We start from the raw sequence: 288,358 nt of genomic DNA on the forward strand, positions 1-288,358 counted from the left end.
ACAGCTATGGAGGCACATTTGTCCACAATGGCGAGTGGTGCTGATTTGCTGAATAAAGTAGAGCAGTGGTTATTAAACTCCACTGTGAGTCAGAATCGTCTTCGAATTCAGTAGGTCCAGAGCAGGGTTCTAAACTGCATTTATAACATGTCAACAGGCAGTGCTGGTAATACTTTTGCTGCTGGACTGGGAACCAAATGTTGAGAACCATTAGAGTAGAGGACTCATTGTGCATTATATTCCTGTCTGCCTTGGAAGTCCCACCATTCATAATTGGTCAAGTAGCTTAAACCAGTTTAGGAATGGATGAGGTAAAGTACAGGCCCTAAGGATGCGATCAATTTCTTTGGCTTGACATTGTGAAAGAAACAGGATTTTGCCTTGTGTGGAAAATTAAATTTTCAAAAGTTAGTATTTAGAATAAATGTGCTTTTGAAGTGAAAACCAAGACTGTTTTCTTACTAAAGAGATTTAACACTGTATTTATAGAGGTGGAATTAATAAACAAAGCCATAGAGGTCTTAAACGTTAGATTAATGTCCATAAGCCTAACGGGTTCATTTTATAGCTCGAGTATATCCAAATTCTTATAACATTTAAACAAATAAACTTTCCATGTTAAGCATATTGTAACAAATGTGATTTCTAAAATAAATGTCTTTTACCAATTGTGTGGGTAATAGAAGATTAAAACAAACTCTTGAGAGTTCAAATGGTAATCTCAATAAACTGTTGCATATCTCAAAGAGTTTCATTCCATTACTTAAGAAACATTGAAAGAATTGTGAACATGATTACAAGGTGGGGATATAAATTTTAACTCAAATAAAACCTTTGGCCAATCTAATTAATAGTCTTCATTTCTTGAGCCCCTGAGACAATTGGAATATAAATATTACCCAAGCATCTCATCTCCATTTTAGTAGTATAAATTTCCAAGTCCTTTCCTCAATAAGACTATCCATTTTCAAAATTAAATACCATTGTGACTTTTGGTTTCTATTTTCTTATAATTTCACCCAAAGATAAATAACTTGTAGACTTATGTTTATTTATTTATAATCAAGTATAAAGTAAATATAAGTGACCAGATTGAATTCAATTTCTTAGCCCGTTTTACATTGTTGGTTCTTTTTATCAAGTTTTATTCAGTAAAGAGGACTTTTCTTAATCTCAAAATTTCCACAACCTGAGGATCACTCATTTGTGAAAACCAGTAGATTATATAGCTTCATGAAAATTTCAGTGCACTGGGGGAAGAATGTGTTCCACAGCTCTGGGTATAAAAAACAGTCATATTTTTTAAGGGTTCTGAAGTGAAAAGTGACTCTATACACTTATCGTAGAGGATTCTGATAAATTCAATCTTATTCATGCTGTGTATAGCCCTTACACTTAACTACAGTGCCACAAACACATGGAGAGCTTTCATGTTGCCTGAGTGAAAACAGATTAAGAAACTCTAAACATCCACCTTATCTTCCCAACTGGATACTCATTAGACCAATCCAAGCCTCCAGTCAAAGTCAGCCTTCTGTAGCTCTGTGTTCAAGTGCTGGCCTGAGCTTCTTTCCGTGGCTCTAGGGAACAAGCCTCCTGTTTAGATTCTTAGCATCTCTATTTCTCTACAGCAGACATCCTGAGCCTCTCTGGGTACCCTCTGGAAATGGGTTACAGCTGATATCACCCCCCAACACAATAATTTCTTCTACTACTATCATAGGGAAGCAATCTCTATACTGTGGTGACTTTAGTCTACACAATTAATAGATAGCAAATGTACATTTTAAATGGTTTGGTTCTGAATCTCAGCATGTTCATTTTCCAAAAGGAGAACTTATTAGAGCCTTGCTTGTTTGCTTTCTGATTCGGTGAGGTTAATAAGAAACGGGGGTGATGAGGAAGGGAAATATGAAACTTTTTCCATTCTTCTTCCGTGTGTGTGTGTGTGTGTGTGTGTGTGTGTGTGTGTGTGTGTGTGTGTACTACAGCCTAATGGAAGGGAGGGAAGAGGAAAGAAAGAAAGAAAAGAAAAGAAAGTAAAGAAGAAAGGAAAAAAGAGGTATAAAGACTAAGTTATTCTACTGAAGGTCTTCTATCTCCCTCTCCTAAAATAAAAGCAGCTTCCCATATCAAATAACTTTTTGATAGAAGAGTTTCCTTTTTGAAGGGACCTGAGGGAGATATTCACTAATTGAGCAGTTTTTCCACAATAACTCATAGCTAGAGGCCTTTATTCTTCACTTAAATTCAAAGTTTCTGTCCTTTTCAACAAATACAAATAAGTCGTAAGAAGTGGGACTCCCCAGGAACCTGTATTGGAAGACAAGTGTTTCCTGCATCTCAATACTGTGCTACACAGTTCACTGTAACCACACAATTATTTACAATCTTATTTTTGAAATGGCTGAAAAGATGAAAGAAAATATGCTCACCCTGCTATTTGGTATTTTTTAAATGATTATTATGTGTTTTTTTTTCCTTAAGGTACAAAATTCTAGGGTATTTTCCTGATCAGTGAAAATACAGGCATTATCCCTAACAGATAATACATTTATCTTATCTTCTATCCAGAAATATCAGTATGATTAATAGAAATTTCACAAACTTTTGTCTAAAACCGAGGTGATCTTTTTGGGTATAAACCTGATATCCAGACACTTGGCATTCAATTCTCTTTAAAATTCTTACCTTTTAAGAATTTCTGCTTTTTCTGAAGTTATACCCAATTACACTGAGAGCTTAGCAAAGTGTTTGGCATGTTTTGTAAAGGAACATAACATTTTATGAATGAAAAATTAAATAAATAACCCTGTGTTCAGCTAAACTGAGCCATCTTCTGTATCCCAAACCTATACTCTCACTTCATGGTTTCTAGATAGAACAGCAGTTATTGGCTGTTTGAAATAATTTGCTTTATGTTTGTCTTCTCTGATTGATTGTAACTTCACAAAGGCATACCTGCATCTGTCTTCTTTACTATAGTGTCATCAGAGCCCCAAAGATAGCTGATGTTCAGTAACCATTGAATAAATGCACATTGGCTGATTCATTAACTGAATGAATGAATAAATGAATGAAATGAGCAAATAAAATAATGAAAAGGAGAATACCAGGGAATAGGACTGAACAGGTAATTAGAGCACAGGTTATTGTAAGTCTAATATGTCTTGCTTTACCCTTCACTCAGTGTTTCTAGACAATTGGAAAATGAGCAAAAAGAGATGAGCATGTCTTGTTACTCTCAGAGGTAAAATGAAGAAGTGGATAAGGGAAAAAGCAAAGGTCAAAATCACAGAGGTGATACTGACTTTGTATTTTCCTGACATATTTTAATATAATTTCTCTCACCCTACTCTCTTTTGCCAATACAGATCCTTTTCATTCTTCCATGCTCTCCTCAATCTTGTTTTCCTAGAGTGGTTCATCCAGTCACCTGTGGTCTTCACCCGGTTGAGACTTTTCCAGCATTTATCATGTGATCTAGTTTCCTGTCAGAAAACATGTACTTCTTTGAAAAAAGTCTTGAATATATCCTTTTATCTTCTCATGTATTCATGCTTCATCTCTCCAACTCAGTCATAAGCTCTTTAGAATTAATTTTGATTTGACAGCTTTCTAAGACTTCGCTCAATCAACAGCCCACCTCTTCTTCAGGTGGGTCTGAACAGGGAACAAAACATAACAGAAAGTTAATGTAAAGGCCATTATATAATGATGATACTGATATGGAGTCCAATTTGTCAGGAGTCTGGTCAAGATAAGATTTATAGAATGGAGGAGCAGAGAAGAACTCCTTGTTGAGAGTCATCCTCCCAAAAGAATGGAACTGTTGCAGTTGAGATGAACATGTCCACTCTCCAGATTTACAATGCAGATATATTTTTCACATTTCCTTAAGGAGTAATGATCAAAGGATGGAGAGAATCCAGGAATGCATCTAGAGAAACTCCTTATGGAAACAAGAAGTACATAAAAGTGTTTTATATAACACTTAGCTATACAGATGGTCCCCGACTCAGGATGGTTTGACTTACATTTTTTTTAACTTTATTATGGTGCAAAAGCAATAGGAATTCTGTAGAAACTGTACTTTGAATTTTAAATGTTGATTTTTCCCAGGCTAGCGATGTGACCACATGCTCAGCCACATGATCATAAGGGTAAACAACTGATACACTTAAAGCCATTATTTACCCATACAACCATTCTGTTTTCCACTTTCAGTACAGGGTTCAATAAACTACAGGAGATATTCAACATTTTACTATAAAATAGACTTTGTGTTAGATGATTTTGTCCAACTCTAGGCTAATGTAAGTGTACTGAGCACTGTTAAGTTAGGCAAGGGTAAGCTATGATGTTTGGTGTATGAAATGCATTTTTGACTATTTTCAGTTTACCATGGGTATATCAGGATGTAACCCACCATAAGCTGAGGAAGATCTGTACTTTGTTTAGTTGATCTCATCATCTTCTTAAATGGCACTTATTTAAATATGAATCACATACTTCTTACAATTTAGTCCCTCCCTTTTGTTTCAGTCTTGCATATCTTTTATTCAAATTCTCCACTTTAATATCTAGTGGGCATCTTAAATCAAAGAACTCTTAATTTCTGTTTTCACTGCCCCAAGCTTCTCCTCCACGGTCTTTCTCATATCTTTAAAGTGTAGCTCCATCATCTAACCTCTTGAGCAAACCTCAAATCCTGAGGGATACACATAAACCCTCCTGTTCTTTCAGCCTTCGTATTTCATCAATCACTGAGTTCTTATGGTTCTTCTTTTAACTTATATTAAAATTATGTTTTTTTTAAATTTGCATTTCCACTAGCCATTGTTCTCTGAGAGTAAGTTTCTATATTATCACCATATTTATTTTATTCATATCACAATCTGATCACAGTCTGAATTACCCTATGCATTTATTGCTTTTTTTTCTTTTGATCTCCCTGACTAGAATTTCAGTTTCATACTGGCAGTGTCTTCTTCGATTTCTACATTGCTCTATCCCTTGTACATTGATCAGTGCCTGACACCTAGTAAGCACTCTGTATATACTTGGCACATGACTGTAAATAGTTATTTCATATTGAATAAATATATATATTATATATTATTTCATAGAAAAATGAAATATAAAGTTATATAACAGATATTTGCATTTAAACGTGAGTTAGTAACTATTTTAGGAATGATTTTATACACATTTTTGTCTGATATGATCCATTACTTTTATTATCATTGAAAAGGGTGTAAATACATCTTCTTTTAAAGAAATTCAAAATAAAACTAAAAATTAATTTTTTTTAAAGCTTGGGAGATTTTTACTCAAATTGTGGTTAATTTCCTACCATATACGTGGCTATGAGGAACATTGATGTATACTAATTCAATCCAGAACAAAAAAGTAGATAGGAGAGTAAGTGATTTTCTAGATCTGCACTTACACTAATTACTGTCTTTTTTATTTATATCTCTTCTTAGATTCTGTTAATTCCCCTTCTACTGAGCCACTAAGCAAATATTCTTACACACTGAGAAGGATATTCTTCTATGTGCCTAATACCAGAAAATACTTCTAACTTTTTCCCTTCCATTTTGAGGCAACTCTCCCTTACCCTCCAAATAAAACCTTTCTAAATGCTAGGTTTTTTATCCTAAAGGTTCAGGCTCTATATTTTGACCTTTTGAAGTCTCCATCAATTCTATTAAGTGTATAGTTTTTTTCTCCCAATACACACTAGCACTTGTTATTCTATCTCAAACTGTATAAAATATGTTTACTTATTTTCTCTATTGTAAACATTATGTCATCATGAGAAGACAATATGGAGAGTTAAACAAGTGCAGGGAATCTGTAATCACATATACAGTTGACCCTTGAACTATCAATACACGAGTTTGAACTGTGCAGGTGCACTTATACACGGATGATTTTCAATCGTAAATGCTACAGTACTACACTGTCCATGTTTGGTTGAAACTGTGGATGCAGAGGAACCATAGATACAGAAGGCCAACTATAAATTTTATGGGGATTAACCCCTGTGTTCATCTGGTCATGACTATACACATCACTGGGTACAGTATATTCAACTCTACAAGAAGAATTCTATGAATATTTCTTAGAATGCATTTTGAATTTCACCTACCCATAATTGATGAGATGAAATAATCAAATATTTATCATAAGTTTAGCCAACAGAGGTGGCTCTTTTTATGTGTCAATCTTACTGAGCTAGGGGGTGCCGAAATATTTGACCAAACAGTAAGCTGCATATTTCTGTGACAGTATTTTTAGATGTGATTTCCATTTGAATTAGTAGACTGAATAAAACATTGTCCTCCCTAATGAGCATGGACCTCATCTAATCAATTGAAGTCCTGAATAGAACAAAAAGGCTGAGTAAGAGGGAGCTTCTCCTGCCTGACTGCAAGGGCTGGGAAGTAGGTCCTCTCTGGCTTTTGGACTTGGACTAAATCATCAGCTCTTCTTGGGTCTCAAACCTGTGGGCTTTCAGGTCAGAGCTTAACACCATTGGTTCTCCTGGTTCTAAAGACTGTGAACTCAGACTGGAACTATACTACGAGCTCTTCTGAACCTCCATTTTGCCAACTGCAGATCTAGGAACTTTTCGGCCTCCATAATAACATCAGCTAATTCCTTATAATAAATTTCTTATAGATAGACAAATGAATAGGGAGATAGATAGATAGATACATACATACATCCTCTTGGTTCTGTTTTCTGTTTCTTGGGAGAAACTTGACTAAAACACCAAATGTTTCAAATAATTTAATTTATTAACTAGGAATTGAGAAAATACAATCAATTCTTTGTTATACAGAATGTGGGAGCATGAAGACTCAATTTGATGTCTAGCTTCCACTATTTTTTTTTTTTTGAGGCAAGGAATATAACTTTATTCGGAAAGCCAGCAGACCGAGAAGATGGCAGACTAGTATCTCTGAAAAACCATCTTATCTGGGTCTGGATGCCAGTTTCTTTTATAGAATCAGAGAAGGAGAGGCGGTGAGGAAGTAAAGTAAAAAGGCAGAATAGAGAGGAAGAGGCGATGAGGAAGTAAAGTAAAAGGGCCATCAGTCTTGCAAAACATCTCATGGAATGACCAACCTCCGTGAGGGAATGTGTTAATTTCTTTTTTCTTGCTTTTAACTCCGTGTTATCTGAGAGTAAGATTTCTCTGAGGCTAAATCTTTCATTTCTGAAATGTACATTGAAATTCCTTGCCTATTTCACAATATTGTTAGGTTAAGAAGTTAAGATATTTGAGATTTTATGATATACTTAAAAATCAGCCTTAATATTAAATAGTTAAAACATGCAAAGGCAATAAAAGTTTTTAATTTTAGAACAATCATAAACTTATTTGTATTCCTTTTTTTGATGATTATTTAACTCTGAGGTAATTGATTGTGATAAATCATTGTTATGGAATTTTCTATCAGACCTGTGAGTAGGTAGCTTCTAACCCTATCCCTATTTCACTTAAACCTAAATGTCAATGAATATAAGTAGAATTAAAAGCAATAATCTCTTAAATAAAAACCCAGTTGATCTTATCTCTACAAGAGAGTGAAGGCATCCTTTTTTCTTAAGAACAAAGTCTTGAGGGAAAGACTAAAATCTAGCTTTTATTCCTTTCTTTTAGGCCCATACCTTTTTTATGGACTAATGATCTCAAAGGGAAACAAGACAAGGGAACAGAAAACAACAGTTTTTTTCCTAAAGGACTAGAACAGAGGTCTGCGGGCCGAATCTAGATTTTACCTGTTTTTTTACGGCCTCTGAGCTAAGATTTTTTTTTTTTAAAACAGGTGAATGTTTAAAATCAGTTTGATCACAAGGAATACTAACTTTAAAGAACAAATAAGCAAAATATTTTTCAAAAATTGTTCAATTCTTCTCATTATTGGACTTTTTTTTACAACAAAAAGTGTACAATTATAAATACTTTGAATTCCATCAATTACAAAAATAGTGGAAATTTGTTTTCTCTCTTGTTATATAAGTACCTACATAGTATCTTAGATTTTACATCCTTGCTCACAAAGCCTGTAATATTTACTGTAACTATGTACAAAAAAATTTGCCTCCTCTTAGACTAGGGCAATTAGTCAAATTCATTTATTTCACTTACTGTTTTCTTCTGACATAAAGCTATATCAAGTTGGAAGGCCACTGCTTCTCTGAATTTCCAAATACAGGAAGAGAGTGGGTGACTTCTTCCAAAGAAAAGAGGCACTGGAACCTCTATTTGACCAAACAAAACTCAAGGGATAACAAAGTCTCCAAAGGAAGTAGCTTCCAAATGAGAAAAATCTGACTAGACCAGGAATCCAAAGAGATTTAATCTAAGGAGAATGTACCATTTAAGATCTTTCTCTTCACCCTGGTTTTGTCAGCCTTTACTACCATCTCCGATAGTATCTCTTGGGAGCCAATTTATCCCTGACTCATATCAACGACTGTCAGAACTATAACAAGAACATGAAGGAGTCAGAGAGGAGCTTCTCCTAGTTAGTTACTAGCACAGATTCATAAATTATAAATATCATAAAGTTCATGTACTTTCATCTAGCAACCACATTTTTGAGAATTTATAACAAGGAAATAATTTCAGAGGATAAAATTTTATGTGCAGATAAATATTGGAATACATATATAATTGCCAAAAAAACCCAGAATAATTCAAATGTCTCACAGTAATAAAATGTTTGAATTAAGGTAATTCTGATAGAATTTTATTTAGCTATTCAATTTACAGTTATGAGGACTACCCCCCAAAATTAAATAATCTTTATGATTTGATGTTATTAAGTGGAAAACAAAACTGAAGATAAAGTGATATTGAAGTCATATATTCCATATATAGGTTACAGTAGAAAAGGTACTATGGAAGGGACTTCCCTGGTGGTGCAGTGGTTAAGAATCCGCCTGCCAATGCAGGGGACATGGGTTCCAGCCCTGGTCCGGGAAGATCCCACATGCCGCGGAGCAGCTAAGCCTGTGCACCACAACTGCTGAGCCTGTGCTCTAGAGCCCGTGAGCCACAACTACTGAGCCCATGTGCCACAACTACTGAGCCCGCGAGCCACAACTACTGAAGCTGACGTGCCTAGAGCCCATGCTCTGCAACAAGAGAAGCCACCACAGTAAGTCCGCGTACCACAACAGAGAGTAGCCCCTGCTCGCCACAACTAGAGAAAGCCCATGAGCAGCAATGAAGACCTAACACAGCCAAAAATTTAAAAAAAGATAAATTTTTTTTTAAAGATACTATGGAAGTAAAGTAACTTTATTTTAGAGAGGTAGATTTTGTTAAAGTAGGGTTAGTTCTTTAAATTTCAAAATTTCATTAATGGTACATTAAAGTAACCTTAAAATAACAAAATATTATTAAACCTTAAAAATAACAAAAGCTGATTAAAACCTACATCTTTCACGAAATTTGTAAATTTCCTTATATTTCTGAGACAGGCAAAGAGGAGAGTTACTGCAAAACTGAGACAGCTAAGCAGCCAGAGGCACCATGAGAAAAAAAAAAAAGGAAAGAAAAGAAAAGAAAACTGCAGGGATAGCTTGCTGTATCTGATTTATTTAAGAACAACTCAAAGGATTTGATGGCTTACAGTGGTTTTAGTAATGGTCTGGTGAAAGTGAAGGCATGACTGTAAAACAGAAATCCTAAGAACACACCAAGATGAACTCTAAGGAATGACAGATCCTGATGCTGAGGAGCAAGTCCTTTTGAAGAGTTCAGTGGCCCAAAATGTAGTAGGAACGGAAAAACACCACCACCACAACCACCACCCAAGGCATAGCAGCTGTTTACCTTAATGTACTCTGAGTGTCAAACGGTGAGTTTCAGATAATATGTTGTACTTCTGGGGATGTGTGAGTCCACTGAGTAATGTTCTTAACTTGAGAATATGCCAGTGGGCATTACAGAGATTTATCCAGATCTGTGTTCTTAGGCTTGATACACTTAAGCACACTAACAGTAGATAGTATTTGCTTACAGATATATTTTTACCTTTTATAAATGTATTGGTTTCAGAAAGCCCCAGGCCTACGAAATAGAAGGATTTCCTGGTGAAACTGCATTAAATGGTAGGACAACTCTGTAAAATGTTAAGCTATGGCCTTAGCAAGTTTTCCTGCTAAAAAAAAAAATAAAAGCCCTTATGAGTAATAGCATACATAAACTAATTTCATCAATTTCATCATTTAAAAATCCTGACACTTTTGTTCTTTCTCATGTGTGCCATATATACGTATATGCACGTGTATGTATAAACATATACAGAAACATACATATATATGTTTATATATAAGAGAGAAATGTTAGATTGATTCCAGTGAGTCTGGAATCCATTGATCAATATCCTTAGTGTTTCAGAATCATAAATTGAACAAAAAACTATGTGTTACAAGAGAGTGTGAATGGGTTGTTAGATACCATCTCCCTCTTAAAACTTGGTGGATTAAATGGCCTCAAATTCTAGAGGGCGTGAGCTCTTTCTTTTCCCCATGCCCCTACCTGAAATTCAGATATTATCTAAAAACAAAGCAAATGAGTATCTGAATTGTGACTCAAGCATTTTTTTCCTTTCCTCCTTCAGTTCCTCTGCATCTCTCAATTATTAGACTCCTAGCATCAGGCTTTGTATTCTTCTGCACAGTGTGCATTCACAGTAGGAAAACCTCTAAAAATGTTGAGTTTGGGGCTTCCCTGGTGGCGCAGTGGTTGAGAGTCTGCCTGTCGATGCAGGGGACACGGGTTCGTACCCCGTTCTGGGAAGATCCCACATGCCGCGGAGCGGCTGGGCCCGTGAGCCATGGCCGCTGAGCCTGCGCATCCGGAGCCTGTGCTCCACAACGGGAGAGGCCACAACAGTGAGAGGCCCGCGTACCGCAAAAAAAAAAAATGTTGAGTTTCTACCAAGAGATGATCTACTAATTTCCCCTTAATGCTAGCTATCTATAAACAACAATTGATATGATATTCTTTTGCCTATATTGCAGTATCCTCCCCTATAAGATCCAGGGACAGATGGAGAAAGGGATTTTTGTGAGTGAGTCTGTTCAGTTGTAGCTTGTGTTTAAACACCCATGAAATAATATGATGAAGTCAAGAAGGGAAGGAATAATTGCTTTCAAATATGAACAGTCTCTTTTACTGTACTTTGAATTAATTGTGGCATTAGGATAAATGATGAATTGATTGAAAAGATTAAAGTGAGTTAGTATGATTCTTGAAGGTGAATATATCCCACTTGAATTGCAGCCTTAATGGTTAGATATGTGTAATTTACATAAAATGTTATTTATGTATCTATATGTATTATATATATTATTTATCACATAAAAATATTTGGTGTTTATATTCCTTTCTCTCCAATAGTTAAAATATAATTTCTGCTATGTATAATGATCAGAAACTTGATTTAGCTGATTGATAAGCTATTTAAAACAATACACTATTATCCTCTGTACTTTTATGGAAAAATAAGTAATATTGGAAATAGAATATGATCTTCTGAATCATATCATTTTATTTTTTTCACTGGTGATTCTGAGTATACTGTATTGCTGGATAGTTCTCTACAATATGTTTATTTTTTCTACAGTTGATGGGCAAGGGACTATTTTCAGTTTTTGGCAATTAGAAAAAAATGTTTATATGAACATTTTAATTTTTGTTTTCTTGGGTACACTTGTGTGAGTTTCTTGAGGTGGTATGCCTAGGAGTGTATTTTTCTGGGTATCTTCAGCTTCCTTAAATAATGTCGAAGGGTTGCATGTCTGCTTGTAGAATGTTAGAATTTCCACTGTTCTCTATCCTTACTAACACTTGACATAATCAGGTTTTTAATGCTAGCCAACAGTAATTAATCAATTAATCAATGTTAATTTCCTTTTCTCTGATTCCTCACAAGATTAGGCACCGTTTGATTTTTCTCTTTTGTGGAATATCTTTCAATGATTTTTTACCCTTTTCTTTAACTGTGGTTTCTGTTTATGCATAGTGATTTGTGAGAAGTCTCTATATGGTCTGTTTAAAAGCCCTTTGTTTTTTCATGTGTTATTTCCTCAAACTATGTCTTGCTTTTTCACATCCAGTATATACTTTGAAAGATAAACTCTATGAATTTTAATATACGTAAATATAATAATCATTTCTTTAAAACTTTACCTGAACTGATAACATGAAAATATTTTCTTGTATTTCAGAAGCTTTATTGTTTAAAATTTTTGTATAGGTCTCTGTTCCTTCTGGAATTGATTCTCATGTGTGGCATGAGGTAGCAATCCTATTTCATTTTCTTTTCCTTTCTTTTTTTTTTTGGTGTGGGTACCAATTGTATCAATTTTGTGGAAAATACGTTCTTTGTCCAAGTGCTCTACCATGCTGCATGTCAAAAATCATTGTCTATATGTGTGTGGATATGCTTCTTGTTTCTGTATGCTATACCATTGGGATATTTCTGTTTTTTCTTTTCTTTTTTTCTGGTTTCAGTGCAGTTGCTCCTAATTAAAATTTTAAAGGGTAGAAAAACATGAAGGATAAAAAAAGAGTCACCAATAACCACTACTAATATCTGATATATATCTTTTTTTAACTCCCATGTATATATTCATAATTTTTTCTTCTATAACAATTTTTTTCTTCTATAATTTTTTTCTTCTATAAAAAAATATAGTTTACATAATTTAAACTGCTTTTAAATTTACAGTAATTATCTTAATTTTCTCCTGTCATTAAATAGTTTTCTAAGTCATAATTTGTAACATTGGATACATTCTCACATAGAGGGTACCATCATTTATTTAACTAATTCCTAATTAATGACATTTTCGCTTGCTCTGTAATTTTGATTGTTGAGCCTTACTAAAACCTTTTGAGGCAGGCAGTGGGTATATTTCTATTATTATTATTTTACTGATGAGAAAATTGAGGTTCATTCAGTAAGGTGTCTTACCAAATGTCACACATTTAGGATGAGGCTGAGCTAAATTTCAGACTCTAAAACCATTCCATTTACCATCTTCTGCCTCTCATAATGAACACTAATTATCTCTGTGTTGCAGATGTAGATTCATGAAGTGTCAACTAATAGAAATTAAATCCTGGTCAAAATCCCACTCGAGAACAGTATTTCCTGTGTTTATCAACTCCTTGTTGTCATCAGCCACCCAAACTAAGTAGGAGCCAATCCATAGGTCAGCGTCAGCTTCATTTTTATTCTTGACGAGACATGTCTAGTCATTTTTTGTGTCTGACATTAGAATCCCTGCATAGAAATAATTTGCATAACTTTAATTTTGCCCCCCATTTAATCCATCACACACTGAGTCACTTGATATTTCCACTGATCAACCTGTGAAATTTGTCAACTTTATCTCTGATTTACAGCGGATTCTGCTAATAATAAATGTCATTGCTGAATGTATTCTAACTTTTCTAGAGCTGCATGATCAAAGCAAGTGTTATTTTCTTTTTTAATCAGTGCTTTTTTGTTAGATGAGCACAGAAAACACTGGGTATGAAAGTATCCAACAGCATATGCTACAAAAACCAGTAGTTTGATGAATGCTGAGAGAGATGGTACCATATTATTCTCTTATTACAACTGCATGTTGGTCTTACCCAGGCCTCATATACATCCTTTTGTGACTGACTTTCCTGGGGAAGATAACATCAACTTTGAACTTCTTCCTGTGGTCATTCAGGAAATATTTTATAAGTAGATGTCATGTCAATCAAATGGACACCTTTTGTTGCTTACAAAGGGGTTTATACAGCATGCAATAATAATGTATAACATTTAATATGTAATATATTTAGTATATGAGTATATAAATTAATAGTTATGCTCTACAAATGAAAGAGAAATGGAAAAAGCCTCAAACAAGCAACAGTTGATTAAATATCATTAGCAGACATTAGGGCCAATTACCTCTTGAAAACCAGCAATTAAAAAAGAAAGAATTTTATATTTATCTTGTGTGTCCTATATGAAACTGTTTTTCAGTTGATGAAGGAAGGAATTCCAGCTGGTAAATGTGGAAAGAATGATAAAATTAGAAAATCCCTATCATGAAATATGGATTGTTTATTTCAGCTAGCAGTCATCAATGAATGACACCAACAATAGAGGGATAGCTGTCACTCCCTGAACCCACTGAACATTTGTAGTGTCACTAAATCAGTGCTACCAGATATTGTGGGCTTCCTGAAGGAAAACAGCAAGAAGCACAGAGAAACAACTACAGTAGCCTTGTCAAAGTCAGAGTCTAGATCTAATCAAGCTTCTTGATTTAACTATCACAGGAAATACTGAGGATAGAAGAACAAGTTTGAATAAAAGTGCAAAGAGGCAAAAAGACAAATTCAGAAGGCATAACATTCCACAGGAAATTTTAAGTCAATGGCATAAAGAGCAAGAGGAGGTTCTAGATTTAAAAGGATTTAAGAGACATGTAGCTACAAGTTATAGTAGATGGATTTTGTTTGGATAGTGAATCAGGCAAACTTACTGTAAATGTACTTTTCTGAAGCAATTGGGAAAATGTTTTTATGTACTGGGTATTATTTGATAGCAAAGAATTTGCATTAATTCTCTGGGGACTATATTAGGATGGTTATATAAAAAATGTCCATATTTTCAGAAATGTGTAATGACTGAATGTAGGAGTAAAATGACAAGATCAAGATAGAATCCTTCCATCTTTTTTTGTTGTCCATCTTAAAAATGTAGGAGGATCACACACAGTTTCTAAACCTCTGCATCTGGTGGTGGCTTATCAAACTTCCACCAACATTCCATTGGCCAGGACTTTGTCATGTGGTCCTCAAGCACTCTACAAAGGAAGATGGAAAGTGTAGTTTTCTTGAATGCCAAAGAAAATTAATAAAATGTTAAATATATATCATTATCTCTACCACTTCCTTTTTTCCTTATAGGTAAACTTATCTTTTTCCACAGAACAGGGCATTACTGTAAGTATTAACACATTAGCTAATTTACACTGTGTTTACTATAGATCTAGCCCTCTAAGTTCCTTCATATGGATTAACTCATTAATTCATACCCACACCTATTTTAAGATAAGAACAATTAGCTTAAAAATGTGCTGCAGTTAGGGATTAAACTAGGATGTGAAATCAGTCTGATTTCTTCCTAATACCTATGCTAGGATAATATATTAGCGTGTTGCAATATGCTTCTTGTTAAAAGAATTATACTTTTTAAACCTAACCTTTACAATTAAAATCTATTAATCTAATCAAGATTCTCAACCGAAGCCCTGAATTTTGGTTTCTACACTAATGTATAAAGGAACATATTATCCCTTATAACATAACTCTTACTGAGGGGTAATCTTGAAGTAAAGGTCTCAGACATCAGAGTAAGACAAACTTTGGTTTGAAGCCTTGCTTCATCACTTATTACAAGTGACTCAATTTCTTGAGCCTTTAAAAAAAAAATCTATAAAGGGGATAATAAGAGCCATCTTATAAGGCAGCTGTGACAATTAAGTGTAACGTAAGCCAAGTAAATGTTTCCAAGGTAAATGAGAAACAGATTCATTATAATAAGTTCAATTTATATTTAATTTGAAATACACAATATTAAGTATGCATTGTGTTATTCATTCCTCATAAGAAACTCTAAGAAATAACTACAGAAACTATTATGATTTGCATAAGTTAGATAAGAAAACCAGGTCTCTCGGGGCATAAATTATTTCTTTATGATGACACAGCTATAAAGGCTGGGCATGGGGGTCACTCTGTTTTAACTTCTATTGCAGTGTATCTCCTTTTCCACAATATATCCTTGTCCAGTTCTTTCTTGCACATTTTCTTATGAAAAGTAATATCTCCAGCTCTTCTCATGTACCTGAAATAGTACCTAGAGAACCTAAGTGCACTGAAAACTGCTAGGGAGTCTTTTATTAGCTAAGTAGGTACTCAAAAGAACCTGGTCAATATCCACTAAAGCTACAGTATAAAAGGAGAAACTAAAAACGTAATAACTGTAGATCCTCAATCAGAGTCTCTTGGACTTAATAGATGTCAAACCACAAAGAAGTTTTAACAACCTGAAATCAATCAGCATTCTAAGAACTTTAGGCCAGTGTTTGAATCAGGATATGTAATGCATCTGAGAATACTTATAAACTACTATTGGGACAGATTTAATTATTTTAATGAAACAAACTCTTTTAACAGAGTTTTCATATATACATATATATGCATGTTATAGTGTGTGTATATATTTATATATAGTTTTTTTTCTTTCTGAAAACTTCCAATCTAATCGCATGTGATTCTAAAACTTGATAACATTTATTGAGCGCTTCCTATGTGAAAAGCATTTTCAAAGTTGATAATTTAATTGTCAGAACAATTTTATGGGGGTTGTTTTCATTTTACGTATAAACTTATATTTAGAATAGTCAGGTGACTTCAAGTCATACAGCTCATTGGTAGTGAATGCAGAACTTAAACCAGATCTGAAGCCAAAGACCTAGGTCTCTACCACCAAAATATAAGATCTTGTTTTGAAAAACTATTTCTGAAAAAAAATAGTTTAAAGAATAAATATATTTTTTAAATGGTTAAAAATTCTACATTTATGACCAGGTGCAAAAATTGCACAGTGTGTACCATGGCAGCTTAGATGATCTGAGTGTCTTTTGAGTTTGAGACTGTATTGGATGTATGTTTCCATATTGATCAATTCCAATAGTAAAAAGAGTTGCAAGATTTTTTTTTTCAGTATAATGTGCTATAGTTTGAAACTTCTCCAGGGTAAAATACTGTGATTTTAACATTACACTTAGAACTATGATAAACATTTAAAGTTATTAGGAAATATTTCCACTTTTTTAAGCTACTATCTAAATTTTTATTCTTCTAATTTATCTTTCTGAGAATTTTATTTTATTGTAAAAGAATTGTAAAATTGTATTTTATTCTTTGGCCATGCTGCGCGCCTTGCAGGATCTTAGTTCCCCAACCAGGGATTGTATCCGCGCCCTCAGCAGTGAAAGTGTGGAGTCCTGACGACGGGACTGCCAGGGAATTCCCAGTTTATCTTTCTGAGAATTTTAAAACCTGACTTGGTTGTACCTGCATGAACTGATGGTATTATAATGCTTGTTGCTGATGTGAATTTGGAAATTTCATTCTTTATCTGGATGATGCACCTTTAAGCTGTCTACTTTGACTAGCCTCTATTGTTTTATAACTCACATTTGGTTTAGTTTGGTTTTCAGTGTCTCACAGAGAAGTTCACTACTTCTTATAAATATCAACACAGTTGTTCAGCCTGATATTTCATAGGTCATTACTGAATCTGACTTTCCAAAATAGAATAAGACCAACAGTCTCAGGACTTGTTTCCTTTGTTTTCTTTGGTAAATAATTTATTTGGTCCCCTCAGTCCATCCACTCCAAATGCCCTTGCTTCACCCTCATAATCGTCTGTGAATACCCTATAATTCTGTTGTACCTTCTAGTCCATTACCTCTCAGGCTTAAAAATTAAATGTGAAACTCTGAAGTGTTATGCATAGATATTCTTTTCGTATTACTGAGTTATGTAATTATTTCATGAGGTTTTACATGTCTTTAAAACTTGAGTGGGAGGAAGTACCATGTCTAAATACCTACTGGTATTAGTAATTCCAGTTCCCTGAATGTTAATTAACACAATTTAGACATTTGGTAGAAGACTCTCATGATGGCATGAGAAAGTAAGAGAAATTAATCCATTTTATCTTTGTGCAAAAATTCTACTTAATTAAAATAACATTATCTTAAATGATTATAAAGTATTAAGGATGCCAATAATTTTGACATAATAGAAAATCTAAACAAGCTACTTATAAGTGATCAGTAGGCTAATATCCTAAAATTTATAGAGTCATATTCTAAATAATAAAATGTAATACTTTGTTGAATATCTACTCTATCTACTACAGATACTCAAATGGAGAGACTTAGTATACATACTCCTAATAGCTCTGATCTTCATAGCATTTTGCAAGGAGGATATTGTTGATTTTTAATGGTGTTATGCCTGTTTTTCTGAGAAAGTATTTCCATTCAAGATGACCCTCACTTCACTTTGATATTCCTGGTGATATGAGGCACAGTGCCTAATACAAAATAAGACAGTAGATTAGTAGTTCTCAAACTTTGTTTTGCCTTAAAAAAAATCACATGCTCTATTGATTAAGAAGGTAATTCCCAGAAACTCAGTGGTTTTTGTGAGATGCCCATATTCCCATTTTTAAACACATGATACAGGTAACTGAAATTCAAGCTCCATGGACCATACTTTGAGAAATGTTATAATTTACTGCAAAGCCTTGGTTATAATATTATTTAATAAATTGGCAATGAAGTTTGATAAATAATTCCTATGTTTTGAAGAAGATACAAAATTCTAAAAAGAAAAAACGCTTAAAAGGTAAAATACAATGATTATTTAAAAGAAGCAAGAGAAAGTCCTGGCAGAAAATGGGAAGGATGCCATTCAGCAGCAGTATAGTGGTTGGCGTTAAACCATCATATTTATTCCACTACAGTAATTGTCAGCATTTTCTTTTATAGTATTTTTTCCCTGATAGAAGAAAGCCCTGGGTCTTAGTCATAGCCACAGAGCCAGCGGGTGCCATCCTTGGGAGCAAGCTGCCTGGCAGCATCAGTGTCAGTCAAGAATGATGTCCCCGCAGTTCCTGCAAAAGGTCAAAAAGAGAAAAGTGACGGTGACTCAGGTTGAGAATGGGAGGATGTGTTGTGTCATGCTCCAAAGAGCCTTATCCCTGAGGTGACAGGTAATGAGAGAGCATCATTCATGGTGTCTTACCAAGCCCTCAATGTGGATTAGCTTTAACCATAAGGAAGACCTGAGCAGAGAAAAGACATTGAACCATTTCCTGCTGAAGAGTATTTTAAGAAGCAGTTTTCTTAAATACAGAATATATCTTAATTTTCGTCTTGGCCTCTCAGAGAAAACAATTCTGATGTTGTTGTATCTATTCCGTTCATGTTGTTGTATCTATTCCGTTCTTTCTTCTCATGTTGTGTTGGCAAGGTATGATTCTTCTCGACCTGAGGTGGCCTCTTCAAACATAGGTGATAGAATTCTGGCAAGGCAAGACTAGACTATTTTTAAATAGTCTAAGAACTGCAAAGCAACCCCAGTTTCTGCTAAAATATCAAAATGGCTCCAAGAAATGTTGGAAAATCTGTGATGCTTGCTTTGAGCATCCCTCTCTTTGACGACCTTGCTAGAAGCCTTCTTTGTCTGGCTGCCCGCTGACTCCACTGGAGCCAGAGACCCCCTGCTAAGGCCCAAACATACTATGTTCCCTGCTCGGTTCAGGTAATTTGAATAGCCACTCATTAAACATCAGCTGTAAGCCAGGCATCAGCTATAAGAATTAAATAAGACAGACACTGTGGCCTCAGGAAACATATTTTAGAGGGAGATACAAGCATCTGAACATACAATAAACTGCACTTTAAATCCTCTGATAGCAGAAAATACACGGTGTTCTGATTACTAAAGGAAGAATCTCTGCCATTAATGCTTTTTAGAGTAAAAATTATAGGAAAACTAAGTCCAAGTTGGCTTAAGTAAAGAGGAACTTACTGAATCACATAAGAGAAAGTCCAAAAGTGGGGCTGGTTTTAGGCATGGCTTTGTAAGAAAGTCCGATAATATAGTAAGAATATAATTCTCTCTGTAATGTGACTTGACTTCACTTGTGTTGCCTCTGATTTTAAAATGGACATCGCTCATGGCAACAAAAAGGCTTCCAGTAGCTACAGAGCTATCTCCTTTCAGCTACAAATAGTTTAATAAGGTGAAAACATTTTTATACCAGCATTACAAGAAGGAGTTTTGAGATTCATGCTGTTTAGAATGATTTAATCAGTTACCCACATTTGAATCAATCACTGAGAATGTGTTGTATTGATTGACTTTGGGTGCATCATATGTGCCTGTCCTCAAACTGGGGATAGGTTCACAGAAAGATCTTGTAGACTGAAAACGTGCTGTTACACTCCTGAACAGAAAGTATGGATGTTGGCATTAAATTCTGAAATGATCACAGCACAGGCGTCTAACTCAGCCTATGAAGTTTCAGAACAGGGGAAGACAGCTATGTTTTATTTTCAGGCAGGAAGGAATTGACTACTCTATAAGAACAAACCACCCCCCAAATCTCAGTGGCTTAAAAAACACTATATTTCTTGCTTACACAACACCTATTATGGTGTTCTGATGAATTCTCCAGAGCAGTGGTATATCCTGAGGTTGCTCAGATTCTAGTCTGCATTGATTTTATTGAAGCTCCATTGCAATATATGCTTTCACAAGAGGGCTGGAAAGTGTGGAACTGTCAGTTAAAAGCCCCATTTAATCACCACTAAATAAATATGTCATTTCTGTCCACAACATATTGAACAGAGTTTAAAACATGCTACACAGAGATGTGTAATCCTCCCATATCAGACATTTCCAGAATCTGCTTATAATCCATTGACCAGAGCTAGTTGCATGGCCTCATGTAACTACAAGGGGATGCAGAGTGGTAAAGTCTTCTCCTATGCCCAGAAGGAAAGGAAAACTAGACATGAGTGATCATTTGAAGCCACTGCAACAGTCTAGAGTCATCCAGGTGAGGGGACAGCAGGAACAGAGACATGGAGATTGAAACGGTGTAATGAGTTCTGGGAACAGCACAAATTCTGGCATTTTTGAAATGAAAAAAACACAGAGAATGTGGAAGAAGAGGCTAGAAGGTTGTACTTTTATTGTGTTTTATTGTGCTTAGCTTTATTGCGCTTTGCAGATACTGTGTTTCTTATAAATTGAAGGCTTGTGGCAACTCTGCGTTGAGGAAGTCTATTGGCGAAAGTTTTTCAACAGGGTTTGCTCACTTAGTGTCTCTGTGTTACATTTTGGTAATTCTCACAATATTTCAAACTTTTTGATTAGTATTGTAGTTATGGTTGTCTGTGGTCAGTGGTCTTTGATGTCACTATTGTACTTGTTTTGGGGTGCCACAAACCACGCCCTTATAAGATGGCACACTTAATAAATATTGTGTGTATTCCGACTGCTCCACCGACTGGCTGTCCCCCCATCTCTCTCCCTCTCCTTGGGCATCCTTATTCCCTGAGACACAACAAAAAATATTGTGATTAGGCCAATTAATAACCCTACAGTGGCCTCTAAGTATTCAAATGAAAGGAAGAGTCACACATCTCTCACTTTAATTCGAAAGCTAGAAATGATTACGCTTAGTGAGGAAGGCATGGTGAAAACCAAGATAGGCTGAAAGCTAGGCCCCTTGCACAAGCAATTAGCAAAGTCTTGAATGTGAAGGAAAAGTGCTTGAAGAAAATTAAAAGTGCTATTCCACTGAACACACAAATGATTAGAGAGCAAAACAGCCTTATTGCTTATATGGAAAAAGTTTTATTGGCCCTCTGATTCTGGGGTCCATATTAGGATCCAGCATAGTCTTTATCATTTCGTTAGATTTATCATTTCATTTGCTGGATAACTATAGTTTCCATTCTGTCAGTCAGGCACATGAATCAGGATTACAATTCATTTTAAAATGTTAAAAAGGTGAAAATTCAGAGATAAATGCTAAGAATGAAAGGTCACATTTGATTATGTTTTGAACTTGCTGCAAATTTTGTTGAGGAATTAAAATTTACTCACAGAGAATAAACTTCTTAAAGGACCACTCATCCACTAAAGAAGATTCAGAATATTTAGCTTTCTAGAAGAATGAAGGAAGTTAACAGGGAAAAGAAATGTAGGGAGAAGTAGAGGAGGTTTTGTAAAAATTTTGCTAAAAGTGAAAAGTCTTCTGGAAACCTTTTTTGGCTGATGTCTAAGTTGGGACAATGGGTATCAAATGTGTACAAATCATTTACTTCTTTGGGTTTGTGTTTTCACATTTACACATGAAAGGTATAGGAATGGACCATTTCTAACAGGGATTTATGAAGGCATATATTTTCCTTTCCAAGTTTAATATTTATTGAGCACTAACAATATTTTGGTTTGGTTTGGCTCTGAGTTTACCTGGTTAACATCTCCAGCTATGGTTTGATTTGAAAGAAATTTTCACCAAACCTCTGAATGACCCCCTCCTTGCTGACTGAGTGTGGTCAGTATTTGGATGTCTTTAGAAGGGATGTTTGTATAACTTGACTATGTTCTAGGGCTTCACTAGGCTTGGTTTCTGCATGGAGTCATTACAAAATTTCACATTCTGATAAACAAACAAACAAAAAATCACAAGGTACTTCTTATCATTATTTGTCTCTTTAAGAGCGTTAAAGTGTATATTAGCAAACCAGAGTAAGAATTCTTAAAAATCTTGTTTTTCAAACCCAGGTCTGCCATAATCCATGGTTGCTCCAGAGATTCCCCCACAAAACCCCTCTAGTGTGGTCTGACTTTTCTCTTTCTTTATTCCCCCATGCATGCTACAGCTGCACCATCTCTCTGATAGAATGGCTACCGGTAGCCTCACTCCTGCCTACTGATGGTGCCTGGCTACTCCAGGATGGCTCTACCATTCTTACCCTGTTCCTCATGGACAGCAATGCAGAGGACCTCCTGAGATGAAGCACTTTAATTTATTTCTCTCTTGAGATGTTCTTGGTGAGAATTTCTGATGACAAGAAAAGAGACACAATCTCCATCTCACTCGTGGGTTCCTCTAGTGAGTGGTAGATCCTCTTCCTGCTTTTCGTTTTGTATTACTGGGACAGAAGCCATTTCCTTTGAACAGTTCTGGGAGCATAGTCAAGCTTAGACTGGCTGGTTCTATTAGATAATCCCTCATAAACTTGCAAAAGAAAGAAAGGAAACTTGTCAGTGAAAAAGTTTAATTCCTGCTCACTTAGCAAGCAATGACTAAGGCAAGTGAGGAAAGATGGTATATTATGCCATTCATAGTTTAATTATTTGTCACTTCCACAGTTGAAATCGTCATAAGATTATCTTGCATTCCCCCAATTCTGGGGAGTACAGGTTTCATTATCAAATTTGTCCCACCTCTGCTGTTTCTTTAACGGGCCAGAAAATGAGCAATTGAGAAGTCAAAGTTATCTTGTTAGTTCCCCTTTGTTCACACTGGAAGCAGACTATAAATCTAAGATCTGGGTAAAACTCCATCCTCAGAATTGGAGAACCCATTTATGCTTCCTGCTGGGACCTCACTTTGGGAGATCTACCTTCAAAAACAATTGAGATATTGTTGTTTATATGTCTCCCTATCCAAATCTGTCCCAGTGATTAAGATGTAAGATTAAGTGTGGTCCTGGTCTCCTTGTTTTTCTTCTTTGTTCTCGTACATTCACAAACAAGTGCAATTCATCTGTCCCTCCAGTGTTACCTTTCCTTTCTTTTTAAATTAAAGCAAGATTGTATAGCAAACCTTGCTATGGAGAGCTTCTGCATGGACCTAACCTGATTCCCATTCATCAAACTGTTTTTTCTCTCACCTTACAAAAATTATTATCTTATTATTTTTTTCCAATTTGAACTAGACAGAAAGAACAGTTTTTCTTTTCCTGCTTATCTATAAACTTAACACATAAATGTTAAATGAATTCTGCTGAGCCAAATGTATCTCCTATGAAGTGAGTCCACATGGAAATGGAAACCATTATGTCATTATGTCTTTGAGTCCATGGATGACTTTTGTAGGCTTCCACTTACATAGTGGGCCATATAAGCTTCAAAGAATTTCTAATGCTGAATTATGCTAATAGAAAATTTTAACTACAGTTGAAAAGCATTTTCCTTGACTTTTGGCACTGTTACTTTCTGTACATCTCTCTAGAAACTATGGTCGATGGAGCTCTCCAAACCATTTTTGTGAAGGTGTAATACATGCCAAAATACTGCTCCCTTCAGTCCTTAGGGAGGGCAGGTAAACTCTGAGGTCGCTTTTAGCTAAAAGCAACCTTGTTGCTTCAGGCTGAAGCAACCTTATGAAGCAGATTGATAATTGTCTTCTCATACCTTTATATCCTGTGCCTGGGAAACACTTAGTGCACATGGCTCATAGCCTTATTCCTTTCAGTGAAGCTTTCTCTGACCATCCCATATAAATTAACTCCTCATGCCCGTATGTCCTAATGTCCATACTCTGCTTTATTATTTGGCATTACATTTGTGACACACGAGACTTGGTTATATCATTTTTTTCCCCCTACTAGAATATACATTCAGAAGACATGGGCTCTGTTATGTTCATTAGGCTATTGCTGAGTTTAGAACAGTACCTAATCAGGAAATGTAGAGTATAAATACAAAATGGATATCGAATCAATTAACTTGTATTTCTTTTCTTTTGTCAAATATCTATTCAGCTGTTTACCTTTTTGTTGTTATTGTTACACTTTCTCTAATAAATGTGTCTGGGGTTTTTATACTAATGATTATTAATAGTTTGTCTAAAATATGTTAAATTCCCCAGAGTGCTGATCATCTATTCTTATTATTTGTGATATATGATGACACCGATATTTTAGATTTTTATTTATGGGTTTGTAAATAGTCTACTTATAGCTTCTTTCTGTGATTCTGTTTTTAGAAAAGCCCTTTGTTTTCCAGGATGATATAACTATTTATGTTTATTTATACTTTATTTTTATAGGTTATACTTCATATTCATACTTTACTTTTTATAGGTTATACTTCACATTTAAATTTTGAATAATGATGAATTTTTGTTTTACTATGTAGAGTAAGAAACATAGCAAGTTTTCTCAGTAGTGTTTATTGAATAAACTATTCTTTTTCCACACTTTGAAATACCACCTTTACTACATTCTAGATTCTTATATATTTTGGGGTCTGCCATAAACATTCTTCTTATGTTCTTTTGGATGATCTTTCTGTTCCTGCAGCTGTACCAAAGTCTTTGCAGTATCCTAAATGTATAATGTTTTCTTAATTTAGGGTTAAAACTCATCCCTGTTTCCCAAATTTATTTTAAATATGATAATATTTAAATAAATGTATTTATTTAAAAGTGATAATTCTTCCAGATATAATTTAAAATAATTAAATTCTCCCTAAACCACCCACAAGAAATCTGGGAATTTTAATCTGTACATTTGGTAGTGACTTTGGTGAAAACCAACATATTTTCAGCATTACATTTCCCTATTTAGAGATACGGCATGCATTTCTATTTTTAGGGTATTAAATAATATTTTGTCCTTTAAATTCAAAGTTTAGCATTAGATTCTTCTTAACCACAACAAGATTATTATTGCAGAACACAGGAAGTAATAATCAAAAACCTAGCGAAAAGAACGTGAAAACTAAGTGGAACTTAAATCCTTTTCCTCATCTCTTAATAAGCCATGGAAAGTCCTGCCCACTCCTCTGAGGTGAACACGTGGAACATTTTATAGTGTAGCATTCTAAACTTTTCTGTATGTTTAAGCAAATATGGGTACATAAAGCATATATCAAAGCATTTTGGAACTTGTTTTAAACTTGAAATAGTTTTTTATAGATAATGGACATGATTATAAATCATTACCTGTTGTTCTATATCATATGGTTAATACTCAGTTGTGTATATCAGTGGTTCTCAACTCTGGCTGCGTATCAGAATCCTTTGGGAATGTTTGCAGTAATACCAAAGCCTAGACCTTATCCTGACTACCTTTAAATTTCTGATGATACTGGTGGGTGGTGAACCCCAAACACTGGTCTTTTAAAAAACATTTTTAGTGATTCTAATGTGTACCTAGGGTTGGTAACTGCTACCATGCATGAACCATGATTTCTTAACCAGTTCTCGTTTAATGAATATTTGGGCATCCCCCTGGATTAACTCTATGTAAGGTTACAGTTGATCCTTCAACAGCTTGGGAGTTAGGGGACCCAGCCCTTCATGCAGGCAAAAATCTGGTATGATTTATAGTCTGCCCTTTATTACAGGGTTCCGCCCTATCTGCAGTTCAACCAGCAGTGGATCGTTTAGTACCATGGTATTCACTATTGAAAAAAAATCCACTTGTAAGTGAACTCATGCAGTTCAAACCATGTTGTTCAAGGGTCAACTGTATTTCTTGCTTATGTTATGTTTCTAGTACAGGGACGTGGGCTAGAGGCTGTGATTGTCATTAGTACTGGTCACAGATGTCTGGTGCTGTTTGTCCAGGCAGATGGCAAAATTGCACTTCTCCACCCCCTGGAACTCAGTCATCGCCATATAAATTGCTTTGACCAAAGCAAAGTGAACAGAAAATTTAGGAGCCAGTCAGCACTTTGCTCTCTTTTCCTTCTTCCATAGTTACAAGCAATGCAGCAGGTGGTAACTGCTCCCTCACTTCCAGGTGCCAATGTAAAGATGATTACAACATGAAGCAGTAGCCCATGAATATTTTTGCATGAGTGAGAAGTAACTCTTTATTGGGTTAAGCCATGGAGAGTCTGGAGCTGTTTTATTATCACAGCAAATTCTGACCTGGCCAAACTAAAAAGCACATTCTCTTCATTGGAGTTACTCAGAAACCCAGGTTGAAAAATGCTTCATCTCAACCGCAACAGTCACACAAGAGTGGAAAGGGGATGGAGTGAATTGGCACTGTTTTTTTAAAGTTTAACCCGGAAATAACACATGCCACTTAATCTCATATTTCACTGGGCCAAAGAACAACCTAACCCTCAAAAAGTTTTGAATTCCTTATGTGTTTGGAACATAGAAAGCCAGATATCTTTTGTGAGCAACAGTAATGACAACCATAGGTCAATGCCCTTCCTGTGTGCAAGAGGATAACAAACAAAGGATGCATGTATTTACATCTACATGTTTAGATTGTGACATTAAAAGAATTAGGATCTTTTTTCAGGGATGTCAAGTATCCCAGCAGCTGGTGGTAAATTGGTTGAAAAAAAATATTAGACATAAGGTGTTATTCTTTTTTTAGGAAGTAACAAATAATAATCAATAATGATTTGCCTCAAAATTAAATACATTGTATAGGCTTGAATTACCATAAAGTAGGAATGTAATATAAAAGAAGTAAAAATGTATGGATTATAGGGCCTGAAAACTTTAGGCCCAAATTTCACCTCCTTGTAGTTACTAATTAATAACATCAAGCCATGAACTTCTTACCAGGATGCAGGGTAGCTCTTTCAATTATGTGAGATAACGTATCTAATACACCAAGTACACAGTCTACTCCATAGTAAAAGCCCAAGAAATATTGTCCTTTCCCCCAACCCCCATCTTTCTCCCACCCCTCCTGACCCCAATACCCCTTAAATAAATAAATAGGAATGTGATTATCATCTCAGAGCTACTTCAAAATTCAAAAAGTATTCAGTGCTTTGTTGTATATTTCCAAAAAGGAAGAAAAAGGAAGAATAACGTGAGCAAAAGTAAATTCCCTTGGCACGAGAAGGTCAGGCCACCTGACAATAAATACCCCTACGAGACATAGGACTTCCTCCACCTTTTAAATTAGATTGGTTTATTTACAGACATAAAGAATCAACAGAAAATGCAGACCAATATGTGCAAGAGAGGAAGGTAAGGTCGAGTGATAGTTCCACGGGAGCCACTGTGACCTGTCCTCAGTCCTGACAAAGTGGCGAGACATCTGAGAAGTCTTGATTCTGATTGTGCCGTGAAGGCAACCAGCAACATACTTGGTATGAAGGCAGATGACACCTTCTGTTTATCACGTATTTCTTTCAATACTTTTTCCCAGTACAGGCAAGGACACAGAATTAGAACACCTTCTTTTCCCCTCTATATACATCGTGTTATTTTGCCTTTGTTTGTGACAAGGTCTTTTTCTTGTCACTTCAAGAATAATTTCAAAAACTAGCTAAAAACCAGCTGAAACTGATTAACACTGTGTCCGAATCAAATCTTGCATGCTTTCTGTTTGACTCTACATTTGTGAGGCACATTTTCCTCATAAATGCAACAAATGCTTACAATTAGTTCTGAAAATCTGATTGAAGAAAAAAATGAAGTTACACACACAATCAAGGAAATAACCTCACTAGAGTTTCATCTAAACATTGAATCAGGAAATAAAAAACAACAGCAATGAGTTTTATTACACAAAACATGAATAGGCATCTTTACTATAGTAGGACAAGTAGTAAGTACTTTAAGGTTATTAGATGTTGGGCAGTGATAGTTAATGACCAGACAATTTACTTAGGCTGCTTTGGAATTCTGTCCTTTGTATCACTAATATTTTCTCCTAATCATTGTCTTGCTCGAAGGTAAAGATGGCTTATTTATTAAATTCCTTATAGCATAGGACTTAAGAGGAGAATCAGTGTGTGAAATTGCAAGACAGAATTAGTGTTCTATATCTCCACCTGCTGGAAATGAGGGCCAGGCCAAATAACATGAATTGATAAAGATAAATTGATAAAGATACTAGATCAAGGAATTTCAGAGCAGGAGGGGACTTATAAGATTAGGTAACAGGGCTTTATTTTTTTTTTTAAGGTAACAAAATTGAGATGAGAAAGTAAACCACAATTCTAGATGTAATGTAAAAAATTAGCTTTTTGAGTTTAGAAGAGGAAACGTGTTAAGACAGAAAAGGTAAGAAAGTGAAAAACTGCTCAAAGTGAAAAACAGTGCTAAGCGACTGGCTATAAGGTCAGTTGGTGAAATTTGAAATATTGGGTTGGCCAAAAAGTTTGTTCAGATCTTACGGAAAAACCCAAACGAACTTTTTGGCCAACCCAATAGAAGCATAGTATCCCAAAAGAGAGATGTAATAAAAGTCCTATTCTCTTTTGCAACAGGATATCTGTATTCAGGAAGTTCTGGGTCACACTTTTGTGAGGAACATTAACAATCTGGACTGTGTCTCAGAGAACGATAACCAGGAAGATGCGATTGGCTCAACTTCACATTATGTGTGGGAAAGCTAAAGGAACTTAGACTAAAGAAGGGTAAATTTTTTTAAAAAAATGTTGCATTCAAAAAGTGTTAGGGCTGCCTTTTAAAACAAAGACTATATATATATATATATATATATATATATATATGTATATATATATTTTTTTTTTTTTTTTTGCGGTACATGGGCCTCTCACTGTTGTGGCCTCTCTTGTTGCGGAGCACAGGCTCCAGACGCGCAGGCCCAGCGGCCATGGCTCACGGGCCTAGCCACTCTGTGGCATGTGGGGTCTTCCCGGACTGGGGCACGAACCCGTGTCCCCTGCATCGGCAGGCGGACTCTCAACCACTGCACCATCAGGGAAGCCCCAAAGACTATATTTTTAATGTAAATTCATATTACTGAAAATCATGGAAACTATAGGAAATGAGTCTTACTATAAGGGAAATGCTTTAAATAGGATGATAGATAATATGCATTGAGAGCTTATACTGTTTGTGGCATCATTCTATAAATTTTAGATATATTGATTTAGATCCCATTTCAGCTTTATGAATTAGGTACTAATATTTGTGCCATTACACAAATGAGGAAACTGAAATTAAAAGGTGTTAAAATATTTGCTTAATGTCACACTATATGATAGAGCCAGGATTTAAACCAAGGCCATGTGACTGAAGAGATGGTGATTTTTAACTACTTTTTTATTCCAGCACTTGATGTAGTCAGGGTGATGAATCCAAGACGGTTAACTACTGAGCTTAAGCCCTATTCAGAGTGAATATCTGATAGACTTTCAGGGTAAAATATAAACTTTTAAGTAAAAATTTTTTCTCTAAAACTATAAGGTATGCCTTAAAGCCCATGTGACAAGGTGCAATCCCAAAGGTAGAGGACGTCTTTCCTTTCAGTTGTGCAAAAATTCTAATTTTTTCATGTTGAACCAAGGATTTCAGAGGATATATGAGCACTTACTCAGGCCCATAAACTTATGTGAGTGACTTTCATCTTTAGTTAATTTAATTTTCCAAACAACTCCATGAAGTAAGTGTTTTTATCATTCTCCTTTTATAAACAGAGAAACTGAAGCACTTAAAGAGCTAGATAATTTGTCCAAGTTCACACAGCTAGTAAGTAGTGAGGCCAGGGTACAAATACCTGCTTCAGAGTCCTTAAGCTTAACCACCAAGCTGGATTGTATCTCACTATTTTCAGCTTTTCTGGAGTAGCCAGCACAACGGTGATAAAAACGCCTGGGAGAAGAGGTATATATGTGCTAGCCAAAGTTGACAAGACCTAGTGGATGAGAGCTCAAAATTACAGCTACCATGGGGAGGGAGGGAGGTAACTTTTATTGGGTTCTGAGACAGTGGACACATATATTCTGACATTATGGAAGGTAGTAATAATTCTTCATGTCAACTATATATAGACTGCCTTAATATGTTGACCACAGATACCACATTTACTAGTTCTCCTAGAGTGACTGGAAACCATTGGAGCTAGAGGTGAAAAAATCACAAATCCTTTCAAGAAAATCTGTAGGTACTCACAGAACACATGGACAAGTGCACAAATAATTCTCCAAAGGAATTGGAACCCTAAATAGCAATATGCTTGGAATTCTTGAACCCTTGGGCATGATCTTTCCTGTGTCGCCCCTCTCTTCTTCTCCCTACTTAAAAACTGTATTGACACCTTGTTAAGGTTGTAGAGTGTGAGAGCTGGGATGGTTCATATAGCTTCAAGAGCCATGTCCCTTAGTGATGTGGGCATCCAGTGAGTGAAGTGGCATGTTCAAGGAATACAGGAATACAAGAAAAAGGACAAGAACCCCAGAGGCTTGAATCCCAAGCTGACAGATTTTATTTTTCCTTATCATTAGTATGTTCCATTCTGTTTGCCTCTGTTGCCTTCTCTGACTTATCTACATGGCACCGTTTAAAATACTAAGCCATCCATGACTGAAGAGCAAGAGGTGCTTAGGAGTAAATCCAAGGGACTGCTCAATGGCATTGTTCAGTATGCTACTAAGAAATGAGAAAAAGCTCAGCAAAATAATCTCATATTACTGAGTCTGTATGAGTTAAAGATTGTTAGACTGTGAAAGTCTTTAGAATGGAGGAAGGAGGCTGTAGTTTCTTATGTGACTCTGATATTTTAGATGGTATGCAGAACCAGACTATACCCGGTCAGTGGAATCAAGGAAGAAGAAAAAACACAATGAAAAAGAAAAGGTAGGAAAGGAAGAGTATCTAAGGCAAAAGTGAGTGTGGAACATCTAGATTTCACCCTCCTCACTTCTTACTCTGAAAACTACTTCGTCTTCCTTCTTTCCTCTCTTCAAAAACAATACTGATTTAACCAATAATATGTGCTAGGCAGAGGTAAATATGTGAAGAGTGCAGACCTAAATGATTCAGTTACCTTACTATAGGAAGCAGCTACAGAAAATGACAAAATATAATTTAGTAGTAGAGGTATGCATATTATATACAAAGTGTTGCCCTCTCCCTATATTGAAATGGATAGTAAATAACATGATTATTTCAACAAACATGGCATAGCATTAGCCTGAGTACAGACACAGTTCTGGCTCAGGTTGCAGTAGATAAAAGAAGTATTCTTTTCCACACAAAAGTCTCACAAAGAGGAACCTCTCAATTTTGTCACTTGTAATTGTCTGGCTGCATCTTCATGAAAAGCATTTTTTTCTTTTTTCAATAGTTTAATAGATTAAATTGTGTTCTACCACTATACCTTTTTAGTACAAACTGACCGCCCTACAACTTGTCACCATAAAAGTCCCTATGTATTGCATCAGAACTCTTCATAGTCAGCTTGATATCTGTATTATATATCTAGGAACTAGTACTTATCCTGGGGAATGGTATCATCAAATATAATTGTTAACCATATTTATTGGTGATACATGAACATTCTTCTTGGTAAGACCTGTGGGAGTTGATTCATCCCGAATTTAGCCAGAAATTGGAAGAGAGTATTAGGATTTCATAAGCAAAGTTCTGGATCTATTTTGCAACTTGACTGAATTATCTTCTTCAGTAAGAGAGTCAGAAGAACATGCAAGAAGTATTAAGAGCTTCAGAAGGATTTGGGGTTTCAATGAGGTCAGTTAAATGATAGCAATCAAGGCAAATTTGTGGTGTGGGGAAGGAATTTACAAAACTAGGAATCTGAGTGTTGGGGATGTTATCACAGCCCAGATATAGGCATAGAAAATACAAGGTTTATTTTGCTTCTATAGGTTGTAACTTTAAAAATAAAAGAAATTGTCTAAGGGTTATGCTGCAGTAGTATTTCTTAGAGGAAACTGTTCCTTAAAGCCAGGAAAGGGAGTAGGCTTGTGTTGGCAAGGTGTTAAATATAGCAGTAGAGTCTGTTATGCTAATAGTGTAAGTGATATGACTGTTTTTCTTTAATCTTTTCATGGTTACACGTATGTAGTGCATTGTATTTTATTTGTCCTTTTTTTTGTTAAGGAAATTTGCATTTCTAAAAGCAAAAAAACGCAACCCCATTTCAAGTTGTGCATTAATTCTGTCACAGCTTGAACATTTTAGTCATTTGTAAATCTCTCCATACTGTAGTGTTTTCTCCTTTTTTAACAATACATTGTCCTAATTATGAGGTTATTTTGTACTTGTCTTAATACTTTGAGGGTAATAAAAATGGCTTATGGAAAAAATTGTTACATGCAAGTAAAAACTTTGACCAAAAATTATTACATAAACTTGGAGTAGAAGGAGAGTCAACCTCATCCTGAATTTGTGAGTAGTTCAAAGAGCTTCTCACATGCTTTCTTTCTACAGCCAGTATTGACCCCAGAGACAGTTGCCTGCTGATATCTGCAGGTGGTGGTCAGTGCAGGAGTTATATCTTATTTATCTGTCTATCTAAGAAGGCAGGACAGCACTTAGTACATAGTAAATGCTCAAAAAAATTATATGGAATAAATACTAAGCAGGTGTGCCAAATATAATAATTAACCATATGTTGATCCTGAGCTATTGGGAAAAGAAACAAACAAGTCAGTCTGAGATGGGTCTTTGAATAATCATTACCACCAAGATGATATGGAAACCAAAAAAAAAAAAAATTAGCAACTAAAGGGGACAAATCATATACATGGCACAATCAAGTCAGGAAGGTGATGATGGTAACTACATCATTACATAATGTGCTAAGTATGTTATATAAGTTATGGCATCTAATACAAAATCTTATTACAAAGGAAGGTAATATTTTATTTACGTGTTAGGAAATTGGAAACTTTTGAAACTAGAATACTCACCCATGGTCACTAAGCTAAAAAGTGGCTGACCCAGAAATCTAACCCAGATTTGTCTTACTTCACAAGTCTGGTCAGAGTTTACTCGTCTAGAAGGGGAGATCTGCATTTCTAATCAAACTTGAGGGCCATTTGGCAAATGTAGACTCTGGATCTCACTGAGAAACATTGCGTTTCCTGCTGCTGAATGCTGTGTTTTCAAAGTGCTCTGTTCCAGAAGAAGTCAGTTCCTCCTTAGCTACCTAGGCAGCGAGCTGTATGTATTATGACTCAAAAGCAAAGAATCTCTCTTTCACATAGATAAGCTTCCATCTGAGCAATGCAGGAGAAAAATAGGACAAAGTTAAATATGGCTGAGGGCATCAATAGGACAGACTGCTCAGATACAGAACTAGAATAAGACTTGTTAAATCACTATCTCTGAGTTCTAAATGTATAGATAGACATTTTAATGGTATATATTTCCTTCTCAAATTTGGCTTTTGAGGGGACAGAGGTTGGAGGAAATGAACTAGTGGTAAGTGGCTAGTTGTTTTTTTTTTTTTTTTTAATTCATGGAAGACAATAATGACAGTGTAGTAGTATGATGGAGGTTGTGGTTGGCAGATGTCTAAGGTAGCCTCCAATGATCCCTTCCTGTGGTAGTAACACCCCTTGTGGAATCCCTCCATTTGAGGGTGGACTAAACCCAGTGACTTGTTTGTAACCAATAGAGTACAACATAGGTGATGAGATGTCACATGATTAGGTTAGAAAAGATTATAATGTCTTTCTTGATGGTAGACTCCCTTCATTGCAGTTTTCACTTGTACACCTTGATAAAGCAAGACATCATTAGGGAGAGGTCCACATGGCAAGAAACTGAAGGAGGTCTCCAGCCAACTGCCATCAGAAACTGAGACTCTCTGTCCAGCAGCCGTTGAGGAACTCAATCACGCCAGCTGCTACCTGAGTGTGCTTGGAAGCCTGTGCTTCTCCAATGGAGCTTTCAGATGGGACCACAGATGCTTTGTGGCACATTGATTACAGCCTTGTAATACACTATAAAACAAAAGATCCAGATAAGCAGTGCCCACATTTCTGACTCACAGAAACTTGGAGATAATAAATATGGGTTGTTTTAAGCCAGTAGATTTAGGGTACTTTGCTATGCAGCAATTGATAGCTAATACAGAGGAATTTACTGATAATGGATGGCTAAGTCAGCAATCCTAGAGTTAATTGTCTTTCTCTGGATTGATTATGTATCAAGCCCAATTTCAACCATCCTCAAAACCTGGTGTGGACTCAACAGCGATTGCAAACCACTTTGAACTATCTTCTTTGTGTATCTTGGAAATGAAATATTTCTTTTCCGTCATCTCCATTTTGCAGCCTAACCTGAACAAAGCACACAGAGCCTTTAAAAAGGAGGAAGATTGAAAACGGAAATGAGATGTGAAAGCATGAATTCAAAGAGAGAATATCCCATGTTGTAGCCTGTAACCGTGGAAACAGTAACTCCAGTACTTGGGGTTCCTTCCAATCATTTTACCATAAATTATAATTGGAATGCATTATAAAAGAAAAATTGGAGTCAACTTACATCACTAATTTGGGAACACATTCTTTGTGTAGAATTAATTGAAAAATTACTTTTAAACAACAGACAGTTGTCTTATTGTGTTAGTTCATAATTGAGGAAGTGCATAACAAAAGACATTTCCTCTGTCAAAGAAAAATTGAGGTGAGTTAAATATTTGATTATATGGATATTGTCCTCTTTTATTTTTTTGTACTAAATCCATTTTTAACCTATTATAGGAAATTATATAAATAGTAAATGAGAGCCTATATTTTATGGGGTTATATAATTCAGTTTCACAGCCCAACAGTATCTCTTTGCAGTTTCCCTTACCAATCTAACTTACCACAACAGGCAAAACTTTTTAAAAAGCTTAAATGGATAGCCTTTTTCCTTCAGAATTTCATAGATCTTTAAATATCTCAATTTTCATTGTGACAACTTAAAGGAATACGTTTTTTTTTATGCAGATTCTCCAGAGTGGCTCTCTCAACAACCCTCTGAAGTAGTATTTTATTGATCTCAATTTACATATGAATTGGCATACAGAGGCATATAGAGAATAAACAACTTTCCAAGGTCAAATAGCAAAGGATAAATTCATACACAGGCAACTTGTTCTCAAAGCCCATTGACCTAAGCTTTATGGCATACTGGCCAGTATCACACATTGAACACTGATTTTTTTTACCTGTGCTGCTTCCTCTCTCTTGATCGCCTCTCCTTCCCTCCCTTTCCCTCCCCTCTCCCCCCCCACCCCTTAATCTATGTATCTATTTCCACCCCCCCCTTCTCTGCAGTTTGCAAACTTTGTAAACATCTCTTATTTTACCTATTTTTCCTGGTTATTTCAGACTGTCAGCTTTTACCAATAATGAATAAACATGATCTTACAAAAGTTTCTACCACCAACAATATTCATGCTATTTATTTGTGCTCTTTATTTTGATATCCACCATTAACTAGAATCTTAAGATATTTTAACTATGAGCAGACCCTGGGCTGAGTTAATAAGGAAGATAGCAGTTTGGTGTTTCTAAAAACTGAGTAAAGAATATTATAAATTACAAACTCTGCCCCCACCCATTACGTCTACTTGTGTCCCACTTCCAGCTCAAACAGCTAGTGCTCCTGTAACCTCTCAAATATCCTCCTCTTTCAGATATTTGAGCTGGAAAGCTGAGAATAAAGTCTATCAGGGATAACCTCTAAATCTTGATGTAGGTTTCAGCCTAATGAACATGCTTGGCCAAAGCAGTTGTACAGGTCAGTTATTAAGACCAGGAATATGAAGCTACACTGTCTGGGTCTAAATCACAGCATCTCCCATTCTAGCTGGGCAACCGTGGGCAAACTACTTAACCTCTCTGAACCTCATTTACATTTATAAAATTAAAATAATAGTCTCTCCCTCATAGTTTCATTATGAAGGTTAAAAGGGATTGATAACAAGTGCTACATAAGTATTTATAACATAAAAATATGAACTTGTACATGATGAAAAAGTAGAAGAGATCAGTGAGAGAAATGGACATGAGTAGAATACGCAGCCCTTGTAAGATGGGCAAGTAGATTTAGATCCTGATTCTCCAGTTTCTGAAGCCAAAAGATCTAGTACTGGACTCTTAGGAGCTTCCTTTGCCCCACTACAATAAATTCTCCTTTTTTACAATTTAAGCTATCATGGATGAGTTTGTCTTACAACTAGATAGGATTTATTGGAGTAGAATATTACTAATATAGAGTGAGAGGATTCAAATTGTTAATGTTGATAAAATGCTTAGCACAGTATAAAGCACATAGAAAAACTGTAATAAAAGACAAAGTGTTGTTGCTCCCAATTCACTTTACTAATAGATGCATCTAACGTAGAGAAACAAAATCTATGATTTTGTCATGTCCTGCTCAAAAACTGCAGTGTCTCAATATGGCCTAATGAAAAACATATAATCTTAGTTAGGTTTTCAACAATCCATTTCCTGTTACTTTCCCAGTAGTTAATCTTTTTTATCTCCTTAAAAAGGGCTCAATTGTGCGTCACCTGTCCTGCTCTGCCACACATTCTGCTTCTTCACCTAGTCTTGATTTTTGTGGCTTCTGAACAAGAAAGACATTTTCTTTGTTATTGCTGTGCTGTACCTTTGTGCTCTTTATCTTTGACATAATTTATGCACCTTTCCTTTACTAGAACTTAAAGTTTATTGTTCTTAGCCACACATCTAAAATGCCTTGCCCAGTCAAGTCCAAATAGTAGGTGGTTGTCATATTGTAAATCCTCAAAACCTGACTCAGCACTGTATCTAACATCATATTGTGAATAGGACCAAGGCATAATCAAGAGATTTCACAAAGGACCAGTCATTTCATTGAACTGTTACTCCTGGTAAATGCTTGGAGGAGGTTCATTTATTTTTTAATGTCCTCCTACCATGGGTCTTAGGTTATCAGAAGGTTTGGGAAATCAGCATGTATACTAAGCTCTAGTTCTCTCCCTTAGCTGTACTCATGAGCGTAATGAAGTTGGCATTACGAGTGCTTGTAATCAAGAAGTTGGCTCTCGAGGGCGTTTCAGAATCTTGAGCATCTGCTTTATTTAACTGCTCACAGAATGTCATGTTAGCATTAGCACCTTTATCCATTTATAAGCAAGATTGTTTTTCATTAAAATCACAATTATACTTGATCCAGCTTCCTTTTTTATTCACGTTATATGGTGATTTATTATTTGAAAGTATTTAATGAAAATATTTATGGAAGTGTATCAGGAGGTAAAATCAGAATTGCCCAAACTAAAAACTATGAATGAAAAAAAAAAAAAAAAAAAACTATGAATGAATAAAGGTGATTCTTTTTTAAAAAGCTATGCAAAAACAACCTTTCCCAGAGGGAACTTATTTTCTAGTGAAAAGCAACCTCGTGGATTGGTGAAATGCAGAGGTCTGTTTCTTGATTTGGCTGAATTCTTTATTTTTCTGTGGCAAGTAAAATATCTTATTTTGAAAGTTGAAAATGTGTCCAAGTCATGTCAATCTACTGGGAAAAAATATAAAAATACAGATGCTAAGGATCATGAAGCTAACTGAGTAATCTGACTAACTCTGTCTGGACAAACAACTTTTTTAAACCATTTAGTCACAGTGATCTAAGATGGGGATGACAGATCCATTTATAAATAGCTCTTTCCTTGTTCTGTAGCTCCTCTGTGATTTCTGCAGCTCTTGATTCGATTCATTCAGTAATTATTAAATGCAAATATAAAGGACAATTATTCTTGCCCACATTACTAAATTGCCCACTTTGACATTACAAAAGAGTAATTTTGATAGTTTTCATCCAATAATACTGTCCTTAAAAGACTAAACCACTGTAGATGTTTTTAGGACATTGGCTAAATATGTCTTTATCTTTCTTGTATCCCCAAGCTTAAAAAGCATCATAGAAGAATTTTTTGGAAACTATTTATTCAACATTTTCTTAAACCATCATTATATTTTCTAAGGTATATATTTCACATTTCTTATCAGATCCCAGAACACATCAATCCCAGTGATTTCCCTTTTATTTCTCTTTATCTTCCCAGATCTAGCTTGTATCTTTGGGGATTTTCCTCTTTTAAAATTTAAGTCAGTGCTTTTTTCCTTGTTATAAAATAATATTGGATATCTTTTTGCAAACTCATAATTAACGTAAAATTTCCAAGGAAGAATTTCCCTTCTAGAAGTCTTGGATTTCCTAGCTCATCTGCTTTTATCACCCATTTGCAGTTTGTATCTGTTAGGAAATGACCAGAAACATACAACATACACTCAAAATAGTTGTTAGAATATTTACATTGTAAATAATATACATATAGTTTTCTAAGACAAACTATATGCCTCACCCACAACACACACACACACACACACACACACACACACACACACACACACACACACACACACACACACAGCCTTACCAACAAATTCCTTAGAATTCTATGATACCAATTTTACTCTAGAGTAAAGGGTGTATATTTGCTGTAGAAATGACATTCAGCAATATCCATTTGCCTGATGTGTATTAAGAAAGCAAGGATAAGACAGTTCTGCTCCTTTCACGTATATCTGGTACAGCTTTGTCAGACATGTGAAAGATTAAGCACTAAGACTGAACTGAAATTTCTAAGGCTAGAAATAATAACAAACTTGTATGGTATAGAGACCAGAACCATTTGTTTTCAGCTTTACAACACTACCCATATGGTATACACACTGTTCTATTTTCATGTTTACATTTTTCTATTTCTTCCATACAAATGGTGTGTATGGACCTACTTTGAAATGTACTTACTTAACATGTGGCTGAAAAATATGATTGAGACAAAATACTATTTTTTAGATGAAATAAATCCAAATAGCTCACAAGACAGCGTAAAACCACCGCATTTCAGTGGGTGGTTTTCCCAAACATATACCTTACATTTATATATGACAGAAGAGTATTATCAATGTTATTGTATATCATCTAAATGGTTCCGCCCTTTGATAAATATGTAACTTAGAAAGATACTCTTGTTTTTTACATTTATAATTCTTGCAAATCATTTTGTAATAGAGTTTGGTAGAGTTTGGTAAACTGATGTCTGATGAAGGAGGTTTCTATAGGTGCATGGATTTGGCTCGTCAATGTTTTACATTCTGTTTTATCAATTATATCTTTTCCCCTAAGGGCAATATGATTCCATTTTAAAAGTAAGGCACCTTTAGGGAAAGTAGCAGTGGAATAGGAAAAAAGAAATCTTTCTTTAGTCTCAAAGGAATCTGAGTTCAAATTTTAACACCACCAATGCCAATTGCCAATGTGAATCAAGTCACTTGTTCTCTCTTATCTTTAGTTTCATTAAGTGCATAATAGGGCAGTGGCATGGGGGGTGGTGGTGGATTATCTCCATATTGGAGGGCTCTAGCAGAATCCAGTGATTATCTACAGAGTTCCTAGCATAATCTCCTGTTCATAAGCAGTGTTCCCCAAACGCTAATGCCATATTTGCGTTTCTAAAGAATTTTTGAAAAACCTTTTTTTCTTTATGATTTTATGCTAAGAGATATAGAGGGGATGTTTTAGTTTATTCTGCTTTGCAAAACAAAACAAAACAACAAAAACAGTAAAAAATATACTCCTTTTAAACTTGAAAATTGAAATTAGAACAGAGTACCAGCCTTGGATTAAAAAGAGATCATGGAAGTTTTGTCAGGGCTTTCAACTACCCTCTCAGAACTTGTAAACAAATTCCATAAGATCAATGTGTTTTAAGAAATGAAATTCAACATAATATGACAGGCTTTCTTGAGAACTCTTGGATTTAATTAACCAGTGAAACAAATTTACAGCCAACCTGTTTATTGACTGTGTCCCAAAGCTTTGCCAAAGCACAGTACGGACAATATAAACCTCCCATAGCAATATCTTGCTTCACATAATATTTTTTCAGTTCCTTGGGGAATATTCATGAAAGATTTTCTCTGAATTGTATTTATTTGTACTGAAGCATGTCGCTATTAAAATGACTGCATCATCGGTTGAGTTATGAACAGTGCCATCACATAATTATGCGGGCTCTCAGGAATAGCAGGTAAACCTGAAAAGCATCAATATATACTGTCTTAAAATAACTGTACACACAAATACACAACAACCCGTTTTACACATGGAAACTACCCACTGCAGGCTTACTACTTTGAATTTAGGAATAGTGGTAATAAATATTGTTGGTGTTAATGCTGAGAATTTCAGTCTGACAGTTAAACTAAGCACTTTGGTTTTAATGGAATGTCCTGAAAAACAGCCCATACTTTTTTGGCTGATATAGCTCCAGTTACTAATTGCTTTAATTCTGCCATCAAAGAAATCCATCAACATCCCCTAGTCCTATATACTTATTTAAGCTATCACTTTGGGATTCACACTGGCACAGAGATATAATAATTGAACTTAGAGAGATAAGAAAGAAGATAAAATAAATCATATGCCAACTGAGTGTAGGGATTGAACATGGAATGTCTACATGTTATTACAGCTTATCTTCTGAAGAACGCTTATATTAGATAGGTATCATCATCTGATCATTCTGTAAATATAAACAAAACACATTCACAGACGTTTAGTAAATGGCCCAAGATCATATAGTTTATAAGAGATAGACACCTGATTTAAATGTGTTTCTTTTCAAACAAATGTATATAACAAAACAGAAACAGTCTCACAGATACAGAGAACAAACTAGTGGTTACTAGTGGGGAGAGGGAGGAGGGAAAGGGCAAGATAGGGATAGGGGATTAGGAGATACAAACTACTATGTGTAAAATAAATAAGCAACAAGGATATATTGTACAGCACAGGGAAGTATAGCCATTATTTTCTAATAACTTTAAATGCAGTGTAATCTATAAAAATATTGAATCACTATGTTGTATACCTGAAACTAATATAAATCAGCTGTACTTCAACAAAAAACAAATAAATAAATATGTGTTTTTCATGTGACTCCAAATATTAGCTCTACCTGGCCTTGATCTTAAGGGAAATAGAAATAGGTAGAAGATGTGGCTGGTAACAGACAGATACCCATACAGAAAGAAACTAACAATGTAAATTAATACTGTTCTATCTGGCTCTTTAGCACTGAATGATTTGTTTCAAAGCTTCCTCAAATAAGTAGACTGAGGGTGTGTAGACTAGCTGACTGAGATGGAGACAGGTCCAAGATTACCTGTGGCCTCTCCTAGAGAGGAAATGTGAGGTGGTAAAGTGGGCCAGGGCTCTGAGTCAGATGGAAGTGAATTCACGTCAGTGATGCAGTATGTGTCCTTGGGCAAGTGACTTGACTTCATCTGCCTCTATCTGCCTCTATTAAAGCGGAGGGACAATGTCAGCGAGAATTACTGATAAGTGTCTCTCAGCATGTTTGAGAAAGAAATGAGAAATATTTGCAACATCTTACACAATCCATTACACAGAGTATGTATTTAAACTATATTAACTAATTATATTAGCTCTTTCCCTGCTCCTTTTGATATTTTTTAAAGTTGTTTCTTTCTTTTGGATCCTGTGAGATAGCTACAGTTTTATCTTTAAATCTGTTTTTTTTCTCTTGGCAAGCGAAACAGCAATCACACCTTCATCTGACTAATATGCACATGTGTCATCCAAATAGTTATTTGTTCCCAATGACAGTGCTTACTAGAGAGGTGTGATTGTCAAAATACTAGCCATTTGGAATAATACATCCACATATTACGTAAACACCTCTTGTTCCCAAGTGTTTGATACATATGTTTAATGTATGAAAGTGAGAGACTGATATGCTTATATAATTGTAGCAACTCAGATATGTAAGGGAGAAAAATGCCACCAGAACTACATGACTTGCAGCTGTTGTGTTTCCATTCTGTGAATAAGATATGGACAAAAACAATAAAGAAAGAAAGAAAGTAGGTTAGCATGAGTGGCTAGAATTCCCGAAATTCTATCGGTAAAATAAAAAGTACAGTTCTATGGTTAAATTAAAAACGCAGAGAAGGTAGACATGTTTCAAATGAAGTATGGGCATCACTAATTTCTTATTCTTGTCAGTGTTCTTCAAGCACTATTGCTGAGAATGGTTAGGAAAGAATTGAGGATCAGATAAATTGGCATGTATGGGGGATAAATCATGGAAAACGGAGTGAATAAAAACAAGGAAAAGAATGGGAGCAGGAAAGTTGAATAGACTAGATAGACACACACTGAATGAGATCCCAGTGACAACAGAATGTACTTCCTACGCTCAGAGCTCCTTTTTTCCTTCTGGAGACGTCCATCAGCAGATCCCTTCATGCATTTGATCAGCACTTTTGAAAATTGACACCAATCTGTTTAGGTATTAAAGAAAAAGGAATGTATCAACAAGTGTCAGAAATGAGGAATTATGTGACATTAAAATGATTCCCTTATAACATTATTACCAAAGGGTCTTGATTATACTAATGTTCATCACTAAAATCCAAAGTAGATAAATAAGATGTGGATTTCTAAATTTATTGAAAACAAAATTCCTTCACCACAGTGCTTATGATGGAAACTAACAAATATACTCTAAGACGTGCATTAGACACTTAACTTACAAACATTATGTGTAATTGCTGTATGCTAGAGCCCTTGGTTCTCGAAAGATGTTCTGTCCCCTGCTATCCACCCCCACGTGAGGGCAACTAGAAATGCAAATTGCCATTTTTTGGATTGTCACAGTGACTGTTGGATGGGGATGGCTAAGGGTATATATAGTTCTCCAAGCCACAGATACTAAATGTTCTGCAGTTCCATCCATTAATGAACTGACACCCCTGCCTTCAACCCCTAATGCCAATAAGGGCTCTATTTACAAACAACTTGCTAAACACATATTTGAGGATGCTTTTTAGTGGAAAGTCCCACTTAAAATACATTGATATTTGTTTGGGTCATTTGTTAGTTCTTGTGTATAACACTTAAGCAATGACTGTTTATATCACATAAACAATATACATATTTGATGCTCAGCGATGCAGGTTAAAAATTATTACAAAAGGCAGAAAAGTATATTCAGTGTATATTAAGAGGGTGGTACCACAGAAACACTGGGCTTCCTAAATTGCTTTCTGATCATGTTAATCCACTTCTCTGAATCCATCACTGAATCCTTAATATTTATATAAAAAGTGAAAATTACTTAAACTGATATATTCAAGGTTCTTCAATCTGCCTTTGCAGATCTGTTGCTTATTAGCCTCTTCCCAGAATTCCTGTACTCTAACCAATTCATTGCTTGTCTTAAATACTTTTTAGTTTCTTGTCCTGTACATTTGCCTGCATTGTACTTTCTGCCTGGAAAACCCTTTCCCAGTCTTCTATACATGTCTCAGTCCAACCTATTTTATCATTCTAAGCTTTGCTAAAAAGCCAAAATCTTCATGAAAATGTTCCTCATCCTATTTTCTGAAAATGGAAAATAATTTCTTACTTTTTGAAAATTACTATTGTTTTCTGTGCTTATGATATTTGTTATTCTCTATGTTGTATTAGAATTACTTTTGCATATCTCTTTATTTCTCTATCTAAATTAAAAATACTTATAGAAATGGATTTGTATCTTGCTCATCTTTGCAGCCTCATAGCACCTTAAAGCCTCCACACACATAGTTGACACTTAATGAATAATTGCTGAATTAATTACGAGGCCTTAAAAAGCAGGTCTAGGGGACAGAAGTAAAAGAAGTGACTTAGGAGGAAGGAAAGGAGTGTTAGTACTGGATAGTAAACACACTTCTATGCATGGTTCAATGGCTTCTGAATTCACTGATGTTGAATTTAAAGGAATTTAAAGGAGTTGAATTTAAACTCTTGTCATCGATCCTTAGATCACCCAGTTATCATCCTAGGACATACTGTCCTGTCCAGAACTGACCAATTTGCTCTCATTTTGAAAGGTATTCATCTTTTGTCAAGGCCTTTCAATCTCTGATCCTTGATCTTGTGTCATACTCAAACAACTATCAAGCCTGAATCAGTCTTCTCATAAATTGTTTCATGAAGTTTTCCTCTTATTCTGTAATTAAAGTTATTAGTAACTCCTTTCTTCATAGGTTATTTCCAGTCCTTTATATAGTAACTATTCTCCTATTTGAAAATGCCAAATGGTCTCTTTTTCATTTCTTCAAATAAATTAACAGTCCTTTCATAATTTTTATTATACTAATCCACTTTTAAATCTTTCAGTCATCTGTGCTTCTCCCATATGCAAATGTACAGTCTATTACCTGGGACATAAGCTTCTTAACCAGGTATGGTGTTGTGTGACTCAGACTTCAATTGGATTCTGAAAGCTACTGGTTAATAGCCAATAAATTGAATGATTATCCCAGTCACAGAGTATATCAAAATAAATATGTTCCAGTAAAACTTTGAAGTCATCATAGGAAGTAAAGCATTTTTCAACATTCGATATATTTCTTTTTGACTTTCATATTATTTTTCAGGTATACTAATCTTGTTTTGTTAAGCTGGATACATAGCTGACACACACTTCTCCCCTTAATAACTGTTAGTTCTGTATGGCTGAACCTAAATATCAAAAATGATGGGAGAAAGATGGGGTGACAGTATTGGAAAGAACTGTCTAAAAGGTTTTGAATTGTGCTTCAAAAATAAGGCAGCAAATTCACTCTTTCTCTTGTTAGTAAACCATGCCATCCAATAGAATCAGTACCTTCTGTTCATTAATCTCAAGGTTTGCTGTCCAGCATGGACCTCTTTGCATTTTGTAGGTAATGCCAAAAAGAAACAAAAATAAATTCTCTCTTTAGCATCCAGTATGGTTTATTGCTGTTTGCTTTTTGACATTTAACAATGATCTCACTCCTACCAGTGATAGGTCATTGAAACAAAACACATAATACACCCAATCAAAATCTTATTATCCTCCTTTAACGCAGGCTCTTTACATACTGTCTCTCTGATATTTGCAACCTCTTGTATGGAAAGAGTCATTTTGTGGATTCATAATACAATAAATCTTTGTAAATAACTTGATTTCTATCTATCTTTCTAGAATTGGTGATATATTTATACTCTTTTGTATTATTGTCAACACAAAGTAGGAAACATATATAGGGGGATGAATTGTGACCCCAAAAACATAAATCCAAGCCCTAAATCTGGTACCTGTGATCTTTTTTTGGAAATAAGATCTTTGCAGATGTAATTAAGTTAAGGGTCTTGAGGTGAAGTTATCCTGGATTTAGGGTGGGCTTTGAATCCAATGACTGTTGTACTTATAAGAGTAGAGAGCTGGAGATTTGAGACACAGAAAAATAAAGGGAAGGTCATGTGAAGACAGTGACAGAGATTAGAAGTATGCAGCTACAAACCAAGGAATTCCAAGAGTTTCCAGGAGCTACCAGAATTTGCATCAAGAAAAGATGTACTTTGAACCCTAGCTTGGATGTCTTAGCTCAGAACTTTAGATAAGTTACTGAAATTATTCGTCTCTTTATTCATAAAAATGAAATTTAAAAAATCATTCTCATGGAGTTATTGTGGGGATAAAAGAAAATTACTTACATAACTGTCTAGAATTTTGTGGTTTGATTTAAAATATAATAAATATTTCTTCTTATCAAAAATATTTTTCTCAGAACTTTTCAATATTTCATTGAAACACAGTGTACAAAATGCACATGCAAATTAATACTCTTTTCCTTTAAACTCTTTTTAATTTGAAAATAATAATTGCCAAGTCAATCACTTATCTCAAAGTTATGCTTCAGTTGAAGTCTTTTCTAGATAGTAAAGCATTCATGCAGATAAAAATGTTTCTTACTTCTTAGCCACTGTTTCTCACATCTGATTTTGAATATGCTTGGGAGATGATATAATTATAAGGATTAATTAGTAGTCAGCAGAATAAAGTCATATTTCTCCACATTAGCAATATGTCAGTACAAAAACACTGAAGCTTTCAGAGAAATGAGATCACAAATGTTTAGTGCTTGTTAGGTCAGACAACCCAATGAAAAATGTACCATTTTTGTGTGTATGCTGATTTACAAAAATGTAATAGAGATAGTCAGATGAAGGGGTTGAAGATTCATTAAGTTTGCAAAAAACTCTTTAATTGCTAGTTAGATAGGAGTACATCAAATTCAAATTAGAAACAATTAGCTCTCTTTCTCCTAAGCAATTAATAATGAGAGAAGATACTTGAAGGGATAATGATATTTCGAAGCTCTCTTTTGGGTAGATTTGAGTATCAGGTATTTCTTTCCATAAAAGTAATTTAACAGCAACAACAGCAATAGGACGATTGTTTCTTCTGGAAAGACATCAGTTAGTCTATCTTGACAGCCCTAGTGATGGGAATATGTAACTCCAGTGTGCCCCAACACTCCATTTACCTGTACTTTATTTCTTTGCCTCCACCTAAGCTGAGATCCTTGAGAGCACAGGCTGTGAGCAGTTCCACACTGAGTTATATTGGAGGGTGAAACAAAAGAAAAATCAGTAATACTTGTCCTCTCTTTTAATACTTGATATTTTGTTCATCACAGATTTTTTGCACTGGCTTTCATTTTTTTTAAATGCTGCCTTAAAAACTATTATTTATCTCGAGTACTGTGTTTTTGGTACCTCCTGAAATGCCACACTTTAGGAGAGGAATTAAGGCAAAATTCAGTGACGTTTAGAATCCTCTATATTGTATTGGGGTCCCCTGTTATTTGCTATATGCATTTTGATGATATGAAAATTTATTTAATATGTTGATCTGTAAATTTGCTTTAAATAGGATTAGGGATTCTTAATTGATGCAAATCTAAAATTATGTTCCGCCTAGGATGAATATTGTATACAATAGTATAGCATCATATATCTATTGAAAAATTACTCTGTGCAAGAAGCAACACATAGTCATTCTAATCTAACTTGGCTATAGTAAATTTGTAAAAAAATGATTTGTCCATGCTATTAAAAAAGCAAGCTTACAGAGGAAATGTGATTTGAGGTTTGCATTTATGGTTCACTACAGATTGTACATTATATTAAAAATACATTGAATACTAAAACTGGTAAATCCTGTCAGCCACTAGTAGTGGCTTTCAGACCAACATACCTAGTGTCTTCTCTCCTAGTTCAGTTCTGGCCTCCTTATTGACTTGTATAGGTCAGAAAAATTAATATTAAAAAAATGGAATCACATATCATAACTACCTGACATTAAATTCGTTCATTTAGTCAAGAATTTTAAGAATAGGCTCTGAGAATAGTACTCACAAAAACATATGATATGATCATAAACAAATGTTCTGGAAATAGAGTGGTGATGAGTGGGAGGGGAATGTTTATAGTATTGTATACAAAGTAACAAATTGTTTTTTCTAGTTCAGAGCAGTGTCTCTAAAATGATTCTTGCCTTGGAATATCATCTCTAATTTCAGAAGTCAAGGAGGTCTGTAGTCTTTCCATCAGAGAGAAACCCAATTTTGCAGTAGTATTAGTAGTAGTAGTAATAATAATAATAATAATGTACTATTCAATAACTGCAGGTGATTTTGCCAAGTGCATTTCAGCAGTGAGTGAGCATTCCTCGAATGCAGCTCTGCATGAATCTGTCCATTTATTAAAAGGGAAAAATGGCTATAAATAGAGTAGTATGATGTGTTTCTCCTTTAAATTCTGAACTTTGTGTAGTGTGAAGAGAGTGAGAATTTTGTACAATTTTAATACACTAGTTATGGAACTAGAAAGTACAGACCAGACTAAGGTATGAATTAACATGATAGGAAGCAGAAAAGTATATCTATAAAAAAAGAATAGAGTCCGGACACAAAGAATCAAATTTTGGCTGAGATTTTCACAAGTGATATAATGACAGGGATTGAAAATTAATTTAAGAACCATATCATGGACATTGACTGTGTAGCTTTTCTATTGCTGCATTATAAGCCATAACAAAACATAAGGATGTAAAACAACAAAAAAATGTTCTTATCTCTCACTAGTCTGTGAGATAATTTGACTCAGCTTTGCAGTTTTTCTGATCCATGTGATATTGGCTGAGCCAAAGTCAAATGGCTGTGGAATGTCAGGCCATTAGGACAATCCCAGATTGGCCTGGAACAGTCAAGATTGTTCACTACCATGGTTGGCTGCTGGCTGAGAGCTCACAGGGGACCTGCAATAAGAGCAAGTTAGTTCTCCATATGTGACTTGGCCTTCTCACACTGCAGCTTCAAGATTCAAGAGGAAGAAAGGAGAAGCAGTCAGTCATCTTAAAGCCTGGGTTTCTAGAATGTCACTTCTGCCATATTCCATCGGTCAAAGTCAGTCAAAAAAGCTAGCCCTGATTTAAGGGGAAGGTAAATAAGTTCTACCTCTTGATGTGAGGTGTTGCATAAGCCTAGAGATCAGAGTAATTGTTGGACGCTGCCATTGGACAGTGTCAGCTACCACATTACTTAATATATGTTTATCTTTAAGTTGACAGTTTAATAGCCTGGGTCTGTTTCATTGCATAGCATAGGCCCATATTTTCTAAAATTGCCCCGTTATTTTTGTTTTTATTTGAAAACCTGAAATTAAAATAACTCCTTTATTGATTTTTAAAGATAGCTGTTTGAACCATACAAAATCAGTTAATAAATCCTGTAATGTTAGAATGGGCAAACCAAGTGTCTATATAATAGTATGGCATGTACTATCCATGGCAGTGTAGAAAATACAGTCTTTTTTGTGGTGTTGGAAGCTACAGGACTGGAGTTATGAAAAGCTGCAAGTAGAGAGTTGGCTTTAACTCAGGGTAAACATTGTTAAGTTGCTTGATTTCTTGGAACCTTTGTTTCCTCTTTTATTAAAGAGAAATCCTAACATACTAGTGAACATTTCTTATCTAACAATGTAGCCACTATTTTATAACTATCCTCATCTAATAGCACCCAAATTTTGTTAGGGTAACTACTCATTCCCCAAACAGCCCAGTGTGGGCTTTTTGTGATTTAACTAATTTTTGCATTTCACCCTTCTGGCCAAAATGATGGAGTCAGGAGTAAACTTGTAACTCAAACCAATCCAAAGGGAATAAATTTAAGAACAGTTGGAAGACTGAGACAAAGAAAACATTTCTTTCTCTGGACATAAACAAAGATCATGTAGCACTAGGAGTTGTTACCAGTGCTATTCCATACTGAAGGAGAACTGTCTTACCATGAAGATGATGATATGGAGTTCAAAGAAGAGGAAATGAAAAATTCCATCCTTAGTGATGCTGTTGTGCTACTGGACCTACCTTTTGAAACTGAAGCTACCTCTACTTTAGGACATTTCACATTTGAGAGTCAATAGGAACCTTATTGTTCTGAATCTCCCTGTATTGGAATTTCTGATACTAGCAAAATTAAAAGTCTTAAAAATGTATGTGTTTTTCATAAGGTTGTATTGAGGATGAAATTTAATAATTTTTATAAAACATTAAGCACAGTGGCATATAAACAAAGAATCTTTTAGGGTTTTTTTTCTTTTACTCAGTATGTTGAAAAATGGCAATATTTCTAGTCCATCAAACTATTTTAATGTTTTCTCAAGAATGAGATTAAATTTTTTTTATTTAGCTATTGAACAAAAGAAAAAATCCTGAGAGTTTGACTCCATTTGACTTTAATTTAAATACATAAGGTAGAGCTGTCTGCAGTTACAAGCTTACCTACCAGATGAATATGGTATAAATAAAAAACACAGTAAAAATGTAATTACAGAAGCTGGTTAATTTGTTTGAAAGGAGTTTATGTTGGATAAGAAAGAGCTGATTTCTGCTACTTTTTATGATTACGGTATTCTATTTATATTCTCAGCACTGAATTAATTTCCTTGTCTAACGCTCACCTTGCTGAGGATCCTTATAAAATACTTTAATGACTTGAGTACATAAATCATCTGTGAACACAAATACTCTGCAGGGAGCTTTTTTAAGATTTTAGAGTGGTAGATAAGTCACTCAAAGCCTTCATGCCCCATTTTTTTTAATATATCAAAGTGAAAAAATAACAGTTGCCCTTTTCATAGACTTAACAGTGGTGAAACCTTAAAAAAACATCAAAAGTAAAATAAAGCATTGCATAGAGAGCTATGTCATGTATTATAAACAAAGTCTGCCAAACATAGGTTTAGCATTAGTGTTCACTTTTGTGATTTTTAACCATAAGCTAGCCTCATTCCTGAATTGTTAATGAACTTTATGCCTATAGGCAAATATCCCTATTATGAATGAGAATTTCCTGAAGCCTATACTATAATATAGTTGGGCTGAAATTTGAGAATTCACAGCTACTTGTTAAAAACCAGACTAAAAACTAATTCATTAACATCTTTCATTAACTGTAGATATTCACATACATTGTTCTCAATTCTAATTTTTAAATATTTTATATATTTTTATTCTGATATAGAAGAAAAATTTCTTAAAATGCCCAGCCTTTCTTAGTTTTCTCTGCTTTGATCACCAGAATCAGAACCAATACAGGTGAACATCAATTTTAAAATAAATAAGTAAAAGTGTTGTAGTTCTGTAATGTGTGTGAGTCATAATTAAATACTTAAATTTATTAGAGGTTCTCACACATGTAACAAGTTCATTCATTCAGGTGGCAGATACTTGTCAATCACAGGGAGAGTTACTAGGTATTGAATAAACACTCCTTAATTTACTAGTTGGTAAAACTTCATTTTCATATATTGAATTTGCTTAAAGTGAATCCCATCTATATTCTCATTCAGCAGGAGCATCACAAACTTCCACTTGCATAGACACACCAAACTTTTTAATCTAAATTAGAATCATTGAAGGGAACATAAAGACTCATCTATTATGTAATTGGTAATATAGTTGTAATTTTCAGTTTCTTTAAAACCATATATCTCTTGCAGCCTGCACATCTAACTCATTGTTTGTTGGAGAACTGAGGAAAGCACATTTGTATAGGTTGCTTTATTCTCACCATTCATCATAGAGATAAAATTAGGAAACATCAAAATCCCATCAAGACAGAAGGGAATCACAGGTCAAGATCATGAAAAGGAAATTGATTCAAGAACCATGATTCTGATCTGAGATCTATAACAATAATCTAGCGTTTGTGGAATTTAATTTCTCTAAGCCTGTGTTTTACTTTTGTTAAATGAAAGATAACAGTAACTTTTAGGCTCTCAAGGTAAGTACATAAAGAATTATTAAGCCAAAGATGAACTAACCAACAGAATAACTATTCAGGTATAAATCAGAAGGTATCATACCAAAAAGCTATTTGCAAGTTCTGTATTCACACTTTAACTCTCTAGGAGAGCTTCTGGGTCTTAACTACGTAAAACATTCTGCCTCTTTGATAATCTAGCTAGGTTTCTTGCTTCTTTTCACTCTACAATAGCACAACCGATTCTTAGGACTTTCCACTGACCACACCACCACCATCATGTTATTCTGGTCCCAGTATTTAAATCAGTCCTTGTCTACTGCCTGATTCATTTCTTCATCATACACTTTGATCAATCCATATCATGAGCTCTGGCCATCTAAGAACAGAATTATTTTGTTATAACTATTACAGTTTAATTTTGATGGCTAATGAGAAGACCAAGAGAAAGAGAAATATTTTTCACTAGATATGTAATATTTCATCTTTGATTTCTCTTCTCCATATAAATATCTGAAAATCATTATTTTGTCATAAATGGCTCCATAGAGATAAATCCAGTGCCTTCAAAATTTCCTTTCCATGATATGGGATATTTGAAATGGCTTTTACTGGTACCTGTGGCCTGTTAAGATAGCTCATTCCTTAAAAGGCTAAAGAAGAAAATATGTAATTATTAAGGATTCTTTTCTCATGTTCAGATGAGGTGGAAGGAACTGAAAAGGAATAAAAGCTTACTTACATAAAATGAATTTTTTACTTGAAAAATAATAAATATCAATGAACTGTATCATAATTATTAAAATAACCAAATCTAATTCTAAAGTTTTCTGAACATAATGGAAATCATCTTAACCTTTTTCCCTACTGATAACCTTGCTTTAAAAAATTTACATCAACTTTGAAACAATCCCAGAGTATGTGGAATAATTAACAGAACTGTAATCACTGTTGTAAACCTCCTAAGAACATTCACTGTAATAAAATTGGCATATTAAGTATACAGAAAAAAAAATCTGGTGCAACTAAACATGATTAATGATAAACCAACTAATTTCACATGCAAAGAATATTAAACAGCTGTGGACTTTGACTAGTATCAAACTTCCCATTAATCTGATCCTTTGATAAAAGGAGACATACCAGCATATACCTTATTTTGCTCAAATATTCGAATCTTATAATCTCGCTGTTTTACAGTGGATTTTTGTTGGCTACTTAGAGTGGAAATAGACTCTCAAAATTTGATGAGGCCATAGTACAGAAGGTAGCTTCCAAGATTCTTAAGTGTATTTTCCAATGCTCAATCCTGATAGAAAAATTTGGAAATCCCTCATTTGTCCCAATGTTATTATGTAGATAATCTCTTCTAAGTGACTTCAACATTGTGGTCAGTGTGTCTCCACGGCCTTGCAATTTTTAAGTAATTTGGTGACTACTGGTTATGCCCTTAGCTCTTTCATAAGCTCATTTTTAGAAAAATTCTAAAATTGAGAGAAATAAATTTCATAATGTCTCACCCATGTGTTTTCTATTAACCATGGAACTTTTATCCAAATAAAGGACAGGAAATGGGCATAGTCATTATGTTAGAGGAAGGACAGTGCCTCTTTATTATGCATCTTAAGTCCTATGATTCAAAAATGGTCTTTTTTACTGTGTAATGAACTACTTTTGATTCCAGTGATGTTTTCTCTGAGGAAGCTTCTGCTTTTGCAGTGACAATAACTAGGACCATGATATGAGTAGGCAGAATGCACATTATTTATTTGGCCTGAGGAAGGTACCACCCAAGATATGCCTGAAACATAACCATCAACTGTACATTGCTTTGTATTTCAAGGATCAACTTTTTGAATCTCTTGCTCATATGTTCTTTTTCACTGTACTTTTTTCTTTGCCTTTCCTTTTATGTTTCTTAATTTTCATAGCCTTAGTGTTAATCTCTTTTAAAGTCCATAAACGTATATTGGGACTACACATGGGAATTGAACAGACATCTTTAAATTACATCCTTAATATTACTGGTAGCTGCCTTTGGATTTTCAACATGCAACCTGGTCAGCAGGAGTAAACTTGGGACTCTAGCTGAGGGACTCAACCCAAGTAATAGCAGCAATGACAGCAAACCTTAACTGAGAAGTTAATATGCACCAGACACCTTGGTAAACACTATAACAAGAGCTGCCTGACAGTTATTAACTCTACAGGAAATGAAGGCTTAATGGGCTTAGCTATCCTGTCTAACTCATAGCTGGTAAGTGGTAGGTCCAGATCTTTCTGAGGGCAACTACTACCCTAAATTACTGACCAGCATGACTGAGCCAGTGTGCCCCATGCTTGAAGCAACCACTCCAGCCTTTACAAGTGAGTCTTCATTGTAATTGAGGCTTGCATATGGGATTCCAGTAGAATGACTCATAAATAGGATAACCTCCTTGAAATTAATTCTGAGTATATCTTGAAATCGAATATCTCCTCTGTGTTCTCTCTTTTTTTTTTTATAAACCCTGGTGCCTACTTACTTCAATAAATGGGATCTTTCTTTAATACAAACTAACAGTTTTTACTGGGATTCTAAATAAATAACAGTTTTTACTGGGATTCTAAATAGTGTTGACTATTTAGCCTGTTTTATATACCTGTGTACTGTGATATCCTTTATACTTGCATAGAAGCTTATTTTATTTTTACCTTTTGCTACTATTTATTAAATATAAGTGATAACATTGTTGATGATGATTATGTTGTATAGGTCTGATTCTCTTCTAGATTTTTAAAATTAACCTAATTATTTTTTTTAACATCAGATCATACTGGGGAAATGTCATCTATCTTTTTATGAGAAACTGAGTTATAAAACTATAGTGCCCAGAGTAGTTTTGGCAGAAAATTCATAATGTATAGTTGTGCTGAGGACTGAGTCACAGGAAATTGTCACCACTTACCACAAATTAAACATTGTCTTACCCATGTATGCTTTTTTTGTATCTCAATATATTTTTAATCTGGCCAATTTCTAAATGTAAATACAGACTCCTTGTTTTCTTTTTAAATTATTTTAAATTAAAGAGGAAAAATATCAATTTAATTAGACTATAATGAATGTTTACAGTTATTTCCTTGTTTGGTTTACAGCATCAAACAAATGTATCAGAATGCAGATAATAGGAAATCCCATCAAAATTGATACTATCTCATTTATATAAATCGGTATACTGACAAAATTAAGTTAAAGTGGTTTTTTATCTTTATATCTCCTTGAGTCTTAACTCACTTATAGTTTCTACTTTTTATCACTTTTAAAAAAAATTTTTATATCTTTCCTAGTCTTACTCTTTTTAGCTGCTGAAGGGCAATTTTTGAACTGCTACTTTTCTGTTTCTTCTTTCAGCTTGGCTCTTGTTTCCTTCTCTCTGCACCATCACATCACTACCTGTCACCCTCATCTCACTAAAACATGGCATTCCTTTTTGTGAAACTTTGGTCAGATCTCTTGTGATCCTTAGCTCGAGTAGAGAAATTTCTCCAAATACACAATGATTAAAATAAAAAAAAAGAGTTCTCAGATAACAAAAGAGACATATGACAGCCAATGAGCTTAAAAAAATTAATGTAGTAGAATTAAAGATGAGAATAGGAAATGGATAGGAAGCCAGAAAAGAGCTGAAAAGGTATTTGGTGAAAATTCATATTACTGCCTATAAGAATTAGGGAAAAAATCAAAATGGAAAATATGTACCATACCTGCTCAACATTCTTTAAGCCTCTCAATGAATTCAAAAGTGAGAATCTTTAAAGCATTTGCTCCTGAAATTTTCAAAAATATGAAGAACTATCACTGTATTTCTTGGGAACTCCCCAACAGTGAAGCATATTTACTGCTGTAATAACAAAATGACGGTTTGTGCCAGCCTAGGCTTTCTGGCCCATTCTTCAAGTATACACAATCAAAAGCTGAAATCCAGTAAGATTTAAGAAGGTAGCTTTTCAAATAGTTTCAGGAGCTGCTAGAAAGCAGACTACTTGAAATTGGCTTTAAAAATAAATAAATAAATAAACAGGCAAACAAACAAACTCCAAACACCACATGAAGGTTGTAGAAGGGTATAGATGTTCAAGAGCAGAGGAAATTAAATTACAGCCAAGCTAAAACCCATGCAAGATCTATCATCTGATGGCTACTCATTTTATCTGTACTCTCAAATGTATGAAACAGAATAGGTTAAAAATAAAATGACTCGGAAAACAGAATTCTCCTGTTTTGGTTCCTTAACAGTGTACTTCGGGCATTCAAGTTAATACAAGAAAAAGAGGAAAAGAAAACAGGCTATAACCTAATTAGTAATAATATATGTTGCTCATTTATCCTGTTTTACAATATAGCATGTATAAATTAAACCACTTTAGGTTTTCTTTTTTCCCCTCCTAAAAAATTTGTACATGAAAGAAAAGCAAATCTAGGGTCTGATTCTTTTTCTGTTTCTTTAAAAATACAATTTATTTCCATATACTTTGTATGAGATAAAAGATTAAAAATTGAGATTTATATCATATATGCCTCATTTTCAAGTAACTTATCTATTCTTTTTTCCTTTGTAGGAACAAAACTATTGGATTTAGTTATTTTCAATGTGGCAACAGAAAGATGACTGAAAACTAGAATATCATAAGGTGAAGTTTATCTCTCCTCCCCCTAAATCTGGACTGACCTATGACTGCTTTGACCAATAGAGTGTGGCAGAAATAATGCCACACCAGTTTGGGGCTTAGCATTTGAAAGAATTGTAGCTTCTGCTTTGGTCCTATGGAGCCATCAGCCAACATAAAAGTATGACTGTCCTACTGGAGAGACCACATGGAGAGGCCTGAGATTACATGGTGAAGATGAAGGGGCCAGCTGAATCCTGCCTTCTAGCTGTCACCTCCAAGATGCCACACATGTAAGTAAAACCATCTTGGACACTCCAGACCTGCCCTAAGTCACCCTAGTTAATCTCAGGTGAGCAAATAAATTGCCCAACAAAGTGTTACCTGCATTCCCTGACATACTCAACTTGGAGATACAAGAAATCATATTGGTCAGGCCACTGAATTATTTTTATTTTTATTTTTGGTTGCGTTGGGTCTTCATTGCTGCGTGCAGGCTTTCTCTAATTGCAGCGAGCAGGGGCTACTCTTCGTTGTGGTGCGCGGGCTTCTCATTGTGGTGGCTTCTCTTGTTGCAGAGCACAGGTTCTAGGCATGCGAGCTTCAGTCGTTGTGGCACATGGGCTCAGTAGTTGTGGCTTGTGTGCTCTAGAGTGCAGGCTCAGTAGTTGTGGCGCACAGGCTTAGTTGCTCCACAGCAGGTGGGATCTTCCTGGACCAGGGCTTGAACCCATGTACCCTACATTGGCAGGCAGATTCTTAACCACCACACCACCAGGGAAGTCCCAGGCCACTGAATTTTTAATTAGTCTTTTGTGCAGCCGTATATCACCAGAACACTGGGCATACAGACTGACTTTAAGCAAAGGAGAAAGCCATATCTGTAAAATTATTTCAGAGTTCAGAAAGAAAAACCTACTTCATTGCCCCATCTCAAAATTGGAATGAAAACAATATGGTTATCTCTTCACCTGTTTAATCCAGCTGGAAGTTCTTTTAACTCTGAAGTAAGATGGATTGGCTCCTGTCAGAGATAAGGATAATTTGTCAAGTTTTGCAATTAATGTATGCAAAAATTTAAAACACCTCAATATATTATTGTTTCTAAGCTGTAAATTCGATTTAGAAAAAAAATGAGTAATAGTACACCTTATAGATTTTGCAATAGTGTATATCAAAATGTATGTCCATATCTAATGAATTATATTAACAAATATTTGTTGACCTCCCACTACACACAAGCCCTACTCTAGGCAATGGAGATCATATTTTTCTAAATATAACCAATATCACTATGGTAGCTAAATGCCTCATATGTGTCCAAAACAGTAACAGTGACCAACTATCAACCATATGTCATTATATTTCAGTGACTTTAGTAATATCATTTAACTCCCTTCTCATTTTAAACATTTTTTACAATTATCATGTATTATTTATATATATACAAGAAAACAAATACATCTGTGTACTTTTAGAAAGTCAACTGAGGAAAAAGCACGTAAGTAAAAATAGAAATGTACGTGATGATTTTGTTTTAAACCAGAATAAATTGTAGTGGGAATTGCTCAAATGATCCCAAGAGTAGAAAATGGTTTGGAAAGAAAAGGTTAAAAAGGGAATATTACCCAAACTTTTTTTCATCCTAGACCAACCCCAGAAATGCAGGAAAACATTTTTACCTACAGCCAATGTATTCTAATCAGCTTGGGAAGGGTGGTTTGCTTGAAAAGAGTGTCAAAATTTCATTTAATAGACTTGCATGAAGTAATGTCTCAGTGCAAACATTCACATTAGTGATATTAATGTCCATACTTTTATGTGGAGGAACAATATGGGTGTAATCTGGTCACTCATGCACATCAGGAGACTCCCCTTTTATAATAATAACTTCTTCTCACTGCAATTTGATCAGGCTCAGTGACCTGGAGGTAATAAATAAGTAAACAAACCAAACAACAGATAAATAAATCCCCTGTCAATAATGTTCTTTCAAACCATCCAATCCCCTGCGACTGATATTTTTAATTAAGGAAATTAAATTGTACTGTGCTGAATCACTAATGATGTAGAGAATCAAATAGTATTTAAATGATTTGTTTTGCAATATTTGTGTACTAATTATATTATTCAATACTGTATGAGCAGGCAAGATAAAGGAAATAGAAATAAGATTTATTTTATCATGTGGTGGATTTTGCTTTGTGAAATCATGAGCATTTGTTCACTTATTTGAATCAAAACAGGAAAATGAGAATCATCATGACACATAAAAATTATACTTGTTTAAGTCACAGTTGTAGATTTAGGGTGCCATTTTGCAATGAGCCCACCAAACTCATATCTTTGGGTCATTATGGTGAATACTTTTCATTCTCTCAGTGAACACACTGTGATTAAATTAGGATGATGAGTTCTACCTGACTTAACACGTTAACAAATGAATAAACAAACAGAATAGAGTAGACAAACAGAAGAATAGTAAAACCACACACAATACAACATCTATTGGCTCCTGTAACTAAAATGTGTAAAGATTTGGGTAAGGTTTAATGCATAAACCCAACATTGTCTTAAAGGAATCCTTTTCTATCCATGTTTTCACTGACTCTTACACTATGACCGCAACTCCATATGATGACCTGTTATATAGGGTAAATATTTAGGAAGTTAGACTCTAGAACCAATGCCCTATATTTTAATCACTGTGTAGCCTTGGTTTCTTTATCTCTGCCTTAGTGTCCTCATCTGGTCCCTAGTATCCTTATCAGAAAGAGAAGACAACAAAAATACCTACCCCGTATTATTGTGAAAATTAAATTAACTAATAATAAACGTAAAGCTCCCAGTTCAGGGTCTGATGTAATGGATTGGCCAAAAGGTTCGTTCAGTTTTTTCCTTAAGATGCTCTAGTAGCACTTAGTTGTCTTTAACTTCATTCCAAACAATTTTGTTAGATTTCTCAATTTCGAATTGGAGAATACGATACAGCATTCTATGTTGCAATTGGTGCAAAAAATTGACAAAAAGAAACCTTTTATATGAAGATAGTAAGAACGTGAACAAGACTGCAATAGATAGTGTATGTGAAAAGTAATAGAAAATAAAGTTGAAGGAATATTTGGCTTTGCAGTCAAGAGAGGGAAATTGGACTTGATCCCAAGTGGGAAGCCACAATAAGTCCTTGAGTCTTTTTCTGACTTGATGAAACCAATGTTTAACAAGAATTAGCCTGACTGAAATACACGGAGACTGCTGAAGGTAAGGGAACTAGTTAGCAGATTGTATAGTAATTGAAGATTGAGGTGATATAGAGCAGTAGACTAAAGTAGCAGCAGTGGAGCAAGCAGGAAACAAGGACAAGCCTTAGTGAAAAATTTAATTTAGAATATGAAGGAAAATATCTAGACCAATATTTTAGCTTAGTAATGAAAAATCATGGTAGTATTAATGCAAAAGTGGGGAAGGAGAAAAGTTAACATTGATATGTTTGTTATGTCTTGAAAGTAGGAATTTTAAAGTAGAGAAATTCCAACACCAGTTGAATATATAAGGGTGAAGTTCATATGAGAGGTCAAGTCTGGAGCATCTCAAAAGAGTCATCTATTTCTTCACACATTTCAAAGCTAAATTGAAGATTCCAAGGAAAGCTCATTTAAAATGTATCCTCTTGTTAGGTCACCTTTTATTGAATCCTTTGAATTATCTGGTAAAAAAGAAACAAAATGTCTTCTCACAGAATGATTCCAATGATTAGATTCAGACTTATAACTTACACATAACTCTTGCCATTATTTTGATTAAATTTGGTTTATTATAATAATCAGTGGTAAACAAGAGTTTGCACTCTATCTCCAAAATTTGTCTTTTTAAAGTTTTCTTAATCATCAAAGAAGCCAAGGGCATGGTCTAAACTGTGGAATCAGCAAGTTTGCTTTGACTAAAGTAGGAGAGAAATTAAGTCATAATCCATTTAATATCTTCTCTTGTCAGTAGGAAGCAAGAACTTCTTACTGTATGCTGAATGCAAAACAGATGTTGTTCAGTAGGTTTGACTGTGGACTCTTTCAATTTTTTACTTTTAAGACAACATTTAAAGGTGCCAGATTGCTCTAATCACAAGTGTCAACCATTCATTAGCTTAATGGAAAAGGGTAACAGATTATGTATATAATAGTCACCAAGGGAGAAGATACATATTTACAACCACAACACTTACGTAGATAGATTGTAGACATAATAATCTTCCACAGGAGGGAGAGAGACAAACAATTACTCTAATGGAAAGCAAAGAACGTGATTAACATTAAATGCCACCCAAAGACAGATATTTGTGGTGGGAATGACATGCAGGATAGGTGTGTAACTTGGCCTTGAGTTTTGGGCAGTAGAGCTAGGGAAGATAATAAATGTATTGAGATGCTGCAGTCTGAAGGAACGATTGTAGACTTGCCTTTTACTTTTTGAAGTAATTACACTTTTTTTTTTTCCTGGTGTGAATTTATAAAATGGCTTCCAAAGATAACACACCTTAATTCCCTGTAAATATGGTGAGATATCACTCTCATGATGATGTTAGGTTATATGTCATAGTTGACCTTAGGATAGGGAGATGATCTTGCTGGGCCTTATCTAATTATATGAGCCCTTAAAAACAAAGAAATGTATTTGTCTGATGGCAGAAGTCAGAGAGATTTAGAACAAGGGAAGGGCTGGATGTATTGTGGGATTTAGGATAAAATGGATGATGTGAGAAGAAATGTGGCAGTCTTAAGGAGCTGAGAGAGGCCCCTGGGGCTGAAAGCCAGCAAATTAAAGAGAACCTTGGTCCTATCACTGCAGAGAAGTGAAGTCTGTGGAGAAAAGGAATGAGCTTGGAAGAGGACCCCAATTTCCAATATGAATACAATTGGCTGACACTTGAATTTCAGCTTTCTGAGACACTGAGCATAGAACCCAGCCAAGACCCCTGGACTTCTGACTTATAGAACTGTGACATAGAAAAAGTAACATCAGAGAACAAATCCATGATTTTCTTAGAGCTGGAAAACCAACAATTTTGCTATATAGTAAACATCTACAGTATGGATTTAAAAAATAATTTCAGATATGCAATATGGATAGCCATGAATAGGCAAAACATAGATATGCCGTTATCCAAAACTGATTTAAAGTGGAGATGGTTGGGAAAAGTGTAATAATACATCCATATTCATTTTGAATAATGGGTGTTAAATTGAGAAACTGAGAATTTCAAGAAAATGTCTTTGTTTTATACTGTTGGGCTTATTAATCTATAATGAAATGCAATATGTGGCCAAACATAAATTTTGAGTTTTCCTTTTCTTTGAATTACTATGATATTATTTATTAAATATCTGATTTATTTGTACTTACAAATGAGAGAAAGGATTGCACTTTTTTTTTTGAAGATGTTGGGGGTAGGAGTTTATTAATTAATTTATTTATTTTGGCTGTGTTGGGTCTTCGTTTCTGTGCGAGGGCTTTCTCTAGTTGTGGCAAGCGGGGGCCACTCTTCATCGCGGTGCGCGGGCCTCTCACTATCGCGGCCTCTCTTGTTGTGGAGCACAGGCTCCAGACGCACAGGCTCAGTAGTTGTGGCTCACGGACCTAGTTGCTCCGTGGCATGTGGGATCCTCCCAGACCAGGGCTCGAACCCGTGTCCCCTGCATTAGCAGGCAGATTCTCAACCACTGCACCACCAGGGAAGCCCAGGATTGCACTTTTGATCTATAGTTGTCTCATGTAGCATTTCTTAATGAGGAAATAAGTATATGAGAAATTTCCTCTTTATTTTACTCTCCATTTTGATTGTGAAAATGATTACACGAGATAATAAATACTCATTTCCATTTAAGGGACTGCAATTTCAGATGTACTAGGGCAGGTAGCAATATGGAGCTTTGTAAAGTTGTAGATGAAGAAGGAAAATAAACTACTTTTTTTTTTTTTTTTTTTTTTTGCGATACGCGGGCCTCTCACTGTTGTGGCCTCTCCTGTTGAGCACAGGCTCCGGATGCACAGGCTCAGCGGCCATGGCTCACGGGCCCAGCCGCTCCGCGGCATGAAACCACTCTTTTTTAATAGAACACTACCATCCATGTATATGCAATCAGACTAATGGGGAATTTCTAGGTTTGAGTAACTATTGTGGTATTCCCTCATGCTCTTTTCTTTTGTTGGACACATTGTGTTTCCTGTATTTTTTTCATTTCTCTCCTATGATTATTGCCACTAATTTCTAGGAAAATATGTCCATTACTATTGAATTTGTGGTAGGAACTCATAATAATTCCTTATCTCTTACTTCATTTTTTATTTTTCCCATTTTTTCTGCTAGTATTATAAAGCTTTGTGATTTTGTTGGGTGTGAATTTTTTCTATATGATTACATTGGGGCGCATAAAAATATTAACATTACTTTTGTTTTTTCTGTAACAGTTGTTTATTTTGATGGCTCTAATATTAAGTGATCACCGTTTTAAATCATAAATCAAGAGTAATAGATGTGACTTGATCTCTAGTTGACTGTACAAATGAACCGTGAAAGTGATTCAGTGTGACTTCCAGATGGCCAAATTAGAGAACACTTTGAATTGCTACATAGTTGATGCCTCTGAAGGGAGCTGATAAGCTGTTCTACACTCACTCCCTCTCTCCACTGTCTCTAGTCTTTTCAATGGACTCCAGTTTGGCTTCCTCCCAAAATAATACACATAAGCAATTCTCAGTAAGGTCAGAAATCTATGTTTCTAAATCCAACATGCTTTTTTGAACTTATATTATGGGATCTTTCAATATCTGATACTATTGACCATACCTTCCTCCTTAAATCACACATTCCTCTGAACAACTTGAGTTCTTCCTACCCCCCACATCGCTTCTTGTCTGTATTTCTTTGTGTTCCTATCCTCTTCTTCCCAGCCATTCAATGCTGAAATCCCCAAAGTTTCTTCATAGGCCTAATTTCTTATTCTATATTCTTCCTGTAGGTGATTCAACTACCAGTGATATGCAGGTCACTCCGTATTTTGCATGTCAAATCCAGACTCTCAGCTCCCGGTGGATGTACACAACTGCCAGTTTCTAATCTCCTCTTGGATATGTGGTGGCCGCTCAAACTTAATATGCCCAAAGCCAACCTCAGAGACTTTCTGCAGCTGTTAGTTATCTAACTCTGTGTAACCAATTACCTCACAACTTGGAGGCTGAAAACAAATCAAACATTTACTTTCTCTCACAGTTTCTCTAAGTCAGGAATTTGGGAGTGGCTTGACTAGGTTATTTTGGCTTGGTATTCAGTCAGATGTTGCCCATGACTGCAGGCATTTAAGGCTTGAGGAAAGGTGGAAGATGAGCTTCTAAAGTACCTTATTCACAAGTCTGGCCAATCAGTACTGTCAGTTATCAGAAGGCCTCCCTTACTCTCCACATGGGCTTCTCCTGAGGGCTGCTGAAGTGTCTTCACAATATGATGGATGGTCTCCCCAAGAGACCAACACAGGTGCTGCAATAACACCTCCACAGTATTCTCTCAGGTACTCAAGTCAGTCATGATTCAGAATGAGAGGGGGGTAATACCAGATAGTAAGGATTGTTGGGGGCCATCTTGGAACCTACAAGACATAAGCCCTTTTGTTTTTTTCTAGATTTTTAATGATAACAAATAGGCAAGCCAAAGATCTAGGAGTCACTCTTGACACCTCTCTCACCTTAATTCAAATATGTTTTGAATCCACTGTTTTATCAAATCTACTGCTGCCACCTTAACCATAGTGGGTCCAATTGCATATATTTTCATCTTATAATCGGTTATTTGCACTGCAGTTCAAGTAAACTTTTTAAAACAGAAATTAAGTTGTGTCATAATTTTGCTTAAAATATTTCCCTGGTTTCCTGTTGATCTTAGCGAAAGACCCTAACATGACTTTAATAGTACTTTCAAAACCCTATGTGGTTTGGCATCTACTTACTTCTATAGCTATGGCTCGTATGATATTTCCCTTTCTGTCTGTTATTAGACATACACTAAATTATTCAGTTTCTTTGTCATGCCATTCTTCTGCACATGGGGATTTAGCTATCCTTCTAACTGGATAACTTTTTCCTTCTATCTTTTCTTAGTTAACTAATATCATATTATTTTTTTATATCCTACTTCCTCAAAGAAAAGTTCCCAACCTCTCTGACTAGTTTAAATCTTTCTGTAATATGCTGCTATTTTATCGTGTACCTCACATTCGTACTTCTTATTGGACTATAATGCTACTTTCATTTTTATGGTTTTCTGTTAAGTACTTTACCTGTTTAGCTACATTAGTGTTCACTGTCTTAAGGCTTATCTGTCTTTGTAAACCTCTACTGAAGCAAAAGCCAATAGGAAGATGAGAATATTGTGAGTTCTTTTCTTCAGTTTGATAAAGCTGAATTTCAATACACTAACAAATACTGAGTAGAAGCCCTGGCTGGTACTATGATGAATACAAAAAATGAGTTATTATGTCCACTTGGTTACAAAAAGGTTAACATAAAAATGGAAGAATCAGGCTTAGGTAAATATGTTAAGGTAGAGGGAGATTGTATTATGAGTGAGAGAAACTAGAATATCTCCCCTGTATTCTAGTCATAAAATTCTAGAAGCTTATGGTAGTTAATTCAACTTTCTTTGTCTTTGGCTATATTTGTACAATACCATGTTAATATTTTTGGATTATTTAGACATTTGGTAACAACTATTAAAAAATGAGAATTATAGCCTGCCAACCCACAGCCAAAATCAATCATCATAGCTATATTAATATTTGATCTGGTGGACTAACTAATCAGTTAACTCAAGGTAGCAAAATAATCTTATGAAGACACTGAACTCAAACGCTTAAGCACCTGATATATGTAAAACATTAGGTCATGTGTTGAGCTGCATAAAAGACCATATGATATGTTCATTCAAGTTGCTTAAAGTTTATTTAGAAATATAAATTGAACATAACTAACTGTAATATAAGTTAAATTGTGGAAAGTGTCCTAATATGACATAGGGTGTCTCCTTTAAGTTCAAGAACATTTTCTAGAAAGTTTGGGATTGTCAGGCTCTTCACTTGCCTTCTCCCATCTTATCAATTCAACAATTCTACCATTTCCATTATACAAACACAAACCAGAAAAAAAAATTTGTCTCAGTTAATGAGGTGTTCACTTTTATTAAAACGTCACAGAAACTGTTGTGACAAGAAAGTCACAGAGTGATATCTGACCCTGTAATCCTTAGCCCCAAATTTCTAGAGACAAGTTAAACACTCTGCTGGAAGCCTGCAGTTGTGTGAATTTTCACAGGCAACCTCTTGACCCATCTCCCCAGGCCAAAAACATCTCCAGCAGAGTACCTTCTTGCACTCCGTGACTATCATGAAACTTATACTTACTTCCTCCTTTATCCCACATAGAAGAAATTGCTAGAATATTATAAAATTCATTCACATCTTTTAAACTATGGTAGATTTTTAAGTTTCTGATTGTTGTCATTATATTTACACTTTATATTTATATTTGTATGGTGAGTGCTGGCTGCCTTGTGAAACATGATTAAGAGGGTTCTTTCCCAAACATAAGTTTAATCAGAAAAATGAAACAAACATAGTGGAAGAAAAAAGGGGGGGCCACAAGAGGAACTGAGGGGCAAGGTGAAGTGACTGATGTGATTTCAAGTGGATTCAGAAAAGCTACCTGAAAGAGATGGTATGGGAGTATTAAGAATGGGTTATTCTATGGAACACAGACATACATGGAAGAAGGTGTTCCAGGCACCAGGGCTATCCTGAACAGAGCACTGAGTTAAGAAACTGCCAGGAACATTTGGCAAACAGTATTAGCCTCAACTTGGTGACCCTAGAATATTCTATATATGGCACTGTAAAATCAGAGGCAGTGCTGTAAATGTGAGTTATTGCTATATCATGCCATGTGTAAAGAAATGGATTTTTTCTAAGGCACATTTCATTATGAGTACATAGCCTTGGAACCTGTATACCTCTGAATACAAATAGTATCAAAAATTTTGTAAGCAAATCTGTTGGTTAGCATTCATCTTTTAGAAATTTAACAATATAAAATTAGATATTCTTACTTGATTTAAAAAAATGTTTGTAGGGCTTCCCTGGTGGCGCAGTGGTTGAGAGTCCGCCTGCCGATGCAGGGGATGTGGGTTCGTACCCCGGTCCGGGAAGATCCCACGTGCCGCGGAGCAGCTGGGCACGTGAGCCATGGCCACTGAGCCTGCGAGTCTGGAGCCCGTGCTCCGCAACGGGAGAGGCCACAACAGTGAGAGGCCCGCGTACCAGAAAAAAAAAAAAAATGTTTGTAGAACTTAAGCTAACCCTCACAAGAAATCAATTTGTTGTTATATTTAGACTAAATATACTCTGGTTTCTACCTTGTTGTTAAGAGCAGAGTAGGAGGCACTAGATTAAAGAATGCTTGTTTAAAGTCTGTCAACATCTCTTCTTCAATTTGTCGATCCCTCCTCAGCATAAACTAAGAGCCCCATTTGTCTTCTCACAACTCTCGGAACTTCTTAGAACTGTTTAATCACATATTATATGATTCTAGTGGGTTATAACAGTTAATGCTAAAATTAGTCTTTCGTGCTATTCAAAATGTTATTTCTCTAAGCAAAAGGTAACTTGTTTTATCTTGGTTGTGTCAAAGTAAGCCAGAGCTGAACACTAGTTAAAGTGGTAGAAAGAGCTTTTATTCAGGAAGTACTAAAATAGAGGAAATGAGACCCCAGTATAGAAGCGGGCTCAATTCTGAACACAAGGAAAAGTGTGAATTTATAGTCAAGGAGCTGGGTGGAGGGGTCAGTAGATGAAAAATTACTGGGAGGAAGCATCAGGGGTAGAGGGGGTTCTAGCTAAAGGGACTTTACAGGATTCTCTCTGAAAACAGGCCAAGGTGAACTGTAGGGATAAGATTTGATCAGATATTGAGGGAGATCAGATATCCAGGGTAGGATTTCTTGCTAAAGTGACTTAGTGAGATCCTTGCTACCTTTGGGTAATGTAAAGAGGAACACAGAATTCCAAACATTGAAGCCTCCAGGAGAATAGGATTCAGAGGAGACTGACAAAGCTTGGTCAGGGAGGTAATCTTGTCATTTGAAACATACACATCTAAGTCAAATGCACAATACTAAGGCAAGATTGACAGTACTTTGCTAAAATCTCAAGAAAACCGCACATGCCCCTGTGAGCATTCAGTGATATCAAATGTTATACATTCATCCTTGGTTTATCTTTAGATATTTTTATGGAAAGTTTTTTCCTGCCTTTCTGAAAGGTTCTATGAGTCTTAAGTAATTAAAAGCTGATTAATCATATTTGTAGTACCTCATTTGGTTGATATTTTTTTCTCTGCTGAAATGAATTCTACCTTTAACTAATGGATGATGGTGTTGATATCAGAGGACATTTTAATCACTGTGCTCTGATGATAGATGGTCATTCCATTTAATCAAATGTTATTTGACAGAGTATTGTCTTTGGGGTTTGCTCAGGTAGTGATTCAGAGATGGGCAGCATGTGGTGGGGTAGAGGAAACACTGTAAGTTTCTTTAATAATATGGTTAGGCCATGATGTGAAAAACAAGACTGAATCTTAGAAAATTTCCAAACCCACATTTACTATTAGTAAAGTGAACTATGATTTTTTTAAAAATCCTATGAGAAATACTTAAACATTAAATGCTGAATAGCTTTCAAACCATATTTATATTTTTTTCTTTAATTGAAATTCAACCATATGCTAGGAAAATGGTCAGCATCTTATGAATTCATCTCTTTTGTCATCTAAATACTTTCTATATGTTTTAAAATATGTATTTATTATATATTAAATTCCTGCTGTATAAATCTTTGTCTTGAAAACTAAAGATTTTATATCATACATGGTATACAATTTGCTGAACAGCTCTTGCTTCAAATTTAAGAGTGCTTTAAAATATTTTTTTCATATCTAAAGAGAGAGGTACTACCATGTTTAAAATAACTGTGCAGCTTGTTTAACATAGTAGAGTAAAACCACAGTTCAGAACTTCCAAAATCAAAAAAATAAATGAGCAAAAAGCACCAACAGTACTAAATCAGTAGCTAACAGAAGAAAGAGTGATGTCATACAAAAGATAAACAATCTTTAAAGTTTGGCTTGATGCATCCAAGTGAAATACATAGGAGCAGAGCCTAAGCTTATATCTTCTTACAGAAATCTCCAGGGACCCATGCTAAACCAGGATAGCAAAATCTCTGGCCATAAAGGAAAAGGATTTGTCACTGTACAAGTTATTCCTTGAAACAACAGTGCTGTGTAAACAGGCACCTCAAAACTCAAACATAGAACAGATAGTCATTTATTCTGATAATGCTTCTGCAGTTCAGTGATTTAGGGGTGTGGCTGTGTGGCTCATCTGGTGCTGGAACACTCACATATCAGGCATTCAGTCGGCTGTAGTCTGGACAAAAGGGAATGGAGACAATGGTGCCTGTGATTCTTGCTTTCCAGCACATTAGCCCAGGCATGTCCTCATGGTAATGACAGATGGAATAAACCCAATCACCCAAAGCTCATGCGTGGAGCAGGATTTGAGAGCCTGGGGGGAAAATGACAAAGCTATTGCTTGAGTTACAGTTACCAGTATTGCACTGGTCACTAAGTCAGACTGAGAGAGTACAATCAAGTTGCATGGCAATAAGGGATGCCTGGGGAGTGGTGAAATATTGATAGTATAGCTATTAACTCAGTTAGCTGAATCCTCTACCAAGTTCCCAGAAACTTGTTAGAACATACTTAGCAGAATCACGATGAAGACATAGTGGAAGGCTTGACTTTCTCACTGCCCATTTTCCCTGCCCTGTTCTGTGAGGTACAGAGAAACTGGTAGAATTTAACATCTGGCACCTCACATTGTAATGCCCTGAGGAAGATACATACATCTTAGATAAAGTGTGAACAGAGTAAAGAAAAATCCACTGAGCATTATATCAGTGAAAAGAGAAGAACTAGACATGACTGTGTTTGTTCAGTGTGATCATGAATTAACAGCATGAATTGAAAGCCTAGGTTGCAGGGGAAAGGGAGGAATGGCATCTTTAGAATTAAAAAAAGAAAAAAACTAAGAAAATATTTGGAAAAGAAATGTTAAGAATACACAGTTGAAGAGAATATAAAGCAATAAAATGAAGACCGTCTTTATTCGGATTATTTGCAGTATGGGGCTATAATGAATAAAGCTGCTATGACTTAAACACAAGTTTTATACAGCCATATGTTTTCAATTCTTTGGATGAATGCTTAGGAGTGGGATCTCTGGATCATATGTTAAATGTACGTTTCCCTTTGTAAACAAAAACTGTCAACTGTATTTAAAATTGTCTGTGTCATTTTGTATTCCAACTAGCAATATACGAGAATGAGAGTCCTAATTGCTATATATTTTTACCAACACTTGGTATTGTCAATCTTTTTTACTTTTGCCATTCTAATGAGTATAGATTTAATATGAATTTTACTAAAGCTTAAGGATGTTGCACATATTTCATGTGCTTGTTTGCCATCTTAATATATTCTTTAGTAGCATATATGTAAATATTTTTCTTATATCTTAAAATTGGGCTCTTCATCTTATAGAGAGTTGTAGGATCTTTATGTATATTCTGGATACAACTCCTTAACAAACACATGATATGCTGTGAATGATCTCTTCTAGTCTGGGGGTTTTTTCTCTTTCATTTTCAAAATAGTGTCTTTCAAATGGGAAAAATATATATATTTAATCTTTAGGAAGTCTAACTTAGTGGGTTTTTTTGTTTGTTTCCTGTATTTGTGTACTAACAAAGCTTCACCTATCAGAGGTCACCAATGTTTTCTAGACAATTGATACTTGCAGCTCTTACATTTAGGTCTATTATCCATGTCATATGCATATTTGCTGTATATGTTGTAAGGTTCATTTTTGCTGTTGAATTATCCAATTATTCAACACCATTTTTTGAAAAGACTATTTTTCTCCCATTGAATTCCTTGACATCCTTGTCAAAAGTCATTTTATACTGTATATAATCACTGCATTCTAGATGGTAAATTTGTTTATTTAATCAGGGTACAGATTAGCACTTCTGAAAGTACTTTATGTGTATACTGAGACTGAACAGATAAGTAAATAAATTATAGATAATAGGAGACATATTTCTCAATGTCTCAGAAAAAAATAACAAATAAGTAAGTAGAGAGGCTAAACTTAACCCTATTGTGCTGATTAGATTACGGGGTTATCAGTATAAATGCATGCTTATTTTTATTAATACACATGCAGATATAGAAATAATTACAGATACATACATATGTTTTCTAGCTCTGTCCACTGAGAGAGCCTAGAGGTAATGACATCTCAGTAGCAATTAGCATATATAGCATTCATTTATTACTTTCTAAATACCATTTTACAATAAAAGGAACCTTGGTTCCCTGGAGGAATGGCTGATTCTAGGGCTGGAGCAGAGAAAATATAATATGATCTTGGGGCACCTCACAGTGTAAAAAATAAGGCAGTGCTAAAAAAAAGAAAGAAAACGTATAAAGACATGTTAAAAGAAAATAAAAGTTCCCAGTGGCTGAAGATGGAACAATTTGAGCAATAAAATAAACAACAATAATATTGGTTATAACCAAAGAAAAAATTAATACCATGAGTCCATATTGATAAAAATAAAATATTAAATAAAGAAGAGGCATAGAAAAATATTTCTTAGAGAAAAATTCCAAGTAATACGAATGATACATGTAAAAATCAAAATTATGAGAGGAACAGAACATAGTAATAATTGCTATAGGCAGGTTTCACAGAAAAAAATGCTAAAATTAGTGGGTGAAATTGTAAAGAGAAATGGGATATTTGCATGACCTCACATTATCTCCTCCAGAATTTACTAACTACTATGGTGCTCTTTACATATGATTTGAAATTATTTGATACTCCTCTTTCCCATGAGTGTGGTCCGGACCTACAGGCTTGCTTCTAACAAATAGAATAAGGGAAGGAAAAAATAGTAACTTTTTTGGAAAATACAACTTTAACCAAGTGATTAATTCTAGTATGACCAGTAATAAATCATGTTGATACATATCCCCTGATATAATGCTATGAGTGTTATTCTTCATCTCTGCATTATACTTCCTAAAATTCATAAATCTATTCTAACCATGAGAAAACATCAGAGAAATCCAAATGGAGGGATATCCTACAAAATAACTGATCTGTAGTATTTGAAATTCTCAAGGTTATAAAAAAAGAGCAAGGAGAGACTGAGAAACTATTACAGATTAGAGGAGATAATGGGGGCATGGGGACTAAATTCAATGTGATATTGTGAATTGTATCATCAGAAAGTTAAAAGGACATTGGTGGAAAATCTGTTGAAATCTGTTTGAAGTCTGCAGTTTAGTTGACACTATTGTACCAATGTTAATTTGTTATTTTTGATAACTGCCCCATGGCTATGTAAAATATGAATTTAGGGGAATTTGGGTGAAGAGTATATGAGAACGCTCTTTAACAATAGGTAAGTTTGGTAGATTGGACACATCAAAGGTGATTCTTGAACTGAAAGTACCAAACTGAAATTCAGAAGTAAAACATACAGAATATTTTTCAAAGAGTGTAAGAGACATGTGGGGTGCAATAAAAGTTTTTTAAATGATTGAATTTTTAATTCCAGAAAGAAAGTAGAGAGAGAATGGGACTGATGTAATATTTGATGTGATACTTTTGAGAGGTTGTCCAAAAATGGTAAAAAACATCATTCTGTAGAGTCAAGAAACACTGTGAATATCAAGCAGAATAAATACAATGGAAACCATACCCAGAAACTCCAGAGCCAGTATGCTTAAAACTAAAAGTAAAGAGAAAAATTTTCAAAACATTCTGGAGTTGAGTGGGAGGGAGCCAAGTAACAAAAAAGCACAGCAATAAGACTCAACAGAAATGGTAAAAAGCAGAAAAAAGGAATGATAGGTGAAGAGAAAGAGCAAGAGAAGAAATTGCCAACCTAGAATTCTATACCCAGTGAATATGTTCTTCAAAACTGAGGGCAACACTATTTTTTTTTTTTTTAGACAAGATAAAACAGACATTTTGGCACTGGCATGCCTCCATTAAATCCAAAAGGAGGTTTTTCAGCCGTGTGTGTGCTAGAGGAATAAAAATGATAGAAAGGATAATTATATGAATTAACATAAATAAATGTTGACTATTGCAAGCAAAGTTAATAATGTGTCATAATGTTTAAAATGTATCTAGATTGAAAATACATGATAACAGTAATGTAAAAGGTAGCACCAAGGTTTCAAATTGAGGAAGAGTGCTGTTTCATGGGTATGAAGTTTAATTATGCAAGATGAACAATTCTAGAGATCTGTTATACAACATAATACTTATGGTTAACAAATATGGTATTGTATACTTAAAATTTTGTTAAGAGGGTAGATCTCATGTTAAGCATTCTTACTAGGAAAAAAAAACATAAGAAAACTTTTGGAGGTGATGAATAGATTTATTACCTTGATTGTGGTGATAGTAGCATGGGTATATACATATGTCCAAATTCATCAAATTGTGTGCATTATATGTGCAGGTTTTTTGTATATCAATTATACCTCAATAAATGATTCTAGCAGGAGTTGCATTTAGAGTGCCGTAAAATTCATGTTTTAATCTCCAAGATAAAAACTAAGAAAACTATTATATAAGAAGTTAATAAGAAAGATTAAATGATAAAAACAATAGATCAATTTTTAATGGCCAAATGTTTAAACAAAACTTTTTAATTGGTCTAATAGAAACGAAACAGAAGAGTGTTGATATAAACACACTGTAACAGTAGTTACAATAGACGCAAGTGAACCACATACTACAAGTAAAAGAATAAGATTCTCAGCCTGTAAAAAATGCAAAACCCAAATATATATGCTTCTTATAAAAGGTATACTAAATATAAGAAAACATAAATTGTAAAAGAATGGAAACTGATATGAAGTACAATGGCACTCCCAGAAAAACTGGCATTTCTATACTAATTTCATCCAAAATTGAGTTTAAGGCAAGAGCATTGTTAAAGTCAAAGATGATATTGTAGAACCACAAAAGAGCCATTTCATTCTGTATAACACTTTTAAATATGTGTGCACCCAATAATACAGAGTAAAAATAGAAACAAAAATATGAAAAATAAATTAAAGAAAAATAAATTCACTATCATAATGAAATAATTGAAGGCATCTCTCTTAAAAAAGGAAAGAACAACCTCATCATAACCTGAAAGTATACTGAAAACTGGAGCCACAAAGTTAACATGATTGATCTAAATGAAATATATTGAATTCTGAAACCAGAAACATAACCCCCATTCTTTCCTAGGGCAAATAAAAAAATGTACCAAAATTAACAATATGCTAGTTCATAAAGCAAACTTCAAAAGTTTCAAAGACTGGAATTATTCAGAGAAACTCTGACCACTGTGAAATTAAGCTAAAGATCAGTTCAAATTTACAACTAGAAAAATCCCCGTATATTTTGAAATTAAGCAAAACACTTTTAAATAAGCTATAAGTGACAAAAAGCACAAAGGAAGCATGGAAAATGGGAAATATAGTTAACTAAGTAATGAAGATATGACATAAAGAAACTTGACGGATGACCATAGCATAGTAATTAGATAAAAATGTGTAGCTTACAATGGATAGGTCATAAAAGAAAAAGACCTGATTATCAATTATCTAGATATCCACCAAAAGAAGTTAGAAAAAGAAGATCAAGTTAAATTCTCAACAAAATTAATAATGTGCAGAAATTACTGAAATGTAGTAATGGATAAGAAATAAAGTGAGTAAAGCCAAAAGTTGGTTCTGTGTAATATTAATTGAAGAACGATAAAGAGAGATATGTTAGAAAACCTCAATTGTCAATAGAAAGAATGAAAAATGGATATTGCCACCAGTGATACAGACATTTAAAAATAGAGGATATTCACAAGTATTTGACAATTAAACAAAATGGACAACTTTGTAAGAAAACAATACCAAAACTAATGCATTAAAAAAATAGGAAATCTGAGTGTTACTAAATCTAGTTTAAATAATTAAATCCACTAGTTAAAACATTCACACAGAGGAAATTCCAGGGTTTTGCCAGGAAATTCAGCCAAACATCTATGAAAGTAATAATTATGTTTTACACTAGCTCTCCAGGAGAATAGAAGGAGAGCAGATTTAAGTGTGAAGGTAAAACAAAGAAGCTTTTAGAAGAAATTCTAAGAGAATATCTTTATGACATTTGGTTAGGGTAAGCAGGAATGTCAAAAACAGTACACACAGAACTGGTAAAATAGGATGCCGTAAAAATTATGAGATTGCTTATTCATTTTTACAAAATACAATCCAATTATCTAATTTTTGATAGTTGGCATGAACAAAATGCTATGGAAGTATTGGGAAAGAATTGACAAATTCCACCTGGGATTACTTGAGAGAGCCAGGGAAGACCACAGAGAACAGTTCACATTTGAACGAGACTTTAAAGATGAGCAAATATTCAGAAGATGGGAAGTAAGAGAAGGGATATTCCAGGAGGATAGAATAACATGAACAAAGGCACAGAGTGAAAATGCATTCACATTTAGAGAACATATTTAGCAAATAGATTAAATTGGTTAAGTGTAAAATAGACTGGGTGTATGTCTTCCAACCAGGTTTTCATGAAACACATTGAATCATATTATTTTTCTGTGTTGTTATAGATCCAAACAAGTTAAAGCAAACTTTAACTTCAATAAGCTGAAACGAAGTGAGAGAGTGGTATTGACATACATACACTACCAAATGTAAAATAGCTAGCTACTGGGAAGCAGCCACATATAACAGGGAGATCAGCTCGGTGCTTTGTGACCACCCAGAAGAGTGGGATAGGGAGGATGGGAGGCAGACGCAAGAAGGAGGAGATATGGGGATATATGTACATGTGTAGCTGATTCACTTTGTTATAAAGCAGAAACTAACACACCATTGTAAAGAAACTATACTCTGATAAAGATGTTAAAAAAAAAAAGTCAAATGAAACAAAAAAAAGAAAAAAAAATAAGTAATGCAGTATTTCCCTCAGAACTATTTCTAATACAGATTGAATTATTTTATGTAGATTAAATGATAGAAAAGAGCTGCCTTCATCCTAGTCATCAATACTCATTACCAAAAGAAAGCAGTAGACGATTAAAGTAAAAGAACTAAGTGTTGGCCTTTTAAGATGTTCTGAGCAATCCAGAGAGAGCATCTAATTCACACCCTTTCATAAGATTTTTTATAGTAAAATTCCACTTGGTTCTGTCTATGTTATAAACATCTCATCTTCTTTCTTCCTTTTAAATCCTATCTATGTTATAAAACTCTCATCTTCTTTCTTCCTTTTAAATCCTATCTATGTTATAAACATCTCATTTTTTTTTCTTCCTTTTAAATCCATAAATGAGTTATAAGAACTGATTCATTATAAAAATTATATACTCACTATCTGTTCTCAATAGGTGTGTATTTGTGAGTCTCCTGTTTTTCTATTTTCTTAATTATAAACTCTTTAGAAGTAGAAAAATAAATAAATAAAATACATAGGAGAAAACACTGTATCAAAACTATTTTTAGACAATCGGGGACATTTTAATAATGACTGGATGTTAGGCAGTATTTTTAAAAGTTGTAATTTTTAAAATGTCATCATTTCACAGGTATATTAGCAGATGCCTTTATTTTATTTTTCACAAATAATTCCAGTCTTTGAAACTTTTGAAGTTTGCTTTATGAACTAGCATATTGTTAATTTTGGTACATTTTTTTATTTGCACTAGGAAAGAATGGGGGTTATGTTTCTGGTTTCAGAATTCAATATATTTCATTTAGATCAATCATGTTAACTTTGTGGCTCCAGTGATGTCTGGGATTTGCCTTAGAATTCTCCTATAAAAAAAATAAAAGGGAGAGAAAGCAGTAATGATGAAATATTTTGCTACAGATTTGATGGTTAAAATCATATGGGGGTTGCTGTATTTTCATTTTGGCATATACTTGAAATTTTTAATTATGACATATTAAACCTAATACCTATCATGAAAAAAATGAATAAGGAAAATAAATATTTTACTAAATATTCTAAGCATTCTATTGCTGCATGAGTAATTGTTATTTAGAGTATTCTTAATAATACATTTTAAGTTCATGACTAGTTATTATAAAATATTATAAAAATCAACTGAACCTCCTAGAGTTTATTTCTTAGAAAATAGAATAATCTTTATGATGTAATATTTTTTAATGAAATATGGCTGCTTCTTTTGAGACAGATCAAGGCATGTATATATTTTTTAAATTTTGTGTTCCCAGTAAACAGTAGAAATATCATACTCTTTTCTAATTTACATTCAATGAGTTCCTTCAGTTTATTAGCACTGTTGCATATATGCAAAGAAATATTTCCTCACTCCTGGGAAAATACAATCCAAATTTAAAATACACCATATAAGAATACAGTAAGAATGTTCAATCTTCAAAAATCTCATATATATATATATATATATATATATATATATATATATATATATATATATATATATATTTCTTTGAATCCTTCAAAGATCGAATTGCCTTTGAAAACAATCACCCTGGGTAAAAAGTATAAATTTCAATCAGATTTTAAAAATGGAGGGTGGTCTTTAGTAATTCATAGAACTTTAAGAAAAAAAAAAGACCTTGAGGTGTTATTTAATATTTTCTCAATAACTCTAAAAATCAATGTTTAAAGTAACTTCTATTAAATTTTCTTCATTTTTTTCTGAAAATACAGTCCAGTGATGTTGAACTATGTTGGTCCAGCCTCACTTCAATTACATATCCACAGCGAACATTGAGGGTATTTGAATTATCTCAATCATTCAGAGTGCTATTACAACATGCAAAGTTATGTCCAAAATGCAATATTGTAGTATGTAGAAACACAGCTGGTTTAGAGAATTGGTCCAGAGTTTCTTACCACATTTGGATCTAATAAACTATATAGAACAAATCTATATATGTGATAATTTTCTCCCTCATGGAGTTGAAACCAAGGAGGAATTGAGTAAGAATGGGAACAATATCCGAACTCTTCATTTAATATCTCCAAAGCCAAGCCAAAATATCACGGGGATTCTTGACTAGCTTAGAGGTATTTAGGTTGCTTTAGCATACAGTTGAAGATAGACTCTATGTAACAACTTGTTAAGATATATTTGATTTGGTCTAAGGTTAACTTTTATCACAGTAACTAAGTGCAAGGTTCAAATTCAGGACTACTTGTATGTCTGCCATCATGTAGCTCAGCACAATGAAGTCTAAAATGCACTTCCCAACTGCCATTTCTTAAACAACCTGCCTATGAACATACTAAAAATTGTACAGCATTTGCATACCTTAGCACAGTATCTTGTAGGCAAAGGCATCTGGGAAAAGAAAAAGAACCAGGGGTCAGCTTCTCATCTTCTTCCTGCTGAGCCCATCCAAGCACAAAGCTTCCTTTTGAAGACAGTGGGGGCTTTGTGCTTGGATCTGCTCTGCAGGGAAAGAGCCAGAGAACTGAAGTCAATAGATGCTGTGTGTGTTTGCGATTGCAGAATGCCCTCTCTAACTGGTGTCACATTTAAGTGGAATCTGCAAGCCCCTTGTTCTTTCAGGTGATTCTCAAAATTATCCTGTATTCATTCTCTGTGGCTTACCCACCTTTTCTCCCCTTTGATGAAAACTCTGCAGCTCAGGACTAAAATACTGAAAGCTAGAAACAGGTGACTGAAAGCAGAAGTTGATACAAAGGGGTTCACCATGCCTGTAACAAGATTTGAATTTGTCACAGAGTGTAGTGTTATTGTTTTTGTTATTGCTGCTGTTATTATTATTGTTATTTTTATTATCTTTTATGGGGTGAAAATTTACCTTGCATCTCAATTAACCAACAAATATTCCAGAAGGGACTCTTATGAATTAACATTTTTACTTTCATTTACATTCATAATTTCTGTCCCCAAGTCAGGCTTTCAAGCCAGAGCTATAGATAAAAATGACTAAACCTAAAGCTATTCTTCTCTTATAATAGTTGCTAGAAAATATGTTATGCTTATTAAGTGCCAAGTACTTTGTTAGGACTTTACATTTATTATTGAGGACATATGAATCAACTGAGGCTCAGAGAAATCAACTGAAGCACAGAGAAATCAAGGCACTTGCCAAAAGTCACATAATGTATAACTGGTAGATTCACACCCAAGATTGATTTTCATTTTTCTTTTCTTTTTATTTCCAAGTTGGGTTTTATTTTTATTCTGTAAGGGACTCACTTTCTTAATCACCACATCTTACAGTTAATATAGATAACATGGCATTTGCACAGTTCTTAGACTTAGATTAATTTAATGAAATTACTAATGTAATGCATTTGTTTTATATAAGAAATAAAATCATAAGTAGAGAATCATTCAGGATGTCTCAGTAACTCATTTTCAGGCATGCATTCATTCATGCCCCAAATTCACTTCAACTACTGTGTCCCAAGCCTGGTGTTAGTCACTGAAGGCATTTATCCTTACCTCCCAGAAAGTCAGGCTATTTAGTAATTTTCTCCAAACACCAAATAATTTTGTATTATTTCTAAATTACCTATAATTGGCTGGTTTGATTAAATAAAAACAATAGGCTAACATGGGGTACCTATTGCAATCTATCATTTCCTTTCAGAATATAAAGTGTTTCTCAGTGGTCCAAGTGGGATAATGCTGCCAGATATTTCCTATAGCAAAATACAGTGTTCAGTACAGGTATAGCTGCTGAAAGAAATGAGGAGCTTGGGTGAAGGGCACTGGCAGCAAATAGCAGCACAGGATAAACCTGGGGGTCAGGGAAAACAGGCTTTGAGCTATGCATAAGGCAGTGGAGACTATTGATACATCGGAGATGAAACAAGAGCAGGTTATAAGAGAAGAGACATGTTCAGAAATTTTGATTCAAGAATATGATCAATCAGTCATCAGGAACTTTAAATATTAGTGAAGGAGTTCTCAAACCAAAACCACAAATTATCTAGTCACACTATTCCACACTTCCAAGGCAGGAAACTTCTACATAGGTTAAACAGGAAGCTTCTAGACGAGTCAGAAGTTGGTTTGAATTCTGGCTCTATAACTTAACTGTAGCATGGAATCTACTTAACTAACTAACCTCCTTGAACTTCAGTTTTGTCATTTAAAAAACGTATACACCAAGACCAACTGAAATTTATTCCTAAAATGCAAGGATTGTTCAACATGTGAAAATCAAATTAATGTAATGCATAACATTAACAGAATAAAGGGGGAAAACATGATCATCTCAATTTATACAGAAAAAAGCATTTGACAAAATTCAATACCATTTCATGATTAAAAAAAAAAAAAAAAACTCCCAACAAACTAGGAATAGAAATCACTAACCTCAATGTAATTAAGACCATAGATGAAAAGTCCAAAGGTACTATCATACTCAATGCTGAAAAATGAAAGCTTTCCCTCTAATATCAGGAACAAGTCAAGGGTATCCTCTCTCACCACCTTTATTCAACATAGTACTGGAAATCCTAGCCATAGCCATTGGGCAATAAAAAGAAATAAATACACCCAAATTGGAAAGGAAGAAGTAAAACTAATTCTGTTTCCAGATGACATGATCTTATATCTAGAAAACACTAAAGATTCCACAAAAATTTTGTTAGAATTAATAAACAAATTCCACACATTTGCAAGACACAAATCAACACACACAAATCAGTTGAATTTTCATGTACTAAAAATGAACTATCTGAAAACCAGCTTAAGAAAACTGTTCCATTTATAATAGAATCAAAAATAATAAAATACTTAGGGATAACTTAACCAAGGAGGCAGAACACTTGTACACTGAAAATCACAAAACACTGATGAAAATAATTTAAGAAGACACAAATAAATGGAAAGACATCTCATGTTCATAGACTGGAAGATTTAATATAATTAAAATGTCCATATCACCCCAAGCAACATACAGATTCAGTGAAATCCCTACCAAAATCTCAATGGCATTTTTGTCAGGAATAGAAAAATAATTTTAAAATTGTTGTGGAATTTCAAAGGACCTCAAATAGCCAAAACAACCTCAAGAAAGAAAAACAAAGGTGCAGATTTTACACTTTCTGATTTCAAAATATATTACAAAGCTATAGTAATCAGAACAGTATGGTACTAGCATAAAGCTAGACATCTTGACCAGTGAAACAGGATACAAATTGCAGAAATTAACCATCATGTAACTTTCAAATGTTCTTCATCATGGGTACCAAGGCTAACAAATGGGGAAAGGGTAGTCTTTTCAATAAATGATGCTGGGGAAACTGGATATCTATATGCAAACAAATTAAGTTTGACTCTTATTTTACACTACATATATATATATATATATATATATATATATATATATATATACACATGTATATATATATACACATATACATAAATTAACTCAAAATGGATCAAAGTCCTAAACATAAGACCAGAAATTATAAACTCCTTTTTAAATTATAAACATAGGGATATAGTTTTATGACATGGGATTTGGCACCAAAACAGCAGGCAATAAAAGGAAGAATAGACAAATGGGATTACATTAAACTTAAAAATATCTGTGCAACAACAGAGTGAAAAGAATGGAAGAAAAGATTTGCAAGCTATATATCTAATATATTAGTATATCTAATAAGGGATTAATATCCAGAGTGTATAAAGAACTCCTATACCTTAACACCAAAAACAAATAATCCAGTTTTTAAAATGGGCGAGGCATTGAATAGACACATCTCCAGAGAAAATACAAAAATGGCCAACAAGCATATGAAAAGATGCTCAAATTCAGTAGTCATCAGGGAAATGCAAGTCAAAACCACAATAGGATATCACCTCTCACCGCATTGGATGGCCCCTTTCAGGAAAAAAAAAAAGAAGAAGGGAAAGGAAAGAGAAGAGGAAAGAACAAGTGTTGATGAGGATATGGAGAAATCAGAGCCCTTGCACACTGTTGGTGGGAATGTATTATAAAATGAATAATGTACTCCTATGGAAAACATTATGTAGGTTCCTCAAAAACTAAAAAAGAGAATTACCATATGATCCAGTGATTTCATTTTTTCATTTCTCAGTGTATATCCAAATGAATTGAAAGCAGGAACTCAAAGTGATTTTTTCACAACCATGTTCATTGCAGCATTGTTTATAATAGCCAAGAAGTAGAAGCAACCTAGATATCCATCAATGATGATTGGATAAAGAAAATGTAGTATACACATACAATGGTATATTCAGCCTTAATAGAGAAGGAAATTCTGCCATTTGCAACAGCATGGATGAACATGGAGAAAATTGTGCTAAGTGAAATGTAGCAGGCGCAAAGGGACCTAAAAGAGGTGTCTAAAGTAGTCAAATTCTTAGAAACAAAGTAGAATGGTGGTTACTGGGGGCTGGGGTAAAGGGGAAGAGGGGAGCTGTTCAATGGGTATAGAATTTCAGTTTTGCAAGATGAAATAGTTCTAGAAATCTGTTGTAAAGTAAGGTCCATATAGTTAACACTACTGTACTATACATTTAAAAATGGTTATGATGGTAAATTTATGTCTTTTACCACAGTAATAAATGTGGCCTTAGCACTGAAATATTGGGAAGTTCTCAAACATTGAAACATAGTATATAAATTATGCATTTATATTATTCATAGGAATTATAATTTATGTTATTGATATTCATTTGAATGGATATTAAATACCTTTTATTTCTACTTATATACTCACACAATGTTCATCGAGCACTTGCCGTCACCAGGCACTGAATTAGGTGGTGGGTACATAATAAGAAACACAATGGACATGCTTCCTGCCCTCATGGAGCTTACATTCTAGCTTAATATATGTTGAATTAATAAAAGTTTGTTTTTTTTTTAAACACAGCTACCTGTATACACATGTATTTGTCATTGTTATTTTTTAAAAAAATTAGATAGGAAAAGAGAGTCACAGTTGAAAGAGCACAAGTTTTGTGTTATACAGCCCTGGGTTCAAGTCCAAGCTTTTGTTTTTATTAGACTTCAGACCTTAGACAAGTCATTAATCATCTGTAAGACTCAGTTCCTTACCATACCAGGCTAGTAGTGTAAGGAAAAAATGAGATAATGCTATAAATTTCCTAGCACAAAAGTAGGCTTTCACCAAATGTTAGTTTTCTTTATGCCTTCACCCTGAAAAACAATAATTTTATTTTTCAAGTACTTGGCCATATTTATATAATAATTTTTCACAAATAGTTCTGCAAACTATATATCTTAACCAGTAATATCACATATTTCTCTACCATGTATCTGTGTATTGAATTTCCTTTAGATGTTGAAGGTACATTTATTTGAGACAAATATTGGACTCAATCTTGCATCAGATACAGATGAAAATGTCTGCATCCAGAACTTAATATACTTTAATGTTAAATCAAACTTAATCAAAATCTATCAACATTTTAGAAGGCAATAAGAGCAAAAATATTGTTTGGTTTAGACATCAAAGTGAGTCACTGGAAAACATCAGCGTGGACCAATGATTTTAGTATTTTCTAAATAAAACATTCTCAGAAAATGTTAGATTAATAGAGAATGACTTCTAAAGCAACTAGCCTCCTTGTCATGATTTCACTAACTGACGTGGTCTCTTTTGTGTCATTTTTCAAAACACATCACTCTTCTGTGATATCAGAGTGTCACAAAGCTCTGGAGTACTTCAAAATTCCCCTGTATAAAACATGCTATAAAATGCTTGCAGCATTTCACAATGAGATTTTTATATCATTAAAAAACAACAAAAAGGGAAAACCACAGATTTATCTTAATTAAACTCAAATTTCTGAGCTATAATTTTGTCTGAATAATTACAGACTGTGGTTAAAGAAGTGAAACCTTCTGCCTGTGTATGATTTTTGCCATAAAATGAAAGCAAAATAGATATTTATAATGGACTTGCCTGCTCAGCCATAACTCTTGCATCGCTGTTCTAAAGCACTAATAAATCATTGGCAGATCTTCATTTACCAGCAATAGATCTGTCTTCTGTGATTATCAACCCTCTATGTTGAAGTAGGTAATCAAATCATTCAAGCACTTTGAGACTTAATATCTTGTAGAAGAAATGAAAAAGTTCATGTTCATGCATAAACAGAAGACAAATGTCTCTCTCTAGCCTGTGAAGCAGAAACTCAGGCAGTAGATAACTATTGAAAATGAAGCCTCGAAAGGAAAGGGTTTTGAAGGGTTATCTCCTGGAAGAAATATTTTTGAAATAACTTCTTGGGTGGTTATATTCAGTTTGGTCATCCAAGGACAATTATGGATTGCTAGAATTTCAGAATAAGAAAGAAATTTATACTAACTAGAGGGCAATTTTCAATAATGTTTTATTTTCCATAACTTCTAATAAAACTCCCTTTGGTGGTAACGTATATAACTGTTTCCCCAGATCAAATTTCAAAGTTGAAAATTTCTTAAAGGTAGTATTCATTTTGACTTGAAAAATAAGCTCAATCCCTTAATTCAATAAAATTATATAACTTAGTAAAGCAAAATATGAATACCAAGAGGTTAAAAAGTAAAACTTTTTCCTGTAACCCCACCCCTCCTCTAATAAACTTACCTGTAAATGACTTTGTTTTTATATCTATCTATCTCTGTAAATATATCTATCATCTGTGTACATCTACATATAGATATAATCAAAACCTATTTAAATTATATATTTTCTGTGATTTACAGTTTTTTTACATATATATATGTTAACCTAAGTTTCTATATTAATATAAATAGTTAACCTCAGCCTTTGTAAAGTCTTACAGTATTTAACAATATTGGTGTCCCTTATCTTATTTAACCATTCATTGATTGATTAATGTTTACATGATTTTAATATATTACACATTACATTATAAACACTGCTACAGGGAACATCTTTCATGGGCATCTTTGTTCATATATATAAGCACTTCTGTAACAAAAATTTTTTAAGGTATACCAAAGTCTGGAGTACCAAAGCTTATGCATTTACAATTTTGATAGATATTTCCTGTTGTCATCAAGGAAGTTATCAATTTACAAATTAGCCTATCATTTCCAGTATAATTTATAACCAGGCCAAAAGTTTCAAAAACAGTCCTAAAGAACTGAAATTCATGCTTGCTCTCTGTCCTTGCAAACCTTAGCTGTGTCTTTTCCCTGCCTTTATAAGTATGGCCAATTGTTTTTATTGTATATAAGCATGGCCAGTATTTTTGACTGGTAAATAGGGAATTAACAATTCAGAAATTTCTCATTGGGAAGGGAGGTTTTGTTATCAACTTTTGTGATTCTTTACAGAAGCAGGGATTCTGAGACAGAGACAGCAGTAGATAACACTATTACTCTTAAAATCCTGCTGCTGTATTTAGCAAGATTTTGTCAAGCACTGAAATTGGAACTGGATTCCATTTAAAAGAAAGCAAGTTATAGCATTTCCTCAAGCGAAATTCACACACAATGTTATATTACTGAGTCCTGAGCGGTTTAAACTGCTGTCAACTCTTAGCTGTATTTGTCAAAAATATTTCATAGGTCTTTCTATGTGAGTTTTATATTTGGGGGATACCTACCATTTTGCTTACTTTCACAAAAATCATGTTTGTAATTCATTTTTCAAGCCCTGTGAAAAGCACTTAGTCTAATCTAGTTAAACTACCATCTAGTTCAAACTATGTATGTGATTTTGTTTAGAAACTGGTATAACTATATATAAGCACTACAATGGAATCCAGGAGATCTGTATTTTAATTCTGGTTGTATCATTCACTAACCACAGCTCTCAAATGTTCTGAGTCACCAAAATGTTCTGGATACCAGTCCCTTATTTAATATAGTTAGTTGGATCAAGGGCTATTTTAGGTTCTTTCAGCTCCAAGAAAATTCTAAAGGCTAGATTTATTCTTTAATTCTAAAAGAATGATTTTTCTTTATACATCTGATTTTTCTTTGCTACAACAAGAAATTCTTCAAAACAGCCGTGTATCAAACTTTGTAAAAATCGATAAATGGCAATGGGAAATCATTTGATTTTCTTAAACAGTGAAGTGCACCATGATCGTTAAGACCATGGACTTTTTTTAAAAAATATTTTTAATTAATTAATTTACGGCTGCATTGGGTTTTCGTTGCTGCACGCGGGCTTTCATTGCGGTGGCTTCTTTCTTCACAGAGCACGGGCTCCAGGTGCGCGGGTTTCAGCAGCTGTGGCTCGCGGGCTTAGTAGCTGTGGCTCGCGGGCTCTAGAGCACAGGCTCCACAGTTGTGGCACACAGGCCTAGCCGCTCCACGGCATGTGGGGTCCTCCCGGACCAGGGCTCGAACCTGTGTCCCCTGCATTGGCAGGTGGATTCTTAACCACTGCGCCACCAGGGAAGCCCGACCATGGACTTTTGAGACCCTGAGAAAATCAGTTTTAGTTCCCTGCTCTGCCACTTAGTAGTGTGCCCATTAGCTAGTTGCTAAACAGCCACTATCTGAAAAATCAGGTTAATAATGATAGTAACTGTCTTATAAAGATGCTGGGAGAATTAAATGAGTGTGTTGGTGAAACACAACATTCAGTACTTATCGGGTGCTCATATATGCTATTAGAATTAATCTGTGAGACATCAGAAAGATGTTACTCTTTATTATTCCCTGAATCACTAAGCCTAGTTAGTTTACCAAAGATAATAAGAATGTTACCCTTGGATGCCCCACTTCCTTTAGCAAAGCAGGACATTTGGTGAGTAAGTCACATTCAGAGCCCCAGATTTGCAAACCAAAGATCTCTTCTCAAAAAGAAAGTAAAAGCAAAAGCCCATCACTACAGACATCTGGTACATTCTCAGGACAGAAAATTATCTAGTTGGAAAGACTGCACTAAACAAAATCCTGAAGATATTTCTAACTTAAGCCTGTCCAGGTAAAGCTGAAATCTCTACCAAAGTCAGAAAAAATAACTTCAATAATTGGTGATTTGCTCTAGAGTTGGTGACATTTGTTCAAGGATTTCTACTCAAAAGTGCTGGAAACTGTAACAAATAAGGGATCGGAAACATCCCGAGAGTTGTAAAGAAATCTTGTTTTAAAGTAGTGGCAAAGTGCAACTTTGTGATATAACTTGAAAATACTAAGGTGTATGTTTGTTTGTTTGTTTGTGTTTCAAGTTTTGAAGTTTTAAAACTTAGAAAAAATTTAGGAACGATCAGCGCTTCAGTGCAGGTTTCCTCACATCCTGTTAGTATCAGAATCCAGCTGGTAGGTTGAGTTCAATTCAGCTCCTTCCTTTATTTCTTATCAGGACTATAAGTTCAGTTTAAATGACCTATCTTTCTGAGACACTTGGTGAGGTAGTTTCTTCTCTTGAGAATCCTACTGAAATTTCTCATACTGATATATAGCAAAGCTTCTTAACTCTCCTTATATAATTTTGGAGAAAAAAAGCCAAATTCAGGCTTATTTATGAAAAAATATAAATTGGCATGATAACATACAGTAAGAATGAAATAAGACATAAATGAAATCTTCCATTAGGACTTTTTACATAAATGAATTGGATAAATATGGCTTATAGCATGAAATATATTTTTGTCTTGAAATTTTGCTTGTATCCTGGACTCAGAGACTTTGTTAAAACTGACCCTATGTCTTTATCTCAGTCTATCAGGTTATGCCCAAACCGTGTAGTGAGACAATAGTTCATTGTTTGAAGTATAAATGGTAGAAAATTTTAGGAGGAAAATTTAGGGCCATGAAAAAAAGAGTCTTAAAAATATTTACATATTCTATCCAGAGAATTAAATTCAGAAATTCATGCTAAGAAAACAAAATAAAATACTCACCTTAAAAAATGTATGAACAAATCTATTTACCTTTCCATTTACTTATAATAAAGTAAACCTAGATGATCTAAATATCAATTTATCCAGTCTATAAAAGCTATAAAATCTTTATCCATTCAATGGATTGTTGTGAAATTATTATAAGTTCACCATCTAATATGAAAAAGTTTAATGATACATGACAAGAAGTTAAGTAAGATAAAAAGTAAGATACATATACTACATGATTTTCTCTATATCAAGCAAGGAAATATGTGTGCAAAGTGACTATATTTTCTTTTTTCCTGTGAGATATTATTACAGGTAATTTTACTTAGATTAAGAAGATACCTTTCTATATTTTCAGAATTTTCCATACATAATATATCTAAAATTAGAAAACTTTTTTGAGAGTTTACAAAGATCAAAATTCTCTGAAAGCAAAACAACAAAGAAATTTAAATATTCCTTTATACTGATACCTCACTATACTACATATTATGTTAAGTGTGGGACACTACATTCCCTACTTAAAATTCAGACATTGTTATTCACTTGAAATTAAGCATTGCTATGTTCTACCTTACCTTCTTCCACCAGACACTCATACTTCCTACCTGCCATTCCTGGCACGTGACTCATCCTAGGTACCCAGAATGATGGTATGTGTGGTTCCTCTCATTACCTGATTTGTCATTTCTAATATATATATATATATATATATATATATATATATATATATATATTTCTTTATTTATCCTCAGGAGGATGCTTACTTTTATTTGAGCCACTTGGCTTGGAACAGATTTTGTCTTCCTCAATCGCCCATATTTTAAATCAAACAATGCCTACCACAACTTAGTCATCAGACAGGACCCTGGTTTCAAACCTCGACTTGGTTAGTGCCACATGTACAGTCCTGTAGGTGTCTCCCAGTGAAAGAATACAAAGTTGACTTGCATATCAGTGTCTAAAGATTTAAATGTTATACATCAAGGGAATGTATAACATTCATAACAACATAGAAAGTCAGGGTTCAAATTCTGTATTTGTAGACACCTTGACACATGAAGCTGGAACATGACAGTACAGGAAGGGGCAGTCCTTAGACTCCCTCTGGCACAAGAGAAGCACTACTGACCCCCCACACCCCTCACCCCTCACTCCCCCCCAGCTCTCCCCTAAAATACTTCCAGTGGGCCACTCTGTAAGCTTCACGCTTTTCCACAAGGGCAATGTAATCTGCCCTCTCAGGCTTGGAAGTGTATACGGAGCACATGGCTAGAAAGGGGAACATGTGCCCTGCACGCCCACAGCTTGGTGGCACTCTGAACTCCTTGCCCCTGGTGGAAAACAACCAAAGGAGAGACTAAGTCAAGACCCCGAAAGGGCAGGGCTTCCTCAAACAAGTGGTACTAAGTCTGTGTTCTATTTAATTTGTTTAAAGTTAATGCAAGAAAATGTATCCAGAAGTGAAACAACTTTCCTAGTTAATATCACCAGTAATTAGGGGTTCATTATTTCTCTTTGTATTATGTGGTAAGTCTACATTATTACCTCTCAGCATCCTTCTGTGTCCTGATTATCTGTCCACTGATCTGTGCTAACTCCTGCCTCATTCCCGACCCCTGAATTGACGGGAAATTAGAGGCTTCAGTTTCATAATTAAGATTCAAAAGAATCATCCTACTATCCACTAGGAGAACAGAATTTGGGGCAGATACCATAATACTTCAAGTCACAATTTAATATTTATGAATAGCCAGATAATGGATTCCGTGAAGTCCCAGTGTTAAACCATTTTTGGTTATTTTATATTCATGATGCTTTTCAAGGAAGCTAAATTAATTACAGATAGTGGGTGATGTGGTTAATAAGAAGAAAAATATTTTAAATGAAATTTGAAGGGAAATTGCCATTCTATTTTATGTCTAATCACTTCTATTTCATCTTAGTAAAAAATAATTGATTCTAATATGTAACAGCCAGGACTGTGTTCTAGCATGCCTTATACTGAAAGTATGATTTGTGGTATTGTGGTCATTCTGTAACCAACAGCCATTTTATTTGTTTATATTTAAATTTCCCAGTGGACTCACTTGTAAAAAAAATCTTTGCTGAAGCTTGTTGTAAAGAACTAGGATAATAGGGAACATACATTTATCCCAAGGAACTAGAAGAAAAACAGTCTAGGGAGAAGTATAAAAAAACGAAAGCAGCTTGAATTTGTATACTCATTATAAATATACATTGTATAATTGTATACTAAGACAAGTCTCTCACCTTTGGACTTTGTGTTTTTAATCAGTTAACAGGAATCCTATATGTGTATGTATTTACATATGTCTTAGTTCCAGAACCAGGAGGTGGTCTGATAAGCTTCCATATGGCTTGATAAACTTTTTCTAATATATGGACTGAGATAAAGAAAACAATGGCAGCAAAAAATACTTCTGATTTGACTCTAGATAACTCTTAATTGGTCAAGGGGTATTCTATTTGTCCATTAGAGTTCCCTCTAATTTTATGGACATTGGGGTTTTCTGTAGGTTTGTAGCCCACTGATATTCTGCATATTTCCTGTGTCAGCCAAGGTTCTTGCTTGCCAGAAACAGGAAATATATTATCTTAAGAATGAAAGGATTCAAAAAAAAAAAAGAATTAGAGGAGTTTATTGAATATCAACAGCATGGAATCCAACAGTGTAGACAATCTGCCTGGAAAATGAGTAGGAACGAAGGCAGTTGTAAGGCAGATCCAAGGCATAGAAAGTACAATGACATCTTCTTAACAAGAACATTGTGGCCAGGATGCCACATTGCAAGGCATCTCTGTCCACCCCTGTAGTTACAGAAATCAAATTCTCAGTCTTTGTGTCCCTCATTCCATAATAAAATCTATGAGAGAACCATTCAGGGATTTGAATTTTGGCCACATGCTGCCAGAAAGCAGACTATGGGAGAATCTTTCCACTTCATTTCTTCAGGAGGGAATTAATATTGCTATGTCCCTTCAGTATTACATATAATGAGAAGTCCTCCATGTAAGAAGGGGAATTCAGTGTTGGATAGCCCCAAATAACAAATATTTGCTATTTATTTCCTCTCATCACTCATTTAGGCTTAACTGTCCCAAATATACTTCCCTTTCCCCTCATTTCACCTTTAAGCCCAGATTTATATGTCCAGTTTCCTGCAAGACACCTCCAGCCAGTTTTTCATTTATTCGACAACTATTTTTGAGATGCTACTATGTACTAGGTGCTGACACTTCATTCTCAACACCTTTGAAACTGAGCCCATCATTTTGCTCTCTTGCTCTTTATTTTCTACGCTTTATTTCTTGGTCTGTGGTAACACCATATATTTAAGATTCATCCTGGAGTTTTCCCTTTCCCTTCTCTAGCCTATTACCAAATCATTCTAATTTTAATTTCTTAATATTTCAGGAACATATTCCTTACTCTTTATTTCTGCTACTGTTATTGCCTATTACCGAGTTATATCACATAGCTATAGGGCAACTTAACAGCTTTTGTCCAAATAAACTGAGTTTTATTTTACTTTAATTTCTGCATTTTTGGTCATATTCTATGCATTAGTAAATCTGGTAGCATGTAAGTAGTCAAAGGAAATGAATTTTACATTATGCTTGTTAAAGGTTAATTAAAATTTAGTCAAAAGCTATTGAATAATTAAACCTACCAACAATCCCAAATTTTATTTTATGTCCATTTTCTTCCTGTTTTCATTTAAATGAGTGGTTATGAGAACTAGGAGAATAATCATGTAAATCTTAATGTCCCATGACATATATGCTCTGTCTAGGGTAGTTAATGACACTTATGTTTTCATAATTTATATTATTTACATTTTTGTTTCCAACACCAGACAGTTTAAGTCAAGAGCAGGTGTGGCCAGCTCTGCACTAGTTCCAGCATCTGGAACAAAATAAGAACCTAAACTGTTTTTGAATGAAAAGAACAACAGAAATCTGGCCAACAGGCTCATTTCCTTAAATCAAGCCAGTAATACCAGCCATTAGATATTATTCTCATCTATGTGTCAGTTTAAATATGAACTACATTGCTGATATAAGGAGAAATCTGAGCTTTTAGGCTTTCAGTAATTTGTGAGACATTTTATCTAGTTTCCTATTGCATATTATCTCCTTAGAAGAATTCCTCACTTTCATCAGCTCAAGCATAGCTATTAAATGAGCCACCTTCATGACCCCAAATCTCAAACTACAGATGTTAGATTTTCTAGGTGAAGGCCTCAGTATGGTTGGGGAAACTCTGGCTGTCCCAAGGAGATAGGCAGTATCTGTCCTTGTCCACAGCACAGAGGTATACACAGCCCTATAACCATGTTGTATTTTATTTAAACTTGTGTTTCTTTATACAGAGGACATTATGCTGGAATTATTGGGGAAATCTCTAGCCTCTGAGTGTATAAAATGTAAGCAGAGAGATAAAATGTACCAAAATATGCTTAACAGACCTCTTATTATAAGGAAATGAACAAAAAATACACTTCCTCTTCCTTACTATATAAATTGACACTAGGCTTTAGCTCTGGCAAATTGCACAGATCCTGTCTATTAAATGTTAAGTCTCCACATCCTAAAAGATATATCTGTCTATCAGAAGATAAGACTACACTAATCCCCCCTTTAGGATTGGAAATGAAATTGAAAGGGTGCTCTGGGGGAATTTGCCCTATTGGTTTAGAGCGTAGATCTCATAAAGCCCTTTTGCTGCCAAGTAGGATTGCTTATTTTTCAAATGCAGAGGATAGGATAGACATAAACTATCCTTTCCTTCCCTTTACCACAGAGTCTATGGTATTTATAAGATGATATTTTTCAGTGTCAAACTCCAGTGTTCATATATATTATAGATCTTTTGTCTTACGAGTAAGGGTTCCAAAAAGCTTTTCTAAACATATTTGCACCAATTTTAAGAAGTTCTAGAGAGCTATCTAGGGACAATCACTTTACATTAAAATATACATTTTTAATGTGTTTAATCCTTTCAGTGACAAAAATAAACATTTTAAGGGCATGTTATGAAGGATTCAGAGAGTTATACTGTACTGTAAAAGACAATTAAGTGGTGGTCTATTTGTATAATTTTTCTGAAATTTTACATACTGATTTGGTAAACCTAAATTTAACTATTTTTTTATTAATTAATTTATTTATTTTTGTTGTGTTGGATATTCGTTTCTGTGCAAGGGCTTTCTCTAGTTGTGGCAAACGGGGGCCACTCTTCATCACGGTGCGCGGGCCTCTCACTATCGCGGCCTCTCTTGTTGCGGAGGACAGGCTCCAGATGCGCAGGCTCAGTAGTTGTGGCTCACGGGCCCAGTTGCTCCGCGGCATATGGGATCCTCCCAGACCAGGGCTCGAACCCATGTCCCCTGCATTAACAGGCAGATTCCCAACCACTGCGTCACCAGGGAAGCCCTAAATTTAACTATTTTAATAAATTGACACTCTTCTGTTATTTGCTCTATTTTCTACTCTTGATCATGGTGCTGCACCATAAACTTTGAGCACTGATGGCCATGGTTAATTTTACTTGAGAATTTATTAGTAGACGGACTGCAATTGGTACCCAAAACTTAATCAAATCAAAAACATATTTAAGTGCTGCAGTGTTCGTTGCAGCACTATTTACAATAGCCAGGACATGGAAGAAACCTAAGTGTCCACTGACACATGAATGGATAAAGAAGATGTGGCACATATATACAATGGAATATTACTCAGCCATAAAAAAATGAAATTGAGTTATTTGTAGTGAGGTGGATGGACCTAGAGTCTGTCATACAGAGTGAAGTAAGTCAGAAAGAGAAAAACAAATACCATATGCTAACACATATACATGGAATGTAAAAAAAAAAAAATGGTTCTGAAGAACATAGTGGTAGGACAGGAATAAAGACGCAGACGTAGAGACTGGACTTGAGGACACGGGGAGGGGGAAGGGTAAGCTGAAATGAAGTGAGAGAGTTGTATCGACATATATACACTACCAAATGTAAAACAGATAGCTAGTGGGAAGCAGCCGCATAGCACAGGGAGATCAGCTCAGTGCTTTGTGACCACCTAGAGGGGTGGGATAGGGAGGGTGGGAGGGAGACGCAAGAGGGAGGGGATATGGGGATATATGCATACCTATAGCTGATTCACTTTGTTGTACAGCAGAAACTAACGCAACAATGTTAAGCAATTATACTCCAATAAAGATGTTAAAAATAAATAAATACATGTATATATCTCCACTCTAAAAAAAAAATCATATTTAAGGTACAAATTTCTTATGTGTGACTCTTTTAATTCATATTAATTACTCCATTTCCCTGAATAAGATAAAAATTAGTTTCTTAAAAGCTACCCTAGGGCTTCCCTGGTGACGCAGTGGTTGAGAGTCCGCCTGCCGATGCAGGGGACACAGGTTCGTGCCCCGGTCCGGGAAGATCCCACATGCCACGGAGCGGCTAGGCCTGTGAGCCATGGCCACTGAGCCTGCACGTCCGGAGCCTGTGCTCCACAACGGGAGAGGCCACAACAGTGAGAGGCCCGCGTACCGCAAAGAAAAAAAAAGCTACCCTAGGTACATATAGGAAAGACAAGTGACCTTAACAATGTTCTTTATTCCAATCCCTAAGTTTAAGTGGTTCTAGGAGGCTTTCATATATTTTACCCTCTAAAATCTCAGCTTTTTGTTACCCAACAGCACCTTCTGGGATAAGGGATATGCCTGCTAATGGCGTTATAAAACATTTCATAGACACCATTTCAAATTTATACAAAGAGGAAAAATACACAAACAGGTTTTAAAACAGGATAAAGTGTGATTAAGTCCTAAGATGAGCCAGCTGGTTTGAGGCTGGTAGAAGACACTCCCAGCACTTTGATGACAGGGGAAGTCTTGTTGGGCTGGAAATTAGTAAATTGATGTGAAATTACAAGTAATTAGCTCTAGCATTTTTCACAGACCCTCTGAAAATTAAAAAAAAAAAAAAAGCTGTTGGTTAATAGAAATAGTATAGTTGCTGAAAAATGTTTAAAATGACATAAATTAAAATGCTGTACGGTTTCATGTGTAGATGTATATTTAAGGGTATTTTGAATGTGGAACTAGATCAATCAAAGAAAAAGCTAAATGGTGACCAACCCCTGGGCTCACAGTACCTATGTGTGTCCACATCAGTTGGCTGTGACCATTACTGGCTGGACATAGCCGCTCCTTACCTGGTTCAGCTTATTCACCCCAGGTTTGGAAACACTGATGTGAGAGAAAGAATTTAGACCAACTTGAAATGTTTAGAAAGGACGAAGAAAAACATCATAGGTCTTTTGTGTTTGGTTTCTCTATTGACTGTCCAAACAACATCTCAATTCTTTGGATTAACCATACCTAAAATGTCTACTTCAGCATTAATTTACCACAAAGGATTACAGTGAACCTTAAACCAGCTGTTTTAATATCTTTTATAAGTTACATATTTATAATATATTTAAGAAATACAACTTACACATACATATATGATAATGTTAGGGGATGAAAAGATAGGATATGGGAGTGATAATGTTTAGGACCATCTTCAATGTAAATTGGAAAACTTGAACTAATTTTAATATCTCCATGGCAATTAACAACATGATAGTCAGTAGTGAAGACATATGCCCTAAAATACAACATTTCGCAAAGTCAACAGCAAATTCTTCTTTCAGCAACATAGGTTTTTTCACATAATCCTGTCGAGTATACAGCGCTATTTGTATCCATGGTATTCTGAAAAAAAACTGAATGATATTGAGCTTTGAAATATAACTGGAAAAAACATGGAAAAAAGATTGTCATAATAGAGTATTAACATTCTAAAGGACAATATTTATTAAATAGGTTTGTAATTAAATATTAAATTCATATGATACTTGATTACAAGATATATCTGTTCTAAAACAAGCAGTGAAAAGATGTGGCTGCAAATTTAACTTAGTTGCCTGTATCTATAACCAGCACACACTATTTTTTTTCCTAAAGGTAGGACATTAGATCCTCAAGACTCTGCCTTGAGATGATCAAAAACATATGGGAGTGACAAAATTGTTATAAAAGCTAGAACAATTAAAAAATATATTAAAATAATAGTCATGGTACATAACTTAGAATCCAATTTCCAAATCGACATTATAGTTGATTTAAGAAAGAGTATAAGAATGAGGATAAAGGTTACAATATGCACAGAATTTTCCAGAAAGAGTATTTAAAGCTAAGGAAGGAAATTTTGATAAAGACAAGTTAGGTTCTTTAGAGTGACTTCTTTCAATTAATAACTACTTTATGAAGCATTTTTAATACAAACTGTTAACACCAAAATATTTAAAAAATCAAAAAGACATCATTTTTATACTCCTCCTCATACCTACCGACTCTACTCTTCTCTTTGGACACTTTTTATCTCTTATTTCCTTCTTTTACCCTTCTCTTTACTCTTTATTTTATTATTCTTTATTCTCTCATTTTATTGACTAAGTTAACCAATGCCATACATCTCCAATCTACTTATACGTAAGTAATAGTAAGCAAATTTTTAATGCAAATTTCCTTTCAATTCACATAATTTCTAATTAATACAAGATATATGTCATATAATGAAAACGGTTCATTATACCTTTCTATACCATGTGTCCTTTGTGGCCACAGGAACCCTTTCCTTTCTATTTTGCTACCATATTTTATCCAGATACAGAAACACATAAAAATCCTAAATGATTTTGGGTGCCAAATTTATTGCATCAACTTTGGAAGCTCAGAACTGGAGTTATAAACTCCATTGTTTACAGTAATATTAAGACCACTAGACTTTATTCAAATAACCTTACCAGAAACTCTCTTCATCTTTTATAATATTTTACGTCATGAAACTTAGACCTTGACTTGTGGTGAAACTGATTGCTGGTTCCTAAAAGTCCTCTGATTTACTAGATATTCACTCATTATTTGTTGTGTCATGTGATATTCAGCTAAATGTTCCAATTTGGCCATATCCTTCATTAAAATGTTAAAACATTTTGAGTGTAAATAACATGTGTGTTTGTGTGGGGTGAGGGAAGTGGGGTAGAATATGAATCTTGGGGGAGAAGTTATTTACACTCAAAATGTTTTAATATTTTAATGAAGGATATGGCCAAATCAGAACATTTAGCTGAATATCAGCTCTGGCCTTGAGAAATAAACATTTCTCTCTAAGAAAGTGAAGACACATGGCAGACGAGTGTTACATTAAAACAGAAATATAGTCAAAACTATATTTGAAGGTTGATAAACACTGAAATTTTCAATAAATATTGTTGATATATATTATTTGGGAGGTGTTTCCCTTTAAACCACATTGATAAATTTGTAACAGAGAAAAACAAATCTGACTCCATCTTGGATCTATTCCTTTAGCTCTAATCTTTGTGCTCTGTTGCCTGTGCTTAGTTATGTTGGGTCTGCACCTTTGTGAAAGACTGTTTCCTATAGCCTGAAATATACATGATAGCCCTTCTCAAGGCTCTGCTTCCAAGGTTAGACCTTTAAAGGTATAACACTTTTCAGTCATATAGAGGTAAAACGTTGCAGAACAGAAAATAGCAATTGTCTTGTTGGAGGCTTATAGGAACATTGTGACCAGACCTACCTGGACAGCTGAAAGAGCAAAGGACTCCAACACCAAGAAGTTTGCAACAACCAGCCACACCCACTCCCTTCTTTGTATAAAGGAGGTCTGAGTTCTATCTTGGGTAAGATGGTTGTTTGGGACACCAGCCCACCATCTTCTCAGTCTGCTGGCTTTCTGAATAAAGTCAACATTCCTTGCCCCAGCACCTCATGGCCTGTCATGTGGCAAGCAGTACAAGTTGGAATTTGGTAACAAATTTATTCTGGAAACATTTTTTGAGTTATGATTATTCATTGGGGATGAAACCATAAACGTGACTGTCATAGGCACTGCCCCCTTGGAGCTTCCATTCTAATAAACACAGAAGATACATAAAAGCAATAACAAGTAACTGTAATAAAGTATTATGAAGAAAACAAAGTTGGTCCTGAGATAGACACTATAAAATAAAGAAAATATTTGAGATGCAAAACTTTAATGTGAATAGGAAAGCCACTGTGTACAGATGGCATTTAAGATGAGATCTAAAAGATAAGAAGGAAGTGTCTAGGAGCAGGGGTTTAAATTTCACTTTCCTTGTCTTTGAACTGGACTATGAGGAAAGTCACAATAAAAATTAACTGGCTGAAGGACTGTGTTTGTTTGTTTCCTTGGGACTGTGAAAGGGCAGTAAATAAATGTAGAATGTTTATTAAATCTTTAAAAATGTGTTCAGCATGGTTTCTATCCTCAAGAGAATTAAAATCAACTTGTGGAGACAAAATTACAAAACAAGAAATAATTAGAGGAGAAATAAAGCTCTGGAGATGTGATACTGAGTTGTAAGAAAATTAGATCTCTGTAGGCTGGAGTAATCCATCTAGAAAGTGATACAACTCCCTAGACACAGCTTTGAAGGAGATCTACTCTTTGTAGGGCAAAGATTATCATTTGTGAGCCTCCTCAAGAGAGTAAATAAGACTTGAATATATTCAACAGAGAACTCAAGTCAGTGTATAGTAGAGGGAACACTGTATTCAGAGGCTAATGATTGGGGTTTTGTTGGCCAATAAAAATGTGATCTTGGGGAAGGAAGTCATAACCATTCTTAACCATTGATAACCATTCTCAGTTTCCTCATCTATGAAGTGGAACAGTAACATCTTTCATGCCTAACAGAATGTGTGCTGTGAGAATTTAATGAGATAATGTATTTGTACAAACAGCATAGATATTAACCTATGCAAATTGTTATGGGAATAAGATTACTTGTTATTTATTTAGGATCAGGCTCTGCAGAAAGTGTTTTATGTGAATTATTCTTTTTTTTTACAAATATTCTGTAAATAAGTTTGTTTATTTTCTGGAAATGAAGTTCAATACATGGAAGCTAAATAATTTCCCATTGTCTCTTGCCTATTAAGTGAAATTGCTAACACTTAGCAGCATGTTTTTCTAACGCCTGATTCATGGCTGTTCTCAAAACCTCTTGGATGAAGTTAAGGATGAAGACTTTAATGCTAATACTTTTAATTTTAATTTAATTGCTTGATTCACTGTTAAGTTTCACTGAAGAAATTCTACTAACAAATATATCTAGATTTTAGAGATCATGTATAAAAGTCTTTTCAGGTTGCTTAAGGAGAAATGGGAATTTTGTGATGGTGTAACTGGATTACTGGATGGTATAACTGGATTAATCTACTCAAAATGTACTAATGGAACATTGTTGATTTGGAAGGAGGGACTTGTGCTTAGGCTTGTCCTGATCAAAGCTTTTTTTCATCATTGCCTCATGCTCATTTATTGTGCTTATGCATAATGGTAGATTAGTATTATTCCTGATCCATTAGATTATCTAAACTATAATTCTGGCTCAGCCCACTATGTGGCTTTGGCAACTCAGGTAGTTTTTCACTTATCTTTAAAACTAGAGGGTCTCACCAAATAACTTCTTTGGTTTCTTTCAGCTTCTAAATTTCAAAATCAAAATTCTATTATTATCTTTTTCTTCTATTTCTTTGATTAGAGAATGTCATGTAAATAAAATCACCTCTAAAAGGAAATCCAAATATAAGGACAACGGCTCAGATATGTGACTGTATGTTAATCATGCACACACATACGCACACACATACACACACACACACACACACACATCTTCCTGCATTCAGGTCCAAAATATCAAATGTAAGTAAAATGAGAAAACATTTGCCCAGATTTATTCTAAGCTCTATACATTCTTGAATTGTTAAATATAGGTCTACTAGAAGGTAATCTCTATGAAGATAAAGCCATTTTCCTGTTTTGATCACTATGGAATCCCTACAACATAGAAAGCATTTGTGACATCTTAGGTGCTTGGTATATATATATATATATATATATATATATATATATATATATATATATATATATATTTTAGTTTTTCTTTTAATTTTTAAATTTTATTTTTTTTATACAACAGGTTCTTATTAGTCATCAGTTTTATACACATCAGTGTATACATGTCAATCCCAAATGCCCAATTCATCACACCACCATCCCCACCCCACCCCACCCCCGCAGCTTTCCCCCTTTGGTGTCCATACGTTTGTTCTCTACATCTGTGTCTCAACTTCTGCCCTGCAAACTGGTTCATCTGTACCATTTTTCTAGCTTCCACATACATGTGTTAATATACAATATTTGTTTTTCTCTTTCTGACTTACTTCACTCTGTATGACAGTCTCTAGATCCATCCATGTCTCAACAAATGACCCAATTTCATTCCTTTTTATGGCTCAGTATGATTCCATTGCATATATGAACCCCAACTTCTTTATCCATTCGTCTGTTGATGGGCATTTAGGTTGCTTCCATGACCTGGCAATTATAAATAATGCTGCAATGAACATTGAGGTGCATGTGTCTTTTTCAATTATGGTTTTCTCTGGATATGTGCCCAGTAGTGGGGTTGGTGGATCATGTGGTAATTCTATTTTTAGTTTTTTAAGGAACCTCCATACTGTTCTCCTTAGTGGCTGTATCAATTTACATTCCCACCAACAGTGCAAGAGGGTTCCCGTTATTCCACACCCTCTCCAGCATTTGTTGTTTGTAGATTTTCTGATGATACCCATTCTAACTGGTGTGAGGTGATACCTCATTGTAGTTTTGATTTGCATTTCCCTAATAATTACTGATGTTGAGCAGCTTTTCATGTGATTCTTGACCATCTGTATGTCTTCTTTGGAGAAATGTCTATTTAGGTCTTCTGCCCATTTTTGGATTGGGTTGTTTTTTTTTTAATATTGAGCTGCATGAGCTGTTTACATATTTTGGAGATTAATCCTTTGTCCATTGATTCATTTGCAAATATTTTCTCCCATTCTGAGGGTTGTCTTTTCATCTTGTTTATGGTTTCCTTTACTGTGCAAAAGTTTTGAAGTTTCATTAGGTCCCATTTGTTTATTTTTGTTTTTATTTCCATTACTCTAGGAGGTGGATCAAAAAAGATTTTGCTGTGATTTATGTCAAAGAGTGTTCTTCCTATGTTTTCCCCTAAGAGTTTTATAGTGTCCGGTCTTACATTTAGGTCTCTAATTCATTTTGAGTTTATTTTTGTGTATGGTGTTAGGGAGTGTTCTAATTTTATTGTTTTACATGTAGCTGTCCAGTTTTCCCAGCACCACTTATTGAAGAGACTGTCTTTTCTCCCCTGGATATTCTTGCCTCCTTTGTCATAGATTAGTTGACCATAGGTGCATGGGTTTAAATCTGGGCTTTCTATCTTGTTCCATTGATCTATGTTTCTGTTTTTGTGCCTTGATTACTTGATATTGTCTTGATTACTGTAGCTTTGTAGTATAGTCTGAAGTCAGGGAGTCCGATTCCTCCTGCTCTGTTTTTTTACCTCAAGACTGCTTTGGCAATTCAGGGTCTTTTGTGTCTCCATACAAATTTTAAGATTTTTTGTTCTAGTTCCATAAAAAATGCCATTGGTAATTTGATAGGCATTGCATTGAATCTGTAGATTGCTTTGGGTATTATAGTTATTTTCACAATATTGATTCTTCCAATATAAGAACATGATATGTCCCTCCATCTGTTGGTATCATCTTCAATTTCTTTCGTCAATGTCTTATAGATTTCTGCATACAGGTCTTTTTTCTCCCTAGGTAGGCTTATTTCTAGGTATTTTATTCTTTTTGTTGCAATGGTAAATGGGAGTGTTTCTTTAATTTCTCTTTCAGATATTTCATCATTAGTGTATAGGAATGCAAGAGATTTCTTTGCATTAATTTTGTATCCTGCAACTTTACCAAATTCATTGATTAGCTCTAGTAGTTTTCTGGTGGCATTTTTAGGATTCTGTATGTATAGTATCATGTCATCTGAAAACAGTGACAGTTTTAATTCTTCTTTTCCAATTTGTATTCCTTTTATTTCTTTTTCTTCTCTGATTGCCATGGCTAGGACTTCCAAAACTATGTTGAATAATAGTGGTGAGAGTGGACATCCTTGTCTTGTTCCTGATCTTAGAGGAAATGTTTTCAGTTTTTCACCATTGAAAATGATGTTTGCTGTGGGCTTGTCATATATAGCCTTTATTATTTTGGGGTAGATTCCCTCTATGTGTACTTTCTGGAGAGTTTTTATCATAACTGGGTGTTGAATTTTGTCAAAAGCTTTTTCTGCATCTATTGGGATGATCATATGGTTTTTATTCTTCAATTTGTTAATATGCTGTATCACATTGATTGATTTGCATATATTGAAGAATCCTTGCCTCCCTGGGATAAATCCCACTTGATCATGGTGTATGATCCTTTTAATGTGTTGTTGGATTCTGTTTGCTAGTATTTTGTTGAGGATTTTTGCATCTATACTCACCAGTGATACTGGTCTGTCATTTTCTTTTTTTGTTTATCTTTGTCTGGTTTTGGTATCAGGGTGATCATGGCCTCTTAGAATGAGTTTGGGAGTGTTCCTTCCTCTGCAATTTTTTGGAAGAGTTTGAGAAGGATGGGTGTTAGCTCTTCTCTAAATGTTTGATAGAATTCACCTATGAAGCCATCTGGTCCTTGACTTTTTTTGTTGGAAGATTTTTAATCACAGTTTCAATTTCATTACTTGTGATTGGTCTGTTCATATTTTCTATTTCTTCCTGGTTTAGTCTTGGAATGTTATACCTTTCTGAGAATTTGTCCATTCCTTTCAGGTTGTCCATTTTATTGGCATAGAGTTGCTTGTAGTAGTCTCTTAGGATACTTTGTATTTCTGTGGTGTCTGTTGTAACTTCTCCTTTTTCATTTCTAATTTTATTGATTTGAGTCCTCTCCCTCTTTTTCTTTCTTTTTTTTTTCCTGGTCAGTCAGTTTTATTGAAAAATATAACACATAATCTTTAGTGTTAGTGCAAGTGTGATGGAAGCAAAGAATGAGTTAGAAGGGGTAAGGACAGAGATCCCTGGAAGAATAAGACATAAAACATTTAAGAACAACTGGTTTAGGTCTATCAGCCAGAATAAACATCCATTACTTTGTATTCAGTAATAATTTTAGGCATGAATTAAATTATAGCAAAGTAAGGTAATATATATTAACTTGTTGGGGGTTTTTGTGGGTATTTTAAAATTTTTTAAAAAATGTTTTCACACACACTGTATTTTATTTTTACAAGAGATAAACTGACACCAAGCACTGTAAATGGATGACCAAAACAAAAGCAACAATGATTGCAATTACCAAACACAAAACACACTCATACTATGTCATAATATTGACATTCCATCCAGTAATCCTCCACTGTAACAGCTCCTTTAATTTGCAGTGAAAATTGATTTATATATTTTTTGCCTGTGAGTCCTTGTGGGATTTTTTTTTTATTCAAACAGAAACTCACAAAAATTATAATCCTCATCAGTTCACTCAGTCCCATGTAATTAATTTTTTTTCATCTTCATCTTTTGTTAGCACTTTTATGAATTCATCAGTTTTACATTAGAGTTCTGAAAATGCTTATTAGTTCAGTTCAGTAGTATAGTCAATTACTAGAAACCTGCACTTGTCAGAGTCTTTTCCATGAATTCCTTGAAGATGAAACCCTTTTATAGGAACATTTTTGCAAAAGCATCAGAGTACACCCAGAACTGTCTGTAAATGAGAAAAGACTTAAAAATGACCATGGTTAAGGATTTGATGAAAATTCATAATAATGCAATTGACAAGGAAACTTAGTTATTACTGAGATATACATTTTAAAGTAATAACTAGAATTATGGCTTATAACATTATACCAGAACATATAAGATTTTTAGAAATTTCATGTAATGTCTGAAACATTTATGTTAACATATTTCCATACAAATAACCCAATGAAAGTCTAGTATTAGTTTTTTTGTTTGTTTTTTTATACTGCAGATTCTTATTAGTCATCAATTTTATACACATCAATGTATACATGTCAATCCCAATCACACAATTCATCCCTCTTTTTCTTGATGAGTCTGGCTAATGGTTTATCAATTTTGTTTATCTTCTCAAAGAACCAGCTTTTACTTTTATTGATCTTTGCTGTTGTTTCTTTGTTTCTATTTCATTTATTTCTGCTCTGATCTTTATGATTTCTTTCCTTCTGCTAACTTTGGGTTTTGTTTGTTCTTCTTTCTCTACTTCCTTTAGGTGTAAGGTTAGCTTGTTTATTTGAGATTTTTCTTGTTTCTTGAGGTAGGCTTGTATAGCTATAAACTTTCCTCTTAAAACTGCTTTTGCTGCATCCCATAGTTTTTGGATCATCACATTTTCATTGTCATTTGTCTCTAGGTATTTTTTGATTTCCTCTTTGATTTCTTCAGTGATCTCTTAGTTATTTAGTAACGTATTGTTTAGCCTCCATGTGTTTGTGTTTTTTATGTTTTTTTCCCTGTAATTGATTTCTAATCTCACAGCATTGTGGTCAGAAAAGATGCTTGATATGATTTCAATTTTCTTAAATTTACTGAGCCTTGGTTTGTGACCCAAGATGTGATCTGTATTGGAGAATATTCTGTGTGCACTTGAGAAGAAAGTGTAATCTGCTGTTTTTGGATGGAATGTCCTACAAATATCAATTAAATCTATCTGGTCTATTGTGTCATTTAAAGCTTCTCTTTCCTTATTTATTTTAATTTTGGATGATCTGTCCATTGGTGTAAGTGAGGTGTTAAAGTCCCCCACTATTATTGTGTTACTATTGATTTCCTCTTTTATAGCTGTTAGCAGTTGCCTTATGTATTGAGGTGCTCTTATGTTGGGTGCATATATATTTATAATTGTTATGTCTTCTTCTTGGATTGATCCCTTGATCATTATGTAGTGTCCTTCCTTGTCTCTTGTAACATTTTTTATTTTAAGGTCTATTTTATCTGATATGAGTATTGCTACTCCAGCTTTCTTTTGATTTCCATTTGCATTGAATATCTTTTTCCAGTCCCTCACTTTCAGTCTGTATGTGTCCCTAGGTCTGAAGTGGGTCTCTTGTAGACAGCATATACATGAGTTTGTTTTTGTATCCATTCAGCAAGCCTGTGTCTTTTGGTTGGAGCATTTAATCCATTCACGTTTAAGGTAACTATCGATATGTATGTTCCTATGACCATTTTCTTAATTGTTTTGGGTTTGTTTTTGTAGGTCCTTTTCTTCTCTTGTGTTTCCCACTTAGAGAAGTTCCTTTAACATTTGTTGTAGAGCTGGTTTGGTGGTGCTGAATTCTCTTAGCTTTTGCTTGTATGTAAAGCTTCTGATTTCTCCATCGAATCTGAATGAGATCCTTGCCGGGTAGAGTAATCTTGGTTGTAGGTTCTTCCCTTTCATCACTTTAAGTATATCATGCCACTCCCTTCTGGCTTGTAGAGTTTCTGCTGAGAAATCAGCTGTTAACCTTATGGGAGTTCCCTTGTATGTTATTTGCCATTTTTCCCTTGCTGCTTTCAATAATTTGTCTTTAATTTTTGCCAATTTGATTACTATGTGTCTCGGCGTGTTTCTCCTTGGGTTTATCCTGTATGGGACTCGCTGCGCTTCCTGGACTTGGGTGGCTATTTCCTTTCCCATGTTAGGGAAGTTTTTGACTATAATCTCTTCAAATATTTTCTCTGGTCCTTTCTCTCTTTCTTCTTCTTCTGGGACCCCTATAATGAGAATGTTGTTGCATTTAATGTTGTCCCAGAGGTCTCTTAGGCTGTCTTCATTTCTTTTCATTCTTTCTTCTTTATTCTGTTCTGCATCAGTGAATTCCACCATTCTGCCTTGCAGGTCACTTCTCTATTCTTCTGCCTCAGTTATTCTGTGACTGATTCCTTCTAGTGTAGTTTTCATTTCAGTTATTGTATTGTTCATTTCTGTTTGTTTGTTCGTTAATTCTTCTAGGTCTTTGTTAAACATTTCTTGCACCTTCTCGATCTTTGCCTCCATTCTTTCTCTGAGGTCCTGGATCATCTTTACTATCATTATTCTGAATTCTTTTTCTGAAGGTTGCCTATCTCCACTTCATTTAGTTGTTCTTCGGGGGTTTTATCTTGTTCCTTCATGTGGTATATAGCCCTCTGCCTTTTCATCTTGTCTATCTTTCTGTGAATGTGGTTTTTGTTCCACAGGCTGCAGGTCTGTAATTATTCTTGCTTCTGCCGTCTTCCCTCTGGTGGATGAGGCTATCTAAGAGGCTTGTGTAAGTTTCCTGGTGGGAGGGACTGGTGGTGGGTAGAGCTGACTGTTCGGTGCTTGATATTTATTTAATGAATGAATAATGGTGAACATTCATGTGTCTCCTGTAATGTAATTGGAACTCTGTTATTAATCATTTAAATCATATGAAAACTATGATACCTACTGTAAGGTAGGCATGATCCTTAAAGTATTATCTCAATTAATTCTTAAAATCTCACTCTGAAATATGTACTACTATGATCATCCCTGTATTATGCACTAGGAAAATGAGGCCTAGCATAAGATCAACTTTCTCAACATACAGTGATCAGAAATAAAAAATCGAGCCTCACAAGCTTATTTATATTTTCTCTTTCTTTTTAAGGACAATAACATTTTAAGACATACATATAATCAGATGTTTCTAGTGGGAAGAGAGAATAAAGTTTTCAAAAGCATAGAAATCTATTAAGGACTTCATAGAAAAATATGAAGCGAACTTAAAATGCTCAAGGTCTTTCATTTTATTCATGGAAGATCCTGTAGGAAGTAAGACTGGTGAAACTATTTAGATGAACGGTTGAAAATTATGCATTGTGAATTCAGTTATGGTTTAGAGGAAAACTGAATCAACACAAGGCCTGGATCAATTAACGACTTCCTTTCCTGTATTTCTGAGGCACAAGTTCTAGAGTTTTAATTCTCTTAACAAATGTAAGAGCTTATCTTTCTCTCACTCACACACACACACAAACACACACACACACACACAATTCTAACGTAAAACAAATAGGTATATTTAGGTAAGTTAATTTTCCAATAGAAGTTTTGGAAAAGGCTTTCCTAGTACTTTAAATGCTTCTATGTTATGATAGAGAAGCCAGTAATTATTCCACTTAATTTGTAGTCTCTGAAAGTTGCTAAAAGTTTGTCAAGTCTCTTGAAATTGTGTAGAATGAATCTCTGTGTAGCATTCTCATTTCATCATCCAAATGAAAACCAGACACTGAGGCTGTAATTTCCTGTTTGTTCTCAGTTTTCCCAAGTGTATGTGCCAACTGTGTATGAAGAATATATGGGTATTAAGTCTCAAGATATATAGCTAACTGAGGAAAACTTGATGTAGTGTAAGCCCTGGAAGGTGATTTTCTCTCTCCTAAAACAAGTACCTGATTTAAACTTTGATTGCTGAGGCATCCTCTCCTAAGAGGCACCACTTCAAGGAGGCATCCACTTCAAAAAAGGCATCCATTTCAAAGATAACTATCACAAACAAACAGGTTTCCAGCCTCTTGACTAGATAAAGACCCTCCCTGGCTCCCCCACCAAGCTCCTTTGTTTTAGAGATCTTGGTTGATTTCCATAACTGACCATTAGAGCGCCTATTTTTTTTTTCTCTTCCTGCTTTACTTTCCTGTTCTTATGTTTTAAATTCACCAATAAAGAGTGAGCCCACAAAATCCTAGACAATTACCTTCAATCCCAATAAAAGCAGAGTCCCAGGCCCATGCTCTCTTTCTCTACCAGTGACCTGGCTATGTGGCTGCAGGTGTGCCACGTGCTTTCCAGGACCTGTGAGTAATAAACCTTTTTTTTTTTTTTTTTCAGTTTTCTGACAGTTATTGCTGAGGGTTTCTTGCAGTTGTAATAATCACGAAGATCTGTCCAGCCATAAGGTTATCACTAAGCTAAGACCAGCACAAAACACTTGAAATTGCTCTACATATCACAAATTAAAACTACTCTCAACTCCATAGGGACATACTACAGTGCATGCCGTTAGCAACTTAATTTACTTGCTATTTCATTGACTTACCTCAGGACAAACATCTCTGAATGAAAAAGCAAACCACTAGAGCTGGCAACTCTTCAAAGGCATCTAATTACAAGAATAAGTTGTATCATCTGAGGCTGTGTTCCCCATTTTGGCATTTGCTATTTATCAACAAGGTCATCTAATTCTGGGTAATCACACTGGCTTTTTATTTTGGGTAGAATACCATTTTTATTTTAAAAAATTAGTTTCTGGTTCCTATGTAAGAAGCTTGAAAGTTGCCACTCTGTCCTAACAACAAGTAGAAAACTGAAGAAATTGAAAAATCAGCAACTGTTCTTGGATTCATAAGAGAGGGGAGAACAGGGGGTAAACCATTGCCCCCAAGATGGAAGAAACAGACAGGAAAATACAGGGAGTCATGGCTTAGCAGAGACTCAGCAGAAACCATCTCAAGAATTAGAGCTGGGGTAGAAAACCTGAATTGTAATTGATGAGTTGCTAGATGCACAGTGTGGAAAGTTTGAGAGTTAAAAATTCCATGGGGACCTGGTAATAGAGAGACCCCTGCAATATTGTGAGATTTATCTTCTGGAACTGGACCAGATTCCCACAGTAAATATTAAAGGAAAATCCCTTGTGCTTCCAGCAGGGAGAAGAGGTAAAGAAACCATCTTGAAATATACTAGAACACTCTGTTCTCAACAAATCCTGCCCTTGCGGAAATTAATTAACCGAAACCTAATCTTCTGGGGGATTATCAGAGTTTAATTGACCTTGAGCAGGGAAATTACCAACTCCAGCTGGCTCTAGTCTTCTATTTGGGAGAAGGGAAATATTCGGTTTCAGCCTACGCCAACCATCCTGGTCCATCTAGCCATGGAGAAAAAAACAAAAGAAACTCTCATGTAGTTTACAGTCTAGAGGCATAGATTCACTAAAAGACTGAGACCTAATCATAGGACTATAGAATGCTTCCCCTCCCCCCCATACTTACCACATTATTAAAGGCCTATTTACAACAGTTCCTTTTACCTAGTACATCATGTCTGGCCATCAAGAAAAAGTTGCAAGGTAGGGGCTTCCCTCATGGTCCAGTGATTAAGAATCTGGCTTCCAGTACAGGAGACATGGGTTCAATCCCTGTTTGGGGGACTAAGATCCCACATGCCATGGGGCAAGCAAGCCTGTGTGCCACAACTACTGAGCCCCAGAGCTACAACGAAGAGCTTGCACACTGCAGTGAAAGGTCCCACATGCCGCATTGAAGATCCCATATGCCACAACTAAGACCTGAAGCAGCCAAATAAATAAATAAATAATTTTTTAAAAAAGGAAAGAAAAGTTGCAAGTATGCCAAGAGGCAAAAAAATTGGAAGAGATAGAGGAAGGATCAGAAACAGACATGGTAGGGATATTGGAATTATCAGACTGGGAATTTAAAACAGCTATGATTAATATCTAAAGTCTCTAATGGATGAAGTAGACAGTAAGTGAGAACAGATGGGCAGTGTAAACAGAGACATGGAAATCCTAACAAAGACCCAAAAAGAAATGCTAAAAATCAAAAACACTATAACAGAAATGAAAAATGCCATGCCTTTGAAAGGCTTTTTGGTAGACAACAAAATATCTATAGACTGTGAGACAACTACAGACTTTGTAACATATGCATAATGGGACTATCAGAAGAAGAATAAGGAGAGAAAAAAACTCAGAAGAAATACTAATATTTGAAACAATATTGACAGAAAGTTTCCCTAAATTAATGTCAAACACTACACCTCAGATCCAGGAAGTTGAGAACACCAAACAGAAAAAATGCAAAAAAAAAAAAAAAAAGGAATATAATTTTCAAACTGTACAAAAGTAAAGATAAAGAAAAAATTCTGAAAGAAGCTGTGGGCAGGGAGGGACAGAAACACCTTACCAATAAAAGAACAAAGATAACAATTATAATTGACTTTTCCTCAAAAACCATGAAAGCAAGAAGAGAGTGGAGTGAAATATTTAAAGCACTGAGAGAAAAAAGCCTACCAACCTAGAAATCTGTACCCAGATAAATTAGCCTTCAAAAGTGAAAGAGAAATAAAGATTTTCTCAGACAAAAATTGAGAGAATTTCTTGCCAGTAGACTTGACTTGCAAGGAACGTTAGATGAAATTCTTTAAAAGAGACAGGGAGAAAATTATAGGGGGAAACCTGGATCTACATAAAGAAAGGAAGGGCATAAAAGAAAGAACAAGTGAAGGTAAAATAAAACCTTTTATTCTTAATTGGTCTAACAGATAACAATTTGTTCAAAATATAATAATACCAATGATGTATTTGATTACTTATATATATGTCTTATGCATATATATATATATGATGCTTGCCCTTCTGTCAGGACCAGCTAACCCATGTTCAGCTGCTGTTCACATAAAACCCTTCTCAACTCTGGCCTTCAAAGTTCTCATTTGAATACAGGCATACCTTGGAGATATTGAGAGTTTGCTTCCAGTCCACCACAATACAGTGAATATTGCAATAAATCAAGTCACACCAATTTTTTGGTTTCCCGGTGCATATAAAAGTTATGTTATACTATATTATAGTATATTAAGTGTGCAATAACATTTTCTCTTAAAAACAATATACATACATTAATTAAAAAATAATTTATTGTTTGAAAATGCCAACCATCATCTGAACCTTCAGCCAATCCTAGTAGTAACATGAAAGATCACTGAGGGTATTCCCTGGTGATCCAGTGGTTAGGGCTCCACACTTCCACAGTAGGGGACACAGGTTTGATCCCTGGTCGGGGAAATAAGATCCCATGTGCCCTGCAGCACAGCCAAAAAAAAAGAGAAAGATTGCTGATCACAGATCATCATAATAAATAAGATAACAGTGACAAAGTTTGAAATATTGTGAGAATTAAAAAGTGACACAGAGACATGAAATAAGCAAATGCTGTCAGGAAAACAGTTCTAATAGACTTGCTTGACATAGGGTTGCCACAAACCTTCAATTTGTAAAAAGCACAAATTGCAAAATGCAATAACACAAAGTGTAGTAAAACAAGGTATGCCTGTATTTGCACCTGTGGCAGCTCCACCCAAGCCTGCAACCTAGGCTTCAAGGTTCACCACCACAGCCCTCCTACATTGCAGCTTAGTGTCCATGGTGTGGGGTTTGGGGGGACGTGGGGGTCCCACCTGCTCCCCCAGGGTCTTGTGCATGTCACTGACTGCCAGCAATGGCCAGGTATGGGCCCTACACTCCAGCATCATCCATTTTCAGGGCTAGTTGATTCAGCAGGTGAGTTGCTACACAGTCCTTAGTGGATTCTGACTTCAATGACCACTGTCCTGATTTTTATCTGAATAGTTTATTTCTGTTAATGATAGGGTATTTCCTCAACAAATTCAAAAAATTAATTTCCTAACAGGGAATGATAAGGTAAATCTAGAGAAGTTAACCCATAGCATTATCTTGAAACTTCAGAGAAATTTTTGTACGTAAGTTTATATATATATATATATATATATACATATATATATACTGAAGTTATATACATATGCATACATAGTCACATATATATGTATATTTGATTATGTATGTTTATATATAAGTGAATGAATGACCACAGTGATACAAGGAACAGGGAAGAGGAATTATTTTGTTATAAGATATTTACACTACCCATGAAATGGTATAGTGTTATTTGAAAGTAGACTTGGATTAACTGTCAATGTACATTGTAAACTCTAGGGCAACCATCAAAAGAAGTAAAAACAAAAGTATAACCAATATGCTAAGAAAGGAGAGAAAATGGAATCATATAAAATGCTCAATTAAAATTATAAAAGGCAGAAAGAGAGTGGAGGACAAAAATATGAACAAAAAACAAGGATAACAAATAGAAAACAGTAGTGAATATGGTAAATATTATTCTAGTTATATCACTAATCACTTTGAATGTCAAAAAGTGAAAAACAGATTGTCAGAGTGGATCAAAAAAACAAGACCCAACTATATTCTGATTTCATGAAACCCACGTTACATATAAATAAACATGTAGATTAATAATAAATGGATGGAAAAAGATATACCATGCTAACACTAAGCAACAGAAAGCAAAAGTAGCTATTTTACTTTCAGAAAGAGTAGGCTTCAAGGTAAGGAAAGTTATCGAAGATAAAGAAGAGCATTATATAATGATAAAGTGAGCAGTTATCCAGGAACACATAACAATCCTTAATGTGTAGGCACCTAACAACAGAACTACAAACTAAGTAAGACAAAAGCTTATAGAATTGAAAAAAGAAATAGATGAGTATCATAGTTGGAGACTTCAACAACACTCTATCAGAAAGGAACAGGTATAGCAGGCAGAAAATTAGTAAGGATAGAACTTGATTAAACAATACCTTCAACTACTGGATATAATTAATAACTATAAACTTCTTCATCCAACAATAGCAGAATATACATTCTTCTCAAGCTCACATGGGGCACTGACCAATATAAACCATATTCTAGGCCAAAAGCACATCTTAACAGATTTTAAAGAATAGAAATCATACAATGTCTACTCTCAGACCACAATGGAATTAAACTAGAAATCAAGAGCAAAAAGATAACTAGAAAATTCCAAAATATGTGGAGATTAAACAACATACTTCTAAATAACACATGGGCCAAAGAAGAAATCTGAAGAGAAGTTTAGAAATATTTTGAACTTAATGAAAAGGAAAACACAGCTTATTGAAATTTGTGGGATGCAGCAAGCAGTGCTTAGAGGTACACTGTGTGCATTAGAAAGGATTCAAAAACATGAAAAGAAGAAATATATAAAATCCAAGTTTTCACTGTAGGAAACTAGAAAAAGAAGAGCAAAATAAATCCAAAGTAAGCAGAAGGAAAGAAATAATAAGAATTTAAGAAGAAATGAATAGAATTGAAAACAAGAAATCAACAGAGAAAATCAGTGAAATCAATATCTGGGTCATTGAAAAGATCAATAAAATGAATAAGTTTCTTGCCTGTCTAACTAAGGAAAAAAGAAGGACATAGATTTCTAGTATCGTATGTGAAAGAGGGGGCATCACTGTAGATCCTATGGACATTAAAAGGATAATAAAGGGATACTATGAACAACTCTATGCCCACAAATTTGATAACCTAGATAAAATTGACCATTTCCTTTAAAGAACTCACACAAGAAAAAGATCAACAATCTGAAGAGGTCTATATCTATTAAAGAAATTGAATCTATAATTAATAACCTTAAAAAATAAAAAGAAGCAGGCCCAGATGTGTTTACTGGTGCATTCTACAAACATCTGATGAAGAAAGTATACTGATTGTCCACAATCTCTTTCAGAGGATAGGAACAGAGGAAATACTTCCTAACTCATTCTAAGAGGCCATTTCCCTAATACTAATACATTCCCCTAAAACAAGATAAAGACACTACAGGAAAACTATAGATCAATATCTCTCATGAACATGGATGCAAAAAAAAAAAATTATACACCATGACCACAAGGGTATGTATGCAAGGCTAGTTCAACATTCTAAAATCACTTAATGTAATCTATCACATTATCAGGGTAAAAAGGAAAAATTACATGATCATATCAGTAGATGCAGAAAAAGTATCTGACCAAACCTAATGCTCATTCATGATAAAAACTCTCAATTAATTAGAAGTAGAGGGGAACTACCTCAACCTGATAATAAATATATACAAAAAACTTACAGTTAACATCATAATTAATAATTGGAAATATGAAACTTTCTTGCTAAGATCTGGTATAAGGCAAGGATATCCCTGCTCACCAACGTTTTTCAATATTATGCTGGAAATACTAGATAACAGAATAAAACAAAAAAAGGAAATAATAGCTATAAAGATTGAAAAGGAAATGATAACACTGTCTTTTTTATACAGATGACATGACTGTCTGTGTAGAAAGACATCTGAAAGAATCATCAACAACAACAAAACTCCTCCAATGAATAAATGGAATTTTAAAACAAAAACATAATATCATCTACATTAGTACCCAAAAACTTGAACTAAAGTATAAATATAACAAAATATATGCAAGATCTATATAAGGAAAACTATAAAACTCTGACAAATGAAATTAAAGTAGAACTAAATAAATAAAGAGATATTAGATGTTCATGGATAGATTCAATATCGTCAAGATGTCAGTTCTGTGCAACTTGATCTGTGGATTCAATACACTTCTAATCAAAATCCCAACAAGTTATTTGTGGATATCAACAAACTGATTCTAGAGTTTATGTGGAGAGTCAAGAGACCTAGAACAGCCAATACAATATTGAAGGCGAAGAAGAAAGTTAAAGGACTTACATTACCCAACTTTAAGACTTACTGTAAAGCTACAGTAATGAAGACCACGTGGTGTTGGTGAAAGAATAGACAAATAATCTATGGAACAGAGAGCCCAAAAATAGACCCCTATAAATAAAGTCAACTGGTCTTTGAGCAAAGGCAATATACTGTATCAAAGGTAGTCTTTTCAACAAGTGGTACTGAAACTAGACATCCACAGGCAAAAAAAAAAAAAAAAAAAAAAACTAGACAGATTTTATACCCTTCACTAAAATTAGCTCAAGATGGATAATGGATCTAAATGTAAAATACAAACTATGACCTAAAAGATAACATAGGAGAAAACCTACATGATCTTAGTTATTGTGATGTCTTTTTAAAATACAACACCAAAGGCATGATCCATGAAATAAATAATTCATAAGCTGAACTTTATTAAAATTAAAAGCTTCTGGAAAGGCAATGTTTAGAGAATGAGGAAACAAGTCACAGATCGGGAATAATGTTTGAAAAAGATACATCTGATAAATGACTGTCATCTAAAATATTCAAAGAACTCAAACTCAAAAATAAAACAAACAACCCTATTAAGGACCTTAACACACCAATGAAGATATACAGATGGCAAATAAGCATAAAAAATGCTTTACATAATATGTCATCAGGGAAATACAATTTAAAACAACAATGCGATACTGCTACACACCTATTCGAATGACCCAGATCCAAAAATGACAGTGCCAAATGCTGACAAAGATGTGGAGCAAAAATAACTCTTATTCACAGCCAGTGGGAATACAAAATGGTACAGTCATTTTAAAAGACAGGACATTTAGTAGGTGAATGCTTAAATAAACTGTGGTATATGCAGATAATGTTATATTCTTTAGCATGAAAAAGAAATGAGCCATCAAGCCATGGAAAGACTTGGAGGAAATGCATATTTCTAAATGAAAGAAGCCAATCTGAAAAGGCTACCTAAGGTATGATTCCAGCTACATATATGACCTACTGAAAAGGCAAAACGATGGAGATAGTAAAAAGATTAGTGGCTGCTAAGGGCTGAGGCAGAGAAGAGATGAACAGACAAAGACAGGATTTTTAGGGCAGTGAAAAACTCTGTATGATACTGTAATGGTGAATACATGTCATGGTATATGTCCAAACCCATAGAATGTACACCAAGACTGAACCATAATATAAACTGTGGATTTGAGGTGCTGTGTCAATGTAGGTCATTGCAGTAGGTCAACTGCAACAAATTTACAACTCTGGTGGTGGATGCTGATATTGGGGGAGGGTATGCATTGTAGAAACAGGGTATATATGGGAAATCTACACCTTCCCCTCAATTTTTTATGACAAAAACTGCTCTTAGAAAGTGTCTTAAAATCTAAAGAAGATAATAATTTAAGGAATAACCTCCATAATATAAACTGAAAGGAATAAAATATAAAGAATAATAGAAAATAATATTCAGAAAAAGATATCAATAAAAAGTAAATGTTTTGGGCTTCCCTGGTGGCGCAGTGGTTGAGAGTCCACCTGCCGATGCAGGGGACACGGACTCGTGCCCCAGTCCGGGAAGATCCCACATGTCACGGAGTGGCTGGGCCCGTGAGCCATGGCCGCTGAGCCTGAGCATCCGGAGCCTGTGCTCCGCAGCGGGAGAGGCCACAGCAGTGAGAGGCCCAAGTACCGCAAAAAAAAAAAGTAAATGTGTTCACAACTAAATAAACTCATAGAAAAAGATCAGATTTGTGGTTACCAGAGGTAGGGTCTTGGCGGGAGGGGGAATTGGATGAAGATAGTCAAAAGGTACAAACTTCCAGTTATAAGATAAATAAGTACTTGGAATGTAATGTACAACAGGATAAATATAATTAATAATTAACTCTGTTCTGTGTTATCTATGAAAGCTGTTAAAAGTAAATCTTTGCTTGTTCTCAACACAAGCAAAAATGTTTTTTAAATTTTTAACTATTATTTTTCTATTTCTTTAGTTTTATATCTATACAAGATGATGGATATTCACTAAAATTTTGTGATGTATACAAGTCAAATCATTCTACTGTACACCTTAAACTTATATAGTGCTGTAAGTCAACTATATCTCAATAAAACTGGAAGAAAAAAAGTAAATATTTTTATAGAAAGGATACTTACACATTGTTTTTAGAAAGCCATGTAGTGATAGAGATTCATAAGGTTCTTCATATGTTCTGCTCATGTATTTCCTATTTTTGAAATCTAAAGAAATCAAATGATCAGAGTATGAAAAAAATACATATCACAGATACATCACTACTATTATTGAAAAATAAAACAACCTAAGAGTTCAATAATATTTGATAACTTAAAGCAATCTATTGTCTAGCCATAGGATGGAATATTAATCATTGTTCAACTTCTTTTACACTACAACAGCCATGAAAAGTATAGTGAATTTTTTTTATTGGTGTATAATTGATTTACAATGTTGCATTAGATTCAGGTGTACAGCAAAGTGAATCTGTTATACAAATACATATATCCACTCTTTTTAAGATTCTTTTCCCATATAGGCCGTTACAGAGTATTGAGTAGAGTTCCCTGTGCTATAGAGTAGGTCCTTATTAGTTATCTATTTTATACATAGCAGTGTGTATGTGACTATCTCAACCTTCTAATTTATCCCTCTCTCCTTACCACCCACCCCGTAACCTTAAGTTTATCTTCTACGTATGTAACTATTTCAGTTTTGTAGATAAGTTCATTTGTAGCCTTTTTTTAGATTCCACATATAAGTGATATCATATATTTGTCTTTCTCTGTCTGACTTACTTCACTCAGTATGACAATCTCTAGTTCCATCCAAGCTGCTACAAATGGCATTATTTTGTTCTTTTTTTATGGCTGAGTAATATTCCATTGTATGTATGTACCACATCTTCTTTATCTATTCCTCTGTTGAGGGACATTTAGGTTGCTTCCATGTCCTGGCTATTGTGAATAGTGCTGCAATGAACATTGAGGTACATGTATCTTTTCAAATTATGGTTTTCTCTGGATATATGCCCAGGAGTGGGATTGCTGGATCATATGGTAGCTCTAATTTATTTTTTAAGGAACTTCCATGTTGTTCTCCATAGTGGCTGTACCAGTTTGCATTCCCACCAACAGTGTAGGAGCATTCCCTTTTCTCTACACCCTCTCCAGCATTTGTTTGTAGACTTTTCGATGTTGGCCATTGCATAGTAAATGTTGATAAGTGAAAATACAAAGTAGCATAGACAATATGAGTAGAATTATTTTTAATCTATAAATAGAATATCAAAATGCTAATGATAATCCATCTATGCATCAGATATTAATTATCTATTATATTTCCAGCACTGTATTACCATGAACATTTATCTTTTTGAATTTTCTGTTTTGAAAATAAAAAATAAAGACAGCACTTACAGGGTTTAGTATAGGGACAATGGAACTAGAATGATAACGATCAACTTTAGGCTGTGGTCTTGTTGAGATGCCTCTACTGAACTTTCCTACTATTAAAATCCTGTTTAATTCCCTTTTCTCCAAAGTATTGTACGAGATGTAGCTGTGTAAGATGATTGTTATTTTTCTTAAGCATTTCATAGAATTCACCTGTGAAATCTTCTGAGCTTTGTGTTTTCTTCTTTGTGGATATGTTTCCTACAAAAAAATTACGTTTCTTTAATAGATATAGGAGTATTTTTAGTTTTTGTTCGATTTTGTGTCAGTTTTATCAAGTTGTATTTTTCAAGAAATTTATCCACTTCAGTTACAAATTTGTTGGAATAGAGAGATATGTTCAAAATACTCTCTCACTATGTCTGTAGGATCTGTAGTGTCTGCCATTTGGTGATATGGTTTCTTTTTTCTCTCTCTTTCTTACATTCTAGCTAGGGGTATCACTTTCTTTTTCTATTTTCAAAGAACTAACTTTTGTCTTTTTTCATTTTTCTCTATTTTTTTAATGTTGTTGATGTGTAGAGTTTCTGGATTTTGTTACATTACTCCAAAGAAATTTTATTTTGTTTTGTTTCATTTACCAAGAAATAACTTGGTTAGACTCAAACTACAAAATCTGTCTCTTGGGTAAAAACTGAAATCTCTATATAGTTTATGTATCTTTAGCTCAGCTATTTTGAGCCTACCCCATGCATGCATATTTCTGCAGTCAGAATCTAAAGACAGAAATATAGCACCCTCTCCCTCATTGTGTTCTTTTAGAGATTCTCCCATCACTTTTCAGAAGCTGTAGTTGCCCCAAGTTCTAGCCTCTAAATCTTTTTAAAATTGGAATTTTATTTTAGTTTTTTGTTTATTGGAGTTTTAGCTTCCCCACACAGAGATAACATGGTCATTCCTCAAGTTAGAAGCTGTAAAGGAAAAACAAAAAAACAAAACAAACAAACACAACACCTTACTCTGTGCCACGGCCCTTTTTCAATATCAAATTGGTTTGAGAATCTGTCTTTATGTGTTAAGTTTTTGTATTTTGTGCAGTGTTTGTAATTGTTATTGACGGAGAACTTACTTGTTCATGATGAAAATGGAATTTCTTCCTTTTTCCTCTAGACAAGTTCCAATCTTCTTTAGAGGACTTTCTTACTCTCTGGAACACAGTGTCCCATACCCATCTTGTACCTTCCCCATCCCAGCTTGGGAGGCAGACATTTAAAGAGCCCTAGACATTTTTATTGAATAATGGTATTTACAAACCAAAATCTTGGGGCTGGATATATTCATTGATATTGGAGTGTTATTGTACATGAGTATATGTACATAAGTATACATGCATGCTTATCTATTTTCATATCTCTTTATTTCTATTTTTAAAAAACACGTTTTCGTATTGACACCACTGTGCCACTGGATTCATTCTCCAAAAGTGAGAATGTTCCTTCTGCCTAACCTGGGTTCTTTGACTCCTACAAATGGAAAATGTGTGGGGAAAAGAGTGAAAGAGTAAGTATAAAAAGGAGAAAGAAAGGAAAATGGAAGGAAAAATGAGGCAGGAGTCCAGAAGCAGTAGAAGAAAGGAAGCAGTAAGCTTTTCAGGGAAATTTTATTAAACCGTGATATAGAATAATTATTACAAGCTAAATGCTTGGTTACATCCCACAACGGTGATGACACACCACTTGATAATATGATGTGGAGCAAAAGTATCCTTATAAATGTGGCTCAGAAGAGATTACTGGACTATTCTGTGTATCTGGTAAAGATGGTCACTGGAAGATAGAAAAGACTAAATTTCCATATTTTAAGTACTCCAATACGAAGTTTCATGATTTCAACTAAATGTTATAATCCAGATGGGTGGAAACTAGATTAGAATTTGCACACAGCCACTGAGTTATCTGGTCTGTTTAATTTAATAGTCCATTCTGGACCCTACTTTCACCTCAGAAATTTAGAAATGTAAAAAATTACTGTTAGGGAAGTTAATAAAAGTAGTCTTGTTCAGGCTTCAGAGGCAATAAATAATAGGCCTTTGAACGGAGACCCTGAAAAGGGTTACATGCCAAACTGCTGACTAGCAGAAGCCACGAAAGTGGGTCTTGAGAACCAACAGGTAAGGAAGGGAGCAAGTAAGTCTGGCAGGTCTTGAGAACCAGCAATGGGAGTAAGTCGCGAAACTTCCTGGGCCCTGGGAATCTGGCCACTTCCCAGAGATCAGCGAACATTCTGCGATTAGAATTTCAAGCATTTAACATAATAGCCAGAGCTGCACATTTGCACATAAACTGATGATTATTAGCTTGCGGCTTGGTGATAAAAGCAGGATTCCTTTGGAGGACACTCTGAAGTCTCACCCATGGAGTGGACGCATGACCCGGGACCTTCCCAACTGGGACTCCAGATTGCTGTTCTAGAGACTTCCCAGCATTTTTTGGATCTGGGTGAAGTTCTCTTAAATTGGTGATATATGCACTTCTATCTCTTTATGTATCGCTTGCTCTCCCAAACTGGTTATGCAAATTTTCCCAGCTTGATGGTGTTGCTAGTTCTCTCAATTTGCTGATGAATGTTCTCTCAAAGTAGTAACACGTGTGGCGATGTAAGTTCTTCCAAATTGAAGATGTATGTACATATATATATATATATATATATATATGTATATATTGCTTGTCCTTATACTGTAACCTACTACTAATATAATAAATTACCTTTTTTCTTGCTTATTGAAGTGTGAAGTGGTTATTTTGCCAGTGAATCCTCTGAACCTGAAACTGAAAGTAAGTCTTCCAGCAGAACATAAATCTTTTGACAAAACAGTTACCTACAATGTAGGATAGATTTTTTTAAACAAATGCATAATTCGCTCTTGGTTTTTATAAATAAGCCTTTATTGTGTGTCTCAGAAGGGGAATACAATTTCCATTGATTTTGTAACTATTTAAAGGCCTGTGAGATTTATTTTAAAGTGAGAAAGAGTGAAAAGAAAAACAAAACGAAAAAAATCCACCCTATTTAAAGGTGCTATATATTTCCCCAGTAGAACCCAAACACAATTTTGATGGAAGGGATAGTTGTCTGATAAGGCAAAGTATCAATATTTGCTCTTTATCTGTACCCAGTTGGAATATAATCTTTTCTAGGAAGACTTCTGCTGTCTCCCAGGTAGTTAAACAATCCCTTCTTTGTAATCCCCTAGTACTTGTAAAAATCTTTATTGCAATAGCTAATATGGAGTGTTATGAGTGTTATGAGAGTCTTTCAAAATGATTTAATGGTTAGACAGAATTTCTGATTAAGTCAAAATGTTACTTCCTCCTGATTGGTTTCACTTATTAAAAAGTCTTTAAAAGAAATATTCCTTAGAGGGTATCATTAAGTTGTAACTTTAAGCAAATTGATTGTACATACTTAATTGTTTAGTTCCCTTAAGTATTGTATCTAGGGTAACAATATCAAAACCATTTTGACAATACATGTGATGATTTAACTTTCAGTCAGAAAGAAAAACATTGCCCAGTGAACTGAGAACAATATAAAAACACACACAGAAATAAAGGACTATCCATGTATGTGTGCTACACATGCACAGACACACACATACACAGAGAAGCATGTACCTACACAAGTCCAACCAATGTATACACATTGGGCAACATTAGCATATCTGTGTTCTCAGACTTTTCTGCCATTTGTCTTCTAGGTTGGAACCACCTTTGTTCCACTGTGTTTCTTTGTCTATCTAATAACAGAGTTGATTCAGCTTCTGCTAAATTAGTCTTTACATTTTGCTCTATGGAATCAGCTGCAGTGGACAAAGGATGTTTTAGGTGATGTGAAATCATTTTTATAAGGAGTGTTGTAAAGAGAGACAAAAAAATTAGAGATAGCATATAAGAGAAGCTTAATTGGCAAAAAAAAAAAAAAAAGAAGAAAAAAGATAACTTAAAAAAGGGTCATGTATGGACCATATATCTTTTTCACATCCTTGAAAAGTGAAACTTGAATTTAGAAAGTTTTTTGTTCTTTAACTACACTATCACTGTAATTCTGGCCCATGCAGGCTTCAGTTGTTTTCTTTGGTTTAATTTATGGCTTCTATTATGTTTATATACTTTTATTGATTAGTATGTTAATATATCAATACCTATATTTACAAATTCCTATCTTCATACATTCACATATATGTGTATAAGTATATATCATCACATGCTGTTTGTCATTATTTAAATGGCAGTTACTTTTCTTTTTTACTTATTTTAGTATGTTTGGAACCAGGATGCATTTTTAAATCAGTGGTGTCCTAGCACTGTGTTTTATTTGCAAAATTTTTCCTTAATTGTTAATAAAATATTATTTTATTATACTATAAAGATATCAACCTAGATTTAATTAATACATAGATTCTATTTTATATGTAAATAGTTATTTTATTGAATTGATCAATTTAACAGTTTGACAAAATTATATCTTCACAATTGTTTACTTGGCTTCTAAGGATTGGTTCAATAATGAAGTCAGGAAAGCATTAAAGAAAATGAAGTTGAATTTGAAAAAATACTTTTCATCACTATATAAAGTAAGCATTGAATATTAAGAGAAACATTTATCTTTCTGCAAAATTTCTGATGCCTGCCAGTTTTCGTGCTTTTTCAAAATTCTACAGTTTGAGATCAATAATACATTTCATTGAGGTGAATTTTGATATTAATAATAATATTAATCGATATTAAGTACTTTTTGAAAGCTGTTTATTTTTAAAAGAATTGTTCATCGATCCAAAAATATCATGTTTTATGCTGATTTTTAAATGGCTTTGAAACATTAATACATATGATTTATTTTTAAAATTCCCAGATCAGGAATGAACACACACATATGCACAAAGACACACAATACCAAACATACACAGAAACATAATCACACACAATCTAATAGAAAACTCTTTTAATTTTAAAACTTACAGCAAATGGAATTAATATTATTTCAAGTTTCTTCTAAGTTAGTAAATTACTTTTTTCATCATCACTTAAACTGCAGCATTTTTGCAAAAGATTAGTCCTTTAATTATATTGATTTTTTATGGAATATTCTGGGGAAATAAGGGGTGGTGATGTGTCTAGGTAACTTTCTTAGTTTCAACAAATATTTTTGAGCACTTAAATATCCTAAGAACTGAGATAAGGCCCTATTAATTATAAAAAGATGGTAGATAGATAGATGGATAGATAGATCTCCTTTGGAGTCATGAACAATTTATCTTCCTTAATTCAGAATCAGAAGCTAAAAATAAAAGATGGGACATGGAACGTTTTACTTCAAAATTTCTTATATTCCTTAGTACATATTATTTTGTTAATTTGTATTATTTTTAAAACATCCTCCTTGTGTAGTTAGAGATTCATACTTTATTAGGTACAGATTTGACCATTTCCAAAACAACATGAGATCAATGATTTGGAATGCAAGAATAAATCTATAAAAGTCAACAATATTTTTAAACTACTTTTTATTATCTCTAAAGAACCCCTAAGACTCATATAATATTTCATAAAAACTTTAAAAAATAATTATTTTCCTTTGCAGGCATTCACTCCTATTGTGTAAAATGTGCTCTGCCCAGTTACCCTAAGAGTGACTCAATATTGGATGCTGTGAGAAAGCCAAAATGTATAAAATATGGACTATATTAAATTTACTCACTGACTATAAGAGGCTTTATAATTTCTCCTTCATATCATTGCATGACTTGACCAATTTTACACAGCTGGTTTGTGAGGACTCATGACAAAACCTGGTATAATGATTTCTCAATAATTTAAATAAGATTAAAACTGAGAACTTTTTTTTTCATTAAAATGCATTATTTTTAAAGTTAAAAGGAAAACTGTATCCTGGTGAAGAAACTTACAATGGATATATTTGACACTATCCTGCCATCCTAAACACACACACACACACACACACACACACACACACACGCACACATCAGAAAAAAAAAAAAAGACAATAATGGGCAACAGTCTTAGACAGTCATTTACAAAGAGAATATCTAAATGACAAGCATATGAAAATGTACTCAATCTCATTTGTCATGAATAAAATACAAACTAACACCACAATGAATATAGTTCTCACTCACTAGAATCACTACAGTACACTGACTGACACTCCAAGTACCGTGGGATCTGGAACATCTGGAACTCCTAAGGTTTTATATTGGTATAATCAGCCTGGAAACTTGTTCTGAAGTACATACCAATGCTTCATTTGGGCATAACCATAACGCATGACCTTAAAAACCACTCCTTAAATATGCAAGTATATATTCATCAAAAAACATATACAAGAATCTTTATGACAGTATTATGTTGAATGATTCCCAGTAGGAAACAAGTTGTCCATGAGTATGGAATATATAAATAAGACGTGACATATACATTAAGGCAAACGTATACAGCAGTGCACCTAAATAATGTATTCTACACACAACAGCATGAACGAACCTCAAGAACATGTTAACGAAAGGAAGACAGACTCAAGTGGGTCAAGATGACATGAATCCATTTATATAGTTTTCAATGTAAGTTAAACTGAGAATACACAAAACTCATAGGAAAGGGTTAAATTAACCAGTATATGACTATTCATCATTCACAAAGGAGGTTCTTCCTGTTTCAAAGCAAAATAATAGATATGGTTATGTTTTGGTATTAGAACTGTCTTTTTCTCATAATTTCTATGTTGACCCTACATAACTTTGGTTGTGAAAAACATATATTATGAACAGGGATGTTTCCACAGGGTTCCTTTAAATAGCAGGAATACTTGCACAAATTGTTCAGGATTTAGTTATTTTACAAAGCAACACAGAACTGCATAAACGCTTATAAAACCATTTTACACTTTCATATTAGGCTACTTGAGAAACAAAAATTAATAAAGGCCAGCTTATTATTATAGTATGTCAGTTTCATGTTTAATTTCTTGATGAGCCCTTCAATGGTAAACAGAGTCATGGATTAAGTGAATGTTTAAGAAAACCAGGCTAACATTTGGTCTACAGCTCCTTTCCAATGTGGCCCATTTGACCCATGTTTTTATATTGCCACATTGTGTGAAACATCTTCCCTAATGTGATGTTTGTCCTCTCTTGTTTTCATTAATAAAAAAGGTTTATCCAATACATTAATCAGTGAACACGGACGATACCCACTGGCAATGAGAAACTGTTTGTGATTTTATAAGATGTGCTTCTTATTAATGGTGTTTTGCTGGTTAATGCAATTAGGCATGTGTAAAATTTTCAAAAAAGTGACTTATAAAGATTAATTTCTCAGATAGCAAATGCTCCTGTCTTTTTTTATAAATGAGGAGAGTCTAAGATTTATAGATGTTGGGTAACTTCTCCAATTTCACAAACAAAAGATGGCAACAAAAGGAACAACCATCACTGACAGTGTCCTTGCTCTCAGATTTTCTGCAAGAGCAGGACTTGCTGCACCAAACAAAACAGAAATCAAAAAAGAAACTTCATCAAAATCCTGCCCAGCACATCAACCTATCTAGCATTTATCAGTCAATGATTCTTAAAATTTCTATTAAGGTAACCCTAACAGCAGAGGAGAATGAACTTGTGTCACCGGAGCCCCCAGGAACTATGGTCTGAAGCAAGCATTGCACAAATATCCTTCAAAGACTCATGCTTTATCTTTCAAGTTAATGCAAATTTTTCCTTGTGATATACAGCTGCCTATGTTTGCTTTTAATAGAAGCATACTGTATAAAATTACTCACTAGGAAATTTACCTCGATTATCCAATAGCCACATACCCGCCGAAAAACTGCAGTTATCGGAGAGTGAAAAACAGGCCCTGTAAAACAAAGAGTTAACAATTAATAATGTGCCTTATTTTCTCTTCCTTAGGGCCAGAAAATTATGAGTATCTATTATGTGTCAGCATTTATTTCAGGCTACAAACCTATGATAACAGGAAAAGTCAGAATGCATAAATTTGGGGGAATGTTGAGCAGCTCTCTTCACCTGTCTGAGCCTCAGTTTCTTCATATATAAAATAAGAATGACAAAGTTAGATTTCATAAGGATCGCAGGTAACAAAATGCATGTTCATAGAAGTGTTTCTAGAAACCGTGAAGCCCTTATGTACATATAAGATTCAGTCGTTGTATTTATATATTTGTTAGGCTTTGGGTTTAGGTGCTAAGGATACAGTGGTGTGTCAAACATTTCTGCTCTCATAGTGTTTACATTCTAGTGAGAATAGAAATAGCATAAGTTAATTACTATATATATTATATAGGCCTGTAAAAGCCCTGTCTAGCCAGATATTTAGACTTAAATGTAGAACCTGAAAAACATAAAAAGGCCAGAAAAAAGCATAGGAAAAATGTCAAAGCTTTTCGACATTGAGCTTGTCAGTAATATTTTTGGATATGACACTGAAAGCACAAGCAACAAAAGCAAAAATAAACAAGTGGGACTATATCAAACTAAAAAACTCCTGTACAACAAAGAAAACTATTAACAAAATGAAAAGACAACTTATGGATTAGAAGAAAATATTTACAAATCACGTATTTGATAAGAAGTCCATACAACTCAATAGCAAAAAACCAAATAATCCAATTTAAAAATGGCCAATCAATCTGAATAGACAGTTTTCAAAAGAAGGTATTCAAATAACTAACAGGTACATGAGAAGGTACTCAACATCACTAATCATCAGGGAAATGTAAACAAAATCCACAATGAGAACCTCATACCTGTTAGAATGGCTATTATAAAAAAGACAAGAGAAAACAAGTGCTGGTGAGAATGTGGAAAAAAGGGAGCACTTGTACACTGTTGGTAGGAATGTAAATCGGTACAGCCACTATGGAAAACATTATGAAGGTTCCTCAAAAAAATAAATATTGAACTACCTTGTGATATAGCAATTCAGCTTCTGGGTGTATCTCCAAAGGAAATGAAATCACTATCTGGAAGAGATATCTGTACTATTCCAGCATTATTTACGATAGTTGAGACATAGAAACAACCTACTGTCCACTGATGCATAAATGGATAAAGAAGATGTGGCATATGTATACAATGGAATATTATTCAACCATAAAAAGGAAATCCTGCCATTTGTAACAACATGGATGAACGTTGTGTAATTATAATAAGTAAAATAAGCCAGAAAGCATTTGCTATCTGAGAAATTAATCTTTATAAGTCACTTTTTTGAAAATTTTACACATGCCTAATTGCATTAACCAGCAAAACACCATTAATAAGAAGCACATCTTATAAAATCACATCTTATATCTCTCTCTGGATAAGTCTAAATCAAGTAGATTCAATCAATTTAATCTGAACAAAATGAAAAAAGAGCCATTTAAAGAAATAAAATTTAACCCAGAGAATAACATTTTCTTAATATTAAAATATTTAAATAAAATACATTTAGAACAGACTAAATGAATTAATTCAAGCCATTTAAAGCAGAATAATTCTATAGAATATAATTTCAAAATAGGCAAAATATTATATATAATCTTATAAAATCATTTTATAATGAGATAGAATGTGTCAATGTAATCCAAATTAATTCAAAACACTTTAATATATGAAAAGCAAAGTGTCAAGAGTCAGTATGTTTAAACCATATTAGATACTTGATTTTTCTAATTCAATTAAATAAAATTTTATACAAATAACCCTAGTCCAGAAACATTTTTGTTTATTCAAGTAAGCTAAAATCAATTCAGTTTGATCCTCCACAAAAGATTAAGCTTAGCTCAGATTCATTCTATTCACATACGTTAAATTTAATTTAAACAATAATACTGTAGCTAGCAAAATTATCCCTCAAAAGTGAGCAGAAATAAAAACTTTCTCAGGGGCTTCCCTGGTGGTGCAGTGGTTGAGAGTCCGCCTGCCGATGCAGGGGGCACGGGTTCGTGGCCCGGTCCAGGAGGATACCGCATGCCGCGGAGCGGCTGGGCCCGTGAGCCATGGCCGCTGAGCCTGCGCGTCTGGAGCCTGTGCTCCGCAACAGGAGAGGCCACAACAGTAAGAGGCCCGCGTACTGCAACAAAAAAAAACTTTCTCAGATAAACCAGAACTAATACTAATAAAATTCATTGCCAGCAGACTTGCCCGGCAAGAAATGTTCTCAGAAAAAAATTGATGTTTTTAACCTGGCTAAGCAAAACAAACAAAAAATACAACAACAAAAACAGGGGACACAAATTGCCAAGAAGGGGGTCATCATTACAGATCCCATGAATATTAAAAGAATATACAAGGAATATTTAGAACAACTCTGTGTCCACATATTTGATAACTTAAATAAAATGGACCAATTCCATGAAAGACACAAACTATCAAAATCACACTAGGAGAAATAGATAACTTGGATAGCTCTATATCTATTAAATAAATTGAATCACTGATTAATAATCTTCGAAGAAAAAGCAACAGGTTCAGATAGTTTCACTTGTGAACTCTATGAAACATTTAAGGAAGAATGATACCAATTCTCCATAATCTCCCCAGAAACTAGACTCAGAGAGAACACTCTTTAACTCATTCTCTGAGGCCAGTATTACCCTAACACCAAAACCAGATAAAAGTATTACAAGGAAGGAAAACTATAGACCAATGTCTCTTGTGAATATAAATGCAAAATTCCACAATAAAATGAAAGGAATTATACACCACATCCAAGTGGTGTTGGTTCATAAACTGGATCCCATAACTGAAGGGCAAGGAGAGACTGAAGAAAGAGGCAGACCAGTTCAGATGGGTGGTAGGTGGCAGGTTTAACAAGCAAGGGAACTTACATATAAGGCTTGCCTTGGGCAGCCACAAGAGGAGTAGATCTCTATAACTGCCTGCCAGAATCTTAAAGGTTTTAATAGAGGCTTTAAACTGGGTTCAGTCACGTATACCATCTAGATTGTCTCAACAACATGTTGCTTTTTCAAGACTGTCCTTGAAAACAGCTCTGGCTGTAGGAACGGTGAGTGGAAGGTAAATTCCAAGAACAGGGAAGAGGGCAAGGAGCCTCTGATTGCTCAGGTACAGCTCTAGTGTCAACTGCTGGTCACCTTTTCTTGATGACCTCCTCTTCCAGGTATCCAAGGTTGGTTCATCCATCAAAATTAAAATGATGGAATTTTCCACATCAGCAGGCTAAAAAAAAAAATCATATGATAATATAATTAATGTTGAAAAAGTATTTAACAAAATCCAACACCCATTCATAGTTAAAAACCCTCAGCAAACCTTAACAGAGAGGAACTTCTTCAAATTGATAAAGAGCATTTTTAGAAAGTTATAGCTAACATCATACTTAATTACAAGAGACTGTATGCTTCCCCCTGAAATTGGGAACAAGGCAAGGATGTCCTCACTCATCATTCCTTTTCAACATTGTAAGGAAGTCCTTGATAGTGCAATGAGGCAAGAATAAGAAAAAGTATATAGATTAGAAAGAAAGAAAATCCTTTTAAAATTATTCATCATTGGCTGGTATAATTTAATTAAACCCTCTCCAGATCACTCCACCTACTTGCAATTAAATTCCGATTCTGGTTATTTACAAGTAGTAGAGAAGTTTTGTTCTATCCAGAAAAATTTACTGTGGTTTAATTTAGAACAAAGTTTAGTCATAATTATAGGTGTGCAATGTGTTTGTGCTTATTAAAAATATGAGTAGCACTTTCAGTTTGGATTTGTTTGGGTCCTGGATCTTTATATATTTAACCGTCTTACATAAAAGATTGTAAGATTTTAATTGAAGTGGCCCAGACCACTTTAATTCAATTAAAGTCCCTGTTAAATTTTCCATAATGTGGTAGATTTCAATTTAATTCCGTTAAAAATCCCTGCTAAATTTTCTGTAGTGTGGTGGATTTACCTTGGGTGAAAATTAGAATCTCCTTGGAAGCTTTTCAAAATTCCCAATAACCTTGTCTCACCTCTAGTAATCCTGATTTAATTGTTTTAGGGTAGGCTCCTGCAAGGGTAATTTTTAAAAATTCTCCAGGTGACTTTAATGCAAAGCCAGTTTTGAGAACTACTAGTTTAGGAACTGTTTGTATTCGTACTGCCAAAAGTTTCCTGGCATCTCTACCTATAAAATTAGCCATAGGCCTGTTTCATGGCAATTTCCTTTACCCCCCTGGGTTAGGATATACCAGGAATGTCAAGACGAAGTATCTAACAACATATACAGAAACATTCTAGAATGGTAAGGAAGCCCAAGTGACTGGATGAACCTGCATATTAGAGTAGTATTTCTTGAAATTTAATGTATAATCAATCATCTGGGGATCTTGTTAAATTGCAAAACAGATTCTGATTTATATGGTCTTGAGGAAGGGAATGAGTTTCTAAATTTTTAACAAGCTTCTGTATAATGCTAATTATGACCCTACCAGTCCATGAACCGTACTTGTAAGTAAGAAGACAGAAGACTGTGCTTGCAGCTACAGGGGCTACAGTTGGGGAATCCTAGCCTTAAGTGCAAGGTGTCAGAATTCTAGCTCTGCAATCACTCTTTTCTCTCCTCAACATGAAACAGGAATTGTACACATTCTCTAAGCATTCTATAATTAAAGACCATGGCATATACTAGCTTTACATGTTTTTCATACTTAAGAAAGAATATTGGTATATACATGAGAGGCTATATTGTGGTAAATTTATTTTTTTCTTAACCATTATAAGTCAAACCACTTGCATATTTAGCCACTTAATGGATCATTAATTATAGGCTATTCAAAACAAAGCTGATGCAGTATCTTCATTGTAAACAAATACCTTAACATCATGCGGATGCATTTGGAGCTTAAGTTTGGGGTCACCCATTGAGAAACAGTCACCTTGTGCTTAAACTTTGCAATTGGTAACTTTCATCCTACAATCTTGGCAGTAACCTAATTTTGGAAGAACTGGAACAGTAGACCAGGAAACATGGTGATGGAGTAAGTGTTATAATTGGGTGAGACATGAGGATGAGGGAAAAACTAGGTGACTACATAGAAAAAATTAATCTAGTTTTTCAATTAATATACAGGTAAATATAAGAGTCAGCAGAGAATTTGAACTGATGTAAATTATGTTGTCATGTATTCAGGGTTCCTTTTAGCTACTTACCAGGGATTTTTTCTTTTTTTTTTTTTAAATTCAAGTACCTTGACCAAGTTAATTTACAGTTATGAGAACTGAATAGTTTGTGGGCACGGATCCCAGCAGGCCATAACCACCAGGGTTTGTAACTAGATCTATATAAAAAGTAAAACTTTTCCAAGAAAATTTACTTTTCAAAATTTGAAAATTTACTTTTCAAAATTTACTTATCAAGTTGTTCCTGGACTTGATAGTCCTATCTAAAATTTGCTGAAAGTTATACCGCTTTCCTCAGATCATTTCAATAACAAGGTAATATTCTGAAGTTATTTCTTAATTCAGATGGAGACATTTTATTAAACTGAGTGTATGAGCATGCACAAGAACATCTTGGTGGTATTCACACAACTTCTCCACAAATGCACCCATGTAGGCAAATACACTCTGGCACACCGACTTGTAGCTAATAATGTGTATTGTATTTTCAGATACTTAGTTGTTTTAGTCAATCCAGATACTTTTCTCTTATCCAACCAAACATTTTCAAAGCTCATTAACATGTCACTGTATAATTGTAATTTCACTCAGCACAGCATTTTCTTGTTGATTGTAGGGTGGAGAATAGTTCCCTTTGGTGCCTTTGTCTCTCATCTGGAGCAAAGAACCTAACTGCTGTAACCACTTATGAGAAGAACTTGGCACACTGAGGGCCCCAGATGGAGGTTGTTCCAATGTGTTTCCAGAGGCAGCATCTGTGTCCTCCATTGGCTTCTGGGCTGGCTCCTCTAAAGACTTCTTGAACCGCTCTAGTGTTAACATTTAGAAGAGCTGTGGATTTCCTTTTTGGATTAAGTTCAAATAACCTATATTTATATCCAGGTTATCTTCCTGTGTTTTATTGATGAAAAATGTATACATTCCTGAAAAATTGAGCAATAGTTGATGAATAAGTATAACAGTATATAATATGGTCAGATTAACAGCCAGGGTGTTAAAATCACCATTCCTCTTCAACCCCAAAAAACAGTCAAATGACATGTTCTACTGAACTGTAGACTCTCAATGATGTTTTTTATCTTATAATTGTTGAACTGTGAAACATTAAAATTGGAACTCTAATTTTGTGAACACGACTTTGCAGGTTGTCTGCACTTAAACTCGTTGATCCATTGGAATGAATGAGTGATTTCTAAAAAGTTGATTTGATGAATATGGTAACTTCTGCAGTTAGACTTCAAAATTTCTCTCTTGGCATGAAAGAAAAAACTTTAGTTGAAAACAAAACTATTTTACTCTTAAATGTCAAGATCAGGCACAGTTAAAAGCATAAAGCAAAGGTTTCTTTAAATAATGAACCCTCAGTAGAGAAGGTTTATGACACCATGAACAAAGTATGTATCTTCAGAGATGTGTAAGATTCTGTAACTCCAAATATCCATGCTTAGCTAAATGCACACCACAAAACTGACTATAAACAAACTTATTTCTGGACTATCAATCTAAATCTTATTGTTTGCTCCTACCCTGGTCATTTAAGCATGAAGTGGGCATGATCAAAAGCCAAAATGAAACATTCTACAAAAAATTTCAGGATGATTGCAGTTTTATTTCAATGGCATTTTTTAAATTACTCATTCTCTAGAATTGCTTTGATTATAATTATCTTCTATCTTCCTTTTGCTTAGTTCTGTTATTTAGAGTTCATGAACTGACAGCCCAATCTACACAATGACCTGTATTTTCATTGAAACCCTAGTCTCTTCCAAGTGCAGAGTTGGGTTTCTGCATCTTCACAACTCTCGGCTTCTCAAGATCAAAACCCAGACTCTCATTCACACATTCTTACTAACTCCTAGGCTCTTTTAAAATTAACATCCCTGATTCAGTGCAATGGATTTATATTCACTACTCACATATTCCATTACTCTTTATTATGTAGGACAAACTCAGGACCCTTTTTATTAGTCTTAAACACAACATACATAAGAACACTTGTATTATGAAATCAGCTTTAACTCAGTACTGCAATTCATCACATAGTGATCATTATTAATAATGAAATAATAAAGAATAAGGAAAGATTACTTCTAGAGAATGATTCATATGTTTAAAAAACTGAATACCTAGTATAGTATTGCCTTAAATAAAATAAATTATTAAAACCATCAAGAAGGCATGCAATTTGACTTGTGCCTTGAATAATGGGTAAAGGAGGTTAATGTTAATTTAGCCCTTAGCTCTACTCCATCATGTAAAACACATAACAAGCATGAAAGGTATCTACTACTAGTTTAGTTTTCCAAATGAGTACCAAGATTCAGAAACATTCAATAAAGTACCAAAAAAACACAGGTAGTGAATAATGGGATTGGATTGTAATATAAGTTGGTTCCTAACCATTTTTTTCCTCCATTCTATCACATAGGATACTTATGACAAAAAGTTGATCCTTCTGGAGAAACGTAGAACTGTACATTATGTAATGGGTCTATGTTTATCTAGACTGGTTCCTTTATGCTACTAATGAGAAAACTATAGAATTTCCCAAAGACATGCCCAAAGTAGTATTGGAATTAGGATTAAACTTAGGTGTTTTGAATCTTATTATGGTTCCTTTTCCTCTCAACACCCTGTAGAATGTTGTGGGCAAAGCTATAGATGAGGACATATTTAGGAAAAATAAATATATGATTAGAGCATTCACAACTCTCTTCTAGCTGCTGAACATTAGGAATTTGTGTACTTTACATGGCTCTACAAATTAAAGGACAGATATCAGTAGCATGAGATAAAGGAGAGAAAGTTTTGCTGCTGGATGTGTATTGTCTCATCAGAAAAAAGCCTGAGAAGTACTTCCTTTATTCAGGTGATCAGAGTAGCAGTTGGAGTAGAGAAATCATGAAGAAGAGGTTGAAATCTTGAAATACAGCAGGAATAAAACAGATGAGCCATGGATATCTTGAAGAATTGCTGAAAGAAGTCTTCTAGAAGAATATCTATTTGAGGGCTATTTAATCAGGATGTTAATTATTGCTTATTGAGTGGTGACTTGTTCCTTGTACTGTCCCATAGAAAATGCAAGGCGATAAAAGTTATAGTCTCAGTCCCAGGAAGGATCTTAGGACTGAGCTGGAGAAATATACTGTTAATATATCTATCTACACACAGGATATATGTTTGGAAGAAGATAACCATCTTGCTCAGAATTTTTAGTGCTAATTTTATATAACTGAAATATTTTCAGTAAAGGCAATACGTATTAAATTTATAACAGCATATAATATAATTTCAATATTTTTTTTCTAAAGCAGTCACATAAACTAACACATTTGCCAACTCTGGTACTCTGATCTCGAGTTTGGAATAATTTTCAATTCAACAAATATTTTTCAGTTTGGATCTAAATAGATTTGATTCTTAAGATCAGCAACGACTCTAAAGGAATGGGTGAGGTCTGTCTAGAATGCAGGTTTTTCTTCCCTACCTGCTGAAAGGATACCACACTATGTAGTCTACTCTTTGTTTACTTTAATCAGAACCTTTTTATTTATTAGGTGGGAGCTAAGGATTGGCAAGTTCTTTGCTTATTTTAATTTTAGGCAACTCTGTTAGGTGTCCAGTCTTTATGGAATGGTAACTTTATCCTACTTCCTGTCAAGGAGATTTATGTCACCTTTCTAATCTGATATTTTTAACGAAGCATATTTTTTGGAACATGAGTCTGAGGTCACTTTTAGAACTAGCCAGCAGTCTCTTCCTTCTTACCTAACTATTGACTCCCAGATTAATTATGAGTATTAACAAAATGAGAAAGCCTTCGTAGTATGATACCCAGGGTGCCAAGAGATGGATCTGATTTTTTATTAGGAAAAAGATTATTCTGAGAATTCTAACTTAACTATAAATATGTGAGGAATGTGTAAGTGTAATCAAACAAAATCATGTAATATTTTCAAAATTAATGTTTAAATATCTGTTCCTTTTTTCTTTTTTTTGAATTTCATTTTATTTATTTTTTTATACAGAAAGTTCTTATTAGTTATCATTTTATACATATTAGTGTATATAGGTCAATCCAAAACTCCCAATTCATCCCACCACCACCACTCCCCGCCACTTTCCCCCATTGGTGTCCATACGTTTGTTCTCTATATCTGTGTCTCTATTTCTGCCCTGCAAACCGGTTCATCTGTACCATTTTTCTATGTTCCATATGTATGCATTAGTATATGATATTTGTTTTTCTCCTTCTGACTTACTTCACTCTGTATGACAGTCTCTAGATCCATCCACGTCTCTACAAATGACCCAATTTCATTCCTTTTTATGGCTGAGTAATATTCCACCATATATGTGTACCACATCTTCTTTATCCATTCGTCTGTTGGTGGGCGTTTAGGTGGTTTCCATGACCTGCCTATTGGAAATAGTGCTGCAATGAACATTGGGGTGCATGTGTCTTTTTGAATTATGGTTTTCTCTGGGTATATGCCCAGTAGTGGGATTGCTGGGTCATATGGTAGTTCTATTTTTAGTTTTTTAAGGAACCTCCATACTGTTCTCCATAGTAGCTGTATCAATTTATATTCCCACCAACAGTGCAAGAGGGTTCCCTTTTCTCCACACCCTCTCCAGCACTTGTTGTTTGTAGATTTTCTGATGATGCCCATTCTAAATGGTATGAGATGATACCTCATTGCAGTTTTGATTTGCATTTCTCTAATGATTAGTGATGTTGAGCATTCTCTCACGTGTTTGTTGGCAATCTGTATATCTTCTTTGGAGAAATGTCTATTTAGGTCTTCTGCCCATTTTTGGATTGAGTGGTTGGCTTTTTTAATACTGAGCTGCATGAGCTGTTTATATATTTTAGAGATGAATCCTTTGTCCGTTGATTCATTTGCAAATATTTTCTCCCATTCTGAGGGTTGTCTTTTTGTCTTGTTTATGGTTTCCTTTGCTGTGAAAAAGCTTTTAAGTATCATTAGATCCCATTTGTTTATTTTTGTTTTTATTTCCATAACTCTAGGAGGTGGATCAAAAAAAATCTTGCTGTGATTTATGTCACAGAGTGTTCTGCCTATGTTTTCTTCTAAGAGTTTTATAGTGTCCGGTCTTACATTTAGGTCTCTAATCCATTTTGAGTTTATTTTTGTGTATGGTGTTAGGGAGTGTTCTAATTTCATTCTTTTACATGTAGCTGTCCAATTTTCCCAGCACCACTCTTTGAAGAGACTGTCTTTTCTCCATTGTATATCCTTGCTTCCTTTGGCATAGATTAGTTGACCATAGGAGCACGGGTTTATCTCTGAGCTTTCTATCCTGTTCCATTGATCTATATTTCTGTTTTTGTGCCAGTACCATATTGTCTTGATTACTATAGCTTTGTAGTATAGTCTGAAGTCAGGGAGTCTGATTCCTCCAGCTCCATTTTCTTCCCTTAAGACTGCTTGGCTATTCGGGGTCTTTTGTGTCTCCATAATTACCTGTTCCTGTTTCCTTTACAAGTTAACTTGACGTTTATTTTTTATTTACTTTTGATTCAATTCAATGTGGTACATCGTCTTGTCTTATTACACTTTTAGCAACACTGACAAGAAGTTATTACTGAATCTAGCCATGTTGTTTTCCAGGATGGCTGAGTTTCTTAGATTGTAGTCAAAAAGAAGAAAAAAAATCTTTAAATCAAGATTCATAATCAGTGCTTCCTAATTCTGAGTGAAATGGTGCATATTTAAATACATAGGTTTGAGAATTTCATATACCACCTTGATACCATGGATTGTCACACTGATGTAGCACATATACATTGAGACTTATTGCCATTCATTCTGAAAGAATAAAAGAATTACTTAAATTGACTTACTGTAAATTTTAAGCTTCATAAAAGCTTTCCAGACAGTAATTTTTCACAAATGACTAATCACCTGACAACAATTTTGTTTTTATAAATGAACATTAAAAAATTTAGTGATTGGTATAGAATATAATTTCAAAATAATTAGGAATACCAACTATATTTGACCATTTGATTTATTATCCTGTATATTCATATTAATAATTGTAACTTCCCACTAATATGGGAAGTTCAACTTCTAGAAAAGGTTTATAAGAGAGGAAAATTATTTGAAATATTCATAGTCTTTTGGCAGTCTTCCTTTTTAATGCCATAAAGCTTGAAGCATTTATAGGTGTCTGATGTGAATCCAGAAGCTGTTCTGGAAACCTAGTAGAATCATAAAAATGGCAATATCTGGTGTCCTTAAAGTAAGGACAACTATTGTTTGTGGGTTTTATGTTTATGGAATTTTTAACATTTCAATGGAGTAAAACAGAGTTGATTAGTTTTTATCACCTTGACATTTACTTTCAATCAATAGAGGACCATGGGGCTATTATTCAGTTTAGAGTCATTTAAGTCATTTAAATTAGATTTCAACCAATATCTTGGAGGTATGATATAAAAATGTCAGCCACGGGGTAGAATTCAAAAATAAAGTTATTGTGACCTCACTTGAATACACACAATTTCATAATATGTGTTTTGGAGCTTTCATTTAATTCCTTTTGAATTTCATTTTGAGTTAGAAAGGAAAATAACAAGTTTCCTCAGGATTTCAAAAATTGAGTAGGATTTTAACTCTTACCAAAATTTAAAAGCCAAAGTAGGTGAAAGAGGTGGCATGGGGGAAAAAAAACCTAAATTGTGAGAACACAGAATTTAAGAATTTTGACCAAACTGTTGTTGCTCTGTGAAATTTTCTGAAATCTCCTCCTCTTCTGAATAGTACTCAGAAGACAAACAAGAGGATCAATTTGGTAAATCCTTTTCTCTGGTGTGTTCATTGTGAAGATAGGTGATCCCAAAGGTTAATTGTAGTTTTTTGATTCTCTGATTCTAATTGAAGTTTGCATATATATGAGCACATAAAATTTTATAACTCCTATTTGCAGCCGTTGTCCTAGTTTTGAACTTGGACCTTTTCTAAAAATGTGCGGGAGGAGGTGAGTCATAACATATGTTCCAAGAAATTTGATTTTAAATATAATTAGCATGAAGATGATATATTTTTTATATGCGGGATTAGGTTCACCTTTATACATTTATGAACATTAATTTTATTTGTATTGTGTTATTGATTTACTAGAAAGGTAATTATGATTACTGTGAAATTGTTCAGTGGTATAAACACCTCTCATGTTAGGTTTTTTGAGATGAAATAGTTTGTGAGTGGGTACATACACAAACACTACAAATACATGGATAAAAAACAATAGTCATATTGGGAAAACCTATCTAAATGCCCATTAGTCAATTAATTGTAGATGGACATAAGGTGCGAAACAATGCCCCACATTAGTATTCTTAGTATTCTTTTTAGCTTTGTACCTCCAAGTCTGCATATTTAACTCAAGACAATTTTGGATAATAAATAGATTCTCTTTCTGAGAAAGTTAGGCTTATAGATAGATAACATTTTTCATTGTGTTTTAAAATCTGAAGAATCACATATTTATTTTATGTAAAAAGTAACTTACTAGAAGAAATAATTTTAGACATGTTCTCAACTATAAAAGAATTTCACAGTCCTTTAAGTATTTTTTAAACATTTTTAATTAATTCACATTCAATAGTTAAAAATTATAAGAAAGGAAGCAAATTTAGTCTCATGACAAACATGGTTTGGGAATTTAAATGAGAAAAAAAAATATTTTGCACAGCTAACCTTGTAACACATACATTTTCTCATAAAGAATATTTATAATTTCAAGGTTACACAAAATGGAACTACTAAAGCAAACCACTAATACATAAAGTGTTTTGCCCCTACTATATAGATCTGAACAGAAATTTAACTAGGTGGTAACAAACTACAGATTAGTAGTGTGTAAATTTTATTCACCTTCCTTATTTATTTGGACAAAGGTTAATAGCTAAATTAGTACATTGCATTGTCAAAAGCTCTCAGGTTCTCAAATTCTCTTCCTTTCATGATCACTAACTTTAAACATCTGGTTTCTGATTTCAATCTTAGATTTCACCAAGATGAAATTAAAGATATTGGAGACTTTCATACTCAATTTCCATAGGATTTCACAACAGAAGAGCAAGAAGGAGGAAGGATCAACACAATGTTATCTCTGGCTATATCAGTGAGTAATGGAAGTTCATACTTCTTGAAACATTCTTACACTTTGTTTATACACCACCATATTTCCTGGATGTCTCCTAACTCACTCACTACTCCTTCTCAGAGTTTTAATTTCACCAATTATGCCGACAACCAAGAGCAACTTTCTCCCAGTTGTGGTTCTTGATTCTGGGTGAACGTTAAGGATTAGGTTCATCCCAGGTAAAGAAGCTCCGTTAGGGGAAAGAGAAGAGGAAAACTTTCAGTGGTCACTTGGGGCTAGCATTAAAAAAAAAAAAAATCAGAGACTTAGAGATGTCAGATGATCAGCTGGCTTTACATAAGCACTTTTACCGAGTTATGGGTTTACACACAGGAGGCTGGGGGGCTAGGCTGTGAGCTTCTTAAAGCCATAGTGATATATCCTTCAGTTTCCCAGTGCTTATGAAGTAAAGACCAACAAGGGAGGGAGCCTGTCTCCAACATGCAGTCAGTCTCCAGCACTTCCCAGACTAGGAATGATATAGTGTGAGAGGGTAGAGAGATAAGAAGACATGGACTTATTGTAGACTTTCAAGGTAAAGAAACTGAACATCAGCTAGGTTCCCAACCAAAACCCCAGGTGTTTCGGCAAGAAAAATAAGGTTGAACCAGAGTTAGGCTGAGACTTACTATGAATCCAACCCCATCCTGACTAAGGTCAATCTGTTTTGGATTGAGGTGTCTGACATCATTCTATCTTCCTAACAAAGGAAAGAAAGAAAGAGAGAAAGATAGGGAGAAGGAAAGAAAGGAAAGAGCGAGAGAGAAAGAAGGAAAGAAAGAAGAAAAGAAAGATGGAAACAAAGAAAGAAAGGAAAGGAAGAAAGGAGTCTCTTCTTTGGAAGTAGAGAGCATCACCTAGAGGCTGTTTGCTTCTTTTTCTCTAGCTATGGCAAGAAGCCCAAAAATATGACTAATAGTCAATAGAAGAAAAAAAAAACCTGATACACAGATGATGTCGGTATTAGAGTTACCTGGCAAGAATTTTAAGATAACTATGATTAAAACATTAAAGAAAATAGAAAAGAAAAGGGATAGAAACATGAAATGATGGTAAATTTCAGCAGGCAGTTGGAACCTATATTAAAGAATAAAATGGAAATTCTAGATTTGAAAAATAAAATATATAAAATTTTGAATTTGACAATTTACAGAACAGATTGGCTACATCACAAAACAAGTTTAGTGAACTAGAAAACATGTAAATAGAAAAATGCTTAAAATGAAAAGCATAGAGGAGACAAAAAGAAAAAAAATGAGTTAAATAGGAAAGAAAACTTGGGACATACTCAAAAATTCTAAGAAACATCTTTCCTAGAGCTACAGAAAGGGAAGAAACATGTTGATTAATTTACCTTTGGTCCTATTATGTTTCAGGATCCTGTGAAAAGTCATAGTGGAATTGCCCCCTGTGCAGGCATTATACTACTAAAAATAAGTAGGGTTATACCAATATTGACAAAAATGCCTGAGCAAGAAAGCAAAATTCATGTTTTTCTGTTAGAAAGATGTATCCATCTAGCAGGTTAAAGGTCTACTTGTCAATTAAATGGGTCATCCTAAGATTATCTTAGGCTCTAAATCCTTATAGAGTGTATTCTCAAGGCTGTGTAGGATTGAAAAATACTAAGAAATAAGGGAACACATTTTTCTTCTCTTTATTCAACGAAAGTCACCTTGGAAATGTAAAGATCATTTTTAGTGTAAAGAATGGGGTCACTTTTAGAGTGATAAACGATGTTGAATGATCCTGATTTATAGAAATGGCAGTCAAGAATAGACAATATTGCCACGATCCAAGCCTCTCATGTATAAATCGGTATTCTGGGGAAGCAAAGAGCTTGGAGAAGGGAACATAAGTAAATTATGTACTTTCAAGATCTACTTGGTATTAGTAGCTGTAGTTTGTAAAATTCTATTGCTGCCCATTGAAATTTCAAGCAGTCTTGTTGATGGTGTGATTCAATTATAAATGAGAAACTTAATTTTGTTTGCTTCAGTAAATATTGCATCTTTCTTAAATCAAATAATAAATTATTAATTTCTTCCTGCCTGAAGCCCCTGTAATACTTAGTAAGAAAATCCTAATTCTACCTACATATACGAGAGCCTTATGACTCCACAAAATCATGTGTCTGGTGAGAGGCAATAATAATCACAGAAAAACAACAGTGACAACAAAAACAGTAATCATGGTGCCTCAAACAAGTACTAGAATGTTTATGAGAGGCCTTTTGCTTATTTTTTTTAGTAAGAGCATCTGACAGTAAAACCACCAAAATACCAAAGAAAAGATGCTGCATGAACTTTAGACAGTGGTTGCCAGAGGGACAATTAGGAAATAAAAAGAACTTAACATGGAAATACCCCCAGTTTTATCTACCGCAGAGCTCCTGAATCACAAGTTTCATTTAAAGGAGAATGGGGCAATTAAATATCATATTTATATTTGGCATTTGCTGTGAGAGTACAGTTCAATATAGGTTGTAATCATGTAAACATGTTTACTTCTCAGCAAGACAGTATTGTTGATTTAAATACCTGGTCTTTTCCATTGTGCCTAATAGTGAGTGGGCAGCAATTTTTTCTGAAAAAATGGGGTCTATATGATACTAATTACTAGTGAAAGAATGATGGTTGGGTGTTTATTACATACCAGTAATAAATCATTATAGCAAAGTGCCAATCCTCACTTAAAAACAGAAAAGGTTGTATATATAATGAATGGATCAGAGAGAAGTTCAGCAGGAATACACAATAAAGGCAGTGGAAAAATTTTGTTAAAGACATTCACTAAATTAGTTCTTTTCACTATATAATTTTATAATTAAATTTATAAATTTATAATTTTCATTTAAGTTTTGTTTAAAACTTTAAACAGATAGCAGCTTGTTTAAAATTCTAATGTAAAATAAAGTTAAACTCTTCTAGTTAGAGGGTGGGCTATTCTTTGGAAAAGAAAACCCTCATCTGGCAAACAGAGGGGCTAAAAAATAAAATATCCACTTTCATGTAAGGACTGAAAAGGTACCAGGGAAGAAATAAGAAAACTCTAAGCAACCAGCAAGGTGATCCAGTTGTGAAATTTGTTGTATGTCAGTCAAAGAATTCCCTTTTTTGTACTTCATTCAATACCTTTGGGACCTGTAAAATGTTTAGAACTAAAAGATCTGCATCATATCATTTATTTCTCCAAAAACTTTCAACAGCTCCCTGTTATCTGCAGAACAAAGTCCAAGTGCCCCAGCCTAATACTGTGGACTCCTTTAATCTCGTTTAAAATAACATTTTCAGCATAATTTCTGATTATATTTTTCCATGTGCTTCATTCTCTTCATTCTGAAATACCGCATCATGCTTTGTTTCCAGATATGCTTCTCCTAAATCTAACCCATTCTGGTTGGGAAAAAAAAATCCCCTTCTCATTTGAGGCTTCAAATATTATCATGTTTGTAAAACTCTCCTTGATGCCTACAAACTCAATATTGAGTGTTTTTCTAGTCAAAGAAATCCTCATATACACATAATTTCAGAACATCTTTCTTTAACAGAAAGTTATTTATAATTTCCGCTCCTATTTGTTTTAAGAAATATAAAGGCAGGTTCTTAGTCACATTCATTTTGTATTCCTGGTAGCATCTTATACTGGGGTTTTCTCTGTAACAGGCATTTGCTAAAAAAGTGTTGAATCATCAAATAAATGAAAAAAATTTCTGATTTTATTTAGTTGTTGGGGTGAATAGGGACTGTTGCAGGTCTATTGTAAACTATTTTATTTTCTGGATTATAAATGCCTTAAATCACTTTTCTGCAAAAATCAGATCTCCAGTTATGGAGAAGTGGTAAAAGTATCGTGTGTGTGTGTGTGTGAGAGAGAGAGAGAGAGAGAGAGAAATGGCATAACATACATTCTGAGATATTCTCATTTTGGGAAAATGTTTCCAGGTGGTCTTTCTACGGCCATTAGTAACAACATTGTAATTCTCTTTTATACTTTTTGCCTTCTCCCCAGTCATTCTTTTCTCCCATATTTTCCCTTCCTTACATAATAAAATCAATTCCAGAAATGCACAATAGAGGAGGTTTTTGACAACAGGTGGCAGCCTACTTTGAAAATCTACTATAACGATTTGTGGCTACTTTGATAAATTTAGGAAATTTAGAATTTCCATTGACTCCTGAAGTACACATTGCATTCAGTTTGTAGAATTTCTGACTTTGGTTGGATCAGAAGAATAGAGTTTGATGATTTTTCATTGTGCTTTTATCCTGAAGACTTTAAAAAGAGGAAAAGTTATCATAAGTAAACCTGGTCTGGAAAGATATCCAAAATAATTTTTCTCTTTCAAGAGTGACAGATATTTCAGATAAACACACAGCCTTTGAAGTGCTTATCTAAACCAAGCAGAAAGCCCTACTCTTGGTCCAACTCATCACTTTCTGATTGTAGTAAGATAGAGGAGCTTGGATGTTTAAGGGGCTGGAGCAGAGGGTGAACAAGAATGTAATCTAAATCATTTTATTTGGACCCCTAGTCTGTTCTTTTTATTTGTTAGTGTGATGTGTGAGCAAGCCTTATACCTGGACTTTTAGATGAATCCTTTGGGATTTTTTCCCCAATATTAGGTCCTATATTACATGATTTTCATGTATTTAATTTTGAAAAGAAATAATTCTCCATCACTGAAACAGCTAGCTCAGAATTCGCTCTAAGGGCTCCTGAGAATGTAAAATTTAAGTTTGAAGAAAACCACTCTAAAATTTATTGTGAGCGTTACCAGTGGCAGGCACAGTAATGAATATGTCATATATATATAGACTCTTATTTAATTTTGGGAGAAGGGATAAGGTGAAGTACTAGAGTTAGCACTACCTTACAGGTGAAAATTATTTATATTAAGTAACTTAAGAAAAACACTCAAATGGAAGTACTTAGTATAGACTCAAATCAGAATTCATACCCATGCCTGTGAGACTTTAATCGGTGAGACAGACAGAGGTTCATGATTCTTTCACATTAAAATTTGTCTCTGATATTTGAAAATTATCAAGACATCTATAAGGACCCCAAAGTAAACATTTAAAGCTTTGTGAAAACCCTGATTCCATTTTCCAAATTCATGAATATGTCATTAAACTATTTTAAGGAAAATCAAGTGACTGAATGGCTCTTTACTATTGTATATTTTGCATTTTCCTTAGAAGATATATTAAAAATCAAGATATCATCAGAAATCAGTAAATCAAATCACAGTCATTTATCCCACATCCCTTTCAAGTATTTATATGTGGAAGACATTCGATGGTGAATAATTCCTACATGTTGATTTTAGTCCAGATAACCCAGCCACACCTATAGACAGACTCTGACTCACAGAATGGTAAGACAATAGTGGTTGCTCTTTCAGATGCCAAGTTTGTGGTAATTTTTACACAGCAAAGAAAGCTAATATACCTGCTACACCCTTCTCTTATGGATTTACTTAATTTGCTGCCTATCCAGGTTTTTTTCTTGCAGCAATGATGTAAGCTTATTTTTTAGCTCTAAACCTGACCTGCCCAAACTAAAACCAAAAATGCTTTGTGTCTTTTATTTATCTTTCAATGAATGTTCTTTTAAACTTGTTTACATTTGTTATACATCTTAAGCGTATGGGTGTAATATAATAGCCTTTTTATATACTTGTCTGCTAATATTATCTTTTTATTCTATTTCTGTTTCTATTGCTTGACTTTTTTTTTCTTGTTATGAGATATATTTTCTTCTTCATGTATCTAGTAAAGTTTTGAGAAGTCTGAAATTTAAAATTTCATTCTTCCATATACTGAATTTTCTGTTTTTTTCAAAACTGTTGGACTTTTTTCCCGTAAGCAGTTATTTAAAGACAAGTAGGTTTCTTTCAAGACTTATGCTCTTAGAAGGCATATGTAATGTAGCCTTTATTCAAGTGCTAATTTCTCCCCACTTCTGATGTGGTCTCAACCAAGTGGCTTGTGTATTCATAGAGGTATCCCCACTGTCGCTATAGGAAACAAGAATAATTTTAGCCCTGAGTAAATTTTGAGAATTTCTTTATATTACAGTTCCCCAGAAATTTTCCTTTTCGGGACAGTTTTTCTTTGAACACCCTGTGGGTTTGCAGCCTACACAGAAACAGATCAATATTCAATCGAAGAGTCAAGGGCTCTTGGCATGTGTGGCTCTTTCCTGCTGGCATTTTTTGTTTGTTTCTTTGTTGGCTTTTTTTTGTTTTTTTGCGGTACGCAGGCCTCTCACTGTTGTGGCCTCTCCCATTGTGGAGCACAGGCTCCGGACGTGCAGGCTCAGTGGCCATGGCTCGCGGGCCCAGCCGCTCTGCGGCATGTGGTATCTTTCTGGACCGGGGCACGAACCCGTGTCCCCTGCATCAGCAGGTGGACTCTCAACCACCGCACCACCAGGGAAGCCCTCCTGCTGGCATTTTGTCCTGCAAATTCTAGCCATCTTGAAATACAGAAAATCTTGAAAACAGCAATAAAAAACCGAAACAAACAATTAATCACTTATAAGAGAACACTAATTAACAGTGAACTTCTCAAGGGAAATCAGGGAGGCCAGAAGGCAGTAGGGTAACATTCAAATTGCTCAAAGATAAAATTGGTCAACCAAGAATTCTACATCCAGCAAAGCTATCTTTCAAAATTGGGTATGCAATGAAGTTATTTCCAGATAAATAAAAAACTGGGAGAATTTTTGCTAGTGTAGACACCTTATAAGGAATAATAAAGGAAGTTTTTCAGGTTGAAAGCAAGTGATCTCAGATGATAATTCAAATCTACACAATAAACACCAGAAAAGGTAATTAGTTAATTATAAAAGACAGTATAATATATATTTCTTCTCATTTCTTCTGTTCACTGACTTAGAATACAGGTGTATACAACAATATGTATATAATATTGTTGAGCATATAACATATACTTATATTTGCCAATAACAGCATCAAAAGACACTATCAAGAAACTCAAAGTACAACCTGAAGAATAGAACATATTTGCAAAACACAATCTCCTAAGGGTCTAGTTTCCAGAGTATTTAAATAACACTTATAATTCAATTACAATAAGGCTAATATCATAATTTAAAAACTGGGAAAATATATGAATTGAAAGTTCTCTAAAGATATACAAATGGCACTAAGCTCAATGAAAGATTCTCAACATCACTAATCATAAGTGAAATGTAAATAAAAGCCACAATGAGATACCACTTCACATCCACTAGGATGGCGCTTCCATCAAAATCCCAGCAAGTTATGTGTGGATATCAATAAACTGATTCTAAAGTTTATGTGGAGAACCAAAAGACCCAAAATAGCAAAGACAATATTGAAGGAGAAAAAAGTTGGAAGACTAAGAGTGCCTGACTTTTTAAGACTTACTATAAAGTTACAGTAATCAAGACAGTGTGGTATTGGCAGAATAATGAACAACTAATTAATGGATCAGAATAGAGCATGCAGAAATACACCCACATAAATATAGTCAACTGATCTTTGACAAAGGAGCAATGGGCAATACATTGGATCCAAGATACTGTTTTCAACTGGATATGGTACTGGAACAACTGGGTATCTACATACAAATAAGTGAATCTACTAAAATCAAGAACAACACAAGGGTGCCCACTCTCATCACTTTTATGCAACATAGTTTTGGAAGTCCTAGCCACAGCAGTCAGAGGAGAAAAATAAATATAAGGAATTCAAATTGGAAAAGAAGTAAAACTGTCACTGCAGATGATGTGATACTACACATAGAAAATTCTTAAAACTCTACCAAAAAGACACTAGAGCTCATCAATGAATTCAGAAAGTTGCTGGAGACAAAATTAATATACAGAAATCTGTTGCATTTCTACACACTAACAATGAAATATCAGAAAGAAAAATTAAGGAAATAATCCCATTTACCATCACATCAAAAATAATAGATACTTAGGAATAAACTTAAGGAAGCAAAAGACCTGTACTCCAAAAACTATAAGATGCTGATGAAAGAAAATGAAGATGACACAAACAGATGGAAAGATATACTGTGTTCTTGGATTGGAAGAATCAATATTGTAAAAATAAGCATACTACCCAAGGCAATCTACAGATTCAATGCAATCCCTATTCAATTACCAATGACATTTTCCACAGAACTAGTACAAAAATTTTTTGTTGTTTTAATTTGTTTGGAAACACAAAAGATCCTGAATAGCCAAAACAATCTTGAGAAAGAAGAATGAAGCTGGAGGAATCATGCTCCCTGACTTCAGACTATACTAAAAATCTACAGTAATCAAAACAATATGGTACTGACACAAAAACAGACATATAGATCAATGAAACAAGATAGAAAGCCCAGAAATAACCCACACACTTATGGTCAATTAATCTATGACAAAGGAGGCAAGAATATACATGGAGAAAAGACAGTCTCTTCAATAAGTGGTGCTGGGAAAACTGGACAGCTACATGTAAAAGAATGAAATTAGAACATTCTCCAACACCATGTACAAAAATAAACTCAAAATGGATTAAAGACCTAAATGTAAGACCAAATACTATAAAGTTCCTAGAGGAAAATATAGAACACTCTTTGACATAAATCATAACAATAATTTTTTGAATGCACCTCCTACAGTAATGGAAATACAAACAAAGAAACAAATGGGACCTAATTAAACTTAAAAGCTTTCACTCAGCAAAGGAAACCATAAACAAAATGAAAAAAAACTATGGACTGGGAGAAAATATTTGCAATGATGACATCAACAAGGGATTAATTTCCAAAATATACAAACAGCACATACAACTCAATAGCAAAAAACCAAACAACTCAATCAAAAAATGGGCAGAAGATCTAAATAGACATTTCTCCAAAGAAGACATATAGATGGGCAACAGGCACATGAAAAGATACTCAATATCATTAATTATTAGAGAAATGCAAATCAAAACTACAATGAGGTATCACCTTAACACCAGTCACAATGACCATCATTAAAAAGTCTACAAATAACAAATGCTGGAGAGGGTGTGGAGAAAAAAGAGCCCTCCTATACTGTTAGTGGGAATGTAAATTGGTGCAGCCACTGTGGAGAACAGTATGGAGATTCCTTAAAATTCTAAAAACAGAGCTACCATATGATCCAGAAATCCCACTCCTGGACTATATTTGGAGAAAACTATAATTCAGAATGACACATGCCCCACAAGTTCAGTGAAGCACCATTTACAATAGCCAAGACATGGAAACAGCCTAAATGCCCATTGACAAATGAGTGGATAAAGAAGATATGGTCAATATATACAATGAAATATTACTCAGTTATAAAAATGAACAAAATAATGCCATTAGCAGCAACATGGATGGACCTAGAGATTATCATATTAAGTGAAGTAAGTCAGACAGAGAAAGACAAATATGATGTTACTTATCTGTGGAATCTAAAAAAAATGATACAAATGAACTTATTTACAAAACAGGAATACACACACAGACATAGAAAACAATATTATGGTTACCAAAGGGGATAGCTGGTGGGGAGGGTGGGTGGGAGATAAATTAGGAATTTGAGATTAACATATACATACTACTCTATTTAAAATAGGTAAACAACAAGGACCTACAGTATAGCACAGGGAACTATACTCTATGTCTTGTAATAACCTATAATAGAAAAGAATATGAAAAGGTGTGTGTTTGTGTTTGTGTGTGTGTGTGTGTGTGTGTGTGTGTGTGTGTATATATACACTTCAATTTTTAAAAGATATTTGGATAAATATGTTCATCATAAGAATATAATTCACTGTACAAAATTGATCTTAAATTTTATCTAAATAATAGTTTATTATTTTCTTTTTCTATTTAGGGGAAAAGTTATTATATATCACGTAATCACTGTAACTGCTTTCTTAAGTTTAAAAGTTATTGTAATTACATTCTTAGTGTTCCCATCGTAGAAGGGAAAATATATAGCCTAGTATATTTATTTGGTCACTCTAATAAATATTTCTAGAATACTGTCTTTATTCTTTAGTAATCCAAAAGAAAAAGATTTTGTCACTTTTAAGCAGAGATCGTGATTTCTTTCCAAGATAATTTTAGTGAGGATTAAATGAAGTAATACATGTAGAGAGCTGGACACAATTTCTGATACCTAGTGAGTTCTCAATTAATTGTAGCTATTGCTGTTATACCTTAAAAAGTAATGAAGTCTGGTAGAAAGCATGCATTTTTCCCTAGAAAAGAATTTTTTCCCTAGGCTCTGTTTATCAGGGTTCAAATTCTTTATCATGCCAATTTTTATCTCTATAACACTAGGTGAGTTACTTAGCCTCACTGAGTCTCTTTTTCCTACCTATAGAATAGAAACTATAGTAACATCTGTCTCACAATGTTATGAAAATTACATAACTAAATGAGAGAATTTAACAGGGTCTTGGGAAACCACAAATATCTATAAAATGACATTAATTACAGAATATTATTTTGATTAATATTCGTGCTTCCTTTTATTACATGAAACAAACTTCTTGTTTTATGTCATTTCATAGGGCAATTATGGCTTCTAAATCACAATCTCTTTCCCAAGTCCAAATAAAATAATCTTTTAGCCTACTTTAAATGAATGAGGTTAAATTAAGGTATTTAGTTTGCCTCCCGAGGAAAATCCCTATAAGGTTTTCCAAAGCCCATGAGTGCTCCAACCAAGTATTTGGCATCTCATGAGTGGGGGAAATGCCTTGCTTGCATTAGCTAAGTAGCTGTGTCCTTCATTGCATCAGGTGTCAGTCATACTCCAGAGTAGCAAGGCACAATGGCTTGCAGGCAGTTTGGGAACAGTTGTCATGCCCTATTAACAAACATAAAGAGAACAGTATGTTTTCCTCTATTATCCAGGGCTGTACATTTTAGTGCTGCCTCTCTAGCCCTTTATGGTACTACACAGCAGGCAGAGGGATGGTGATTAAGTTGAAGGGGACTTCAAGCTTCACATTGTACACTAGTGATAAACACATGTGGCCCAGAGCTAAAAGATCAGTTTCCTTTGCTCTTTGTACTCAATATAGTCTCATGGGAAAACACTGATGAATGTACCCAGAAGCTGTTTGATTTTTTTTTTAAAACCTCCTTGGATGAAGGATCTAAAAATATACCTTGTTACCGGGTAACAATTTGGCAGAACCATTTGTTATGACATGTAAATATTGAACCTCAGCCAAAATGGAAGGTGGTTCCACAAGATGTATGAATTTTGATTATTGATATTTTTATGAAGTTGTTATGAAAAGTATGGGAAATTAAAGCATAAATACATAGTAATTAATTACAAGCCAACCAAAATAATAATAATTCTCTGCAGAAATGAATAGTCTCATCAAAATCATGAAATCGTTTGTGAAGATACCCAAGAAACTCCTGAGAATAATTACCAATTTGAGACAAGGGAAAAATCAGAATCAGCACAGCTGCCCAAGAAATGTTTAAAAGTGGGAAATTGTAATAGCATATAATACTACATAATGTGATGCTATAAAATATGATAGCACTATTATATTAATTGCAATAAGTAGTTAAACAGTTCCTTTTTTTTCTTTCCAACTGTGAGGAAGGAGTACTGCTAAAGTTATAATTCACATTGGATGCACACTTAAATATGCACACCAATTCAACTCTTACCTGCACCTGAATTATTTCTGTTTGGTGTTTGTTATTGCAAGTAATGGAGCCTTTGATTACAAGATGAGTAAAGTTTGGGAAAATCTTGAAAATTTGTGGAGGTTTCTTTTTTCACATGAAATCTCATCTTTTATTCCCCCATTTTCTTTTTTTCCACAGAACTGTCTCTCCTTCCTTGTTTTTTATATTATTGATCTTATTTATTGATGATTCTAGAATTTGTTTCACATAACTCATAGATGTCTTCACAAATCACAGATATGTGATTTGACTGTGTTTTAAACTGCCAAAAGGCTGGAGACCACATTTTTCTTTCTGTCCTTTCTCAAAATCTGATAAAATTTTAGACTATCTGGTAATTGGTGAATATATCCTGGATAATGATAATGTTCGTTACTTTTTAGGTGTACGGTTTGGCATCCTTCAACCAAACCCACATTTTTACACGTGTACATGAATTCAGTCTCCAACTAAGGAGTCACTGTCAAAATATTTTTGGTTGGGCTGCTCCTCACTTTATAATTGCCTTGGAACAGAGTACCATGTAACAGATGTTATACATCCAGTCAATGTGAATGATGCTCTATCTACATTTACTCTGTTGACTGGTTCTTTTGGCAACCTATAGAGAAAACAATTTGGCTTCAAATTCTTAATGCTAATACTGAATTCAAGATTTCTACACAAAATAGCAAAATCAAAACAGAATGGAAAATCTGATTAAATAACACTGCTAATTGGACGTTTATGGGACAAATGATTTCCTTTTTTTCTCTTTGTCATGTGACTAGCAACAATTCTTCACAGTGATACACCCTAACTGGAAGTCCAATTTGTGGACTTCTTAATGGGATGCTTCATCACAGTGAGTCTTTCATACATTAAGAGAGCAGGCAGAAAAATCAGATTGGAAATTTCCATTGTGATAAAAGCAAGTAGCCTTGTGAAATCAAAAGACTCACTAACTACTAACTCTTCTATGATCCAACACGTTGTTGTTGTTGTTTTTAATTGAAATAGAGTTGATTTACAATATTGTGTTAGTTTCAGGTGTACAAAAATGGATTCAGTTATACATATATATATGTATTCTTTTTCAGATTGTTTGAAAGCTGTGATAGATTATTAGGAAATATTTTATTAAAAGATACACAGAATACAGAATAAAAGTAGAACATCAGCTAAATTTAGGCTTAGTCAGCAGAAGGGATTTATTGTACCATGTAACTGTGAAGTGTTTCCCTTCATAAATTTATGCTAGTCAGTGTTCAATCTCCTGGGCTCAAACATCAAACCGGTTTCATCTTATCAAATAAGTTTTCTTTAATGTTAAAGTTTATGTAGAACTGTTCTGGAAGCAGAAAATGTAAAATAAACTAAGAATGTTGGCTGCTGCATTTTATGAAAGATTTTTTATGGACATTAAAACTAGTCAGTGAAACCAACAGAACAGAGAGTAGAATGGTGGTTATTAGGGGCTGGTCAAAGGGTACATGCCTTTAGTTATAAGATGAGTAAGCTCTGCGGATCTATTGTACAGCACGGTGACTGTAGTTTGTAATACTACAGTGTTAGTATTATTAATGTGTTGTGTACTTGAAATCTAAGAGAGTAGACCTTAAGGATTTTTACTGGATACACACAAAAGAGTAACTGTGTGAGTTGATAGATATGTTAATTAACTTGATTGTGGTAATCATTTCACAAATTATACATATGTCAAATCACCACACTGTACACTTTAAATATATTCAATTGTATTTGTCAATTATAGCTCAATAAGTCTGAAAAATTAAAAAATAAAATAAAGACTTCACTAAATAAGATCTAATGTAGAGCCAATTTGTAAAACAGAAAAACACAGAGTTTCTCCATTTGAGGACTTGGATTTTTAAAAAAGCCAATTCTAAGATCTCTGCTCTATATTGTTCCTGCTCTGTTGCTGTATATAAATAAATATCTCAATATTTATAAAGCAAGTTTTCTTCATAATTATAGGTCATAACTAATTTATTTGCAGAATTATTATGCATGAAGGCAGTAATAATGCATATATGTTTTCTTTTTAATCAGAAATAACCACTTGATTTAGGGGACTTGCTTACAATTAGGAGCACCAGCAAATATTGAGTTAGGAATTATGATGAGTCTAAACAGCAATTAGCATTAATTGATTCACTTGCAAAGAAAAAAATGTTCAGTTACACTTCTAAACTCCTCATGTAATTTAACTCATTTAATACTCAAAATGGACCTATGGTATAGCTATTATTATTATCTCCAAGTTACAGATGAGAGAAGCAAAGCAAAGATAAAGTAAGTAACTTGCCCATGTTCAGACAGTAACAAGTGCTGAAACCTGAAATCTGGACTTCTGCATGGGATTTTAGATTACATTCCTCCCATAGAATTACACACAGAACATTTAAAAAAGCACTGATATAAAATATAAAACATTGAAAAATATGTGGAACCATTAAATTTTTCACACATGGAGACAGTTGTAATTACACCCAGGCACACACACACATACTCACAGAGGAAACTTTATATGCCAATTGGGGCAAGTCTAAATGAACAGTCACTTTGTTAATTTCTCAGTAACATTTTATAAATATTGAAAGCTTTTCATTTATGCACAGTCTATGCAAGTATTCTATAAATATAGAAACACTCTGTTACTCTCCATAAGAACAATGCTGCATTTGGGCAATTAAATTTTAGGCAATTTCAGAGTACTTTATCTTTTTTATACCATTAGATTAATTAAACAGTTTCTATTTCAGCATATACTATCCAGGGCTTCTTAAAGAAATCACTGTGGATTGGTTCAAGATGGTGGAGTAGAAGAATGTGTGCTCACTCCCTCTTGAAAGAGCACTGGAATCACAAATAACTGCTGAACAATCATCAACAGGAAGACACTGAAACTCACCAAAAAAGATACCCCACATCCAAAGAGAGCAGAAACCGCAATGATACAGTAGGAGGGGCATAATCACAATAAAATCAAATTTCATAACCACTGGGTGGGTGACTCACAAACTGGAGAACACTTATACCACAGAAGTCCACCCACTGGACTGAAGGTTCTGAGTCCAAGGGCAGGCTTCCCAACCTGAGGGCCTGGCAATGGGAGGAGGAATTCCTAGAGAATCAGACTTTGAAGGCTAGTGGGATTTGATTGCAGGACTTTGACAGGCCTGGGGAAAACAGAGACTCCACTCTTGGAGGGCACACACAAAGCAGTGTGCACATCAGGTCCCAGGGGGAAGGAGCAGTGACCCCAGGGGAGACTGAACCAGACCTACCTGCTAGCGTTGGAGGGTCTCCCGCAGAGGTGGGGGGTGGCTGTGGCTCACTGCAGGGACAAGGACACTGGCAGCAGAAGTTCTGGGAAGTACTCCTTGGCGTAAGCCCTCCTGGAGTCCACCATTAGCCCCACCAAAGATCCTGTAAGCTCCAGTGCTGGGTCTCCTGAGACCAAACAACTAACAGGGAGGGAACTCAGCCCCACCAATCAGCAGATGAGTGGATTAAAGTTTTACAGAGCTCTTTCCACCAGAGCAACACCCAGCTCTACCCACCACCAGTCCCTCCCATCAGGAAGCTTGCACAAGCCTATTAGATAGCCTCATCCACCAGAGGGCAGACAGCAGAAGCAAGAAGGACTACAATCTACAATCCTGCAGTCTGTGGAACAAAAGCCACATTCAGAGAAACATAGAAAAAATGAAAAGGCAGAGGACTATGTACCAGTTGAAGGAACAAGATAAATCTCCAAAAAAACAACTAAATGAAGTGGAGATAGGCAACATTCCAGAAAAAGAATTCAGAAAAGTGATAGAGAAGATGATCCAGGAACTTGGAAAAAGAAGGGAGGCAAAGATCTAGAAGATGCAAGAAATATTTAACAAAGACCTAGAAGAATTAAAGAACAAACAAACAGAGATGAAAACTACAATAACTGAAGTGAAAAATACACTAGAAGGAATCAATAGCAGAATAACTGAGGCAGAAGAATGGATAGGTAACCTGGAAGACAGAATGGTGGAATTCACTGCCATGGAACAAAATAAAGAAAACAGAATGAAAAGAAATGAAGACAACCTAAGAGAAATCTGGGACAACATTAAAGGCACTAACGTTCACATTATAGGGGTCCCAGAAAGAGAAGAGAGAGAGAAAGGACCTGAGAATATATCTGAAGAGATTATAGTCAAAAACTTCCCTAACATGGGAAAGGAAATAGCCACCCAAGTCCAGGAAGCACAGAGAGTCCCAGGCAGGATAAACCCAAGGAGAAACATGCCAAGACACATACTAATCAAATTGACAAGACTTAAAGACAGAGAAAAATTATTAAAAGCAGCAAGGGAAAAATGACAAATAACATACAAGGGAACTCCAATAAGGTTAACAGCTGATTTCTCAGCAGAAACTCTAAAGCCAGAAGGGAGTGGCCCAATATATTTAAAGTGATGAAAAGGAAGAACCTACAACCAAGATTACCCATCAAGGATCGCATTCAGATTCTACAGAGAAATCAAAAGCTTTACAGACAAGCAAAAGCTAAGAGAATTCGGCACCACCAAACCAGCTCTACAACAAAAGCTAACAGAAATTCTCTAAGTGGGAAACACAAGAAAAGAAAAAAAATAGGAAAAAAAATGTAAAAAACACAAACATATGGAAATTAAACAACATCACTAAATAACCAAGAAATCACTGAAGAAATCAAAGAGAAAATCAAAAGATACATAGAGAAAAATGACAATGAAAACACGATGATCCAAAACCTTTGGGATGCAGCAAAAGCAGTTCTAAGAGGGAAGTTTATAGCAATACAATCCTACTTCAAGAAACAAGAAAAATCTCAAATAAACAATGTAACCTTACACCTAAAGGAACTAGAGAAAGAAGACAAACAAAACCCAAAGTAGAAGAATAGAAATCATAAATATCTGAACAGAAATAAATGAAATAGAAACTAAGAAAACAATAGCAAAGATCAATAAAACTAAAAGCTGGTTCTTTGAGAAGATAAACAAAATTGAGAAACCTTTAGCCAGACTCATCGAGAAAAAGAGGGAGAGGACTCAAATCAATAAAATTAGAAATGAAAAAGGAGAAGTTACAACAGACACCACAGAAATACAAAGCATCCTAAGAGACTACTACAAGCAACTCTATGCCAATAAAATGGACAACCTGGAAGAAATGGACAAATTCTTAGAAAGGACTAACCTTCCAAGACTGACCAAGCAGGAAATAGAAAATATGAACATACCAATCACAAGTAATGAAATTGAAACTGTGATTAAAAATCTTCCAACAAACAAAGTCCAGGACCAGATGGCTTCACAGGTGAATTCTATACAAACATTTAGAGAAGAGCTAACACCTATCCTTCTCAAACTCTCCCAAAATATAGCAGAGGGAGGAACAATCCCAAACTCATTCTATGAGGCCACCATCACCCTGATACAAAATCAGACAAAGACGTCACAAAAAAAGAAAACTACAGGGGAATACCTCTGAAGAACATAGATGCAAAAATCCTCAGCAAAATACTAGCAAACAGAATACAACAGCACATTAAAAGGATCATGCAGCATGATCAAGTGGGGTTTATCCTAGGAATAAAAGAATTCTTCAATATATGCAAATCAATTAATGTGATAAACCATATTAATAAATCAAAGGATAAAAACCATGTGATCATCTCAATAGATGCAGAAAAGGCTTTTGATAAAATGTATCACCAATTTATGATAAAAACTCTCCAGAAAGTGGGCATAGAGGGAACCTACCTCAACATAATAAAGGCCATATATGAGAAACCCACAGCAAACATCTTCCTCAATGGTGAAAAACTGAAAGCATTTCTTCTAAGATCAGGAAAAAGACAACGTTTTCCACTCTTACCACAATTATTCAGCATACTTTTGGAAGTCCTAGCCATGGCAATCAGAGAAGAAAGAGAAATAAAAGTAATACAAATTGGAGAAGAAGAAGTAAAACTGTCACTGTTTGAAGATGACATGATACTACACGTAGATAATCCTAAAGATGCCACCAGAAAACTACTAGATCTAAGCAATGAATTTGGTAAAGTTGCAGGATACAAAATTAATGCACAGAAATCTCTCGCATTCCTATACACTAACAACAAAAGATCAGAAAGGGAAATTAAGGAAACAATCCCACTCGCCACTGCAACAAAAAGAATAAAATACCTAGGAATAAACCTACCTAAGGTGGTAAAAGACCTGTACTCAGAAAACTATAAGACACTGATGAATGAAATCAAAGATTACACAAACAGATGGAGAGATATACCATGTTCTTGGATTGGAAGAATCAATATTGTGAAAATGACTACCCAAAGCAATCTACAGATTCAATGCAATCCCTGTCAAATTGCCAATGGCATTTTTTACAGAACTAGAACAAAAAATCTTAAAATTTGTATGGAGACACAAAGGACCCCAAATAGCCAAAGCAATCTTGAGAGGAAAAAAACAGAGCTGGAGGAATCAGGCTCCCTGACTTCAGAATATACTACAAAGCTACAGTAATCAAGACAATATGGTCCTGGCACAAAAACAGAAATATAGATCAGTGGAATGGGATAGAAGGCCCAGAGATAAACCGATGCACCTATGGTCAACTAAACTATGACAAAGGAGGCAAAGATATACAATGGAGAAAAGACAGTCTCTTCAACAAATGGTTCTGGGAAAACTGAACAGCTACATGTAAAAGAATGAAATTAGAACACTTCCTAACATCATGCACAAAAATAAACTCAAAATGGATTAAAGACAAGACACTATAAAATTCTTAGAGGAAAACGTAGGAAGAATACTCTTTAACATAAATCACAGCAAGATCTTTTTTGATCTCTCTCCTAGAGTAATGGAAATAAAACAAAAATAAACAAATGGAACCTAACGAAACTTAAAAGCTTTTGCACAGCAAAGGAAACTATAAACAAGACAAAAAGACAACCCTCAGAATGGGAGAAAATATTTGCAAACATATCAATGGGCAAAGGATTACTCTCCAAAATATATAAACAGCTCATGCAGCTCAGTATTAAACAAAACAAACAACCCAATCAAAAAATAGGCAGAAGACATAAATAGACATTTCTCCAAGGAAGACATACAGATGGCCAAGAGGCACATGAAAAGTTGCTCAATATAACTAATTATTAGAGGAATGCAAATCAAAACTACAATGAGGTGTCACCTCACACTGGTTAGAATGGCATCATCAGAAAGTCTACAAACAACAATTGCTGGAGAGGGTGTGGAGAAAGGGAACCCTCTTGTACTGTTGGTGGGATTGTAAATTGATACAGCTACTATGGAGAACAGTATGGAGGTACCTTAAAAAAATAAAAATAGAATTACCATATGACCCAGCAATCCCAAAACTGAGCATATACCCAGAGAAAACCATAATTCAGAAAGACTCATGCACCCCAATATTCACTGCAGCACTATTTTTTTAAACATCTTTATTGGAGTATAATTGCTTTACAATGGTGTGTTAGTTTCTGCTTTATAAAAAAGTGAATGGGCTATACACATACATTTATCCCCATATCTCCTCCCTCTTGCATCTCTCTCCCACCCTACCTATCCCAATCCTCTAGGTGCTCACAAAGCACCGAGGTGATCTCCCTGTGCTATGTGGCTGCTTCCCACTAGCTATCTATTTTACATTTGGTAGTGTATATATGTCCATGCCACTCTCTCACTTTGTCCCAGCTTACCCTTCCCCCTCCCCATGTCCTCACATCCATTCTGTACGTCTGTGTCTTTATTCCTGTCCTGCCCCTAGTTCTTCAGAACCATTTTTTTTTTTTAGATTCCATATATATGTGTTAACATACAGTATTTGTTTTTCTCTTTCTGACTTACTTCACTCTGTATGACAGAATGACAGACTCTAGGTCCATCCACCTCACTACAAATAACTCAATTTCGTTTCTTTTTATGGCTGAGTAATATTCCTCTGTATAGATGTGCCACATCTTCTTTATCCATTCATCTGTCAATGGGCACTTAGGTTGCTTCCATGTCCTGGCTATTGTAAACAGAGCTGCAGTGAACATTGTGGTACATGACTCTTTTTGAATTATGGTTTTCTCAGGGTATATGCCTAGTAGTGGGATTGCTGGGTTGTATGGTAGCTCTATTTTTAGTTTTCTAAGGGACCGCCATACTGTTCTCCATAGTGGCTGTATCAATTTACATTCCCACCAACAGTGCAGCACTATTTACAATAGCCAGGACATAGAAGCAGCCTAAATGCCCATTGACTGATGAATGGGTAAAGAAGATGTGGTACATATATACAAAGAAATATTACCCAGCCATAAGAAGGAATGAAACTGGGTCATTTGTAGAGACGTGGGTGGACCTAGAGATCGTCATACGGATTGAAGTAAGTCAGAAGGAGAAAAGCAAATATCGTATACTAATGCATATATGTGGAACCTAGAAAAATGGGACAGATGAACGGATCTGCAAGGCAGAAATAGAGACACAGATGTAGAGGACAAATGTATGGACACCAAGGGGGGAAAACGGGGGATGGGTGGTGGTGGTGGAGTGAATTGGGAGTTTGGGATTAACATATATACACTAATATGTATAAAGTAGATAACTAATAAGAACCCGCTATATAAAAATAAATAAATAAAATAAAATTCAAAAAAGAACTGACTAGAAGAGATGGGAATAGTGGAACAAAATAAAGTATATGTCTACTTTTTCTGCCCAGTGTTGGGGGGTAGAGTGGGGAATCACTGTGAATCTCTCCAGACTTAAGAAGTTATCAAAACATTTGAACAAACACTAGTATCTTCAAAAACAAGATATCTAATGAAAACACAAACTTTATTTAAAGCATGCAAGCATTGTTCATATGTGACAAGGAAAAATGGTGTTTTGCAAACATCTCCATAAGCTGCGCTTAAACTCGTCTTGTAATTCCTAGGGCAGAAATCAGATGAAATATTCTTTTCCAGGCTTACTTTATTATCCAGTCATGGTGGAGCTAAAGCAGTTATTTCCAGAGCACATGAAGATCTCTCAATCTCTATACAAATCAATAATAATTTTACTTAACAAGCAATTATACTTTCTGTACCTACTTCACGGCAGGCATCATGTTAGGCATTTGAGATACCAGCTTAAATAATATATGGTATCAGCCCTCAGTGTATTTAGTCTATTAAGGAAGATCTGACAAAAATAAAGTGCAATAAAATACAATGTGTTCGTGATAGAAAACTGAATAACATGCTCTATAAGGAAATAAGAAGAACATCTGAATCAGACTTTGATTCAAGGTTCAGGGTTAGATTCCTAATGGAATGTTAAATTACCTGAATTTTCAAATTTAAATTTTGCTTACATGTGTACATCATTAGGCAGAGAAATTAGCCTGTATGAAATCATGGTAGAATGACACCATACGCAGTCGTCAATAAACCTCACGCAATGTATTATGGTCAATATCACAAATGGAAGTGAGATGAAGCTGGAGAGGGACAAGTGTGCTAAGATACAGAGTTTGAAATTGATCTGGAAAGTTATGCAGAATTACTGAAACATTTAAAGCAGAACATTAATATGCTGACATTATTGTGGACGGATCAGAGGGAATCCTGATTAGAGCCTTGAAAACCAGTGGTGCTGTTGTACCAATCCAAGTTTTCAGAGACATGAGCTTAAGGTAGGATGAATGGTGATAAACATAAGAATTATTGTGAAAGTAGTAGCTATAGAGCATGATCAGCTATAAGATATGGAAAAGGGCGGTAAGTGAGAATGAAGAAGCCAAATGTAATTCCCAGATTTTTGTTTTGGACAAATATATTCTTGCTACCATTATTTACTAATGAAAGGGATACTGGAAGAGAAACACGTATGGAGCAAAAGATGATGGATTTGGTTTCTGATATGTTGGGTTTGAGGTGCCAGTGGGATATCCAGGAAAAACATTTCTGTTAAGCATCGTAAGTAGCGATGATCTGAGAAGCCTGGAATAAAAGTACAGAGTCAGAAGTTACTAAAGTTGTACAGGGCAATGAAAGTCATGGGTTTCAATGATTAGAAATGCAGACATCTAAGGGATAAACTGACAAAGAAGAAACCACAAAGGAGATCAATTAAGATTTGCTCAGGCAAATATGACAGTGGTATCTAGTAAAGTGATTCACATCACCTAAGGGCATATATGTTACCGTCAGACTACCTAAGTTCAAATTTTGGCTCTGTATCTATCTAGATATATAAATTTTGACAAGTTGCTTAAATTTCTTGAGCCCATGTGTTAATCTGTAAAATGAGGATATTAACAGTACATACCCCACAGGGTTACAGGGAAGATTAAATATTAAATGATTTAAGTTCCTGGCATAGGATAAGAACTCAATAAATGTTAGCTCTTGTTAAACTTTTTTTTTTTTTTTTTCGGTACGTGGGCCTCTCACTGTTGTGGCCTCTCCCGTTGCGGAGCACAGGCTCTGGACGCGCAGGCCGAGTGGCCATGGCTCACGGGCCCAGCCGCCCCACGGCATGTGGGATCTTCCCGGACCGGGGCACGAACCTGTGTCCCCTGCATCAGCAGGCGGACTCTCAACCACTGCACCAACAGGGAAGCCCTGTTATCCTTTTTTGAGATATAATTGACACATTAATTTCAGGTTCACAACATAATAATTTGATATTTGTATATATTGCAAAATGGTCACCACAATGACTAGTCAGCATCCATCACCACATAGTTACAAACTTACTTTCTTGTGATGTGAACTTTTAAGATCTACTCTCTTAGCAACTTTCAAATATGCAATACAGTACTATTAACCATAGTCACCATGTTGTGCATCACATCCCCAGGACTTATTTATTTATAACACCAATGTGCAGCCTGTATCTATGAGTTCTATGCGTTTAGTTTTGGTTTGGGGTTTTTTTAGTTTCTACATATGAGTGAGATCATAGAGTATTTTTCTTTCTCTGCCTTATTTCACTTAGCCATTTTGCCCTCCGGGCCCATCTATGCTGTTGCAAATGGCAAGGTGTTCTTCTTTCTCATGGCTGAATAATATCCCATTGTGTATATATATCACATCTTCTTTATCCATTTATCCGGGCACTTAGATTGTTTCCATATCTTGGCTATTGTGAATAATGCTGCAATAACATGAGACTGCATATATCTCTTCAATATCCTGTTTTCATTTCCTTTGGGTATATGTCCAGAAGTGGAATTACTGGATCAACTGGTGGATCTGTTTTTAAATTTTTGAGGAAACTCCATATTGTTTTTCATTGTCCCTGAGACAATTTGCATTCCCACCAACAGTGTACAAAGGTTTCCTTTTCTCCACATCCTCACCAACGCTTGTTACCTCTTGTCTTCTTGACGATGGCCATTCTAACAGATGTGAGGTGATATCTCATTGCAGTTTTGATTTGCATTTTCCTGAAGTTTAGTGATGTTGAGCCTTGTTTCATGTACCTTTGGCCATTTGTATGGCTTCCTGGAAAAAAAAAAGGTCCATTTACGTCTTCCACCCTTGTTCTTTTAAATAGAATTGTTTGGTTTTTTTGTTTATGAGTTCTTTATATATTTTATTAACCCTTTATTCCATATATGGTTTGCAAATTTTTCTCCCTTTCTGTAGGTTGCCTTTAATTTTGTTGTTTCTTTTGCCGTGTAGAAGCTTTTAAGGTTGATGTAGTTTTGAAATGGAGGGTAGTTATCAGTAAGCCATTAATAACTAATAAACTATAAACTTCCTTCACTGACAAGGCTCGTTTTAACTGTTTTTATAAAAACTTGCATATACTTGCAGAATATTAGCTGATTGTATATTCAGGAGTTTAACTCTGGGCTCTCATTGGTTTATGTGACTATTTTTATGCCAGTACCATACTCTTTAAATGACTGTAGCTTTTTTTTTTTTTTTCGGTACGCGGGCCTCTCAGTGTTGTGGCCTCTCCCATTGCGGAGCACATGCTCTGGACGCGCAGGCTCAGCGGCCATGGCTCACGGGCCCAGCCGCTCCACGGCATGTGGGATCTTCCCAGACCGGGGCACGAACCCGTGTCCCCTGCATTGGCAGGCGGACTCTCAACCACTGCGCCACCAGGGAAGCCCAACTGTAGCTTTTAATATAGTTTGAAATCAGGAAGTGTGATGCCTTCAGCTCTGTTGTTCTTTCTCAGGATTGCTTTGGCTATTCGGGGTCTTTTGTGGTTTCATACAGATTTTAAGATTTTTTTTTGCTATTTCTGTGAATAATAGAAAAAAACAAATAATAATTTCATTGTTACTCTATCAGTACATTTTAAAATTTGTTTCCACTTTTTACCTAAATGAAAAACCTACAGGCATCTATGATAAAAATTGCTCCTTAGCAGTTAGGTAAGAAGTCCTAGAGAGACCATATCTAAATTTTGGTGAGTGCACTTTGAAAGTAAATGTAGTTTTTAATGCTTTGCCCATATTTCCAAGAATTGTTTTAACTCCTAAAACACGAAGGATTCTGCAATGTATCTGGTGAGTAATTCAATTGTATGCATCAAAATCCTTTAAAAATATATCACTCTTTGACCAGTCATTCCTCCTTGTATAACCATAGAAAACAGGAATAGATATGAGAAGTATGCATAGTGCTAAAATATTATTTGGTGTTTGGAAATTGTATATGAAAAGTATTATGAGAGGAATAACACAATGAAACTCATCAAGTATCAAATTTTGAAATGAACTGCCATGTGTGACGCTGAATAAAAGGAGGGATTAAAGGAAATGTGAACACAAGTACAAACTAAGCTGTTGATATGAGCAATCATCAGGTACAATGAGTTCTGAAACGCCCAGATTTTACCTATTGTGAAAGTGTCACACTTTAAACTTAATAAACCTTCCATTACATTTAACTAAACTTGAAATTTTTATCTTCGTATTGTGATTCATCCGTTTATTGTGTTCCATAGAGCTGAGCACTGGAAATGACAGTCCAATTTTTCAAGGGAATTTACTTTAGAGTCAAGGTGAATTGGAGCAATCAATCCTTCAGTTATAGTAAACATCTTGACTGTATATGTTACAAAGAAGTCCTCACATTCCAGCGTTCTGTATTTTCAGCCACTTATATTTTTAACCTGAGAAACCTAAGAAAAAGTCCAAGAGGAAAATTTTCATTTTGTTACAATATGGATCTTTAGGTCATACTTAGGAAACATGCCTCAAAAAATATGCCAAAATAATAACATCAATATCAGCAATAATAATTAACAAATAATTAAAACTTGCTATGTACCAAACAGTGCTCTACATTTTTTCCTGAATGTCCCATTTAATCTCCAAAAAGCACATCAATAAATAAAATATGACATAGGTACTATTATAATCTTCATTTTACATATAAGAAAACCAAAGCCCAGATGTTTTCAAGTGTCCAAGTTCACACAGGTGATGCGGACAAGATGGAATCTGGGCCGCCATTGTGAAGACCACACTCTCCCCTTTGGTCAGACTAGAAACAGTTCTTCTGTTAGGTTGTGACATGCCAAGATCTTTGATTTCATTTTTGTGCTTGGAACATTGTTTTCTTCCTTTGACTTTTATTATCAAAAGAACAGTCAACACCAGATTGATCCTCTTAACAGACTTTTAAGTGTATAATACATTACTGTTGACTATAGGTATCAATACAAAGTTGTAGAGCAGATGTCTAGAGCTTATTCATCTTGCTTAACTGAAGCTGTATGCCCTTTGATTACTCTCCATCTCCCTCTACTGCCAGCCCCTGGCAACTACCATTTACTCTTCCATTCTATGAATTTGATTACTTTAGATACCTCACGTAAATGGAACCATGCAGCATTTGTCTTCCTATAACTGGATTATTTCACTAAGCACAATGTCCTCAAGGTTCATCCGTGTTGCATACTGCAGAATTTCCTATTTTAGCTTGAATTATTGATCACAAAGTGGTGTGCCCAGGCTAAACGTACACTGAGACTAGTCACATGGGGTTTGTGAGGCTTCTTTGTAAAATACACATTTACTGAGGAGGAGAATAGGTATTTAGTGCACGATGGTGCTTAGGATAACAAAGAGAATGAAAAGTAATTGAGAACAGGATGGCGAGTATTCTCCTTATTCAGACCAGGGAAAATGTCTAATTTCTATGGAATCAAGATTTCCAAGTTCTGGTGCATGTGAGCTCTGAAAATTCTCATGAGTTAGTCACAAAGTCCTTTAAAAATGCAAGTATTTATTCAACTGACAAATGACAGAGAGAATTGAATAGATTTTCTTTTTTGCATATAGCTAAGGATTTATTAGTAATAATCTACTAAATTATCAAAAACCACTAAAATTTTATATTCCTAAATTACATGTGTATTATTGGAGTTATTGAGGCTCTAATGAAGCAGCTTAAAGAGTCAGCACATGTTTACATACAGATGGCCAGAGATGACGTGTTATATAAGAATGATTTGGTGGTATCCTGACTTGGTCTTGATTTCCATTTGCTGACTTGTTACCTCATTAATTATACATCATTATCTGTTTAATATCTTGCAGATTGTTTGCGTAACCCTAGAGCATGTACATATTTGCATATTTGTGGTCTATAACTTTCCAATAGCCAGGCTTTAAAACATTTATATGCTGTAGTTAAAACATGAATCATCTGTACCCCTATTGCTAAAAGAAACATATATTCCTCCAAAAAATTTCTTCTAGAGTATGATACTTCTTTGGTGATCTGCTGTATATGGGTTTGGGCAAAATGCATATGAAAAATTGCAAAATAACCTCAAGGTAAGTGTAATAAAATTACTCCCTAATTTTAATATTGGTGGGGCTAAATAAAAGACATAAGCTCATAGTGTTCTAAAATAAAAGGTATAAGCTCATAGTATAAACCTTATATTTTAAAAAGTAAATCCATATACATTTTTTATTATCTTTTATTGTATTAAAGATTACCCCCAAATTAGTGGCTTAAAACAAAATAATACTTATTACCACTTGGTGTGGGTGGATCAGTAATTTCAAGAGGATGGCTTGTCTCTGCTCTGTGATGTCTGGGGCTTCAGCTGGAAGACTGGAAGTTTGGGGGGTGGTGCTGAAATTATCTGAAGGTTTGATAAAGCCTGGAAAATCCATTTCCACATGGACTCACTCACATGACTGGCAAGTTGGGTTTTTTCTACATGAATTTCATATTTGAACCTTTCCACAGGACTCCAAGTGTTTCCTCATAGCATATGCTGGCTTCTCTTTAGCGACGGTGATCCTGGAGAAGAAGACAGAAAGGGCATGGAAGCTCCGTGCTCTTTCCCCATACCTTGTTCTACCCATCACTTCTATGGGACTTCTCTTGAGTTATATTCTTTTATTAAAAAAAACTGGTGATCTAGTGAAAATCAGTTTCTCTGAGTTTGGGGAGCCACTTGAGCAAATTAATCAAACCCAAGGATGAGGAACCCAAGGAACCTCTGATTTATAGCTATCGGTCAGAAGCACGGGTAACAGCCTGGGCTTGTGACTGGTGTCTGAAGTAGGTGCAGGGCCGTCTTGTAGGACTGAGCCCTCAACCTGATGCTCCCTCTGGGTAGCTCTGAATTGGGTTCAATTATCTGACATCTTGCTGGTATCTGAGCATTGCTCGGTGTTATGTGGGAAACCAGCCCCCTCCACATACACAACTGGAATTTGGTCTCAGAACACCTAAGTTCCAGCTTTTGCAATGGAGTATATCAAAGTATTTGTGGATGCATTTTTAAGTTTGCATAAATTATTCAAAGTTTGGACACACTGAATTTTTTTTATATATAGTTTATTGGAACTGGGAGTATATCCTAGGTGAGGAAGGCCCCTTTTATGGATGTTATTGGCATCCATGAGAATGAATCCATCAGACAACTTTTAAACAGAAGTCCTCCTTAAGGAACTGGTAGTGTTAAAACATGAGTAAGCTACCTCCTTGTACAAAGCACCCAGAAGTAAAACGTGGAAATAAATGGTGAAAATATGACCTTGTCTGACTTCCTGAAGTTGTTCGAGTCATTGGGATGAGCTAGAGAAATTTACTCATTATTATTATTATCCTTCATGATCACAATTTGAATCATAAGCTGATGAGGCCTACAACAGGTTGGTCAAATTAATCATATTAAGGATACTTTCCAGGAATCAATTGCAAAGAATGAATGGTTTGTAAAATAAAAGCACATCAGTATTGAAATGCACGCGACAACATTTTGAGGAAGAAATTCATGTCTAAAAAATTTGAATAAGGATGAAGCACAGCTCTCTTGTGATCTCAGATATTGAAATTAAGGCAATAGTCAAGTTTTCAACTAAAATAATAAGTTATTCCAGGTCAAGACGTCACAGGGAATGAATTGAAAAACATAGACTTGAGGGGCTTCCCTGGTGGCACAGTGGTTGAGAATCTACCTGCCAATGCAGCGGACACGGGTTCGAGCCCTGGTCTGGGAAGATCCCACATGCCGCGGAGCAACTGGACCCGTGAGCCACAACTACTGAGCCTGCGCGTCTGGAGCCTGTGCTCCACAACGAGAGGCCGCGACAGTGAGAGGCCTGCGCGCTGCGATGAAGAGTGGCCTCCTCTCGCCCCAACTAGAGAAAGCCGTTGCACAGAAACGAAGACCCAACACAGCCAGCCAGCCAGCCATCCTCCCATAAATAAATAAATAAAATAAACAAAATTTAAAAAAAAAAAAAAAAGAAAAACATAGACTTGAAATGTAAAAATTTTCTAAGAATATCTAAAAGCCAAATAATTACAAATTGATTAAAAAGTCCTTACCTTTTATATTTTAATTAGTATTTTCTAATCTGCTGTATGTGTCAGTTATGGTGATTTGCTCATTTTATTTACAAAATAAAGTGAAACAATTATATAATCATCGATATAGACTCAGTAGCTACCAGTCCCACTTCTTTCCCAGGCAGTCATTTCATAACCAACCCATGTGTGATTTATTACTGAATCTCTGTTGATGTTTTAGATTTCATCATCACAAAGAACACTATTTTACAGGATTTTAGAGAAGGTTTATCTCAGTTTAGGGATACTATGAAAGCAGGGATGTTGAGCATCTGTTCATATACCCATTGGCCAATTGTATTTTTGTTTTAGAGAAAAGTCTATTTTTTGTTCATCTTTAAATCATTTTTGTTTTTTAATTTTGTTTTTGCTATTGAGTTATAAGGAATTTCCTACATATGTTGGATATTAATCCCTTATCAGATATATACCCTGCAAATATCTCGCCCATTGCAAATGTTGCATTTTCATTCTTTTGTTTCCTTTGCTGTGTGAGAGCTTTTTAGGTTGATGTAATTCCACTCACCTATTTTTGCTTTTGTTGCTGGCACTTTTAGTGTGACAAAGAAATCTTTGCCTAGACCAATGTCTTGAGGTTTTCCCCCCCTTTTTTTTTTCTAGGAGTTTTATAATCCTTTGTTCATTCTTTGTTACATCTCTATTAAATTAATCAAAACTGCTGTTCCAAAGCATCGCCTCTCTTTTCTTGTTCCCTGGTTGACCTCAGTTGTTCTGAGTTGTACGGAGCTGATTGATAACATCAACACCAGTTGTACAGAGCTGATTGAAGCTTTATAGTGCATTTCTCCATAGGAGGAAAAATGCTCCTTTTTTAAACATTACACCTCCCGTTTTCTTCTCTGCCAAACTATGCCCACACTTATGGAAACATCTAAACTCATGATCCAATATACCATTTAAATCATTTGCTATTATTTATTTTGCTTCTTTAAATCTTTTCTTCATATTATTTATTAGCTTTTATCTCTTTACTCTCAAATCTAATCAGAAAGGAACATTTCTTTTCTCATTTGCCTACTTCAAATACTGCCCTATTTTTCATTCCTTTTACTACTGACATTCTTCAAAGTTTACTTCTATTTTCTTTCCCTCTTAGTCTTTATATTGCCTTAATCCTTGCTTCTGACTTCCGCTTTCATTGTTATTGTGAAAAGCCTCTTTCCAAAGTCATCTATGTTCTTATAATTCCTAAATCCAATTACTTGTTTCATTCTTCATGATCTCAGTGCAGACTTTGTCACTATTTTCCCGATTCCTTGATCTATCCCTTTTCCCAAGATTCAGGATACAACTCTCATCTTATCCTTCTCTTATCTGCCTGACTCTCCTTTTCTCTCTAGTGTGCAGACTTATTTCCAGTTAAAAGTCTTGGCATTCTCAAAGAAATCATCCTGGACTTTTCTCTTGGTCTATATTTTTCTTCAGAAATTTCATTTACTCTTCTTAAACAATTATCTTAAGTGGATATCATATAAATTGTTAAGATGAGCATGAAAATCTTAATTCCACGTTCCCCTTCTACTGGATTGCCTGCATGTTGGTTCACAACTTCAGGAGTTTCCCAGGTGAAATTCAAAACTGGCCCCCATACAGGAAGGGCAAGGAAAGACCACAGAAAGAGGCAGACTACTCCAGATTAGTAAACGGCACTTTTAATAAGCAAGGGAACTTACACAGGAGGCTTGCCTTTGGTGGCTGAAAGAAAAATAGCTCTCCACACTTGCCCACCAGAATCTTAAGAGTTCATATAGAGACCTTAGAGCAGTTCAGTCCTATATTATATCTAGAGGGCCTCAATAACATTTTATTCTCTCCAGGCTGTGTCCTTGAAATGGCTCCTAGTGCAGGAACAGTGGGTGGAATATACATTCCAAGGACCAGGTTTGGGGTCAGGAGCTTCTGATTGCCCAGGTCTAATTCTTGGATCAACTGGCAGTCACATCTTCTTCATGACCTCCTCCAACACTGCTTCCACCTGTCTGGCCATTCTACTGACAGCTTAAATTCAGCATGTCCATTATTGAACTCATCATTTTCCATCATTAACCAGTTCCTCAACTTGACATCATCATATTTGGTTTTGGCATCATGAAATTATCCATCACCCAGACTAGAGAAAACTCCATTCTTTTCATCATTATCCATAACCTTTTACATAGGCATTCTAAGCTTTAAAGACTTGAGATTATTTAAACAAAAAAAGAAAAAAAGGAAAGTACAACATAAGGTAGAATTCATATTGAAATTAAAATCTTGCATCAGCACAAGGTGTAAATACGACATTCTAAAGCTTTAATCTTGACATTTAATTACAATTGTTGCCATTGCCTGTGGTAAGAAAATATTTTCCTTTTCTTCTGCAGAATTTTAAATGGAAAAACTTATCTATCAATGTGATATTCTAAAAAATGATATATACCAGATTTGTAAAATTTCCATTCCTAATTAAATAAGGTCGCTCTTACATGTAAAGGGATTTTTGCACTAAATCAGAATATTGACCAAATAATAAAGGAGTATAGTTCTAAAAGCCCATTTCTGTATTTCAGGGAAAATAGAATTTTCCTGCCTTTATAAAAAAAAGCAGTTATTCAAACTTTTTCATCAGCTAAAGTGGAGTTATTCACCTTGAATAGCCAGCTCATTTTAAATATAATCTATTATTTTAGATCTTGTCACACTATAGTTTTCTACTCTTCACATTTAAAAGCTAAAAATAGTGAAGGCTGCCCTTCCTCTGTAGTATCATGTTTTAGTTTGTTTTGTTTTTGTTTTTGTTTTTTTTGGTGGAACTGAAGTAGAAGCAAGTTAGTCTCATGATCAATGATGCTCACTAAAAAATAAAGTTATCTGGTTCTGTGCAGACTGGCAAAATAAAAATATTTTGAACTGAGTCTAGATATATAAATTTATAACTACCTCTTCTTATACATATTAGAGTTTGAGAACATTAGCATTACTCTTTCCTGTGCATCATGGTAGGAGATATTTAACTATTTTGAAAGAAGTCCTAAAGAGGACAGGGGAAAGAATATTATATACAGAGTTAGAAGGTCTGTGTTTCAAATCTGTCTATACTATTGACGAGATGTATGACTTTATGCAACCTGGTTTTTTCTGATTCCCAGTTTCCTTGACCTTAAATGTGACAATATCAAAAAATGTGTTGTGATGATTAAATTACAAGATTTAGATAAAATGCCTGGAAGAGTATAGGTATTGAACAAATGTTACATGAATTGGAATAACCAAACTGCTTCATTCAATATGACAGTAACTCCTGATGGAAAAATCTGTTCCATTATGTAACTAATTGCTTGAGTTATAAGTTTTCCAAAATATTATTGCTATTAATTTTCTTCTAGTCATAGAATATGGGAACTTGCTTCTTTTTCTTTTAACTCACTGACTTAAAAGTATTCATTCTTATCTATTTGACAACACACTAATTCCCATTAGGGAAATATGCTTAGAGGTCCTCTTTCTATATATTATTATATAACATGATATGTTTGATATCTAGTTTTCCTGTTTCACTTTTTCCAGCTTATTTTTACTGAAAAATATTCTCTATATTTTTATGTCCCTGCTGTGGCCTGAATCTAGGGGGAAAGCTTACATGGGGAAATGAAAGTGAAGAAGAGAGAAACTCTTTATTCATTCATTTTCAGCTTTTGCATACTTTATTACTGGGCCTTCCCTGATGTCAAAAGTAAAAAATCTAAAATATAAAAGTGTTTTAATGTCTCAGTTACTTTTCAATAGCTCATGCCAATAATTATTTTATAGAAATTTAGATAAATATTAATCCTGAATTATTTAATTCCTATGAAGGATTTGTGTTGTTAGCTTCCATTATGCTGCATCTGATTGCTATTAATCAAGAGCCCTTTTGCTAACAACTACAGGCTGGAGAATTCCCCACTAAGCCTGGTTTTGAATGTAGCTTTTAAAGATGTTATTTCTTACCCCATACCATCGAGCTGCCAAAAAAATACCATATATACCAAGTAACAGAGAAGTATATGCAACATAAGAAGATTGATTATTTGTTTGATATGGACTGAAGAAATTAAAGAAGTTATATTAAGTGTTAAAGCTGAGGACATAAAGTAGGAATGCAAGTGGAATCTCTGGTTGCTCAAAATAATGTAATATTCATTGAGCAGAGACTGTATGCCAGGCAGTTTTATCTCATCCTTTAACAGTAATTTATTAGAGGATTAAAAAAGGGTATACTGGTGTGACTACAGTTTACTCTCTTTAACCACGGCTTTCCAGATCCCTTAAATATTGAAATAATCATTGTTCTGGGACTTGAAAATAATTTGTCGTGTGTGTGATTTGCCTATAGAGCCATGTATTTTGTAATCAAGAGCGTTCTCCCTGGAGATAGAGGAATGAGCCTGATTGGTTAGGTTAAAGCTTATTCAGTGACAAATTCAAACTTGAGGAGTATCAAGCAATATATGGAATAGACCAGGGGCCAGAAAACTTTTTTGGTAAAGGGTCAGATAGAATATATTTTAGGTCTGCACCCATGTAGTCTTCCTCACAATTACTCTTCTTTACCATTGTAGCATAAAAGTGGTTGTAGACAACACATAAATGAATGAGCCTGGCTGTGTTCCACTAACACTTTTTTTTTTTTACATAATCAGGCAGTGGGCAAGCTTTGGTCTGTGAGCCAATGTTTATTGATCCCTGGCATAGACATATAATATGCCAATAAGCTTTATGTATATGAAGAATTATTGTGCTATTCCAAATTTTAATTATTTTTGCTGTGTACCATGTATCTTAAAAGAAAGAAAATGCCCATAACATCTGTATATCTATTGTGCGACAAGCATTGTATTAGAGTCCTTATCACTATAACATCCCTTTACAATAGATTGTGCTCTCACATGTTCTAGCCAGCATCCAAGATTGCTCCCAATATTTCATACTTCCTTATGTACTCCCTTCCTATATTCAGTTAAGACTAATTGGCAGCCAATAGGATATCACAGAAATGATGTTGGATAATTTCTGTGGGTATGTCATTTTTAAAATGCTGGTTTCCACCTTGCCTTCTCTTGGATCATTTTCTCTGAGGGAAGCCAGCTTCCATGTCATGAACCCTATGGAGAAACTGAGGTCTCTTGTCAACCACAGACATTAATTTGCCAGCCATGCAAGTGAGCTGACTTGGAAGCAGATCCTTAAGCCACAGTCAAGCCTTTAAATGCCTAGACCCCTGACCAACATCTTGACTGCAGCCTCATGAGAGATGCTGAGCCAGAACCACTCAGCTGAGCCATCTTCTGATTCCTGATACAAAGAAACTATGTAAGATATTGCTGTATCTTTTTTCCCTTAGAATTATTTTTATTAAATCGTAAAAGTACAACTGCTTCTTAACTCTACACACACAGTTAACATATTTAAAGGAATAATGTTATGTGTCATTACACCAAATTCCTGGCTAACAGCTTTTCAAAAATTTGAGAAAAATAAGATATTGCTTTAAATTACTATGTCTTAGAGGGCTCCCCCCCAACAATGCTAACTAAAATGCCATGTTATAGATAAAGAGATAGAAAATTTTTTCTGTAAAAAGCCAGATATTGAATATTTTATGCTTTCTGGGCTCTATGGTCTCTGATGGAACTACTCTGCCATTGTAGTGTACAAGCACCCATAGGTAATATTTAAGGGATTAGGCGTGGATGTTTTAATAAAACTTTATTTAGAAAAACAGATGGTGGGTCAGATTTGATGTGTGTGCCACAGTTTTCTGATCCTTGTCAGAGTTGGGAAAAAAATCAGAGAGTTTGAGTAATATCTTCACAAAACTAATAATCAGTTTACATATTTAATGGGATCATCAAAGTAGGAATCTTAACGATAGATGGCTTTCTTAAAAATTTTTTCAGATAATACAGTTTAACTAAGATATTTTTTTCTTCTATAGCTGTACAGCATTTAAGTGTAGAGTGTAGAAGAATTTTAGAGCCTAAAATATCCCACTTAAAGTGAAGAGTCTATGACTCTTCCCATTACATTCTTTGCAGCTATTCCAGGATTATCTTTTTAAAGTTCCTAACCTTCATCAGACGAAAAAACTTGAAGATACAACAGAAAAATTAACAACAGAAGGTTTAATGGGCCTATTTTTTCTGCTAATAAGAGGAAGACAGTATCATACTCATCTCTGCTCTTAAATTACAGGAGAGACTTCTCATAAACACCCCAAACTTGTTATTTCTGACATAAAGAGACTGGTTTTAAAATGGGCAAAATTCTCCATTCTCATTAGTAAAATGTCTACTGGCAATGTCTGTTTAATAACCATAACAGTAATTTTACAGGCAAAAATCTAATAGATTTGTAAAAAGATCTTAACACTAAATTAATTCAACATGCATTTTGTAGATTTTTAAATGAAAATTTTTATTAACGGGAATAGCCAAGTACTTCAAACAAAGGATTAAGTTTTTTAAAATTCAGATCATGAAATGGGCAGAAGACCTACACAGACATATCTCCAAAGAAGATATACAGATTGCCAACAAACATATGAAAGGATGCTCAACATCACTAATTATTAGAAAAATGCAAATCAAAACTACAATAAGGTATCACCTCACACCGGTCAGAATGGCCATCAAAATATCTACAAACAATAAATGCTGGACAGGGTATGGAGAAAATGGAACTCTCTTACACTGTTGGTGGGAATGTAAATTGATACAGTGACTATGGAGAACAGTATAGAGGTTCCTTAAAAAACTAAAAATAGAGCTACCATATGACCCAGCAATCCCACTACTGGGCATATACCCTGAGAAAGCCATAATTCAAAAAGAGTCATGTACCACAATGGTCATTGCAGCTCTATTTACAATAGCCAGGACATGGAAGCAGCCTAAGTGTCCATCAACAGATGAATAGACAAAGATGTGGCACATATATACAATGGAATATTACTCAGCCATGAAAAGAAATGAAACTGAGTTATTTGTAGTGAGGTGGATGCACCTAGAGACTGTCATACAGAATGAAGTAAGTCAGAAAGAGAAAAACAAATACCGTATGCTAACACATATATATGGAATCTAAAAAAATAATGGTTCTGATGAATCTAGGGGAAGGACAAGAATAAAGACGCAGACGTAGAGAATGGACTTGAGGACAAGGGGAAGGGGAAGTATAAGCTGGGACGAAGTGAGAGAGTGGCATGGATATATATACACTACCAAATGTAAAACAGATAGTGTGAAGCAGCCACATAGCACAGGGAGATCAACTCAGTGCTTTGTGACCACCTAGAAGGGTGGGATAGGGAGGATGGGAGGGAGGAGATACGGGGATATATGTATATGTATAGTTGATTCACTTTGTTATAAAGCAGAAAGTAACACACTATTGTAAAGCAATTATACTCCAATAAAGATGTTTAAAAAAAATCCAGATTATGACAGAACGAAAACTTTGAAAATTGCTTTACATTTGAACCTGAGAGACTGAAGTTGTAAACTTTACTGAAAAACTCCACTTTCGAGATGCTAATGGGTGGCCCATGCATGCAGATGACCATTTCGTTTTTGTGCCTGCCTTCTTTCACCTCAAATTTATATGATTTTATGGGTTTTTTTGAAACAGAGAGGCCTCTCCTTGGTTTTCTTCTATATATTTCAAAAAATGAAATATAATAATGTAGGATCATGGCTCATGTGAAACAAAGGGTTTCAATCAACCTGTCCAAATCAATGAACAGTACTTCTTTGCTTGAAGTACTGCCAGGACTAGATCAAATCTCAATTTTAGTATATTCCAAAAAATAGTCAAGGGGTATTCTAGAATTTTGTGGTGACAAACGGTGGTAGAATTGTTAACAAATCACTAGGACATTATGTCATTTTAGTGATTAATGATTATTATTGCAAATACGTTTTCACTGAATGATTTAGTTTGTCATTCAAATGCTTTGACTACTGTGAATCAAATATGCTCTGTTAGTGGTTTTACCCATGGAGCTTTGAGGTGAGTTCCCTATTTAGTAAAAGATTTATTGTCTTAAAATGGAGACAGGTGAATTATACGAGTTTGGCAAAATGGAAGCAGTTTAGGCTTTTGATCACCTTTGTACAATAATTTCCTGGAGGTAGGACAGTAGACAAAAATCTTAGTTGGATTTTCCTAATTTATACCTAGGAGAATTAGAATATTTAAGTGACTTAGTAAGTTTAAAAAAGAATATGTGTCAAAAATGAGGACTAAATACTGAGATTCCCAATCATCTTCTACTTTCCTTATGTAATACAGCTTTAAATACAGAATTAGACCAAAATAATGAGGCATCTCATGCTGCAGTGAGCTCTGCCACTTGCCTTATCAATTTCCAAATTTGTACAAAAATGACCTTGACCATCATGAATTAGCTTGAAAATGTAAACTGGGCATCACAGCTAATTAACTGCACATATTATGAAATGTCTTTCATATATATATTGGATGTTCATGATAATTAAAGTTTATTCATCCATAATCCAGAAACAGTTGGATCTGAATAGTATCAGTTACACCAAGTTTTTGCTGTGTGACTCTGGTCAAACTGTCTCTAAATATCAATATCAGAGTTTATATGAGGATCAAGTTAAGTACTATAGTCACACCTAATCGTAGAGTAATCATTCTTAGAAAGCCATTATCACCATGGAGTCAATGATGTATGGAGACAATTAAACATTTTAAAGATAGCTCTCACGGTCAAGGGAGCATTTTACTAGTCCTTTGAATATTATCCAACTTCTGTATGGTAAAGCATGACCTAATACACTACATTGAAGCTCATTTCATTTCCCTATAACATTTACTAGAAGTTTAACCTCTTTTCCATCAGAACATATGCTTCTTGAGGGATCATGTCTAATTTCTTTCCTACCACATTACCCTTACTTAGTACACTAATGGAGACATAAAGGCCCTTAATAAACTTACTTTGATGACTAGAAGAGCTTACTGAAAGGACCAATCCCACCTGAGTGTCACCCACAAAATAGTCATAACCCCAACTCTATCTATCTATCTATCATCTATCTATCTATCCATCCACCTAACTATGCACATAATGCTAGCTTCCCTATGCATGTTAACTCTATTGAAAAATCCTAGAGGAAGGGAAAGTAGGAGTGTGGGCTGTCTAAAAAGAGGAGTGAGGGTATACAGATGTTATTGCTGTGGTTGCAACTCCTACAAAGAGCTTTGGAACATATTTTCCATTGAAGTATATGGTTGATTTTCAGAGAGTTTATATAATTATTGAATTCTTCATTTATCCTCTTTTTAGCCAGATGACACTCATGCATCCCTTCACTTTAATATTTAACACATTACCAATCATGCACATTATGTGAAGGGTTTTTTAAATATAAATTACTGAACATATGTGTAAGAACTGATGATGATAGAGAAGGTAGAAGAGAAAGGAAATACAGAAATAGAAGGAGGAAGAGTGGGAAAGGAGGAGGGTGATAAAGGAGAGGAAGAAGACAGAGGAGAAGAAAATGGGGTAGTGATTATTCATTCTTTGTCTAGCTCTGGAATGGAGGACAAGGAATAGAGAGCTGAGGGTGGATGTCCACATTAAAAAAATTAGTAAAGCAGAATTTATATGCTTTATATATCATATAATCATATTTATATGATTTACTGTCAATTCATTATTAGTGCTAATAAAAAAGAAAACGTGGCTTATTTAATCCTACATGTTGAATCTCATTCGTGGATTTTATGTTTTCTTACGTGGATGAAGTTAGCTATTGCATACAACTGAGTCTCTTTCCCTATTTGCTCTGTATTAAGTATATTAAGCAATGCAATCCTGATTTTATATTTATTTCATTTATTTGATCCCTGACTTTGTCTCTGGTCTTTTATTTTCTCACACTAGAGAAAAATAATCACAAAATGCCTTTTAAAATTCATGTAGAAAGTTATGAATGAAAGTGTCATGTCATTGTAAATCATTTCTCCAAATCTTTGGAAAGTGTGTGTGTGTGTATATATATACTGTTTTTTTTCCACTTGTGATACACAGTTACAAACATCAAAGAATTTGTCAGACACTTCTCCCATGGTGCAGACTCCTTTCAATTAGAGCTTCCATATAATCGAGATAAGTTTAAGCTGTTTCATGATATATTGTGAAGGTGATATTAATATTTAATGACTTTTAAAGAGCTAAGTCCTCATTAATTTATTCAGATGGCTCTAATTTAGTGCGAGAAAATATGTATTTATAAATTATTTTCTTTCAATGTGTTATTTTCCTTATTTTTCTGACTTTCATATTAATAAATATCTGCTTTATACTGCATATTACAAAGTATGAAAATGAATATTTTCTTTGGTTCCTAGAATTAGAGCAGATATGCTTTAGATATAATTGTTTACATAGCAATTTTATTCCATCCTCACATACACACAACATAGACCAATGCTTTCTTAGTAGATCTTCAGTTAGTATGTTATTTACAATAGGTAACTCATTTCCCCAGTGCATCATGGACTTTTTTCCTTCTCTAAAGTAAAAGATAGTAGCTGTGATTATGGAAGGAGGTAATCTTTACTGAACCAAGATATCAAGTCAGGGAAGGAAGCAAGGGAAATACACTCCCTACCACTCTCTTCTGCCCTCTCCACTGTTTGTGCTTGGATTATTGCAATAGTCTCCTAACTAGTGCACTATTTCTCCTCTTTTCTCTTATGTTTGTCCTCAGTATGGTAGCCAGAATTGTCCTTCCAATACAACAGTCAGACCATATCAGTTCTCTCCCCCAAACCCTGCAATGGTTTCTCATTTCAATTACAGTAAATGCCAAAGTTCTGCCAATAGTTTAGAAAGCCCCAATTAATTTGTTTTTTCTCCTAATATCCCATTTGCTCACATACACTTCGCTTTGCCCTCATATCCTAGTACTTCCTCTGCCTCACTCCATTATATTCTTTGGACTGTGCCTTTCAATTCAGACCCGTTCCTCCCTTAGAGATTTTGCTCAGCTGTTTTCTTATAACCATATCTATTTTGCTTACTTTCTCATTGAAGCCAAACTTGACCACTTGTTTACTATTGCAACCCACATTCATCTTGGACTGATTTTTAATACGCTACCATAACTTTCCTTTCTATGCATAGTACTTGTCACCTCCTAACATATTATAGAGTGTCCTAATTTATTACACGTTTAATTTGCTGTTTATTGTCACTTAGTCTCTCTCTACTGGAATGAACATTCTGGAAGTCAAGGATTTTGTTTTTTTGCTGATGTTGCTGAAGCACCTAGAGTACCTAGTAGATGGTCAATAAATACTTGTAGGGAAAGAAAAGGAATGTGTAAAGCTAATCATTCTCTATTGACCTAAACAAAAGATTGCATTGATCTTGATTGTAGAATAAATAATCCCTCAAGTCTAAGCTAAGAGAGAAATTGTATCAACTGAGAATTAAGAAAAGTAGTTAATTTTGCTAAGAACTCAAAATTTTCGTTTGAAGGCAATGCTTGGAATTGTTTCAACGTGTGGCAGTTTTTCATATATTTTGTGTACAAATGTGTGTAATCCATTTAAATAATGTTTTGTGATTTTTAAAATTTGCTTAGTAATTTATTTCTGATATAGAGTTTCAATTGTCTCCAAACTCTAAATTTACAGTGGTAGCTCAAAATACTGTAGGTAAATTAACTTCATTGCCTACACCCTCAGGCAGGCAGTATAAGTTATTTGATGTTCCATTCTTTGTTTTCAAGGGTATGTTTTAGCAAAGAAAAATTTGGTATGTAACATGAGAAAAAGGAAGTCATAGAAGTCATAACAAGATATCAATACTTACAAATCTTTCTCTCTAGGGAGAAAAAAGAGATTCTAGGAAAAGCAGCCCATTTTTATTAAGGATAGTACTGTAAATTTTGGTTTGCTATTTCTTAGGTAGGTGGCCATCTAAGGATTGTCCATTTCTTTTTCTGACACCAGCTGCCAGTTGGCAAGTCTTATCTAGATATTTGCTTCACATTGTGGGTGGAAAGATCTATCAGAACTTTAGTCATACACGTAAGAGGACTGGAAACCTGGGTTCTACTTCTGGCTTAATTATATACTAGCTATATTATCTTAGGCAAGTCATTTAACCAAAGTGTCTAACTTCCCCATATATTTATCAATCTATACCTTTTACCAAGTCTGAGATTAAAATGATATAAAATGATATAAAAGAAAGTATTTTTAAAGACATTGTTCCACTGTTAAAGTGCTTTACTAAGTATAATACATTAAAATATTTCAGGTTCATAATAAAAAAAAGAAAATGATCTAATATATCAGGCTTCCAGAATAAGTTTAGCCAAATAATTGTCAAGGGGAAAAAAAAAAACCAAAACCCATAAGATGATAATATTATATTAAAAATATTTATACTTTTCTTGTGATCGATGAACAAATCCAAAAGTTTCATGATTCCTAAAGGGCATTGTTATGACTAGCAACGTTATTGACTTTGGATAAAAGCTATAGAGGAGTTAAGAGTCATTGCCAGAGATAACCACATAAATAGCTCAAGTCTCTCAAGGTGACATTGAATTTAGGTTAATTCACCATTAAGAGAATAATTGCTCTCCAGTGTAATTTGCATATCCTCTGCAAATTGCTCTGAGATTAACAGAGATTAAATTAGAAGTGACCTGATGCTGTATTACTGCCAGTCATAAAGAATAGTAAGATTCTTGTCTATCAAAATGCACAAGCTGATATGGTAGTTACGTGTAATTCAGGAATAGACTCAAGTTTATATAAATTTGATTTATGATCTATTGCCAATAATGAATGTAAGTAACAATATTGACAAAAGAACCAGACCCTTGTATCTATTAGTCAACACATTCTTCCACTTAGAAGTATTCATAAGAAGTAAATATATAATCAAACATCTGTTTTTTTAGGCAGAGATTCCGAGCTGTGGTGGAGTTTGAACATGAGGAGTGGTTGTATATGGATTAAATGTTTAATAATGTTAGGTAATAATAGTATAAGAATATTTTTGCATATATAAATGTATGATGTATGTGTATGTGTATATATATATATATATATATATATATATTTTTTTTTTTTAGTGATTCAGAAGATTCTTGTTTTCTTCCAGTTTCTTGGCAATATATCATGGACAAGTGATCTCTGGATAGGTAAGATATTGCTATAATATGACACTTCATTTAAAGCTAGCTGGTTACACTTCCAGGAAGTCATGTTGGAGAAGACAGTTAAAAACTGCTTATGAAGAGCACAAAAACACCCCAATATGATTTCCTAAATAGTTTTTTTTCTCTAACTTGCTAGAAGGGGGATTACTTAACAAAGCTGGAAAAATCAGTTCAAAGTGAATTTCCAACAGTTTACTGACACAGGCCATTACAAAGTAACCCCAACTATTAGTAGGCTAAGCTCAGTTACACTTCCTCTTATAACGCCTTTAAATTGTTCTTGAGGCATTGCTTATTCTCTGGACAGCATTGCCAATACAGTTTAGCTAAGTGTGAGGCCTGCCCGTCAGCCTCCTAGCTCTGTTTTGCTAAGAGTTCGGAGAGTAATTACTCCCCAGAGGTTATAGCCTGCCCTGTGTGATATGTGCTGAGCAGTCTGACCAGAAATTCTGATAGATCCAAACCTGGTCTCCTGCCAACTCAAATAATAGGAAGATTCTTGGATCCTAAAATGTTTTAGGTATGCAAAGCCAAGCAATATCTTCTAGATGCTTTCCTATGATTTTAGATTTTAAAAGTAGTATTGGACACAAATGATGCAACTTACTAAGACATACCAGATTGAGATTTCTGCCTTGACTGTCAACCTTTAACCTTTGGTAGCCTATAAACAGATACAGTAAATTAGCCAAAACTTTTGAACAACATGTCAATGAAATGCATATTATCATTGAAAATGCATAGCTAAAAAAATACAAAGTTAGATGAAATGTTTGACTTTTTGGCTGATATACAGATATGTTGTTTTTCTAAGAGTCTTAATATTCATTTAAAATATTAAAATAACACATAGATGTATATCAAGAATATAAATAGGATTTATTAAATTATAATTTTTGAGATTATTTTAATATTGGCTTGCTTGAAGTTAGCTAAATAAAATATAAGAAGGATGTTATATACTCATCATTGAAGAGAAGGAAATTTTGTGGTGAAAGTAGAAAATAAAGACCCTAGTTTTTAAATTGTCTATTAGAATCATTAATAAAGTCTTTTATTTATTTATTTATTTTAAAATATTTTTAAATATTTAAATATTATTTAAATATTATTTTTAATATTTTAATAAATTTAAAAATATTTATTGAAAAATATTTTATTGAAAAAAATAAAATATTTTTTTAAATAGTTGATGTACAATATTATATGTTACAAGTATACAATATAAAGACCCACAGATTTTAAAGTAGAATTGTTAGTAAAGTCTTATGCAACCTAAAAGTGGACTCCCACATAATATCTTTCAAAATGAGCCTAGGACCTAGTAGGATAAAGTAGCATATAATTTTTTTTTTTTTTTTTTGTGGTAGACGGGCCTCTCACTGTTGTGGCCTCTCCCGTTGCGGAGCACAGACTCCGGTCACGCAAGCTCAGCGGCCATGGCTCATGGGCCCAGCTGCTCCGCGGCATGTGGGATCTTCCCGGACCGGGGCACGAACCCATGTAGCCTGCATCGACAGGCGGACTCTCAACCACTGCGCCACCAGGGAAGCCCAAAGTAGCATATAATTTTAAAATACAAGTAAATATTAGTAAAACGGAAATAGTGGATTTCAGAAATTTTTAGCACATTATCGGGAATTAATTGGCATGCCAAATTTTTATGTCACATGCTAACAAAATTGGGGCAACTGGAAATGATCATAATTTTAAAATTATTTTTGACTAGAGACTAAAGTCTAGGCTTATTCATTTGGTCAAAAAGAGTCTTATTTAACAAAATTTTATTGAACTTTTCCTTAAAGTGTCACTGTTATATGCCCAGAAATGAGAGTAGTGGCAATGGATAAAATGTTCCTGCTCTTTTATGCCCTTTTATTCACAGCACTGCTTATGTATCTTCCCAACCTATTTCCTTTATAAAATGAGACGGTCCTCTACTCTTACACTATTTCTCCAAATGTATTAAGTGACTAAGGACATTTTGCTGAGACATATGTTGGTGGCAGGTGGAGAGAAGTTCATTTCTCTCGCTAGACTCCCAGGAAATTAGGCTATCTTGAAGGATAGTCTACTTGAAGGAAGGATACTTGAACAATGACTCAATGAAATGTGTTTGGCTAGTACTGTTTTTCTACTTTAAGGCTCTAATGACTATAAAATATTATAAAATGCCATGTAGAAAAAGATGAGACATTTAAACAACACTGTAGACTGCATGCATCTATAATGTGTTAAGTTACACATCTCTCCTTCAGTCTTTTTGACTTGGGTTTCATTGACTGTTTTCAGACTTAATCTTTATTAGTCTAAGCCGATTATGGTACTCCATCTGTCTTACCAATGATAGCTCAGAAGCCTTGGCTTAAAGCAATCAACATATGTTATTCTCTGATGATTACTATTGGTCCACAAATCAACACATAGTTTACATTAGCTCAATCCGACTGCAGAGAAGTGTTTCTGTGGTTAAATGAACAGTTCTCTCCACTCCATGAATGTGAAGAGGGAATCTGTCTTTGCTGATACCGGCAGGCATTTTCAGTTATGAGAGAAGCCAGCCTAAAGGAAGAACCAAGAGAATCACAGAGTTTATAGTTTCCCCATTGTTTAATGTCCTACTATGTGTGAAAGAGCAAATTTCCTCACCTTTACTATTTTAAGTTGGGTTCTTTGTAACTTGAGACTAAATGAATCCTGAACTGATTATAACAAAGACGCAGCAGAGAGCCTTCTTAGAACCCAGTTCTGACTTTTAATTTAATTATTTTTCATGGTCTTTGAAATAAGTGGAATATATATTCGATGACATTGTGAGCCAACTAATTCTAACCCAGGATTTCATGTCTTGTTTTCATATTTGTCAAATAATTGACTGATTATCTAAAAAACAGCAATAGCTATGTGAGCAGCTTACTACTTAGGGGACATGTCTGAATTTTAGAGTTGTCTTCAGATAATCTAATCAAGATCTAAATTCTAACTCATACTCCAAGTAGTTCCACTTTTTCTTTATTTTTACTGCTATAAGTAATTAAGCACATTATTACTGTTCATTTGACCCCATGTTCTTGCTATAACTTTCTCTTCGCATGAATAATACTGTTGCCAATGTCTTTTCACTTTGCAATAATTTTCTACAACGATAGAAAGGACCTCTGTACATTTTCTAAATCTCAAAACTATACGTATAGGGATTTGTACAACTTATACCTTAAGGAAAATTGGTCAAATGGAAGAAAGAGGAGGATGTGAATAAACTGATTGAAAATAATTTATTCAACTCCAAGCTGTCAGAAATATACTACAGACTCATTAAATCTGGTGATTGATTCTGGAAAAGTTGACCAGATGAGAAATTGATGGAAAATACTAATCAAAAGGAAAAATAAAAGTAAAAATATAGGGCTTCCCTGGTGGCGCAGTGGTTGAGAGTCCACCTGCCGATGCAGGCTACATGGGTTCGTGCCCCGGTCCGGGAAGATCCCACATGCCGCGGAGCAGCTGGGCCCGTGAGCCATGGCCGCTGAGCCTGCGCGTCCGGAGGCTGTGCTCCGCAACGGGAGAGGCCACAACAGTGAGAGGCCCACGTACCGCTAAAAAAAAAAAAAAAAAAAAAGTAAAAATATAAAGTTATAAGCTTATTTTCAGAGGATATAAAAATATAGAAAACCATATTGATAATCAAAAAGTAAGTGTTAGGTGACTGATGAGAAGAGTGAGAAAGAACACTTGTTACTCTGGAGAAAGGAAATTTATTATGTATGTTCAATAGAAAGTGTGTGTTCAGCTAGTTTAGGGGACTGTGGACAGGTTAGCAAAATACAGAGCAGAAAAAAGGTCTTAGTAGGAGACTACCAACTATTTTTATTCTTGGGAAATAAAAGTCATGTGAACCAAGAGCAAAAGTGAATTTTTCAAAAACGGAGTTGAGGATTTAACTGGGACTGGCATGTATTGAACCAAAATCTTTGTAGTTTTGTAAGTGTTTTTGTCTCTCCTCCATGATAGTGGTATTGTATATAATAAGAAAATCACCTGAAAATGGAGTTAATTATCAAAGTGGAGGGAACTAACTTTGGTTTAGGAGAGGTTGGAGAGAAGTGTTTGAAAGGAAATCATATGGTGAATGAAAGGGAAGTTCATAATTGACTAGCCTTAGATTATAAATAAAAAGAGAATAAACTGAGCCTGAATTTTTGGAAAAGTCTTATGTACTTCAGACATTTCAATCCTTCTGAAGTTGTCATAGTAATTTAAAATAATTAACTAAACATTTGTGGACCAATACTATCTAACTGTTCTTTGTCATCACCATACAGAAGAAAATAGTTGAAGGTTCAATGTGCATGTATATAAATTTGTCAAAGTACAGATTCTGTTGCTGCAACAAAAGTCAGATTAACATGAAAAAGAAAAGGGCTCACTCCTTTTTCTCATATAGCAGTTCATGCGTAAGTAGCCCAAGGCTGCTGTAATGGCTCCAGCTGTAATGAATCCAGGTTCTTTTCAATCTTTTTGTATTCTATCAACAGTACCTCACTCATGAGCTTAAAATGCTGCTCCAGCTCTTACCGTTATATCTGACTTGATAACAACATGAGCCTCTAAATGATCCAATACGATTTCAAAGTTATGTGGGCCAATACGTTGCCTTTTTGAATGGGGTTATTTTTAGTTGTGTTTCTTTTATTTGCAGTTGAAAGAATTCTAGTCCATTCAGGCTCTCAATCACCTATAACTTCCAAGCTTCTAACCTTGAAACATTAAAGCCCTTCATAATCTGAACACAGCCTAACCCGCTAGTCTGATGTTTATAATCCCTTGCCATGCATGTGATATTACAGTGGTATAGCAAATTATCAGGAATTTCCCATAAATAGCATGGTCATTCTTTCCTGTTTCTGCTCATTTTCCATGCTTGGAATGCCCAATTCTCCACACCTGCATTTAACTTGTTACCTCTCAATCGTCATGTGAGATTGATCTGAGGAATCACTTCCTTCATGAGTCCGTCTCTGTGCTGCAGGCAGACTACCCTTAAACTCTCTTCCCTCTGTGACAACGTACAAGTGTCTCAAACATTGCATTTACTATAGTGTGCTATATTATTTATTTTTTGACTCTAGACTGTGGGCTACAATGAGTTATATTCACTGTTTCATTTCCATCCCAACACAGACTCTGACCCAAAGTAGAAGTTTAATAAAAATTATTGAATAAATGAACTAGATAATAAGAATACAAAAATCGAAACTATCAACTTCATAACCCTCTCTGCTAGGTTTAGTTTTGGAAAAAAATATTGGGCTAGAAACCAAAACACCAGAATTGAGTTTGACTTTATAATTTACTAGTTTTTTTTTTATGAACCTATTTGTTCTGTCATCTGTGCTGATGTTTTCATGAGAGGACACTTTCCTATTGTTATTAGCACTTTATTTTTTTGTTAGCACTTGGCTTTGCTTCTTGCCCCTTTCTCATTCCTGCTTAGGCATAGGAAGGTGACTAATGTGATGAATTTGGAAGAAGGAACTGGCAGTGGATCTGTTCTGTTTGACCCCTTCCTATATTCACTTTGATACATGCCAACCTGCAGGCATCAGGTGTTCGGATTCACTTTCTGCTGTGCACTGTAAACTCTGCTTTTTTAGAGGAGTTCTGCAATTGATCCAGCTGTTTGAGCGACTATGTGTGTAATTATGTATCATTTAGCAGTGAAGTACTAACAAGCCTGTTTAGCCACATACTAAGCCTCCAATGGCTCTGTCAGTAGCAGATGTAATGTTTTGTTCTCCATCCTGTGTCATATCTGAATGTGTTCTAACATGAGCAAGAGAGAGACTCTCAACGATCTCAATACTCTCTAAATCAGTAAAATAATTTATGCCCTAACTGAGCTTGTAAAATTTTAACTGCATGTGTCTGGCATTATTTAAATGTTAGGATAATTAAATGAATAATACATATTTCACAACCTCAGGGAACTCTCATCTGGGGAAAATGAGCATCTTTCCAAATATCTGAGTTATATAACATTAGTATTCTATAAGAATATTAGGGATTCACCAACCTAACTGATCACTAGTCATTGGGAAAGGTCTAATAACTAAAGAACCCCTCATAAATAATAGAGCTACTCAATAAGACCTTCTGGGGGTGGAGATCAGGAATCCAATCTTCTTGTTTGTTTGCTTGTTTTTTTATAATATATCCAGGTGATTCTATCAATATTTTACTAAATTTCAGGAACTATTAATTGAATCCTTACCATAGTCAAAATCCAAGACCTCCAATGATTGATAACACTGCCAGCATGCAATAACTCACAGGACTTTAATGAATTAGTATAGTGTTACAAAGTTTTCCACGGAAGTACTAGTGTCCATGGAGATGTTGATTGGTCTCACACATAACACATACGTGTCATGGGCATGCGTGCACACACACAGACACACACATATTCGTGGATACCTCAGAGATTCTTGTAGTCAAACACATTTGGAAATACTGGGAGAAAAATAAGTCAGAGTTTCTTTGGATTTATTGGAGATTTAGTATCTTGAGGTACATTGTGATTCTCCAAGGGCCGGTTAATGTATCTCTAATTTCCAGTTATATTATAGCCTGAAATCCTATTTAACTGGAACACATTTGGGGCATAAGAGTTTATATATACAAAAATGTACTATGAATTATTATATAATATTATACATCCATAAACTATTTTAATATTTGTTGGATTAGGTCAAATAAATATCTTAAATCCATTAAAGAAAATTGTCAACAAACATTTCAAAACTGAAATTTTTTGTTTTGCGTTACTTAGCATTAGATAGATTTCCATAAACTGTAACAAATTATGGAAATAAGGTAATGGCACTCAAAATATCAGAATATTAATACTAAATCATACAAAAACAATTAATAGAATAGCATTAGTTAGGGTCAGGCTTTTTTCAGGAAATGATTTTTTGCCAAACTTATACAAATTATTTGCTTAAGAGATTTTGTAGTCCATCAGCGGTTTTCCAAGTCAGAACTAAAGTCTCCGGGCTATAAATAGGGATATTCAGAATCACTATTTTTAAGCACAACGTATTATATACCAAAAAAATCAAATAAGGGCAGACGGGCAAATAGATTCCTGGAGAAATGAAACAAAATATGAATCTGATATTCTGTCTTCTGAAGTGAATTCTTTTAGTCTAACTTTTCTCCTCTGAACTCTTTCCTTTCACTGTTTCTGGGGCTGTTTAAATTGTTTCCAGTTATAGTAAGTGAAGGCAAGTATAAAATCTATAAAAACTTTAAATATATAAATGTAATTTAAACATAAGAATATAAAAAAGGCAACTGTTTTTTCTTAGAGATTCAATTCATCAAGACATTTTTAGCCATTAGCACTTTTCCTCAAATTAGCTTATTGGTTTCCTGTCTTGAAATATTGGCACAAGGGAGCAAAACACACACTCATAATGGATTGGCTATTTATTACATTGAGAGAAGGAAAAAATAAGAAAAATTTAAATTTCTGTGACAATGGCCCATTTGGGACTGATACATAGAACTTTTGATCCAGATTCTTTGGGGTCATGAAATATTTATGTAAATAGATACCTAGAGAAATTTTACTAAAACAAACATCTTAGAATGCAATATCACAGACACCTGATTAGAATAAAAAATCAGTTTCTTCCTGAGATGCCAGAAACTGAAAGAGACCATATAACGGTCTCTACTCAATCTCCATTAAATATATAAAATGGAGCAGGAGGGAAAAGTTATGCCTATTATTTATTAGGGCCATGGAATACCTTAACATTTCACTAGTGGGAATAGAACCTGAAGAAATACTGCAATAAACTTTCCATCCTAAAACGCCATTGATTCTACAATATACCAGTTCATAAATTCCTAGTTTTGTGTGGATTAGGGTATATAAATTATACACATTAATTACCTTAATATCCCTGGTTTACAACATTACAATGTGGAAGAAAAAATACATGAATAAAATAAGACTTTCTAAACCCTATAGGTACCCCAATCCATTGCAGATATGTTAACCTATGTTTTATTCTTAATGTTGGAAGAGGCAAAAAGCTAAAAACTTATTAACTAAAACTAACATAGGGTATAAGGCCACGGCAGTTTTTATTTGTTTCTTTTGGTTTTTAATAAGTATTTATTGAATAAAGGGAAATGATTACAAGGAAACAATTATTGCGTATTTCTAGGCAAAGTAATATTAATACGATACAGAAAGTTGATAAGAATATGGACAGTTTAGTGTCAACGGAACTGCAGAAAAAAATATTTTCATGTTTCTGCACAGTTGGAGTTTTTCAAATGAAGGAAACTGAAACCTCAGTTAAAGGACAAACTTTAGAAGTTAAAAGGTGATTGAAAACCTAGAAAAAACTTTGTAGAGTTGTAACAATTTACCTCCCCAGAGCTGTGTTTATATTCAAAGGCAATAAAACTCTGAATCAGAGGATTGTATACTAGAGACCTTCCCCTCCTCTTCCCAGAGAAGATTAGTTTACCTTTGGGAGATTTTATTTCTCACTGTCTCTCAGGAGAGGAGGAAGGGGTTTGATTATTCCAGGGTTCTTCTCTCATAGCACTGCAAAAATAATTGTAATATGAAGGGTCCATCTGGTTCTCATTGCATCACACTAAAGGGAAGATGAGGCAAGGTAAACAGTACGGTTATGTCTGTAGGTAATAATAATTTTTTAAAATTTATTTATTATTTATTTTTGGCTGTGTTGGGTCTTCGTTTCTGTGCGAGGGCTTTCTCTAGTTGCGGCAAGCGGGCGCCACTCTTCATCGCGATGCGCGGGCCTCTCGCTGTCGCGGCCTCTCTTGTTGCGGAGCACAGGCTCCAGATGTGCAGGCTCAGTAGTTGTGGCTCATGGGCCTAGTTGCTCCGCAGCATGTGGGATCTTCCCAGACCAGGGCTCGAACCCGTGTCCCCTGCATTGGCAGGCAGATTCTCAACCACTGCGCCACCAGGGAAACCCAATAATAATATTTTAACCCTAAGAAACCTCATGTTTAATCTCAAGCTAAACTAAACAAAGATATTTTAGCAAAATTGCAGTAGCTCCAGATGTTTGTTCATTATATTCTTCTTTATTTTTCCCCAGCATTTTATTATAAAAAATAAATATACAGCAACCATGAAAGATTTTATATTTGAATACCCACAATATGGATTCTACCATTAACATTTACTACATTTATCATACGTCTGTCCACTTATCCATTCCATCCAATTGTTAATCCATCTGATTTTTTTGATTTTGCATTCAAAAGGAAATTGCAGATATTAGCACACTTCTATCTAAATATTTTAACATGAGTTACCACTAGAGTTTAACAATTTACTGGCATTTAATATTTGTTCGCAATTTATTCTTTTCATCATGAAATTTACATACAATGCTCTGCACAAATACAGTGTTCATTTGCCAAGGTTTGACAGTTGCATACAGTCCTGTAACCCACACCACTATTAAACTAGAGAATATTAACATCTCCCAAAAAGTTCTCTCAGGCCCGTTCCCAGTCAGTTGTTACTCTCACCCCTCAAGGAGTCCCTGTTCTTATTTTTCCATCATTGATAGTCATGCCTATTCTAGAACTTTATATACTACAGTGTATACTCTTTTAAGGCTTCTTTCTCTCAGAGTAAGGTTTTTGAGGATCGTTCATGTTCCTGCAGGTATCAATAGTTTATACCTTTTTATTGTTGGGTACTCTTTCATTATATAGGTATATCATACTTTATCCATTTTCTACTATAAATAAAGCCTCCATGAGGATTCTAGTATAAGCCTTTGTGTGTGTGTGTGTGTGTGTGTGTGTGTGTGAACACATGCTTTCAATTCTCTTGAGTAAATACCAAAGAGTAAAATCACTAGGTCAAAAAGTTAAGTGTATACTTAGTTTTATAAGAAATTGCCAAAAATTTTTCCAAAGTGGCTATACCATTTTACATTGCTGCCAGGAATAGATGAGAGTTTTATTTGCTTCACATGATCAGAAACATGATGTATCACCAGTCTTTTATTATACATTCATTCTGCTGGGCGTAGAATGGTTCTAATCAACCTCACCCTCATGTTGAAAACTATTTCTTTTGCTTTTTGGTCATTTGTTTAAATTTTTTGTTTTCCCCTTTTTTTTCGGTACGCAGGCCTCTAACTGTTGTGGCCTCTCCCGTTGTGGAGCACAGGCTCCGGACGCTCAGGCTCAGCGGCCATGGCTCACAGGCCTAGCCGCTCCGTGGCATGTAGGATCTTCCCGGACCGGGGCATGAACCCGTGTCCCCTGCATCGGCAGGCGGACTCTCAACCACTGCGCCACCAGGGAAGCCCTGTGTTCACATTTTTTGCCCATTATTTTGATTGTTTGTCTTTTATTATTGAGTTTTAAGGGTTCTTTATGTATTCTAAGATTATTGCTTTCCAGTACCTGTTAGGGAAATATAATTAAAAACAAAATCTCCTCCCAGTTCAGAAAAATCTCTCCACAAAGGTAGAAGAGAAAGAAAACAATTTTATTATTGGATGGGCATTACACCAGAATGTGATGCATATCACGGACTATCCACTAAGAGATTGCAAATGCAGAAATAAAGCTCACCTTTTATGAGTCAAACAGATGTATCCCATTACATACACATTCTCAAGATAAATAATAAACGGTTCTCAAGTAAGGGGACTTACAACACAATTTGTCACACATAGTTCGTTTTAAATTTACCAGGTAGTTTGGGTGATCATTAGTTTTTTATAGGTTTATAACAAGAGGTAGTTTTGCAACTTGACAGTGGGCAACCACCAAAATTATCCTCCTACCCTACTACTGAAACTGAGCGATGATTATTTTTCAGAGTTTGCTCACAGGTCCTTGGGTCATAAATGTGGCAAGTGGCTAGTTTAGCTTATAAAGATTTACATACATTTCAAAGTGGTAGAGAGAACTTAAAATTACAAGTTTTTGAAAGTAAATACTTTAAGAAAAGGGAGAGGTCTCTTTTTCTTAATTTTCAACAGAGAGAATTATTCCTCTTAACTCTTAACTTGTATTTGCCCTTACAAAATCCTCCCTTGTTATTATGAAATACTAACATTACAATTTTCCAATGATCTTTATTGCTTTTTCTACATTTCTATGGGCATATAGCAGCCATCTAAATATCTTCAAGTCCATAATTGTGATGTCTTTATTGCTTGTATTTTCAAGTTCTTATCCAAATATTGGTAGTTTTTTATGTAGTCTTATCCAATCCAAGCCTGAGGGATACCTAAACTCTGGAGCCTGATAATCTAAATTTTTAATCAAGAATTTTCTTTGCAAGGTCCAATAAAGTTCTCTTGAGTTTCAGTCAATCACATAAATACCATCACATTTATATGACAATTTAGGACCTTAGAAATTGTTCTATCTTAGCAAGTAATTTTCACTAGATGTGAAATGCAAAGATATCCATGACTATCATCATCTATCATCATGACTAGTATCAAAGTTTTATTATGAGACATCCATTGAAAGGTACAGATTGAATTTTCAGTGCTTGATATATATGGCTGTGAAGAAAAACAACCCTTATGGGCCTTTTTTTTTTTTTTTAGCATCAGGTCCAGATCAATAGTTATATTATTATAATAGTCAACTGTATCTTCATGAATAACAGACATTCAACTTTGTTTATCTATCTATGATGAGACTGGTGATAACTTACGTTTCAAAGTTAACTGAGTGACAGGAGACTTGTCTTTTGCAGTCTCTATCTGTAAATGCCAGATTTCTGTTAGTCTATTAATTCAATGTTTTTCTTTTCTTTCCTGTATCACCCTTCCAATGAAACAATTACGCAGCATTTTTGTGTCAAATTTAGAGCTTGAATACTTGGATGCATCCTAATTACTTTTACTTTGTTTTTATAAAAATTTACTAATGAAGACTGTCCATTTTTTCTCTGTCAATAATCAGACTGTTGGACTTATGAGTCCAGATACTAGTTATACTGGAAGGACAGTTTAGAGCTAATCAGAAATAAGACTGTGGAAACAAGTACTGGGAGTATAGAAAGAAAAAGTAAAGTAACAATAACATGTTTGTGTTTTAGAAAGTTGTGATGCTTAAAGTAATTGAAATAACCTTACTGTGAGCAAGGCCGACTACGAGAATAGTAATAAGTTTGCTAAATATATTTTTTCCAGTTTAGTTCACTACCACCATCAGTTACTCCAAAAAAATTAGAGTTTTAAATCCTTTTAGGGAACACAGTCCAGTCTTCCTGAGATGGTGTTGGCTTCACATGTAAAGCATGAATTGCTGGATTTTGCTTGTTTGTTTGTCTAATTTTTCACTTAGATCCTAATCATATGGGTGATCAGCAGCACTTGAAAGGGTCTCTCTCAAAACAGTGACAGCCCATCTTTCAGGCTTCTGAACACTGAAGGTGGGACACTTTCAGATGAATGGGATTTCCTGGTTAATGGGGTGGCCAACTTCTTCCAAGTCTTTTCAAGATGGCGTTATGTCTCAGGGCTTCTAGGGAAAAGAGAAGTCCCTTTAGGTAGTGAATGTGATTAAAGAGGATTCAGTTAAATAAGGAACAGGACACGGTCTCAGACCCAATTTCATAGGCCTGCCAAGCAAATTTGAAGAGTGAAATTCCATGCTTGCTCACAGGTGTCATTCTAATTTTTAACAAGGCTAATGGTAAAGCTCTGGGCCGTCTTACTGCATGTAGTAAGTTTCAGAATCTTAGTGAGTTATGTGGTTTGATTCATTAGTTCTACTTGTCCTGAGGACTGAGGTTTATAGGACTTTACAAATATTGGCATAATGCTTGGAAAACAATAGGAATAAACTGACTTCTCCTGTCCTAGCCAATGTACTCTGGTATCCCAAAAGTGGAAATTACATGTACTAAGGGAGTCTATACCACTGCCTGCCTATTAATTTTTAAAGGGGAAAAGACTTTGGGCCATCCAGACATCGTACACACCATAACTCTTGCCTTTTACAGACGTTAGTTCTGTGAAATCCAACTGCTGCCAGGTGCTGGTAAAGTTGGTCACGGAGAACTTCCTGTGACTACCTTGGCAGTGGCCTGCAAACAGTTCTGCTGATAAAGAGCACATCATTCTAATATGTTTTGAATCATGTTATCTGTTTCTGGTAGGCATATTAAAAGTCTAGTCTCCTTATTAAAAGTCTAGTCTAGTCTAGTCTAGTCTAGTCTCCATATTAAAAGTCTAGTCTCCTTATTAAAAGTCTAGTCTAGTCTAGTCTAGTCTCCATATTAAAAGTCTCGTCTCCTTAAATCCCTCTTTTATTCATATGCATTTGTTGATGGCACAACAACACTAACCAAGCAAATTGAGACTGTGCTGTAGGACTGACTTTGTTAAACAAGTTCCATTGTCCGGTGAAACATCTTTGTAGTCCCTTTTATAATCCATTTGTCGATTTTCTTTTGCGAAGCATATTTTTTGAAAAGGAACAAGATATTTTTCCAGCTTTATTGATATATAATTAACAAATAAAATTGTAACATGTTTAAAGTGTGCAGTATGATGATTTGATATACGTATACATTGTGAAAAAATTCCCCCATTAGTTAACACATGTCTCACCTCACATATTTCTTTTCTTTTTTTTTTTTGGTGAAAACATTTAATTGCTACCCTCTTAGCAAATTTCTATTATATAATACAGTGTTGTCCACTATAGTTACCATGTTACAGATTAGATCCTCAGATCTCATTCTCCCTGTAACTGACAATGTGTACCTTTTTTTTCTTTTTTTCAAACTTTCCCTATTTCCCCCAACCGCAGTCCCTGGCAAATACTTTTATACTCACTTTTCCTGTGAGTTTGACTTTTTTTTTTAGATTCCACATATAAGTGATACCACACAGTATTTGTCTCTCTCTGCCTGAGTTGTATGAGTTACACTTAGTGTAATGCTCTGTAGGTTCATCCATTTGTTTATTATAAATGATAGGATTTCCTTCTTTCTTAAGGCTGAATAATATTCCTATATGTGTGTGGGGGTGTGTGTACATCACATTTTCTTGATCCATTCATCTGTTTACAGACACTTAGGTTCTTCTCATACCTTGGCTGTTGTGAATAGTGCTGTAACAAACATGGAAGTACAGCTATCTCTTGTAGATAATGGTTTTGTTTCCTTTAGATATATATACCCAGAAGTGGGCTAGCTGGATCATATGGTAATTTTATTTTTAATTTTTTGAAAAATCTCCATAATGCTTTTCATAGTGGCTGTACCAATTTACATTACCACTAACAGTGTACAGGTTTCCTTATTCTGTAAATACTCAACAGCATGTATTACCTTTTTGTATAAGCACCATCTTAACAGATATGAGGTGATATCTCAATGTGGTTTTGATTTGCATTTCCCTGATGATTATTGATGTTGAGCACTTTTTCATGCTATTTGTATGACTTCTTTGGGAAAATGTCTATTCAGGTCCTTTGCCCATTTTTAAAATGGGTTACTTGGTGTTTTTGTTTGTTTGTTTTTGTTTTGTTTTGTTGCTATTGAGTTGTATGAGTTCCCTGTATAGCTTTAATATAACCCCTATTAAATATGTGGTTTGCAAATATTTTCTCCCATTCCACAGGTTGTCTTTTCATTTTGTTTATGGTTCCCTTTGCTGAGCAGAAGCTTTCTAGTTCGATGTAGTCCCATTTGTTTATTTTTGCTTTTGTGGCCTTTGCCAAAAGTTTATTCTTTTAAAAGTAGAACTTCCAGAAGCCATTGCAGCTCTGTCAGCAAGATTATTGTGTTTAGAAACTTCATCCTTCTGCTCTGTGTGAGCTCTGCAATGACTTACTGATATCTGAGCAGGTAGTTGTAAAACCTCTGACAAAACAGCTATCATTATTTTCCATGATATATTTTAGTTCTCACTGAATTAAAAATCCTCTGTTTTTAAAATTAGTCTTTGTACGACAGAAAAGAATCATGTATTTATTAGTATATATCCATATTAAATCTAGAACCAAGAATTGCAGCTCTAGTAAATACTATTCATGTGTCTGCTTGTGCAGACTCACAGACAAATCATGAGCTTCTAAGGAATTATGATGTCATCACAGCATAGGAAGCCTTAAGTGAGCCACTTTTGTCCCAACCTATCAGTGAACATTATCAAATATGGAATAAAAAAGGAATAGCAGATAAATCAGGTCAGGTTTCTTAAAATTTGGAATCTGCTATGCTGGGGTGGAGGCTACTGCCAAATTCAGTTGTTCAAACACCTCTTCAGATTCTGGAGTTCAGACCAGAGGATCTGGAGAATTATCATGCAATATCTCCATCAGAGTGTTTGCTCACTCTGCAAAAGCTGGAATCCACTCTCTACAATACTGTGCTAGTCCCCGAAATTGTCTGATTTTTGGTAGTAGACTGTTTTAATTTCAAAATGTACTGACTGATAGGTTGTAACACTTGGTGTTGACGACACCTGTAACACTACAGTTGACAACTGTAACACTACAGTTGACGACAAATGTCCTAAATGTTTTGCCTCAGTTGAGCAATATTGCAATTTTTCCAGTGAGGGTTTATGTCCTTGTGAAGCAAAGAATGTTAACAAATCAAAGTATCACATTTGCATTGCTTTCCAGTTTCAGAGGCTATCAGCAAATCATCTACATTTTGAATAATTAAAATCCATCTGGTTGGATGAATGCCTTTAAATTTCTCCCTTTCTCTCTCTCTCGTAGAGAATTAGATGAAAAGATAAGAGAGCCCTGAAATTTTTGAGGAATTCTTTGCCATAAATACTGGACTCTTTTGTAAAAAAATAAAAAAATAAAAAATAAGCAAACAAAACTATAGACTCCCAGTAGCAAAGAAGAAAGGAGAGGGGAGAAGAGAGGGAAAGAAAGAGAGGAAGGAAAGAAAGAAATTGCAAAACATAGATCAATTACAGAGAAAATTTTGTAGACAATAGTACCAAAATCAGATGTCAGAATAGTTGTAGGGTTGGGAAAAATAGATTATTTAGATCTATATAAAACTTGGCCATCTTTATCAAATTTACCATCCTTTCTTTACTGGAGGTATCAAAATGTGAGTGTCCCATTTTCAAATTATTCTTTGTTTTTTGAATTCTTTTATAATCATTTTTATTCCTTTTAATTAAGTTCTAGACCAAGGATACAGTTTTACATATGGCCATGGCTTATCCTTTTAGTAAACTATTTTTGTTGGTTCTGTATCTCAAATTAAATGCATATTATTATTCCCTATTGTTTCCCAGTTTGTTTCTGATTGAGGTGCTTTTTCTAGCACAGTATAAGACCGGGACTCTCTGCAAAACCACTCTTCTTTCAGAAGGCACATTATAACCAAATTAGGTGTCTTTTCCCAAGATGCTCCACAGATCCTGCATCCAGAGCACAGAAGCAGCCTTTAAGCTGCACAACAGGTATCTCTGCATTACAGTTACCAGAGAATCAGGAGAAAAAAAGAACACATGTTCCTCAGTGAAAGGACCTATCTGTATGGAAACCATGAAGGAAAAAGAAGACATAGAAAGCTGAGCTGAGATACTGACAACCTGTAGTGATCTGTCACCAGAGAAACATTTCCAAGGAAATTGCAGAATAGTAGCATGAGTATCTGTCAGAGGAGGCACGGATAGATTAGCCTGAGGACATATATGGTTTACCAGTTCCTACCTGTAAAATTTCCTCAATCTGTCAACGTTGAGCCTTTTGCTAAATATTTCCTAGCTGAGGATTTGTCCTAGGATTTCTTGATACTCTTGTTCTTACAACTCCTGCATACCCCAGAGTCTCTGCAACTCCTCTTTCAATGTCCTGGCTTTTTGAAGTAATAACATATAAGCTCCCTTTGTCCTTTCTTCTCTTTATACGTTGGCCAAATTCTAGACTATTCCCTTTATTGAGTTATAACTGAGCAGCCAACACCGTGGTCCTTAATTTCTTTGTCTCTAGGCTGTCCGAAAACTTAGAAGCTGCTGCTAAAATTTGAGTAATAGTATGTCCTTGCCATTCTACCACCTCTTCTGTACCTTGGTACAGGTAGTCAACAAGGAAGCTGAGACAAAATTTGCTAAAGACTAGAGTGTGATTTTGATCTACCCCCAGGTTCATGCCAGTGAATTTTGAGAAAGCTTCAATGAACCACTTGATGGAAATCAATGGGGGAACTCACCTGTCTTCTGGGTACACCTGCAACTTCTCCTAGCTCACCTTTAGGGGAAAGCCTTCAAGTACTGCCACTAGCAGTCCCTCTCGATGGTTTTCTAAAGTCCTTAATTTTTCTGTATTTGAGGGGTGGGGAGCTCCAATGGCAGATAGTTGACCTTGGCCACGATACCATTGATGTGGTGATTTCTGGATCCCAATATGTTTGCTCTATCAAAGGAGCAAAGTTTTCTGGTTGCAGAAATCTATGCGGTAGCCAGTCTCTAAGCTGAAAACATGCTTCTGAGTATTTCTGCAGACTTCTAGGATACTGGCAAAAGAAGTCTTTAAATGAGTACTATCAGCTGTCAAGGGAAGGCATGTGGATAGCAAGGCAGTCCTGGGCACGTGCATCAGTGGCCTCAGCTTTTCTGGCAATCCAAATAGGAGGGCTGGTTTTCCTCATATTGAGACAAGAAAAAGGTAAATTATATGATTTATTGGTTCTCTTTCCATGTTGACATTCATGAACTTAACACCTTGTTTGTTTTTTACCAAGTGGTCATTTCAGCAGATCTCCATTTTCACACTGGAGCAAGCTTATTTTAACCTAATTTTTCAATTTTCCCCTGATTATGTCTTTCATCATGTCTGTCTTCCTACCTACATGGTGTGTGTATGAGAAGGAACTCTTCCAGTTGGAATCTGGGCTAAGAAATGAAGTGACTCAGGGCTAGGCCACAAGGTGCACAAAACTGTGTCCTCAAAGAGAGCAGGTAATTCATTACCAGCTAAAGAAGTTGTGCCCTCATCCCACTTTAGAGGAAAATCCACTAATGAAAGGAGCCACTCATCTGAAATATCATCACCTCCCTCTTCCCCAGAGTCAGTTTGAGGCAAGGAGGGATAAACATGCAGGGGGAGCAGAGGGGCCAGAGAAAGCAGAAAAAGGAGGAGGAAAAGGTTTGTGTACAACAGAAAATGCCTTTAATTCTCTAATTTCCTTTTTCATTTTTTTCTCATTCTTTTCTTCTGGCTATCCAAATCACTCAATTTTTCTTTTCTGCAAGCAACATTTCTGATTTTCTATATTTTCCAATCACATAATGATCCTGTCAGGATTTAGAGCCTGAATTCCACAGGCTTATTCAAAGTTAAATCTTAAATTTGGGGAAGATGGTTCATCCAACTAGTATTCCAAAAGAGAGGATAACTACAAAGGAGACTTTTTATAATTCAGGGTCTCATACCTGACTGTTGTGTGGCCACAGACTTTTAGCCAGTTCACTCGGTTCAGGAACCGCTAGATACCCTACCCTTCTCACCAGAGTTGTTGGAGAAATATAATTAAAACCAAAATCTCCCAACCCAGAAAACCTCTCCAAAAAAGTAGAAGAGAAAAACATTTATTATTGAGCATGTACTAAACTGGAATATGATGTACATCACAGGCAATCTACTAAGTGATAATCAAGATAGAAAAAAAAAAAAGAATCAACCTTTTCTATAGCCAAAAAGATTCAACCCCTTACATACAAATTGTTAAGATAAAAAATAACTACGTAAGAAGAATGGACTGTACCATTTGTCACTTATAGCTCATCCTGCATTCACTTGGTAATTGGGATGATCACCATCTGTGTTAGTTAATTGGCTTTATCTAAAGGAACAATTAATTTCTCATACTTTTATGACAAGAGAAAGTTTTACTACTTGGAGCATGGCATCCACCAAACTTAGGCTTCTACCCTCCCACAGAAACTAAGAAATGGGGCGTTATCTTCCCTGATGATTACTTTTTCAAAGAGATGTCCCCCATGTCTTTGAGAAAGACTTTTCTGGGTCTTAAAGCTGACAAAGGGGTTATTTAGCCCTTAAAAAGACTTATGTACACTTCAAAGGACAGCAAAAGACCTTACAAGTTTCTAAAGTAGGTGCTCTAAGAAAAAGGGGGAGGGGTGTCTCTTATTTTTAACAGGGAGAATCCAGCTTCTAATATTTAATTTGTATTTGCCCTTTTTTATAGTTAAAAATTATTTTTTGCCTACCCTCAAATCATGAAAAGATTCTTCTATGTTTTTCTCTAAAAGCTTAATGGTTTTAACTTTGTAGTTAAATTTATGATGCATCTGAATTTTTTGTGTGTATAATATGAGGTAGGAATAGAGAGTTCTTCCCCACAAAATAACCATTTATTCCAGCATCATCTGATGAAAATATTTGCCTTCCCCCCATTGGATTGTTTTGGTATCTTTCAAAAATCTTAAATAGTAGCACAAGTATGGGTGTATTTTTAAACCTCTCATAAATGTTCATGATCTGTTTGTTGATTTTCATGTGATCTTTTATTTATGGATTATTGCATTTTTAACTTTGACACTGAACACAATTACTTGATGCAGAGAGATAATGATGCTCTCCATTTTTCATATAAGGAGACGAAAGATACACAAATTTAAGAGATTTTCTCAGGGCAACTCAGCTAAAGAATCACAGTGGAAGAACTTCCGACTTCAGATTTACTTTGTGCTGAACTCAATATCTGGTGACAGTATTCTTCCTCCTGATTCCAGTGGTTCTGTGAGTGTCTTTTTCAGGGAGATGCATGTAGAGATGGGGCTTATTATGCAAATGTGCAGAATAGTGTTTTACAAATTTTCTGTAATGTTATCATACCTGGAAGTCATAGGAATTCTTCTATAATTAATGGATAGTCTAGAAGAGGTTTTTTTAGGATTATATTGCACTACTGGTTTTTTTGGTTTGTTTTTTTGTTTTTTTTTTGCGGTACGCGGGCCTCTCACTGTTGTGTCCTCTCCTGTTGCGGAGCACAAGCTCCGGACGCGCAGGCTCAGCGTCCATGGCTCACGGGCCCAGCCGCTCCGCGGCATGGGGGATCTTCCCGGACCGGGGCGCGAACCCGTGTCCCCTGCATCGGCAGGCGGACTCTCAACCACTGCGCCACCAGGGAAGCCCTCCACTACTGTTTTGACACATTTTATCTAGCTTCAGAGAAAATAGGTTTATATCTGCCAGCAGGTAGTCTTATAAAGGCTCTGCTAAAGTCTAGTTTTGCAACCTAAAAGAAAGCATCTTAAAGTAAAAAATATAACAATAATTATAATGCTCTGAATTACTTTTACCCACCAAACATTAAATTCTAGAAATATCTGAGATCCCATAAACATCTTTTCAAATGAGTGCATCTTAATAAAGAGATTAAATTTCTCTTTACTTTGTCTTCTTCAACTATAAATGTTTGATAATGTCTGCTCCTTTAAATCCAGCTCTCATATCCCCTGGCTCTTTATCAAGTAGACGAGGGCATTTCAAACATGGAGCACAGTGTATTGATATATTTTATGGCATTAAGTGTTATTCAGTAAACAATATACATTCATGTTTTTCTTGAATTTCTTCCTCACTAACAAAAAGGAATAGAAATGTATGTTGTCCTGGGACTCCAATAACTGGTGTCAATTTAAGCTGGCCTCATGAAACAACCTCAGGGATTTTAGTGTTTTTAGATCGTAATGTTCAAGGGTCCTGTCATTTTCTCCAGTCCCTTTTTCTACTCTTCACTGGAAATATTTCCCTTTTAATAACATGATTGGGCAGACTCAATAGTGGTCAGAAGTTAACTGCAACAAGTACCACTTTCCAAAATACAAGAGATGAAAAATACCCACAGGTGCTATTGCTTCATGTCATGCACAATACTAAAATACATTATGTAAAGAAGTCCGTGTTACGTCCTCTCAACGTGCTCCGCTACTGAATGCTTTGATTTCAAGGCACTAAATTATTACTGCATCCATTACTTCTGTGTGACCATCAAGACATGATCACAACACACAGTCAAATGATTCCAGCCTTAAAATCGTAGAACTGTTTTACTGGCAAACTGAATCTATACAGCACAGTCTTGGTCAGTTCTGATTTTTAATAGCTTTGGAGCCTATTATAAAATTACATAAGGAATTGTCACTTGCAATCCTTGATTTTTTACATTGTAAATACCTCAGGTCATCCGGATAATATTTCATTTGCATATGGCCACATTTCTTACACCTATAATAGCTTAGGAAGTTTTATCATTTGGACTACTTCATTATCTCTTTTTATAGTTTGTGTCCATTTTAGGCCTTCTAAGGAATCATCCACATCCATCCCCAATTCTCCCCACAAGAATCTTACAGGATAAGGGGAACTTCCCTTTTAAGAATGGTTCCTCATTTTTATGTATTTTCAGAAGACTTTCTCCCTCTTTCTTCCTTATTCTCTGTCATTTTGTCATTTTGTCATCCTCTGTCATTGACTCAGAGTGCAGTCTCTTTGGAAATACAAAGCAAATATCCATTGACTGATACTTGGGACATCATTGAAAGTGTCTTACGTATAAATCCTTGTCCCTAGCTATTGAAAACAGGCTCTGTATACATTTTCTGATCCATTGCTACCTTAGCAACTAACTTCAATTACTCTTCTAAGCCATACTACACAAGCAAGCATCTCTCCGATGAGCAGTACTTTAACTTGCACAAATCTACAGTTCTTAACACTCTCAAATCCCAGGCTAAGTCACTAAACTCTTGGACACTTCTCCTGAAGCACTTGTTCATCCACAGAATACAAATGACTTCACATTTCAGAACAAGTTCTTTCTTTTTGCTACTTGGTGACTGTAACACTTCTGGCATCTTAGTAGACTGTTTTAGCTATATATTAAAAGATGTCTTCCCCTGGGATGTGAGGATCACACCTGAGACTCTGCTCTTGTTTCTGAACTGTTACTATACTTTATAAATACCACTTTTCTGTTGCTTGCCCTAAGACCTTGACCCTTGTTCAAATGATGAACGTATCAATTTTAGGGACAGAAGTATCTTGTTATACCCTAGGACTCTGATGATATAAGATATTACACATTCTTTTTCTAGGCAGAGGCTTAAAATAAGCTTTAGGATTTCAGAGTCTAAGCCTGATTCAGCATCTTTAAAATGTATATATTTAGGCAGTTCCCTTTCAATGATCTTCCTGAAAGTTACAAGAAAATCATATTTTTGACAAGTTTTTTTAGGATTCCTAGAGTCTTGGCAGTCTTATCCAAAAGTTTTAGCTCTTTAAGATCTCTTTGGTGAACTCTGGTTGTATGCTTATAAGGTTACAGATTGGGATTAGAAATAAATTAAGGAATCTTTTTTACGCAGGTGTAATGAGATGCTCAATCTGTATAATACATTGTAACAACAATGTCAGAATTTGTTGGATAAAAGCTGATGGAATTGAAGTCCATGTGTTGATGATCAAGTTTTATGGCATCTCTGTTACCTGACCTTTCATGATTATGCTTCCTTCACTAGGGCCACAGTTGAGACCAGATTTTTCCCCACTTGATCACAGATCATAACATAATACCATATCAGAGTTGTCCCATTCAATTATTTTATCAGTAAAGGACTTATAGAAAGTGGTGTGATTGAGACACATAGGCCTTTAGGATTTGTTGAACAAAGCACCTCTCTATGGAGAAGTGAGCGAGGATCATCATATACTTGCTGATATTACTAATCATCTAAGTGTGCTGAGCTAACCTTTGCATATACTAACTAAATTAATCATCACAACAAACCTCTTACATTGGTACTATTATTTTTTTCCATATTAAAGATAGGAAACTGAGATGAAGACAGGTTAAGTGACTTCTCTAAGTTCTTGTGGCAAGTGAAATATGGGGTCAAAATGTTAACCCAGGTGGTCTTACTCCAGAGCTTGTCCTCTTATTTACTAAGCAATACAGAAACTCCCAGTGTGACCAACTGTGGCAAAGCTGAACTGAAATTTCTTCAGAAGATTTTGCCAAACGTTATCACTTTCTAGTTGTTTTCTTTAAATGTTTCATAAAGATTTATAGGTTGTTCTAAAATTAAGAGTGAATTTGCACTTATCCCTGGTTATCAATACTCCATCAGGGTCATGAATTTAGGTTGAATTCCATAGGCTGTAGTTGATAGAACCTGCTTTAATAATTTTGGTAGCAAAAACAAAGTTGTATCCGCTTTTAAATGACTATGAGTCCCACCTTGCAAATTATAAGTTGGCCATTATTCTCCTGGGAATTCTCTTCCTTGACATTCCCATGAACCTCCACAGTGGCTCACTCAGTTGGAATAAGTCAATCTTCATTACATTGCCTGAAAGTCTGAATCAGTCGTGGAAGCATCCTGTTTTCCTGGATTGTTGCTCTCTGCAGCTATTCTTCAAGCTCAGGTGTGTGATACAAGTTGTACCTACAGGTACCCAACACAAATACTTCTTGCTTACTAAACTCCTAAAGTGAGGGATAAAAGCAAAGGATATGATGCAACCACCAAATGTCAACAACAATCTTCTCAAAGTCTTGGATATTCAACCTGAATTAATTCCACATGGTGGTCCCGGTAGTCAAAAGCTGTTTTCATGAAATGAAATCTTCCTCTCTTAAGGGTAGGTCTATCTAAAGACACTCTGAATTTTTTATTACTAAAGAAAACATAACACTAAGGCTATTTTCAGAATCAAGGACAGTAGAGTTATCTCAATACAAAAGTTGTGAAAATTTGTCATACCATATCTATGTAAACAAAGTATTCATCCTCATGTGTTTCCGAAACAAAGGGAGTTTCACTGGCAATGCTTTCTTTACCTCAATTTGACAAAATTGCCAGTATCCCTAAAATCTTACCATTAAGGGAGAGAGAAAGGCAGGCATGAGATCGAGAGAGAGAGAATCTAAAAATCTAGTGTCTAATCAGGGCATATCTACCCTGAAATAAAATTTCTGAATAAAATTTCTCTTAAGTCTAATAATTGAAATCTTGTTTCTCTTCTCACATATTGACTTGGGTAATTGAGAACATGCATGGGTGGTGGAGAAATAATTTTTTAAAATTCTACTAAAACAATTCTAGGATATTTCCTCAATTTAAATCTGGACTCATGCAGACTCTATCACCTTGAAAAAGTTTCCCTTGCTCTCCATTGCCCTTTCACCCCCTCTATAATGCACATGCGCACACACACACACACACACACACACACACACACACACTCGGAGAGAAAGCTGAGATTAATTTAATACTTTTATTCTGTTAATTATTCCTTACCTGAAGTTGATATGTCAAATAATAATTATGATCATGATGATGGTGATGACAATGATGACAATGTTAAATGGAAGAATACACAAGGTTGTGCTGTGAAGTGAGCCTTCAGTGATTTTTGTGTGCAAGCAGAGTAATGGACCCCAAAGATGTCCACACCCTAAACTCCAGACCTGTGAAGTGTTGTCATGGCAAAAGGGAATTTGTAGATGTGATTCAGGACACAGATTTTGAGATGAGAATAGACTGAGTTATTCCAGTGGAATCAATCTAATCACATGAGTGCCTAAAAGCAGAGACCCTTTCTCCACTACAGAGTGCCATATCAGAAGGGACAGAGAGATGATAGCCTGAGAAGAATGTAATTCCCATTTCTGGTTCTGAGATGCAGGTGGCTATGTGCAAGGGTGGGGGAAAGGTTTCTAGACTCTAAGCGTGGCCCTAGCCAACAGCCACCAAAGAAACTGGAACCTCCATCTTACAAGCACGTCACACCAAACTCTGCTGAACTTTGAATGAGCAGGAAACAGATTCTCCCCTATAGCCTCTAAAAAAAAAAAAAAAACAATGCAGCCCTGCCAACATCGTGGTCTTAGATTGTTGAGAACTATACAAGGCTTCTGACATACAGAGCTCTAGAATATTAAATGTGTGTGGTTTTAAGCCAGTTTGTGGTAATTTTAATGTCAGCAATAGAAAATAAATACAACTTCCTAAATAAAGAAATATATATATACATATATATTTTTTAAATATATATATTTTAGGGATTCCCATCCCCCTTGAAATATGACACTGCACCATGTTTGTTAAGAATTGGACTCTGGAGTAAACAAGACTGGAGTCAGTGACTTTGGCATTACTCCTAAGTGATTTAGAGCCGTTTGCTCCAAAGTCTTTGCATCAATTTCTTCATCTTTATAACAGAAGCAATCATAAAAAGAACTTTAAGATTCAGTGAAGCAATGTAAGTAAAGCAAACAGCACATGGCTTCACAAATAGCAAATATTTACCACCATTGATATTAGTAGTAATACCAGTTATAGCAGTGGTGTATGCTGTTATTGTTGTTGTACAAGTACTTTTTAAGTGTGATTGAATATCAGTTAAGGCCTGATCTTAATCCTTTCAATTCTAAGATACAATAGTATCATGAAACTTAGAATCATAATTTTCCTGTTGGATATACAGCACATCAACTTCCCATTTCATCTTTTGTTTCTAAAAAGATAAATGGAAGTATCCACATTTTTTCATTTTTCATCACCTTCATCATCTGCAAATTGTATAAATATATCTTAAATAATTTTGCAAAGGGATGGCCTTGAGCATCGATGTATAAAATATTAATTATGCTATCCACATACAAGGCAACTTTATCTTGTATGTATTATTATCATATTCTCTCCACTTACCCCGTATTGTCACCAACTGTACAACCTGTAGGTCCAACCTACATGCTCTTTCATTCAGAGAACTGCTACGTACTTGGACTTATTTTTTCTATGGTGTTCTATAAATTGCTTACATATTTTCCCCCATTTTCAAATGAGAAAACTGAAGCTCAGAGAGTTTGGATAATCACAAGTCCCATTTAGATAAATGTCTGTGCCTGTGTGTGTATGTAAGACTCTTGGCATTGAAAACATTAATCAGAAAGTTTCAGACTATGTTCTTCTCCTAAAATGTTTATTCATCTTTCTCATCCTCATAAATTGAAAATAATTCATCATAGTCCTACTTGCAAGTTACTTTCTGTTTGACGCTAACAATTATAATGCAATTCATAAGAAAAAAGAATTCCTACATGGAAAAATTTATCATAGCAAGTGGATTTGAAAGTGTAAACTCTACAGTTTTTATTTTCTAACTCTACAGTTTTAATGCATTGTCTAACCCATAGGTTGATACAAAATAGAAAGAGCCAAGTAAATATAACAAGTTAAAAATAAATCATTAAGTGAGAATCAAAGAGTAAAATATAATCTTTCATTTTCTCCTAGCAGAGTGCTTTTATACCATAAATCCAATTAGTTTGAATTGAAAAGAGATTAATCAATTTCTAGGAGCTTCAGGTTTTGCAAAAGTGACTGAATTGGAAAAAAAAAATAGTGTTCTCAAGAAACTACACTCCATCCTTGGTGATTTTCCAAGCCAATTTTTTATTGTGTTTGGACTGACCAGTGCTCTTTTTCAGCTTCTTTCCAGGTTTCTGACATGTGTGCACATGCATGCCCACTCAGGCGCACACACACACACACACACACACACACACACACACACACACTCTCACCAAGCCATGTTTGTCTGAGGATATTACTCAATTAAATATCTCATAATAAAACAATATGGTCTATAGGGCATTCAACACTTACAAAGAGATGAGGTAAGTAAAACAAATTAGACTTTACACAGGTAGAGAGAAAGGAGGTACAATTAATGTACTTTGGATAAATGGGTAAAGTTACTAGATAAAGTGCATTAAGTCATAAAAGTGCTTGGACTCAATTTCCAAGTAACACAATGGGAGAAAATGAAATTTTAAAGATGTAGAAATGAAAGTCGTATTTTTATTTAAATTGCACAAAATACAAGTAAAACAATTATTTCTTGTGTGATGGGGAGCATGAAATTTGGAATTTGAGAAGCATCAAGAAAATTAGAAAGGAAATATTCACTGATATCTCTAGTAATTCTCTCTTTTGTACACAGAGATTATTCTAGTGACCCACTAATTTCTCTGAATTAGTTTTGTGACCAGGTCCAAGAATTGACTGAAGAATGCCTCTCTCTTAAATATATTTAGTCTTGGGGACATGTAAAGGCCCAGACCTAAAGCATACACTATGAACCCAAGGTCAAGAGCAGAGCTAAACTGGGATTTCAATTAAAATCTTGTTTGTATTTTTATCATATTCTCTCCACTTACTAAACTGAGTAGGATGCTGACATACTACCCAATAAGATAGTAAGTGCATACTATTCCTATTTGATTGAATTAATACCTTCTTAAACACTTTCTTACAAAGCAAGTCTATCTTTCCTTACATTGTCTGTCTCGACATTTTAAATATACAAATGTTGTTTCCTGGAAATTATGTTTATAAAGATTTGAATATTGAATATATCAAAGCTATGGAAAATGCAATTTGTGATTTTTAATGCACTCACAATTCATGAAGTCTTCTCTTTTCATTTTCACGAATGGAAAAAATATGATTTTAACCATTTTAGATCCTAATTTAAAATGTGATAAGGGCTTTTGATTTTCAAAACTGACTTGAGCTCTATACCATACCAAATTACATTTTGCCCTTCTAGATGAAGCACAGACTGAAATCCATAAAGATTTTGTTTACTAGTAAAAGTGCTTAGTTTGGAGGAGCCTGGGCCTTGACCCAGAATGACCCTGTGTGGGTGCGTGAAGCTGGCTCTGGAAATAGGGAATCTTTTAACTGAGCCAATTGGTTACTTGGAATCCTGTTTCTTGGCCAAGAATGGTATTCCAAGGCAGCCATCCATTTGTAACCATTCACGGGCTTGTCTGAGGATTAGAAAAAAGCATCTTTAATAATCCTGAACATTCCTTGATGGACTTAGAACAGATTTCTCATGTTTGGATTTTGTTTGTTTTTCACAAAAATGATCATTTGAGATGTAAGGCAAAAGTACAGCCTCCTAGGCTGAATGGTGGGAAGACTGGCCTTTGCTCTACAAGGAGCCCACATCATCCCAATGCCATAGGACTGACCCTAGCAAAACTGGGAAAGGTAGAAACCTTGTGACTGACAGGGTCTTGGTGCTCCGGCCGGGTGTCAGGCCTGTGCCTATGAGGTGGGAGAGCTGAGTTCAGTATGTTGGTCCACCAGAGACTTCCCAGCTCCACATAATATCAAAGGGTGAAAGCTTTCCAAGAGATCTCCATTTCAATGCTAAGACCGAGCTCCACTCAACAACCAGCCACCTACAGTGCTGGACACACTATGCCAAACAACTACCAAGACAGGAACACAACCCCACCCATTAGCAGAGAGGCTACCTAAAATCATAATAAGGGCACAGACATCCCAAAACACACCACTGGGGCAGACACCAAAAACAACAGGAACTACAAACCTGAAGCCTGTGAAAAGGAGACCCCAAACACAGTGAGTTAAGCAAAAGGAGAAGACAGAGAAACACACAGCAGATGAAGGAGCAAGGTAAAAACCCACCAGACCAAACAAATGAAGAAGAAATAGGCAGTCTAACTGAAGAAGAATTCAGAGTAATGATAGTAAAGATGATCCAAAATCTTGGAAATAGAATGGAAAAATATAAGAAACATTTAACAAGGACCTAGAAGAACAAAAGAGCAAACAAACAATGATGAACAACACAATAAATGAAATTAAAAATTCTCTAGAAGGAATCAATAGTAGAATAACTGAGGCAGAAGAATGGATAAGTGACCTGGAAGATAAAATAGTGGAAATAACTACTGCAGAGCAGAATAAAGAAAAAAGAATGAAAATAATTGAGGGCAGTCTTAGAGACCTCTGGGACAACATTAAATGCACCAACATTTGAATTATAGGGGTCCCAGAAGAAGAAGAGACAAAGAGTCTGAGAAAATATTTGAAGAGATTATAGTTGAAAACTTCCCTAATATGAGAAAGGAAATAGTCAATCAACTCCAGGAAGTGCAGAGAGTCCCATACAGGATAAATCCAAGGAGAAACATGCCAAGACACATATTAATCAAACTATCAAAAATTAAATACAAATAAAACAATATTAAAAGCAGCAAGGGAAAACAACAAACATACAAGAGAATCTGCATCAGGTTAACAGCTGATCTTTCAGCAGAAACTCTGCAAGCCAGAAGGGAGTGGCAGGACATATTTAAAGTGATGAAAGGGAAAAAAGCCTACAAGCAAGCTTATTCTACCCAGCAAGGATGTCATTCAGATTTGACAGAAATTAAAAGCTTTATAGACAAGCAAAAGCTAAGAGAATTCAGCACCACCAAACCAGCTTTACAACAAATGCTAAAGGAACTTCTCTAGGCAGGAAACACAAGAGAAGGAAAAGACCTACAATAACAAACCCAAAACAATCAAGAAAATGGTAATAGGAACATACATATCGATAATTACCTTAAATGTAAATGGATTAAATGCTTCCACCAAAAGACATAGACTGGCCGAATGGATACAAAAACAAGACCTGTATGTATGCTGTCTACAAGAGACCCACTTCAGACCATGGGACACATACAGACTGAAAGTGAGGGGATAGAAAAAATATTCCATTCAAATGGAAATCAAAAGAAGGCTGGAGTAGCAATTCTCATATCAGACAAAATAGACTTTAAAATAAAAACAAATACAAGAGACAAAGAAGGACACTACATAATGATCAAGGGAAAAATCCACAAAGAAGATATAACAATTGTAAATATTTATGCACCCAACGTAAGAGTACCTCAATACATAAGGCAAATGCTAACAGGCATAAAAGGGGAAATTGACGGTAACACAATCATAGTAGGGGACTTTAACACCTCACTTTCACCAATGGACAGATCCTCCAAGATGAAAATAAATAAGGAATCGCAAGCTTTAAATGATACATTAAACAAGATGGACTTTATATTTATAGGACATTCCATCCAAAAACAACAGAATACACATTTTACTTCAAGTGCTCCTGGAACATTCCCCAGGATAGATCATATCCTGGGTCACAAATCAAGCCTTGGTAAATTTAAGAAAATTGAAATCATATCAAGTTTTCCAACCACAATGCTATGAAACTAGATATCAATGACAGGAAAAAATCTGTAAAAAACACAAACACCTGGATACTAAACAATACACTACTTAATAACCAAGAGATGACTGAAGACATCAAAGAAGAAATCAAAAAATACCTAGAAATAAATGACAGTGAAAACACAATGACCCAAAACCTATGGGATGCAGCAAAAGCAGTTCTAAAAGGGAAGTTTATAGCAATACAATCCTACCTCAAGAAACAAGGAAAATCTCAAATAAACAACCTAACTTTACACTTAAAGCAATTAGAGAAAAAGAACCAAAAAAACCCCAAAAATAGCAGAAGGAAAGAAATCGTAAAAACGAGATCAGAAATAAATGAAATAGAAATGAAGGAAATGATAGCAAAGATCAATAAAGCTAAAAGCTTGTTCTTTGAGAAGACAAACAAAATTGAAAAACCATCAGCCAGACCCATCAAGAAAAAAAGGGAGAAGACTCAAATCAGTAGAATTAGAAATGAAAAAGGAGAAGTAACAACAGACACTGCAGAAATACAAAGGATCATGAGAGATTACTACAAGCAACTATATGACAATAAAATGGACAACTTGGCAGATATGGACAAATTCTTGGAAAAGTACAACCTTCTGAGACTGAACCATGAAGAAGTAGAAATTTTAAACAGACCAATCACAAGTAATGAAATTGAAACTGTGATTACAAATCTTCCAACAAACAAAAGCCCAGGACCAGATGGCTTCACAGGTGAATTCTATCAAACATTTAGAGAAGAGCTAACACTTATCCTTCTCAAACTCTTCCAAAATATAGTAGAGGGAGGAACACTCCCAAACTCATTCTATGAGGCCACCATCACCCTGATACGAAAACCAGACAAGGATGTCACAAAGAAAGAAAACTACAGGCCAATATCACTGATGAACATAGATGCAAAAATCCTCAACAAATTACTAGCAAACAGAATCCAACAACACATTAAAAGAATCATACACCATGATCAAGTGGGGTTTATCCTAGGAATGCAAGGATTCTTCAATATATGCAAATGAAACAATGTGATAAGCCATATTAAGAAATTGAAGGAGAAAATACATATGATCATCTCAATAGATGCAGAAAAAGCTTTTGACAAAATTCAACACTCATTTATGATAAAAACCCTCCAGGAAGTAGGCATAGAGGGAACACACCTCAACATAATAAAGGTCATATATGACAAATGCAGAGCCAACCTCGTCCTCAATGGTGAAATACTAAAACCATTTCCACTAAGATCAGGAATAAGACAAGGTTGCCCACTCTCACCACTATTATTCAACATAGGTTTGGAAGTTTTAGCCACAGCAATCAGAGAAGAAAAAGAAATAAAAGGAATCCAAATCAGAAAAGAACTAAGGCTGTCACTGTTTGCAGATGACATGATACTTTACATAGAGAATCCTAAAGATGCTACTACTAGAGCATCTTAATCCTAAAGGTAAAACTACTAGAGCTAATCAATGAACCTGGTGAAGTAGCAGGATACAAAATGGATGCACAGAAATCTCTTGCATTCCTATACACTAATACTGAAAAATCTGGAAGAGTTATTAGGGAAACATTCCCATTTATCCTTGCAGCAAAAAGAATAAACTACCTAGGAATAAACCTACCTAAGGAGAAAAAAGACCTGTATGCAGAAAACTATAAGACACTGATGAAAGAAATTAAATATGATACAAACAGATGGAGAGATATACCATGTTCTTGGATTGGAAGAATCAACATTGTGAAAATGACTATACTACCCAAAGCAATCTACCAATTCAATGCAATCCCTATCAAACTACCAAAGCCTTTTTTCACAGAACTAGAACAAAAAATGTCATAATTTGTATGGAGACAAAAAAGACCCCAAATAGTCAAAGCAATCTTGAGAAAGAAAAATGGAGCTGGGGAAATCAGGCTCCCAGACTTCAGAGTATACTGCAAAGCTACAGTAATCAAGGTAATATGGTATTGGCACAAAAACAGAAATATAAATCAATGGAACAGGATAGAAAGCCCAGAGGTAAACCCATGCACATATGGTCACCTTATTTTTTATAAAGGAGGCAAGAATATAGACTGGAGAAAAGACAGTCTCTTCAATAAGTGGTGCTGGGAAAACTGGACAGCTACATGTAAAAGAATGAAATTAGAACACTCAAAATGGATTAAAGACCTAAATGTAATGCCAGACAGTATGAAACTCTTAGAGGAAAACATAGGCAGAACACTCTATAACATAAACCACAGAAAGATCCTTTTTGACCCACCTCCTAGAGAAATGGAAATAAAAAGAAAAATAAACAAGCGGGACCTAACGAAACTTAAAAGCTTTTGCACAGTAAAGGAAACCATCAACAAGATGAAAAGACAACCCTCAGAATGGTAGAAAATATTTGCAAATGAAGCAACTGACAAAGGATTAATCTCCAAAATTTACAAGCAGCTCATGCAGCTCAATATCAAAAAAACAAATAACCCAATCCAAAAATGGGCAGAAGACCTAAATAGACATTTCTCCAAAGAAGATATACAGATGGCCAACAAACACATGAAAGGATGCTCAACATCAGTAATCATTACATAAATGCAAATCAAAACTACAGTGAGGTATCACCTCCCACTAGTCAGAATGGCCATCATCAAAAAATCCAGAAACAATAAATGCTGGAGAGGGTGTGGAGAAAATGGCACCATCTTGCACTGTTGGTGGGAATGTAAACTGATAGAGCTACTATGGAGAACAGTATGGAGGTTCCTTAAAAATCTAAAAATAGAACTACCATATGACCCAGCAATCCCACTACTGGGCATATATCCTGAGAAAACCGTAATTCAAAAACAATCATGTACCACAATATTAATTGCAGCTCTATTTACAATAGCCAGGATTTGGAAGCAACCTAAGAGTCCATCAACAGAGGAATGGATAAAGAAGATGTGGCACACATATACAATGGAATATTACTCAGCCATAAAAAGAAACGAAATTGAGTTATTTGTAGTGAGGTGGATGGACCTAGAGACTGTCATACATAGTGAAGTAAGTCAGAAAGAGAAAAACAAATACCGTATGCCAACCCATACATATGGAATCTAAAATAATAATAATAAAAAAAAGCTTCTGAAGAACCTAGGGGCAGGACAGGAATAAAGATGCAAATGTAGAGAATGGACCTGAGGACACGGGGAGGGGGAAGGGTAAGCTGGGACATAGTGAGAGAGTGGCATGTACATATATACACTATCAAATGTAAAACAGATAGCTAGTTGGAAGCTGCTGCATAGCACAGGGAGATCAGCTCAGTGCTTTGTGACCACCTAGAGGGGTGGGACAGGGAGGGTTGGAGAGAAACACAAGAGGGAGGATATGGGAATATATGTATATGTATAGCTGATTAACTTTGTTATAAAGCAGAAACTAACACACCATTGTAAAACAATTATACGCCAATGAAGATGTTTTAAAAAATAAATTTAAAAGCGATTAGTTAGGTAGTTATGCAGAAATTATCGAGACAGTTATTGATGTTTACAATGTTTACAATCACCCCCCTCAAAAAAAAACCCATTCAGTGAAGGTCCAATTTTGGATGGAGTTTGAGACAATATTCCAAGCATAATATTCCTAGTCTCGGTTCCATGATACAGATTCACATGATATCAAGGCTTTATTTTTTCACATCTTTTTTAAAAAATCTAAGTTTTTTGGAGTACAGTTGCTTTATAATGTTATGTTAATTTCTACTATGCAGCAAAGTGAATCAGTTATATGTATACATATGTCCACTCTTTTTTAGATTTCCTTCCCATTTAGGTTACCACAGAGCACTTAGTAGAGTTCCTTGTGCTATACAGTACATATATATACTACTATGTATCTATTTTATACATAGTAGTGTATATATGTCAATCCCAATCTCCCAGTTCTTCCCACCCCCCCTTCCCCCCTTGGTAACCATAAGTTTATTCTCTACATCTATGACTCTAGAAAAATGCTACAGATGAACTTATTTGCAAAGCAGAAATGGAGTCACAGATGTGTTTTTTCACAGCTTTAATAAGATTCCTTTTCCATGCCCCTCTGCAGTTGGGATGAACTTCATATAAAGAATAAAACTCAGGTTCTAACTGAAGATCAGGTGAAGTATGGAGGTAAGCAGATGCAAAGGAGGCGATATCCCAGGCTTCAAGTTTATAAACTAGGCCTAGAAATCTAAGAACCAGAGGCTGGACCACAAAGATAGCTGATTGATCATATAAAACCTCACAGCAAAGAAGAGCAAATGTGATTACCAACCTGAAGTTAATAGTGAAGACAAGAAATAAGTTGATTCCATAAGCTGTATGGGAAAGTTGAATTGTTGAGAATAGACTAAATTTGAGATCATGCTTCATTTGTTATATTTGTTTTGGTGTAATGTTATATCTGTTTTGTATATAACATTATATACATTATATGTATCATCATTATTTGTTAAGTTATCATTTGTAAGTGATACAAAACATTATGATCATTTTTAAATTCAAGCAATGAGTGACATCCTCATAGGATTGTTTGGAGGATTAAGTCAGATAATACATGCAAAAAGCCCAGCATAATTTCCTAATTCAAAGCAAGCATTTATAAATGTTAGCAACTGTTTTTACTATAGAAAAAAATTTATTTCCAAATGTGAAATGCAGTACTCTTGTGAAAGTATACTTTTCTTTCCAATACCTCTGACAAAAATCAACAAGATATATTAAACGAAAGTTTCCTGTAGTATTGTAAAACATTTAAATTTGTTTCCCTCCACATCAGAAATCTCTCTCTCTGCTCACTTTCATCTCATGAGATATTGTCAAACCATATGCAATTTCATCCCATCACTTTGTTCTATTTGACCAATTCCAATTTTGATTATACAGTATTTCTCTGGATGATTGTCTCAGTTTTCCCCCATTTCTGTTGATATAGACATGAATTGAGTACATTTTCACCATTACCCAATGCTTAAGTGTAGTTTATTCAATCCATCAGGGCTGGGAGTAGTGGTTGCTCCCTCCCTGTGTGTCCAAAGCACTCTGTCTATGTCTGATATCGCCTGTATTTTCTTCTCAAGGCTTATTTACCTGAATCTTCTCTCTCCTTCTGAACTTGAGCTTCTGACTCCTATCACACCCCTTTTACCTTTCTTACATCCTGCAAAAGTTAGTGTTGAAAACATTTTGAGATGAATTTGACCACAGCATTTTCCATGCACTGAATGGGACAAAAAGCAAATACTGAAGATTTCTATTTTCAGTCATCTTCTAGGGCCCTAGGAGACACCCAACCAATGTTCTGACATGCACACAGATTTTTATAAAATTTGAAAAACTAAAATATTTTAAGATCTAATAAGGCCATTGATCTTTCCAATGTCCCCTTCGTCAAATTCCTCTCATATTAAATAGTGGAAGTGGCTCCTTGTGGGTCCACTGCGCATTTCATGGGAAGTCGAGATGCAACTGGACACTCAGTTTAGGTTGAGTGGAGTTTAGGTTTCCATGTACATCTAGTATACTTTTAGCACTAAACATACATGCGTATATAAGTATAGGTAGACCTCAGAGATACTGTGGGTTAGGTTCCAGAACACTGCAATAAAGCAAACATTGCAATAAAGCAAGTTACTGTTAACCTTACCACCGGAGGAATAGCTTTCATCTCATTGACTCACAAGGATGATAACAGTTTTAGGACCAGAGTTCATCTCAGAGTATGAACTTTTCCCACAACTTTGAAACCCAGAAATATGTGGGCATGGGATGAGATACAAGGGGTGAGTTGCATAGAGCCAAATTCAAAAAATTCTATACAATATTAGAGCTTATGTATGAAAGACACTTGATAGAGATTTTTCCAATTTTTCAACAATCCTAAACATTTATATGACATTACTAATGAAAGGTTGTGAACCTGAAAAAAATGGAAAATTATTAAAATCAGGCAAGCTAGATGAATGAAGGATTATTTTTTAATTTTCTCTGTGGAAATAATATCACAAAAATAGTGAGATTGAAAGATGTGTTAAATTACTATGTCACTGAAAAGGAAAGAAAATAGTGTTAATAGAAATATTTCAAGCAGTTTATCAATGAATAATTTTATGAATTTTGCGTTATTAGTGGTGTTAAACATTTTAAAAATTTTAATGGATTGTTTCTTTTATCAAAATCATAAAATATTTAATTTTTTAATATTTAATTTTAAACCAGATTTTGTATTTGTATATTTGTATTCTTTCCCCAGTTTCAAGTTGCATAAGCTTCAGACTTCATAAAGCTTAGACCCTCCTCTGAAAGTGGGGTGTGCTAAACATTGTCCTTGACATCTTGCATCAAGTAATTCAAAAGCATTATATTTTTAAAAGTTAGGTCAATTAGGAACATAGAGAAAGACTCTAAAAACAATATCTAATGGGAAAAGTTTGTTAATAGGCTGTCAGGAAATAAGTAAAAAATTAAAAGAAAAAAATAATTCAACTTAGTTGGTTCCAAAGAAATGTTGTAAACCAAATAGACTTAGTTTCTTATTAATTTGCTCATTTTATAAAACCTAGAGTCCACAAAAATGTTGGCTATTGTTTGTTTTCCTGTTTTTTCCCTAATTGGGAAATTTCATTTTACCCCTTCAAAATATTTCTTCCTTATTAAAATTATTATTGATTTTTTTTCTCTTCTACTAAAGACATCATCTACCATGAAAGAAGTTGAGTTTTAATTAATTTTGAAAGTTATCTAATCCAAACACTGATAAAGCAACTAAGTTTCTACAGAGTTTTCATCAAATAAATAAATTTGATCACGGGTACGGATTTTGATAACATTAATTCTCCATGTATCCCATTTAATTTTGCATTAGGGATATTGGAAAAGTCTTCCACGGTTTACGTTAAATTTTTCCCTTTAATTTTTTTTTGTGGCCACAACATGAGGCTTGTGGGATCTTAGTTCTCTGACCAGGGATTGAACCCGGGCCCTTGTCAGTGAAAGTGCAAAGTCCTAACCACCGGACTGCCAGGGAATTCTCCCTTTGATGTTTTCCACCCATTGATTTTATTTTTCTCTTTCTTTTTAAAGCCCTACAGTTAAATTTCAGTCCCTTCTTCATGCAACAGCCTATAAAGAGTTGAGAATATTTGTCATGTTACTCTTGAGTTCTTCCATCCTTTGGGAATCCTGCCAAAAACTTTCCACTATTCCCAACATGAAATCATGTATTCTATAGCTTCCTTACCAATCTGACTCTTTCCAGTTTATTGATACTCCTTAAAAAGTATGGTGCTCATAGCAGAACATATCATGCTTGTGGTCTATTGAAAAATGAGTAGAGAAAGACTATCATGTCTCTTGTGGATGTCCTCTTTCTAGTTCTGCAGCCAAATAATACTATTGCATCATCTTAAAGTAACCATTGAAAAAAAATCCCTGAATATTTTTCCATGCTCTTCCAAGATCACTTGTGAAATTGTGTAGCTGGTGGAGGGCTTCTACCAAAAGACCTCTCATGCATTCCTGTTAATTATCATCTATTGGAGAAGACTACTTGGCAATGAACTTAGAGTGACATATGGCCAACAGCCAGAGAACTGAGACTCTCAGTCCAAACACTGTCAGTAATTGAATTCTGCCAACAGTCTTCTCCTTCTTCTGAGCTTAGAAGAAGACCTTGAAAGTTGAGCTTTCAAATGAAACCTTACCACTGGCTGACAATTTGGTTGCAGTCATGTGACAGAACCTGAAGTGGGGTTGCCAAATTTAGGAAACAAGAAAGAAACAAACAAACAAAAATCAAGATGCCCAGTTCAATTTGAATTTAGATAAACAAGGAATAATAATTTTTTTAGTATAAGTATATCCCACAGGATATTTGAGACAAGCATACATTAAAAAATGTTGTTAACTTCAAATTTTGCTGGTTACTTTATCTGGCAGCCCTAACGTAAAACAAAGGATGACACTAAGCCCTGACTAAACTCCTGACTCAAATTATGTGTGAAACAATAAATTTGTGTTGTTTTGAATCACTACCTTGTGGGGCAAATTGTTGCATAGTAATAAAGAGAAAACTAACACATTGTCTTGTTAAATTTATCACATTTTCCAACAAATCAAATTTATTTTGGATTTTGAGTTTACTGTACAACATACTTTTCCCAGTTTCCTGTTCAAAAATCCATTTTCTATGTTTACCTAAGTTAGTTAAAAATAATTTATTAGGAAATAGTTGAAAGTAGACACTATTGTTGGCATGGACTAATTACATGAAAGTCATGTTACTGAGATTTAGACAGATAAATACATATTTAATTTACTTTGTGTTTTCTCCAAATTCTACAATTTTCTAAGTAAATCAAAAGAGCCCTCGCAGTTATATTTTGTCTAGTTGACTTACTTATTGTCAGACTCAAGGATAATTTGTTTGACTTGTTCTTAATAGGTGGTGTTCTTCAGATCCCTGTTTCCTCCTTGAGATGCTCACAAACATGAGGTGAGTACAAAACCAAGTTAGGATTTTGCCTCTTTTAATATTGATTACCAATCTGTAAATTATAGATTGAAAATAAGAGTAGCAGCCATGTATTTCAATATCTGAGCTATTTTAACACTCCACAAAAATAATTAATAGTGGTTCAGTAATATTATTTTCAGTTTTTTATTCTCACCTAGTACCAAATTTTATTCCTCTTATTAGAGAATGTCTAGTGTGGGAAGAGCTGGTTCAAAAGAAAATATTTCATTGTCTTTGGTTTCATGAACTTACCAGAAATTTGGTCGTATTTACCCAAATAAATTTAGGATTTATTTATCTTTATCTATTGGATTTTAATTCTATCACTGTTCTTCACAATTTCTCTCTCATTTTTTTTTCTTGTGAGAAAGAAAACATTCTCTTAACTATTTCTCCATCAGAAACTTTCTGACAAAAATGTTCTACCCTTTTATGAAAGGTTCAAAGAACAGAGAATGGTTTCAACCACAGAGCCAAATATATTAGATTTATGATTCATATGCTATAAATCATTTAATTCATGAATCATTAACTTACTAACTGAACTGCATCATGAAATATATTTTTCTGCAATGAAGTTGGAAATTTTTACTTCTGCATTAATCGGATGTTAAATTAAATGTAAAAGAAAACTAATGTCTGATAACATTTGAGGGATAGACCAAGTGCTGTTAAAATGAGCAAATTACTTCAACATATATTTCTGCAAGTAGTTTATGATTCTCAAGCATTGGGGTGCATAGAAGATTCAAGTGCAAAGGTTAAAATCCAGATGCCAGGCCCCAAACTAGCGATTTTTACTCAGGTGTTCTGAAGAGTGACACAGATATATGGATTTTTAATCAAGAACCAGTAGTGATTCAAATGTTTGTCCTTATTTTGAGAACAACACATATTGTATATCTTTATACTTTTCATAAATTTTCAGGGAAAAAAACCCATAGTTTTTATGTGAGATTCAACTTTCATTATTTCCTTGTGTATCCAGTGAAAAGGAAGTCAGAGACATAGTACACCAGGGGTTTCATAGTAGCTTAGTAAGTGATTCATTTGAATGAACCTAGAGCAAGGCTCAGCCTTACAGGCTTTGGGAGTCTGACCCTTTTATTCTTGCATATGCTTTGTGGAGTGGAATACAATAAAAAGTACAATTGTCTTTATTCTTACTTTTACATAACCCATGCCACTTTGGATTTGGAGGAACACTTGCCCTTTGTAAGGTGTACAGAATTGAACAAATTGCTAAGGAATACTAATGATGAAAACGTGGAGTCCTTTCCCATTTGGAAAATGAAAAATATATGTTCTGCAGGTGGAGGTCAGTAGAGACAGTCAAAGAGTCAAATAAGTCAAACTTATTTCACTCACAGACCTATATTCTCCAGCGTCTTACTGCTCTCCTATTAACTGAGGAGGCCACAACATTTTCTGCACTAGCTTTATCATTTTCCAGTACAATTTTCAAAACATTCTCATTCCACTCTTTTTTGAATGCTCTGCTCCTCTGAAGCTCATGCTGTCACCCATTCTCCACAGGACATCATCTGAGACCATTAACTTTCACTCACCAAGAGTATTGCTAATGAATTCCCAATGTTTCTCTATACTCTTCAATTCTGCCCTCAACGTAGGTGGGTTCATTCTTTAAAATTTTAAGTAAAAGTTCCCCTCCTTTGAAAGTTTTCAAGTTTGTTTACAAGCCTACATGGCTAGATTGAAAATCAAGAGCTGTTGTTTTCCCAAGACAGTCATGAAAAGTCTAGTAGATCCTTATTCTTCACAATCAAGGACATAAATAAAAATGAATTATCTTCAAGTCATATAGTTATTATAATTTAATTTTTATTTTATATTAGAGTACAGTTGATTTACAATGTTGTGTTAGTTTCGGATGTACAGCAAAGTAGTTCACTTATACATATACATATATGCATTCTTTTTCAGATTCTTTTCCCATATAGATTATTACATAATACTGAGTAGAGTTCCCTGTGCTATACCGTAGGTCCTTGTTGATTATCTATTTCATATATAGTACTGTGTATATGTGAATCCCAAATCATATAGTTATTATAGCACTTCATAATTATTAAGGAATTGCTACCCTCTAAGAGCTATACTGATTCTTTTATATGTGTTAACTTATTTTCTCATACCTCCAGCTCCCTACTCAATATTTCCACATAAATGTCCCACTGATGCTCAAAATGTATACACTTGAAGTGTTTCAATTCTGTTACCAAACTTTTCTCCCTCATTCCCCAATTCCTATATCCTAAATAATACTAAAATTGACCAATTATTTATGGTATCGCTCTAAAAGGTCAACAGCCCTCTCCCAGCTTTTATTAGAATGAGTAGAGATAAAAATTTTCAATAAGAATATAAATGTTTTAAACTTCAGTACCACCAACTTCACTAATTCACAAATTAAACACGTGATTGATATATGCAACAGGAAGCATATATCTCGTAGACATTTCGCTGAGAAAATGCAGCTCTACGTGAAGATTATATTGGATGATTTCTATTTTCAGAAATTTTACAGTAGAACAGGCAAAGTTAATCTGTTGGGTTTGAAATCAAAACAGTGGTTGGTTGTTTTCCCACAGGAGTGGTATTGACTGGAAGGGGTAACAGGGAAACATTCTGCACCGAAGGATGGATTTTATATTGGTTGCTTAGTGCATTTCATAGGCATGTATAATTTTTAAAACTTGACTTACTGTACATTTAAGAATAGAACTATGTAAGACAAATGCCTTTTCAAAAAGAATTCTTGAGGTTTACTTCTTCTATACTACTTCTTATGAACTTGTGATGTCATTGGCAAATGGCAGGTTTCTTCTCTGTTAGAATACAGTAGCTCCTTTTATTAATCTGCAATTTTTCTTTTTAATTTATGTTGACCTTCTGATAGAGAAATGCATTTTTCTTCTTTTTATTCATATGAAATGCCCCTTATTTTTCTTAGAAATCTATTATGTCCTACTCACTGTTAGATACCAATAATTCAGACACAAATTAGACAATTTCACTGTTCACAAGGAGTTGATAGTCCAGAAGAAAACAAATATACTACTAGGAAATGGAAATAATCTATGCAACAACAAAAAAATTAACCTTACCTAATCTGTTAGATAGTGCTAATAAGTAAAAATAATGACGTATCTGAGGTACAATCATATTCCCAGCAGTGATATCATCTCTTTGCTGGTTTCAGGGTGAACTTTTAGATAAAGACAGACCCCTACAACTAGAAAGACTATCTAACTGAGTTAACTGAATATTCCTGTAAAGTCAGTCATTCTGTGGTTAATTTTGGATAAATAAGTTGTCAATAACTGTGAAGGGTCTTGCCATCTCGTAGTTACCCTGCCACAGTTTCTTGTTTGGTAGAAGAATACATGTAAATCCTAGGTCAGAGACAAAAGAATGTAATTCAAAAAATAGCACTACAGAGAGCATCAGCATTTTATTGTCCTAGTTCCCTGAGCCCCAGTTCCTATAGGACAACACAAAGAAATCCAGGTGACAATTGTAGGCACAGTGTGTTGAGTTACTGGAGAGGAACCCTGAGCATTGGAAATCTGAATCTTACACAATGGCCAGTAAGCATGCCTACTCCGTGCTCCAGAGAAAGAGAAATTATGTTTAGAATACTGAAGAGTAATTTAGCATGCCTTCTATTTGTTCCAATGGCAGAGGCAGCTCCAAAGCTGATCAGTATACAATCTTTGTAAAGATAGTGTAAAACAAAGTCCATCAATGCCCCTGTTCACAAATTGTAAACAAACATACAAGACTCCTGGAGAATATTCTTCCAACAAAGGTTAGACTTGTCCCTGGATTGTTTTAAAATACATCCCTATATGTAGCATGGTATTTAACTGTATTTCAGAGTTTCAGAATCACCCTCTCTGACAGGTGTTATTGCTGTTTATTCTAAAGGTGTACTTTCTTTCTGGATAGCTTCAAATGGGTATTTCAAACAATGCTCACTATCAGGTAACAGTGTACTCTTGTAAGTATCATCTGAAAAACTTCCTTAGCATTGTGCTCTTCACCATTGGTGATATTCTGGTATATGAAATGCTACATGTATTTTTCACGTTTAAGGCAACTCTATTTCTTATCTGATTAAATTTTTCATAAAATGAAAGCATGAAAATAATTGGGAACAGAAAAGTTACTTTGGTGGTACCACAATATTAATCTAGCAAATGCATTTCAGAATTTCTATACTTTGTCAGGTCTTTAGAATACTATTTTTTCTCAAGGCCTTGATATTTACTATTGTTTTGACTGGTCCAAGCATTAGCAATACTCTTAGGAATCATATCTCATTTGTCTTTCATTCTTGGGCTGAAGAGAACGTCAAACTATCTGATTGAAGTCCAACATCAGTGGACCACTATGTCCTGTAGATTCAGTTTCAAAGATCACTTCTACCTGAAAGGGCAGCCTCTCAATTTGCCATCCACTGGTGAATTTGTGATCAAAGCATTTTGATAAGGAGGGCTACTTGTGAACGGGGAAGCAGTATAATGTTTCTGGCTTTGCTTAGTCTCAAGAGCAATTAAATTTGGAGAAAGAAATTGAAAGAACAGGAGAGAGTCATATTTATAGAATCATTACATATTAAAGCTACTAAATCTCATTTTTACCTCCCAGCAACACTTTTTGATGAATGTCGTCATCTCTATTTCATTTGAATGAAACTGAAGGCTAGAAATTTTGAGAGATTTGCCTGGAATCCTGTAAACATCATTGAGAAATCAGCCAATTGATTTTCATTAATGAGGAAAATGAGTCCCAATTTGGGGGCTAAAATCCAAGACTTATAAAAGCTTAACCAGTCATATTCTTTTGATGAATTGCCCATATTACTCCTTGCTCCATGGATTAACATACCTAATCACTACTACATCATAGGATTCAAGCTAGGGGCACCGTGTTCTGTTATCATAGCTTGGTAGCAGGTATGTCACTGGAAGGAGAGTGACCATCACAACCTGCATAAGATGTTAGTTTATGTTCTCACAATAGAAAAAATTGAGAGAAGACAGTGGCAGTTACCCAGAAATATGAATCTTTACCCAGAAATATCTACCACTAAATATTAATTACCAGGAAGATATGTCATCAGATATCATTAAGATATTATAACATCTTATTCTTAATTGCTGGACAGGACCACATGTCTAAAAGCAGATCCAGAGTCTCCTTTTTCTCATTTCCTTAGGAATAGAGGAAATATATATTTAGCTCTATAGTCCCTATTTTTCACTCTTCCAGAGGAGTGAGAGAATTGACCTTGATTCTTTTAGTAGGTGGGGGTATACCATATGACCATAGGATATTCAGGAGGAAAGGATAGAGGTTCCTGAAAAAATATTTGAAAAGTTTGTCTCTTGAGTTCCGTACATAGGTGAATCTAAAGGATATTGCAAGTACAGTTGTGATTTAGGCAGTAGTGCTTCTCAAGCTTCCTGCTTAGACAAGCAAATCAAATGGTGGTGGAATCGACAGAGTCCAAACACTTGGATGTTAGCATGTCCTTTGTCTTTCAGCCATACAGCCAGGGTTTGGGGGTCAGGCTTCAGTTCTGGAATGGATTTAGTGTACTAATTAGAAGACCCATTTGGAGTACACATGGTAGTGAAGTAGGAGCACAGATTTAGAAATCAAAATGTGTAGGTTTTAGTTCTACCTGCCAAAAATAGCTCTGTTATGTGACTTGTACTCTCTATACTTCAGTTTCCTCTTCTGTAAAAAGGGTTTATTTTTGAAATGAACAAGATGGTTTTGAGATAGTTAATCTGTGAAAGAGTACATGGTACATAGTAAGCTCTATATGTGTTTGCTATATTAATAATACTAGTTATTTTTAAGAATTATAGCAACACGTAATTATTAACAATTAATAATACCTTGTTGCTAATATTACATTCAATTCTAGCTGGCTAACTGCCTTAAGGACACTTTCTGAATCTCATTTTGCTTACTCATTAAATGAGGTTAATAGCACTCATCTTTCAAGGTTGTGGTAAGGATCAGAATTAATATGAAGCACCTGGCATGGAATTTGGGTGCAATGATTTAATGATAATTTCTAAGAGTATATGTCAAGGCAGAGCCTAAGAATATAGACTATTTAGTAGCAACCACTGGACAATAACTTAGGCACTCAGTTTCCTCAATGGCCCACCAGGTTCCAGAGGTTGAGAAAAAAAATTGATTTCATTTTAAGCTACAACCAACTGAGGTTAGAAAGGTTCTGAACACTTAGAATTGCCTTTGCTTCAGGTAATATTGGCTCAGGAATTTTGGTTGGATGCCATCACTACATCCATCCTGAGAAACACACAAAGCTGAGGCTGGTAAATATTTTGAGCTCAGAATTTCACTGCTAATTAATCTAAGATGGAAAAATGTCTTGCTTTGTAAAGGGTGAGTATGGAGATGATACCACTTACTAGATAGTTCTTGGCAAAATATTACACGTTAAATTATTTTGATACCATCAACTATGTACTTTAATATGATTTTGATATGTTAAAATATTACCAGGGTATGTTAAGGTCCATCACCCTACATGTATTTTTTGGGACATTTTATTTACTTCATGAAAACTTCATATAAAATAAAGATATGTCATACAAAGGATCTTGCTGTTCCTGGACATTATTCGAATTGTTAGAAACATGACTCATTTGCAATATTTGAATGCACACGGGTCCCTAATATATTGAGTTCCTGGAGAGTATCCAATGGCACTGATTTCTGGGAGTAGATTTAGAATGTCAAGTTTACCATTCCTTCCATAACAGAAACTACATATCAAAATAGTTGTACCTTTCTATAAAGAGAATAAAAAGATTAAAAACTAAAACAGAGATTTATGATTTCCTTTTTATATTAAGCGTCATTAAATCTGTTCAAAAAATAAGGAAAATAGATTTCTTTCTGGATTAATCTTATTTTCCCCAAATTATCTGCAACTGATATGACTTTTTCCATAAAAAGACAAAAAAAACTGGCCTTGTTGCCTTCTATTTATTTCAGGTTTTAAAAGATGTACAAAATAGAAAACAGAATTAAAATTGGGCTCCTTAGTCAAAATTTCAGAATGATCTGTATTACCCTTTATGAACTATCAAATAAATAGTTCAGTGAACTACATGCAATTAAGCATTTATCTCTGTTTAGTTAAAATAAAATATCCACAGTAAGCTGCAATCATGAATCTATTTATTCATTAAAATAAACAAATCTTTATTCATTACCAACCATATGACAGACCTGTTCCAGAAAATGATGAAGAAAACATACTATCTGCAGAGTAATATATAATATAAAAAAATCTGTACTTATTTATTCAGGATTTGCTGAGTATAAATAGTGAGGGAAACAAATACACAAATCTGTGTTTTCATATATGTGTATGTCACAAGAAACATGTATATTAAAGACAGCATTAGATTTGGGGGCAGAAAACCTGTATTTTAGCTGTATGACTTTGAGCATTGTTACATTCAGGTATATGATGAGATAAATCATATTAAATGGGAGATTTTAAAGGTAGAAGCTGAAAACAGCCAGTCAAATGATGTGAACTTTAAGACTGAGCATCAGTATCTAGAGTAGCTCAGTAGATGTTCATTTTTATTAGTTGATAATAGTTAGAAAAATATAAAAATAAATTATAAGGCATTATTATTTCCACCTCTTCTCATTTTTTCCACCTCTCTCCCTTCTTTCTCAACCCCCAGAGTAAGTATTAAACTTATTTTGATGTTCTTCCAGTGCAATCTTTGTTGATTTATTAATCTGATATGTCAATCTCATCTGGTTTAACAAACTGGTGCTTTCACAACTGTGGTACCATGGTGCCCAGTTATTTTAGTCTTGATAAAAGGCGACTGTCAAGCTTTAGCTACAGCTAGTTTAAAACTTCCTCTCTCTGCTTGCTATTTCTGAATATATAGGTGTTGATTTTATTTATTTATTTTCCTTTGATGGAACTACTTTCTTGCCTTCTGGGAATTCATGCTACACTCAGAAAATATTTGCAGCTCTCGCTGAAAATAGCCACATGCAAAATTCTAAATTGCTAAACTATTATCTAAACTTTGGTATAATCAAATGTTGGTGTCATTATTTACTGTACAATTCATCCATTTAAAGTGTACAGTTTTATGATCTTTTAGTATATTCACAGATAAGTGCAATTACTTCCACAGTAAATTTTAAAACATTTTTACCACTTCAAAAACATGAGCTGAATTCATATTGTCCCCAATCCCAATAGAGAATTATAGGCCAATAATCCTAGGGATGAGATCAATATAAGAGCATGCAAATTTAATTAAATGATTTTCTCTAAATTTTAATAATAATTAATTCAAATATTTATATGTCCTTATTTTCTTAGATGTTATTTAAAGTTAAGTACAGATCCCTGTATAAAAATGTAATTTTAGTAACTAGAACGTTTCACATAGTCTTATGTCAAGGTGACTCAATAATATCTTTTTAATTAAATGGTTCATTTATTCAGCACATAATTATTGTTTTCTTGCTATCTGTCAGGTAGTCAAGAAGATAATCAAATGCACAGTCATTGACTTAAATTAATTTTCAGTATCTTTTAAAGGCACCTATTACAGAAATCAGAAATTAGAATTAAACATGAGTCCTTTGCTAGAAGTGAGCACAGATGCTAAAAGAAGTTGAAGGAGGCTGACCTAGATTATCACCCTGGTAGATATTATTACTGAGCACAGTTATTTTTTGATGATTGGATGAACAAATGATACAAGAAGAAAGAAGTCCTGGTTGAAGAAACATCAGGTGTAAAAGCATGCAGTTATATAGTAAGTACAGTACCTTTGCGTGAATTCAGGTAGTTTTTCCTATAAGGTAGGATTTACATTAAAATAAAGTATACAGTATATAGAAAGAGACCTTTCTATGTATGCAAGGAGTTTGTAATCTAATTTAAATTTAACTTGAAGATAATAAGAACTCAAGAGGGTTTTATGCAGAGAGTAACATAATGATACTTGGGCAAGACTGAACAAGTCTGAGATTAGATTGGAAGGCTAGGGTGAAGGAGTGATGGTGAAACTGAAGGCTGGGGACTTGTTAGTAGAATCCAAGTTAGAAATGAAAAGTGAGGATGTAAAATGATGTATCTACTTTGGAAAACTGTGTGAAGGTTCTTCAAATGGTGAAACAAAGTTGCCATATTATGCAGCAATTCTATTCCTACTTATGCAATCAATAGAAATGAAAACATGTCTACACAAAACATTTAACACAAATGATTACAGCAGCATTATTTATAATAGCCAAAAGATGGAAACAGCAAAATTGACATTCAACCAGTGACTGGATAAATAAAATATAGGGTATCCATGCAATAGAATATTATCTGGCCATTAAAAAGGAACAAAGTACTATTACATGTGACAGGTTGGATAAACCTTGATAAGTGAAGGGAAATCATCATAAAAATCGAAATATTTTCTGATTAAATTCATATGAAAACCCAGAATAGGGAAATCTATGGAGACAAAAAGTAGATTAGTGCTTGCTTACAGCTGGGGGTAGGGGGTAGGGTGAAGGAATAAGTGGGTGATAAAGTGCATAATGTTTATTTTTGAAGTGGTAAAAATGTTTTAAAATTTACTGTGCAGATAGTTGCACTTATCTGTGAATATACTAATATCGTAAAACTGTACACTTTAAATGGATGGATTGTATGGTAAATGAATTATATCTCAATAGAGCTGTTTAAAAAGGAAGAAAAAGTAGTGATGAGAACCTGAATAAAGACAATAGCATTAACAATGAAGAGGAGAGGATTGAGAAAGTTGACAGATATAAAGGGCTTTAAGGCCAGGTGGATTTCTTGGCTGGCTGGGGAGCGAGGAAAAGGGAAAAGACTAGGGAAATATCTGGTTTATTGTTTTGAGAAGTAACTAAGTGATGGTGATTCCAATTATTGAAAAGGGGTCTTCAGGAATATCATGCATGTTTAGAGGTAATATGGAAATATATAATTAGTTCTGCGGTTTATTTGTTGAGTTTAAGCTGCTTGTGTGACATATATGAGGATCACCAGTAGGTTGTTTAACATGTATATATAACTTAAGAGAGCCATCTAGGCTATAATTGTAGATAGAAGGTCACCAGTGACCATGTAGGCAATAAAACTGTAAGCATAGATGGTTTCTCCAGAAAGAATATTTTGAGAGATATTAGTAAAGAGAATGAAATTTTGGAGACCACTGTGGCAGGAAGAGGAAGAGAGCCTTTGCCAACATTATTTTGGAGTGAATGGATCCATTTTGAGTAGGACTTTGAACTAAATGAGATATTGCAGATTGTCTAGTACAGTGTTCTTTAAATATGGGATAGGTAGCACAGATCAGTTGATTCTCATGAAATCATAATAGAAGCCCAAATATAAAACAAATAAAATAGTTGCTCTGTTCCAGGAAGAGCACGCAAGCATGAACTCTGGGCTGTTCCTATTCACTTCATAGGGAGGGTCACTGAGTTGCTTACTGCAATTTTTAGGATGAAGAGATTATAGTGTGAAAATACCTGCTATTTTAAATTAGGGGAGAAATGATGCTTCAATCAGAAGTTAATCAGAGAAGAAGAACTACAATGAATAGTATATAATGAAGGATTTACTCTAGGAATGAAACCTACCCAGTTGCGGGAGAAGCTGAGGAAGTGAGAGTCCAAAGTGAAAGCTGAAGAATCAGAGAATCAATAATCACTTCTCTGGAAGCACTGATGCAGGTGAAAAGATCAGAGCTTGCAAGGGAATGTGGGAAGCCAGATGTTTCAATCTGCTAGAATGAGACCAGAAAGAACTGGTGGAGAAGGCTATGGAATCTGCCACTGCATCTGGTAATGAAAGTAGCAGTTGAGAAGAAGAGCTGAACATAGCGTGAGGGAGAATGAGGACATACTAGTAGTCACTGGCACCTCTGTGTTTGTCTTTCACCACAGGTAACCAGGCCAGCGTTTAGAGAGTAAGCTGCCGTTTCATGTCCACCTCCTAAAGCCCATGCAAATTTCTCTTTTGTACTATTTCTACTCAGGATTGTGATTTCTGGGAAATATAGATTTAGTTTGGATAAGCTGACACAGGACAAAAACGCCACAGTGACACTGAAAAAACTTGAAGACAATCTTTTGCTGAATAATTAATCAACCTAAATACTGTTTATTTTAACCACAGAATTCATTTTTTTAATTCATAAGAACTATTTTTTAATCTTTGCACTTTTTTCAAAACTAATTTTATTTTTTAAGTCGAAAATTTCCCCTTGGATCTGAAGATAGTAATTAGAATTTATTAAAGCATAGTTTTGGTTTCCTAAATTACCTATTTTTCTACTGTTCTTTTTTCTGTTTTGTTTTGTCTCCTTATTTTGCTTATACGTCATTTTGCATGCTATATTAATTCATTTTTTTTCATGCTATCCATTTCCTTCAAAGTTCTATAATCTTTTTTTTGAGTGTTCCTATTTATAACACATGAGCTTTATTTTTAGTATAAAAAGTTGATACAGGTTTCTCTTGAAGTTACATGAAACTATTTCTTCAACTAATATTATCCTTAGATGGAAATACTAGTTATTACTTCCATCAAGAGGAAAGAGTTCCTCTGGGACTTTCTAAAGGGAATCCTCACACCATTGTAAAGCAATTATACTCCAATAAAGATGTTAAAAAAATAAAAATTAAAAAATAAAGGGAATCCTCAAATTGGCAACAATTGGAAAAATAAGACAGGTATTTCTCTTAGAATAGGGAAATATTAGTGCCTTCACCTATTCTGTTGTTCTGTCCTGCTCTGGCACCTTTTCTAGGATCTATACCTGAACACCTCTCTTCCTCTTTTTTTTTTTTTTTTTTTGCGGTACGTGGGCCTCTCACTCTTGTGGCCTCTCCCGTTGCGGAGCACAGGCTCCAGACGCACAGGCCCAGCGTCCATGGCTCACGGGCCTAGCCGCTCCGTGGCATGTGGGATCTTCCCGGACCAGGGCATGAACCCGTGTCCCCTGCATCGGCAGGTGGACTCTCAACCACTGCACCACCAGAGAAGCCCTCTCTTCCTCTTCTTAGAGACCAATTCTTAAGCTTTATTTTGGAAGCAAAAACCACTCCTGCCAGCTATTTTATTTTTCCCTGAGAAAGGAACAATAGTAACCATCTACTTATACAAATACCAGTTATAAAAAAACATCTTAGTAATTGTTCCCAGCTTTATCAAGTTTTTTGTAGATCACATTTAATCCAGAGTTACCCTAGGAAAATCTATGCTCATAATATACATGTTCTCCATCTATTGGATTTTACATGCTTGCTACCTCTCACGTAGTCTTAAGATTTTTGGACCATTGATAGCACAAATTACATTTTTCCAACACTTTTAAAATTTAGTGTTTCTTTTTAAAAAATATTTCTTGTTTATTTATTGCCAGATAAAACAGTTGGTAAATGCAGATGTGCGTGCTGCCGTAATTAAACTGAAGGATACTGTTGGACTTCATAGCAATGCCACACTTACACTGGGGCATTTTAGAGGACCTGACCCAAGCCCTACACATGAGGTAACCCATGGTTTAGAATACTTTCCCTAAAACTTTCTTAGTCCCCCTCTATTATCAGAGACTAGCCAGACTGGAAGAACTGAAGACAGGGGTCCTGCAGCCAGGACAAGACCTTTGTCTTGAGTCACCGTTTACATCCATTGGGAAGCTTTCCAGCTCTACATCTGCACCTACCACATGGGATCAATCTGAGGAACCAAGTCACTCCAGAGACCTGGTAGTTGGCCACATACTAGGAAGGTAGCCTGGTGAGCGAATCATTCCCACTGAGTTGCCTACTTCTTTTGCGAGACTGATCAGGGTCCAGAGTGGTTCCAACATGCTGATTTTAGATGACTGTTTCTCACACTGGGCATAAGAAGAGCTCAGGGCTCTGGGATATCAGTGGTACATCACTGATTTCCCCACGCATGGACCTATATCTGGGTTTTCATCCATCCATGTTCTCACCATCACCTCGGTGATGGCAGCAGTCATCTTTTAGCCCTTGTAAGCTCCACATCACATGTCAGGCAGTCATCCAAGGATGACTTCTCCTTTGTCCTCAATAGGACTTTGGAGACCTTTGCTCTGCAGTGCCAATCGGCCATTCCAATTAATGTTCTCTCTTGCCTCTGATATGTGTGAAATGTTTTGCCCTACTGGAAGAATCTTAAGACATGCAAAGGAGGGACAGACAAGTAGAACTTTGGCAAACAAAACCACTCCTGTTACTTCATCAATGGATTCTCTGAGTGTCCTCCACACTGGTAATGATGTGTGGAAGGCAGGTGCGCAATCAACAGTGAAAGAGATCACATTCAATAATGTGGTGATTCTGGCCTAGAGACTTCATGAAGATCTAGGAAGATGTGTTGCTCTACCTTTGCCCTATAAAATTCTGAACAGAAAATTCAACATGAATAGAAAATGAATTATTGCTCACATTTTCCTGCATAACAGCCCAGGGCTTTCATTCATAGTCATTATCAGCAAAGCACAGCAACCTTTGTGAGAACATTGGAAACCAGTATTTACCAGAAGCGTGAAGAAGATGCAGCATGGCAAGGAATGATGTAAAAAGCAATAAATAAATGGTATTAGAGAACAGCAGAAGCTGAAGAACTTTATTGTTTTCATAAACATTATCTCTAAAGAGCCATGGTATTGCAGGTAATACCACATGGCTACCTTCTTCTCATGTATATTAGTTTTCTAGGGCTACCATGACAAAATACCACAAACTAAGTGGCTTACACAACAAAAATGTATTGTCTTACAGTTCTGGAGGCCAGAAGTCTGAGATCAAGGTATTAGCAGAGACATGCTTCCTTTCAAGGTGTTAGGGAAGGATCTCTTCCAGGTCTATCTCATAGTTTCTCACAGTTTCATGGCTTGTGGCAGGATAAGTCCAGTCTTTACATGGTGTCCTTCCTGTGTACATTTCTGTGTCCAAAATTCCCCTTTTTATAAGGACACCAGTAATATTGCATTAGGGATCTACCCTACTCCAGTATGATCTCATCTTAAACTTAACTCATTACATCTGCACCAGCCCTATTTCCAAATAAGGTTATATTCTGAGGTACTAGAGGTTAGGGCCTGAATGTATGAATTTGGATTGATGTTGTTTAACGCAACACCTTAAGTGTTGGGAGATATGAAATTACCCAGCAGCAATTAATTTAAAAATAAAGGACACAGGGCTTCCCTGGTGGTGCAGTGGTTGAGAGTCCGCCTGCTGATGCAGGGGACGCGGGTTCGTGCCCCGGTCCGGGAAGATCCCACATGCCGCGGAGCGGCTGGGCCCGTGAGCCATGGCCGCTGAGCCTGCGCGTCCGGAGCCTGTGCTCCGCAATGGGAGAGGCCACAACAGTGCGAGGCCCGCGTACCGCAAAAAAATAAATAAATAAAAAAAGATAAAGGACACAAACAAATGCGTTCCTGGACATGAACAGTAACATGATGGTACCTGGACACTATGGAAAATCTTCATGTGATTGGACAATAAAACACATGAGCTAGCACCTCTTCTCTATCGATTATTATAATTTTTTATTGGAAAATCAATATATCTCACATGGGCCAATGAATTTTATAATACACTGTCAAATCAAACTGTTTATATAGACAAGGGTCCTACCAAAAAATGCTTTCCTGACATCCCATACACCCAGAGGACAACCCTGAGAATGTCCCTGATGTTTTCTCTTTGCTGTTATGATTTTATTCTTACTTTTTCAAATCTAATCTATGTTTGTTTGTTTATTTGTTTGTTTGTTTGTTTTCCTTTGAATGGAACCCTTGGAATGAGTGCTTGCAATATGTACTCAGTTCACCATTTTTTGACTGGGAGACCAGTTAGTGTTTCCTAAACTAAACTAATTTAAATGCATCTAATTATCAGCCTATTTTAGTTCTAAAAATGTGTCATAGAATAGGCTATTTCTTGAAAAAATTTAAAATCAGCACTCACATGATATATGTACTTAATTATCCAAAACTACAATATTTTTTTTTAGTATTCTCTTTCAGATACATGTAGCTTACAAATATCTTCTTAATTAAATATTGTGCAATAGTACCAATAAAAAAGTGAAAATGTACTGAAGTACATTTATAAGTTATCTATAAGACAGGAATACTTTGCCTCTCTTTCAGTGTAAATATTAAAATCAGGGTAATTGAGGAATAAGTTAGATTGTAAAAAATGTTATGGCATCATTTAATAATCTTTAAAGTTTCCTCAAGAGGGACTTCCCTGGTGATCCTTGAATCCATCCTTCAATGCAGGGGGCATGGGTTCAATCTCTGGTCGGAGAACTAAGATCCCACATGTGCGCCACAGCTACTGAAGCCACATGCCTCAACGAGAGAGCCCACGCACTCTGGAGCCCATGCACCACAACCAGAGAGAGAAAAAACCCGCACTCCACAACTAGAGAGAAGCCCGCACTGCAGTGAAGAGCCCTCACGCTGCTATGAATTATCCTGCATGCCACATCGAAGACCCCACGTGTCACAACTAAAGACTTGATGCAGCAAAAAAAAAAAAAGTTTCCTCAAGAATAATGACTAATGGGAGGAGTAGCCAACATGGCAGAGTAGAAAGACCTTGAGTTCACCTCCTTTCAGGGGCACACCAAAATTACAACCATTTACAGAGCAAGTATGTATGAGAAGACCTGAAGACCAGCAGAAAAGATTGTCTACAGCTAAAGATATAAAGAAGGAACCACAAAAAGATGTGTAGGAGGGGTGAAGACACAGTACAGTCAAGACCCATACTCCCAGGTCAGAGATCCATAAATAGGAGGATAATTACAATTATAGAGGTTCTCCCCAAAGAGGGAGGGGTCTGAGCCCCACATTGGTCTCCCCAGCCCTGGGAGGAATGCACAGGGAAGATGAGCCCCCAGAAAATTTGGCTTTGAAGGCCAGTGGGGCATACTTTCAGAAGAGCCAGAGGGCTGTAGGAAATAGAGATTCCACTCTTAGAGGGCACACACAAAATCTCACACATTCCAAGACCCAAGGCAATGCGTGGCCCGGAAACCAGCCAGACTGGGGGCCAGCCACATCTACCTTTAAACCCATGGTGGTCAGCCAATGAAACAGACAACCTATAAGAAATGGACAAATTCCTGGAAATGTACCATCTCCCAAGACCGAAGAAGGAAGAAATAGAAAATATGAACAGACCAATTGACAGTAATGAATTGAATAGGTAATAAAAAAAAAAAAAACCTCCCAACAAACAAAAGCCCAGGACCAGATGGCTTTGCATGTGAATTGTACCAAACATTTAGAGAGCAGGTAACATCTATCCTTCTCAAACTATTCCTAAAAAAAAAAAATTGCAGAGGTAGAAATGCTCCCAAGCTTATATTACGAGGCCAGCATCAGCCTGATACCAAAACCAGACAAAGATATCACTAAAAAAAATTACAAGCCAATATCACTGATGAACATAGATGCAAATATCCTCGACAAAATATTAGCAAATCTATAAATACATCTCTTGTGTAAAACTGGAATTTCATTTGGTGAATTTGCTTAAAAAAAGAATGACTGTTAATAACCAACTTTAAAAAGTGCCTTTCATTATTTCACAGAAACTTGAAATTAAGATTTATACATTTAACTGAAGATATACCATTGACAAGATAAAAACCAAAATAAGCAATTAGACATTCACATAGCATCTCTTTGAAAGAGAGAGAGAAATCTTTTTTCTGAAGAGTATACCAAGCTATGAGGAGACCTTAATTATGTGGAATTCCAGTTAAGAAAATGCATAAGAAATTATTACCTACAGTTTAAGTACCCAGTTTGATTTTTTCTATCTAAATTTTCAAGAAGAAATACGATTTCTAAATGAGGAAGATTTCCTCTTGTCTTTAGAAAAGTTAAATAATTTATTTTTAATGTAAGTATAATTCCTCTTAAAGTAATGTATGCATAAGATTAGTGTATAATGAAATGGAAATTTTTAAATGCAGAAAAACCCTGCAGGTTTTTTAACAGTTTTAGACCCTCACATAGATCTTTTGACAAACCCCTTTTATAGAGTAATTGTGGCATCTTGCTTGAGCTGAGGACAGTATTTGGAATGTCTGTATGTGTATAAATTTGGAAGGTACAAATTAACAAGATGCTTGATGATATGTCCAGAAACATTTGCAAATATTTCTGGTCTCAGCACAATTCAGATTCAAATAAGAATTTGTCTGACACAAGACCATCTATATGTAAATTAGTAAATAAGATGGAAGGAGAGGAAAGAAATGAGATGAGCTTTGTCACCCACCCCTGGATTCCAGAGTAATCAGTAAATGTCCTGTACAAAATAATCACTTGTCGTAAAACAAATGCAGAACATTTTGCCTATCTGTCCAGGCTGAAAGAAACACAATGATTATACAATTAAAAAATTATAAACTATCATCTAAAATATATTATCCATAAGTTCTTTCTAGTAAGTTTATTATGTGTGATTCCTACACCCATTTTGGGTTTAAGAGTGTCATTTGTTCAAATTTGATTAAATTTGCTCCAGTCTGGTCTTTGACACCAATAGAACTCTTCTTGCTTTCCTTCTTTGTTTCTTAATTAAATTAATTGGAATGGGACTTCACAAAAGTCCTTGAGGCCTTGAGGAAAGAAAAATATGTATAAATTTTCTTGTAATAGAGGACATTGGGTAGTTTTACTCAAGCATATCCAAGTAAAATTCCAGAGGGATAATGTATATACATTTACATGTATTAAATTTTTAGTAGACAAGATCACATTTATGATGTCCTTAAAAAATGCTTTTATTTACATAATGCCCCCCAAAACTTATAAATTATTTATTAAATACATTCTGTGTGTCAAAGCACTATTTTCTGCTGTTGGGATCCAGTAAGCAAAATAGTTGAAATGCTGATCTCTGGCTTAAATTATAGATGGGGAAGGAATGTTATAAAATATGAATAAATTTATTAAATGAATTAAAATGGTAATATATGATAAGAGAAAAATGAAACTATGTGACAGGAACAGAGTGATTGTGACAAAACCCTTCTTGAGATTGAATGATCATGTAAGGCTTCTCAGAGAAGTGACATATAAAATGTTAATTTAATGAAAATGAACAGCCATGTAAGTGAAGAGTTAGGATCAGAAATCCCAGGCAGAAAAAAAGCAAGAAAAAAGATTTTCTGAGAGGAGCTAGCTTATAATGTTTATGGTAAAACTTACTGGTGTAGTCGGTAAGTTTCAAGCAAATGGAAAAATGAAAGAAAATGTGGTAGGGGTTAAATAGGAGCCAGATTTTGGTAGTCAAACGTCATTGAAAGGGATCTGGGTTTTAACTGAATTGCATTGGTTGAGAGTGCAACATTCTATCGTAAAATAAGTTCATCTTGGATTGACCCTCTTGTAGAACAACTCTCAACTCTGCACAAAATATTAAAAAGCAAAAAGCACAAATATCTGAAGGTATTCAGTGTGCAGAAATGCAGGCAGATTCTGGAAGGATGTCAAGACTTAGAAGAGGGAATGGGACAGGGTGGGCTTTCCATTTTACTGTTTCTTGCCTGAGGGCAGGACATATTCAGCACATACAGAGTGTCTAAAAATTTGCCATCTTCCTGGCTTTAGAAAATCAGAAGACAGAGTCTGAGAGAGCTACAGCAGCTGAAAATTTATGGTAGTACTTCAGACACTAGAGAACCGTGAAGCAAGGAAGATGAGTTATCACGAATTTTGTGTGTAAACTATGCCTAAATAGCTGACTGACACCTAAATTACACATGCACAGGTTAGAGTCAAGGCATCCCAGTAAAGGATAAAAGAACTGAGAGGAAATTTGAACTGCTACCCAAGAGACAGACCTTGCAGTTTGAGTCCAACCAACTTAAAGCCTGAAAACAAAGAAACAAAGAAACAAAAAACAACATTCTTCAGAGGAAGAAAATAGAATCTAGACATTCAGAATATAATACATAAAATATCTGAGATACAATCCAAAATTATTCAGTAAAAGAATAATTAGGAGAATATGACCCATTCTCAAAAGAAAAGAAAATCCATATAGACCAACCCTGATTTGAGACAAATATTTAATTGAGAAAAAAAGAATATCAAACATCTATTATAACTATATTCAATGATGGAATGAAAAATATGGTAATAATGAATGATTATACATGAAATATCAACAGAGAAATGAGATCTATTAAAAAAGAAGAGCCAAGTATAAATTTTAAAACTGAAAACTACAATATCTGAAATTTTAAATTCCCTAAACTTAACAACAGAATGGAGATGAGAAAGGAAGCAGTAAAGTTGAAAATAGATAAAGGGAAATTATCTATTCTGAAAAAAAAAGAAAGAAAAAGACTGAAAATAAAATATACAGATCTTTAGGGAAATTTGAGATAAAGTCGAATTTTAACATCACCTATAAGGAAAAGAGGGAGGAACTGGGGTGAAAAAATATTTAAAGAAATAACTATCAAAATTTTACCAATTTTTTGAAATATGTAATTCTAAAGATTTAAAAACTTCAATTAACCTAAATAAGAATAGATAAGAAAAGAAACATTTCTAGGGACATCATGGTGAAACAGCTGAAAATGCAACTACAGTAATGGAAAATTGTGAAAGCAGTGAAGGTAAAAATAACAAATTACATGGGTGGGGAAATATGGCAATAATTAGAATGATTGCTGATTTCTCATTACAAAATATGGGCTCCATAATATAGTGAATTAATATCTTTATAGTGCATGTTAAAAAATAATCAACACAGAATTCTCATTCTATATCTACTAAAAATTTTGTTAATGAATGTGAAGCAAATACATTTTTAGATAAATCAAAGCTGAGAGAATTAATCACAGCCATTCCTAACTAAAAGAAATGCTGAAGAAAATTCCTCAGCCTGAAGGAAAATTATTCCAGTAGGACATTCAGATCTATAAGAAAGAATTAAGAACTTTGGAAATGGGCTGTTAAGAAAAAAAGTAAAAGCAATGGAAGATTTTAAGCAGAAGACTAACACAATCTGATTCATATGAAAGAAAAAAATCTGATTTTAGAAAAATGGATTTTATGGGGATAAGAGCAGTGGCAGAAACACCTGTTAGGAGTCAAGTCAGAAATCTCAGAGTAATCATAGTGCCGTAAGTAACAGTGGTCTTGATGTCAATGTCAGCTTGCACTCTGAGTTCAATAGTCCTTGAAATGTTTCTTTTTCTTCCAGTGCATAGTTACCTTAATAAATGGTAATATGTCCTTCTGTTGTAGGATTGTAGGGATTATGATTTTGTATACTTACTGATGTGTTATAGTGACCTTTTTCCAAGGCACCCACCTCTACTTGGTTCGTGGGTTTCTAGATCTAAAAATTATTTCCTTTTCAGAAATTTGGCATGGAAACATGGCTTTTTTATTTTAATTGGGGTAACTGTTATCAAACTCTTGATTATCCATTCTTGATTTCTTTTCATGGTATAAGTTAACTAGTATCTTTGCTGGTTGCTCATCTCTTCTGCCCGGAAGGACATTATGTTCTATTAAACATCAACATATTTTCTGTAGGTCAGACTTGCCTGGCTGCCCTCTTACCACTCATTATACTAATTGTATACAGCTACTTGCTACCAAGTACAGTATTTACCACCATGACTTGATTGTTTTAAGATCCCTTCATTGCCATTACTATCTGTGAGTTTCCTAACAGCCTCTAGCACTGTTAGCCCTGGCATACATTGAAGCACCACTCACTTGAGTGATCTGGTGCCTCTAGCAATTGTGCATTCTTTATGGCCTTGGAAAACAGTTCATATTCTTTTCCTTCCTATAGAAAATAATCACGTTTCATTTTCTGGCCTTACATAACGTTCACTTTTCTGAGCCTTTTAATCACTTCTTCCTCCATTTGTTCCTCCAGATTAATATGGACCATATCTTGTTTTCACACTTTTAGAAACCATCCTACTAGTAAGCTCACACCATCACCTAGGTTCCTTGCCAGGATATTAATTCCTGTAACCAAGAAGAGTGCTTACAAATCAGTAAGCTCTTCCATATACAACTTTATTTCCACCTCACTTTATCAAGCACTCTCAGAACCCAATTACACACATACTTCCCTAGCTCTGCCTAGCATATGCCAGCTGGGTCTTGCACCTCTTTTGTGGTATAATAATTCTCTCTTTCATTAGGTTCAGCATATCTTCAACTAGGGTATGTTTTGACTTAGCCCTCATTACAAGCCTTTTTTCCAGGAGACCTGCTGAGGAAATAACCTGAGATGGAGGGAACCTGTTTTGTGTGCATTATCTCTAAGCAAGGAGGACATATCAGCTTTTTATAGGGATAAGCGGGAAATTTCTGCAGCACAGGGAATCCAGGGTGCATCAGTGCAGATACCTTCATCCTGTTTGTCAGGTTCGTCTTCTTCTCTAATCTGAATTTTGACCTTGGTAGATCACATCTCCTTTGCTTCAAGGTTTAACATTCTTTGGAGCTTGACTGCTCTGATAATTAAGTCTTGGAACATCAACTTTGAAGATTTTAGAAAAACACATTACTTTCATATTAAAATAAGCAAAGATATATTATGGAGCAGAATGCAAAAATATGTGAATTTTTTTAATATGGAAAAAGTGACTTCAAAGAATGTTTGTTCTTATATCTGGTTTGCTTCAGGCTAAGGCACTTGATCTCAGGGGGGTTATACATTCACTGTCCTATGCCGATATGAATATTTAAGTGAAAAACATGAAAATTATTACATTATACAAAGTTTCTCCTTGCTGTGTGTTGCATCTGTTAATATTTATAACTTTCTTATAGGCACGTGGTTAGAACAAACTCTTCAAAACTTAAAAATATATTGAAGGAATACAGACAAACATAAACACAGTGGCACTGGAAGACTTTGCCTTATCTAAGTTGGTGATTTCACTGTTTTCACCAGAATCTCTGTAATTTCACAGTCATCATGGGACTTAAATCTACCATTTAGATTTTCTAGATTTATATGTTACAGTAATCAAACTAATAATTTCACAAATCGTTGTTTTGAAGGTTGTGGGTAACATTTTGACAAGTTGAGATTGAATTCAGATAGAAAACAGTGAGCCTGGGGGATGACTTAAATATTCTAGCTGACCACCTTAATAGTGAATTTAATATTGATGATAATAAGAATGAGTTCTATGGAAACTCTTTATATCCTAGAAAATATACTCATATAAACTATCTCACTTACTCTTTATAACTCTTCTCTGAGGCAGGCTGGAAAAGCTTACCATTCTTGCTTTAAAGATGAAGAAGCTGAGATGGTGACTATAGTTAATAATATTGTACTGCATACTTGGAAGGTGCTAAGAGAAATCTTAAAAGGCCTCATCACAAGAAAAAGATTTTTGTTACTATTGATGGTGATGGATTTTAACTAGACATATTCTGAGGATCATTTCACAATATATACAAATATTGAATCATTATGTTGTACACCTGAGACTAATATAATGTTATATGACAATTATACCTCAATAAAAGCAAAAAGTTACTTTGTCAATAAAGTTTGCTGAATATACTTTAAAAAAAAGATGAAGAAGCTGAGGCTTATAATAATGAAATAATGTGCCTATTATCATGGAATCCTGAAGTGGTAAAGCTTGTCTTCAAACCCATCCTTTAGCTTTATCCATCACATTGTAAAAGAGTGAATAAAGGATTAAGATCCACACAAGATTTAAATTCTGGTTCAAACAATAAATATGCAAATATGGGGTTTACATCACAGGACTATTACATCTTAGGCCATTTCAACTATTTGTTGTTTGTATATTTGAGAAGAAAGAAACCTCAGTGATATTTTTATAAAGGAGTGGCTATCTGAGTTACTCAAGTTAGATCTGGGTAGAAATATGCAGAGATGTACTAAATGACCTTACTATCATATAACTTTTGTAACAGAAATGACTGATTATAAGAAAATATTATTCTTCAAGCCAAGGATTCCCAGCTTTGCCTTTGTTACTCCCCAGGTCTCCTTCGGATGTTTCAAGGATGAAAAAATGCTTCAAAGTAAATATGTATTGAAATTTAAAATTTTCATATGTGTTATAATTATTTTCTGTGTGTGGAGCAAGAGAGTAAATGGATATTCTAGCATTTAAGTTCAGTGTGAAAAGTTTTGCAGATAGAGTTTTCCTGGCATCATGGAGTTATGGCATATATTTGCAAATCTTCTAAAATGCAGAGTGAGGCTGGGGGTGGAAGAGGGTGCTACATGAAGTTTCTAATTAAATAATCATTGTGCACTGTGGGAAATGAGACTAGTACCTTTAGAGCTCTCTCTAAAACTAGTGGAAACAAATTTCATCAGTTATCCCAACTGTGAGTGAGGAAGCTGAGGTATTTACATACCATCTCTTACTACATCATTGGCTGAGGGCTGCTTCCAGCATTAAATCTCCGGTAGTTCCATTTTGCTGGTGTCAGTTTGCAGAGCTCTGTGAGGGATTATTTGTGGAGTCCTGCAGTATCTGCTACAATCTTCCCCAGACTATTCATCATTCCTTAGTTCTGCACTTTCAATCCTTCCAGGCTTCGTTCATATTTGGAATGCCTTTCCACACAGGATACTCACAGTAAAGGACAGATCTTCACACGATGCCCTTTTTCACCAACAAGACTTAAAACTGATCCTTAACTCCCTGTTCTAATATAAGAGAGTAGCCCCTTTCCTCCCAGGTCCTCCCAGTTACAAATAAAAACCTTGAACCTAATCAAACAAACATAGGAAGACTCTGAAAGGTGGTTTAAAAAAAGAAAAAAGGTGGCCCACCTAGGAACCTCATCACTTGTAAAACAAAATCCAGTTAGTTCTCTGGGTCTTCTTACTGCCTCCTATATAATCTGGACAGAGTGCAGCAGAAAGCTACAACCTGGAACCATCAACAGGTATGCACAAAAAATAGCTCCAAGAAGAGCCTGATACCTCTAGCTAAAGGACCAGGAAAACAGTAGCCTGAAAACAACAACAACAAAATGTTTTGGCAATATCTGCCCCACTTCAGCCAAAACCCAAAGGAAAAACCACACTTATTCATGCAATTTCATTAATCCATGAAGGAAGTAGATCTTCCACCCAACACTCACCCTTTCCTCACCCCATGGATGCTGGTGGTGTACTACAATTCTGCTGCCAGGTGATATCAGTAGGTCACATGGGATCTGCTCTTCTGTGTTCTGCCTGGTATAACCATATGGAGGTCTGCTTTCTCTTCCAGGATATTGTGTTTTGGAGCGCAGGCTCTAGGCACGTGGGCTTCAGTAGTTGTGGCGCATGGGCTCAGTAGTTGTGGCTCGTGGGCTGTAGAGTGCAGGCTCAGTAGTTGTGGCGCACGGGCTTAGTTGCCCCATAGCATGTGGGATCTTCCGGGACCTGGGCTCGAACCCGTGTCCCCTGCATTGGCTGCACCACCAGGGTGCATAACCGCTGCACCACCAGGGAAGCCCCTGCTATTTTTCTCTTGGTTCACATGTACGTCTGAGATTTTGGCTGGGAAAATTGGGCTGACTCATCTTTGGTCCATATTTTTTTATTTTAATCCTCCATCAGATTACCCAGTAGTTGTTAATGTAATGATTTCAGGGTTAAAATATTTAATTGCAAGCTATCCAGTTCTCTCTTTTTTCTCAGCCATGTCGACTTATAAATTTTGAGATAATGGGTATTCCATCAGCCTGACTCCAAAGGGAGGTCAATGTATTTGTATTATTTTGCTATTGAACCATACGTTAGCCTAGCCTGACTCATTTTTGCATATAATAGTTTCCATATAAATGTTCATTGAAGGAGTGAATATTTATTTTTCTTATTAACTATATCAGAGGAAATAAGCATGTAAATGAAACCTTCTTAAAAAAATATACCTTGACAATTTGAGGGTAATGAAGGTTATATATTCTAAATAATATTTCTCAAACCAGAGCTTCTGAGGATGTATGACTAATATTTGGATAAAAGAAAACAAAATATTACTAAACTAATTCATATTAGCTATATAATTTCAAAGTCTATTCATTCAATAAATATTTAATCACTAAGAAGTAAATGCCAGACCTTTTTCCAGGTACTAGAAATACAGAAATAAATAAAACAGAGAAAAGTCACACTCAAGGGAATTATTTTCCAGTACTTCCAATCCAAATCCCCAAACCAACCCCAATCCAAAAAACTGAAAGTTAAATTATATCCTATTTTAATCTTTCCCCATTGAGTTTAATTCTATCTATAGGTTAGTAACCCAAATGTATTTCTCCATTTATAGTTACTCGCCATTCAAATTTTTATATCAAATAGCCATTTCAGTCTAACATAGGTAAAACATAATACTTAATTTCCTCATAACCATCACTTCTTCCCCACATCACCTTAACTTCTACCCCTCAAATGTGTCTTTCTTCTGACCTTCTTTACTTTATATCAGTGTTGTGGATACTGTGATGTTCTACTCAGATGCCTCTACAAAGAATTTACCATCATCAATGTTATCAATGATATTAGCAAGCAACCTTCAGGGGTCATGTACCAAAATCCAGAGATACTCAAGTCCATTATATAAATGGCACAGTACAATGAATACCATCAGCCCTCTGTATCCATATAAGGTAAGTCCCCTACATACAAAACTTCAAGTTGCGAACTTTCAAAGACGCAAACATGCATGCCAGCCCCTGTATGCCAGCAGTTGTACTCTACTACTGTACTTTTCAAGGTACTGTACTGTAAGTTTAAAATGTTTTCTTTATTTTTTGTGTTTGTTTTTTATGTACATATTATTTGTGTGAAAAGTATTATAAACCTATTATAGTACAGTACTATACAGCCAATTGTGTTAGTTGGGTACCTAGGCTAATTTAGTTAGACTTACGAACAAATTGGAATTACGAACATGCTCTTGGAATAGAACTTGTTCCTATGTTGGGGACCTACTGCAGAGAGAGAGAGAGAGAGAGAGAGAGAAAGAGAGAGAGAGAGACAGTCTGTTTCTGTGGTAGATGGTAGAACCCTGATGGATACATGGGCTATGATATGAGATCAATTGCTAAATTGAAGTACATAGTATTTTTTTTATTGGAGTATAGTTGCTTTACAATGTCATGTTAATTTCTACCATACAGCAAAGTGAATCAGCTATACATATACCCTCTTTTTTGGATTTCCTTCCCATTTAGGTCACCACAGAGCACTGAATAGAGTTCCCTGTGTTATACAGTAGGTTCTCATTAGTTATCTATCTTATACATAGTATCAGTAGTGTATATATGTCAATCCCCATCTCCCAATTCATCCCATCCCCCCTTCCCCCTTGATATCCATATGTTTGTTCTCTATGTCTGTGTCTCTATTTCTGCTTTGCAAATAAGATCATTTATCCATTTTTTAAGATTCCACATATATGAGTTAGTATACAATATTTATTTTTCTCTTTCTGACTTCACTCTGTATGACAGTCTCTAGGTCCATCCACATCTCTACAAATGACCCAATTTCGTTCCTTTTAATGGCTGAGTAATATTTCATCGTATATATTTACCACATCTTCTTTATCCATTCCTCTTTTGATGGACATTTAGGTTGCTTCCATGTCCTGGCTATTGTAAATAGTGCTGCAATGAACATTGTGGTACATGACTCTTTGAATTATGGTTTTCTCAGGGTATATGCCCAGTAGTGGGATTGCTGGGTTATATGGCAATTCTATTTTTAGATTTTTAAGGGACCTCCATACGATTCTTCATAATGGTTATATCAATTTACATTCCCACCAACAGTGCAAGAGGGTTCCCTTTTCTCCACACCCTCTCCAGCATTTATTGTTTGTAGATTTTTTGATGATGGCCATTCTGATCAGTGTGAGGTGATACCTCATTGTAGTTTTGACTTGCATTTCTCTAATAATTAGTGACGTTGAGCATCTTTTCATGTGCCTCTTGGCCATCTGTATGTCTTCTTTGGAGAAATGTCTATTTAGATCTTACACCCATTTTTTGATTGGGTTGTTTGTTTTTCTGATACTGAGCTGCTTGAGCTGTTTGTATATTTTAGAGATTAATCCTTTGTCAGTTGCTTCATTTGCACATATTTTCTCCCATTCTGAGGGCTGTCTTTTTGTCTAGTTTATGGTTTCCTTTGCTGTGCAAAAGCTTCTATACTACAAAGCTACAGCAATCAAGACAGTATGGTACTGGCACAAAAACAGAAATATAGATCAATGGAACAGGGTAGAAAGCCCAAGATAAACCCATGCACCTATGGTGACCTAATCTATGACAAAGGAGGCAAGAATATACAATGGAAAAAAGACAACCTCTTCAGTAAGTGGTGCTGGGAAAACTGGACAGCTCCATGTAAAAGAATGAAACTAGAACACTCCCTAACACCATACACAAAAATCAACTCAAAATGGTTAAAAGACCTAAATGTAAGAACAGACACTATTAAACTCTTTAGAAGAACACATAGGCAGAAGGCTCTTTTTTTTCTTTCTTTTTTTTTTTTTTTGCGGTACGCGGGCGTCTCACTGTTGTAGCCTCTCCCGTTGCGGAGCACAGGCTCCGGACGCGCAGGCTCAGCGGCCACGGCTCACGGGCCCAGCCGCTCCGCGGCATGTGGGATCCTCCCGGACCGGGGCACGAACCCGTGTCCCCTGCATCGGCAGGTGGACTCTCAACCACTGCGCCACCAGGGAAGCCCGGCAGAACACTCTTTGATATAAATTGCAGCAATATCTTTTTGGACCCACCTCCTAGAGTAAGGAAAATAAAAAATAAATAAACAAATGGGACCTAATGAAATGCATAGTTTTTGATGATCAATTAGTTGTACTGTTTTTTATTTCCCTGTATTTTCAACCCAAACTCTTCTCTTTTGAAAGAATTTTAATGGGTATGAGATATGACCCAGTTTGTATCAGTGCCTTCTCTTTTAAGTTGATCTCACTGAGACCAAGCCCTGAATGCCTTGTTTGAACACAGTTCCCACTTGGACAAAACCACTTGGTCTCAGCTTTCTAAGGAGTAAAATGAAGAATTCAGGTAAAATAATGTCCAAGATCTCTTGCCATTCTAACCAAATACTCATTCTCATTATATTTGGTTATAATCAAAAATCATTCAAAAACTCATTCTCACTGGCATACAGGACTACTTACTGAGCATTAGATTGCTCTATGTAGGAGTCAAATAATCACCATATTATATGATGGAGAATATGTAAATTGTGTTAAATATCTCAAATACGATATGATATATAAACATCGAATTTGCCTTCTGTCTCATTTTATTAAATAAATGTGGATTGCAATTTTTCCTTTCTGAAAAGTATTGTGTTTGGGGTCCAAGTGTTATCAACTAGTACAGTCATTTTTGATACTTTAATAATGTAGGAAAGGATTATATTAGAGAGAAATGTTTAACTTTTTTGCCTTATTTTGCCAAGCTCAGTTTGGATTTAGCAAAAGAGATTTTACAGTGATGGATCCACTCTCATTTCCTACCCCCAAAATTCATATTCATTGTATCTCATCAGCTTTTTAAAGATCTTAGGAACATGTCAGTTGATCTTCTCATTTTATGAATATATATAATATTCTTAGCTTTTAGAGTTAGCTTAGTGCTAAATCATAAGTTTACTCTGTTCATAAATTATGAATAGTGACAACATATTTGGAAATGCAAATATACCTCAATAAAAGACCCTATGTTGTCATCAGAGTAAAAGCTTGATGTTTAAGGCCTAATTAATTACAGTGTTCCGTCAACAGGAGTTTTTGCTGTTTTCTTAAATTATATAATCATCAGTAATGCAGTGCTTCAGTGAAAAGATAAAAATTCTGCTAGGAATGCAGGAAAATAGAAGATAGGTTGGACGTAATTGTCTGGGTTAATAATGGTTCCTGTAACTTTAAAGCTGTTCAAGCAGCAGGGGCAGAGAAAATATTTCATCCCCATGTTCCCTTTATATATATATGTGTGTGTGTGTGTGTGTGTGTGTGTGTGTGTGTGTGTGTGTATAACCTGAGTTATATTCGGAATCATAAGAGTATTCAGACTGAGTATCATGAGACATAGATTTACCATACTGTAAGAAAAAAAAGAAGGAAAATGTTTACACTGACAAAATTTCTGAAGTTATCTTTGTGGGAAAAAAGGGCATGATTTCTTGCTTGCTTCTATAGACAGTTCATTATGTTCTGAGCAAAGGGGTGGCTTCCTACTGATCACACAGAGGAAATGCTTAAGTGGTTTGGAGGATAGGCCTTTTGATGATAGAGAAATGGAGTAACCCCAGACTCACTACTTAATTTGTCTGAGCCTTACTTTCCTCAATCGTAAAATACCTACTGTGCAGGCTTGTTGTAAAATAATAGACACAAAGGATTTAGAATAGTTACTGCCATGTTGCAAAGTCCAGTTCGTGGCCGCTGCCTAACATGCTTGTTGTCAGAGAACAAAAGAGGATAAAGATTTTTTAAAAGGGTTTGAGACACGGAACACTGTCTAGTTTTTAATTCTGTGACATTAAATAATCCATGCGCTATTTTGCTCTTATAATTGAAAGAAATAATTATGAAATCACTGTTATATACTTTAAGGCAAACTAAGGTTTATTATGTAGTATACAGTGTGTACAGCGTGTATTTAAGAAATTCACCATGTTTTTCTAGGAGACAATATTTCCAGAACAATTAAGCAATTTCCATGATAAATGTGCTGTTTTCTTTTCTTTTGCATTAGAGTTTTATTTCTCCTCAGAATGAAGCATGTATATTTCACTTATTGAGGATTTTCCTCCTAAAGGTATTTCTAAAACTTTTAAGACTTGTAATACTAAATAACCAACTAATTATTCAAGTGGTTGAAAGGACACTTGTCTGGGAAGATATTTTTGTCTATTATTTTCTAATATCTAAGAACAATTTAAATGTATAAAACATGATTTAAAAATAGATAGACTGTGTTTTGCTTTTTGAACCCCAAATAAAAAGTTGTTTCAGTTCATTTAATTCCTCCAGAGCAGTGAATGTTTACAGTGACTTTCATATAAATCTTGTGTTCAGGTTCTATGAGGTCATCTTTCCTAATACAGCTTATAGTGTTAAAGCTTTCAGAGAAAAAAAAAGTATGTCTACTGTAGATTAGCCAACATGTGTATGAATCAAAATAATGTGTCTATCATTTAAAAAAAATAAAACAACCACAACCTAAAGCCATATCATGTAATTGTTAGAGCTCAAATATTGGTGCCATGTAGGACTGAATACACATTGTGGCTAAGCCTTTTGTTAGATGTCTGTCCTTGCACAGTTACTTAACTAAGTTTCAGTTTTCACATCTGTAAAATGAGCATAATAGTAACCCCTTCCTCATTTAAATCTTAATGAGTGTTTCATATCATATTTGCCTTGTAGTTTCTTAATGAATGTTAGAAGTGATGATGACGATGATGATGGTGTGTAAGTGATTCTTGGATTTGGTTTTCTCTCAAATTGCATGATGAACAATGTATAGCTCAACAGCTACGAGATGACTTAAGAGAGGCATGAGTTTTGGGACTCTTTCAATGAAATGAGAGATGTGGCTTAGTTGGAGAGTTAAGACTTCTAAAGAGTTCTAGAAGTAACAAAAAGAGTTACAGACCTCAGTGCAGAAAATTAGAGAAAAATATTGACCAACTGGAACTGAAAATAAATTCCATTATATTTGATTGAAATCAGAAAGTGGGTATTCTCCATAATATAAAACCAATGGATTTGGGTGGATTTAGATATCTCAGAAGACAATTGGTTTCTGTAAGGCTAAAGTAGAGCAGGATATGAAAACTATGGAGAAGGAGTAGAATTCAGGAGTAAGAGAGAGTCAGAGAATGAGAAACGGAGAGAAATTGAGAAAATGAGGCAATTAGTAGGAATTTTGTCTTTCTGTTTTTGCTTTGTCACCTTATTTATCAAGTGCAATGTGTAAGCACTGAGGGAGAAGTGAACAGTAAATGCCATTAAAAATACCCCATGTTAGGTTTGGTAGAAAGCCTGGCCAGAAAATTCTGGGGGTCTGGGATAGCTGGAATGTTACTGACCTTACATGAAGAAGGAGCTCTCTCCATAACATCAAATGTTGTGGAAAATTATCCCAGGAATGCTTAAAGTACGATCTCTCATTTGGATATACGAGTTATATAATATATGTTTATTCAAATTCATGCTGTAAACCTGCACTTGTCCTGTTTTCAGATATTCCCAGATGGTAAAGAGGAAATATGCCACTTGGCAATAACCCATAAAACTAATGGTCTGGGAAAATTCCTGTAAAAAGATGCTGACAAGAGATTAGGACAAAAAAACAAACAAACAAAAAAACACAAGCTCAGCTCCTTAGGAATCTGATTTAAGTTTCTTTAACCAACTTTGCAGCATATGGGCAGACTGCCCTTTAACCTCTGTTAATGTAACTGGAAGATATGTAACTTTGTGTATGACATGAAGCTCAGAAGAAAATAGTGACATTCTCTTCTGTAGACTGTAGTGATGCAGGAAATTCAAAGGCATCCCTAGGAGAGTGTTAGTCATACCTTTCCATCTTTATTAGGGTCATCTTCCATAGTCTTTTAATTGAATACTTAATTTCTGTTCTCACTCCCCTTCCCCATATGGCATTCAAAAAGAATTTTTGAAACTGATTTAATAGCCACTGCTAGATGATATTCAAATGGCTTATTCAGTTTTAACACACTTAAAACTGAAATGTTAAAACATTATATGGAATATATGCAGTAGAAACTTAAATAAATGGGAAGATTTTTCAAATTTTTATGAAAAAATGCTGTATTCTTCAGTGCTTTAGCAAAATAGGAAAAGACAATGTGAATTAGTTATGTTAAAAGTTGAATAGTTTTTAATCACTTTGATTATTCTTCAAGATTATGAACCAAAAAATAGAAGTTTATTACTCATAAGAGTAATAACACTAATAATGATAGCAATGATACTTATATAACTCTGGGTGCTAGGCACTGTTCTAAGAACACTCATATATTACTGAATTTAATTTCACATACATTAAGTCAAGTACAATGGAAGAAATGTAATAAAATAATAATATTAAATATATAATAATATAATATTATAATAATATAATATTGAATAGTCTTCATTTCATTGTGCCTACTGAATTTCATCCTTTAAATCTATTCTGAAACCCCATGTACCTTTTTCTAAACATAGCAAAAGATTTCCTACTTAAATGATTTTTCCACTATATTCATCCCTCTTTCATTTCCTGGTGAATTTCTGTGAATATTTCAAGAATACAGCCCAAATGGCAACTTGATGAAAGGTTCTTATCTAGCCTATCCTTTTGTTTCTACTTTGAAAAATAAACTATATACTCTGTTAATTTCCATACTACTTTTTATGCCTAACTAGGTCATAATGCATTGTATTTATTTGATTGATCATCATTTTGCTCTTGGTAATCATAACCTCTGTAGATTAGATAATGTCTTTGACATGCTTAGAACAATTTTTAAACTTGATTTCTGGGACAACATAATATCAAATGTGAAGTGTCTGTAGTGATTGGAAAATGAGGCAGCAGTTTCTTGGTAAAGCGCAGAAGATTCTACTCCTTTTAAAGTTGAACTCTTTGTACTACTTTTAGGCATTGTTCTGCACCTTGAATTTTTTTTTGCATGGAAGCTACCTGAGCTGCTATGCCAGTTTATCTCCTTATTAAATATGCATTAATAAATCAATTTTTTCTGTAGACAGGAGTTATTTTTGTTTCTCCTAGCTATAGCATTTAATATAAAACATGTAGTAGCAAGTCTTAGAATAGATGGATGCAAAGAGAATAAGAGACCTAAAAAGGAGTTAGGTTGAGGGGGTTGAATGTTATACAGATGGTCAATTTAAAAATCAGTGGTACTTGGTGGCTATTTTAAGTACTGAGAACACAAGAGTTTTTGTTGTCTGGACTATACTTCAACTTTCAAACAAAGATAAAGGTGGAGGAGCAGGGAAGTAAAGAGAGAAAAAAAAATGAGCAAAAGTGATGGCTCTGACTGGATTGATTCAGATGTACAATACTAAGTCAAGAAATACCTTAATAGTATAGTGTGTTTACCTTATCTCCTAGAGTCAATGACTTTCTTTTCTAACCAGATTCTGAATCTACATTTTTTTGGACTAAAACATATATGGCCTTGAAAACATTTTCCAGACTCCAGAAATTGCCTTCATTGAGATACTACTGAGGAATTAATCCTAATTAAAAATTGGTTCTGAGATCGATATGTTCCCACACACGAATCTCTCTAAGTCTTTTCAAAGTAGCACTGGGAATAATAGAATTTTAAGTGTGTATATGATCTTTTGATGAACAGACTATAAAAGAAGAAATAAAGAAATATATAGTGAATAAATAAAAAATAAATAAACTGTAAACCAAGTAGAAGTTAAAACTTAGGGACTCAGACCACATACGTGCTCTATGATTCTACTTTTTCAGGAACAATGACCTGATTCTATGAATAGTACTAGAGTCTTTGATGACAATATAAAAACAATTAAATGAGTTAGAATGTAATAAGTTATCACAGAAACATGAATCTGGCACCGCCAACTCAAAATTGGCACTTACCATCTACTTCTACAAGAATTAAGTCACTAGCCACTGCAGTCGCTGACCTTCAACACATCCTGAAAGGAGTTCAGGGTGGCGATCAGGAATGAGGCACTCTGTGCTCTGGGAAAAACTGGTAGAACAGACCTTCAGATAGTTAGATATTTTCAGGAGAAGACATTACGAGGCCAAATTCTTGCTTCTTCTCATATCTAGAAAAGCACTAAAATCATTAATGGAGATGTCTGTTCCTCGTGACTAGCAGTAACCGTCACAAGACTAGCAGCAACCTTCTGCAAAAATGTGTGCTTGATTCCATATATCCCCCTTCACCAAAGTCATGTATATACGAACCTCCCCCTACCTCTTCCAAGAAGTTCCTCAGAGCTATGAGACACTGTCTCCATGGGCTATAGTCTTCATTTTGCTCCTAATAAGACTTAACTAACAGCTGTCACTTTGTGCATCTTTTTTTCAGTTGACTGCACTTACGGTCCCAAAGATTTGAAAACCCTATGATGAGTATGAGCCCTTTTTCTGAAGAAAAGGGTAAAAGAAAACAGCTATATGTTTTATCCTCTTATTGCATGTTACAAATATGATGATATAGAGGTGACTTTTGGGATTACTTACGATAACATTTTTCTTAAAATGGAATTTACAGATTATTCAGTATCTCCTACTACAGGTTTCATGGAAAGATGGAAGGAAAGAAGGGTGTTCCATGATTATAAATATTTTCTGTGATAAAATATTCTTGAAAAATATTGGATGAGGCAAAGTTTAAAAGGCACTTAATTTTGTTGTATTTTGTTTTATGCTTTGGTATTTCTCAACCTTTTATAAAAGCAATCTAAATGACAGTGCCAAGCAAATAGCACACAGATACTTACCGAATGAAATACAAGCTGCATCAAATAATGAAAACGTGCATTGTGAGTCTCCAAAAGAATAAGTGATAAACATACCTTTAAAAACTAATTTTACCAGGGAATCTTTTTTTTTTTTTATCAGCGTTCCCCATGACTAGTATGCACAAACTATATTGGGAAATGCTGGTCAGATCAAACCATGTTATTTTAACATAAGAAGCTGAGGTCTAGGGAGAGGAAGCAACCTGTTCAAGGTCACAATTGTATTTAATTTTTAAGATTATTTCTAGTTAACGGAAGGAAAAATGTATATCTTACAATTAAGATGCCCATGTTTTAAAATATTTTTCATAGTCCAATCAACACTAATATAGATGTTTGAAAAGTATGACAAAAAACGTTCACAACTTCCATTTTCTTAGAAGGATGTCAATTTTCTAATTGTTGCTAAATAGCTTGATAGCAACAAGCTATTATGTTATCCAATTTGACACACACAAAAAATTAGTACGTAAGAGTTTAGTTAGCTTGAGCAAGTACAGATCGCTACTTTGTCATATCAAACCAGTTATTAAGATGGACTACTCATACGTTTTACCCATACTCTTAAAATCAAGTAAAATAACACTGACCTGACATATTGGGTTGTTACTAATTGTAAAACACTTTGTAAATATTAAATTCTGATTTATCCCTGTTCCAAAATTAGTATATAAAATTCAAGGTAGCAGATGAAATAGAAAATCTTGAGAGCTTAGGAAGCTTAGTGAAATATGTCATGATGAAATACTAATTCCAGTTCAATCTTTTCTGTTCCACTTTCACTGGAAGTGCAATTTAACAAACCCATTAATAAACTATAAATTTGATTTTTCTCCAATTTATTATGCTCCCTGAATCTTAAGTGTTTTTTCCCTGTTCATTGTTGAAGAAAATATTAAAAAATCGAACACTGAATTATTTATGTTGCTTTAATTTCTTATCTATTCAGTGGTTTAGTATTGTAAATGGTGTCTCTGGTATATATATATATATATATATATATATATATATATATATATACACACACACACACACACACACACACACACACACATATATATAAAATGTTTTCCCCATATCTGGTTTATGAAATATCTAGTTTGGTTAAATGACCTAGAAGAGCAAAGGGACTCAACCAAGGTTTGTAAACTATGTAAAGTCACATAGAATGTATCGAAATCTCTGTCTATTGTATGTTGTTTTGCAGGAAATACATTCTTTTTCTCAATATCATAGGTAGCATGTCCATCAAAATTCAATAATTTTAGAAGTTAAAAGAATTAAATTTGAGTATAGACTAATATAATATAAAGATCATGGCCTTCATGATTAAATGTGTTTTGATTTATATCTTAAATTCAAGCCAGTGGGATATATATTTGAGAATGTTAATATTTCTGGAGCCAAATTTCCCATTATGAATTAAAGAATTAATTATATATGTTAATACTGTACATTAGAGTATTATATAGTCTATAATACTCCATATTAATATATATCCAAAAATGTTTCTATGAGGAATAATGAAGCTAGGTTATGTATGGAGTCTTGAACAATTACACAGGATGGACTTAATAAATGTTAGTTCTTCTCTATGAATTTCCTTCTTTGTATCAGGACTCATATTCATTCCATCTAATATAATAAACATGACTGAGTGATGAACATTGCACACAAAGAATGACAAGAACAAGGATATGTAGACCACATTTTCTTTAGTATTTAGATGGATTTAACCATGATATTTTCTCCCTAAATCTAAGCCATTTAAGGATAAGATTAACTCATTTCCTACATGAAGTATTAAATTTGTCTAGAAACCATAAGCTCTTTATGAGTTTCTACTGTTTGGATTCTTATCATACTAAAACTTATAAACTCAAACATGTTGAGCATCACATGCCATTCGTCATATTTGATGCCATCATATAATATTTAGCATAGAGCTAGAAGAAGTAATACTTAAATTGCAACTTTAAGGAAAGAAGAGGATTACTCAGCTACAAGAATGAAAAGAGAATTATTTTCCAGTAACGGGGATGAATTTGAGTGGGAAGTAAAGAAGAGCAATAAGTTAAAGTTGTCTCCCATATGTCTAGTTTTAGTAGCTGGATACACAGGTGCTGTTTACTGCAATACATATTGTAGGGGGCTTAACGTGTTAAATATAATGAAATTTTGGACATGCTAAATTTGAGAGATCTCAGAAGTCCTAACTAAATTGTGTTAAGCTAGTACTAGAAGCCTAGGGAGAATATACTGCTTGAATGGAACAATTATGGCATAAGGTATGTGCTGGGAAACCTGATATTTAATAGAAAGGTACAGGCAAAGAGTAAAAAGAGTAACCAGAGAGGTAAACTGTAAATCAAAGGAGGTTGTGATGCCACAGATACCAAAGAACTATATACTGTGTTAAGATGAAAGAAGTGGCTAGCCATCACTTAGGCTGCAGAGAGCTCAAGTATCATTGTGGTTGAAGTGTCTGTTGAATTTTTCAACATGGAAGTCACTTGCCTAAAGACAGTAATTTTGATAGAGTGTGTGAGTAGATTTAACTGTATTCATAAAAACAAAAGAGATAAACATCGAGGGCATTATGTTACGTGAAATAAGTCAGACAGAGGAAGACAAATAGTATATGATATCTCTTATATGTGGAATCTACAAAACTGAATTCATAGAAATACAGACTAAATTGGTAGTTAGGAAGGGTTGGAGGTAGGAGAAAAGCAGAGATGTTGGTTAAAGGGTATAAACCTTCAGCTATAAGATGAATAAGTTCTGAGAATCTAATGTACAGCATGTTAATTATAGTTAATAATACTGTATTATATACTTGAAAGTTACTAAGAAAGTAGATCTTAAATCTTCTCACCACAGAAAAGAAACAGTAATTATGTGATGTGATGCAGTTGTTAGCTAACAGTATGGTGGTAATCATTTTGCAATATATTGTGTATATTTAAAAATACACTGTATTTTTAAACATGCACAATGTTTTTCTCTTCCCATTTTACTGAGATATAATTAACATGGAACACTGTATAAGTTTAAGTTATACAGCATAATGGTTTGACTTACTACATCGTGGAATGATTACCACAATAGGTTTAGTGCACATCTGTCATTTCATATAGATACAAAATAAACGAAATAGAAAAAATATTTTTTCTTGTGATGAGAGGTCTTAGGATTTACTCTCTTAACAACTTTCATATATATCATACAACAATGTTAATTATATTAATCATGTTGTTCATCACATCCCTAGTACTTATTTATCTTCTAACTGGAAGTTTGTACTTTCAACTGCCTTCATCCAATTCCCCGTGCCCCCAACCCACACCTCTGATAACAACAAACTTCTGACCTCTTTTGCTATGAGTTTGTTTTTTGAAATATAATTAACCCACAACACTATGTTAGTTCCTTGTGCACAATATAGTGATTCAATATTTCTATATGTTAAAAAATGATTACAATAAGTCTACTTACCATCTGTCACCATAGAAAAATATTACATTGACTTTATTATTATTGACTATATTCCCCACAGTGTACATTTCATCCCCATGACTCACTTATTTTGCAGCTGGAAATTTATACCTCTTAATTTCCCTCACCTTTTTCACTCATCTCCCATTCCTCTCCCCTCTGGCAACCACCAGTTTGTCCTCTGTATCTATGAGTCAGCTTCTGTTTTGTTATGTTTGTTCATTTGTTTTGTCTTTTAAATTCCACATATGAGTGAAACCATATGGTATTTGTCTTTCTCTGTCTGACTTACTTCATTTAGCAAAGAACTCTCTAGGTCCATCCATGTTGTCAAAAATGGAAAGACTTCATTCTTTTTATGGCTGAGTAATATTCCATATATATATATGGCACAATGTTACATATCAATTATATCTCAATAAAGCTGGGGTAAAAGATGGGATTAACTTCTCTTTAAAAAAAAGTTGAGGTTGGTTCTCAGATATTTCACTGAAAAATCTAGAGAACACAGAAGATAAATGATCACACGTAGACTCTATGATGCATTTTAGAAAGTAACACCATGTTTCCAATGTATTGTGTGAAGGCATGGGTTCTAGAAAATGAAGGAAGAAAAATTGAGATGGAAAAGAATTTAAAGGCAGAAATAAAGAAAGAATGAGATGAGACAAAACTATTTAAAATATTTTATGAAATTCAAACCAATGCATAATTATTACTGAACTCATAGTTAAAAAAAAGAATAAAGCTTCGTCAAACATATTTGGGGATTAGGAGGAACCAGTTTAAACATCTTTCCTTTAAGAGGCTGACAAAATAATAAAAGATATGAGACAGAGGATGATATATGGAGAGGTCAGAAAATAGAAATCTAACATATATATCACTAAGAGCCTCAAGTAAGGGAAAAAACTTGTGAAAAAGAACAAAATTAAAGGAAAATTTGAAGAAATCTTTCTGAATCTAATTAAAAGTCAGATTTTGGTTATTAGAGTTCCCTCAATACCAAGTCAAGATACCTAAAAGAATGACTATAGGGCTTCCCTGGTGGCGCAGTGGTTGGGAGTCTGCCTGCAGATGCAGGGGACGTGGGTTCGTGCCCCGGTCTGGGAGGATCCCACATGCTGCGGAGCAGCTGGGCCCGTCAGCCATGGCCGCTGGGCCTGCGCGTCCAGAGCCTGTGCTCCGCGGCGGGAGAGGCCACAACAGTGAGAGGCCCGCGTACCGCAAAAAAAAAAAAAAAAAAAAAAAAAAAGAATGACTATAATCTATGAGTTACTCTTTGCTGAATTGTGCTTACAGAACAATTTCAAAGTCTCAATGAATTAAAACCATATATATTTATAATTTTTTCTCAAATTTAATGTTTTTGTTTGCAGATCAGCTGCTACAACTTCTCTAGGATATAGGGGAGGTTCATATTAGGTCTCTGGGGCTTCCTGTTTCTAGATACAGGCTAAAGCACAGTCCTTTCTCATGCCAGTGGGCATAGCACACAGAAACAAGAGGCTAAACAAATGAAACTAATATAATATTGTAGATCAACTACACTTCAATGAAAAAAGAAGCCGAATCAAATCTCTTAAACACACTGAAAGTTTTTGCTCATCTGTGTCATACTCATGTTCATTGCATTTTATTGATCAAAGCAAGTCTGATGGCCAAGCTCAGTATCAGTTGGTCATAGGAGTATTACATCTCAGAGGTAACAAAAGGGAGTGAATATTTGTAAATAACGATAAGGTATACCATATTAGATATGACATAGTAATATGTTTGAATTTTAAATATATAGGGTGTATATATATATATACGCACATACACACACACACACATATATAGAGAGAGAGGGAGAGAGAATAGAAGATATATAAGAAGAAAACAGAAAGAATATAAGTGAATCTACACAAAATAAAATCAATTTATGTACGTGAATAAATACTTGGCCATCCTATGCTGTTGTCAACTGGCATAAAGCGATCATATTAAGCTTTGAAAAAAGAACAATATGGAATTTAATTTAGTGGGATTGTAAACATAGCTATAGAACCGAATGTTGGTGAAAAATTATGAGAAATAAAATATATTACATGAAATAAATTTAATTGTAGTAATCACAGTTCAAATTGCATACCAAGTATATCAAAACCAGTAATTAAGGGGACAAGTGTTTAAAGGAAATAATGATATATCAAGTTTTCATATTAAATTAAAGCCAGAAAAGAGTTAAACTGGTGATTTGAAAAACATGAGTTTATACATACAAATCACAGTCTTTGACAGAGGTAGACAACAATAATACAGATTACTTTATAATATTCAATTAAGATGTCATTTAAAAAAATCAAGTCAGTATTACACACTCAGGAATTATCCAAGTCAATAATTGAGTAGACATTATTGATTAGATTTCCTGGGCCATATGCTAATGTGAGTGCTAAGGACACAGAATGAATATAAGACCTTGCTGTTCTAGTACGAGTTCATAGTTTTGTGGGCTTTCATGATCTAGTAGCCACAAAGAAAAAAAAAAAGATGGAAATACCACCATTTTGGACACAAAGTCAAATTTTAAAAAAAAAGAACAGGCGAAACGAAGTATAAAAAGTTAAGAAATACACAAAAATACTGAAAGTGGTTTTCTTTTCGTTGTGGGCCTTCATAGAAATTTTAAATCCTGTGTTTTTCTGAATCTTCCACTCTCTTTATTCACTGAGATTATTTTATAGACACATGTGATTATTACAAACAACAATAGCAAAATTAAACTAAAAGTCCACCAAGACAGCAAGAGGACCAAAGTCCAGTTAAAAAAACCTCATCTTATTATTATTTGTTAGGACCTACCATTAGTTGGAACCTGGCTGGATTTGGATATACCATCTAGTGGAAAGGACCCTGCTCCAAACACACTGAATTACTTTGCTATGCAACATGCAAAATAGTTATTATATATGGAAGTGATATCTTATACATACATATATGTATATATAAAGGTAGTTCCTTCATTTAAAAATAATATCAATATATTATAGTGCTTTCCTCCTTCAAGAAGGTGACTTTCTTAGCCATTAAAAATATTGACTGATGTACTGATGAAGAAATGAAGTAGTTCATAAGATTGTCTTCTGGAAATGCAGACAGAACTTACACCGGCTCAAAGGTACGTCCCCTGATCAGTCAGTGGTTTCTGCTTCCATCTTATCTCTCTCCTGACTCCTTTTCTCTCTTCTTTTTTTAAATGTAAATAACCTCCAAATTAACATAATAATCTACATAACACATGCATTAAAGTCCACTTAATTCCTGAAGGCACAATTCTTTCCACAGTCTGTGCAGACTGAATTCCTCATGACATGTTTCTGTGGAGATTTTACATTCTCTAATTAATCTATAATAGATGTTTTTGTTGGCACTCTAAATGAGCGATAAAATTTTGAATAAATGTTAGATACTGAGGGTAATTGAATTTAGCTTTTGCTTAAGGAGCAATTAAAAAAGGAAACAAAAAACAGCATCATTATATATAAAAACAGTGAAATTGGACAAGTGATAAGGAATCAAAGAGAAAATTCGTTGGGAATTTTCCATCGTCCTTTTTTTTTTTTTTTTTTTCTGTGGTACGTGGGCCTCTCACTGTTGTGGCCTCTCCCATTGCGGAGCACAGGCTCCAGACGCGCAGGCTCAGCGGCCATGGCTCACGGGCCCAGCCGCTCTGCGGCATGTGGGATCCTCCCGGACCGGGGCACGAACCCATGTCCCCTGCATCGGCAGGCGGACTCTCAACCACTGCGCCACCAGGGAAGCCCTCCAGCGTCATTTTTTTCTCCATGATTGATATGCATGTTTTGTCTTTCCAAGCATACTCATTTGTTTATATTTTTCTTTCTGATTCTTATCAGAATTTTGATAACAAATATCTTTAAATTTTCAGTAAAAGCAAACTTAAGTCTTCTATTTTCTCAGCCAAAATAGTTGGAGGTATTCTTTACTTTTCTGCTGTTCATATTCCACCTGCTATCTCTAAACAAATCTCATCAGTTCTATCTTCTAAATATATCCAGAATCTGGCCACTTCACATTATGTTCACTGGTCTCCACCTGGTCCAAGTCACCATTATCACTTTTGTGGATTTTCACTAAACCCTCCACATCAGGGTGGCCCTGACATTCCCCTCAGCTTGCCTAAGCTCTAGACAGTATTCTTCCTGACTACAGTCCCTCACCTCTCTGTTTTTAGAGGATTCACTTTAGAAAAACTTAAATTTATGTAGAAAGTAGAATGGAGTTTTCCAGGGCCTGTGGGGAGCTGTTGCTTGATGAGTACAAAGCTTCAGTTTGGGAAGATGAAAAGCATTCTGGAGATTGATTTTACAGTATGAATGTACTTTACTAAACTTTACACTTAAAACTGGCAAAGACAGTACACTTTGTGTTATGGGTATTTTACCATAATTTTAAAAGATAGATAAACTGTCAGCTGGTGGTAAGGACTATGGATAAAACAAGATACATGTGGGAGCACACAGGATGCGGGGTGATGTGGATTGCTGTTTTATATTTGGTGGTCAGAGAAGATGGCCTTGATGAGTGACATTCAAGCTGAGGTATAAAGTATATGAAGGAGGGATTGCACACCTGGAAAAAGAGCATTTTAGACAGATGTTAAAGAAGTGATAATGATCAAAGGTAGGAATAGTTTGGTGTGTTCCAGAAATAGGGAGATTGCCAGTGTAGCCCAAGCAGAGTAGTCAAGGAGGAGAGTGTAGAATGAGATCTCAGAGAAGCAGGGGGTGGCAGATCATGTTTCAGATTATGACACTGAATAAATACCCTGATATGAATAAAATATGGTATTATATTTCTGTGGAAAAAAAGAAAACCTTTCATTTTCAAATTCTTTCTCTGCCCCTTTGAGATATAAATCTTCTCCCAGCCTATTGCCTGTTGCTGGTCTACAACTGAGGAATGTCTTCCTCAGGAACCTGAGAGCCACTATCCATACATTGGAATAGAATCATCTAGAAACATAGGAGGCCTATCTCTCAGTTTCTGTGAGAGGGTAGGAGCCTAACTTCATGGGTACCAAAGAGCAAATGCAAATGGTCTAATCAAATTACCAATATCTCCTTTAATTCCCTCTATCACTTTTCCACTAGCTCACTCCAGTACTTAAAAACTCCCCTGCCTTTTCTTTCAGTGCAACTGAATTCAGAATTTCTCCTCTACTGCAATAGTATTGGTCCCTGTTGGAATAGTCTTGAATAAAGCTTTTCTTTTCCTGTTCAGCCCCACCAGTGCAATTTCTTAAAAATATTCCTTATAAAATAGCCCTAACCCACTTAACAGCAATTCCTCTCCCACCATCCTGCACAATTTTTCTCTGCAGCACTTATCACCATTTGACATACGATATATGTATTTTTAGTTTAATGTCTACTCCTCACAACATATAACAGCCTTTATCATTTTTGTATACTATTATTTCCACAATTCCTTGAAGAGTACATAGAACACAATAATCACTCAATAAGTAAAAATAAATGAAAATGTTATTAGGTGGCCTATTTTTACACTTACTCTGAAACTTAAGGAAAGGACTTTTGGACTTGTTGCTATATAAGTTTCTACAGAAACGATAATTTATGTTTTCACTTAGTTTCCCTTTATTACTGATCAGAACTATATATCTATGGCATGAAGTAGCAAATGGAACGATTCCTGTGCTTAGGCTTTTGCAATAATATATAAAACACTCTAGTGAACCTGCAGGTAGTGCATATATCTTTTTTTAAGAGCTTAAACTACATTGCAGAGAAAAAGCATAAGCAATTGTTGTAACCATAAAATCTTTCTCCATGTTTTATTACTCATTCTTAACAAATCCAGGTATAAAATATGTGAAGAAATTGAATGTTCAAGTACAACTTGTTTGTTTTAATTTTATGGATATGTTGATTTCAGCAGCTGATTGTGTTTCCCCCTTTAATTTGGCTACTAGAAAACAAGAGCAAACAATGAGCCAATCTCTAGCAGTTACAAAGGAGACATGTCTCTGAAGTAACTTTATTCCAGTTTTTTTTTCAATTCTTTCAATCTCATTTCTCTTTGAAAAAGGAGTGCTTGATAAACATGAAGCACTGTTTTTTCCATATAAAACATAGTTGCTCTTAAAATTAGTAAATAACATTTAATTAGTTATCTATGTAATATTTTTGTGATTTAAATCTACTAAGTAGGAAGTTTTGTCTATCCTTTTCAGTGTGACATTTTGCTATGCTTTTCAAACTAAGGAATGCAGTAGTGTGCCGGCAGTAAATCAAACCAAAGGCGAAAAATATCCATCTGCCCAGAATAAGAATGTTAATATATTATCTGAAAAAGAAAATTAAGTAATCTGGCCAGAAATTTGATTAAAATAAATATAACATCTTGTGGAATAGAATTCAAAAGTTACAAATGTTATTAGTCTAACACCTAATAAAAGAAGATTCACTCTCTTAAATGGATGAGCTTATCCTTTCCTCTTCATAGAATGAATGATAGAATTGTTCTCTATCACTGCCAGGTATGTTATCATGTAGGAGATCCTAATTACCCACATTCTCTATTACCTCTAGCTAATCAGAAATGTAAGGCATAGGCTACTCCCTGTACTAGGGAATACTTCAGCAGTTAACACTTAAGGATGCAGTGGTAGTTACCTTACAAATTTCATGTGGTCATGGAAGCTCAATATTAAAATACCGAGTTTCCGGTAAGTGGAGAATCTGCGATAATGTAGCTTTGGTATTCTTGAGAAAAGTACACAAGTTTTAGTCTCATTTAGCTCCAAAAGACACTATCAACATTCTCTTTTCATCAACTACTCCCTTACAATGAATATGTGAAAATGGAAACTTGTATGGAAATAGCTACAGTCCCTTTTAAAGGAAAACTCACAAATACAGAGGATCATAATAACCCACGCAAGAAGTATGATCTAAGTTTATCCAAGCTCTTGAACTTGAAAATTATCTGTAGGAAATATTAAAATGTCATTAGTTTGAGTTTAACGTCTGGCAAGTATCAGAATTGTACAGGAATTCAGGAATCACTTTGGTCTTTTTTGTATATATTACAAAACAAGGTCTTTTATTCTAAATGCTCCACCTATGTTAAATTGAAGAGACAGGTATCACAGTCAGCCTTTTGTACAGAGGTGTTTATGAGGACAATAATATTCAACCTTTACAAATGTTACTAAATGTATTTTTATGTCACATTTGTGGCAAAATAATTATTCTAGGTGCTAGTTTTGTCATATTTCATATTTTGTCAGTGCAGCTTTATTCAGGAGTATTGCATTCTGCTCTAATTTTCAAGTTACCATCCATGTATTATAAATACTGCAACATGGTGCTATTCAGAAGTCTTGCTCAGCTAGAGAATCCTCTTCCTTTCCATGAATAGTAATTTGGGATAACCTCTAAAAGTCATTATTTATCTACAGAGTTTCTCATCTACTATATGTGATACCACTTGAATTATTGACTGACACATGAGAGATTGCTGTAAACATAGCTTCTTTAAGGTAATTTTATCTGTATGTGATGTAGTGCATATCCTGCTATGAAACAGTACAGACAGACCTTGTTTAATTTTGCTTTGCTTTATCGTGCTTTGCAGGTATCGAGTTTTTCACAAACTGAAGGTCTGTGGCAACCCTGCCCTCTAGCAAGTCTGTCAGTGTCATTTTTCCAACAGTATTTGCTCACTTTATGTCTCCTTGTCACATTTTGGTAATTCTCACAGTGTTTCAGACATTTTCATTATTGTTACATTTGTTATGGTGATCACTGATTTTCCATGTTAACCACTGAAATTGTTTTGGGGTGCCACAAACCACACCCATATAAGACTGAGAACTTAATCAATAAATGTTGTGTGTGTTCTGACTGCTCTACCAACCAGCTATTCCCCCATCTCTCTCACCCTCCTTGGGTCTCTCTATCCCCTGAGAAACAACAATATTGAAATTAGACCAATGAATAACCCTATAATGGCTTCTAAGTGTTCAAGTGAAAGGAAAAATGGTATGTTTCCCACTTTAAGTCAGAAGCTAGAAATGATTAAGCTTAGTGAGGAAGACATGTCAAAAGCCAAGACAGACCAAAAGCTAAGTCTCTTGAGTCAAACATTTAGCCAAGTTGAATGCAAAGGAAAAGTTCTTGAAGGAAATTAAAAGTGTTACTCCAGTGAACATATGAATTATAAGAAAGCAAAACAGGCTTATTGCTGATACAGAGAAAGTTGTAGTGGTCTGGATAGAAGATCTAATCAGCCACCACAACATTGCCTTAAGCCAAAGTCTAATCCAGGGCAAGGCTCTAACTCTCTTCAGTTCTATGAAGGCTGAGAGAGGTGAGGAAGCTGCAGAAGAAAAGTATGAAGCCAGCAGAGGTTGGTTCATGAAGTTTAAGGAAAGAAGCCATCTCCATAACAAAAGTGCAAGGAAGGCAGCAAGTTCTGATGTAGAACCTGCAGCAAGTCATCCAGACAATTAATGGACAATTAATGGATAATCTAGCTTAGAAAATTAATGAAGGTGACTACCAATTTTCAATGTAGACAGAACAGTCTTCTATTGGAAAATGATACTATCTAGGACTTTCATAGCTAGAGACGAGAAGTCAATGCGTGGCTTCAAAGCTTCAATGGACAGGCAGACTCTCTCCTTAGGGGCTAATGCAGCTGGTGACTTGACGTTGAAGCCAGTGCGCATTTACCATTCCAAAAATCCCAGGGCCTTTAAGAACGATGCTAAATCTATACTGCCTGTGCTCTGTAACTGGAACAACAAATGTGCTGGATGATAGCATATCTATTTACAACATGGTTTACTGAATATTTTAAGCCCACTGTTGATACCTACTGGTCAGAAAAAAAAGATTCCTTTCTAAATATGACTGCTCCTTGACACTGCACCTGGTCAGTCAAGAGCTCTGTGAAAATGTACAATGAGATCAATATTTTCATGCCTCCTAACACAACTTGATCCATTCTGCAGCCCATGTATCAAGGAGTAATTTTGACTTTCAAGTCTCATTATTTAAGAAATACATTTCATAAGAATGTAGCTTCCATAGGTAGTGATTCTTCTGGTGGATCTGGGCAAAGTCAATAAAAAACCTTCTGGAAAGATTTGCCATCCTAAATGCTATTAAGGACACTTGTGATTCATGGGAAGAAGTCAAAATATCAACATGAACAGGAGTTTGGAAGAAATTGATTCAATCTTTGAAAGGTTCAAGATTTCAGTGGAGAAAGTGACTGTAGATGTGGTAGATATAGCAAGAGAACGAGAATTAGAAATGGAGCCCGAAGGTGTAACTGAATTGCTGTAATCTCACATTCAACCTTTGATGACTGAGGAGTTGCTTCTTATGGATGAGCAAAGAAAGTAGTTTCTTGAGATGGAATCTACTCCTGGTGAAGATGCTGTGAAGATCGTTGAAATAACAACAAAGGATTTAGAATATTACATAAACTTAGTTGATAAAGCATGGCAGGGTTTGAGAGGATTGACTCCAATTTTGAAAGAAGTTCTTTTGTGGGTAAAATGCTATCGAACAGCATTGCCTGCTACAGAAATATTGCTTGTGAAAAAAAGAAAGAGAGAGTCAATAGATGCAGCAAACTTCGTTGTTGTCTCATTTTAAGAAGTTGACACAGGCATCCCAATCTTCAGCAACAACAGCCCTAATCTGTGAACAGTCATCAAACTGAGGCAAAAAGATTACGGCTCACTGAAGACTCAGTTGATGGTTACCATTTTTTATCAGTAAAATGTTTTTAAATTAAGGTATGTACATTGTTTTTGTAGACATAATGGTATTACGCACTTAATAAACTGTAGTATAGTGTAAACATAACTGTATATGCAAGAATTTGATGTGACTTGCTTTATTTTGACATTTGCTTTATTGCAGTCATCTAAAAGCAAACCCACAATATCTCTGAGGTTTGTCTGTATTGACACTGTGAATTGATTTAAATATGTTTAGTATCATGGTAAGTGATAGCTACATTATGCATTATCAAGTGTTTATAAAAATGTTCTTAGGTTGATATCAAAATTAAGAAGTTAAATGAAAGAAAAACAAGCATGCCTGAACTCAAAGAGAGACATAAAATCATTTGTTACCAAGATACTAAAACTCTTGTGTCACATTGAAATACTAAAATACTGGGTGGTGGGGTGGGGGAGGACAATAAATGCTGGAGAGGGTGTGGAGAAAAGGGAACCCTCCTACACTGTTGGTAGGAATGTAAATTGGTACAGCCACTATGGAGAACAGTATGGAGGTTCCTTAAAAAACTAAAAATAGATTACCATATGCCCACTCCTGGGCATATACCCAGAGAAAACCGTAATTCGAACAGATACATGCACCCCAACGTTCATTGCAGTACTATTTACAAAAGCAGAACATGGAAGCAACCTAAATGTCCATCAACAGAAGAATGGATAAAGAAGATGTGGTACATATATAGAATGAAATATTACCCAGCCATAAAAAGCAACGAAATTGGGTCATTTGTAGAGTTGTGGATGGACCTAGAAATTGTCATACTGAGTGAAGTAAGTCAGACACAGAAAGACAGATATCATATGATATTGCTTATATGTGGAATCTAAAAAAAGGGTACAAATGAACTTATTTACAAAACAGAAATAGAGTCACAGATGTAGAAAACAAACTTATGGTTTGCAGGGTATAAGGGGGGTGGGGGAGGCATAAACTGAGAGATTGGGATTGACATATAAACACTACTATATATAAAATAGATAAAAATAAGAGCCTTCTGTATAGCACAGGGAACTCTACTCAATACTCTGTAATGGCTTATATAGGAAAAGAATCAAAAAAAAAAGTGGATATATGTATAACTGATTCATTTTGCTGTATAGCTTAAACTAACACAATATTGTAAATCAACTATACTCCAATAAAAATTTAAAAATAAAATAAAATATTGGAGAAGACATCCATTTAATAAACACAAATGGAATTTTTAGCTGTAGCCTTTAGAATTAGGTAGTACTATTTCTTATTGTACTTTCAGTATTATCTTTAGTATATAGTTATATATATATATATACACACACATATATATGTGTGTGTGTATATATATATAATATACAACATTGAGAACTTATGGAAACAGGGTATTTTCAGTGTTTCACAGTTAGTTGATTTCCATTCTGTCTGGCCCACTCACATGGCTCAACTCAAATATGCAATCTTTCTGAGTTTTAAGAAGAGAAAAAGAGATGGAATATTAAAAACAAATAAAAAGCCCAAAATAATAGAATGTGACAACTCTGTACCAGTTTCCCATGTGCCTAATTTGCTCTATGCTACAGCCAGAGTAGAAAACTCTGGAGTCCTACCGTTCTCTCTTTCTTATAAGGGGGTGACTTATGTGGGATATGGTATTAAGAATCTCAGTAGACCATTGCTCCATTTTCTAGGCCCCCATTTATATGCTCCAAGAGTAATGTTGACTCGAATGTATACTCAGCTTTCATTTGGGAAGTGACGTGAATTAATGTTCAATATAGAGAATAAGTTAAGTTTTTAAAAGGCCTAAAGAATCTAAAGGGGACACACTATAAGGAATTAGCGTTTTTATAACCCTAGTTCCTCAGGAGCCTTGCCTTATTTTATATACTCCATGATACTTATTTTAGGTCTTCTGTACATTCCAATAGACTTTAATTGCCCTGGAAAGGCAGTTATTCCCCCTTGACTGCATGTATTCCCTTTGCATGAAAGCAGGGCTCTCCAGAGTCTATCTTAAGAAAGAATATTCTTGTCACTTGTTAAAGTCCCAGGCATGGAACAATCTTGGTCTACTTCTAAGTCGACCTTCAACAATTGTCATCCCTGGGTTTGCCAGGGCCACGGTCTGCAGTAATGGCAACTTCTCCAAATACTACAGCCTCCTACACAAACATCTTAATTCTCTTAAGTCAAAGTTAGCTCTTTATCCATTATGCTTCTATAACACTCTGTGGTCACCTCTGTCATAGCACTTATAACAGATATATTCATCTATAAAAATCTATTCTGATGTCCAAAGGGGAACAGGGAAGGTGTTTTATTTTAATTTTGCTTTGTTTTGTTTTTAATGTCTGTATCACCAGAACTTAATGCAATATGTATATAACCATATGTTTGATAAATCTTCATTAAATAAAGATTTTTTTAAAAAAAACATCATAACAACTTTTCCAATAAACCTGGAAAATAAACTCCACACATATAAACTGCAAAGTAGTAAATTATCATTCCATTTTTGAAGAAATAACCTTCCCCTACTTTTCATCAAGCTGAGATGAAATTACTTATTGTTCAAAAATGACCTCTCCTAGTTTAAAATTAGAGAATTATTGTCTTACTGAAATTGATATTCATTATAATCAAAAAGGATATTTAGGTACCATCTAAGAACTCTGAGAACAGGTCCCATGAGCTCTATAGACAAAAGCATAATTGAATTAGTTTGTGATAATTAGAATTTTATTTCATGGATTCATAAAACGAAATACATACAAGGATGGAAAAAGAAAAAGAGGTATGGAGGAAGGGTGGAAGAAAGGACAGGAAGAAAGGGAAGGGAGGGAGGAAGGAAGGAAGGATAGAAGGAAGGGAGGAAGGAAAAATGGAAAGATAGAAGGGAGGGAGAGATGAAGGGATAAAAATGTTTGAAGGCAAGAAAGAAAAACTGTACTAAGTAAATTCAGGAAAACACTTGGTAATGTATGTGAAGAGCAGATGCACCATATCTTCCCTGAATGAGGCTTTCAGGGATAAATTTGTTGTTGTTGTTTTTCCCTCTTTTATTTTGTCATCAGTGTCATGCCCATAACAATAAGCAGTTGGACAAATTGACAAATTTATCATTTTGACATGCAATTTTCTGGATCCCTTTTGCAAAGCCATGCTTAAGTTGTGAAGATGTTTCAGTGTAAGAATAAATTGATTATGATGTTCTACAGATATTTATGTTGGATTATGTCTCTTCATGTATAAATCTAGTCCTGTGGTCCTGACTTTTCTATGTGATTTGGGTATACTTTAGATCGTGGTAATTATAATGATTAAAATAATTGGAGACCATAGAAGATTATACACTTACAATACTAAGTTAAAGTACAAAGTCACTATCCATCTTTGTGAGTGTGCTAGATGTTTTAACAAAGTATTAAAGTGTTTGTATTAATTTAGTAAATTATGTTTTGTATTTGTTGTGTTTTAACTTTTACTTGGTATCAAAGTTACAGAAACGTAAGAAGACTATAAACAATTCCTAACATCTTTTACCTGGATTGATAATTGTTTACTGTGCCAGTGTGGCTCTTTTTGGAGATGGGGCCTCTAAGGAAGTAATTGACATTAACTGAGATCCTAAGGGTGGGGCCCTGATCTCATAGAATTTGTGTCTTTATAAGAAGAAACACTAAAGAATAAGCCTGACCCTTCTCTCTCACTCTTGTTCTCTGTCTCTGTCTTTCTCTGTCTCTCCTTTGTTCATACACAGAATAAGCCTGACCCTTCTCTCTCACTCTTGTTCTCTGTCTCTGTCTTTCTCTGTCTCTCCTTTGTTCACACTCTACCTGTGGATGCACAAGGAAGACGTATGAGCACACAGTGAGATGGTGGTCACCTACAAGCCAAGAGAAGAGGCCTCAGAACGAAATTTGATCTTGGATTCCCTAGCTTCCAGAACTGTGATAAATAGATTTCTGTTATTTAAGCCACCCAGGCTATAGTATATGGTTATAGAAGCCCAAGCAGATTAATACAGTGAGTATGCAACATCATCAATCTTGACATCCAAACAAAATTTTGGGTGGAACATCTGCCCTATCTTCATCAGGTGATGAAAACAATTGACAAGGTGAGCAGGTTATCTAGATAATGATCACCACAACAAAGGGTTCTCTTCTCTTTCTTGTCTTGCTAACTGACTGCAGCATGCTGGGGAACATGGACTCTGAGGTTCTGTCTGCTGACTCATGTTCTTTGAGCTGTACTGTTGCCTGCTGGAGTTTATAATTTGTGTTGGTATTACTTATATGTTAAGTATTACCAAGCCTCTATTACAGATTTAACTGACCAAATGGAAGCTTCTGTAATTGGTATTTAGGGGCAGGAAAATGGAATTTTGGCCCTCCTGAATGTGCCTCAGATTGAATTGTATGTCTTGATTCCAGCCTAAGATATGACTGATGCTAGGCTCAAAGGGAACAACTCTTGCCCTGTGACCATTGGTTACGGTCTCAATCAGGCATTGGCCCCTATTCTATAGGGTGCTCAAGGGAAAGACTGAGAACCTACACCATAGATAGGCCGTTCAGGTGGTTACTAGTCTGGAGGAAATATAGTCACCATATGGCATGCTAAGGTTCACACCTCTAAAACTAGATGGCTCCCTAGGACACTACAAATGTCTTTGACGATCCTAATGCTCAGACTCATAAGGAAAATGCCCATGGCACCCTCATGGCACAGCAAAGGGATTAAGGGATTAATTCAAACTTGATTTAAGCCCAGGATCCATAAACTCAGTAAAGCCACTATTGCCATAGAGAAGGCTCCTAACCGTGAAACACTAATTTGAGTCTCTTCAGAGGAAGAAACAAATATTAGCAAGCTAGAGTAGAATTATCCTCAGAAGTTTATCCAGTAACCACAATACAAAATCAATCTCTAAGCAGATTAATAAACAAATAAATACCTGAGTATATACTAGGAGAAAAAACATACCTCTTTAAAAATGGTCAAAATTTCACTCAATTGGAAATCCAAACATATACTAAAATCATTTACACAACAAAAAGATAAATGGGCACTGATTGGCTTCTGCATCTCAAAACATAGGTTCTGAATTTTACTTTAACATCTGCTGAAATGTACCATTGACAAATCTTCATTGCCTTCATGGACACTGGGTCTCAGATTACAGTTTTACCTGGGAATTTCACTACATTTAAACAAGATGTCTCCTATACTCTTAGGGAAGTTACCAAACATAAAATAGAGAACAAAGAGGAATGCCTCACATTAACCTTTGCCTAAATTCTTCATATTTATGGAGCCCATTGCCCTAAAAATGAGCACGGGTCCTCTGACTCAATGAGTAATACATTAAAATAAAATTTTGGACATTTAAAATTGGTTCCATAAAGTAGGATTCCATAACCTTCCCTCCTGCTTAATATAGTTAATATGGCCTGTGCTAAGCAGAATAATAATCCCCCAAAGATGTCTATGTCTTAACCCAGACCCTGTGAATATATTGTGTTATATAGCCAGAGAGAATTAAGGTAGCAAATCAGTTGATGTTTACATAGGGAGATGATCCTGGATTATCTGTGTAGGTCAATATAATCATAGGTGTCCTTAAATGTGGAAGAGGGTTTAGAAGGGGAGGTCAGGTCAATGTGATGTAAGAACCTGACCCACATTTGCTGGCTTTGAAGACTGAGGAGAAAGGCCATGAGCTAAGGAATGTGGAAAGCTTCTGGAACCTGGAAAGAGCAAGGAAAAAGATTCTTCCCTAGAGTCTTCAGAAAGGGTTAGAGTTCTCTTAGCACCCTGGTTTTAGTCTACTGATGCCCATTTTGTATTTCAGAACTGTGAAACTATAAGAAATTTGTGTTGTTTTAAGCTGCTAAATTTGTGGTCCTTTGTTTCAGCAGCCATAGAATACCAATACACAGCTCAAAATAAATTAAAACAGGGCTTTCAAGAATTCAATTAAGACCTATTTAGAAAAGGGACGATCCTCACTGCTTCTCCATTTAACAGCCTCTTTTGGCTTTCTCTTAAACCTGAAAAGAATGAGGGGAGCCTCATAATGGATTACCATAACTTTAGTGCCATGGCCCCATCCACCAAGTTTCCCATATCCACTATTATTGAAATTAATGATTCTATCCAATCATTAATTGGTAATTATTTTGCTATTATAGATTTGGCTCATACGTTGTTTCCACGCTTATTTCAGTGATTCTCAGGTATAGTTTGCCTTCACTAAGCTACTCATGAGGAATCTCAGTACTTTGCCATTGTACTCAATCGTCGCAGGCAAGATCTTAACCTTATTCAACATTCTCCAGGAAAACATGTATGGCATTATATTCATGCCGTCCTCCCCAAGAAGATTCATTTGACATGCTCACTCAAGACAGACAAATACAAATGATCTCACAAAAACAGATGGTATTTTGTTCCACCCAGTATATAAGGTGTTATGATCTCAACTAAATTTATGGGCATCATTTGATCAGTCAAAGGCCACTACATATTTGAAAATGTCAGGAAACTGTTATTGACCCTTTACGGCATCCACAACATTAAAATAAACCCAATATTTGGGAGGGGAGCTTTTTGGGTTCTGGAGGTAACATATTCCTCATTTCCAAATTTTATTTATGTTTATTCTGTTGCTCACAAATCAGCCCACTTTGAATAGAGCTCCCTTAAAAAAACAAAAGAAAGAAAAAGGATCTAGATACTGTCCAGATTACAATACAGTAGGTACTGTCCAGATTACAATACAGTAGGCACTCAATTGCAATACAGTAAGTACTTCTATTAGTAGTCACCAAAGACTTCTTCACTATAAAAGTTGTAGTAAACTCCTTTATTTACTGTAGTCTCCAGACTTCTTATGATGGCTGGAAGTTATCCATGGTTCTGATGAATAAAACTACCCTCCTTGACCCCACACTACACATCAGAGAGTTAAAATTGCTGGCCACTACTGAGATCTTCTGAAGATTGAGACTCTTAGACCCTGAGCTCATGACCATCAGTTCCCAGGTGACCATTATGGATGCCTCAAACCATGGAAGCAGCATTCTACAAGCTTGGCATGGCCACCAAAACAATCCTGCTAAAATATAAATGTTACCTATAGTATAGAGCCAAATCTGGGTTTTCTGGTGTATCCCACCTTCAGGAGGAGATGACTTCCCCTGACCTCAGTCCTTTGCCAGATACCGTGCTGTTGAATAATATTATCCCTGCCAAGAAACCTTGACCAACTGAGGGGCCCCTTGAAATCAACTGAGTGAATAGCAAAGGGAGTTCATACACTATAGAGATGACAGTGTCCCTAATGAAGCTCCCTAGAAGGCTCCTGATTTTCATCCCTTAAAAAAGATGTCCTTGGGGGCTTCCCTGGTGGCGCAGTGGTTGAGAATCTGCCTGCCAATGCAGGGCATACGGGTTCGCAGGGCACACGGGTTCGAGTCCTGGTCTGGGAAGACCCCACATGCCGCGGAGCAACTGGGCCCGTGAGCCACAATTACTGAGCCTGCGCGTCAGGAGCCTGTGCTCCGCAACAAGAGAGGCCGCGATAGTGAGAGGCCCGCGCACCGCGATGAAGAGTGGCCCCCACTTGCCACAACTAGAGAAAGCCCTCGCACGGAAACGAAGACCCAACACAGCCATAAATAAATAAATAAAGCAAACTGTCAACAAGTAAAAATAAATAAACACTATTATATTAAAAAAAAAAAAAAGATGTCCTTAATAAAGGATGCTAACCAAGGGTTAGCACAAGTGACCAAACTTCTGGAAGTCATCTTAGAACTAGATACTCTGCACATTTGCACATTTTTACAGACTCTTGAACAGTCGAAAATGATTTGTCAATCTGTTCTGGACAATGGCAGCGACAAAACAATTCCTTATCCAAATTTGCTCCCTGTGAAGTGAAGAACTGTGGGGATTTCTTGTCTTACAGACAAACAAAATATAAGTTAATGTCGCACATCTCCCTGCATACACTAAAACCCAAATACAAGACCTCATCAGGACACTTAGGTCCTTTAAAATTCAAATATTAAGGTCTTGTTAGCCTTCCTGGGTACCAAATGCAATGGAAATTTGAAATAAATTCCCCTTAAGTTCACGCTTCGTCCCTCCAAAGTTGACAGGTTCCAGGAATTTCCCATCTTCAAGGAAATTCAAGGCATGATTTTAATGTGGCAGTCTCCTAGCAGCAATAATTTTAATGAAAAGCAGACAATCAAGCTTGAGTGATTGTGTGAACTGATCACCTTTCTGATAGCCTGCCTTGAGAGCCAGCAGGCATTTTACCTGCAAAGTAGTCATTCTAATTTCCTGCTTTCATTTTGGAAACCATACTTTATAGGATAAGACTCTTCTTTAGTGATTGAACATGATAAAATAGGCTAGTGGTAATAGACTTAGATACAAAATTTTAGTATCTTTTAAAGAATTTTAGGTGATGAATTCTATTAAGTAATATGGTATCACTACAGGATTGACTTTTCTTGTATGACCTTTAAATACAACTTAGACAAGCAAGGCAGTCTGGAATTTGTGTTGTTTATTAACAAGTTTCTCTTATATATATAGGCATCTATGTAGAAAAGAGAAAATATAATCATCATTGTTGTATTGTGTCTGTAATAAAAAATAAATATATTAAAAATATAATGCTGATTTATTATTAAGCCCATATTGAATCATCCTTGATTTCTTTAGTCTAAACTGAATTAACTTCCAGAGTTTCATATTTTTTTATGCTTGCAATCAAGGTATGTATACGATGTACTAGCCTATTTTTCTTTAAATTTACTATATTAAAAAATATTTCTCACTTATTAGTTTTCAAAATTGCATATGAATTGCTGTGTAATGTATTATTTCTAGAGCTGGTTACTATTGTTTTAATAATATGGCTCATAGAAATGACAGATGTGACATACTACTAGCATCATAGGGGTTCATTATGGCTGCAATTTTTAGGGCAGAAGATAAGTTATAGAGGTAAACGTGGTATGAATCTTGGTGAAAATAACCTCACAATTTGTACTGATACAGTTTCATAATTAGAGTATTTTTCTAACCACTTCCCTGCCTGTGAGTATGAGAATGTACCATAATTCCTCTCGTGGAGCTTGACTTCCAAAATTTTACTCTTTTAAAGTCTGCTGTTTAAATAGATAAAATCTGCATAGTTTAGAACCATTTTTTGGGTTTAACTTAGAGTAGATTCCTATGTGTTAAAATGATGGGTCAAAAATGGACAGCTTTGTTTGCCTTTTTTCTTTATATTTTTGAGCTATATTGTTGTCTAGAAATACTACACCAACTACACTGCTTTGCTCTAGTTTACTGCATGAATCAACATCACATAGCTGTCTGGAAGGATAGGTATTAGCATTGGTTTTATTTTTCTAACTCAGTAGGCAAAACTGGCACCCTGAGGGAGTTTATATTTCTTTAATCACTGTTGCTTTCAGGAGCAGAGCACATGATTTAGGCCTAAGCCAAATAAATCATCACATACCTTATATTCAGAGCTTGGTTAAGAGATCGGCATCAACTGGATCTAACAGCATATGTTCCTGTACTATTATCTGGAAATGCTAGAATACAGGTACTTGTTATTTGTCATGAGTGACTTTGGCTAAATGTAGCCTGTGGAGCTGCTATCAGTCATCTGAAGATGAAAAAGAGGGAGCCAGTCTGGGACTGAGGTCAACATGAATTGAGAAGTGATAAAAAAAATTGACAAGATCTTCTATGTCCATTCGGGCCTAAACAAAACAAACAAACAATATCACTTAACGTGAAATTAATTCCTTTGTGTGTTTGCACCATTTTTATTCGTTTATATATTTGCTCTGTATCTAAATTTACAAACAATATGAGCAGAATCATTACTATACTTTTTGTTGTGAACTTGGCTAATTTGGGGTTTTATTTTATAATTTTTAACATTTTAAACCTTAGAGCTGAGTAGAGTTGAGTGTGAATTAAATAGCAGAATTGAAGTATTTGGGATACAGGCTTTTGAAGGCAAGAATCTAAGGAGCTGCCTTGGCTAAATAATTGTTTTCTTTTTTCCCCAGCTTTAGCACTTTTGTAATCATGTCATATCTGATTTCCCTATAAAAGGGGTTGACCCTGGTAGCAGTTCTATTTCTCTTTAGTTGGGGCTGATTAAACTTTCCCATCCATGAATAAATAGGCTTACATATGTTGCTACCTGTTTTCTTATGTAAGGTTTATTTATGTTGGTGCTGAAGTGTATAGAACAAACTTCTCTGATTCTTTCCTTGTGCTAATTGTGATACTGTCAATCAAAATACCCAAAAATTATGACATAGAATATATAATCAATAGGGATTCTGAAAGTGGTATATTGAAAATGTCCTCTTCCCCACTCTTAAAAATGATTGTACTTGTTTTGTAGTCATTAGGGCTGTCATTAGAAGAAAATAAAACTGATGTAGGGATGTGGGGGGAATTGGAAAAGATACTGAGATTTAAAAAGTGCCTCCTCTCTATAAATTGGGTAAAATTTTATTTCTTTGATTTTTTTTTTTATTTATAACTTTTTTCACACTGTGCCAACAGGAATCATGATAACTCTAAAATTTTCTGTTTCAGATTGAGGTTAGTAACCAGACTCCCACTTCAGCCTTCTGACTTTATGTAGCATTTATTCCACTTGGCTTGAAGCGTGACAGGACTTTCTCTTAAAAACTGGAATTACTATACCTTTTTTTTAATGTTGATTATGTACCAAAAGCTTTTTTTTTGGTCTCCAGGACTTACAGTCCATCTAGACTAGTGATTTTTAACTTTTCTCTCCTCAGTAATCCTTTTGAAAATCAGTTAAAAGCAGTAGCATTGCAAAGGCACTTCAAGTGGAAGGCTTTAGTCACCGAATACTTGCTGTCCACATATTCCCATAGCCATTTCAGTTAAATATTCAATCTAATTAAATACAGTTTCCCCCATTTATATAGGAATTTTGGAGCTGTCATTGAATGTAAGTATAGAGACTTTCCTGTAAAATATATGTTCTCATTGATTTTTACATTTAATTACATGATTTTCATAAACCCTCTGCCACTTATCCACTAATCGCAAGACTAAGAAGGTCAGATCTTTACATAGATAAGAAAACTGAAGACCAGCGGTGTGAAGTGACTTAACTAAAATCACACAGAGGCATAGAGGCTAATGGAAAATCTAGAATTATTCCTGCAACTCTTCAATCTCATTCCATTTTTCCTTCAGAGACTTAGTTATGATTTAACCTTTGGATATGCTTATAGATTGCATAAATATAATCCAATCTCTAAATACCTATTAACATACTATAAAAAGTTTATATAATCTATTATAGGATATGAAAATAAGTATACATTCTCCAAAGAATTATTTGTCATGATTAGAAATAATTATAGAAATTATTATTTCTAAAAATAGAAATATTTTCTATAAGTAGAAAATTTCTGAATATTTCTTTTTTGTTGTGCTCTGCTTAAATTATTTTTAATAAAATAATGTGTATTTTTAGTTCCCCTAGCTTTTTTTCTTAACTTGAGATAAATCTTTGTAAATCCTAATAGATGTAGTTCACAAAATATCATAGTGCGATGTTATTTTCTCGGTGGGTAAAATTTGCAGTTAATTTATAAGACATTATTCCCAATTTTCCCCAGCATTAATTAATACAAGTGCCTTACATATGTTTTCCTATACTTTTAAAAATTAATAAACTTTATATTTCAGAGTAGTTTTAGGTTCACAGCAAAATTGAGCAGAAATTACAAAGAGTTCCGTATACCCCCATCCCTACACTATCAGCATCCTGCACCACAGTATGTTTCCTACATTTTTTTTTTTTTTTTGTGGTATGTGGGCCTCTCTCTGTTGTGGCCTCTCCCATTGCGGAGCACAGGCTCCAGACGTGCAGGCTCAGCGGCCATGGCTCACGGGCCCAGCTGCTCCGCGGCATGTGGGATCCTCCCGGACTGGGGCATGAACCCGTGTCCCCTGCATCTGCAGGTGGACTCTCAACCACTGCACCACCAGGGAAGCCCCTGTTTCCTACATTTTTGAAATGGAAAAACACAGTATTAAAATACTCGGGGAAAATATAGATTTTTATTCATAAATTTGTGAAAGGAAATTCCTACTCAGAACAGTAGTTCAGGGCCTTCCCTGGAGGCGCAGTGGTTAAGAATCCACCTGCCAATGCAGGGGACATGGGTTCGAGCCCTGGTCTGGGAAGATCCCACATGCCGCAGAGCAACTAAGCCCATGCACCACAACTACTGAGCCTGTGCTCTAGAGCCCATGAGCCACAACTACTGAGCCTGCGTGCCACAACTACCAAAGCCCGCACACCTAGAGCTTGTGCTCCACAACAAGAGAAGCCATCACAATGAGAAGCCCGTGCACCACAGCAAAGAGTAGACCCTGCTTGCCGCAACTAGAGAAAGCCTGTTAGCAGCAACGAAGACCCAATGCAGTCAATAATTAATTAATTAATTAATTTTTTTAAAAAAGAATACTAGTTCACACTTTCAAAGCAAATTTTACCAAGAAATTATCACACAGCACTAAGCAGTTTCAACAAATTTATAAAGCATTTGAAAGAGATAGTCATGGGGAAAGGAGATGAATAATTTTTAGAGGAAACAATTTTGAGTCTTTAGGGACACAATCGGCATTTGTTTGTCTTGTGTTGAGAACGTCCATAAATTTACTAATTATACTACATTCCTATGTACTGACATTGTGCCTTTGCTTTGTCTTTTTTTTTAAACTACAGAAAGGATATTTTAAATTGCAGTTATATTACCATGTTTATCATAAAGTGGTGTTTTATGGTTAAATATAAAAAGAACCTTGTGCCTTTCTGACTTGTCACCTTCAGTAGGGACAAAAATCATGGACAGTGAATGTCACCAACACTACCTTAACAAACTAAGATGGTTCTACAATGTTGCATGTTCATTTCTTCAATTCTCTGCCTCCTTGGAGCCAACCTATGTCCTAGCTTTGCAGCCACAGAATATATACCCAACATTTCATAGTCTTTCTTTAGCAATAACAACAACTGATGTTAATGTATCTTCTGAAAATGGATGGATTTCAAATGGAAGAATTGAGGTAGAGTGTTTCCTTCAGTCCTCCAAAGAAACTTTCATCTAGTGTCTTCCTAAACATCTTCTCACATATGAAATTTGATTCCAGTCTAGGAGAATGAAGAAACTGTTGTGTCCCAGATTACTCCCAAATTATCATTTCATTGAATTGCAGAGTGTTTCAAATAAGCAACTAACTCATATTGAGAACTGGTAAAAATGGAAAATCAGGAGTTGGGAATATAAATTCTGTTGCGGTTTTAGGGGCTAATGAGTGATGCTTCAGTTGCCCTTTCAAGTTTGAAATCCATTGAAAATTTCTAAATTGGATACATAAGTAGCATTATATTATCTTTATTCTGATAGAGTTGATACTGGAGAATATGACTGAAAGGTGAACTAAGTTTTGTAAAGTAGTCAAAGGCAGATATGGAAATACAGTGCTGGAAATTTTGTTCTAAAATAATTCCATAACAAAGAAAAGACTAGAGACTGTTTGCTGAGAAAGAAAGACAATCCCACTAGAAAAACTGAGGAAGCCCGAAATTACCAGTTCCTTCCATCAAACACAAAAGTCCTGGCCTAAAATGATTCACCACATATATTTGATGGTCATTATTGTGTAATTTCAATCTCAGTGGTAAAGGAGGGTTTACAATGGGCTTAAGAAGAAAAAATACATAGAATTTACACTGCTTTTATAGCTATAAGGAAAAAAGTTGAGAAAGAGGAGATAACATCAATGTCTGATATCTATGTGAATAACTCTCAAGTGTTTTCTACAGCACAGAACTCTCCCAGAATCACAGACCCATAAATCTCTCTAGTTGAAAACTTCAGTCATACTGCCAATAGTTATATACAACAGACTGAAAAATCAAGTTTTTAATTTTTTAATTTATTTATTGAAGTATAGTTGATTTACAGTGTTAATTTCTGCTGTACAGCAAAGTGATGCAGCTATATATATATATATATATAATATGTATAATGATGTAGTTATAGAATGCTATAGTTACATATATGTATATATATTCTTTTTCATATTCTTTTCCATTATGGTTTATCACAGGATTTTGAATATAGTTCCCTGTGCTATACAGTAGGACCTTGTTGTTTATCCTTTCTATGCATACTAGTTTGCATCTGCTGATCCCAAACTCCCAACCTGTCCCTTCCCCACCACTCCTACCCCTTGGCAACCACAAGTGCGTTCTCTATATCTGTGAGTCTGTTTCTGTTTCATAGATAAATTCATTTGTGTCATATTTTAGATTTCACAAATAAGTGACGTTATATGATATTTGCCTTTCTCTGACTTACTTCATTTTGTATAATAATCTCTAGATCTATCCGTGTTGCTGCAAATGACATTATTTCATTCTTTTTTATGGCTGAGTAGTATTCCATTATATATATGTAGGATATCTTCTTTATCCATTCATCTGTTGATGCACATTTAGGACATTTAATTTTTTATTGAAGTATAATTTACATTCATAAATGCAAATATCTTAAGAGTACAGTTTGATGAGTTTTGACAAATATGTATACCCATGTAACCAACACACTAGTCAAGATTTAGAATAGTTTTCTATCTTAAGACCCTTTCCAGAAACTGCCTAACCCAATAGAGGCGTCTGATTCCTGTCAATTGTTTAGATTAATTACCTGTTCTAGAACTTCATATCAATGAAACCACACAGTATGTGATCTTTTATTTCTGTCTTCTTTCACACAACAAAATGTTTGGAGATTTACCCATGTTATTGGATATAACAGTGGTTAATGCTTACTTGTTGCTTATTAATATGTCATCACATAAATAACTTTTTTCCTCTGGAGATAAGCACTTAGGTTTTTCCAGTGTTTGTCTATTACAAATAAAGCTGCTATGGATGTTGCTGTAAAAATATTTTTTGTGGATAGATGTTTTCATTTATGTTTGGTAAATAGCAATAAGTAGAATGACTTGGTCATAGGAAAGATATACTTCAATTTAGAAGAAATCTCCAAAATCTTTTTCAAAGTGGTTGTAACATTTTAAATTCCCACCAGCCATATATATGACAGTTTCAGTTGCTCCACATCATTACCAACACTTAATATCAGCCTTATTTAATTGTAATCAGTCTAATGAGTGTGCTGGTGTTGTATTATGGCTTAAATTGCATTTCTCTAATATCTAAGGATGTTGAGCATCATTTCACGTGCCATTTGTATAGCTTTATTTGTGTGTGTGTGTGAAGTTCTGCACAAATCTTTTGCCCGCTTTGTTTTGGGTAATTTTGTGTTTCTAATGTTGTGTTGCAGGAAAGGTTACTGAATATAATTAAAAATTGAAGAAAAGTAACATCTTAAAATGATTGAGTTTTGAGTTCATGTACACAGTTTATCTCTCCATTTATTTAAGTATACTTTGATCTCTTATCAAATAATATATAGTGTTAGTGTAGCTGTCTTGTATCTTTGTGTTGAATTTATTCCTAAATATAAATTTTTAAATTTTCTTGTAAGTGGCATTTTAAACATTTTATTCTGAAATAATTATAGATTTGCAGGAAGTTGCCAAATTGGAACAGAGAGGTCCCCAGTATTCTTTACCCAGTTATCCCCATTGTTTACAACTTATATAAATACAGTGCAATATGAAAATCAGAAAATTGACATTGGTAAACGTGCGTGTATTGTTCTGTGCTATTTTATCACATGTGGATTTATGTGACCACCATCACAAACAAAATACACAATTATATCATCACAACAATCTCCATCTTGTCACCCCTTCATATGCACATCCATTCCATTTTCCCACCACCTCCTCAGGCTTCTACTTTCTCCATGCTTTCAGATTTTGGCCATTTTTATCTTAGACAGACCCCAGTAGGATAAATAGGTATGAGAGAAAAAAAAAAAAAGAATTTCTCCAAAGTTTTTTTCAGGTTTCCAAGTTATGCCATAAATTCATCTTATGATCATTTCTAAGTGTCTGAAGTTTCATTTGTATATTTGATTATTTTTTCCATTTCTTTCTAAATTATTTTTACAGAGTTTGAAATCAGTTGGTAGGGAGCAAATCCAGGTTCTTCCCTAGCTATGAGATCTGGAGCAAATAGCTTAAACTTTCCTTACATCAGTTCCCTCATGTAAAATGTTTATCAAAATATTACTTCTCTCATGTTTATGAAGATTAAGGGGGTTTATCCATGTTAAGCACTTATAAAATATGTTTATCACATAATTATCATTCAATCAGAATAACCATTTTCACTAATACTTTTATTATTTTAGCTATTATTTCATTGTAGAGGTGTGACTAACATAGAGGTTTAACAATTTAAATATGACATAAAATAATGTTTATTGTATATTGCATGATATTATATATTGCATGTTTATTATATATTGCATGACATAAAATAATGTTTATTATATACTGCACAATTTTAAAGGAATAAATATGAATCTATTCATAATGTTTTTAATCATTAAATATTTAGCTAGGGTCTACTATGTAAAATGCACTGGAAATTCTGTAGTAATGCCTACAAATGGTTGAGCATAACCTATAAACTTCCTGAATATCGATATCCCCCATACTTCTAAATAGAAGGTAATAAATTCTGTAAGTCTGAGACACAGGATCTATCTCATTTATAAAAAAGACCATTTCAGCTTTGCAGATATTGTAAAGATCGGAAATGAGAATTAGAAAACTTGGCATAGAATCCATGCCTCAGGCTATACTCCTCAAGTCATTTCAATTCTTTGGACTTTCCTCAACTGAAATAAGGCTTCTGTCCACATACATCCCTTTCTTCAAGTCTAAGACCTCACAACTAAGTTGTTTCCATGCTGGGTAAAGTTGTTTTTACTCTATGTCCCAGAGGTTACTTGATCAAGAGCCGAATATCACTAAGGAGAGTTCATCTAAGTGGAATAAAAACTACCCAAGTTAAAGTTAATGAATACATTAGTATTCTTGATGCCTCTATTTTTGTCTCACTCATGAAGGGCGAACAATGCCTTGATCAATTGTGTTTCTTAAATGACATCTTTCATCTGCATAATAATTATTTGCTTCCCTAAGCTGCTTCTCATCAACCAAAAGTTTACTTTGGAAATGGAATTTTCTCAAAGAGTGGAATTTGTTAAATCCTTAACAGAGAGGTAGAAAATCCTGTGTAAACTAGCCAAGGCCCAAGAGAAAGGCCATGTTCGTGCAGGCGCATAATTGATTTTGGTTAATGATGATGTACACTTCATGAGTACTCGCACCAGTTAGGGAGAAAAGCAACTTGCCTATGCTTAAAATAAGCAGAATGGTCAAGAAAGCAAGGAATTCCAGGAAAGATACCTTAATAGTGCAAACCACCCATTTTATGTTACAGGAGAGATGTGAATCAGCTTTTCCATTTTACTCACTTGAAATTAGCCTTGAAAAATCCCAGGATTTTAAGAGTGCTGAAAATCTGGAAATGCTGGGAAACACCTGACTAAAAATTCACAGCCAGGTGAATCACAAGTGCAAGGTGATTTTTTTTCATAATCTGAGTTATATATAGGTAGAGATGTCCATGTTCTACTACGGAGCTGCACAAAGCTATTAGTTCCTCTGCCAAATGGCATTTATTCCAAAAGGTATGTAAACCACATGTTAGATTTGGAAGTCGATTAAAATGATTATATTGACTAGAATTTCTGCTCCTGGTTCCATCAAAAATGGCTTCCAATACAAACTGGCATTCAGTTTGGATGACTTTTTCTAAGGGCTATTGACAAAGAGCAGAGAAAAAAATTAAAGGCTAAAGGTGATTAATATAAAGTAGATTGAGAAATCCAACGGGCTTCTTGGCCGCATATAAATAAGTAGAGGACAGAAAGAGAATGAGACTCTGAACTAGAATTTATTACAAGTGAAGAGATCTCTAGAAAAAGTTGCATTGTCAACCCTGGCAGTTCTTCTGTTTCAAGATAAGGAAGCGGATTAAAATAGGGTGGATACTTGAAACCTAGAATGAGGTGTCTGAATGGATGAGCTTGAAAATTATATCTATTTCCTGTGGATCTTCTGAAATTATAAAAGTTGCCTGCTCCTCCTTATTAAAGCTAAAGCATCCTGCTTACTTGAAGATAAAGCAAAAGCTTAAGAGTCACAGAACAGCACCTTTCATTCAGGATTTACCTCTGTCTTTCCTCTAGATCAACAGACTTACAGCTAGTGTCAAGTCATATTATAACTCAGCAGAGGAAGTATTGGGCCTGCTAAGCAAAGAAAAGCATTATATATCCAAATGCTACAGAAGGTAGCCAATATGAATTGGCAGGTCATGGGATGTCTGGACAATCTACAGAATATCACATCGATCTTGTATGGCAATAACCTCATGTTAATGAGACTGCATGAGCAACAAGTAGGAGATATATCTAAGGCCACGGTAAGACGGCCTGCTCAGAAGGTATGGACAAATGCTGCAAAGTTTAAGGAACCACCTCATCTCCTCAATGGATTTCAGGTTTCCTGTGGTCTGAAGCATACTGAAATAGTCCATGCAAAGTAAAAGACAAATTATTCTACTGCAATTTGCATCTCACCACTAAGAAGGAAGCACTGTGCCTGGTCGGCCTCTCTGGGTTCTGGAAGTAGCATATTCCAAAGTGGTAATGTGCTCTACCCATTTACCAAGTTACAAGGAAGCCTATCAGCTTTGATTTGGACCAAATCAGAAAAATGCTCTTCAGTAGATCCAGCCTTACATAAGTAAATCCTTGCATCATCACACAATTATTAAGATAGGTGTTATTATATCTCTGTTACATATGAGAAATTGAAGTACAGTGATGCTTAGGAACCAGTCTATGACACATTGATATATATTAGAATCAGAATTTAAACCTGTGACCTTTCTAATGGGAAATAAAAAGAGTCACATAAACTCTACATTGCCAGGAGTGTAAGGTATAATTGTACCAAGTCCATGGAGAAATAGAATTTCAGTTGGGACTTGAATAAGCTGAGTAATGAGGAGGATACCACAGAATATGCTAGAACACAGGTCAATCCAACCCACTGCCTATTTTTGCAAATAAAATTTTATTGAAGCACAATGACATTCATTTATTTACATGATGTATATGGCTGCTTTCATGCTGCAATGACAGAGTTGAATAGTTGTGATCAATACTTACTGGCCAACAAAGACCAAAGCCTTTGCTATCTGTCTTTTTACAGTAAAAGTTTGCTGACCTCTGTTTTAGATACAGTCTTGGGATGGTGATGGAAGAGTAGATTAAGAGAAAATTCTGAATATTGTTAGCTCTTTTTGTTCACAGTTATTTTCACATACCTAGCCCAATGCTTAACACTTAGTACATATTAAAAATACTTGTTGAAACAATGCTGAGTAAAAGATAATAGAGCTCTGTAGAGGGTTTTGGATATAGTAAGAGTTTAATGAAAATTATTGAAGGATAATTATTCTGACAGTATTTTCCCACATAAATTAGAGGGAAGTGATTTTAAAAATGTGAAATATTTGAAAAATCTTACAATAGTTCAGGTAAAGAGTCACACTAGTTAGTTTGGTATCAGCACGAAATTTTTAAAAAAGGGAATTGATGAAAACAATATTCTGGGAAAGAAAAAAGAAAGGTCACTTCTAGTTGATGGAAAGTGGATAATATATTTCTGCACTCTACCTCTAAAGATTTTTAATAAATACTGTGTTTTTTAGATGTTATGACTCTTGTTAGGATTTTATAGAAACTGGCTGCTAGTGGAGATTCCTGTTGTCTTTCTGTCTATGGGGTGTTGCCTTAAGAAGCCATTTAGTTCAGAAACCCGTACTAGCATCAATGCAAATTTTTCTTTCATTGATGACATATAAGTTGTATTTCCTTCTAGCTGGTTTAGTCAGAGACTTCACTGATTCAGTTGTCTTTTTGTTTTCAACCCTCCAAATACTCTTTTTCTTTCTGTTTGTTCAACAACTTCTATTATTTTTCTAAGATGATCCCCCTGAACTTAGACTTGATTGAAATCCTCTGTGTCTGAAACCAGGTCTCGCTGAGGATTCATACACAGTTCATTTTGCTTAAAGAGAAAGTAAAAATAACAGTCAAATAGCAGACAAAAAATCTTAGTATTGAATGTGTGACTTGCTGTCTATCTTCTTTCTAAATCATCTCTCTCCAGGAAAGATAGTAACCCCTAAACAAAATAATAAAAAGCCTCCAATTCTTTGGAGGATTAAGTAGACAGTTAAAATTTTCCTTAACATGTGCTTTTCTGTAGATGGATTGCACGTAGATATTTGCCATAGCAAATAATTTTTATGATTATTTGAATGTTTTTTAAGGGAAAAATAGTCTTATTTTTTCACATTATTCATAGGATATTTAATCTCCAACCTACACATACCATCTGAATGATTTTATTCCAAGGTTATCAATTCGTTTATCAAATATTTATTGAGTATAAAAGTCATGCAATACGTGAGCTGTAACATGTGATCTCTTTTTAAGTTTTAAATCCAAGAAGAAATATTAAGGAACAATTGAACAATTTTTAGGTTTGTTAGGTAGGTAAACTGGCCAAGAACAAGGATCTTGATGAATTGTGAAGCATTGTGAGAAAAGCTGAACAAGGATCACAGAGGAACCAGGGGAGAGATAATCATGGTCCTAAAGGTCTCACTGGGGTTGATCATTGGAGAACTTGGGCACAAGAACTGGAATGATAGGAAAGCCATGTTCAAAAATAACAATTTAAATTGAAATATCAGAATTGTCTGATGATAACAAAATTAAGGCTGTGGCTAACATAGTCAGTGTCCAAGGTGATGTGGATATAATAGTCAATGGAGGATCCTCCAGGACCTCATCCTCCCATGAAATATTAAGTAAACAACTACAGACTGATGAAAATAACTACGTGGGAGCTCTGGAAACCAGTCAAGGATCTG

The 288,358-nt window shown here is 34.9% G+C and overlaps 1 long non-coding RNA gene across 1 annotated transcript; it reads left to right on the forward strand.

Annotated features, from left to right (window-relative positions):
• Positions 1–9,506: 9,506 nt before the first annotated feature.
• Positions 9,507–138,578, forward strand: LOC307190198. Its single transcript, XR_013829437.1, has 3 exons — positions 9,507–9,887; positions 56,207–56,547; positions 138,445–138,578. It is a non-coding gene; the product is annotated as an uncharacterized lncRNA (long non-coding RNA).
• The last annotated feature ends 149,780 nt before the right edge of the window (positions 138,579–288,358 follow it).

The sequence above is a fragment of the Stenella coeruleoalba genome (assembly GCF_951394435.1).
Source record: "Stenella coeruleoalba genome assembly, chromosome: 8".
Lineage (NCBI taxonomy): Eukaryota > Metazoa > Chordata > Mammalia > Artiodactyla > Delphinidae > Stenella > Stenella coeruleoalba.